Below are 288,358 nucleotides of genomic sequence, written 5' to 3'. Positions count from 1 at the left end.
TTGAAGTAATAAAGTATTGGAAAATAGAAAATCTGTATAATTAAGATAAAAATTTAATAGGTAACACGACTATATTTAGATTTTTTTTTCACCCAGAGGAAATCCCTAATGGATGCCTACAGCCTGAGGGAACTGGAGGGTATGTCCGAGTCGCACGGACTAAAACCTCTGGGGTGTTCTTTCGACACGCCTGGGCGGAATCACGGGGACGCAGTTGCACTTCCGCGATACCGCTAGCGATTACCATAAAAGCTCGATGCGATTCGTAACTCCTGAGAGGCTCCCTCGAACAAAAGGTCGCCTCCCTCCTAAGGACCGTGCAATGAGGACGATACATACCACGATCTATTGCCCACTGGTCCGGCGTTATGGCGGCAGATTGGCCAGGTAGGCCCTGCGTTGCCGACCGCGCCATCCGCGACGAATCAGGAGCGAGTTTGGATCTTGTTCTCGCTCCCGTTCTGCTGCTTCCTACTGCAGCATAATGGAATTGCAGAAGAAGGAAACTGCTATCCATTTTTCCTAATTGTCGACCATAGCCCTAATTAAAGCCAACAGCGAGAGATCCAGCCCAACAACTGGCGGCGCGCTCTTTACTCCACGCTGGATAGTCCGCGCGCGTGGGCTTCGTCGTGTCCTCGGCGCCGACGTCGCAGTGATGACACTCCGACGTTGGCTCCCGCCCCAGCACTCGGCACAGGTAGCGGCCGAAGCAGCCATTCCCAGTCGATACCTGTGCCAAGTGGAACGACACCGCACCGTGTCTCCTTACAACCCATTCACGCAGGCAGGGCCGAATCGCCGCCACTAGTTCCCGGCTCACCTCTGAATTCTCAAGGATGGCCGACCACTTCCGAAAGAGGTTGTCACGAGCAACTTTCCTCCATCAACTACATTTAGAATGTGATGCTTCAACATAAGAAGCTTTAAGGTTTAATTAATGTTTTTAATATGGGTAGTAAGACCTTTTGTATACCTAACTAAATTTAAAATTAATTAAAATCTTGTAAGGTAATCGTCGTACCCGCAAACGCCGTAAACTTGCTAATTATTATTAACCGACATTTGCTAATTACTAGAAAAGTATTTTAGCATTTGACCGTTTAAATTAAGGAAGATTTTAGTTAACAACATCTATAATAACAGTTCAGAGCCAAGCCAGACAGCGCGATTCATCCAGTGTTGCCTTATATTTAAAACAGATCTAAATAAATTAAGTTCATTTGATAATACACTTCTCGTCGATTATTTTACGTTTCGCTGACGCTTTTAATTATTAAAATCATATTTTCCTGTTTACGAGTTTTCCTAAATATTCATTGTGCTAGAAGACGAGTAGGTGTGCTCTAGATTCATCTATTCAGATTATGTTTTATCCAAGGCAGTCGGTGGAATTAAACGAAAATGGCTCGACAATTTTCCTAGTGATAAACATATGTTCATGAAATAAATTAACTATTAGAAGGCGCTTTTGAAGCTTATTTAAATAAAGTTATTTTGTTTTTGTTTTTATAATTTATTTTTCATTCTATTGGTATAAGCAAACATCATTCAACTACGAATGTTTTATAAATTTAATTTCACTTCAGCCTATCACGGTTCACTGCTTTTTTGTCTTTACGATTCTCCGCAGTCCTCATCTAGCCCCCACGCTGGACAGACGATCTACGTAAGTGTTTATACACTTACGTAGATCGTCTGTCCAGCGGGCTGGAAGGCGTCACATACTGCGTCCCCCCTACAGCGGTCCCTACTCCAGGATACGCTTGATCCAGCGACCATTGAGTTCGGCGACGGAGATGACCAGCCCACTGCCACTTCAACTTGCTTATTCTACAAGCTATGTTGGTTACTTTCGTTCTCACGCACATAGTCTTATTTATGATCCTATCTTTGACAGACCCCAAGCATAGCCGGTTCTATAGCACGATGAGTTACAAAATATATTTAAATAAAATTAAGCTTGAGAGTTTGATTTTTTTTGAAAGGCCATAATTAAAGGATGTATGGTATTGATATCAAAATATAAATTGTTGTGTTAGAATGCTTTTGTTATTGAGAAAAGTTAGATCATGACGTAACAACGCAAATAAGCGCCCAAAGGTTGTCTGGAAGAGATCGCTTTTCTAGCGATAAGACCGTCTTTGTACACTCTTCTTTATTTGTAATATGTTATTCTGTTGATTGTTGTTGTGTATAATAAAGAGTATTATTATTATTCTGTTATTAACTAAACAAAGGTAACTACGCCGGAAGTACAGTATTGAGGACCTAGTATTAATGATTATGGCTCTTCTGGTATATTTGGTATTGGTATTGAAAGTCACATCAAAGCGGCACTTGTTTCGCACTCAGAGCGAATATTATTATTTGGAAATATATTTAACTCTGGTCTTGGTGTTATCCTTGAGACTCTGAGAGGAAAATACCCTTAATAACGAAATACTTTTGAAATTGGTTCACAATTAGTACATACATCGTGTACAATCAAAAGAATATTATCGAATTGAAAAACACCTCTTCTTTTTCAAGGGAAATAGGGATTCATATATATATATACTAGCGGTGCCCGCGGCTTCGCCCGCGTTAAAATTAGTGTGTCACAAAGTTTTGCCGGCAAACTTCCAGTGAAACTCTCATCAAAATCGGTTTAGCCGTTCCGTAAACCTTCCTCTTGCCAATGGAGCCCTCTACAATGGTGAAATCGCATGAAAATCCGTTCAGTAAATTTTGAGCGAATCGATCACATACACTTTTGGGGACTTTGTTTATAATACAATAACTGTTGCCCGCGATTACGTCCTCGTGGTTATGAAGATATGTATCACTATTAAGATGTTTAACGCAACTTATTTTTTTATTCCAGTCACTTGAAATGCTTATCAAACTGAGTAACTTTTTAAAAGGCACAATTTAGTATAATTTAATAGTTATTTTTATAAAACCTCTCTACACACATTTTTGGTTTTATTTTCAGGCTGTATATGTTTCCTACAAACTATCAACCCCAATTAAACCCCCATTAGCGATGGAATATCGTAAAATCCGTTCTTAGCGGACGTCTAACTATAATCTACATCCCTGCCAAACTTTATCTTTGTCCAACCTGGATGGATAGACCATCCAGCGGTTTTTGAGTTCTCGTGATGAGTGAGTCAGTGACCTTTCTCTTTTATATATATATAGATTACGATGCATTATTTGGACACCTCCTCACCATCTATAGAGCATATATTTTAAATTTCAAGTCTCTTACTTCAAAAACATAAGACTTTGATACAAATTTCCGACCCCCGTTTTATCCCCTTAGGAGTCGGTTTTCGTAAAATCAGTTCTTAGCGGATGTTTACGCCCCATAAGGAACCTACCTGCCAAATTTCAAGTTTGTAGCTGTTATAGTTTCAGAGATTGCGTAATGAGGGAGTCAACCTACCATTCCCCGTTTTAACCCCAAAAAGGAGTTGACTTCTAAAGATACATTATTTGGACAGCTTCTCACTATCTAAAGAGCGTACATTTTAAATTTTAAGTCTCTTACTTCAAAAACATACGACTTTCATACAAACTTCCAACCCCCTTTTTACCCCCTTAGGGGTCGAATTTCGTAAAACACATTCTTAGCGAATGTTTACGCCCTAAAAGGAGCCTATCTGCCAAATTTCAAGTTTGTAGGTGTTATAGTTTCGGAGGTTTCGTGATGAGTGAGTAAACCTACCATCCCCCGTTTTAACCCCAAAAGGGAGTTGATTTCTAAAGACACATTATTTGGACACCTTCTCATCATCTATAAGGCATACATTTTAAATTTCAAGTCTCTTACTTCAAAAACATGGGACTTTCACACAAATTTTCAACCCCCGTTTAACCCCTTTAAAGGTCGAATTTTGTAAAATCCGTTCTTAGCGGATGTTTACGCTCTATAAGAAGCCTTCCTGCCAAATTTCAAGTTTGTAGCTATTATAGTTTCGGAGATTTCGCGATGAGTGAGTCAGCCTACCATCCCCCGTTTTAACCCCAAAAGGGAGTTGATTTCTAAAGACACATTATTTGGACACCTTCTCATCATCTATAAGGCATACATTTTAAATTTCAAGTCTCTTACTTCAAAAACATAGGACTTTCATACAAACTTCCAACCCCCGTTTTACCCCCTTAGGGGTCGAGTTTCGTAAAATCCGTTCTTAGCGGATGCCTACGTCTTATAAGGAGCCTACCTGCCAAATTTCAAGTCTGTGAGTGTTATAGTTTCGGAGATTTCGTGATGAGTGAGTGACCTTTCGCTTTTATATATATTATTATATATAGATATCTATATCTATATATATTTCTATATCTATATATATTTCAAGGGAAATAGGGATTCATATATATATATATATATAGATATAGATATATATATATATATATGAATCCCTATTTCCCTTGGTCACGCCATTACGCGTGAACGTCTGGACCGATTTCACTAATTCTATTTTGTTGTGTCTGTTATTGTCAGTGGTAGATTCTTATAGAATAAAAAAATTAAGAAAATTGCGCGGAAAATTATAAATTAAAAAAAAAAAAAAAAAAAAAAAAAAAATTAAGAACACTTAACCACTATATAAAAATATCTATACAAATAAATAAAATTGGGGTGTCTGTTTGTAATATTAAACTAACCGCTTTTTACTAAATGCAAATGGAAGTATAGAATCTTCTATACAACACATATACCAAAATAATATTTTTATAATTTTCGTCTGTTTGTTCCGGCTAATCTATAATATAAAAATGAGTTGCTGAATGTGTTGCTAAGCGCAAAACTCGAGAACGGTTGGACCGATTTCGCTAATTCTTTTTTTAAAATATTCCTTGAAGTACGAGGATGGTTCTTACGGAGAGAAAAATTCTAAAAAAAAAAATTAAAATTTCCTGAAAAAGTCTAAAAACAACACTTTTCTATACTCCCATACAAAAGATTTGTGATAATACTTAAAAGTCAATTTGAACTTTAATACAATACGATAAAGTTTGTGTTAGGCGATACGAAGTTCGCCGGGTCAGCTAGTTTATAATATAACCTTAGCGTTTTGGACAATATAAACTCTTTTAATGTAATATTATGACGTTTGACATAGAATTGACAGAAGATTTATATTTTTTATTAATTATAGCAATTCGAATTCAATATTCCTAGTAAAGACAAGACAAAGGTCTGTCGGGTCAGCTAGTCAAACAATAGTTTTTAACAGTAGGAAACATCCTCCTCAGAATCTGTAGCAGCCCGACTGGGGAAGTACCTGACAGAAGATTACAGCTAAACTATACTACTTTTAAGCAGTGTTGTGTTCCTTTGGTGAGTAAAGTGACCAGAGCTCCTGGGGGGAGGATTGGTAGGGTCGGCAATGCTCTTTCGATGCTTCTGGTGTTGCAGGCGTCTATAAGATACGTTAATCGCTTAGCATCAGGGCAGCATCAATAAAATTAATTTTCCTTTATACAAAAATGTAGAAAAATGCTTACAACAAATATTTTGCAACCTTAATATTGGAATCACCTTATCACTGCAGGTCTGCAAGATTTTTTTTAAGAACTGACGTTTTAATTTTAATATCATATTTTTTTTTATATTTATGTGAAATAAATAATTCTTAAGGAATGATTAGTGAAATATTCTTTATTATGGCTACATTTAGGTTGTAAAAATGATAAAACGCCCGTTAGCGACACGGACAGATTCTTTTATTTATTTTTTCAATTTATTTATCTAATAAACACCAATGTATTTATTTATTATAAATAGAATTTAAAAAACCACGCAGTTTTATGACAATGCTATGCAGTAAAAACCAATGAAACAAAAAATATAAAATAATCACATATTTACCCACCCTCCTATTAGGAGCAAGCTGGGACCGAAAAAAAAAACGAAACCGAAGATTTTGTAACAAGAAATTCCTAGAACTTGGTTCCAATGAATATTAAATTAAACAAACACAATCACCACAACACTTAATAAGCGTAGATAAAGACCCGTATAATTTTCTAAGCTACCTTTTATATTTATGGAGAAAACAAACATTTGTACCCAAATCGAACCCTTGAAGCGGGAATTGAATTAACAGTTGGTTGTTCATTCGTTTAAAGCTAAACATGGCAATGGAATTACGAGGTAATAACATTTTATACCTCGACGTAACCGGTGTTATTTCAGAAGTCATAAGTATCGTTATCAACGAATTTATCTTTTTCCTTTACGCTTTCTGTTTGCTGATAAAAAATGTTTAGTTTCAACAGTTTTTTTTCTTTTAAATTGGATTTTAATGTGCTAACTTTTTTTTTCAATTTACGTCACGTAGAAACGCGTCAGTATTTAAGTCTGACTGTTCGTTTATTTCGTGATGAAGATATGATTTTTTTATTATCCCTAGGAAGGCAAACAAGCGTACTAGCAATGGTATATGACGCCTTTAACAACGGAAGCATCTTAAGCACGTTGGAAAAATCCACTCCCCCTTTTCTAAGAACAACCGTAATCACCACAGAAACATAATACTTGAGAACTATATTATTAGGCTAAGATTCTGAAATATTAAGTTACTTCTCCAGTCAGGCTGTGCCAAATTACAAGATAAATTTCCGTAGCGTCTGTTCCGTATCTCAATAGCTATATAGCAATATATATTTTATAACTTCAAATTACGCAAACCATTTAAAAAATTAATACTTTTCCTTACAATTTTTTTTCATGTATATTAAAAATTTTATTCATCAGAATGATGTTTTCTTTAATTTGTAGAATTCTTTTGGGCTTGGAAGACAGTTTAAATGCATTTGGCACAAGGTACATATTTATCGACTACATGTGTTTTTAAAATGTTTTCCGAAGATAAAGTATCCGTTCGTAGTTTGAATGGCAAACCAATAAGCTATGAAACACAGAACGGCTGTACCAATAATTACCCTAAAATTATAATTACCAGGCTAATGAGTTTATCGATGTGTCTGACATCGTGCAAGAACATCTCGTAATATACAAAACATTACGCCAGAAATTGCAATTAATTTGCCATTTAGATTTACTTTTTTAATCATTAATTAAAAATTAAAGTCTAGCCGTCAACGGCTAGTTTTTCCAGAGTTCAAAACTAAAACTTGCACCAAGAAAATTTTCTGGCACCTATAGATTTAGCTAAATATTTTTACAATATGTATTCTGTAATTATTTTTTTTTAGATAATCTTTTCAGACTTTCTCGTTGGTAATAATTTAGATAATCTTTCATTAGCGATCGATCGATGCGTCGGCGTTCTTTTAGGTCCAAAGATTCGGGCCGACACCACGAGAAATATGGGACGACTTTTAATTATCGCCAAATTGAATATTCATGACGCGACGCTTAAAGACGCCCTACATAGAGGACTATCTTCAAATAACTTCTTTGTTTGTACATCGTCGGCGAGACTCTTGGATACAGAATAAGTAATGCTTTAGATTTCTTTTTTCTAATTGACTACAATGTTAGGTTATGATTTCAAAGACGAAAATGAATTATTCAATCTTGTGCTTTAATATTTAACTCACAATATTTTAAATAAGAAGTTTATTTTCTATAGCTGCCACTATATTTTTAAGTTGAATTACAGCATACAATGTGTCATATAATGGAGTTGATTTAAATAACATGTGACATTGCTAAATCTACAGTATTCGAGAACGTGAAAACAAATGCAGAAATGTGCTACCAAAAACCCCGGTTCCTGCAGGTCGAATTTATAGCGTACGCAGATTTAAGATAGCTGGCGTACCTTGTAGGTATAATGTTACCGCTAAGCACAAAAACAAAGAAATCATAAGGGGGCGTCCATAAATTACGTGAGATGTTTTTTTAAATTTTCTGTCCCTCCCTCCCCACCCCCTGGTGAGATGTCGTGAGATTCTATTCAACCCCCTCCCCCAACCCCCAATCTCACGTAAAATTTTTTAAAATGTAGGTTTCTTACGTAAACGCGTTGGATTGTTATTAAAATTATTTTCTTTCGAACGAATTAGTGAATGGTCTTTATCGTATTACGATTACGCTTAATATTAAATCTTAAGCATGTACAATCTGGATTAAATGGACTAAAATAGTATTTTTTTTGTTTCAATCAGAAAAAAAAGCGTGATATTTGCCGAGTCCCCCCTGTCCCCAACGTAAGATTAGATGAGATTTGACTCGACCCCCTCACCCCTTAACATCTCACGTATTTTATGAACGCCCCCTAATTACAACAAAATGCATAATTGTGTTTGCTCGCAAACGAAAAAAAAAACCGACTTCAAGTACATCGACGAGTAATACAACGTAGATCGACGAAAAAATAGTCAAGTAACTACGCGTTATCAAAGATTACTCAAAAAGTAGTAATCAGATCTCGATAAAATTTATATGTGACCACATGATAAACATCCGCTTTCGATAAAATTAAAAATTATCAAAATCAGTACACCCAGTAAAAAGTTATGGCGGATTTTTGAGAGTTTCCCTCGATTTCTCTGGGATCCTATCATCAGATCCTGGTTTCTTTATCATGGTAGCAAACTAGGGATATCTCCTTTCTAACAAAAAAAGAAATATCAAAATCGGTTCATCCAGTAGAAAGTTATGCGGTATAATACAACGTAGGTCGACGAAAAAAGCGTCAAGTAAAAACGCATTATTAGATATAACTCGAAAACTAGTCGTTAGATCTCAAATAAATTTAAATGGGACCAATTAGCACACACCATCTTTCGATTAAAAAAAAATTTGTCGAAATCGGTCCACCCGGTCAAAAGTTCTGATGTAACATACATAAAAAAAAATACAGTCGAATTGAGAACCTCTTCCTTTTTTGGAAGTCGGTTAAAAATGCGAGACTGTAACATACTTTTGGCATTATTGCATGAATGAAATTATATGTATTTATGTCGAATCACAATCTCGATTTAAGCTGTAACATCCCACAGCTGTGCATAGGTCTCTTTCTCTATGTAGGAAAAGGATTAGAACTTAATATACCAAACTGCCCTACTGCGGGATAATGGATATATTTCCTATTAAGAGTAACGACCGTTATCAGATGTGTATAAAAACGACGGGGACCGACAGCATAACGCGCTCTTCGAGGACACAAACATTTGTATAAATCCAAACATCCATCCCGAGCGGGAATTGAACCAGCAAACCGCCGGTGTTTAGGCGTCTACTCAGCACACCCATCACTACATCAGAGCGGTTGTGTGTCGAATGGTACTACCTAATTATCACGATACTTTGATAAATATCTCTGCCTTTCTAGTATTCTAGATGACGACGTCGGCTTTAAAATAATCACGAATTCGAGAGTGGGCATGATGCAACTCGCAGCGATCTGCTTACATGGATATACAGTGTATAGTTCGCGTCATGTAAAAAGAACGCTGGCCTTGAAGCTGCGCAGAAGCGATTTATCGGTCTATTTGGTGGTACGGGGTAGGGGGACGGGAGTGTTTATCATGTGTCGCATGCTTGCCGGTGTGCTATTGGTTGACAGCGGTTGACAGTTCGACGTCGACTCAAATTATTATCGCGCACAAAAGTTTTAAATTACAAAATTCTCCATTTACTATTTATTTCAATAAAAAACAATTATCAATTTATCATTTTAAACACATAAAAACTATTAAGATACGAATATCGAGAGTACAGATAATTATTATTTTTGAATACGACATTTCAATAACTAAAAAAATTTGTTATTGCTTTTGTTTAAAAAAAAATTGTGATTTTGTAATGAGATAATTATTATACTTATTTAGTCCGAATAATTCGCACTGGTATTTCTAGTATTTTTTAATGTACCTACCAATAACCATTATACGAAGCCGCGAGTGAAAGCCTAATTAAAAAATAAAACAGTAGTACTTGTGCGCGAGTATACCCATGCGCAAACGCACCCCCTCCAGTTTCTTTCAGCGTTCTTTTTACATGACGCGAACTATACACTCTTAAGATAGGTACATTTTTTCACTCTTGAATCTATCCCAAGGACCGCCTCCGAATCCAAATCGTAACATCGATTAGACGAGAGTGGTGCTCTGTAATCGAGCAATACGGTTACGAAACTATAAAATATTGTGGAGTTAAGTTACGTTACGTAGGCAAGTTGCGAATTGTCCAGTCGGCGCGCTACAGCGTCATCGTACGTCGAGCAACTCGCTAGCCACGGCAGTGCCGCGCCGACTGCTGTGCGGAACGAACGCCACTCGCGACCACGACGCGACCACACGCGCACCTGTGCACCTGTGCCCTGTGTTTATTACTCTCAAAACACGTAAACAAACGAAACAGCCGTGAGAAGTGCAGCTAAGTGAGATCGGAACGTCGCACGCACGCCATCCGAGTACGCTGGTGCCGAGTGACAGTTGCATTCTGCAGGTGCCTAGTTCTTTATTAATTGAAAAGTGATTGTAATGTGGTCACGGCCGCGGCTCACATGTCCGGCCCAGTTTTCACGATCGCTGCCTCCGTCTTAGAATTCCACTAGTTGCTTTGTTTGTTGGTAAATCTGGCGACACGAGAGCAATTCACGACGGTCGTGCTTCGGGCACTTGTTGATTCGGTTTCGGCGTCCTAATGACTATGATGTTTATTACATTATCGTAGTTGATCTTACTCTGCTCTTAATTCGTCCATTTCGTAATACGATGTCATTTGTAGTTGCTATAACAACAAATTATCTGAGAAGACTATTCTGAAGACGTTAAATATACACTACAGAAATGGGGGAAAAAAATTAAAGTTTATTTTTCTGAACGCAAAAACTAAGCGATAGGAAAATATGCTCATAACATTTAGAGCAAATAATACCATTTGCACACAATAAAATAACTATACGATTGTGGTACTTTACATTGGATGCACTTCAACTTCATTACCAAGAACTTGTTATTAAAATAGTAACAACTGATTATAATATATACTTGACATAAATCTAGATAAAATTTAACGATTAGTTAGTAAACACTATTAAGATGTATCCAACGCAGAATATAACAAAGTAATAATACCTACAATCGATTATAATCCAATTACTATTACAATTTAATAACTGCAATCAATTGGATTGTTTACTACCGAAATACCTTATCAAGAACTATTATGTGAGTCGAAAACGTATACCTATTTAGATAAATAGATCAATTGCGCAGTTCCGGCTTGTGATGAAATTAGATAATTTTTAATATTACCCGATGCCGCTTATATGATTAAATATTCTAATGCCAGATGTTTATCAATAATATGTATATTTATCTTCGAATGCCGAAATTTTATCAATGCGAATTTAAAATGAGACTCGTCCGTTTTGAGTTTACCTTAATTATTTTTTCTAATCACTACTAGAAACCAATTTTCGGGCAGAAGTTTTTCTTCCATAGTGAAATCTAGTAATGATACAATAAAATAATACAAAGTTAGAAGATTACCGCGTGACCTTTCGGATATCGGTACCTAGATTGTTAACATATTTGCGTCGAACACTCATTTTCTACTCCAAGTAACCTTTTCAAGTTGCCCCTTCACACTGTTTATAACTTATTATTCATCTATTTCCAAGAGAATGTCTGCCTCGTGTTAGATTTTGTCTCAATTACAACAATTTCTCGATTTTCAAAATCAAATAACTCTTATGTAAATTTTGCTATCCCAAGACATATTTCGACTTCGATATTAGGAAATTTAAAATCGTTTTATTTCATTAAGATTTCAGTTTAAATTTATTACACTCATTCGCCGATTTATTGGTACTTAAACGCTGAGATATAACTTTTCTTAATAAATCTACAATTAAGTGTGTTCAAAGTAATTGAATTATTATCAAAATGATATGTATTAGTTACATTACGCGCTTTTAGTCGGTATTCATTATTGCAGTTCATGATTTAAATTGAGCAAAATAAACGCATCGTTAGTTTTTTAGATTAAATTATTTATAGTTTTAGCAAATCAACTGTCGATATCGATTAAACGGTATTAATACTTATGTACTGAAAAGTAAAGTTTAAATTCGTATAAGAAATGGTACAGTAGATTAGAAACATTGAATTTTTTTTTTTGTTTGTCCATCAATTTTGATCAGGTTTAAAGAATGTTGGGGTTATATCATCGTCGTTTTTTTCTTTTAAGATAACCATTATTTATTGTTGTTGCGAGTTGCAGTTTCAATAAAACACGTTTTTAACCGACTTCCAAAAAAGGAGGAGGTTCTCAATTCGACTGTATTTTTTTTTTTTTTTTTTTTTTTTTTTTTTTTTTTTTATGTATGTTACATCAGAACTTTTGACTGGGTAGACCGATTTCGACAAATTTTGTTTTAATCGAAAGGTGGTGTGTGCCAATTGGTCCCATTTAAATTTATTTGAGATCTAACAACTACTTTTCGAGTTATATCTAATAATGCGTTTTTACTTGACGCCTTTTTCGTCAACCTACGTTGTATTATACCGCATAACTTTCTACTGGATGTACCGATTTTGATAATTCTTTTTTTGTTGGAAAGGGGATATCCTTAGTTTGGTACCGTGATAAGAAAACCAGGATCTGATGATGGGATCCCAGAGAAATCGAGGGAAACTCTCGAAAATCCGTAATAACTTTTTACTGGGTGTACCGATTTTGATAATTTTTAATTTAATCGAAAGCTGATGTTTATCATATGGTCACATATAAATTTTATCGAGATTTGATAACTACTTTTTGAGTAATCTTTGATAACGCGTAGTTGCTTGGCTATTTTTTCGTCGATCTACGTTGTATTACTTGTCGATGTAATTGAAGTCGGTTTTTTTTTCGTTTGCGAGCAAACACAATTATTAGTTTTATGTATAATAACCAAGTTTTTTTTTGTTATATTTATATTTGTGGTTAGTTTAGAGCTATTAAGATAGCTTGCGTTAATAGAATATTCCGATTTTATAGTAATTATAACATTACTAGTGGTGATAGAGAACTAGTTATTATGTCATCACATAAATCTGCTTCCATGTATTATTAAAATACATAGCCAGCTCAATCAGCCCGTTTTTTTTCTATTATGATTAAAAGTTTAGACATGTGACATTTTTTTTTCTTCTTTTAGGTCAAATGCCATAAACAATTACGCTCTATATAACCCTGGTTTTGCTTTGTATCAGATTATATATTAATTTCAATTTTATTTTAAATTAATGTTGCTATGCTTTTCATTTCATGTTATCAAAGATTAAAACTTTACATAACAGTAAAATTAATTTAAACAAGTTATAATTTTTGTACAAACCTATAATAAAAAAAAATCTTTAATTGATTATTTGTACGAATAAATTATTAAATTGCAAAAACGATTATAAAAATTATTATAATGTTAGGAAGCTACATTACCAAAGAGTAGTGTAGGCTTAGAAAAATCACTATATGACTTAAATGATCAAAGCAGTGACTAAATGTTCGCCAATTTTCATGTTATTTTCTTAAGCTTGTTCTCTTTCTGTGGACAAGTAAGTAGGTCATCCAATAGAAATGTGACAATCCACGTCGCCCTGTCCTGCTATCTAGTGACACTTAATTAAAAAGTCCTTCATAAGAAATTTCTTTTATATTAAGTAAATAATATTACTCCAATTTTCTATATTTGTAGTTCGTTACGATTTCATTACAATTGTTATTTGAGTATACACTTCTAGACGGTGGAGCGAAATGCAAGCAATACCAGATTTAACGTTACATCTCTAGGACCACAAATGTGATGAGCGCGTTTAATTGAGTGAGACAGATTTTGCTTGACGTCAGACAGACTGTGCTGCAAAAATTGAAAAATAAAAGTCATATACAAATATCGTCGCACAATCGTCACATCGTCACTGTATATAACAAAGCATGGGCGTACTCAGAATTTTGCAAGGGTGGGGCAAAAACAAATAAATGTAAAATTCAATAAGTACTACCAACTAAAAAAGATTTTTATTTGCTGCAACCTCTCATTTACAATCACTATCCACATTGCTCCATTAATAGCTTGCCGACGTTTTGGCTAAATTTACCTAAAACTTCCCTAATAAAACCTATATTATTTAGTACAAGTAGCTTCGAGTCAGGGTGGGGCAAATGTCCCAACTTGCCCCCACGATACGCCCATGTAACAAACCATTGAGTCACAGTATAACCACTAACAAAAAAGACAAAAATAAAAATGTTAGTAAGTTTTTACAACGTAAACTTTTAAAAGTTCAAAAGTTGTTAATGCTAAACTGACATATGAGATAGAGCTTGGAAGTTTCAAGTGTACCGTCTTTAAAAGTGCACTTGATGCGGTTAAGAGATAAGGCTTGAACAATCTTGGAAGTTTTATTAGAAAAATCTTTTAGTTGAGGAGAAAAATGCTTATTTACACCCACGTCTTGTTGATTATAACTTTAGCATCTTCATTTTATTCTGAAGGTTATTTTGGTAGATTCATCATTACAGCCTATACAGTCCACTGCTGGACATAGGCCTCCACAAGTTTACACCAAAAATAACGTGAACTCATGTGTTTTGCCCATAGTCACCACTCTGGGCAGGCGGGTTGGTGACCGCAGTACTGGCTTTGTCGCACCGAAGACGCTGCTGCCCGTCTTCGGCCTGTGTATTTCAAAGCCAGCAGTTGGATGGTTATCCCGCCATCGGTCGGCTTCTTAAGTTCCAAGGTGGTAGTGGAACCTTGTTATCCCTTAGTCGCCTCTTACGACACCCACGGGAAGAGAGGGGGTGGCTAAATTCTTTAGTGCCGTAGCCACCGTTGGTAGATTATTATTTTAAAATTACTATACACTCTAAACTCGAAAATCCGCATAACTTTTTACTGGGTGTACCGATTTTGATGATTTTTAATTTCATCGAAAGCCGATGTTTATCATGTGGTCACATTTAAATTTCATCGAGATCTGATTACAACTTTTAGAGTAATCTATTGCGTGTGTTAGGTCTACAGTCCAATTGATGATAATTCACTCAGCTTATCAACTCCAACAAATGTACTGTGTGGCTACGGCACTAAAGAATATGGCCCCCCCTGTCTTCCCGTGGGTGGTGTAAGAAGCGATTAAGGGATAACACAGTTCCGCTACCACCTTGGAACTTCAAAAGCCGACCGGTGGCAGGATAACCATCCAACTGCTGGCTTTGAAATACACAGGCCGAAGACGGGCAGCAGCGTCTTCGATGCGACAAAGCCAGCCCTGCGGTCACCAACCCGCCTGCCCAGCGTGGTGACTATGGGCAAAACACATGAGTTCACGTTATTTTTGGCGTAAACTTGTGGAGGCCTATGTCCAGCAGTGGATTGTATAGACTGTAATGATGATGATCAACTACGCCCGTCTTCGTTCCGCGTTCTAAGCGAAGTGCCCGCTAGGTGATCCGGCCTGCTTTTTATTTTCTACCCCCACCTAGACAAGTCACGCGGCAGAGCGCACGTTCAGATAAATTGCCGAACTACCCTTCATTGTAAAATCTGACTTTAATGGATCTAAACACCCAACGATAGTTATAATGGTGAATGATTACCCTTACAAATCTTTGATAATGCGTATTTACTTGACTAATTTTTCGTCTACCTACGTAGTATTACTGGTCGATATAATTGCAGTCGTTTTTTTTTTTCGTTTACTACCGACTACTTAGTCTCGGTCGCTATTGGTTGGTATGTCCAGCAGTGGACTGCGATAGGCTGGAGTGATCGATTAATTGATTAAGTTATCGTTAGTTGGTATTGGAATACAATTTAAGAACGCCAATCATATCTGCTGGTATTTATTGTCATTGGTATTTTTAGGAAACAACCGCTTTCGTGTCGTGGTGCGTGTAGCTTTAAACACAGACAGTTTGCAGGTTCGATTTCCGCTCGGAATGGATATTTGTATTTGTACAAATTCCGGGTTATATGTCTATCCTTGTAGGTCTAACCACTGTACCTCGGAGAGCACGTTTAGCCGTCGGTCCCGGTTGTGATTGTTACTCATATAAGGAATATACCCACCAACCCGAAGTGGAGTAACGTAATGGATTAAGCTCCAATCCTTCTCCTACATCGAAAAAGAGACCTATGCCCAGCAGTGAGATGTTACAGGTTAAATGGAGATTAATAAAGTTAGACTATAAATATCTGTGTATAATGTGAACTTAATAACTTAACCTCCTTAGTGTTGCCCAAATGCAAGAACAAGACGAGACTTAGCCAGTCTTGGTCTTGGTCTTGCGCCAATACACCTGGTCTTGGTCTTGGTCTTGGTCTTGCGCTCCCAGTCTTGGTCTTGGTCTTGGTCTTGCAGCAAGAGTCTTGCAAGTCTTGCAATTACCCATTAGTCTATTACTATTTATTAAAGTTTACTTTAAATCTTAGAAAAACGTATTAGAATTGGAACATTGTGAGCTTGAATTAACATAGCCATAGTAAAGATCAAGCAGATTAATAAATAACTGAAGATTTGATAAGAAATTCGAAAAATCAACTGACCTATATGTCGTTTTCCATGGAAGTAACTGTTTCTTAATAAACATTTATGATTTATAAGCTTACATTTGCTAAAACATGTAAAAAAACAAATTAATTACAATAACTTGACTGTATTTTAAAGAACAATACTTATCTGTCTAGAAAGAGATTGAACCCTCAACTTATAAGAAATTTAATAAAAGAGTTTTACGATTTATCATTTATTTGAATAAAAAATAAAATACAACACAAATCAACAGCTTTATCATTAGGTTATGATACTTTATATCAATTTTTTTGACCAAGAATTAATACAAAGTAACCATCTGGCTGACTCATCACTTAACCTATTTCTATGTTTTCTAATTACTAATGATGCTTTAGAAAATAACCTCTCAGCAGGTACTGAAGTTGCAGGTATTGAGAGAAAATCACGGGCCATTTTCGATAAAATCGGATACTCTGTCTCATGCGTCCTCCACCAATCTAAAATGTCTTCCGAGCTGGTTTTCTCAGGTACTCCTCCAACTCGTCTATCACTAAGCCTTAAAGACAAGATCCAGATGACGTCGAGGGACATTCATAGAGTTTATCAAAGTCTATTACGTCTTCATCTTCATCACATACTTTATTTTCTTTTTCTGGTAATTCCAGAGATTTGTTCAGTGAGTGTAGACTTTTATATTCTTCATAAAGTTCATTGAACTTGCGCAGACTTTCTGTTTTAAGTTGCTTCCCCCACATTGTCAGGTCAAAAGTCTGAGCCTTATGCCTTGGGTCTAAAATTAAAGAAGTACAATAAATCCAGTTGCTCTTCTTGTAATGTTTAAGCATTTTGTCTCGAGCTGCTTGGAAAGCTAGAATGAGCCTTTCATCCACTTCAGATCGATTAGGTTTCTCATCTAACTGTTTTACCATGGACTCAATTTTATCTAGCAAGAGATTGAATGATACAATGACTAGCGGTAATGTAACATATTTGTCTCCACCAAGTTTTGTACTTAAAAGTTTAAAGTTTATTAGAAATTTATGTAATTTTTCGAGTAACTGCCATTCATTAGCTGTGATTTGAAAATCATTTAATTCGGTGACAGAACTGCACAATATGTCAATGCCCGCTCTCACTTTTAAACCAAATCCAATCATATCATGTGTGGAATTCCATCTCGTTGGACAGTCAAGAATGGCATTTAGATTTGATGGCACGTCAGCTGCTTCACAAGCAGACTGAAACTTCTTCTTCACTATCTCACTTCTTTTTATTTTACTGGAAATACTGCGTAACTTTGTTACAGATGTACGCGAGTCAGCAATATTTGGTGCAGATTCTTCATCTTCCTCATCCTCAGTTTCGTCTGCATAGTCTTCGTACTGCTGATCTTGCGCTTTAGTGTCAGACTCACAGTGTAATGCTAAGGTCTTTAATAAATCTTGTACACCAAGGTTTAAAATGTGAGCAAAGCACCGGAAATGTTGATTGTCTGAATCAAAGTGTGGCGGCAGCTGTTTGCCCAGTTCATACATAAATTTGGTATTTGCAGTTGCGTTGTCGACCGTTATACCTTGTATTTTATCAATTATGCCATATTCCAATAAACATTCACGGAAAATCGTTGCAATATCTTCCCCAGTATGTCGACCGCGTGATGGTATAAAATCAAGAACTACAGATTGATACTTCCATTCGTTGTCTATATAATGAATAGTAACCCCGTAGTAACTCCTACCAGCAATTGACGTCCACCCATCAATGGTAAAAGACATTTTAGATGATAATTGTTGAAGTCGTTCCTTGATATTCAATTGGAGCTCTTCAAATCGCTCTTTGACTTTCCTTCTAAGTGTAGACCTTTTAGGAAACACCATATTAGGGCAAATACATCGAAAATATACTTGTGTAGCTTCGTCATCGAAAAATGAGAAGGGAAGATATTTTTTCACCACCCAATCAACTGTAGCTGTCGTGATGTTGTCACTGCTGTTTTCCGACTGAAACAAAACAATAAATCTTGTGTTATTATTTAAAACATACTAGGTTTGAGCGTATAAGAGGAGGAGGTTTGTTGTTGTTAAATCGAGAAAATCGTTAAATTGATATTTGTTATATTAAGGTTGCACTGTACTGTAATTTACCAAAATAAAGTACTTAGTTGTTACTGGCCGATTAAATGAAAATATGGGTGTTTATAAAAAATATTTAAGACGATAATTAAATACTTAATATATCGCACCCCTAGATGAAAACACCACTAACTCAAAAATACTTACGTAAGTTAATGGCGTTTTTGAAAGTATCGCATGAATAGCTACGCAGAGTTAAAATTCTTTTAACTGTTAAAAAAATATTCTTACCTGTCCACTTCTTCCAGCGGTTACTAAAAAGCTTGTGATATCTCCACTTAATTTTGGTTTAACAGGAAGAAATATTTCTGATTCCTTTTTGTGGAATGATATTAGATGTTTCCTTAAGCCTGAAGTGTTTCTGTTTTTCATTTTTATTTCAATCTTTTTATGTTGGCACAATTTACAGAAGGCAGTTTGGGATGCATGAATTATTTCGAAAAACTCCTCAAATTTGCTTTTGGGTCTTTTAGATCTGTGACTCAAACTCTCGTTACTTGGACTAGAATAATTTGAATCTTCGTCACTCATATTAAATTGTACACGTGATACGTTTTTAGAAAACAACGAGAATTAGTAAAAACAATTATTAAGTTAGACTCGAAGCACAGCTCAATTGGAAATGACTGGAATTAAAATAATTCCTTTATTTATAGTACGTTTCCTTGCTTTCTCTGCGCCGCCTCGCCACGTGCCGGCTCTATGAAAAGGATGCCGCCGCAAATCAAACAATGCCGCGTGCGGCGTACAAACACACACTAAATATTACCTACTTGTACAGACGCGACGCGTGAATAAAATATATGTAAAGAATTAGTGCCAATCACTATTCTTTACATATAAGTGAATGTTTTGGCGTACATCTATACTAATATTATAAAGCTGAAGAGTTCGTTTGTATGTTTGATGACAGAAGTTTTAAAATAAATAAATAAGTCCTGAACGTCACTATACCTCCAAAGTTACTATTCCTCGTGGACGAAGTCGCGGGCACAGCTAGTAAATACTTACTCTCATCATCTCTCTCAGAGATATTCGGGCTGGTAAGTAATACAAAACTCTTATCGCAGGCTTTTTATTTTATTAGTAGGTAAGTACCTACGCTTTTTATATTATTTTATTAGTTTTGTAGAATTTTTTTACACGTTTCAAGTATATTTAAAAGTGGCTATTTATTAAACGGGTGATATTTGAACACTTTTTGCTATTTTTTCTTGTAAAAACTTAAGAAATATAATGACTAAATGTACAATAATAGTACCTAAGTAATTAGTTTAAAACCATATAAGTAATCAATATTATAATATATACTTACTAGAATGAATTAATATGACATCTACTACCTATCCTTACCATTTTATCCTAATCATAATACTACTTGCGTGATCAGTATAATGTATTCATTTTCATTCTAAGCACTCTGAAACTTATTTATTCTTTGGAACACCTGTAGGTACTCTTAAAATTCGAAATTATTTTGCATGAGTATACCTACGCCCTATGGCGGCAATCAAATAGTGTCAAATGTTATGATTTCGGCGTGGCGACAACGATTGTTTTAGATTTCAAAAGAAGCCGCCGGCGCGTGTATCATAACCATGTACTTCCGAAAAGCGGCAAATTTCTTTGAGAAGTAAGTACAAAACCTTTGATGCCGCATTATCAAAGTGCCGATGGTTAAAACATAACTATGCATGCACTCAGTTTGATTTTAATAGATATTTTTTTATTCGCTATGTTTATGGTATTAGTCGTAATGCGCATAGGTCCAGTTTTTCATATTCTTTGATACAGTTTTTTGCGTCTCATAGAATTCCTAAGCGTACCTACCTATACACCGAACTGTTACACCTAACTACTCAGTGAAATAGCGCTAAGTCCTAGCTGCAAGACGCAAGAGTCTTGCAGGCTATGTCTTGTTCTTGCTCAAGTCTTGCACGGTCAGTCTTGGTCTTGGTCTTGCTAAAAATACGCGGTCTTGTTCTTGGTCTTGGTCTTGCAAAAACGCAAGAACAAGACCAAGACTGCAAGACCAAGACTGAATTTGGGCAACACTAAACCTCCTTCGTGTTCTTATTTCATTACACGCGACACTAGCGTCTTGTGCTAATATGGCATGTTTGTAAGCCATTATTTCAAACAAATAAATATGGACTTAACATATTCTTAAACCGATGTCTTAATAATAAAATAAAAAATTGAAAAAAGTATAAAAACGAAGATTAACATAACGGCCAACAAGATTAATGATACCTCTTAATTCTTATGGGAAAAGAACAATAAGTCCAGGGACTTTTATGGCTGTTTACAGCTGGTCTCGGGTTATCGTGATCAGAATGAGGTATCACGATGGTAAATTAATCATCATTTATTATGTTATGTTAACGACGTTAACTGTTGCGAATTTTAAATGCATGTAGTGGTAACGGGATCATAATTTTTTGTAAAGAAATTTTTATTAAGAACGTTGTTCACATCGTACAATTTTTACTTAAAAGGCTATAAATAACGTTTAACCGATTGATGCGTGACGATTATTATATAATTAATAAATGCTTTGAAAATAAAATGATGTAATTCAACATTAAGTCGAATATATTATGTACCTAGTTACCTAGTGATAATGTCGATAATACTGATGTCCGGTAAAACTCGATGAGTTTATGTGGCGTCTTATTATTAGTAATTGTATTTTATATTTTTACATGCATCTTAATAAAATAAATAATATAATAAATAATATAACAATTAATATGTGTGGATTTAGTGGCGTTGTTCATGCGAGATTTAAGTAATTTTATAATATTCACACAGTAACTTGCGGAGGTTAGACGAGGAGCTAGCCGATTCTTCTCTCCGCAATTTACATGCCTTTAAACAAAGGTGGCAACTTGTGTAGTCGCCGGAAGTTATGCTCGTATATACATTTTTGAGATTATTTTTTATCTATATTATAAGACATTTATATATTTAGGAAATTATGCACGTACCTACATAGTTTTTCACGATTTTATATCTATATGTAGACATTGGTTATCAATAAAAAGTATAAATAATATATGTATAGTAATTACTTCACTCTATCAGTGAGGTAATACAGAACACATTTCACCAGCGAAGTGGTGGGTAACAGCTAGTATGACGGTTACATTATCTTGTTTTAGTAATGCACCCCCCCTACGTCTGATGCAACTCAGCGCTGTCTTAGATCACTGACGTTTTCTTAACGTTGCATTGACGAGAAAGTATTTAGTTAACAATTGAACATACTAATTTAAATACGAATGAAGACTGCAGTTAAGAGACAGACATTAGAAAGTGTTGACGTAAAATATACAATTATTTTTATGTACGTCATATTATTTTATTTAATGTTTTATTTATTTAGATTTGCCAATCTAGTTATCTAGATCGTACGGCTCACCTGATAGTTAGCGACCCTATCCCCAGGAGCTTTGGTCATCTTAACCATCAACATGAAGAAACACTGTTGGAAAACAGTATTATTTCGCTGTGATCTTCAGTAAGAGGTACTACCCCAGTCCAGCTTCTCAGTATTTGGATCAGGATATTTTCTGCTGCGCCCCACCTTAGTTAGCTTCGCTCAGCAGAGCAAAACAAATAGCCTTAACATTTGTGTATATACAACGACATATTGTAACAGTAATCACCTCTACTAAGCACCAATGGTAACAACCGAGATTCCTAGATATGACCGGCAAGCCTACACTTCCTCTGAGCGCGAATCGAAAAAGCAACCGTCACCATAACACAAGAAAGGTTGTAATCTTCTGCAAAAGGTTATAAGATATGTCTTGTTACCGCGTTAATAGTTTCATTTTCATAGTAATAATTTAATTAAGCCTTTAAGGTTAATGTTGAATAGTTTTAAAAATCTAATTCACTATTGCAGTACTAGGATCATCTCGCTATGTTATTAAACATAGCTTGTAATGTAAGATTAAACATTCCCATACATCGAGCGGAGAGTTTGGATGAAACATTTCAAAAGAATAATGTTCACAGTTTCATCAGCAACTTGCTTTGACTTTGTATAAGTTGGATTACAACTGCACACACATACTTTATATAAGACTAGCTATGCCATGCGGTTTCAGTCGTCTATCTGACGAAAAAATGTACTAAATATCCTACTAATAGCCTTCCCCCGTAAATGGATTATTCAAGACAAAAATAATTTTTAATTCGAACGAGTAATTCCTGAAATTAGCGCGTTCAAAAAAACAAACAAACTTTTCATCTTTTCACATTTATTATAATAATACACATTTAGTATAATACTCATTTAGTGTAATACACATTTAGTATAATAGCTGCAAATTGTCACTCTCAGAGACGCTGTTGTTTTCTTTTGTTTCTTCGCTCGCGCGTCTTATATCGTTTTTCCAAGGAGTAAACCCCAAAAAAACAGTTAACTCATAGACTTCTCTTCATCTCTTCTTACGTTTAGCAGACAGAACTTATAAGTATCATCACTCATCATCATCATCATCACTTCTGTCTATTGCAGTCACCTGCTGGACATAGGCCTCCACAAGTTTGCGCCAAAAATGGCGTGAACTCATGTGTGTTGACCATAGTCACCACGCTGAGCAGGCGGGATGGTGACCACAGGGCTGGCTTTGTCACACCGAAGACGCTGCTGTCCGTCTTCGACCTGTTTATTTCAAAACTAGCAGTTGGATGGTTATCCCGCTATCGGTCGGCTTTCTAAGTTCCAAGGTGGTAGTGGAACTGTGTTATCCCTTAGTCGCCTTTTACGACAGCCACTTGAAGAGAGGAGGTGGCTATATTCTTTACTACCGTAGCCACACAGCTAAACTTTTAAGTATGTCGTCGACATATTTTGTAAGTAATGACTCAAAGAACGCTCACATTCTGAAATGCAAAATAATTCTAAATGTTACTTAGAGCGAGGTACGAACAAAATCTGCGTTGTTTAATCAAAGGATTTGAGTTTACAGACGAGTCGTATATGTATATTGAAACGAAAATTTATATATACAAATACATATTTAAACCTGAAATTATGTAGGTATAAAACTTTGGCGCAGTTGGCAGTGACCCTGCTTTCTGCTCCAAGAATCGTGGTTTCGATTGCCGACCGTAGTCTGTGTGTAGTATATAATTATTTATTTAAATATTCATATTTATTAATATTAATTATGTATTTATATATATACATTCCGAATCGGTGGTAGCTTTACTTCTACAGATATAATAATTTATTTTTAAAATTTTAATTTGCAAAATGACGATTCGAAAGTGCTCTTGGAGCCTGTTTGAATAAAGCTGTTTTTGATTTTGATTTTGATTTATATCTACTATATTAAAAGTACATTTATTGCAACTGTTATCTAAAACACAGGTAGGCCACCATTTTTAAAAAGTTTATTATAAAAAGTCAATAAGAGTGATATGATATATTGATTAAAGACCAATATAATTATTTAATACATATTGGCCTGTATGTAGAAGCGACCTTTCACTTAGGCAATATAACATTATAAGCGCAATATAAGAGCTATGACCTCTCACTCTAGAGGTCACATCTCATTTATTGATACATAGATAGCACCTACATTACAGATGACTTAACACGTCTTAATAGTACATAAAATTTTTGTTGGTAAAGTTTTTGCTCACTGTACTGTATTTCTGTTCAACTTCTTTAATATTTTTGTAATTTTCTAGTGATAATTTTTATACCGTCAACCCGCATTGGAGCAGCGTGGTGGATAAAGCTCTGATTGTTCTCCTACACGGGGAAAGAGGCCTATGCCCAGCTGTGGGATATTACAGGTTGAAGCGAATTTTATCCCGTACTGTAAATTATTGCCAAAGAGTTTCGGTCGTGTTTGGATGAATCAACCGAATCGATTTTTTTCAAAATGGTAACTGCTGAGATTCTTTCCTGAGAGTCTTCTCGACAGAATCTTCGTTGATTATCGGTGGTAGTTTCACATTTGCAATAACTACTTACTTAAAACCCAATATCATTTTATAGAATGACAATTCAAAAGTGTTTATGGAAAGCCTTCTTAAAGAAACATTTATAGATATAAAATATACAGATATGTTTGCATGTATGTATGTATGTATGTATGAATAGATGCTAAAACATACCGCCTTTCAAATTCTTTGACTATCACCTTGCTCAGGTAATCTCTTACAACATCCGATTCTAAGCTAGAATTATCAAAATAATATATGTACATAGTTACATCCATCAATTTAAATGTACAAGATAATCAAATTTAAGTCTGAAGTCGGTTTGTGAAATAATTATGAAAGCGTAACACAATCTAAGAAGATTCTGTTAATGTCTGCACTTTTAAAGTCTTACATCACGATAATAAATTATCGAATACTTACGTTTAATATGTATATTACGATGCATCTGTTACATACTTTCCTTTGACGTGCAGTTTGCAAAACGTAATTTATTCTAAAAAGTCTTCCATTCTTTATTTATTGAAAATTTGAGTAAAACAAAGAGGAAATATTTCAAAGTTTAAATTTTTTGGTTTTTTTGTCTCCTCTTGTCACGTATTCACCAGCTTACTCCCCAAGCCTAACTTGTATAAAGATGTTTTATTTCAATTTTATTTTATTTTACTAGGGTTGGCAATGCTTCTGATGTTGCAGGCGTCTGTAGGCTACCGTAATCGCTTATGATCAGGCCGTACGCTAGTTTGCCGATCTAGACATATAGTCATATAAAAATAAGTAGGTTCTAAAAACGGTTATTTTGCGAACCAAAATGACGGTCATTAATGAACCTAAATGTAGTGCAGATTCTGCTGATAAGAACCTGTAAGAGTAATCCTAAGAGAGAGAAGAAGAATCAAGAGAGAAATCCTAAGTTACTTTTTTTAATCTTTAAGTATTCTTGATTTATTTTCAATATAAAAAAATCACCTGAATTTTCCGCTGACGCCTTTATTTGAAACCTAATAGATACGTAGATTCATCTTCTCTAAAACATTTCACTAAAGCGTTTTAACCGCATTTTGTATATTTAAATATTAAATTTTAGTATCAAATTCATGCAGACCTCAAAGTTTTCTTAACTTAAACTTGGTATTTTTATTGCGTCTTGTTTTTGCGAATGTTAATTCGAAAATATAAAGTTAATTGTATGCCCTTTTTGAGCAAGAGTTGCGGATGTTGGAATAATAATTAGGTTTCTTTTATAATTTTGTGAATTAAAAATGTAGTTGTTTATGTAGTGTTTTTCCTATTTTTTACACACTCAGGTCGGCAAATAAGCGTACGGCTCATCTGATGGTAACTTGGTAAGCGATTACTGTAGCTTGTAGACGCCTGCAATGCCTAACCTTACCCCCCCCCCCCTTGACGCCGCGTTGGTGCTACTGTTACAGCCATGGATTGTACCTGTTGCACTGGCGGTTGCGGGTTCGACCACCGCACATGACAAACATTTGTATTGGCCATACAGGTGTTTGCCGTGGTCTGGGTGTTTGTGCAGTCCTTGTGGGTCTCCCCCCGTTCCTCGGAGAGCACGTTAAGCCGTCGGTCCTGGTTGTTATCATGTACACCTGATAGCGATCGTTAATCATAGTAGGGAATATATCCGCCAACCCGCATTGGAGCAGCGTGGTGGATTAAGCTCTGATCCTTCTCCTACACGGGAAAGAGGCCTATGCCCAGTAGTGGGATATTACAAACTGAAGTGAACTCTCCCCTAGGAGCTCTGGTTACCTTACTCACCACACGTAGATACTGATTGAAATTAATATTATTTAGCTGTGATCTTCTGTAAGGTCGAGGTACTTCCCGTTAAGGCTGCTCCAGATTTTGTGCAGGGCATTTATTGCTGTGCCCTACCTTAATTAAATACTATTCTGCTCAATCTCCTGTACTGGATTTCAAAAATAAATTGTGTTGGCGCAGTTTGTGGCGCAGTGACCATGCTTTCTGCTCCGAGGATTCTGGGATTTATTCACTCCTCGAGTCTAGGTGTTATATATAAATTTATTTAAAAATGTTGGCATTCGGCTGTTACCTAAAACTAAGCTGTTATCTAAAATACAGATATAAAGTTGCCTATTTTAGTAACAGAAACGTGTATATTTTGAAGATATAAAGAACTCGTGTTACTTTTACAATGGGTTAGGTTAGACATAGAATTTTAGCATAATCGAATTGTGTCGAAAGTCTATCTCAAGAAAGTAAGATCTAAGATAATTCAATCCTTGAAGCCGGAAAACAAACTTGCTGAAATCCTCAAATAGCTTGAGTACGTACGTAATGAAACGGTCATGACTTTTATATCCATTAACAGTATTTCACGTTTTTACTTGTGTAGTGTTTTGAGACTAGACTATTTTCTAATTTCCTAATTTTTCTTAAAATAATTTCAAGTTCTTTTTTTAATTTTATTAATTTTTAAATATCGAATACAGTATTTAATATATTGCTTATTTTTCTTAAAAATATTTTTTTATTTCCTTTTTTTATTTTCGGTATTAATAGAGCAACATAGTGCTTTGTAAAATTTTCTATAAGTATTCATTTAAGTTTTTTGACATTTTAGAATAATTTTTGATCCAACATACATATTTCACAATATACAACTAATTACGTATTGCTTACATAGCATTTATTTGAAGTAATCGATTTAGTAATCAAATCGAAGTTTCCTTTTATATGAAAGACCAACAAAAAGGCACAATAATTACGAATTCTATCAACGCTTTATAGGATAAAGTAACAACCGTTTCAAGTTGTTACAGACCTCAATTTTAATTTAGTTTTTACACGTCTGGGGATACTATACTAGTATTTGGTTTTGCGTCGGTTCTACGCTTAAAATCATTAATTTGTAATATAATGAACATGTGGAAACCATTTTTTCTACGATTGTTATGTAACTTAGATTAGTCAAACAGTAGCCATTAACGACAATAAAAGAAAAAAAGACTAAATATGCTTGTTCCTTTATTTCTAGGGTAAAATTAATGTCACGTCAATTAACGATGTATAAATTAGTGTACTAGCCCGAAAGAATATCAACTATCCTTTTTCGAACAGATAAATCTCTAATCAGAAGATTCTAAAAAAGAATTTGGCTCATAGCTTTTTCAAAACGTCCACTTGCTATTGTTTAGTAAAATTTAGGTTTCAGAGAGCAAGCAATGAAATAAAACGTAAAAATGTAAAGGTCGCAGGAAATTGCGACATCACAGTTGTCTATTCAGCAATTATTGTATTGAATTTCAAGTTTATTTTTTAACGATTTTCGTTTATAGATATATTGTTTTCTAGTGATTCTTGTTTGTATTTTTTTAATACATCTGTATATTTTAACTTGTACAGTTAAATAAAATTTAACTTAAATTTATGTCATTATGATGCAAAAACTTTTTCGGTTTTTATCTCGGTTTATTAGGTTTTTTACATGCTCGACGTTTCGGATACTTTACAGCAACCATGGTCACGGGAGGACTTTTATAGATAGGTTAAGAAAAATTAAATGAAACAAAACGATCACCTTGAAACTTTTAAATTATTTATTTATTATTTATTAATACTTATTGCACAATACATTAAAGAATTCCACAAAAGCGGGCTTGATGCTAAAAGCATTCTCTACCAGCCAACCTTAGGACGTACAAGAGCAGACGTTTGTAGGTGTGCAAAATCGAGTATTAGTAAAATTCAGATAAAGAAGACCAAAGGGAGAAAATATAAAGTAACGTTAGTGGCTTAGTAATTATAATGTTCTATTATATTAATCAAATACTAATTAATTAAATAAATAAATCTCTAAAATCAAAATAATTAAAGTTCGGTATTCGTAGCGTTTCGGTAAATAATGTTATATCTATACCTATTGTCTTACATAAGCAGCTGTATACAGTAACGTCCTTAACACAATACTTTTTTTGTGAGCAGTCTTGTAAAAATAATGAAAAAAAAACTTATGCTTGAAATATGGTAGCATCAATTAAAACTATTTAAAACCATGTTTCCTATTAGCATAATTATCAATTTTAAATATTAATCTGACATATACATGTAATGTTTAATATTCGAATAAAAAATGCAAAATGCTTTAAGTGTTTTTGTTATCATTTTCAATGTAACAATAATATGTGTCCATATTTCAAGTATATAAAATGCTAGTTACCACACTCCTTCGAAACGACTGGACCGATTATTATTAATTTTTTTGTGCATTTTGGGTAGTTCTGAGTATCGGCTAACATCTCATCTTCATAACCCTAAGTTACAAGGGGGGGGGGATTAAGGGGTTAATAATATATACATAACAACGTTCGCTGGGTCAGCTTATATCATAATAAAAATGATACGTCGATGTACATACGCGCATAGCTTTCGAACGACTCAAACAAAATGAATAATTCTTTTTTAAAATAAAACTTCTTTACGCGCGTCTGACTTGGGGAGTAAGCTGGTGAATTCGTGACGAGAGCGTTACGAAAAGTGTGATCAGCCGAGCCGAACGGAAGTTGAGAGGGAGATATGAGTTAGATGGAGATAAATAAGTTTTACTTCAGTCGTGTGGTCTAAAGGACAATAGTTTTTTTTTGTGTTCGTTATTGTCAAAGCAAGGTTTGTATATAAGAAAAAAGGTAGGGTACAAAGTTCACCGGAGCAGCTAGTGCGATATATTAATTCGTTTAGATAAAATACGTAATATATCTAACTACGATTATCATGGTTCATTGTTGTGAGTATAAAAAAACGCTTCACAAAATAAGAACAACCTTCTAGGATGTAAATACAACTAACACGCCCATGTCTACTACAGTTGCATTCAACAGGACATACAATCCAAAAAATAAAAATAAAATGTTTGTTATGTATAATTATGTACATATTTAAAAATCAAAATCAAAATCAAAAACAGCTTTATTCAAACAGGCTCCAAGAGCACTTTCGAATCGTCATTTTACAAATTAAAACTTTAAAAATAAATTATTATTTTAGTAAAATTTAAGCTAACACCGATTTGGAATTTAGATTCTGCAGAGAAGAATCGGCAAGAAACTCCGCAGTTACTCTTTTGAAAAATAATATATAAACTGTGTTTTAGTACAAAATTAGTAACATGTTGCATAAAATACAGCGTCACTAAGTCCACACATCTTTATCAACTATGTAATCCTGCACCGAATAATAACCTTTATCTATTAATTATTTTTTAAATAAAATCTTTAAATTTATTTTGAGACAATTCCAAACGTGTTTGTAGGATTTTATTATACATGCGAATACCATAACCCAGAAAGGAGACGTTTACTTTGCACAGTCGGAAACTTGAGTTACAATTTTGTTATTCCTTCTCTTTAAAGGTGACAACTGCCAAGTACGCCGGTAATTCCCCGATGTTTGTAATTCAAGACAACAATTTGATATTTATAGTTTCCGCTCAAGCATAAGAAATATTAGATGATTGACTACGTTTTTTTTTTTAATATTTACGTAAAATTAAAACTGGCTCTTATTAATAGTGATAGGTCGAAAATTATTTTCGAGAAAACTTAGGTACATTCAGAAAAAAAATGAAAAACTCGAACGACTGAAAAGAAAGAAATCTACTTTTGAATTTAGGATGTGGAGTGTCTATCGATTATGTATTAATTTTTGTAATTTGTGTTAATAATAAACATTTATGCGAAATTTTATAAAAACGTTTATTTTTTATGAATAAAAAAGTAATTATTACATTTATAACGTGTGAAACACAAACGACGACCGTCTAGCTATTTCAATATAATTATACTAAAAATAAATATTCTCCGTAGATCATTAGTGATGAAACGTGTTAACCTACATGCTTCGACTTGTTCACCATTTTATGCAAACCATATCTTACCATCTTATAATATTTTTATTGTCCGTATTTTATTCTTTTGATTTTCTTAAAAACCAGTCTGTTTTGCATATGTGATTTACTTATATGAAATGAAGTTCGTTGCCTACTTTTTAGCAATAGGCCCCTAGAGGCCTCTTATAAGGGATTATAACAATATTTCATTTTCTAAGTGACAACTGATCTCAATAGATTATCTGTATTTTATTTTTCTTTTTAAACACATTATATTTGACATAAACTTGACACAATCAAACATTCTTTATAGATATACTAGATGACTCGGCAAACGTTGTCTTGCCACTAAACATTATTTAAAAATAGGGGTTGGTGGTAGAAGGGTGAAAATTTAGGGTTGTATGTATTTTTCAACGCCAAATCATAATAAAATAAAAAATAAATAATTTATCTAAAAATTAAAAAAAAAAATCGGGTGGACTACCCTTAACATTTAGGGGAATAAAAAATAGATTTTGTTCGATTCTCAGACCTACCCAATATGCACACAAAATTTCAAGAGAATCGGTCAAGCCGTTCCGGAGGAGTTTAACTACAAACACCGCGACACGAGAATTTAATATATAAATACTCAAGATTCAACCGTGCCCCACTGGCACAACCGAGAGTTATCAAACAATTAATCAATTGGTTAAGATGAATTCACAATAAAAAATTAAGTTACTAAGTGCTTAAGTCGAATCGATGAACTAAAATTTTTAGTCAATTACGTTTTGCGGAAGTATAATCACCTTATGCATCTTTTGTTCGTTCGTTCGAAATATTCGATAATTTGCTTATATTCTGTCACCATCGACCCAAATATAAAGAGTAATCGAGGTTGGTTATTAGGTCGAGATAGCACTATCTCCGCCTACGACTATATATTTGCAATATAAATCCTGAAAGTTCAATTAAGTACATCGTATAGGCATATTGGTTTCAGGCGGACAACTTATCACTAATTTCTTTTGGATTTTGTCAAAGTATATAACGCTTATTCGATGATAACAATATACTCTTTATTGCACACAATGAAATTAAAATAATATTTCACCACAAGTAAACAAGTATAAATCTTGTCACTTTATTCATGCTGTTGGACAGCTTGAATATGCAGCTTCTATATTGCTGGAACTGTTCCTGGAGATGATTTTGTCAATGTCAGGTAGGATGGAGAATACACGAAGGATATTGATCTGTGAGTTTAAGATTACACAACACACACAGACACACACACACACACACACACACACACACACACACACACACACACACACACACACACACACACACATACACACACACATCAGCCTATCGCAGTACACTGTTGGAAATAGGCGTCCACGAGTTCGCGCCAAAAATGGCTTAAACTCATGTGTGTTGACCATACTCACCAAGCAGGGCTGGCTTTGTCGCACCGAAGACGCTGCTGATGCCTGTCTTCGGCCTGTGTATTTCAAAGCCAGCAGTTGGATGGTTATCCCGCCATTGGTAGGCTTGTTAAGTTCCAAGGTGGTAGTGGAACTGTACGTGTTATACCTTAGTCGCCTCTTACGACACCCACGGTAAGACGGGGTGGTTATATTCTTTGCTGCTGTAACCACACAGCCATTGAGATTATAGTCTTCGTTAAATTTAAAGAAACAAAAAATAGTAGTAATTTAGTAAATAAACTTTCATATACTTAACAAATTTTAAATTTAGAACTATATGTCACATAAAAACGACATAATTTTATTAAGACGACCAAAATAAATATTTACGAGTATATTAGTTTTAAAATACTTAATTTTATTACGTTCAGTGTATTTACATAAAAAACGACGTGTTGTTTTTAGTTTATTTGTTATTAAAATATAATTTATTTGGGCCCTGTACGAGGCTAAGGGGAAAACGAGTAATTTTTCGACTGTAAAGAGTCATATTCAGTTAATTATCAATTAGTTTTCGTTAGATTAATTACGTTTTTAATAAAGGAAAACGATAAACCAGCTGCAGTTGCGGCGAGCTTGCAGCGTATGAAAATAACTGTAGATAACAGACTTGATTATGTAAGTTTGGTTCAAATATTAATAACCTTAATTTAAGTCTTTTTGTTTTATATTTTGTTCTCTTTCCTATGTTTTCGATAAACAGTGCCAAATTAGTGAGTTGTTTGAAAATGTTCACGTCTTAGCGATAAGGAGCTTTGGCTACAACACTGACAATTAACACAAGACTGCTTAAGACTAATATTATTAAGCTGTTAAGGTATGTACGTTTGTAGTTGTGGCCTATATTCTCTACTTAATTTTAATAGAAATACTACATCGCAAAGCTATATGCAAGTAGGTTTTCGTTGGTATTATTTGGCTGTGATCTTCTGTATGATAGAGGTGCTGCTTTGTACATTAAAATTGCATATTAATATTTAGTATCTATATTCTATTCGTGTGCAAAAACTATAAATACGTATGTTTAAGAGGTATTCAACCTGTCACAAAGGGACAAGAGCCTTAGAGCAATCTGTTTTACTTTCACCGTACGTGACGTAACACTGGCGAGCGTACAATGGTCTTATTGTGCTTTCGAACTGTGCGCAAAATAAACTTGTACAGAGATTTTATTACGAGTGAATTTATTTCTAAAAATATTTGAAACTCGTTTGTAGTAGTCTAAAATGTTTTAAAGTAACTTCCTTTTTTGCAATGTTGGCTCGTTTGTGGTTGAATTTATTTTCAGAGTTTTGTGGGATATTATGATAATAATTATAATAGAAAAAATGTAAATAATAATAATATAAATTATATTATAAAACTGAAAACTAACGTATAAATAGTAGTAGTAGTAGTAGTAGGTGGTAGTAACAATTTAATAATGATATCAAAAGCATGACGTTCTTTCCATGTTTTATTATACCAATCGGTTTTCCAAAAAAAAAATTAGAAATTTTGATTATTGGAGATATAATGGGCTATAAAATGTAACGCTACAAGATACATAAAGCAAGTATACACACGATATAGTGAATATTAAAAAAAAAAAGTACAGTTGTAAGTTGATGGCGACTCTGCGGGTAAAGTCTAAGTGTGTTTACAAAAAAAAAAAAAAACAAATATATAGTTATAATTAAAAAAAATACGTATTTACAGTATAAATTGTGGGATCCATTAAGACACATTAAAACACATCCGTATGTAATGAAGAAAATCATTGTGCGACCTTCGAGTTTTAATGGATTATTCATTAGTATCAAGTTAATAGGTTGTATTACGGATAATCATCATATAGTAATTAAAAACGGTTCAGTCAGCGAATGTTGCGTAAAATAAAATAAAAAAATAATATGTACGATTTTTATTTTTGTGTTACCCACAATTAGGAATTCTAAACATTTTTGAATATCATATCAAAAATTGACCGCTCCAGCGGGATTCGAACCCGCGTCTTCGACATACCGTGTCGACGCTCTAGCCAATTAAGCTATGGAACGATATACTCGCCAGAGCGAAACTTTTGATATGATGATTTTTACTTTCGGTTTAAGCGAACCGTGGCGCCGTCTATAGTGAGTTCTTTACAGAGACTCGTAACTATTCAAAGTTTCATATTACAATGAAAATCTTTGACAGGAGACGACACCATGCTATTTTAATATGTACGATTTTTATTTTTGTGTTACCCACAATTAGGAATTCTAAACATTTTTGAATATCATATCAAAAATTGACCGCTCCAGCGGGATTCGAACCCGCGTCTTCGACATACCGTGTCGACGCTCTAGCCAATTAAGCTATGGAACGATATACTCGCCAGAGCGAAACTTTTGATATGATGATTTTTACTTTCGGTTTAAGCGAACCGTGGCGCCGTCTATAGTGAGTTCTTTACAGAGACTCGTAACTATTCAAAGTTTCATATTACAATGAAAATCTTTGACAGGAGACGACACCATGCTATTTTAATATGTACGATTTTTATTTTTGTGTTACCCACAATTAGGAATTCTAAACATTTTTGAATATCATATCAAAAATTGACCGCTCCAGCGGGATTCGAACCCGCGTCTTCGACATACCGTGTCGACGCTCTAGCCAATTAAGCTATGGAACGATATACTCGCCAGAGCGAAACTTTTGATATGATGATTTTTACTTTCGGTTTAAGCGAACCGTGGCGCCGTCTATAGTGAGTTCTTTACAGAGACTCGTAACTATTCAAAGTTTCATATTACAATGAAAATCTTTGACAGGAGACGACACCATGCTATTTTAATATGTACGATTTTTATTTTTGTGTTACCCACAATTAGGAATTCTAAACATTTTTGAATATCATATCAAAAATTGACCGCTCCAGCGGGATTCGAACCCGCGTCTTCGACATACCGTGTCGACGCTCTAGCCAATTAAGCTATGGAACGATATACTCGCCAGAGCGAAACTTTTGATATGATGATTTTTACTTTCGGTTTAAGCGAACCGTGGCGCCGTCTATAGTGAGTTCTTTACAGAGACTCGTAACTATTCAAAGTTTCATATTACAATGAAAATCTTTGACAGGAGACGACACCATGCTATTTTAATATGTACGATTTTTATTTTTGTGTTACCCACAATTAGGAATTCTAAACATTTTTGAATATCATATCAAAAATTGACCGCTCCAGCGGGATTCGAACCCGCGTCTTCGACATACCGTGTCGACGCTCTAGCCAATTAAGCTATGGAACGATATACTCGCCAGAGCGAAACTTTTGATATGATGATTTTTACTTTCGGTTTAAGCGAACCGTGGCGCCGTCTATAGTGAGTTCTTTACAGAGACTCGTAACTATTCAAAGTTTCATATTACAATGAAAATCTTTGACAGGAGACGACACCATGCTATTTTAATATGTACGATTTTTATTTTTGTGTTACCCACAATTAGGAATTCTAAACATTTTTGAATATCATATCAAAAATTGACCGCTCCAGCGGGATTCGAACCCGCGTCTTCGACATACCGTGTCGACGCTCTAGCCAATTAAGCTATGGAACGATATACTCGCCAGAGCGAAACTTTTGATATGATGATTTTTACTTTCGGTTTAAGCGAACCGAAAATATTGTAATATGAAACTTTGAATAGTTACGAGTCTCTGTAAAGAACTCACTATAGACGGCGCCACGGTTCGCTTAAACCGAAAGTAAAAATCATCATATCAAAAGTTTCGCTCTGGCGAGTATATCGTTCCATAGCTTAATTGGCTAGAGCGTCGACACGGTATGTCGAAGACGCGGGTTCGAATCCCGCTGGAGCGGTCAATTTTTGATATGATATTCAAAAATGTTTAGAATTCCTAATTGTGGGTAACACAAAAATAAAAATCGTACATATTAAAATAGCATGGTGTCGTCTCCTGTCAAAGATTTTCATTGTAATATGAAACTTTGAATAGTTACGAGTCTCTGTAAAGAACTCACTATAGACGGCGCCACGGTTCGCTTAAACCGAAAGTAAAAATCATCATATCAAAAGTTTCGCTCTGGCGAGTATATCGTTCCATAGCTTAATTGGCTAGAGCGTCGACACGGTATGTCGAAGACGCGGGTTCGAATCCCGCTGGAGCGGTCAATTTTTGATATGATATTCAAAAATGTTTAGAATTCCTAATTGTGGGTAACACAAAAATAAAAATCGTACATATTAAAATAGCATGGTGTCGTCTCCTGTCAAAGATTTTCATTGTAATATGAAACTTTGAATAGTTACGAGTCTCTGTAAAGAACTCACTATAGACGGCGCCACGGTTCGCTTAAACCGAAAGTAAAAATCATCATATCAAAAGTTTCGCTCTGGCGAGTATATCGTTCCATAGCTTAATTGGCTAGAGCGTCGACACGGTATGTCGAAGACGCGGGTTCGAATCCCGCTGGAGCGGTCAATTTTTGATATGATATTCAAAAATGTTTAGAATTCCTAATTGTGGGTAACACAAAAATAAAAATCGTACATATTAAAATAGCATGGTGTCGTCTCCTGTCAAAGATTTTCATTGTAATATGAAACTTTGAATAGTTACGAGTCTCTGTAAAGAACTCACTATAGACGGCGCCACGGTTCGCTTAAACCGAAAGTAAAAATCATCATATCAAAAGTTTCGCTCTGGCGAGTATATCGTTCCATAGCTTAATTGGCTAGAGCGTCGACACGGTATGTCGAAGACGCGGGTTCGAATCCCGCTGGAGCGGTCAATTTTTGATATGATATTCAAAAATGTTTAGAATTCCTAATTGTGGGTAACACAAAAATAAAAATCGTACATATTAAAATAGCATGGTGTCGTCTCCTGTCAAAGATTTTCATTGTAATATGAAACTTTGAATAGTTACGAGTCTCTGTAAAGAACTCACTATAGACGGCGCCACGGTTCGCTTAAACCGAAAGTAAAAATCATCATATCAAAAGTTTCGCTCTGGCGAGTATATCGTTCCATAGCTTAATTGGCTAGAGCGTCGACACGGTATGTCGAAGACGCGGGTTCGAATCCCGCTGGAGCGGTCAATTTTTGATATGATATTCAAAAATGTATAAAAAAATAATCTAAAAAATATATAATCCTTTAAAAAATTTACTAATATAATAATGTATTAAGTATTTTGATGCACGTTAGTTTTTTTTTTTTTATTTTATTTTTATTTAAAATTAACATCCAAGGGTTGTTAATTATGTTTTTAGTTGTGAGTTTAGTGTATCCCACACATGAAAAACGTAGGAATGTGTACAAGGGAACTATAGAATAACTCCTAAATAAAACTACCCATAAACAGTAAACACAAAAAAAAAACAAGAAAAACTTATTATTTTCTTTTCTTTTTTTCATTTAGTTTATGGGATTCACCATGACTTATTACGTTGTACACATTGCATATATTTTGATACAAACTTCTTATAACTAAACTATTGCCTATAAGATCAACAACCCTCGTTATAAAACTATCATTCTAAAACAATCTTGATATAATTATTACAATCTATTTCCTAAGCATTTACTCAATCGTCTGTTTGTCTATCTAAATTCTTGAATAAGCAGAGCATAAAGAATTAGTATTCTAGGCAGCCGCCAAGATCCTGCAACGCATCTTAAAATCTTTCTTATAGCGACGTAATCCAATTTCAAAAGATTTGCCATTTTTATTCGTTTTTTTTTTAACAGTTTTTCGTCTTTTGAATTTTTATATATATATAATATTTTAACAGTTTTTCGTCTTTTGAATTTTATATATATATATATATATATATATAATATGTCTGTATTTTTTTATTTAATTAAAAATAAGTACAATAATACAAAATAGTATAAGTTTCTAATTAGGTCGATTTCTTCCATATAAAAATAAAATTGGGTAAAAAATTTATTAAATTAATTAATAGTCAACTATTTTAACATCAACTGTCATTTACTACGAGCTACGAGCTAAAAAATGTATTTTACCAAAGTATTTTGTTTTATATATATACCTATTATACAGCGGAGTTTGAACAATGCATTATGAAAATTCTGGATCGAAATATCATGACACATTTTTTAACAGGTTTTTGTACTATTGGTACTATTGGTACTATCTTCTTACTATAATATACACTAGCTGTACTCTGCGCGCGTTGCTACGCTTATTTTTTGGTCGTACCATCACATCTCACGATCATGACATGATTAAATGTATAGTTTACGATTCTATAAAGGACATACAGACAAACATCCTTTTTTATATATATAGATTAAACAATGTCCGGTTTGTTCGAATACTTATAACTCGAGAACGGCCGGAGCGACTTTCATGGTTTTTGATTTGTTGTATTTGCCTCCATCGCGAATAGCAGAATAACTATTAAAACATTGGAAATTTGACGTAAACATTAAAAAAAAGAAAAAAAAAAATCCAATACCAAATGTTCATGTGTTTCGAAACTGACAAATATTTAATGTTCATCTCGTCGATACAGTAAACTCACCCCTCAAATTAAAGAACGTATTTAAATAAAGGCTCGAGCCTTTCCAGGAGCTCTAGTCAACTTACTCATAGGAACATAATAATACTTGAGAGTATTATTAATTTAATAGTAAAATCTTTTGTAAGGTTGAGATCATTCCCTTTTCAATCTTCTCGATATTTTGAGCAGGATATTTCCTGCTGTGTCCTATCCCAATGATAATTAGGTTATTTTGTGGGTGTCGTAAACATAACTGTAGTGCGATGTTCTGTTTTACATATGCACCAATATGTTAATGACCGTGAAAATTTAAAATTTAAACATAAATATATTCAAAATAATTAATAATCAGTAGGTATTAGATTTTTTTTTATTACAATTTCTTTGGATTACAAATCGATAATAGATACTTCATCATTACAGTCCTAGAGGCCTATGTCCAGCAGTGGACTGTATAGGCTGTAATGATGATGATGACTTTTTTTTATGTACAAGTATTTATCAGACGTTTAATGGTGATTGAAGTGTTTACTTCGTCAGTTAGTCAGAAGTCATAGCCTATGACACCATCTATGTCTATGGCCTTTATCAGGTTTTATAATAAAAAATGTTGTGTCAGAACATCACCAACGTTGTCGAAGTCAGTTAAAGACACATTATTATGGATAACTCAATAACTACTTTTCAGGGTTGAAGTCGGTTAAATATGCCAATCAATCCACGCCAACGCCTCGTACATTCGGAATCGGGTTGAAAAGGTAATTTACTATATCAGGGTCCGAAAATGCTTAGTAACATAATTAAGGCCCAGATCACAACTGTCATTTGAACGAACCAGTGGCGTAGAAAGGGGGGAGCATCATGCCCTGGGCGCTACTCACAAAGGGGCGCCAAATGGTCCGCTAAACAAAAAATTGCTGGACATATTATTTGGTTTTCGAATGAGGAGGGGTGTTTAAAACGGTATTGTGCCCCGAGCGCGAGTTAAGCTCCCTACGCTTCTGGAACGAACATACAATTTTTCTATGAATATAATAGAGCATTATATATGACGCGTTGGCGTAACGGTCACAGCACTGGTTTGTGGCTTGATCTGTCTGTCTGTCTGTCGACTGGTTTGGGGTTCGATCCCCGCACATGAAAAACATTAGTATGCAGATGTTTGCCGTGGTCTGGGTGTTTTTGCAGTCCTTGTGGGTCTCCCCCCGCGCCTCAGAGAGCATGTTAAGTAGTCGGTCCCGGTTGTTATCATGTACACCTGATAGAGATCGTTACTAAAACGCCAACCCGCATTGGAGCAGCCTGGTGGATTAAGCTCTGATCCTTTTCTCACAAGGGGAAAGAGGTATATGCCCAGCAGCAGGATATTACAGGCTGAAGCGCATAATACAAATGTCTGACGAGGATCGAATCCATCAAGTTACTGAAATCAGTTGCTAAAACCAATGTGTCGAATCGTTATGAAATCTGACGGTTCAAAAAACAGTCTTACTTATCTATATAATAAGTAAATGTGAAATAACGCGAATAGTTAGAAACAAAAAAATGCGTAGAAACTAAAATAGGGAACGCAAATCCCATTAAATTTATATTACAATAATTAAAACCACTCCACGAACTATCGCTGTTAAACGATTTCAATTAATAACGATCGAAGGGAATTCTCGACATACCCACATCATAAAAACAACATGACATGAAATTAAGCATACCTCTATTACGTTCCTATGAAATGTTATAAATTTTTATGCGTATTTTTAAAAGCGTAAAACAGTTTAAATTAATTCAACGTTACATTTATTCCAATATACTTTTGAAAATAATTTTGAATTGTTAATTTATGATAATGTATCATAGTAAATGTGTAACTACCGTCACGTTTTAAATGTAGATGTCACTGAAACCAACTAGCAAGAAACTTAAGTTACTTAGTCATTATGATAAAAGTCTTGACATATAACAAATTAATTAAATAAATGCCACTTAACCATTATCTGTAAGATATTATCACCATATAAATATATGTATGAGGTAGGAAGCAACAGAAAATATCCTATTCAAAATCTAGAAAACCCCACTGGGAAAGTACCTTAACCTTACAGAAGATCACAGATAAATAATACCGCTTTTAAGGAGTTTTGTGTTCCTGTGGTGAGTAAGGTGACCAGAGCTCCTGTGTGGATTGGGGATAGGGTTGGCAACGCGCTTGCGATGTTTCTAGTGTGGTAGGCGTCTATAAGCTATGGTAAGTGCATCGGGTGAGCTGTACGCTTGTTTGCTTACTTAGTTATATAAAAAAGTATAAGGACCGCAATTTTAATAGTATAATTATAAAAGTGTAATGAAGTGGTAATCTAACTGAAATGATTGCTAAAAATATTACAAATAACCTTGCTTTAATTTTGATAATTCAATTCGCTTATCGATTATAACACAGAAACATACAAAACATAATTTATCCTTATATGTCAACCAATGTGGGTTATTTTGTTAACGATTCAAACGTATTAGATAAAAAAAATGCACGTATTAACGCAACGGCGCGCCGCGCGGCGTTCCTGCATAGCCCTTAGTTACAGAAGTGAGTGCTCCAAGGTTTTCAAGTCCGCTTGTGATCGAATTTCGTACTAGTTTCAAACATTATCTATGAAATTATATATACGCTCTCAATTTAGATTTTTTTTTTTTCAATTAAATTTGTACCATATTTTTTAATTACAATCCGAAATGATCTCTATTTCAAACGAGAAAGGTCGAAAATTCTGAGCGCGTTGTGTTTTTAACGTTTACTCGTTTTGGAAGTGGCTTTCCTTGTCTGCTGTATTTGATTTATCGGTATGTGTTAAAATGTTAGCTTTAAATGATGTATTTGGACCTTTTACACTAATAAGTACAAATGTTAGCTACGTTTTCGTTGTTAGGCAAACGACGGTACGTATTGTGAAGATTATTTAAGGTAAGTATGATGTTGGACCAAAGAACGTTTAAAGTACATTTATGTAGATAAAAATTGCACAAGTTCTCGTTGGAAAGTTTCCCAACTTTTATAATTAATTATACAATAATAAATAAAACACAAAACTTAGATGTCTTCTCTTTAATATTGAAGTAAAGTACATTGAAAGGGCATCTTCATATTATATTTACGTTGCTAGACCTTTGCTGAGTATAAGTCAATCAACTTTAGACATGTAATCTTCAAAAACTATAGAGAAGGTTCGGGAATCTCATTTATGAGCAACGGAGATTGCAAATCCGTAGCTTTGAAGTGCATCATTAAAAATGAAAGACTTTTGCTGGAGTCAGAAATGAAGGTCTTTTAGTGTTATTTATGAGGGAATTGGAATAGTGTGATGTGATAAGCTTTGATACGTACTCTTCAGTACAAGTATATATCCAGGATTTTGAAGAGGAAGAAGGTTAACTTAGGAGGAATATTTTTTTATTTGGTAGTGTCAGACGTTTGGTGAAAATGCTTAACTAGTAGTCCCCTTTTTAAAATCTGTATAATTTACGCTATTCTATAAGAGTTAAATAAGGAATCACTTAAAAACTGAGGTAGGAGAAATGTCCAGTAAGATTAAGGAAGTTCTTTTTAAGCTTCTGCTTCCAGTTTTTAAATCAAATTTAATTTGCTTTTATTCCGGTAAGTTTCCTTAAATCTCAGAATTTCTTGTTACAATTTCTCGCTGCCATGGCTGGATTCAGCCAATAAATTCCATGTATTAAATGGCTGGATTCAGCGCATCGCTTACCAATTTTCCAAAATAAATTTATTTTGTGCAATAATATTCTATCAGCTGATAATATTGTTTTATGTTACTCTTTAATAAATAAATTATAAGTAGTTAATGAGAACCTACCAACGATTCGGAATATAAATTTTGCATAGAAGAATCGGCAAAACTCTGGTAACTCTTTTAAAAATCTGTCAATTATTAACAAATGTTGTTGATATGACGTTATCAGTTAGTTCACTGTACGCTAATTTATAACGTGTTATAATATGAATACTTAAGGCAATATCGTACGTTCACAGGTAAGTAAATTATACCAGTAATTATACTAAACATCGCCCTACAGCCTTGGCATTTTTAGCGATCATTGAATATTATCTATATATTACATTTGCAAATATTAACATAACAATGTAACGTTACTTATGTTGAGGTAGGTATCATTTTTTACTAAGGATATTTTTACTGTCATATAAGTTGACACTCGGTATAACGGTTATTTATTAAATATATATTGCATATATTAGATATTTATTTATTAAATATATATTGCATATATTAGATATTTATTAGTTGTGTTAAATTACAATTGAATTTTATGCACATGTCATAATATTATTTATGGTGTTGTCTGTTGTATGAAATCATGTTTTGCTTTGATAACAACCTAGGACTAGACTTCGCACATTTAATGCTGGAAAGTCATCTTCTCCTTCACATGATAAAAGGACATATTAAATCGCCAATAGGAACTTTTTTGTAACAACGCAGTAAATTATTCCTTTATATTTTGACATTTTTTGACTAAAATTTTATGATTTTTTTATAAGTTAAAAAAACCAAAGACGGGCAGTACGGGCAACCCGCCTGCCCAGCGTGGTGACTATGGGCAAAACACATAAGTCCACGCCATTTTTGGCGTGAGCTTGTGGAGGCCAATGTCCAGCAGTGGACTGTGGTAGGCTGAAATGATGATGATGATGATTATTATAAGTTAATTATTGATTGATGGTATTGTATAAAAAATTGTCAACTGATTCGTAGTATTAAGATTCTGGTACACAATATCACAAGCTTGACAAAGCGTTTCGGATTTAATAACCCTTAGCCGGAGTCTCTAATTTTTGTAACACAATTGGAGTAAGGGGCAAAAATGAAGATACAAAAAGGAATAAGGTGACAGAACTATCGTAATATTGCAGACTATATCGAGTTCTATTGCTATATAGTAATTTTAATTTGTAGTTATTGTAGAGTATAGAATTTACTAACATAAGTATAATTCTAATGTTCATAATAGTCCAAAGTTTTTATTCTATTTCGAATGAATAAAAAAATTGAATTTACATACTTAATTGAAATCTATTTTTCTCTAGAATAAAACTTCAAACAAAAAAAAAAAATTAAAAAATATATTTTCCCTCTCATAATAGAAGTAGATATAAGTATTTAATTACAATATTTTCTTTAAATCTTGTATATTTCATCATCTCTAATTCGAAGCTCATTGAAAGCCACTAAAACTTAATCTCAATCAACGCGAACATATTTTAATAGATTCAACACAAAGTAGAGACTTACAAATTAACGAATCGAGGTCTTATTTAACTTATTTCATTAAATATTATATAAATACCACTGGTTGATATTTAGATATCTTGTAATTTTAAGTTCTTTATAGACACGTGTCAAATACATAATAAGCGAACCATACTTAATCACATACATGTATATACTGTTCAATATTATAAATAAACACCTCATTCGGTCTCCAGAAGCCAACTGCAGTAAAACATGTTATTTGAACAAATTTGATTAACTTAGTCCAGTCCTAGTCTGTATAACATTGGGATTTGACATCTCACAAATACATAGGATATGATAACATGTAAAAATAATCATAAATAGAACACCAACATACTATTTCTGTTCCGGAACACACACAAATATAATCGCGCAAATCACGAGTATCGGATCTGCGGTCAACCGTTCCGCTGTCGCGCCGTCGTTAAAATAGCACTAAAATAGATAATAACCATTAATTAAATAATTAATATTTATTAAAGCAAAAACTAAATACTGAATAAATTATAAATGTTACGAGAACGGTTGGTAACATACATATAATGTGTTTTGCTTATAAACTTAACATAAATAAAATGTCGTATTAAAAAGTTACGTACATAATTAGTTTTCTTATTTTTAATTATTATTCGTTCGATTTAATTTCAAATGGTTATTATTATTTTTTATTATTTATCGCGTATTTTTTCTTTCTTTTTTTTTGCACGGTATTCAGATAATTGATGGTTATCAAGTGATATTATAAGTAACTTGTAGTCGGAGTAAACAGATGATGTATACGAGAGTTCTATTTAGTTATTATACGCCTCTGGTGGTTATGTGCTATGATATACAAAGAAAAAGAGTGTGCTTTATAGCTTTTCGCTAACTTATATCTCCCTCTAAACTTTCGTTCGCCTCGCCCGATCACACTTTTCGTAACGCTCTCGTCACGTGTTCACTAGCTTACTCCCCAAGTCAAACGTTGCGCCAACGCGTCGTCGGAATTTTTATGTTAGATATATTCAATATGATTTTTCCTTTCAAAAACACCGAAACGAATGTAACACAAATATTACGTAAAATTGTTTTTGATATCGACACTGCACTGCACGTGCTAATTCGCAACACTTTATGGTTTTTGTTAATTTTTTTACGATAACCGGCTGACGTTTTACTAGCACTAATTATTACTTTACGTCAGACTTGAGTGCGAATTGGTAAATATTGAAGTAATTTTAACAGTAATTACATTACTACACACTAATTCGATATCAATTTTCACTTCAGCTGCTGCGGATTTTTGACTTAATTAGTAAGTTTAAATTTATATTAACCCCGCCTAACAGAAATGTTACCTATGGATATAAATAAACAAATATTTTTGCTCACAAGTCGTATTGTGTATCTGTGGTGAGTAAGGTAGCTAGACTCAATGGGTTGCGTCGTGTTGTCAAATGGGGTAGAGTCGACAGCGGACTAGCTATCGGTGCTTTTAGTACTTGAAGGCGTCCACTGGTTACGGTAACCGCTTTAGCAGTAGGTACATAAAAGTATGATTGTTTCCTACAAGAGTGGTGTGAAAAAACTCTAAAAATTAACTCATAGAATTGTTTAAATTTTATTAGGAACCATTAAAAACTTCTGTGGAATGTATCCAGAATCATTCATCACTATTCTATGGAATTACCTAGGTTTTATAATAACAAAAAATCATTTATACTTTGTGATTAGTACACAAGTTTTTGACATTTAACAAGTGAACTCGGCTACAATGACAGGTTCGGACTTGTTTACTCTGTGAATTATTAAGCAGTGGATTGAATTTGTTTTATTGGTTCGAATGAATTCAAATAACTAAATACTAACATTATTAAGCTAAAACGTTTGATTGTTTGTTTGTTTATTTGTTTGAACGCGCTAATCTCAGAAACTAATGGTCCGATTTGAAAAATTCTTCAAGTAACTATACAACTCGGACGAAGTCGCGGGCAGTAGCTAGTTCTATATAAAGATATTTTGTTTTAGTTACGCTGGCTTTTATGCATAACAGAATTATGTTTGATTTTGTTATATTATTTTGACGGTTTTTTAACAGTAACTGCTAAGTGATTTTTCTCATTCTACTCAGCAGAATCTACAAAAAACTGATTATTGAAAAGTGGAATTGAAACGGTTAATCAAAGATAGATTTCGTTTTTTTTTTTTTTCAAAAGCGATATCGTATTCACATAACGTTCGAACAAACGATCGTTTTATAATACTAGCTGACTCGGCAAACGTTGTCTTGCCGCTAAACGCTATTTAAAAATAGAGGTTGGTGGTAGAAGGCTGAAAATTTAGGGTTGTATATATTTTTCAACGCAAAATCATAATAAAATAAAAATAAATAATTAATCTAAAAAATAAAAAAATAAAATAGGGGTAGACTACCCTTAACACTTAGGGGGATGAAAAATAGATGTTGTTCGATTCTCAGACCTACCAATGCACACAAAATTTCATGAGAATCGGTCAAGCCGTTTCGGAGGAGCTTAACTACAAACACCGTGACACGAGAATTTTATATATTAGATTATAGATAGGATTGTTTTTCAGATCATAGATTATTCATAATAACTAAAAGATTATATAAAGACATTACTAGCTTATGTCGTAATCACCTAATAGCAGTGCCTTCACCAGATTGATGTCTAGAATGAGATTGTTATGTATTTTTCATTTAAATGAGAACTTGTATGGCATTCTTAAATAGATTATAAGGTATGACGTAATTTGTACAAACGTATTGGGATAGTAAGACAATGTTTTTTTTTTTTTTATAATAAAAATAAGAAAAAGTCCTAAGGTGGCGTGGCGTTCTCAAATTTTTTTTTGGTTTTCTTTTTTCTTTTTTGTAATCAATAATAAGAGATTGATAAATAAAGGATTAACTTATGTCTCACTGCCACGACGCGTAGGCGCAACGGTCAAAGCACTAGCTCGTGGCTGTTGCGCTGGCGGTTGCGGATTCGATCCTCACACATGACAAACATTGTTTGTTGGTCATGCAGATGTTTGCCGTGGTCTGAGTGTTTGTGCAGTCCTCGCAGGTCTTCCCACTGTGTCATTTGTTACCTGAAATAAAGAATCATTATTATTACTGTGCCTCGGAGAGCACGTTAAGCCGTCGGTCCCGGTTGTTATCATGTAGATACACCTACTAGCGATCGTTACTCATAGTAGGGAATATATTACCCGCCAGCTCTGATCCTTCTCCTTTATGGGGAAAGAGGCGTATGCCCAACAGTGCAATATTACAGGCTGAAGCATCATATTTTATTAAAACTTTTTTTTAAGAAGAGTTGGCACGCAATAATGATATTTCAATCACTATCCAATAATCAATCAGTCACATCTGTTATGTGTTTTTATATGTTTATAAATATATAACTGTGAAACCATTATGAAAACTAAAAAAAAACCATAAACTTTTATAGAAATATGTAATTCTTAGGAGCGCCTTTTACGTTCTACTAACCACTAACTTATCTGTTACTTCTTTGTGAGATAAATTTTATCAGCAACAAAAAAAAGATCTTTGATTAACCAATGTAGTATACTATAAACTCTACAACGCGTTTCAAGATTTTTTTAAATAAAATAAAGTTAAAATCAGACGTTTTCAAAAAAAGATGCGAGCGAGGTTAAATAACTTTGCTTTATTATATCTAATATTTTAGTCTTATTTACTGAAGGCCTACGCGAAAAAGGTTTTTTTATATTTACGAATTAATGTAATATTAATGCCTGTATTATAGGAAACACCTTTATATAGCTACATATATGGTATATATAAAAAAATGGTAATTAAATATATACGTTTTAATCAAATCAATGGCGAGTTCACGTTATATAGTTATCGCTTGACGCGGAGTAATACTTTCATCCGTGACAGCGATTATTATCGTGTTTTTAAAATGGCTGTTGATTAAATATTGCGGGCACCGTTGTACCGTGTCGCATGGAGAATGGTCCGTGTGTTACTGTGTCTCTTTATTTTTTCGCCTATGATCTAACGATTAATTGATCTATTGATCTAATGATACGAAAGTGCTGAGTGATTTTTTTTATTGCAAAGGTGGCAAAAAGACGTACGGTTCGTCTGATGATAAGCGGATACCGTATTTATGGTAACACCAAAAGCCAGCGAATTGCCAACCCTAACCCCAACCCGTTTCAGGAGCTTCTAATACCTTACTCGCCACAGGAAAAAAACTTAAGTGCAGTGTATTTTAACTGTGCCCTTCTGTAAGGTTGAGGTACTTCTCCAGTCGGGCTGCTCCAGATTTTTAAAAAGATATTTTGTAATGTATAAGTTACATATACGTTTAAACAGTAAAATTATATTAAAAACAGACGTGGAAAATACCGCCGTATAAGTGCACACGCTGGAATTTTCTACGCTGAATTATAGTATCAACCATAGCACCAGCCTATAAATAATAAAGAAATATCGAGAATTCAAAATAGCCAATGTCAAAATATGGTAAATAGCCTGTTTTACATGTGCTTTTTTACAAATATTCTGTCTGGTCTGGTTCGCATATATCTTCAAACTATGTCTAGGAGAGCACGGTAAGCCATTAGTCTCGGTTGATATAATAAATACCTGATAATAATCGTTTCTTCTGGAAAGAAAATTATTTACCAATCATCAGTGGAAGACTTTCCACCTTTCTCACGATTGAAAGATGACGCGAACAAAGACGTGTCTTGACAAGAACGTCGAACGTTCCGAAATCTATTCCTCAACGCCTGTGATTGAGCACAAGTTACGATAGACCAAAACGCTTTCTCGAAAATATGAAATTGTCAGATATTAAAATGTCCAAGCCGTTACAGAAATTGACACCAATCATTAACCTAATTAAATTATATTGCATTTAGAACTTGCACCCATCTGGGTCCGACTGGTCTAGAAAGAAAGGCGTTAAGGAAGCCAGTGTCCAGAGAAATGAACCGTGTCCAGAGAAATAAGCCGAGCTAGCTCCAACTAAAATATAACAGAAAAACAAACTTTTCTAAATGGTGATAAATAATATTGGCTATTTTCTCCGTTGTTATACAGAAAGTGACCGCACGATACCAATCGGTGCATCACTAAGCGCAGATTATCCGGGTTTCATACCGTTTCTAACCGGCTTTAGATATACTGCGCAGTTTGTAGCATGAATTATGCTGTTTTTAAGACTAGTGTTATCAACTTTTTAATCACTTAAAGTTTTTTATACAGTTTATAATTTACTATTGTCAAGGTTATTAGTAAAATCCTTAAGCCCACAATTCCTTCGCATTGAGAAAAGCGTGGGTAATTCGCTTCTAATTTTATACGTTTACGCAATTTTTCTGAAAAAAAAAATCATTTTTTCTAGCTCGGTTAGTAGCGAGTTGAGTAATTTCTTGAGCAATCTATTTGTAGATAAAGACTTGTCAAAATCAATTCAGTAGTCGGATAGGAAATTTAGCTGGACTTTTTGTTTCTGTTAAAATGAAATAATTTTAAGATATAACGACGAAATGCTACCATTATTCTTCTCCTTAATTCTATACGAACTTGATATGTAACACATAATATCTGTAAATAATTACTTTTGAGATTAGCATTATGAAAATATGTTTATGCCTGCAAAAAAATTGTAACCAGTTATTAAATACAAAACAATTGTATCTATTAAAGAATAAAACAATAAAGAAAATTTATGGTATACAATAATTCCATTATATTTATGAATTTAAATAGTTTCAAATAAGGATTATTGATAGTAAATAGGTTTACTTTAAATGTATATGAGTTCTTTTATATTTATTTAATACTATTTTTTGCATGCGTTTGCGATTGTACTTTTCAACTATTGTCATTTCTTCCAGATGACCTTTTTGGCACAATAAAGGAAGGATAGGTTTACAAACATTACGTATCACAAAATATGTCCTCAAATTATTGCCGCGTCAAAATATAGACGGACAGACAAAATATAAAAAAATAGCTTCAGCGCTTATTAACCTTTTACAATATTGTTATAAATATATAGACAAGAAAGCACATTAAACGTTTATTTATGGCATATTTTGATAACTATGTGTCAACGCGACGAGTCGGAATTACGAGGATCAATGCCAATATATCTTTAAGTTCTTTGCCAATTGTATCGTCTGTACTCGTATGTCGGATAATGTATATTGCATTATGATGGTGTACTTATTAAATTAATGTCACAGAGCCCTTATCCCACATAACTTCCGTATGTGTGTATTAAAGGAAGTTTTGACGCTAAATGACAGAGGGCAACCTGTCAAAAGTTCGGCTTTTCCAGTAAGTGGTCAAATTAAGTTTCAAAACAAATCACATCAGTTTACAGTAATGGTTATTGCTCTACTTTTAAAAGGCACAATGTGAAGTTTAATTACTATTGAATAAAGAAGTAAGCCTACTTCTTTAATCTATAGTATAATCTTAAGTCTATGAGTAACAATGAAAATAATTTTCCATTTAATAAGAATAAACTTCTTTGATTTTTGGAATAATCAAGGAACAATATTGAATTACCTTTAAACGAAATTTTTTTGAACGTTAACGAAAGGACATAAAGACACAATAACTTACTGAGTTAGGTCATATTAAGAAATATCCCGCTCAAAATCTAGAACACCCCGATTGGGAAGTACCTCGACCTTACAGAACATCAAAGCTAAATAAAACTGCTCTCAAGCAGTGCTGTGTTCCTGTGGTAAGGTGACCAGAGCTCCTAAAGATCGTCGGGAATAGGGTCGGCCACGCGCTTGCGTTGCTTTTGATTTTGCAGACGTCTATAAGCTACGGTAATTACTTACCACCAGGTGAGCCGCACGCTTTTTTACCGACTTTATTTAAAGACACACACTAACACAAGACTATATATATATAGATATTCAATAAATTCTTCCGTCCTAACTTATTGCGTGATGTTTGACTTAACGTAATATATCAGAGCGTCTTCCCCGAGATAATATCTTATGCACACAAAGCTATTGTTTAAATATTCACTTAATACTATTTGGGGTTTGTTTCTCTTCTATAAGATTATCTTAAAAGCTTTAACTCAAAGGCAAGATTCTTACATAATATGTAAATTTAACGTCTTATGAATTACAGATACACTAGGAAATTCGGAAACAAATGGGCATAACAATGTCTATTGTTTGGAGTTATTCTGAGTCTGACCCAGCGAAATTTGTTACCGACATTTTTTTGTGAATATACATTTAAAAAAAATTATACACAATTGACCTGACGATTAGAGACAAAAAAAAAAATATTAAAAAATCGTGAATATTTCATTTTTTACTTTCTTTTGTCTAAACACACCTTATGCTGACAACGAACTATCCAATTTAGTGCAGTCATTCAAAAGTTTTGCGTGTATATTCGGCGATTCCTTTTTATTTAGGTATACCCACCACCACGTTGGTTATTTGAATATTTATAATGATACAAGTTTTTCGGATTTTCGCGCAGTTTATTAAGTTTTTTAAATACCCGACGTTTCGGATACTTTATAGCAACCATGGTCACGGGAGAACTCAAATAATGAACCGCGAACCGTTATTTCATTATAATGAGTGTAATTTGCGTAAACATTAGAAGACAATATTTTTTTTTTCTATTTTCTGTTCTTTAGTTTGTATTGAATCATAAATAAAATGAGAGTAGGTAGAGCTTTTAGATGTACGTCTCCTATTTCAGGCGCCGTTCTCAATGTCATGTATACTTGATAACGGTAACAATTGAGTCTATATATGTACATTTCAATTTTTACTCCACTTTTCTGAGGGCAAGTTTGAAAGTAGCACCCGTGACGGAGAAAATGAGGAGGAATAGGTTAGTGCGGTATGGGTATTTAATGAGGAGGGATGACCGCTATGTTTGTAAAAGCATGTTAGGGATGAATATCGAAGGACGAAGAGACGAAGACGGTAGACCAAAAAAGCAATGGATGGATTGTGTGAGTGAGGATATGAGAAAGAAAGGCGTAAGCTCTGAAGTGACGAATAATAGAGAGGAATGGAAGAGGAAAACATGTTGTGCCGACCCTACATAAGTGGGATAAGGGCAGAAAGATGATATATGTAAAAAAGAATGTTTGTCTGTATGTCCTTTATATAATCGTAAACTATGCATTTGATCATGTCATGATCTTCAATGTTCTGCACGAGCCCACAAAGTTCCTTAAGTTGCTAGACGCAAAAAAAAATATTTAAAAACAGCGTAGCAACGCGCGGGATACAGCTAGTATGTTAATAAACATATGTGAAATTGTGGTATTTAAGAGTAGATGCGGCTTATAGAGTATGTTTGTTGGTTTCAATCGGTATTTTATTTTATAAGAGCTCAATTTATACCAGGTCTACTATGCATAATTTATGAAACCACCGGAAAATTTACTTCTTGTTTGGAAACGTTCAATTTCGATTCCGGTCTCAAACTAATTAGAAAAAATAATAATAACAAAAGGTGAAAATATAGCTGATTGCTTTTTGAAGGCACGAAATTTATTTTGATTTAAAACATGTTCTTTGTTAGGCTTTTTTTGCAATAGTGTACCATTTTTTATCTTTTTACTTCGTTAGTTTAAAATTTATAATCTATATATTGTGGATGAATTATTGAGTGTTTATCATTATTGCAAAACTTGGAGGGTAGTTGTGTAAAAATGTTGATCGTATTGTTACTGTTAAGTTGTTTTATTATGCTATTGACTTATTTTTGATATTGTGAGCGTACGATGTCGAATACCGGTGTGCGTATAAATTAAAGATGATTTTTGTCACACCGTTGAATGTTTTTAGTTAAGATTATTTATATTTTAAATAAACAAAAAAATATAAAATATGATAATTTAAAATTTAAAATTTCGTATCGATAAAAAAACATTCTACAATACGTACAAACGTAAAATAAAATAAGTTAATCGATACAAAATGCTTACTTTACAAACGACTTTCTTCTTTGTCCATTAAGCTGTACTTCATTTGAGTGTAAAAATATTCATAATAATATTTTCATCAGAATTAATTAACTAAAACAGTAAAATTAATGTAAATACGAGAAGGTATGATAAAATTGTCACCCGAAGTTTTCGTTCAGAAAATAAACGCCTCTTTACTATGTTAAGGTAAGTGGATAAACAAATTCTACAAATGATTTTGACGTGTGTTAGATTTCATTCTGTCAAAAGTTCATAGTAAAAATTTAAATTTGTTTAAAAAAAATTTAAGTATGAAAACTTCCGTGGGCTTGAGGAACATACAAATAAAAATAGGTAAAAAAACTTTTTAAGTTAAACGGTTTTATGTTAAACATACATTGCAATGTTTAAGATAAATGTACTAAAAACCAAAAAATAATAAAATAGATACAGTCGTGGGAATTATAAACATATGCATAGACTAGACTAAAATAAAACCGTGGGGCACGTCAATTGTCTACAATCGTTGATTAAAATGTTTGTTTTGTAATGTTACACTATAATTAGGCAGTTGTTCAACCGACAACGATGGACGTGTGATAAGTAGGGCTAGAATGTGGAAACAAGCTAGCAAGCTCGATTATAAGCGAGTTTTAGGGTTTCATAGTGGTGAGCGAGTAGTACTTTTATCATATGTTTTGTCGATTAAAGACAAACTACGAGCAGTGAAACGATTCCTCGCCAGCCAGCAGTGTGAATGTCCAACGATAAACTAGTTGAAACATCTCTTTTATTTACATGGAGTGTATAACTATTGGAATTTCCATGAGCAAGAAAATAGTAAGTAATTTCCTCACCGTCTGCGGGCCAACTGCCTATTTTAACGACGAATTAAACGATTCTTCTATCGCACATTAAGTCGATAATTTGTAGACAATTGACGTGCCCCACGGTTTTATTTTAGTCTAGTCTATGCATATGTTTATAATTCCCACGACTGTATCTATTTTATTATTTTTTGGTTTTTAGTACATTTATCTTAAACATTGCAATGTATGTTTAACATAAAACCGTTTAACTTAAAAAGTTTTTTTACCTATTTTTATTTTCTAGTTTTTAGTTTTTATTTCGCATTCTGTTTAATTCATTTAGTGCTTCATTATTGCAAGGCCCATCTTAAATATTGAGGTTGTATAGTGCACTGTATTCTTCTTGTCAAGCCCTTTTATTTGATACCCATATTGGTGGGATTGATAAAAAATTGTTATCAGACATTTGGTAGCGGCGGCCAGCTTAGATTTCAATTTTGCATAGTAAATTGTATTCTACTTGTTGAGACCTTTCATTTGATACCCATGTTGATGGGATTGATAAAACCTAAGTTATCCGCCATTTTGTAGAGGCCGCCATCTTGATTTTAATTTTATATAGTACATTGATTATACTGGTTGAGCACTTTCATTTGATACCCATATTGATGGGATCGATAAAACCTACGTTATCTGCCATTTTGTAGCGGCCGCCATCTGGTATTTCAATTTTTTATAGTATATTGTATTTTGCTTGTTGAGCCCTTTTATTTGATACCCATATTGATGGGATTGATAAAACCTACGTTATCCGCCATTTTGTAGCGGCCGCCATCTTGGATTTCAATTTTTTATAGTATATTGTATTCTGCTTGTTGAGACCTTTAATTTGATACCCATATTGATGGGATTAATAAAACATAAATTATCCGCCATTTTGTAGCGGCGGCCATCTTGAATTTATAATGATAATGAATAAACATAATTGTATTGTCACCAAAATCCAAAGTGTATACAAAATTTCAGATTAATCCGTTGACAGGAAGAGGGTGAAATTTGAATTACTAAATTTGACCCAAGAATAAATAATAAATAAAAAATAAAACAAACAGGGTGAGCTAAATAAAACCGTTTAAAAAATAAATTAGCCGAATCGGTCGAGCCATTCTCGAGTTATGCGCTTAGCAACATTCGTTTTTATTTATATAGAAGAAGATATACAAAAAATTATTTCATGTCCAAAATACATTACTATATATATTATATAATGAGTTGGTTGTATAGGTTTAGTGGCGTTGTCGTTTACCCGGAATAAATGGCTGAACACCCAATGATTATCTTAATATATATAAATCTCGTGTTACAATGTTTGTCCTCAATGGACTCCTAAACTACTTAACCGATTTTAGTCAAATTTGCACACCGTGTGCAGTTTGATCCAACTTAAAAGATAGGCTATATTTTATTTTGATATATTATGTTATTATTATATTTCAGAAAAAAATAAGGTGATACGAAGTTCGCCAGGTCAGCTAGTAAATAATAAAAATAACTTAATGGTAACACACACGCACGGTCGTCTGTTCCTATGTTAAGCAACTTAATGCTTGTGTTACAGATAACAACGGAGAGCTATTGCTATTTTTTTTATTAATATACATAGAAACAATACATATATAAATATATGAATACATATCGAGGGGTGAAAGGCAAAAAGGTTCAAGCGACATTTTGGGTGATATTGAGATATGTATATATTCAGAATCAGCGCATTTTTCTGCGTCGATTGATCCAAGTAACGTCTAAATCGGAGCACTTTTTTGGCGCTTGAGACAAAGCTATTTTAGGATTCAATTCTAAGGGCCAGTGTATTATCTGACATTAATTTATATATTTTTTTTTTCGATGACGGACTTAAACCTGACATCGTTATACCCACCCTTGATATAAGCTATTTTTACTAACCCAAATTTACAGTCCAATGTTGGTTCAAACATTTAGCCTTCCACTGATTATACTGTGTGTTGGCGCTTAAAACATTTTGCCTGCCATTACTTACACGGTGTGACTTCGCTTCAAACATTTTGCCTGCATCCAAATTCTATGAGGAATGTCGATTAAACTATTTAGCCTGCACCTGATTTCCACCCAGAGTGACGCTTCAAACAATTTTTCCTTTCCTTTATATATCTACAGACGTCGTTTAAAACATTTTTAATCTACCATTTTTATTAGAACTCTGTTCATAGAGGTTATTTGATAATGATTATTGTTTGATAATTATTCATAGTTCCTATAAGTCCTAATATCCTTTATTTTTAAAAACCCCAAATAGGACTTAACTTGTATACAAATGACACAAATCTCCTTTTCAATTTAGGTTTAACTACCAATTTTAAATATTGATGTCAAAAATTGAGATATAAACATTTAACATTTTAGAGTAAGGGTCAGTTGAACTATTTTTCCTTTCAGTCAAAATTATCGCAGGTGTAACATAACTCAAATAGCTTGCAGTTAATATTTCTATACTATGTCGCATAAAACTTTTTGCTTTACATTAAAAAGTTTCAGATAATGCGCTTACACTTATTTGGCAGCTACGAAGAATCGATATGATTGTCACTTAAACCGTTTTGCCTTTACCTTTTTAAAACCGCTTTTGTATTAAGCGACCATTATTTTCTTATCTGTAGCTCTAATTAATTTATTGATATCAGCAAAAGTTAGAAATTTTTAACTTTCTTTATTTAAAAATTTCTCCCATAGAATAGCTACAATAGTTTTTTTTTTAATGATTTTTTTTCTGAAATTTTAAACTTTGAATGGCTCTCCTGTAAAGTTCACAAAATGTCGCTTAAACCGTTCTGCCTTTCACCCCTCGATATTACACCCAGACTCGACGGTAATCGAAACCGCAACCCGCGGAGCGGAAAGCAGGCCCACTACAAACTGCGCCAACGGGCTAGTCATGATAAAAAGAAGTCTTGGATTATTTATTTTGACGTACATCAAATTTTTCCGAGTCTATAACTGTAATCAATTCGCAATACAGTGTGAGAATGCAGGGTGAATGAATGGTTTCAATTTGATCTGGCTCGCTGCCAGGTGCAACAGGTGGCCTTGAGGGGTCATCGTCAGATGGTTCAAGTTCGTTCTTATGTAATACGACGTATCATGTGCCAAGTATCGAACTGGCCCAACATTTTCATTGTTGTCTATTTACGTTGATATTTTTTTATGGGTTAGTATTATTATTATTTAAGAAGATATTATTAAATTCCTTATTATTACGATTCCTTATGGTAGTTCGAAGTCTGACGGCTTTTATGTAAATATTTAGTGATGTGTTTAAAATTTACTGTCGTGTAAATTGTGACGACTTTGACAGTGACTGAGTTTAATTTATTGTTTGTTTATTTATGTTCCGTTCCGTATATGATGTTAATGTAAATTTTACGTCATATTTTTAGCATGATAATTAACAGGAAAATTAGCGACGTAATTTTGTTACTTGAACACTAAAATATAAAGAAAATCAGCTGGATTTTTGTCTGTCTCCGTAAGATTTCCTTATGAGTTTTGGAATCGGAGTTTATAAATTGCAAACAAAACACGTTTCCATAAAAACACGGTTGTGATACCGCATCCTCAAAGAATATCAAGTGAGCTTATCTCCCATCTCATCTTGTATGTATTTCTGAACATCTGATGAAGGGTGAGTGTCCTTTGACGTCGTGGTGCAACTCGGCGTAGTCCGGTTTGCGCAAGTTTATTTAACTACGTTTATTTAATAGCTTTTTTTTCAGTAGCCAGTTGCACTGGTATAGTGTCATAAGTGTTGCTAAAATTTATTAGCCGTTTTAGTGTAAATACATTTTCCTGGACAAAAATAGCTCTGAATTTTGCTGAATTTTAGTTCAACAATATCGTAGCCCAAATACGAGCGCCAAATAGAGCTCCTGGGAATTGGGGATAGGGGACTTCTGGTGTTGCAGACGTCTATAGGCTACGGTAATCGCTTACCATCAGGTGAGCCGTACACTTGTTAGCCGACCTAGTTTTTATATAAAATAAAATGAAAAAACACAAATGATTTGATTATACGCAGACTTCATTGTCATATAGTGATGTTGGTTTTTCCAGTTCAATAGTTTATTATTCATTCACGTCACGTCGATTTACACAATTATTAATAAAAAAAAGTTTTTACTAGTAACATTAGGTAGTATAAATTAAATAACAAATCACGACTCACAGAAATAACAAATACCAAACAAGTATTACCACACCCAAAGATGTACAGAAGCAAAAAAGAAAAAAAACAGGGTCTCGAGTAACTAGGCGTAGTACGTTGTAATCAACGAAAGAAAAAAGAAACAAGTTGTGACCAAGTCAAGAAGATATTTTTAACCTTAAAATATTGGTGTGAAAATCTAAGATATCTACCAACTTCTTGTGGAGCAGTCGATCAGGCGCTTCAATGTTCAGCCTTTTTTTTCATTTAGTAGGTGATGTAATAATAATACTCTTTATTTTATACCAAACAGAAACGTAATAAAAAATGATATATATAAAGAAATATGTACAAAAGCGATCTTATCGTTAAGACCGATTTCTTCCAGACAACCTTTGGGTATAGGATAGGGCGTGGAAAATGAGAAGCGGTAGTGAAGTTTACGAAGAGTTGATAAATAAGTGGTATGGAATTTATAAGCTATATAATATATAAAAAAGTAAATATACTAAATATGTATATACATAAACATATAAAGTTATATTTTTCATTCAAAGATATCCCTTCAGCTTGTTTTTAATAATTTGGTCTGCTGAATAAGTCATGAAGTTTACTGCTTTCAACATTACTTGCTATTTCTTTGATGATAATTATACATAATATTCCATGCTAGTACAAATCAGAAGATCAGTGGCACAGCATTCAACTCACACTTCCCATGAATGTGGCGAAATGCCAAATATAACATGCAATTTTGTGTCATTTAACAATGCACTAGTTACGTAATAAAGTTCAATGCGTATTTGCGAATTTTGTAATAATACGTTTGTTTTCGAAATCGCACAGTTTTATCTGATACAGTATCAAATTGCATAAGTTGTGAGACGATTGAATTTTAACGGATAATACTAGTTGGTAGTGCAATAGCGCAGAAAATGACGTTTATGTTTTTAATTATAATGCGGTCTGATTATCTGGTGGTCATATTTCAACAGATAATACATAGAAAAGGTTAGACGAAAGAAACATTTTATATACCTTTTACCTATATATTATGATTGTTATCAAAATTGATATAGATTTTTTTTCTTTAGAAAATTAATAATCTGCATCCTTTTTGTGTCTAAGTACTGTACATAAATTGTGTTGGTGCGCCTTAAAAAAAGTCAAATTTGATTCTTACCATCATTACGTATTCCAATTTTAAATAGCGACTCAACGTTGTCGAAAAAAAAGAATAGACGTAAAAAAAAAAAAAAACAAGAACAATCTTCGTTCGAAATACAAATTATCTTGTCAATCATGAGCTGTTATTTTTATGTCTAAATTATACAAGCTCTCATAAAATTTAACGCTTTCGTCGATTACTCTTTATTACTGATCGAGGCGATACATCTATCTCTTTCTTTTCTATAGTAAATGGAAAAGACAGATAATCTATAGGGGTGGCACTTGTTGCTTGGCTTATAACCTTGACACGAAATATGGGTCATTGGAATAGGGCAACCTGTTGATGTGTGGGAGAGAGAGAGAAAGAGAGAGTTTTGAATGCGTGCGTGTCTTGATTCTAATATAAAAATACGGTGACAATAATTTGCGGTTCCTTGAAACGTTTGTAGATTTTATGACTTGACAAATGTTTATGGCTGTTATGTAAATATTGTTTGATAAAATAATACTTTTTGATAAAGCTGATGAGTTTTTAATTCTCAATGTCTTTTGCTTCGTTTTGGTAGTATGCCTATTTTAGCACATAGCATGCTTTGACTGAAATAAAATTGTGTTACTCGTGTGAAGGTACATTTTTGATTATTAAATTACGTTTTTCAAATCCATTTGTAACTTGTGACTATGAATTATTTCATCAAAAACAGTTATACTTATTTATATTATATTAAAATATTTTGTCAAATCTAAACTAGAATTTATTTATTTATTTATTTATCTATTTACTTGTTTATTTATTTAAACATTATGAAATATTAAAAACTAGGTACTAAGATTATTTTAAGAGTTTCGCACTCGCCAGACACAAAACGGCTGTGTAATAACTATCACGATGGCACCATGCTGTTGAAATATCACTAAACTTACCTACGTATACCACAGATCAATTCAAAACCAGCAAGTGCTCGAATAATAATCTACAAAATAAAAAAAGCCATAGCTAAACTATTTAACAAAAAAATAAATAAATAAAAAATAAAATAAAATATGGCCCTGAACATCTGTATGTTTAAGTACATTTGTGTATTTGTCGAGCATAAAATATATTTTTGATACAATAAATATTGTATGAAACACACAAAGCGGACAAGCGATCAAGCCACCGGTTTCGACGTGCCAAACGATGCGTGAAAATGAAAATCTGTAAACGTATTCATCTCGCGTCTTGTTCGATTTACATTGTAGTGGTTTTGACTGTCACGCGCCCGTCATGTTAATGGTTTGTTTGTGTGTGTAAATACGTTTGTACTACCGTATGAATAAATATCTTTAACATGCACACATGATCTTCTGTTCCTGTAGCCACCGAAATTTAGTTGTCGATCCTATCCCCCGACCCTTTACACTCACCACAGGAATACAACACTACTTGCCAAGCAGTATTATTGAACTGTATTTTTCTGTAAGGTTGAGGCACTCGCCCACTCGGGCTGCCTCAATAATCAATACTGACATATCAGAAGAAATACATGCTCCTTAACTATTTGACTCAAAATATGAATATGAAAACGGAAACACGTTGCAAACGTTTACCACAATAATATGTATAAATGAATAAAACGAGAATGTAGGAAATTGTGCTAAAAAAATACTGAATATATTAGATTTTGTGCTTTTTTATATTCACATTGATACTTCTAAGTGATGTATGTGATATAATATTGTGTATATTGGATTCTCAACTGTTTATATTTATATTGATTACAGATTGTTAATTGACTATTATTGGAACAGTTTAATATTTTGTAAGTACAATTTTATTTGTCTCTTAGTTAAAAGATTATTTATAAAGATGGTTTACGATAAGATACGATTACGATAAGAGATAGATGTATTAGTAGTATTTTTTAAGTCTTGTATTAATTTGTATATTTTTGGTTTGCCTGGAAGAAATGGCTAAAAAGCCACCACCTATTGTTACACACAGTCTGTCACCTATCTTAAACTATGTTTAATGTCTAATGAAGTTGTGGTTTAGAAAAATCTATACTAATATTATAAAGCTGAAGTGTTTGTTTGTTTGTTTGAACGCGCTAATCTCAGGAACTACTGGTTCGATTTGAAAAACAATTTCAGTGTTAGATAGCCCATTTATCGAGGAAGGCTATAGGTTATATATCGTCACGCTAAGACCAATAGGAACGGAGCACCAATGAGGAATGTTTCAATATCGGGAGATTTTTTCTTGTGCGCTGCGTAAACAGTTAAAGTTTCGCAAAAATCATGTATGAGAATTGTTCCCCTTTAAAAGTTCCACGCGGACGAAGTCGCTGGCAGAAGCTAGCTATAAAAAAAATAAATAAATGATTTACATTCATATAATTAGAGTTTGTTATGCTAATCTTAGAATTCGTAACAGTTCATTACAAGTACGATCACTTAAAATTGAACTTAGTTGAAGAAATTAATGTCAATAAAATAAAAGTATTTCAATTTAATCATTTTGTTAAATTGAAGACATTCAGACAAATTGTTGTTTATAAAGTTAATCTATTTTCTTAATTTATTAATTATAAAATTAGTGCTTATTAAATTGACAACGAAAAAAACTTATTTCTAACATGTTATTTATAATTTCAAGCTTATCTTTTATAATCAATATTGAATCCACTAGTTACAAAAATTATATAGTTGTATCTTGTAAGTATAACTTTGAATTACTTTAGAAATTGTACATTTAAGAAATTCTAAAACTAATGACAATAAATCGATCAGCAGTATCCGTCAGTGTTAACTATACAAACTTTTACTAAAGTAAAATTTCTTTACGTTTTTCTTACGCTATTTCTGACGCTTGACTTGGAAAGTAAGCTGGAGAATGGGTAACAAGAGCGTTACGAAAAGTGTAATCGGGTGAGGCAAACGGAAGTTGAAAGCGCCCTCTCATAGATAATAGGATCAGAGGTCCTGGGGGATTGAGGGTAGGGGTCAGCAACGTGCTTGCGATGTTTCTAGTATTGCAGGCATCTATTAGTTACGGTAATCGCTTACCATCAGGTGAACCGTACGCTTGTCTGCAGAACTGCCTGATTTAAAAAAAAATATGAAATTTTTTTCGGATTTTATCGCGGTATTTAGGACTCAGTCCTCCCGTGACTATGGTTGCTGTAAAGTATCCGAAACGTCGGGAATCAAAAGTTAATAATAAACCGCGATAAAATCCGAAAAAAGTTGTTTCATTAAATGAGTAAAATTCGCGTAAACATTAGAAAAAAATATGAAATTGTATATGTGTCATATTTGTCCTTGCTCATTTTGAATTTCCAATATTCTTAAATATAGCAAGGGCTATGCTTAAGGGTTACCATACATAGGTAGGGCTTATTAAAATTCATAAAGATTAAAGGATGTGCCAATTGTGTTTTAAAAAAATATCTGTCAAGTATCTTGACAGTTCTCAAGTGAACTTACATTTCAAAATTTTCAATAGCAGCTTTGCATTAACATGAAACCTTATTGCAGTGACGATCCAAAAGAAATTTTATAGTCTGTGTGAATAAATAAGTTATGAATTTGAATTTAATCCTTTTTAGAACGTATGAATATTTGTCCAAATAGATGTAAATGTTTTAAGAATATAATGCACGTTAATACATGAGTTCCCGCCATTTTAGCTTGAACTTGTGGAGGCCTATGTCCAGCAGTGGACTGCGATATTCTGAAGTGATGATGATTATAGCACAATTATATTCTATATAGTTTAACGCCTAATCTATACATACATATGCATCCACCCTATCACATCCACCACATCTACCACTTTGCATCAAACATCTATATGACATAAGTAAACATTAGCATCTAAATTATGTAAATATTTGTACCAACACTTTGTAAGTTTTATTGAATGATAAATTCAATAATTGTGTTCGTTTTTAGGCTTCCATTTACATCGACAAGTATAGTTCAATACGCATTATTAGGGATAACCCTTAAACTAATTAAAAATAAAAGTTATGAGGTAACACTCAAAAACCAAAAAAAAAAACTAAAAAAAAAACAATCGAATTATGAGCTTCTTTTTTTTTACGTCATTTAAAAATACATTACCTTTGCAGTTCGGTCGAATGGATATCTTAATTCCTACCATCGCACTAAAAAATAAGTATCCAATTACAAGCTACAACAAATCGCGTAATATCACGTCGCTAAACTAAAAACTAATTTATTTACAACAGAACATGAAGTAGTCACAATAAACATTATCTTAAGAAAAGTTATTTCCGCGTTATTTACGTTTGATTTTATCTGAGACGTCGTTATCGATTATTACAGGTAATTTTCTGTCACGTTACCTGACCCGTCGGCGGGTCAGTCGTGAGAGATCGGCCGGGTGTGCAAACCGACACGTAATAACCGTCGCTAATCGTAACATTGATGTGTACAATTAATAGCTTTATTTAATAATAATAATAATAATAATAATAATATATTCTTTATTGTACACCAAAATATAAACAAACAGTAGTAATTAAAAAAAAAAAAGATGTACAAAGGCGATCTTATCGCTGAATATTTAAATTATATAGATGCGAATGTAAGTGAAATAAAAATATACATAAAATGACTAGTCCTATTTTTCGTTTTGGTCGTGATCATACATTTTGATTATACGAGTATCTCCCCTCCCAAAGGACCTTGTTGAACTGCGAGATAAAGAGTATGTTATTACTCATCTTTTGAATCGTCATATTGTACACTTCCTATCCGACGCTACTATGTCGTGTCCTGTGCCCAAGGGTTATCTGGAAGAAATCGCTCTTCAGCGATAAGATCGCCTTTGTACATTTTTGTTTTTATTTACTACTCTGTTTGTATTTTTGTATACAATAAAGAATAATAATAATTATTATTATTAGTATTACCTCTTTTGACATATCTTTATATTATAGGTATGTGTAGGTTATAGAAAAGTTTCAAAATTTCAACAAACACTTTTATCATTATTAATGTAGATTTTAAATATAATTATTTAAATTGAAAAAAAATCACGAAAGGGGTTACGGAAAACAGTAAATATTCCAAACACTGTCATTTATCAGACGATGATTGCAATTCTCTTGTCGTACACGTACTTTGAAACAGCATCTAAATGTACTTTCGTATATTTAGTTTGAAACATTCACCTGAATGCTAAAAGCAATATTTCTTAAATATTGATTGCATTATCGAAAGTAATTTCATACAACGTTACTTGCTAAATACGGCTAATTTAATCGATTCGCATTACGTGCATCAATTAAAGCTACCGTAAACTTTATCGATAATTTAACTCGAGTGTTTTGACATCACTAAGTTTATTTCCTTTGCATATATCTAAATATATTGATTATTGTTGTCGATTGAGTAATTTGTTTTGCTATTACTCGCGCTTGACTGCAGTTATTCAGAAGCGTACAGAACATTCTCACCAAGATTTACAACATGGAAATCTTATAAAAAACACACGCGTCCATTAGCGTTACTCGTCCGTTTTCTATTTATATTTCTCATAGTCCAGCGAAGCCATATTTAGTCAACACTGGCCGACGTTCTAACAGCGACAGGCTTACACCTGCTCCATTAAAACCGGTCGTTATAAAATACCACCAATTTATAAGGAATGCTTGTTTATTGGTGAAAAACCCGTCTCGAACTCCAGTGCGCGTCTAGTAGTTGTAGACGAGGTCACTGTGTCGATTGCGTTTGGAAGAGAGCGAAAGTCGAACTGGATACTATCGCCTCTGTTGACCGTTTTACACCCGCTTCCGATAGAACACCGACAGCTCACTAGCTTTCATAGTAAAAACTCTGCCTTTTTTTGTCAGACAACTTTATATCAACTACTTGAATCAATGTGATGATTGCAGCTATTATAGTGGTTAGTTCTGGATTCTTGGAAATTCGTGAAATTTCTTTAACCAAAACAAACAATATTCGATTCATGTAAACGTTAAAACATATTTTAACAGGTAAATTTGTCCACAGGTTTCGAGCGGTGAACGGGTGGAGCGGAACATGTAGTGTTGATTTGAAAACGAAAAGTGTGTTTTAAATCGTACAACATGGCTGACATTGATGAAATGAATATCGACTACGAGGTCGGCTACGGGTACGACACGAGTAAGATACCAGAAATCGTTACTCCCGATGACACGAATGAATCTGGCTACCAGGAGGGTTCGGAGCAGAGCTATGGGGATAGACGAGATTCGAAGGAGGGTTTCGGTGGCGAGGGGGATTCCGATAGTGGTGTCGATGGGGTGAGCAGTGGATGTAGCACAGTCGATGACTGCCCGGTTGTGTCGATAAATGATGTGGTTGCGTACTATGATGACATTCGCCCGAGGCGGCGACACGTGCCTCAGCTCAATTTCTATCACGTGGATATCGAGAGGATGGCCTTGGACGCTGTTGTTCAGGTGAGTGGATGATCTTTTGACATGGCAGGATCTTCATTATTCTGTAAAATTAGGTCAAGTTATTGTTTGAACGTTACACATTTTAATTTGTTTTTTTACTCAAACATAATATGCAAATGGTGGGCAATAATCAAGATAAAAGTATACTTTTTAAAGATTTACGAATTAGTGATAGGATACTATGTTGTTCTAATGTACAGATGATGGTTTCTTGATTAAACTGTTCCCCTGCCGTTGTTGGCATTTGACGATGATGCAAAAAGAAAAAGTAACATCTGAATATGTTGAGTAATGATGAAAGAAGTTAACTCATTTTGCAACAAAATTGTATCTACTCTGTTAATATTGGTTGTGTTGCGGTAACTGTACGGTATCAGCGAACCGAGATCGAATGGCATTCACAATAATTGTGTCATAATCGACTCGTACAATCATAATAAAATTAAATTGTATGTTATTTGTGTTTTTGTTAATCAGATTGCTTTAGTTGTGTTAAACTTAGAATAAGGAATGGACAGAAATGATAGAGTGACTCTGTTAAAGAGTTGATACCTAAGTTTAAGTAAATATAAACAGTGGGTACTTTTAATTAAATATGACTTCTGTATCAAAACATATAATAAAAATGTAACGAATCGCTGTTTGTACATGAAAGATGTATGAGAAAAAATAATATTGATACTTTTATCATCGTAAATAGAACCCAAAACAATGATTGTTAAAATTTTTGTCCGTTTTTCTGTGCTTGTGCACTCTAATCTCAGAAACGGCTTATCCGATTTAGACGTGGTTTTCATTAATATATTGTAGTAAGCTTTACTTAACATTTAGTGCTTGTTTCATGTCAATCCCTTCATAAATAAAAAATGTATGCTAATTTAAAGAATTACGTAGAACTTGTAAATACTCAAAACGCGGACGATAAGTCGCAATAAAGGTTTGTTTAATTGAGGTAGGACTCAACAGGATATATTTTGTCCTAATCTGGAGTAGCCCGACAGGGGAAGTTCCTCAACCTTACTAAAGGTCACAACCGATATTACTCTCAAGAACTATTATTTTCCTGTTATGAATTGGTAGCCTGAGCTCGTGGATATGAGCTGTGTTCATATCGAGAGTATGATCGACGATGCAATTGTGATCCTCCTGGCGTCCAGTACGCTTGTTTGCCACCCTAGTTTTTTAGAACAATTGGAGTCAACTCACAATTAGTATTATACGTCCATTCGTGTCTTGGGTCATTTTCATTTATACGTCCTCGACATTTTGACTTCCAGACAACTTTTGAACGTTCGGGATTTAGTTTTATTTACAAGAGGTTAGTTTAAGAGATATTAGAACGAATGTTACGCAAACGAGAACTTTGTTACAAAACGTTCCATAAGCCAGCGTATGTTGGTCTGCCTTTCTCTTTACTATCGTGAATTCTATCGTCGGTTATTCGCAATATCGACAGAATGACCAACACTTTTGTTCTCAAATTGACAGGTACAAACATCGCATCTGCTATTTAATTGGTATGATATAGTCTCGGTATAATTTTATATACGCTTCAGCGTATAATTTGCCACTGCTAGGCATAGTCCTCTTTCCTCATGTAGAAGAAGGATCAGAGCTTAATCCACGACACTGCTCCAATGCGGGTTGGCGGATATATTCCCTACTATGAGTAACGATCGCTATCAGGTGTACATGATAACAACCGGGACCGAGGACACAAGGACTGTACAAACAACCAGACCACGGCAAACACCTGTACGGCCAATACAAATGTTTGTCATGTGCGGGGATCGAACCCGCAACCGACAGCGCAACAGGTACAATCCATGGCTGTAACCGTTGCGCCAACGCGGCGTAATTTTATATAATGTTAGATAATACAGGATGCTGGTTCGCCATGGTGAGGTTCGAGAATCTATATCGACTTTAATTCTTAATCCAATGTTTAACAATTTAATAATTTATTATACGTACAAAACTATATACAATATATATTTTTCTCATGAAGACTCATGTATAATAGGGGTGCTTATCTCTATAAGAGATTTCTTCCAGCACACCCAAAAAGGGACGGTTATAGACAGAAATTAAAGGCGGTAGACGTACAATAAGAAAACATTAAAAAATGTTCTTTTTTTAATGTCGAAAGTTTAGTGATACCGCAAATTTATTAATTAGGGAAATTTCTCAAAGTAGGGTAGACTTAAAGGGATCAAATTATGTTTTTTTTTTTGTTAAGAGAATATATAATCTTTTTTGTTTCGAAAGTTTTAGAATTTTTATAAGTCTTAGATTTGGTTTCGTTTTTCTAGTTGTTTATTGGTTTTTAATCGACTTCAAAAAAGGAGGTTGTTGAAATGTATGTTCGGGGATAACTTCGTCGTTTATAAACCGATTTTGGTAATTCTTGTTTTGTTGGAAAGGAGATATCTCAAGTGTGGTACCATGACCAAGAAACCAGGATCTGATGATGGAATCCCAGAAAAATCGAGAGAAACCCTCGAAAATCGTAGTGGCGACTGGTGCGTTTGCAAATTTTTTTCGTCTACTTACGTTGTATTACTTGTCGATGTAATTGAAGTCGATTTTCTACGTTTGCGAGCAAACACAATTATAATTATTTTCTGTGCTATTTCTAACTACTAACCTTTTATTTCCTGCGGTATAATCCACCAACCCGCAGAAGCTTGGTGGATCAAGCTCAGATCCTTCTCCTACATGGAGATCGAATCCTATGCCCAGCAGTGGGATGTTAGAGGCTTAATAGTATTGCTGTATATTGTAAAATATAAATTTTAAAAATCACTAACACCACTTTTATATTATAAGTATACATTCTAGAATACGCATGTTTTTTTTTTTATTCTCTCTGTGTTTCCGGAAAACTATAACCTCGTCGCGAGTGAAAAGGTTACTTCTCGGTAAGCGTGCACCATCTTAGACCGCATTTTCACATATCACCAGGTGAAATAGTGGTCAAACGCAAGCCTATCATTGTATAAAAAAAGTCAAGACGTCTTTTCAAAAGTGCTTTTAAGTATGTAATTGAACTTACAGTAAATAATACTTAATATTTAACATTGAACATTAGTTCTATTACATCGAATAGTATTTTTAACAATATGTCTGTAAATAACGTAGAGAACCCTTTGCTAAAATAAAAACGTACTTAGAAGCAAAATGTCATATTTTTTATCGCGAACAACACTTTTAGTTACGTTATGAAATTAGCATACAAATTCAATTTAGTATTAGGCAACGGTTACGATAGTACATTATTACGTAATACATAGTGCATTACTCCGATATTGTATTTTTGTACATTATTTGACCTTTCCTTGCGAATTTATCACGAGGTGAATGTCTAACTCTTTCTAAATACATGATATTTTATTCATTTTATTTATTGAAGTACAACTTCTTTACGCACGCTTGACTTGGGGAGTAATCTGGTGAATGCGTAACGAGAGCATTACGAAAAGAGTGATCGGCCGACACCACACGGCATTATTTATGCCGTTTGGTGTCAAAACTAAATTTCTCAGTCAATGAGGCCGTTTAATACGAGTAATAATTATTTTTCCTGAAACACCAAGTAATTTCGCTCAAATTTGCGAGACTAATGAAAGACTATGACTGAGATAAAGTACAGAAGGAAATTTCCTGCTTAAAATATGGAGTAGTCCGACTGGGGTAGTACCTCGACCTTACAGAAGACCACCGCCAAATAATACTGCTTTCAAGCAGTAATGTGTTCCTGTTATTGAGAAGTGTCCAGAGCTCCTGAAGGGGGATTGGGGATAGGGTCGGCAACGCGCTTGTGATGCTTCTGGTGTTGCGGTCGTCCATAAGCTACGGTAATCGCTTACCATCAGGTGAGCTGTACGCTTGTAAGCCGACCTAGTTTATATATAAAATAAAATGAAAAAAAAAACACAAATGATTTTATTATACGCAGACTACATTATCATATAGTGATGTTGGTTTTTCCAGTTCAATAGTTCATTATTCATTCACGTCACTTCGATTTACATAATTATTATATTTATAAATACTAAGACGATCCGAGCGATTTCACTTGTTGATTTCTATGGCTTCTGTTCCGAACTAGTCGTAGAACGATTTACTATGGCATTTTAACCTTCCCAAGAAAACAAAATTTCTAAAAACAATTAGGACTTTCGTTAATTTCTAACCAAACTTCAATTTTACTTTATACTTATTATCTTGACCTTGCCCACTTAAGAAGAGTTAATTCTGAAAAGGTTATGAAACGACCTTAAATAAGTTAGTATCGAGTTCTTGTGAAAGTTGTGATAAATATAACAAAGGATGTTTACTTGTAATAAGATGACATCGAAGTGTCAGAGAAAAGGAACGTTTTCAAGGTTGAATTGAGTTAAACGTTTACTATACTGTTCCAAGTCTGAAAAGTATCAAATAAATAAAATTTGTGACGGTATTCTACTATTTAATCATATGTATGTAGAGTGTGTTTTCGTTTAAATGTGTAATGTTGTTAAGTATTGTTGTAATGCACACGTGAAGCCGTATTGTCGTTGATTCTATGTGCGTGTAAAATCGATACCTGCGTAGGCGGATACGCTCAAGGGCAATTGATGTTTGTTTCAGTTTTGTACATTTTGTGAATCTCTTTTATTTACTGTTTGTCTAATCTAGTTTTATTTAATGCTGTCGAAACTCAGAAAAATATAATTGTTACATGATAATCTTATAATTTCAGTCGAAATGACTCAATCCACTAAACACTTTAATTTTGAAAGAAAAATACTGTTTGAAGTCGATGTGGCACCACTAGTGAGGAAACAATGCGTACAACCTATTTGTACGTACGTGTTTTGAAACAAAACAGTTTGTATATTGCAGTTACAGGATTTGTTTAACTTAGAAAAAAAAACAATGGGTTCATTAACTTTATCATTAAGATTTTAGGAAAAAATTAAAATATTCATAGGTTTATTATCATAATGATGCCGGTGGCAAAAATGAGGATCTTACTGAAATTACCATGTAATTATTAAAACGTAATTACGTTACTAGGTACTAAGAAAAGTTTACGTCAATGTCTCGTTGTTCTGAAATGAATTAATTTTTAATTGTCCATAATGGAAAACTTTTCTTCTGTGCAACAAGTTATAAGCTCCAAGTTTTCAGTCGAGTAAGGATTCTCTTAAAGTTTTTTGTAAAAAATCATTATTAAAAGAATAAAATACAGGTTGTTCTTTTCCTGATGTTATCTTCAAAATACTTGGAAATTTTTAAACGCAGTCATGAAATTTATATTAAAGCAATTGATCTGTCCTGTACTACGTTGTCGTATCTTCGGTGCGACAAAGCCAGCCATGTGGTCACCAACCCGGCCAATCCAGTGACCAAGCCACAATGCGGCATTTTTGGCGCGAACTTGAGGCCTATGTCCAGTAGTAGACTGCGATAGGCTGATGTGTGTGTGTTGTGTGTGTGTGTGTGTGAATCCTTTACTACGTCTGTTTACATAAGCATCAATCAAATTCTAAGAACAATGTTAATCGTCACGCATTATGCTTAAATCCCAGAGACGATTTAATTGTTTGTTTTGCGTACCGATAGCCGAAGCAATATTTGCGCGTACCGTTTTTGAAGTTATACTTCTTTTAGAGAGTAAATTTTTACGATGTGCGCGCACACAGTCACGAAAAACCCGACACAGTGAAGCTTACCAAATTCTATTAAGGATCTAAAGACACACTCACTCAAGAAGACAAAAAACTCGAACGTCCAGCCAACGACAAAATTTAATGTAACCATTAAAGCTTTCAAGCGATTCAGTTGTCACCACTTTATTATGAAATATGGAAAATTTATGTTAGACAAATATTCATAAATCAAATTCATCATTAGCACATATAAAGGAAATGTTTTATATACGGAATGACAAATATTAAGGATGGAATTTAAAGTAGCTCACATTATATACGCATCGTTAACGTCTAAAAGCACTCTTTACGAGCAAGAATTGAACACATAAGGTCGTAGGTATTTTTTAAAATCTTGCCTTTTAACTAAATAGTTATTATTGAATTTGCTATCATCATCATCATCATCATCATCATACATATAATAAAAATGTAAATGTAATATTTTGTGTACGCTAATTTCAGAAACGACTTATCCGATTTAGATGCGATTTTCATTAATATATTTAGTAAGCTTCACTTAACATTAAGCGTTTATTTCATGTCAATCGTTCATAAATAAAAAAGTTATGACAATTTAAAGAATCACGTTGATCATGTAAAAACCCAAATGACCATCCTTAAGGAAATAAAGACGCTCCGAGAAGCCTGTGAACGCCCCAGGAAGCTTCTGAGCTTCTGGAAGGAGCTGGGCTGGCTGAACTAGTCAGCCCACTTTTCACGCATAATGGACCACCTTTGCGTCTAAATGCGGAAAATCGAGCCCAATACAAACCCAAACGACGGTGTTTATAATCCAAAATAAACCAAAAGATATATTAAAAAAAAAAAAAAAAACTATCCATAGTCACTATTTCACGAACGAAATCGAAGTGGACGAAGTCGTGGGCACAACTAGTCATTCTAATATATCGGAAACCTTACAGTTTCTTCTCACACTAACTTATAGTTACAATGACCTGCACAAACCTGTGTGGCCAATAACCTGTACAAATCCTAGAATAATCGGAATATTTAAATCTAGTGTAGGTATAAAAAATATATAAGATCAATTACAAAAAGATAATAAATAAAACCATATTATGTAACTGAATGACTGGCGCAACGGTCACAGCTATAGATTGTTCCTGTTGCGCTGGCGGTTGCGGGTTCCTTGCACATGACAAACATTTGTATTGGCCATGCAGGTGTTTGCCGTGGTCTGGGTGTTTGTGCAGTCCTTGTGGGTCTCCCCACCGTGCCTCGGAGAGCACGTTAAGCCGTCAGTCCCGGTTGTTATCACGTTCACCTGATAGCGATCCGCATTGGAGCCGCGTGGTGGATTAAGCTCTCATACTTCTCCTGCATGGGGAAAGAGGCAATGCCCAGTAGTTGGATATTACAGGCTGAAGCATATATTGTGTAACAAGCTGGGATTCGTGATTCTACCCGTGCAATTTACAATCCCATAGGAAAGTCGGGATACAAATTATCCTATGTGTTATTCTCTATCTACAGCTATCACGTACCAAGTTTTATTACAATCAGTTCAATAGTTTTTCTTACAAACGATGACAAACATCCATCCATGCTTTTAACTTTCTCATTTTTATTATCAGTGGAATTCATCCAATTTTCATTGTATAGTATAAAGTATGACGAATGGAAAGAAGAACGTCACGTCACGTTATCGATGAGACATTTATAACTTAAAGGCGACCAATCATCGTTGTCTGTCTGACCTATTTCCTCGATTGCCTTTTCATATTAGAAATAGATTCTTTGTAAACTTTTCTCTTTCATTACTTTATGCTTTTATCATTCATAAATAAATAATAAATAAATAAATGTTTCACACTCAACGGACACCCTCAGTAGCATTATTTCCTGTGTCGGCGGTCCGGAAACACACAATACACGAGCACAAACGCTCAGACCACGGCAAACATCTGTATAGCCAATACAAATGATTTCAAATGCGGGGATCGGACCTGCAACCGCCAGCGTCACAAACCAGTGCTGTGACCGTTCCGCCAAAGCTTTTCCAAATAGCATATAGGTTGAAGAAATGAAATGAAAAGTTTTCCAAAACCGTTCATATATATATTCAAATTCCGAATACAAAACCCTGTGGAAAATTCCCATTTTGCAAAATGTCAGATAGAGTTCTAACACTAATTCTTGATAAGAGATGCCATTTACCATGAGTGATTCATTTATATACACAAATAAATAAAATTGAAGTGTCTGTTTGTAATATTAAAATAACCGCTTTTTAATAAATGCATATGGATGTATACACGGTACATACATCAAAATGACATTTTTATCTGTCTGTCTGCCTGTCTGTTTGTTGCGGCTAATCTCTGAAACGGCTGGACCGATTTTCACGGGACTTTCACTGGCAGATAACTGATGTAAAAAGGAGTAACTTAGGCTAACTTTATTTTAGAAATTTATTTAAATGACTCTGCAAATTGAAAAATAACTTTTTTCTTAAATTCCACGCGGACGAAGTCGCGGGCTCAGCTAGTAAACAAATAAATAAACATCTTCTAACATACACACACGAACGTCTGTTCCTGAGATAGGCAACTTAGTGTCTATGTTTATAGGTAACAGGTGCCTGATATTATATACATATATTCTTTATTAAAGGACAATCTTGTAAGGATGTTAATATAGTAGTTTATGCAACTGTCATATAATGAAGGGTATTAAAACACGAGTGTGAGTTTATGAAACGAGCGCAGCGAGTTTCATAATAGTAACGAGTGTTTTAATACCCGTGTTATATGCAGTTGCATACACTACTTTATCTTCACTAATGCAATTAATCAAACAACAAGAGTAAAAGCTGACAATAGTTTATTTATAATAATTGTTCAAATTTTGGATGGTACAATTTTGAAAGTTAATGTTAATTATTGATCCAGCAGCTGTAGCGGTCGCGGGACAAGCAGTAGAGCTCGTAGACGGAGTCGGAATAAGTTATTATATTCTTTTTCATATAATTTTCTAGATTTTTCTGGCAAAAGATTGTGAGTTAATTTTGTTGCCAATTCTAGAATATCCGGAGGCGTACAAATATCATCGTCGCTATCCATTTTTAACTTTTAATTTATTAAATTAAATTCACGCGTACGTGTATTGTCACAGTGATTTTGCCGCCATTAAAATCTAACCAATGAGAGCGCAGCTGCGCGCATGCGCGCGATGTTATAATGAGATTTTACGATATCGATGTGGATATTATACCATCATGTGAAATTGCTAAAATTGAGTGTTTTGTTGTCTGCGCTATAACAGTAGTAATTATAAGTCAAGTATTGGAAACATAAGTAGAATGTTACAACATTAGTGTAGATAAAATAAATTAAAATTTTCGTTAATATTTAAATGTTTGCCTAATATTCTTTCACGCATCGTGTGATCAGCGGATTTTGGGAAGCCGGCGGTCTTATGCGTAGCGAGGTTGCGTTGTGGGTCACACGTGTGTAGTGTAATCAAATTAGCTGACACTCGAATGTTAGGCGTCGCGTTTCTATTTTGAATGAATTTTGATTACTTTGATTTTTTTACGTTATTCGTTATTAAATTGTTGGAATTTTGTACATGTTTATAATTTTATGTAATGGTTGAGTGTGATGTATGAAATATTGGGTGAAAGGTTGGAATTTAATGTTTTTGAACCTATGATGAAAATCTTATTGAATAATTCTTATTTTTGTTTACAACTTCGTACGGTCATGTTCGTATTGGTTTTCGTAATTACATGATACATTTTTTACCTCAATCTGTTACACTGACCTCAATAGACTGAGGTATTCCTGTAGTTAAGGTAGGTAGAACTGAGGTAGAGCACAGCGGGAAATATCCTGCTGAAACCTGGAGCAGCCGGTAAGCACCTCAACCTCACGGAATATTACAGCTAAATGATACTGTTTTCAAGCAGTGTTTCTGCAGTGTGTTTCTGTGGTGAGTAAGGTGACCAAAAGTCCTTGGGGGAAATGGGGGTAGGGTCGACAACGTGCTTGCGATCGTTTACCAACAGACGAGTCGTAGGCTTGTTTGCCGACCTAGTGGTATAAAAAAAGAGATGATTTTATGAAAACACATTTATATTTTTCCAATAAAAATTAATTATAGAGCATATTCAAATAATTCTTGAAAATCGTATTCAATTAACATTCGCTGTAGATATAATTTGTTCTTATATAACATAAGAATACACGAGCATGACCTTTCTTAGAAACGCCTCGTCATAAATTATTTACTCTGCGGTTTTCATCTCGTGTCTGACCATTTTTTATTTTCATTTTCCGTAGAAAAGTTTTTAATAATAATTGCGTTTGTTTGAAAAGTAATACAACGCAGCTATTCGATAAAACAGTCAATTAGAAACACGTCACTCAACAACAACTCGAAAAGTACTCGTCAGATATCGATTAAATTTGAATAGGATCATGGTTACTTAAATTCATTACAGCCTATACAGTCCACTGCTAGACATAGGCCTCCACAAGTTTACGCCAAAAATAACGTGAACTCTTGTGTTTTGCCCATAGTCACCACGCTGGGCAAGCGGGTTGGTGACCTTCACTTCATCTATAATAATATAAATAAAATTATTAAAATATATCTATATATTAATACGTGAAGCAAATACTTTGTACCCCTTTTTACGAAAATTGTGCGGACGGAGGAGTATGACATTTGGCTCACTTAAAAACAGAAGGAGGTTTAAAAATAGAAAGAGTGCAGAATGCTAATATTTTTTTTAAATTATGCATAAAAATACATGAAATTATTAAAAATACATTAACAAACTACCATATATTTAACACACACACGTATATATCTTCTTCGTCTTTTGCTTATTATTATATATAGAAGTATATATAAGACTATAAGTCTTTGACAACAGAACCTTAATGATGTTCAAACTTATAATTTAAATTAATTTATGGTCGAATTCTAATCACTGGACGACCACTAGCATAAAAAATGTAATAATAATTTAAAATTATGCTTCAAAAGTACTATTGAAGCATATTTGAATGAAGTAATTTTAATTTTTGATTTTGAATAAAATCATCGTTCATTAGTACATAATGGTCTTACCCTATAAGATCGACGCGGTCTGAACTAGATACTAAGATCCCGTTCTATGGACCTGTTTGACGATACAGGACAAGGGGACACAGGTTCGATGAACTTTTTAATACTGGAGCTAGTCGCTACTGTGTTTATTTAATAATCTTAAAAGAGTGTCTAAGCTGCGAGGCTTTTTTCTTTTTTTCTTGACTTGATTTTATTGTAGTGTTGCTCACCTTGGTGTAAAATAGAGTTAATATTATTATTACTCCTCATTTTCGTAGAAAATATGCTTAACTAATTACCGTCACCGTTAATTGCTAAGTTCTTAGCGAGTAAATATTATATTATAGATAATCAAAGATAATATCGAAGCCGTTTTGGAAAAATAAGAATCACAAGATAAATTTTTTCAAGTTTTCATTTTTTTAAAATACGACACACAAAAAATCAGAAAATTAAAAAATGTTATATGTTATCACCATTTGAATCACAGTTATAATTAATTTGTGGTAACTAAAATATGACACATAATATATAAAATCAAAATCAAAAACAGCTTTATTCAAATAGGCTGCAAGAGCACTTTCGAATCGTCATTTTACAAACTAAAACTTTAAAAATAAATTATTATTTTTGTAAAAGTGAAGCTACCACCGATTTGGAATTTAGATTCTGCAGAGAAGAATCGGCAAGAAACTCCGCAGTTACTCTTTTGAAAAATAATATATAAACTGTATTTTAGTACAAAATTAGTAACATGTTGCATAAAATACAGCGCCACTAAGTTATAGTTATAGTATATGTCTGAGATCTAATTTTATACTTTATCAATTAAAAAATCAACTACCATCTACGGTATTTCCGAACTGATACGACTTAGGGACTTCAAAAAAAGAACATACTCTTATTTGAAAGGCCGGCAACGCGCCCGCTAATGCTCTGATTGTAGTGGGTGTCTCTGGATGGTGCTGTCACTTACCACCAGGTTAGCCAACTGTCCGTTTGCCCCCTCTTCTATATAAAAAAGTAAGAAGTATCGAGAAAAATTCTTCGTCCCAAAAATAACAAAAAGTTGGAGAACATGAGAAGTAAATATGTTTTTATATTTATTCCGAGTTAATTATAAATAAGCGGAAAATTTCGAGACTTTGTCTTAACACGTCATTTCTGTGATCAAAGATTCGAATGAATTGGTATTTTCTGTACTCTTTATAATTTTTACATCGATTCTTAGAAACCTCTAAAATCTGTAAATGTTGACTATAATATACATAGGTATACAAGTAATTCGTGCAGTGTAAAGCAAAAAACATTTAACTGTGTAGAAATAGAAACTAATAACGAAAATTATAAACAATGAAATTTATATACAAAAATTAAATTTAAAATCAAGTTAACAATTTTTATTATAAAAAAAAAGTTGTTTAGAATTTCCTAATGTGTGGGGTTTTTTCTTATGTTACTAGGTCGGCAAACAAGCGTACGGCTCACCTGATGGTAAGCGATTGCCGTAGCTTATAGACACCTGCAACACCAAAAGCATCGCAAGCGCGTTGCCGACCCAATCCCCAACCCCCCAGGAGCTCTGGTCACCTTACTCACCAACAGGAACACAATACTGCTTGAAAACAATATTATTTTGATGTGGTTTTCTGTAAGGTCGAGGTACTACCCCAGTCGGGCTACTCCATATTTTGAGCAGGAAATTCCTGCTGTGCCCTACCTCAATTATAACAGTGGGTAACATAAAAATAAATCGTACGAATTAAAATCAACTTAATCAAGTAGGCTTTTAAAGTTAATTTAAAATGTTAGTATAATAAATGCTAAATACACAATATGAAGCTGTTTTATTGAAATATTTACAAAAAGAAGAAAGTTCTCAAATCGACTATTTCTAGAGTACTCTTTAAGAATCGATATTCATATAAGGCCCCAGTAAAAAAATATGAAGAGTAAAATCTACTGAACGAATGACCTCATTGCGTTTCTCGTAACGATCACGTAACGCCATCTATCGGAACCCCACTGAGTTCCAATAGATGGCGTTATTTGATTCGCTTATTTACCATTTGATATGGTATTAATCTTTTCCTTAGACTAGTACGCCTTTTTGTGCCTATTTAGACAGTCGATCTGAAGGAGCAAACTCCAGTCGTGCGTCGGAGCTGACACACACACTTTTTTTATAAACACAGCTTCTTCAGCATTATAAAAACACATTTTTACGTAATTTTACAATACTTCGCCTTAGGATGTCTTCCCATTACTATCAACAAAGTTCAATGTCCTAATATGCTTATTCTGCAGTAATCAAAAGTCATTATTATAAAGTGTCATATGTTTGGTCAATCGTATTGAAATAATGAGTGGTCATAAAAAAGCGTGTGCAGTGCTTGCTGTTGATCACGAATTTTGCATTATATTATAATGTCGTGATATTGACTGGTTGTACGTTAAAGGATGTAGTTTTGATAACGGATCTTGATAATATAGACTATATATGTGTGTAACTTTTTAAATATTAAATTGCTTAGTACTGTTTTCCTGTTTTTCAGTCCTTTGGCACAAGCTTACCTGAAGATATAACTTACATCTGATCTTCTATATTGTGGTAAAAAAAAAAAACAAAAAAAGCATCTACTATAATAATGTAATATGTAACTTTTTTCAATATAAATTAAACAGGTTTACTATTTATTTACTATTGGTTCATTTTTCAATATATAGTATACTAGGCGACCCGAGCTCACTTTGATGGGCGTTAATTATTTTTGTGATGCAAATATATACTCGTAGCAGTTTTCATCTCGCTCGCATTTCTCCGACTTGATTTACGTATACTATTATTTTTTACTGAATTTCATGTTCAATGACAGTAAAATATAGCCTATATCGCTCCTGAACAGTGTAGCTTTCTGTTAGGTATTGAATTTTCATGATTGGATCAGTATTTCCGAAGATTACCCCCTACAAACAAACAAAGTTAGAAACTTTACCTCTTTATAATACGAGTATTAGTATAGACTAGCTGACCCCGCAAACGTTGTTTTGCCATATATTTTATTAACCTTCTCAATCCCCCCCACTCTTATAACTTAGGGGAATGAAAAAAAGATGTTATCCGATTCTCAGACCTACCCGATATGCACACAAAATTTCATAATATTTTATTAACCTTCCTACCCCTCCCCCTTATAACTTAGGGGTTTGAAAAATAGATGTTATTCAATTCTCAAGACCTGCCCGATATGCACATAAAATTTCATGAGAATCGGTCAAGCCGTTTCGGAGGAGTTTAACTACGACCACCGCGACACGAGAATTTTATATATTAGATTAGTACCTACTGGTATTTAAGAAACTTCCTAAAAACGGAACATTGTATAGGTACCTAATACTAGCTGAACCAGCGAACGTCGTATTTTTTTAATGTATTTATCTATCCTTTTTTTGTGCGAACATTGTCCTGACAGTCGAGTCCTGACAGTTGAGAACTCAAAAAAAAAATCCAATTTAGTGCTGATGTTCGTAAATTATATACGTTTTGGCGATTTATTTTTGTTTATGTAGATTCTATATTAATACACCCTGTATTACCCCTAGTAAAGTATAACTTTTGGTTATACATGTGAAATTTAATGTCTGATAGATCAGTATAGTCTGAAGATGCAAATAATCAAAAACCCTTATCTATTGTATAACGTCATGTCGTTAATAACGTAACGAATTGTTTAATAAATATTTGAAATTGGACTGTAGACAATTAAAAATTAATATAATGTTTTTAAAATGTATAACATAGTTCGCTGAGTTAATTATATGTCATAACTTCTCGTGTATATTCGCTGGAAGTGGAATCGAAGTGGGATGCAGAGTAGTGCAAGCTGTGGCCTTTGTCCTACAATGCGACGATAATTGAGCGTTGAGCGCGCTTCATAAGTTTTTAGAATGTTTATTTTATATTCATTTTTTCAATTTAGTTTAGTGGTTCTTTTTTTAAAATGCTTTTCTTGAAATAAAAAATAAAAAAAGATTGGTTTATAATTCATGTTTTAATCTGTTGCGATAAAGTTTACGTGTCGTGAGGAAGGAGCTGGAAAAAATTAATAGTTACACTTTTGAAAACCGTCTCTCAATAAGTTCAATTCACGATAAGTTTAATAAATTATACGGTAATCTGTAGCCCATAGATCCCTCCAACACCAGAAGCATCGCAATTGCTGACCCTAAAAATCTTCTCACCTCAGCTACATAAAGTGTTATGTCGTATTTCAGTAGTGACTGAGGGCAGTGTTATTTAGCTGTGATCTTCTGTAAGGTTGAGGTGCTTTCCTAGACGAACTACTCAGATTTCGAGCAGGACATTTCCTGCTAGGATTTACCTCAATTAAAATTCTTTTATTCGCTATAAACACAGCCTGCATGAAAGTCACCACTATTAAACTCAATCAGACCAAATATAAGTAACTAAGCTACAAACAAAATGTGAACAACCTACAACAACATAGATCAATATAAATTGAAACAAATTTATGAAATAGTTATTAAATTTACCATATCTCGGTAAACATTGAGTAATCCACCTGTTTTCAAGTAATAAATTGTAGGTTTTATGAAAGGTTTGCAAACCAATTAAAGGATATGTTTTAGTGTCTATCGTCTTGTCGGGTACAGGTTTTACGTTATTACTTTGAATGAATTTGTGAATCGTATTCATGCTCATCACTAGCTGTTCCCCGCGGTTCCGTTCGCATTAATTTGAGGAGAAAACCTACTAAAATACTCTATAACCTATACATAACTATCTAACATAAAAATAATTTTTCAATTCAAACCAACGTTCTCTTCAGCTTTATAATATTTGTATTGATCGACGTAGTTAGTATAAGGTACAATTTTGTTTATTGAAGTTATTTAAGAATAATTTGTGAAGAGTCGGTCTGGAACCCAGAACTGTATATTAACTGTTGTTTCTCTCTGTTAGTAAAGGCAATCTCTATTTCAGCATACACATTCTTGTGTCTGTTCCTTAGATTAGAAATTTAATGCTTGAGTTCTAGGTAACAGCTGTCTAATATATATATATATATATATATATATATATATATATATATATTTTAATAGATACTGCGTCAGTTGAGCCTATTGCAGTCCACTGCTGGACATAGGCCTCCCCAAGCCCACGCCAGACATCCTGGTTGAAACAAAACTTAAGGTTTTATCTCTATCTTAGTCTCTACGTCTCTATTAATTTTTTTTATACAACTAACTCGACAAACAAGCGTGCAGGTCACCCGATGGTTGCTTATAGACGCCTGCAACAACAGAAGCAAACGCGTTGCCAACCCATCCCCAATTCCCCCAGGACTAATACTGTTTTTGTTGTCGTATAGTTTTGCAACTTTCTAAAATGTATTTAATTGGAATGATATTGCAATATTTTGTTTCCATGTAGCTTATCTGATTCTAGATCCTGAAGGTGACTCTTCAAATGTCACTAGTAAATCGTCCGAGTCTAGTGTAGTTTTTTTTTTATTTGACACTAAAAAAAAAGAAAAAAAGTAGCTCAGAGAGATCGTAGTATGACTGGTGTTTAATGTTCGTAATTACTCACTAACCATTCGAAATCGCTTTAAAAAGTTAATTTCATAATCAGTAATTGCTTGTTTCCAAAACACAAATCAATAAATAAAATAGGATATTTCGTTTAGTTGATTGGCTCATTTTGTCTCTGCCTCACACTTAAAAAAAAAGAAACAAATTAGCAGATAAGTGAGAACGTAGTATGACTGGTGTTTACATTGTAGTATGTACACACTCAGCTCCAAGTATCCAGTCGAAACCGGTTATACCAATCGACAAATCTGCTCTATCGTTTCAATTTGTTTAAGTGACGTAACGTCTTCGATAATGGTTTTAAAAACGATTACTAACTGGATATTGGGTCATGGTGAAAATTTAATTCATATGATGTTAACTATATTATGATTGCATTTTACACCTTTCCAAATGGACGTTACTTCACACTAAATTAGTGTCATTATGAGATATACGTGTACCTAAATCCTTTTGAAGATTGAACGTTTTCAAGGACATATCTATTAAAGCGTGTTATTTATGTGGGCCATGGTATTTCAGTTTTTATGTTGATGTTTGCAACATTGTCACTACATGAATGTTTTTTTTATTTATACAACTACGAGCAAACAAGCATACGGCTCACCTGATGGTAAGCGATTACCGAAGGTTGTAGACGCTTGCAACACCAAGCATCGCATGCGTGAAGCCGATCCTACCCGAAATCCCGCCAGGAGCTCTAGTCATCTTGCTCGCCACAGGAACACAACACTGTTTGAAAGCAGTATTATTTAGCTGTGGTCTCTTGTAAGGTTAAGGCACTTCCTCAATCGGTCTGCTCTCGATTTTGAGCAGTATATTTCCTTCTGTGCCATACCTCAGTGAAATGATCAAATATTATGAAGTATTTGAGTTTATAAACTCAGGAAGTAAAACTTCTTTACGCACGCTTGCCTTGGGCAGTAAGCTGGTGAATGCGTGACGAGAGCGTTACGAAAAGCGTGATCGGGCGAGGCGAATGGAGTAAGAGAGGGAGGTGCGAGCGCACATTTTTTTCTCTCATAGTCACGTTTCGTATATCTAAGACACAGTACAGGCCTATTGCTAAAAAAGTTTTACTTCGTTCGTGTGATCTAAAGCACACCCGTGTTTTTGTTTTTAGTAATATCAAGTAATTAGATTAATAAATGTAATTGTAATTGGTTCTCTAGAATTTTGCGTAAAATGCGTATAAAAGGTATTATAGTTTCACATCCTATGGTCACTTGAAAGTCCCGTTTAAATGAAAGTGTTGATGCAAATCTACTTGATGCCCTTATACGATATTGATTTTTCGATAAAGAATAATCAGGCAGTTAGTATAATCAGTTTTATCATGCCTACATGTTAGTCGTTACGGTTACGTTCGCGTACATAGTGATTGGGAGAAGGGGGAGGGATAAATATTCCGTTTATAGGATAATTATGTAGTGGAGCTTTAAATCTCTCGTTTTATTTATTTAAGTACTAAATAGTTGCATGCATTTTTACTAGCTGTATATGGATATATCACATTCGTAGGCACTACTAAATAATGTTACTTTTTACTATTAAATTAGTAACATGAGTTTAGTCATTTTAGTTTTCAAGCTTTTGCGCTCACTATTGACTCTTTTACTATAAGAAATTTTATTTATCGAGTAACACACACACACACACACACACACACACACACCAAAATCGGTAAGGAAAACGTACGACTATTTTTTTGGCAAGGCATGACGTCTGTTGTGTCAGCTAGATTATAATATAAGTATATTAACAATTTATAATTATAATAGTTTTATTAAGATTAATTGCTTGATCAATTCAGCCTGTAACATCCCACTGCTGACTATACTCGTAGGTCTCTTTCTTTTTGTTGGAGAAGCTCTACGCTGTTCCACAGCGGCGGTGTATATATTCCCTACTACGAATAACGATCGCAATCAGCTATTAATGATAACAACCGGGACCGACAGCTTAACGTGCTCTCAGGGGCACGGTGTCGAGACCCACCGAAACAGTCACCCAGACCGGAAAAAATATTTACAAAAACGCTAATATCTATCAAACGCTAATATCATTCAAATACTCGAGCAGAAGTCTAATACGAACGATCAAATTGTAGAAGCCGCACTTCGCACTTTAATTACATTTTTTTTTAATTTAATCAAGCATAAGGCTCTCTTTCATAGCATAATTTAAAAATTCTTTCATTTCGCGTTAAGTAGCGGTGATGAATTTTTCTTTAAAGCGCACTAAGAAAATTTTATTCTCGGTAAAGACCTTTACTGACTTTTTTACTCAAGAGAGAAAAATTAAAAAAAATAAACCTTGTTAAATTTCCCTCAAATCAATCAATATACTATACTAGCTGATCCCGCAAACATTGTTTTGCCATATATTTTATAAAGCCCCTTAATCCTCCCCCCACCCCCCCTTATAACTTAGGGGTATGAAAAATAGATGTTGTTCGATTCGCAGACCTACCTAATATGCACGCAAAATTTCATGAAAATCGGTCAAGCCGTTCTGGAGGAGTTTAACTACAAACATCGCGACACGAGAATTTTATATATTAGATTAATTGAATTACTTCTTGTTTCTGTTGATAGTTCTTAGTAAAATGTAATCCAGTGTCTGTAGAGTGAGTGTGTGTGTGTGTCAGGTCCCTTAGACAACGACAAACACGCTTTATGTATACAACAAGCACATTAAACCCTGTTCTTGTGATCACTAAACCAAACTAAAATAACCTTGATAACTCAAGGCTATTTTTTATTCTTGTTTTTATTTATAATGTTTTATATCTACGGTTATAAATTAATGAAAAAATTAGAAACTAATAAAAAGTAAGCGATCGAAGTAAATAGCAAGCACACAAATAATACTCTAGACACTGTCATCACATGTTGACCGCATAGGTTTGTCGTAGGTCACGAATGAGTGCACACTACAATTTACAAGTTATATTAAACCATAATCCACTGTAATAAAGATGAAAACAGCTTGGTTGATTGAATAGCCATTGTCATGGGATTACGATATCCGCCTGCCATTATTAAAAAAGATCTGGATGATAGCCAAACTATTAGTGTGTTTAAATGTTTTTCAAACTTTTTACGTTGTAGTTTTTTCCTAATATTTTTCACAGAAGTTCCCTTCTATAGTAATGTTAAAGGCATTATTTTTATACAAAAAGACGCGTTTAGGTGCGTCTTAAAGCCCGCATACAACTTTTTTTTTTCAATTAATCGCCTATAGATTGGATTTTATCTTATGTTTGGTAATAAGATGAACGAGCCGTGATAATATTGAGAGTCAAGATTAATTGCAGGATATAGCTTGTATGAGTTTCGTCGACAAGAAACAAAAATTTACCCGAGTATTGAAATACATTTTCAAAAGGAAATTTAATAAATTAGATGTTAATTTTACCACCCAGGGCTATTTATAATCCGATAAATGCGGTGTTTGTTAAGAACAGGCCAAAATACGTCGAAAAATACGTAACTTCCACAGGAAAGCGTCTTTATTTTTTCATCTTTATTTGTCGTTATTACAACCACTGTAATAGGTATTCTGAGAATCTTTCAAATGTTTGTATCTGAAGGTTATAAAGATATAAGCATGGTCACTCCTTCTTACTAATGCGCTAGTTTTTCCGGTAATGATCCAAAAGAAAAATAGTTGTGTAATAATTCAGATCGTGCTGTGTGGCTACGGCACTAAAGAATTTAGCCACCCCCTCTCTTCCCGTGAGTGTCGTAAGAGTCGACTAAGGGATAACAAGGTTCCACAACCACCTTGGAACTTAAGAAGCCGACCGATGGCGGGATAACCATCTAACTGCTGGCTTTGAAATACACAGGCCGAAGACGAGCAGCAGCGTCTTCGGTGCGACAAAGTCAGTACTGCGGTCACCAACCCGCCTGCCCAGCGTGGTGACTATGGGCAAAACACATGAGTTCACGTTATTTTTGGCGTAAACTTGTGGAGGCCTATGTCCAGCAGTGGACTGTATAGGCTGTAATGATGAAATAATTCAGATGTTTGTCGTAGTCTGGACGTTTGTGCTTTTGTATTGTGTTTGTTTCCGAATCCCCGACACCTAATTCAAATTCTGCTGAGTGCGGTTTAATGGGATGAGTTTAGTTTTGTTTAATTTATTGCTTATTGTAGCAACCTACTTGAGGATTGACAGTAAAGTCTAAGTTCGGGTAGCTATTTGGATTTTGATCTTTGATCGATTTCGTATACGCCCTTTCCTTTAAATGTAAAATTATTCTTGTAACATAAATTTACAATTGATCGTAGTGTTTGACAAAATGGCCACAACAAGCAAATAAAAAAAATGTAAAACAAGATGCAGATATTTTATGGATTTTGCCGGTTTTTTTTAATTATAATTATTTCTTCAAATTCCATCTACAAACCGCCTGAACTTCTTTGAATCACTTGTATCTATTGTTGAAGAGCTAAAGTAATACAGAGTCAATACTCGTATTAAAATCTCATCAACAATTAATACATCTTGCTTTTCTTTTTAAATGCAAATGTGTTGTTACTTAATATTTGGAAACCATTGGAAAGATATATAGACGATATTTTTGATTAAGTTCTAATTATTTTAAGTTTTATCTTATTGATGATAGTAATACAAGGATGACTCCGACTCAAATGGGGGGTACTGAAGGCGAAATAGATCACGTTTCGTGCGAAAAAAAAAATCATAACCAATTTTTCAAATTTGACTTGTTTTGGTAAGGTCGAGGTACTTCACAAGTCAGGCTGCTCCAGATTTTGTACAGGATATTTCCTGCCCTACCTACTTCAGTTATCCTTAGTATGTAACGTACTAAGTGTACACTTTTTGTTACAAATACAAAAACACGAATTACGGAATTATTTAAAAATTCCACTGTGACTAAGTTACTGTTAAAATTTTCGTCATTCAGGGAAAACCTTTGTTTTTAATCATATATATGATTCTTTTAGTATGAAAAATAATGTAGATATGGCTGAATTTTTTTCAAATGTCAGTTACCTCATAACTTCTCACTGGGTTTACCAAATTTTATATTCTAAAGGTAGTGTTAGCTAAGTGGTCTCATTTAAATTTGCGAGAGATCTGATGAGTAGTATCGCCAAGTATACGACGAAAAATCCACTTTATATTTTGATCCAAAGCCTAAATAGTTACCGACTCCATTACGTTTCCTATTTGACAGATTAAACGTAAGAATAATTATAATTATTTTATTATTAGTAGTTTTTCAAATAAGTTTTCAAGGATTTCTACGAAGCCGCGCAATGATATCATTTGCTTTAAATTACTGTCATTCAAATTGGTTTTTATATATTATGCACTTGGGGTTTTTTGAATAATATAACTATCTATTTGTTTAAACACACCAGTTTCCAGATCTTTTGCAGATAGATATAAAACTAAAGGCTTTGTAATTTAGACTCTTAGCAATAACCAAAATGCTAATTATTATATTTATTACCTAGCTTCGGTTTCACCCGATTCATTTAGTGCGAAATTAGTGCGTTCAAACAAACAACTCGTCAAATTTACAATAATAAGTATAAATTAAGCGCTAAGTATAATTATATTTATGAGGTAATAACCACTTAAAAACTAAACAGGACATAAAATACATAGATACTTTCGGCAATCTCACGTAGAAATTACTGCATAATTAGTGTTGGTGGTTTTTTTTTTCATTTATACACAGAAAAGGCCGTTAAAAACGCAATAGAATGATGCCACAAACTGTGACACTACGGTCAAAACATTGACCTCGGTCAAGGTCATACTACTTGGGTGACTAACGAGCCTCCTAAATATGATCACAGTATATCAGACATTGTGACTTTTGTTTGTTTATGTCTTGTATTTCCGTTATTCTTAAATAATAAAATAGTTTATTTAGACGACTAGGTATAGTAATCAATGTTAGTATTCGGTTTACTTAGTTAATAATTTAATCCTAAGCAGGGCTTAGTCCTCCTGACTATACGGCCGAACCTCGGATATTCCCTACTGTCAGCAATGACTAGCCACGTTGTGGCATTTAAAAAAGGTGTGTGTGCTTTGTGGTTGTGTGTGTAGTGCGCGCACATCGTAAAAATTTACCCTCGTAATTTTTTTCTAATACGCCAAAAAAAGTATAACTTCAATAATTACAAGGATTTTAATTTCTACTTATATCAAAATTTGTGATATCCTTATGGTTGCAGGTTCACACACATATAACACACGAGTTCACGCCATTTTTGGCGTAAACTTGTGGAGGCCTATGTCCAGTAGTGGACTGCGAAAGGCTGATGTGATGATGATGATGATGATGATGATGATGATGATGATGATGATGGTTGCAGGTATTACACACAACAACCTTTTTCATCAAGTGTTCTTGTTGTAGCATGATATTTTAAAGCCTATACTTTAAAAATCTTGTAACAAGAAAATAATTCCTATTTATGATATTGGTTTTTTGTAAGCCTCACAACTAAAGTATACCTTTAATGACATACATTCTGTTTGTAATCTAGAGATTTTCGCTTAGTCAGGTATAGGTTATTTTCACTTACTAACTTGTCATTTTGGGAAACAAAAGTCTTACAACAACAAAAGCGCCTAAAACAAGCTATAAGCTTTTTGCATTAATATTTCATAGTCTAAAATATTTGCTGTCGAGTTTTTATAAATACTCGTACATAGGGTCGGGATCTTAATAGGATATTTCTAATTGATGTTGGAGGGCGTTATAAGACAAAATCGCTTAATATTTCTGGAATTACATCGAGCCTGACTGTATGAAAATTGATAAATATTGAATAAAGTTCCTGTTGATATACTTACAGTAAAATGAACAGAAATAATTTCAAGACAATTGAATATTGGATTGTGGGTATGGTATAATAATTTTTTTTCAATTAATCTATCGTGTACAAAATAAATTTGTCTACCAGAAGCAGAAAATTCAAGAAAACACACCATTTGAAAAATGTTAAAATAGTAATTTGATAAATTTTGCCATTATAATACACCTCCTTTGTGGATGTAATAACATTTTAATCGATTACGTAGACAACGAAGGGCTTCAACCGAAGCGACGACTACACTTTCTATTTTTCAAGTTGCTTTTTATTAGCTTCTCATTTGATATAATTGGTCATCGTTTTAATCCAACTGCTATTGTTTAATGATCGGTTGATTACAGTCGGATATGACGTAAGCCAATAAATGAGAATACGGAAGAGTTTAAATATGGCGAAATTTTTTTGGATCTATTTCTGTTTGAATCACTTTTTTTTTCTATAATATTATAAAAATCATATTAAATAATAATTGATAGTTAAAACTAATATATATATATATTTACTCTTTTTTTAAATTATAATATTATGCCCAATAAAAGACTAAATTGTAAGTGAAAGTTTGAACCATATTGTTTGTTAGGAAAAGGTTCTTAGAAAGTTTTTTGGTGTAGTGAAATATGGAAGTGATTTCCCAAATTGAACTTAATAAAAATCATGATAGCATAAATAATTTCGCCAATTTCATCTAGAATGACGAAGATACAAATGAGATTGATCCATTAATGTCAGAATTGAATAAAAATTGGCGTCTTTATTTAATTTAATTTGTTTTGGACATATTATGCGTTGTATTAAATGTTATTTATGACTACCACAAAAATAGGTTCAAAATCATTAATCACTGATTATAATTACGTAAAGCATGGTGTATACGCACATATGATAGAGGTCTTGACATTTAGAGTTTGTTTAACGTGGAAAAACTGATTAATGTGGGCGTATGGTACGACGGAGTACGGACGGAACCCGTGTTTTATATACCTTTATATTTATCGAGAAACATTTATATTTATCTAGAACAACACACAAGATTAGGGGTTTGTCTTCATATTTACATGTATATTGTCATTTCCAAAGTAAATTGTTTTTTTTTTTATATACAAATATCTATGTTTGTATAATATTTTTTCAGATATTACGATATTAAATATATTTTTATCATAGTTTCTGTATTTAATATATTTGTGTATGGTTAGTGCTTGTATGTCTGCAGCTTGATGTTTAAGGCTGAATAAATAATACATTAACTAAAATAAGCGCGGTAAAGCAAATAGAATCAAGTCTCTTTGCTTTTCACTGATAAATAAATATGGTACGATGTACTATAGCGTTAACAAACGTTGATACATTCCTAGTTAATTCGATTACACGTGTCAATAACTTTCATCTATATATATATATTAGCTGTGCCCGCGGCTTCGCCCGCGTTGAAATTAGTGTGTCACAAAGTTTTGCCGGCAAACTTCCAGTGAAACTCTCATCGAAATCGGCTTAGCCGTTCCGTAAACCTTCCTCTTGCCAATGGTGGAGCCCTCTCTACAATGTTGAAACCGCATGAAAATCCGTTCAGTAAATTTTGAGCGAATCGATCACATACACTTTTGGGGACTTATAATACACTAACTGTTGCCCGCGATTACGTCCTCGTGGTTATGAAGATATGTATTACTATTAAGATGTTTAACGCAAATTATTTTTTTATTTCAGTCACTTGAAATGCTTATCAAACTGAGTAACTTCTTAAAAGGCACAATTTAGTATAATTTAATAGTTATTTTTATAAAACCTCTCACCACATCTCACCTCATACACCACATTTTTGGTTTTATTTTCAGGCTGTATATGTTTCATACAAACTATCAACCCCAATTAAACCCCCTTAGCGATGGAATATCGTAAAATCCGTTCTTAGCGGACGTCTGCTAACTATAATCTACATCCCTGCCAAACTTTATCTTTGTCCAACCTGGATGGATAGACCATCCAGCGGTTTTTGAGTTCTCGTGATGAGTGAGTCACTGACCTTTCTCTTTTATATATATAGATTACGATGCATTATTTGAACACCTCCTCACCATCTATAGAGCATATATTTTAAATTTCAAGTCTCTTACTTCAAAAACATAAGACTTTCATTCAAACTTCCGACCCCCGTTTTAGCCCTTTAAGGGTCGAGTTTCATAAAATCAACTCTTAGCGAATATTTACGCCCTATAAGGAACCTACTTGCCAAATTTCAAGTTTGTAGCTGTTATAGTTTCGAAGATTTTGTAATGAGAGAGTCAACCTACCATTCCCCGTTTTAACCCCAAGAAGGAGTTGATTTCTAAAGATACATTATTTGGACACCTTCTCACTATCTAAAGAAAGTACGTTTTAAATTTCAAGTCTCTTACTTCAAAAACATAGGACTTTCATACAAACTTCCAACCCCCGTTTTACCCCCTTAGAGGTCGAATTTCGTAAAACTCATTATTAGCGAATGTTTAAGCCCTAAAAGGAGCCTATCTGCCAAATTTCAAGTTTGTAGGTGTTATAGTTTCGGAGATTTCGTGATGAGCGAGTAAACCTACCATCCCCCGTTTTAACCCCAAAAGGGAGTTGATTTCTAAAGACACATTATTTGGACACCTTCTCATTATCTATAAGGCATACATTTTAAATTTGAAGTCTCTTACTTCAAAAATATGGGACTTTCACACAAACTTCCAACCCCCGTTTTACCCCCTTAGGGATCGAGTTTCATAAAATCCGTTCTTATCGAATGTCTACAACCTATAAGGAGCCTACCTGCTAAATTTCAAGTTTGTAGCTATTATAGTTTCGGAGATTTCGCGATGAGTGAGTCAGCGTACCATCCCCCGTTTTAACCCCAAAAGGGGGTTGATTTCTAAAGATATGTTATTTGGACACTTTTTCACCATCTATAGACCTTACATTTTAAATTTCAAGTCTCTAACTTCAAAAACATAGGACTTTCATACAAACTTTCACCCCCCGTTTTACCCCCTTAGGGGGCGAGTTTCGTAAAATCCGTTCTTAGCGGATGCTTACGTCTTATAAGGAACCTACTTGCCAAATTTCAAGTTTGTAGGTGTTATAGTTTCGGAGATTTCGTGATGAGTGAGTGACCTTTCGCTTTTATATATATTATAGATATATAAAATGAATGTTTGTCTTTATGTCCTTTTATAGAATCGTAAACTATGCATTTGATCATGTCATGATCTACAGCAAAGTGTTGTGCACGAGCCCACGAAGGTTTCTGCGTTGGTACGAATAAAATAAATAAATTAAAAAAGCGTAGCAACGCGCGCAGGTTACAGGTAGTGTGTAATAAAATAAAGCGACAAAATTACCATATTTGGTTTGAAATTGTATGTAGTATATGTATCACAGATTCATTTTCTTTTATTCATGAGAAGTTACGTAAAATCATTAATAATAAGTAAAGTAAGGTAGGAAGGTATCTTGCTCAAAATATGCAAAAGCTCAACAAAGGAAGAACCTTAACCTTACAAGAGATCACAACCAAATAATATTACTCTAAGTAGTGCTATAAACATTTAAAATACAAATAATAATCAACATTAAATAAACATTTTTAACAAACGGTATCAATTACAAAAATTTACTTATGCAAAGGGTTAATTAGAATTTAGCCACCCCCTCTCTTCCCGTGGGTGTCGTAAAAGGCGACTAAGGGATAACAAGGTTCCACAACCACCTTGGAAGTTAAGAAGCCGACCGATGGCGGGATAACCATCCAACTGCTGGCTTTGAAATACACAGGCCGAAGACGGGCAGCAGCGTCTTCGGTGCGACAAAGCCAGTACTGCGGTCACCAACCCGCCTGCCCAGCGTGGTGACTATGGGCAAAACACATGAGTTCACGGTATTTTTGGCGTCAACTTGTAGAGACCTATGTCCAGCAGCGGACTGTATAGGCTGTAATGAAAGGGTTAATTATACAAAAAAATTTGAGTTCAGACTGATCATCCTATATGGATTATAGATATAATCTGTTTTAAGGATGATCAGCCAACCTCCCCTATGCTACAATATATAATTTTTTTTTAATCATCCTATATGGCTTATAGATATAATCTGTGGTAAGGATGATCAGCCAACCTCCCCTATGCTACAATATATAATTTTGGCACAAGTTGTATATAAAGGGATAGACATATTCACAACAGATACAATCATACAAAAGTAATAGAGCGTAATTATGAGATGCTGAATAAGAAATGTATATGTGAGTTAGTTTGTGTATGTGTGAGTGTAAGTGTATGTATGTGAGTGTAAGCGTATGTATGAAAGTGTGAGTGTGAGTATAAAGTTCTATTATATAAGTTATTTTTTTTATTTGAAAATATGATAGACATCAATTACGCAGTCGATTTGCGTTCACACTCGACTGTGATTCCATTACTTGCGAGCGCTTTATTGTCTTTGCTGTATTTATTGATCCAATGCATAGGTTCCCAAACTTTTATGGACTACCGCCCCTTTTTAACCGACTTCCATAAAGGAGGAGGTTCTCAATTCGACTATATTTTTTTTTAATGTATGTTACATCAGAACTTTTGACCGGGTGGACCGATTTCGATATTTTTTTTAATCGAAAGGTGGTGTGTGTCAATTGGTCCCATTTAAATTTATTTGAGATCTAACAACTACTTTTCGAGTTATATCTAATAATGTGTTTTTACTTGACGCTTTTTTCGTCGACCTACGTTGTATCATACCGCATAACTTTCTACTGGATGTACTGATTTTGATAATTTTTTTTTGTTTGAAAGAAGATATCCCTAGTTTAGTACCGTGATAAGGAAACCAGGATCTGATGATGGGATCCCAGAGAAATCGAGGGAACTTCTTGAAAATCCGCAATAACTTTTTACTGAGTCTACCGATTTTAATAATTTTTAATTTAATCGAAAGCTGATGTTTGTCATGTGGTCACATATAAATTTTATTGAGATCTGATAACTACTTTTTGAGTAATCGTTGATAACGCGTAGTTACTTGACTATTTTTACGTCGATCTACGTTGTATTACTCGTCGATGTAATTGAAGTCGGTTTTTTTTTTTGTTTGCGAGCAAACACAATTATACAAGAAAACAATCCTAACGCTTATTTTCAGATAATAGTTAATTACACCAATCTTATATGTCTATCCATTATCTTTTAGTGAACGATGAAAAGAACTTTGTTGTGATGAAATATTTGTCCAACAATTTTTTTTATTTTTTTTTTCTACAAACTTCTAACACTAACGAGCCTTAAAAAATGGCGCGAACTTTAGAAAGTTATGCGCGTACATGTATTTTGGAGCTTCATTTTTATTTTTATAGATAATATAACAATGTAATAATATATTTTCGTATCACGCCGACAACGTTAATGCTAAGTATGTGTTTTTTTACTTTCATTAAACATGGCGGCGGCCATTACCGTGATCAGGAGCATGGCAATCAAGGTCGTCCATATTGTCATCGCTATAAAACTACTCTGTTAACTTATTGCTTGGATTTTTATGTGTATATTGTATTCACGCGGCATTGCCAACGGGGATTTTTTTAAACCATAAGATCTTGATCAATCTTGTAGTTCAAACAAACAGACGATGTAAAGTATAAAGCATGTAGTGTGGTATAAAATTAATGGAGCAAAAAAAAAAAACAAAAAAAAACCATAGTCGTAAATAATTATCCAAATTATTTACCTACATAAATATATATGTATATATATGTATATATATCTCTCACGGTCAGTTTTGGACTCACCATCGAATTAGAGAAAATAAGCTTTAGTTCGTAATTTGAAGCATGCAATGTTGAAAATAATACGCCTAAACGCTTGAAAATTAAAATGTAAATAAAAAAAAAAAAACAGAGGAACGAATTATTATAAGTAAAAAAGTTTGTGTTTAGTTGGTTTGATAATAATTTACCTACCAACATGGTATTGTATAATTGTGTGCTCGCAAACGGAAAAAAAACCGACTTCAATGACATAGACCATTAATTCAACGTAGGTAGACGAAAAAATTGTCAAGAAACTACAGAGTAATAGAGATAATTCAAAAATACTCGTCAGATCTCAATCAAATTTAAACATGGTCCCCATGTGACACACACACACACACACACACACACACACACACACACACACACACACACACACACATACACACACACACACACACACACAGCCTATCGCAATCCGCTGCTGGACATCCATGGCCTCCACAAGTTCGCGTCAAAAATGGCGTGAACTCGTGTGTTTTGCCCATAGTCACCGCAGACCGCAGGGCTGGCTTTGTCGCACTGAAGACGCTGCTGCACGCCTTCGGTTTGTGTATTTCAAAGTCAGCAGTTGGATGGTTATCCTGCCATCGGTCGGCTTTTTAAGCTTCAAGGTGGTAGTGGAACTGTGTTATCTCTTAGTCGCCTCTTACGATACTCACGGGAAGAGAGGGGGGGTATTCTTTGCTGCCGTAACCACACAGCCAACCTTTCAATTAAAAAAAAAATCATCGTAATCGGTCCGGTCCACCCAGTCAAAAGTTCTGAGATACATTTAAAAAAATACAGTCGAATTGAGAACCTCCTTGATAATATAAATTTACTTGAAATATAAAAACGCAAATGCGGTTTGAATGCAAAAAACTAACTGCGAAATGGTTCTAATTATATTTATTATTGACTGACATTGCAATTATTAATTGTTTTTATAATATATATTCTTAAAAATGCGATGTTTTTTCGACAGATGATAGAGATATATTTTTACGTCAGAATAAATAATTGTGTTCGAAGCGAGGTTAAGGATTTATAGATAACTAGAAATTTTACGTGTTTTTAGTAATATTTTATATACAATCCTGAAGAAAACGACTTGGAAATAATAATAATAAAAAACATTATAAATAACAATAATGAAAAAATAAATAAAAATACCTACTTTATTTTAAGAATCTTTAAATTTACGTTAACTGTACGAGTACCTACTTGTGTAATATTTACAGCATCATTTACTAAGAACTGATGTTAAATAGTGAATGAAACGGAAAATACAATGTATTATAAAAATACGCGTTTGTTAGAAAATTCCAGTTAATGCATTCTAAAATGGACTCTAGGGAATAAAAAATTAAATATAAAATCTGTTGAACATTTAATATCGAGTCAAGGTAAATGGAGCTTTATTGCGTCGAGATAAGTGCGTTGTTATATTTTATTAGGTCACAGCTTTCCACGACCGTGGCGACCTGTTGATCGTATCGATCGTGGCGCCATCTGTCATTAGTGTCTGAGAAAACGTAAACGTGCGATATGAATAACTAACATAAAATTTATTCTAGGTTAAGGGTTAGCGGAAAAATAACATTTCTTTGATCTTCAATATTTTATTAAGTTTGTAATCTCGACCGCGTTCCTCAATATCCATTGTGTCTTCTCCATTCTCCGTGACATTGTCAAAATCATCCATTGTATCTTAGGCACTTAAATACGTATATTAATTTTTACTCATTAATTCAGATGAATGAATAAGCACTATAATCAGATTTTGATGACAATTTATATAAATCGCTTCGACATAATCAACGCTTCTTTGAAAAGTGTAATTTTCTACTCGGAGCTAGTGAGAACTTTCGTCTGACACGTGGACACCATTTAGTGATGGTAAACACATCGATGCCGCCGATTCTTACGTTGCCGTCTGAAGTCCTCTCAGTAAACGTTACTGTAAAAAAAAAAATTTAAGCTTTAGGTGACACATTCTATAGAATTAAAGTCCTTAAATACACTTACACGCAAAATATTATTATGTAGTAGGCCTCAATATTAAGTAAACGTCCCTGAATCATTACAAATTCATCATGACAGTTTCAAAGTTCCATGTAAAGTAACCACCAGTTCTGAATGCAAATTCTGTTCTTCAGAGCCAACCAGTTAATACTCCTCTTAATCTCCCAGACCAATAGTTTTTCTTGAAAATTATAATTACTTTTTTCCCACAAAATTCAAAAAGTTCCAAAAACCATCTGATGTTAAATGGTTACCGTCGCCCATAAACTTCAGCAAAATTATAGTAATTGCGCCTGTGTTGCCGGACTCCATATTAGATGAGTTTGTAAAATATCTGATTTAAGCAACAACGATGTTCATTTTAAAGGTAAAAGAAGGCATTCAGCTTTTTTATTAGCTCAACCAAACCCTGGACATCATTTGGGTGAGTATGGTATTACCAGATAGATAGGGCCAGCCGCATGCGGATTTCCACCTAATTATAGATAATCCTTAAGCTCTACTACAATAGATCCTTTGTCGAAGAATGTTTACGGCACAATAAAATCTTCCTTAAGCTGACAATCTCGGCGCGGAATATTCCCTAACGCTCTTTGTTGCGATTGTTTGAATAATTACGATATGAATAAAATTTGATAGCTACAATAAGAAAATCTTTATCAGATAAGTTCTTCTTGTATGAAAGTGTTAGAATATTAATAATTATTTATCATTACCTAGCATAAAACGAAGTCGCTTCCCGCTGTATGTTTGCTTAGATCTTTAGAAATACGCAACGGATCTTGATGCGGTTTCTATAGTAAATAGAGTGATTCTAGAGGTAGCTTTATATGTATAATACATGCATAATATAGTAGAGGAGCACTGATAGTTTTTCCAACCGTGCGAAGCCGGAGCGGGTCGCTAATAATTTATAAGGCATGAAAAGAAATCTAAAGTAGATATTGTTTCACCACTCTAATACGATTGATTAAGAGTTCATTAATTAGTCTTAGCATTGTCTGTCCTTGTTTTAATCTCCGCTCACGACAAATGCTTGGACAGGCCATTAAGATATTTATCGTGTTGCGTTTGTGTTGGGATCAGTATTTACTTTTTCCCTAGGGGTCGTTGAATGTAAGTATGTAGTACCTAATTATATAAGTTTCAAATCAAATTGATATCTATCAAAAGAAATGCTTTTAAAATAAAATCAAAAGGAATAGGTTCCTTTCAAATTAATTAGTACCGTTTATTGAAATGAAATGAAAATATTTATTTCACTATATGATGATTACACACACTTAAGAATGTCGAAAAAAATTACATTCACAAAAAAACTCAACAAAAAAAAGTTCAGGTTGTAAAACAACAATCAATTTAAAAAAAATTACATGTTATACATTAGGTACATTACAAACACCCCTTAACAATTGTTTTACAATTATTTTAATTATTATTTTACAATTCACTTCGAAAATTCCGCAATGCTTGAAGACAAAAGTCTTCGAACAATGCGCCCTGCCTGTGTTAACATACGGAATCGAGACGTAGACACTGACGAAGGGACTGGTCCACAAGTTTAAAGTCGCTCAACGAGCAATGGAACGGGCTATGCTTGGGGTTTCTCTCAAAGATAGGATTAAAAATGAGACTATTCGCGAGAGAACGAAAGTAACCGACATAGCCCACAGAATTAGCAAGTTGAGGTGGCAGTGGGTTGGTCATCTGTGTCGCAGGACCGATGGCCGTTGGAGCAGACGGGTCCTGGAGTGGAGACCGCGTCTTGGCAAACGCAGTGTGGGACGTCCTCCGGCCCGTTGGACCGACGATCTACGTGAGATTGCCGGTGTAGGCTGGATGAGGATTGCGGAAACCGGGATGTCTGGCGCGAACTCGGGGAAGCGTATGTCCAGCAGTGGACTTCAATAAGCTGAACTGACTGACATTACAAACTAAGGTTTTAACCAGCAACCTTAACTTAGTCACAATGTTTAATAACCACCGTATTACTTTGATTCTTGTCAACTATTAATTTATATTTTGGTAAATACATCCAAGTTTTATACAAGCATAATTGCGTTTGCTCGCAAACGAAAAAAAAGACGATATCAATTACTCCAACAAGTCATACGATGTGGGTAGTCGGTAAAAAAGTCAATAAAATACGTATTATTAGAAATAACTCAATAAGTACTCGTCAGATCTGGATCACCATTAAATGGGACCACTTGACAAATAGGCACCAACTTTCGTTACAGCCTGTAAAAAGTTCCAAGGTTACACTTCAGCCTATAGTAGTTCACTGCTGTACATATGCCTCTACAAGTTTGCGCCAAAGATGGCGTGAACTCATGTGTATTGCCCATAGTCACCACGCTGGGCAGGCGGATTGGTGTTGAAATACACAGGTCGAAGATAGAAAGAAAGTAGTCGAAGTCGAAGAAGAAAATACAGTTCGAATTGGTAGCTCTTGCTTTTTCGAAGTCGGCTATAACCGAGTTAAACATTTTCATAATTTTCTTGCGTGTTCCTGTGTCGTCTTGATCTCGTGCCCGCACTGTTATGTCATAATTATGATATTAATCTTTATTTTTCTCATCGTAATTCAACCGCATTGTTATAAACATTTTCACGTCTAATTAGATGTTTTTGTTGTGATGTGAGGTTATCTATATATTAAATACGCGGAGAAAAAACTTGGTATCCCTTTTTACGAAAATTGCGCGGCCGGAGGAGTTTCGTACACTTATAGTTTATATAGAGAAGGTGCGCTGAATGCTAATATTTTTTTTTAAATTATGCATAAAAATATATTAAATGAATAAAAAAAAATTACACACACTAACATGTATTAGAGACACATACGCATATTATGAGTATAATCTTTTGTTGATTGTCAGTCTGTAGTCAAATTGAAAAATTTAAAAAGGTTCTTTATTTTCATTAATTTTTTTTCTAAAATAATGACGGTCGCATTTCGACCACTGGGCGACCACTAGTAACGTCTAATGTCTATGAATATCTGATTCAAACCTTTTTAAAGTACAGTAGTCTTTTTAGTAGGGTTATCAATTAATATCTATGCTTAAATTACAATGTTGAAGGGTGTTTGTTTTTTTTATCGCTTAAATTGGCAGGACCGATAAAAAAGGTAGGTATTGTACTTTTTACACTTACTAGTGGTCTTCCAGTGGTCGAATTTCAACCATGATTAATTTAAATTATAAATTTGAACATTACTAAGGTTTTGTTTTCAAAGACATGCCAGTCAGTCAACCTTATTAAAATGACAATAATGTCATCGCATGCATGAATAATATATTATCTAATAGGATTTACGAACCTCAGCCAGAGCATTCTAAACGGCAACGACTCATATAATTTTGGTATATTATAATTTTTAATATTATTAATATATGATCATTCAGCTCAGCTCAGCCAATTGCAGTACACTGCTGGACATAGGCCTCCCCAAGTTCGCGCCAAACATCCCGGTTTTCCTCAATCCTCATCCAGCCTACACCGGCAAAGACATGTACTTCCGTAATAATAAACAAAAGAGTATATAGGTATGCGTTTGTGTGTCAATTACATGGTAGTGTGTGTAATGTTTTTCTATTGATTTAACGTATTTTTTATGCATAATTTAGAAAAAAAAAAATATTAGCATTTTACACTCATTATCTATATAAACTATAAGTGAGTCCGCGCAAATTTCGTAAAAAGGGGTACAAAGTTTTTGCTTCGCGTATTAATATATAGATTATAATAAGCATTTATATTTTATAATAATAAATGAAATTAAAATATATATTTTTTTACAATATCCATTGTTTATTTTTAACAAAAGACACTGACATAAAAGCGTAAGTGAACGTTTATTTATAAGTATGAGGAAATGAGAACCATTAAAATTAATGGCATTTTGTAATACTTATGATAATAATCGACGCGCCAAATAAGGCGTAAGAAATCTTATGTATTTCCTTTAATAAATATAGAAATATTATAATTTTTCGTATAAAACTAAATATGGAAATTTGTTGGTGGAAAAGTACAGTCGAATTGAGAGCCATCTCATTTTTTCACGTTTTAAAAGCAGTAGATTCATAAACTTAAAAAAAATCAACCATTGTCTGTTGATGGATCGCCAGCGCATAAAGTATGGTACCATCATGGTTCGCGTGTTTCAAGCCTAGTGCATTTAACAATGTCTAACCCTACCCTGTGCGTTATGGAGCAACCCTAACCTAGTCTGTTTTGACTAAATCCTAACGTCTCGGTAGAAATTACCTTTCTAATGAACCCTCGGCTTTATTAAATATTATACAGTAAATAAATTAAAATAATGTAGGTTGAGAGAAAAAAAGTCGGAGGGCAAAATCTCTCAGTACTCTTTTTAATTTTAAAGTCGTTGTTGTTTTGCCATATATGTTATTAACCCCCCTCAATCCCCCACTCCCTTTATAACTTAGGGGTATCAACTCTGAGTTATCTGGAAAAAATCTGGGCTGTCTGGAAGAAATGGCTAATTAGCCATAAGTCCACCCATTGTACTTCATTGTCGGTTACTATCTTTATGCTTTCTTTGTATTTGTACTGTACAATAAAGTATATAATAAAATAATAAAAATAAATATGAAAAATAGATGTTGGCACACAAAATTTCATAAAAAGCGTTCCAGCCGTTTCGGAGGAGTATGGTAACTAACATTGTGACAAGAGAATTTTATATATAAGACTAGCTGTGCTCGCGACTTCGTCCGCGTAGAATTAAAAAAAAATCAGTTCGAAAAGTTACAAAATAAATAAATTTCTAAAATAAAAGTAGCCTTAGTCACTCATTACATCAGAGATTAGCCGGAACAAATGAACAGACAGACAGACAAAAATTTGTTATATGTACCTTGTTAAACTTGTTACAAAAAAGTTATTGTTCAGTTCGCAGTTACAAAATAAATAAATTTCTAAAATAAAAGTAGCCTAAGTTACTCCTTATTACATTATCTATCTGACAGTGAAAGTCCCATCAAAATCGGTCCAGCCATTTCAGAGATTAGTCGGGACAAACAGACACACAGACAAACAGACAAAAATTGTTATGTTGGTATATGTACCGTGAATACATCCATATGCATTTAGTAATAAAACGATTATTTTAATATTACAAACAGACACTCCAATTTTATTTGTAAAGATACGAAAAATAAAAATTGCAACAATATAATAGATATAGTAAATAGTTTACTGATCTAACTTGTACATAATTCAATATTAGTACGGTCCAGTAACAGTTTGCATACCGGTGTATCGGCACTTAAACATGCAAAGTTCAGCATCTCAGAGGTCGTTTATGCAATATTACTTGTATTTGACGACTTTGGCGTGTTAATTTGCATAATAGTAATTACTTTATTGCATTTACATATGTATATTAATGTGTAAATGACTGATTGGATCGTCATGTAATTTAGTTTTGTATTTTTGTTGTTTATTGAAATTCGAGTGCAAATTATCACATAATAGTGTTTTTAAAAGTGACGATTGGTTAATTTAACACGTAAAGAGAAACACAAGTTGAACTGCGTGTACATATAGTATGACAAAAAACGTATCAAAAGTAATCTTAAGCTTTCTACACGCTTAATGATAGTCAACGAAGTATAATTTTTAAATCCTTGTTTAGAAACGGAAACAAAACAAATACAGACAATTAGATTATAAAAAATAACCATACAAAAATATGATACACAAACATTTGTCATAAAAGTATCATCGAATCCGAAACTACTAGCACAACAGCTATTATTGTTACTACTGCGTCAGCTAGTCCTGAACTTATCAAATAAAATTAAAATATACTAATACTTCGATTTCCATATTTATTGGCGTAACAATTTCATAACGTCTTGAATCTCAGCTATATCTTCTCTAGCCATTCTAATCCCGTATTAACGCTTCCACGATTTACAAAATGTATTCATATATACGTATAAATTCGTAATCTTATCACCATTAATTAAGGTACCTATTACGTTAATGACAAATGAAAACATGGATTAACCAACTTAATCAGAACCTAGTTTTATTGTAATTGCAAAACAATCTTTAATTAATTTGCGATGGAGAGAGGTCTAGTTAGATGGTAATGAGTCATAAGTCGTTTCTGCGGTAGGACAGGTGTTGCACAACGGCTCAATGATGACTCTTACGCCACTGTTTCGTTATGCAAATCTGGATTATCTTATCTCCAGCGTTAAATAACAATTTGTTATTGTAGAACGTCTAAATACATAATATTATTATTTTGAAAGTTTGTTTATTTTGTTTGATCTAGAATATTTTTTGCTATAGCCTGGGAAAATTTTGGATATTGTGATATAATTAGCCTCAACTGGAAAAGTGAGAACGAAAGTACGAGAACCACAATTGATAGGACTATAATGAATGTGTTAGCGTAAACAGACTCCTTCCCAGACTTGTGAATCGGGGGCTTAATATATATGCATATAAAACCGGAAAAGTGATTTCAAAGCTATTTTCCAAGCTATACATGAAGAGTGCTGCAGTTAGTTGACGTCTAATTCTTCAATTTAGTTGTACTTAGTTTTGCATTTAATTTAACTGTAGATATTTCTCGAAGAGCAAAGAATTGACACAACAAATCACCGCTTTCTAACCTATTCCTCGATTGCACGAAAGCAGTATTATTTAGCTTCTGTAAGGTTTAGGTACTTTCCAGTCGTGGTGCTTCAGATTTGAAGCAGGCTATTTCCTGCTGTGCCTTGCGTCAATAAAATATTGTCCTATACGCAATCGAGGCAGCACAGTTTATGTAATACGATACAATAAGATATATACTGCTCAAATTCGAGAACAGTCTCACTGGAAAAGTACCGTCAACTTTACCAAGCTTACCGGAAATCACTGTCAAATAATATCATCATTCATCATCATCATATCATTCCAGCCTATTGCAGTCCACTGCTGGACATAGGCCTCCACAAGTTCGCACCAAAAATGCATGAACTCATGTGTGTTCACTCAGTCACCACGGTGGGCAGGCGGGTTGGTGACCGCAGGGCTGGCTTTGTCGCATCTAAGTCTTCGGCCTGTGTGTTTCAAAGCCAGCGGTTAGATGGTTATCCCGCCATCGGTCGGCTTCTTAAGTTCCAAGGTGGTAGTGGAATCTTGTTATCCCTTAGTTGCCTCTTACGACACCCACGAGAAGAGAGGGGGTGGCTATATTCTTTGGTGCCGTAGCCACACAGCACAAATAATACTACTGTCAGGTTATTTTGTGTTCCTGTGGTCAATAAGGAAGCAAGAGCCCTTGTAAATACTCAGTGTTGACAGCTAAGTAAGGGTCGGTAACACGTTTGTAGTGCTTCTAGTGTTACAATGTCCACAGATTACAGTAACCGCTTACCATCAGGCAGACCTCCATGTTTGCCAATCTGGTGATATAAAGTAATCTTTCAGTACGTGTCATTATCAAACTTTTATTTATTAAAGAATCATATGTTCATATTTGCTTACCATATTTATTTTTTGTCAATATGTCGCTTTTTTCCAATTTTCTTTTGTACAATGCTTATTCTAACAAAAAGAATTATTAATTTGGTGCAGTGGTTTGGTAGTTAAGTGTATATATACACTTTCGCGATTCATTTTTATTTCGGTTCAGCCTGTAATACCCCACTGCATGGGCTGGGCATGGGCCTCTTTCCCCATGTGATGTGATATGATAAGGATCAAAGCTTAATCCACCACGTTGCGCCAATACGGGTTGACGGATATATTCCCTACTATAAGTAACGATCGCTATTAGATGTACATGATAACAATCGGGAACGACGGCTTAACGTGCTCTCCGAGGCACGGTGGGAAGACCCACAAGGACTACCAATCAGACCGAAAATAAAAATTTTATTTCTATAGATGCTATTATTGTTCGGTGTATTTTGTAAACAACACGCGTAATTATATTTTTTACTTCATAATTAAGTATTATAAGATCGTTTAAGTAACTCTAATTAATCTTATTTTAAGTTAAGTGCGTGTTACGTTTCCATCGTTGTAATTGTTTGGCATTTAATTAGTGTTGTGGATTTCGTATCGTTAATCAGTTAATTATTTTAATTATAATTTGTAACGATATTTAAAAAAAAATAGATTTAAGAAAATATGTGTAACATTATAATTATTCTATTTTGTACATAACTCAATATTTAATGATTTCATGTACCATACAAATTGGGAATAAAGTTTTAATAATAAAAACGTTTAAATACTAATAGTAATACTAAAAAATCTGAAAAACAAACAAATTAAATATCCTGAAAGAAAGCAAATATGGTACTTAGTGAACACTTCAGACTGCCTAAGGAAGCTGTTTATTTGTTTTAAACTTTCAACTAAAAAACAAATGGAAAATAAATAATTCGTCCAACCCCATTTGTTTAATAAAACGTCAGCATTTGATTGTTTTTCTTATGCGATGTCTTTTTTATATATACAACTAGGGCGGCAAAAAGCGTGCGGTTCACCTGATGGTAAGCGATTACCGTAGCTTATAGACGCCTGCAAAAACATAAGCATCGCAACTGCGTTACCGATCCTACCCTCAATCCCCCCAGAAGCTCTGCTCATCTTTTTCACCACAGGAACACAACACAACTTAAAGCAGTTGTATTTAGCTGTGATCTTCTGTAACTGTGATCTTCTAGCTGCTCCAGATTTTGAGCAGGATATTTCCTGCTGTGTCCTGCAACAGTCACTTGTCTAAATGTGATTTGTTTCAAATCAAACTGCGCATATCATTGCGTGTATCCATAGCAAAACGAACGGCGCTGTTTGCTAATCGTTGCGCGGCGAGGGGTGTTACTAATAAGTTTATAGAAGGCCATGAACGAGGGCACGTTCAAGTTATTCTTAAATCCCTTTTAAATGGATGTTTATTTACGTTATGTAAGAAGCGGAATGAGTGAGATGTTGAGGATCAAGGACATATTGATTTAATAATTACTTTTACACTTTAAACATAACATAATGCAAAGGCGGTCTTATTACTAATAGTGATTTTTTATAGACGGCCTCAGTGTATCAAGGATATATACTTGTAACAATAAAAAAATACATGCACTTAAACGGCCTGCTTTTGGTATCATCTGCAATGACTTTTTTTTGTAATGAAAAGCCCGTTTATCAATGGACGATATTTGCTAACAACTGTATTGCTACGACTTATGCCACAGGCTCTCGCGCCTGTTGTCTAGAAACCAGTAAAATACAAATTCAAGTAATGTAAAAATATCAGCTTCAAAGTCCTAACTATATGAAACCTAAATTACCCTAATCCTTTGCCCCTTTAGGGCAGCCTCTTTGTATGGTCTCTGTTGACAACATCTGGCAGGCGGCAGCATTATATTATATTGTACTTTAATAATATTTCATTATAAGTTGTTTACTACGTAAAGTTAATTTAGAATTCTCACACACATAATTAATTTCGTTTTAATTATCTAATTAACTAAGATCGTGTCATCATTTAATAATATTTTCACACATAATAATATTTCAAAGATAATATTTTATAGAAGTGCAGTTTTATTATTTATTACACTATAGTTTTAATTTATTGGAACTAACATAAAAGCTATTAGTTAAATTGTGTTTTTACTAGGTGTATTTACAATTTTTGGGGTAGTTCTCATTTATTTCATTCTATACGTATTTTGGAGTGCTGAATCCGAATCTGAGGTTTGCGGACAAAATTTCGTAACGCAACATTGAAAAAATCGCAAAAAAAGCAAAAAAATCTTCTTTTGTTCGGTTTTTTGCCTAAAAATCTAAACTGTTGAATTTTAGTAAATGGTTTATAAAAATAAATGTACTTAAAATTCTCTAGAAATATCACTATTTTTCACTTTTTACCAACCGTTCGGTTTAAAATGTGAGTTGAAAATTGGCAATTTTCAGCTGTCTGCAAAACCCACTTTTTACATTCCAAAACTTTATTTTTTATTAGAATGCTGTTATTTGATAAATATCTTACAAATAAAACTTAAAATATCGTTACTTATGTATTAATAATATTACAAATTATAATATGCAAAAATTATATGAGTCGTTGCCGTTTAGGAGGTTCTGGCTGAGGTTCGTAAATCCTATTAGACAATATATTATTCCTGCTTGCGATGAAATTTTCGTCATTTTAAAAAGGTTGCTGGTATAAATATAAATATATTTTGTTATGATACAAAATACACGATATACACAATAGAATATTTTTTCCTTATATTGTTACTTAAAATATTTGTAAAGAACATTTGTAAAGAAACAAGTTTTTCGGATTTGATCGCAGTTTATTAAATTTTTTAAATGCCCGACGTTTCGGATACTTTACAGCAACCAAGGTCACGGGAGGACGACAGTTGAGACAGACAAAAAGTTGTTTCAGTTGTGTCATTTGTATTTTATTAATATACCCTTGGATCTTGAATGTATCTTTTTATGTTTCCTCCATTAAAGAGTTTTGGCCAGGAAAAGGGCCTTAGCAAATCTCGTTACACGGTCCAATAGCGTCTAGCTGCGTTATCGTACTACGTTAACACAGATATCTTTATGTCAGATAGATACGGAAATTATATCAAAATCTTTAATCGATTTAAAAAAATGGAGAATCTCAATTTGACGGCACGATTTTGATGATTCTTTTTTTGCTAAAAAGCTAGTGCTTGTCGTATGGTAGCATTTATAATTTTGTTTGCTCGCAAACGAAAAAAAAAACGACTTCAATTACATCGACGAGTAATAAATACAACGTAGATCGACGAAAAAATAGTCAAGTAACTACGCGTTATCAAAGATTACTCAAAAAGTAGTAATCAGATCTCGATAAAATTTAAATGTGACCATGATAAACATCAGCTTTCGATAAAATTAAAAATTATCAAAATCGGTACACCCAGTAAAAAGTTATTGCGGATTTTTGAGAGTTTCCCTCGATCTCTCTGGGATCCTATCATCAGATCCTGGTTTCCTTATTATGGTACCAAACTAGGGATATCTCCTTACTAACAAGAAAAGAATTATCAAAATCGGTACATCCTATAGAATGTTATGAGGTATAATACAACGTAGGTCGACGAAAAAAGCATCAAGTAAAAACGCATTATTAGATGTAACTCGAAAAGTAATTGTTAACACACACCACTTTTCGATTAAAAAAAAATTGTCGAAATCGGTCCACCCGGTCAAAAGTTCTGAAGTAACATACATAAAAAAAAATACAGTCGAATTGAGAACCTTCTCCTTTTTTGGAAGTCGGTTAAAAATGTTGCGAGATCAGGCGATTTTTTTTTGAGTTAGCCTCAATAATGTGTATGGCACTATATTTGTCAATATAAATTGAAGTCGGTTTTTCTTTGCTTCAGAACATATACAATTGTTATAGATTTTTTGGAGTATCTCCATAAGAATCGATTTTCATTAAAGGCCCCCAGTATGAAAAAAATATATAGAGTAAAATCTGAAGGAACGACCTCGTTACGTTTCTCTTAACGCCATCTATGATATAACGTGATGATAATCTATGATACGATAGGGTTATTTGATTTGTTTATTTATCATTTGATATGGTATTAATCTTTTTCCTAGACTAGTAAGCCTTTTGTGCCTATTTAGACAGTCGATCTGAAGGAGTAAACTCCAGTCGTGCGTCGGAGCTGACACACACACTTTTTTATTTTTTTCAACGTGTTTAATTTACACACACGGTCGCCTCAAACACTATTATATTTATTGGAAACTGTTATGTGTCAGATAGCTTTATAACTTACTTTTTGATAGAAAAGATAACAAGTCGCTTTTAAAGTTGTCTAAGAATAAAATGAAGTAATGACCGCTTAATGGCAACAATTTAAAGGTTCGTAACATTATCAAATATTAATTTTACTTAAGAAACTAAGTTACTAATTTCGCTGTAATTTTGTAACTTAAATAAATCTTTCAGCTTTAGTTTATTACTGTCTTTACCGTCGCAGGCTGTAACTTACTTTCGAAGTGACGTATTTTTTACCGACTTAGCAAGACAGGGTTCTGTGTTTTGATCTTGAAACGATATTAAAATATCTTTTTTTTTTTGAGTTTCTAAATTAATATGTGATAATAGATAAATAAATAAGTCTAATAAACACACACACTCGTTTCTTACTATTGTCGGTAATAAAAAAATTCTAGACAATATTTATTAATGATTTCATATATAATTTATTTTTATTAAGTTTATTACAAATACAGTAATTTCAACCTTGAGGTGTAAACTATTTATTTAAAAGTCATTCAAAGCGTCCCTGATGTCATTACATTTATATACAACATATAAATGTACACATTTACTGAAGGTAGTTTTACAAAATATCATTAGATGTAATATCGAATCCGAAGGGCAAAGGTAAAGACAATGTTAAAGTAATTTTACACTCGTTAGTCAATCAGAAGCCCATTACAAGTTAAAATGATAGATGTCAGGTACTTAGGAGACCCTTATTTTTTTAAAATAGAGTCTAAAATTGAACAAAATTTTTACATTACCAATACCCATCCACTTAGTCGTATTGATTTATGAGTGTCTCGTTACGACATGTTTCGAAGTATATAAGTATATGTGAAAAATAAATGTAAGTTTTGTTTTATAGACCGTTTGATTCGACGAACTTTGTACCTTCGTAATGTTTTTTCGTGATTGTATCATTTTATTTTCTTATATACAACCTTGTCCTTCTGACAATAAAATAAAAGATTTATGCAGTTCGGTGCAGTCAAAATAAATAGAATATAATATTAGAACAAAAGACGATTGGAAGAGATCGCTATGTTAGCGATAAGTCCCCCTGTTGCATCTGTAATTTTTTAGTTTTTCATTGATGTGGTTTATCAAAATTTTTTTACTAGTAGAGTAGTACTTTGCCAATTTTAACTATGTGAATTCTGTTAGTGAGATACGATTTTAAAATTTTATGCGCAACTCCTGTGATACCGAGAACTTTCAACTTTGCTAATAGTAGATTGTGGCTTATAGTATCAAAACCTTTTTTCAAATCGATAAATACCCCCAAGGCTATTTGCTTGTTATCAATATTTTGGTTTATTTTTGTGATTAAGTCTATTGTGGCAGATAGAGAATTAGATTAGGTACATTATTTATGTTGAACAAAATAATAAGTAAATAGGTTTTTTTTTTGTGATGTTTTTTAGTAGGTACCTAGTAGGTATCAGTGGTCCAGGAATATAAGAAACCCAAAGAATACTTATAAGAAATACATGTATGGCCCATACAAACTTTTGTCTTTGTCACAATATACCTACGACTGCTAGCTACAATTTACCGCTGCTACCGCTAGCATTTCATTAGTATATTTTTAAACAAATAAGTCGGCAAACAAGCGTACGATTCACCTGATAATAAGCAATCGCCGTAGCTTAAAGACACCTGGAACAGCAGTAGCATCGCAAGGGCGTTGATGACCTTAACCCCAATCCCCTCCAGCAGCTCTAATCACCTTACTTATTATAAGAATATAACGGTGCTTGAATTTATTTAGCTGTGATCTTCTGTAAGGTAAGTACTTCCCTAGTCAGGCTGCTCCAGATTTTGTGCAGAATATTTCCTGCTGTGCACTGCCTTACCTACCTCAGTTAATTCTTAATACCCCAGTTACTATTTTTAATATTCAACAATATTTTTCCTTTTTAAACCGATTATAGAGAGTAGGAAAATATTTTTTTTTCTGTATCAATGATTTCTATTTTCTTTGCTTTAAAGGTAACTTGAGATATCTCAATGTATATTTGAATTTAGAATCCGACGCACCCACGCGACTCGTAATGAAAAATGAAAATAATTTTTCACCTTTTATAGCTGATACCTGATATTATTTTTCTGATATATTTATTTCTCCATTCAGGATATGAAATGTATTCTCATTTGAAACTAAGCGATGTAATTTTTAATATCGCACCGCCGTGATATATTTATAGTTTACCAGTAAACATTTTTTGTACCTTTTTCTCTCTGCTTGTATTAAATTAATGTTCGCGTTTGTCGTACTATTTTGTAAAGACATTTCTTTTCTATTTATCTATTAATTCAAAGGAGTTTTATGATTTCATAATATTTATAGTATATAATTTGAAATTGTGTTTATTTAACAATTATGAATTTTTAATTACAAAATTTACATTTGTTACATTATATCCTTTGCAACGATATGTTTAAGTAAATTTGTACATATTATATTAATGCAGAAACGCTTCACATTCAACGGCTCTGTGTCGTCGTCCAGAAACACACACAATACACAAGCAAAAACGCCCAGACCACGACAAACAACTCTATGGCCAAAATAAATGTTTGCGATGTGCGAGGATCAAACCTGCAACCAGCGCAACAGCCACTACCAGCGCTATGATCGTTGCGCCAATGCCTTGTCGAGAAAGAAAGAATTAATTTCTTCATAGTAAATAGATGGTACTTTAGAGATGGGTGGGTGGAAATTTCCAATGCTGTATTACAAATTTATATATAAATATATATATATACAATGAAATAAATATTATCAGATAATTATAAATAAACATTATCACATAAGAGGAAAACTGCAATAAAAATTTCATCATCATTTAATTTGACATTAATGTCTAAACAGGACGCCAGCTATCTCCTCATCACTATCATAAATTCAAGCTAAGGTGATTGCTTACAGATTGGTACTGTCTATTAATTATACATTGGCATTTGCATCCAGCTTGGTCCATCAGCTTTGCCTCATATGTACCACAGATATTGCTTAACGTTTGTACTTGACTAATAAGCGTTCTACGTGACATTGGCGAAATCATCTGTGCTCGTTTGGCACTATTGAAAGCCATTAACCCTAAAGAAGAAGAAGAAGAAGAAGAAGACTAATAAGCTTGTATTGTTGTAAGTCAGTTCTGTTATGAAGAGAAACAACAGTTCCGTATTCGATACTTGTTTATGGCAAATGCTTGAATAGGACTTTTATTCCGCTGGGTATCTTTAAGATTTAAGGCTTTATTAGAACTGTTTTTTACTCATATTACTACATTTATTTTAGTTTAATATAAATTGAAATTTGTTTGAAATAATAAGTGCTCAGACTCGAGCCTGACTGGTTTTTATTCGTTGTAACAATGAAATGTCCAGTCATAGTTAGTCATGAATCGTTTTATTTAAACGTCAATGAGGTAACGCTTTATCATATCACGCTAGGTATTCCCTGTGACACAATATATTTACAAGTACATAAGAAGGTTAGGTTTATCTGCATAAACAATTGATGTAACGAGGTCGTACAAATATTTAAAAATTAAACAATTGTATTAGATTATTTAAAGCGGATGTCATCGATTTAAAATTTATTTAGTCAGTTTATGTTATAAAAAAAATAAAGACCGCTCTAAGCATAGGCCTCTTTCCCCATGTAGGAGAAAGATGCTCCAATGCGTGTTGGCGGATATATTCCCTACTATGAGTAACGATCTCTATCAGATGTTGATAACAACTGGGACCGACGGCTTAACGTGCTATCCGAGGCACGGTCGGGAGACCCACAAGAACTGCACAAACATACAAACCATAGCAAACATCTGTATGGTCAATACAAATGTTTGTCATGTCTGGAGATCGAACCGCAACCACTAGCCACAAACCAGTGCTGCACCAACGCATCATCAATTTTCCTATTATAAGGTGGTACAGGCTTAAGACCCGCCTGATGATAAGCGGATACCGTAACCTATGGATCCCTTTACGCTCTTCTGGAGCTCTGGCTACTTTAATTACCAGATATCTTTTGTAATTTTGAGGAAATTCCCCAGTTGTGATGCTCCAAATTTGTAGCAAGATTCCTGTTGTTTGATATTCCAAACTCCTCCGAAGCGGCTTGACCGATTCTCATACAAATTTTTATACATACTTAGTAAGTCTGATAATCAGTCGTAAACAATTTTTTATACCCCAAGTTACGATGGCCACCCCAATTTTATTTTTATTTTTTTTCCAAACTTTTTCATTTTTATTTTATTGTGATTTGGAATTTAAAAATACACAGAAACCTAAATTTTAACTCTTCTACTACCAACCCTTATTTTTTTAATAACGTTTACATGTATCACTTTTTTGTAATGTTTCTTTGTGGTGTTACTGAATGTCACTCCGCCCGCCCAATACATAATAGATACATATATTATAATAACTACTTATATAAATAATATAGTAAATTTACTTATACTTACATATATAAATATAAGCGGGTGGAGGAATACGCCCCGGCAGGGAGATCAAACGGCCGGGGGTTAGGGCTGTAGGCTGAGAAACCGGCGGACAATCCTAGCCGAGTCAAGTAACACCGCCTTCTGCATCCTGGCTGCGAGCGAACCGTCCCGGATCCCCAGTTGCCTCAGATGGTGAGCAAGGCTAACCGGGATCAAACCATTGGCAGATATTATTATTATTAACGTTTAGCGAAAAAAGTCTAAATTTCAATAGTTGTAGCATAACCTCATTCAAATGAGGACATGACTAAACAGATTTTACTTTCTACCATTAAAAGTTAATAATTTATTCGAATAAGCTAATCTCAGGCTCTATTGCTTTGATTTTAGAATTGCTTTTTGTGTTTGTGAAATAATTAGTGTCCGGTCGAAACTGGTTTTCATGCGAAGCCGAAAATAAACAGAAATTTCGCCCTTGGTCTCAGTTTCGGCTGAAACCGAAACCGAAACTCACATGGACAATGTCCCTAGCGTATTTTTAACCTACTTCGAAAAATTGGGTTCTGAATTCGACTGTAATTTTTTTTTGTGTGCTATATCATAACTTTTTACTGGGCGTACCGATTTTGATAATCCTCGAAGTCTAACCTACAATCTGGACAAACAGTCTGAAGTTATTTTCTCTATAAATAATTTTAAAGAAATTTTGAAGGACGGACTTGATTCGTGTATGCATTGTTAAATTAAAATTGTATAAATCTGAAAATAAATATACGTAAATATAAAAGTCGTCCTCATGTAAACGATCGCCCTAAGTGAAAATTAGTCATGTGTCAAACACCCGGCGACACAAGCGTTGCTACTAAATAGTGCGATGCGGCGCCGTCGCGTGCTTTGTGCGTGCTCGCTACCGTGCAGACTGACATTGGATGCCTTTCATACATCACAGCACGCCGAGGTGTCAACTAAAATTGGCTTACTCTAAATCTATACAATACTATTGTCATAAAGCTGAAGAGTTTGTTTGTTTGTTTGAAAGTGCTAATTTCAGGAACGACTGGTTCGAATTGAAAAAATCTAATAGTGTTGACCAGTTCATTAACCTTTCTTTTTACGTGGGTAAAATTACATCGACAAGTAATACAACGTAAGTAGACAAAAAATTAACAAACACACACCCTAGTCACCACTATGATTTTCGATTCCCCTCGATTTCTCTGGGATGCTATCATCAGATCCTGGTTTCCTTATCACGGTAATACCCTTGGTATATCTCCTTTCCAACAAAAAAAGAATCAGCAAAATCGGTTTATAAACGACGAAGTTATCCGCGAACACACTTAAAATATATAATACGGTTAAATTAAGAAACCTCCTTCTTTTTTTACCTCCTAACCTCCTAAACCTCCTAAAAAACCTCTTGATTTTATATACATAGTCTTCTAAAATTTTTCATAATATATAGTACCTAAAAATTATCAATTATGCAAGCTAGTTCTCGACCTCGCCTTCGTACGCTTTCATTAATTTCGCTTAACATTGTCATAAGTTTATTTTATTTCCCTTTACACTTTATTGTTATATTCGGGATATATGATCTTAACAACTAATTTCCTATAAGTACAAAGTAAATAAACAGTCCATATACCTCCTCGAAGCATTAAAAGGTCAATAACCTTACATAATATATTCCTAAGTGGTTTGTATGTACTTTTGCTAGTTAAGGCTTAGCAGTACGATTATGACGGTCAAAACCATTCTGGTTCTCTTAGCTAAATGGATCTTAGAACTTGGTAACAATGGCTATCCACTACGTTTCGCTAAGTGAATCTTGAATATATGTATTAATATGGGTTTTCAAGGCTTTATAACGTAAAAAAAGAATTTTGAATTTTTCCTTTTTGTGTTTATTGAATAATTAACAACTCAATCGTGTTAGCATTTAAATTTGTAATTCTGACAATTATTAAAAATACTGGATTTTGTGTCGATATTACTATTATTGTTTATTCGCTTAATAGCGGAACAGTTCAAAGATGGTGACGCCATCTTTCGAATGGTTAAACCTATTAATTTACGATTAGTCAGTCACTATCTTTGTTATATGTTTTGTGGGGTAGTTACACAATAAAAACTTTTATCATTTAAATTTGAGCTTCTAATATTTTATAAGATTGTATGGTTCTTATTTTGATTATTATTCTTTGTTAAAGTACTGGAAGAGCATAGAGATGGAGACACCATCTTCCAAATAGTTAATACTAATTTTCTGAATGGTTCGTCGCCACCTTTGTCATGTATTGGCAGGATTGTAATTAAAAGTGTGTATTGTGAAAATATCTATAGATTTGAGGTGAGAAATAAATGTTTCGTTGGGTGTTCTCAGTCGTGTTCTATAATCGTGATATAAAGTGTTAACGAACACAAAATTCAAGTCACGACAAATATCAATGTGACATGATCCATTTGTCTTGTAACTCGAAAACCAATATTTTGATTCGTCAATTGATTGATTTAAGTACGACTTTTTTACTTCTAGCTCAACAAGTAATAATATTTTGTACTTTTTTTTTCTTTGCTCTGTTTCTCAGGTAGGTCACTCATTACTTGTGTTTTAGGCAATAGCCATTTGATATAGATAAGTATATATTTTTTGACTACAGATATTACACACAGAATCAAGGCGGAAATAAGCGCTTAAATAAGCCCTTAAGCGCAGCAGAAGTCAGAATCACTGAAAGTGCGCTAAAATGCTAGTCAAAATTTAGATCTAAATGTTAAAAAAAAACAATTTCAAATTAGTTTCTAGATTAGAGCAAAATGTCTGCGTTACAACTTTAGTTTAAATAAACAATGAATTTCCAAGTAACGCTCAGTTAATTAATTTATTAGTTCAAATAAGACCTGAGTCTGACGCAGTCTGATATTCAGGTCAGTAAGCAACCGGGTTAAATCGCGAATTGATAATACGTTTAAGTTCGTCCAGGTATACCTTGTTTGTTCGTTAACTCATCACTCTTGTCTTTGAGTCTTACTCAACTGAAGAAAGTAATATCTCGTCTTGTTTACACGTGTCAGTGACGTATTAAACACATCAAGCACACGTAGATTGATCGATCTGAATATATGAGGTGTTTTGATACATTTTTGGTAGGATAAAGCTATATTAAATTCCTCCAATGGAAGGTTTTGGGAGAAGGAATTTTTGTGTGGAATTACAGTTTGGGAACGTAGCCCAAGTGGCTATAAATTCACTCAAGATGCGTGTTAATGTAATTAAGGTTGAATATTTTATGACTGGTTGTATTTTACGCAGTTTATAATTACAATAATGTCTTAATACTATTCGATTTGCATTAATAAATATACTTCCTTACAAGGAATTCCACTGTTCTGTAATTGTTGAGACTTCGTTTTGCAATTTATCACATGCATCAATGTGATTACATGTAATTAGTTATAAACAAAAGTATATAGATTTTAATTATTTTATTTTGAAAATTATGCCTTTGAATAATATACATAAGGCTTTTTTATAACCCCTACTAATATTGTAAATGTGAATGTAAGTTTTTTTGTTACGTTTTCACGTGAATACTACTAAACAGATCATCATAAAACTTTTTGCACACATATAGTTGGAGGTATTAGAAGTTGTATAGGATACCATTTATTAAAAAAAAATCAATGCGAGCGAAGCCGCGGGTATAAGCTATTTAAATAGAAGTTATAAATACGCCTGACCGCTGTCTCGAGTCAGACTCCATTTGACATGGCTTTTGATAAATTTTATATTTATGAATCTCTGAATGTTTTACTAAACGCAAAAGTCGAGGACAAGTGGAGTAATTTGGCTAATTTTATATCAAGTTATCTTATACTTGTATCCTCTCTCTGCTCCTTACGGAATGTAAAATTAAGAAAAATAGAAAAGTTGAATCTTTAACGAATGCCTTGAAAATGAACAAGAATGTAGTTAGATACAAATAAATTTCAGCATTTGCCAAAACATCTTCTTATGTACAAAATCATCCAATAGTTTATAGTTTCAAAGGAGAACGAATTCGCTACAGATTTGTGATGATTTGTAATGTAATCATTTTGCGTCTAAATTTTCATTGTTTTATTTTGGTTAACCGCATTTGTAGATACAGTGTCATATGACAGATTAAGAAATGTAATGGTTATAAGCTCTCACACTCGGATAATATACAGGGTGGTAAGCAAGAGATTTTAAAGCTATAGACAAAAATGGACAAAATAAAGGATAATAGTAGTTTAGGATAACAGTAGTAGTTTTAGCAATAGATATTATTGCAATTAAACTTACACTTCTGGATATTTTTATCCAAACCTTTGTACTAGTGCAATCGTATGGAAGTCAGAGAAATTAAATGTTGGCCAGTTAGCTGGCGAATCTGTTCCCTACTAACGATACCAGATATGCCTTACTGTAAATTACTATCCACACTGAGCTTCGGCTATATCAAGAGACGGACATGGAATGTTTTTTTTTTAAATTTATATATTATTTTTGTTACAGGTAAGCAATTACACATGTCACCAACACTCGGTAAGTTTGATAGAAGGATCGATTCTCTTTGATACAAAGACATCACAGACTCGAGAACAAAAGAAGACTTTACCGAATACTTACGAAAGTCTCAGACGTAACTATCAACTAAGCGTAATTCAAATTTCTATCTAATTCCTTTTGTAATAAGGTTAAAAATTGATATCGAACTAGAAAATATTTGTCTTTTTGTCCAATCTTCGTTTGTAGATATACCTGATTGAAATAAGTTGATGTGTGTAACACAATTAAGTGTTTGAGAAAGTAAATGGTTACAACTTTAGGTATTGTACTAGACATCTATATATCTACCTAAAATTAGTTATTTGTGGAAGTACAGAGTATTTTTTTTCTACCTTTTCAAGATGCGAAATAAGAAAAATGTACTAACTTTTATAAAGAAATGCTCTAAATTAAAGAATTATTCTGACCATGTTTCCCATATTTCTGTTAGAGGATCTTTATAAAACCTTTTCATTAAGAAACAAACTTACTGAAAAAAATATATTTGCTGTAATAAGGTCGCGATACGTTCCATATTTGCATGTTTAGTAACGCTTAAAGCAGATAAATCTGTAAGTATCGCCAATTTAAATATTCAGTTATTAATGATTACCATCATTTTTAACCGACTTCAAAATAAGGAAGTGATTCTCAATTCGACTGTATTTTTTATGTGTGTTACCTCGTAACCTTTAACTGGGTGTACCGATTTATTAATAGAAATCTGACGGGTAGTTATTGAGTCATTGCTGACAATGTTTATTTAATTGATAATTTTTTTACTAGTGATATTACGTTACTTGTCGATGTAAGTTGATGCCGGTTTTATTCGTTTGTGAGTAAACACAATTATGTATCTTTAAAGAACAAAAAAAAAAATTAGAATGTATATTAAATTAAACTTCAGAGTAACATCTTACAATCATTTATCAAGCACCGTGACTCGAATAAAGGCGTCTCTTGTTTAAAAGAAAAATATTGTACGAAAATAATTTATATGCAAATACATTTATATTTTATTAAATATTATAAGAATTGATTTCAATTTTTGAGGTTCTTTAGTTTTCGTCGAAATAGCGTTCATTTGATTATAATAAAATAGTAATATGTGTGTTAGCTAACTGAGGTAGGGCACAGCAGGAATTATCGTGCTCAAATCTGGGCAGCCCGACTATGGAATTACCTCGACTTTACAGAAGATCATAGCTAAATCATACTGCTTTCAAGCAGTGTTGTGTTCCTGTGGTGAGTAAGGTGACCAGAGCTCCTGGGAGTAGGTAGGTGGGGGTTGTAGTGCTGCAAGGGTCTATGGGCTACGGTAATCGCTTACCATAAGGCGAGCTGTACGCTTGTTTGCCGACCTAGTTGTAAAAAAAACTAACACACGGCCGAGTATTCCTAAAATAGAAAGAACAGAACTTACAACCTTATTGTACGTACATTTATTAGAAAAATATGTATCTATAATAGCCTATTATCACCTAAAACACAAACATTAAGTTACTTACCATAGGAACAGACGACAGTTTTTGTATGTTAAACAATAAACATATTTATTTAATTATTTGTAATATATCCCACAAACCCCGAAGGAGAAAACAGGCTTAGGCTCCTTGCAAACTGCGCCAATGAGTTGGTCAAAAATATGCTCATGTAAATACATGCAGATCGACATTTTGCATTATAACTGTGTTTGCTCAAAATGAAAAAAAAGTTCAATTACATCGATAAGTAATACGATTTAGGTAGTTGATAAAAACAGTTAATCAATTCATTCATTCATTCAGATTAATGGCTTCCAACAGTGCCAAACTAGCACAGATGATTTCGCCAATGTCACGTAGAATGGAGAAGACACGAAGGAAACAGTCAATTAATTTTGCATTATTAGGAATAACTCAAAAAGTGATTATCAGATCTCGATCAAATTTAAATGAGACTATATCTCAAATATCAGCTTTCAAATAAAAAAGTATTATCAAAATCGGTATACCTATTAAAATGTTATGAAGTAATAATAATAATAATAATAAACGCTTCGCACTCAACGGATCTCTCAGTAGGATATGCTCTTGTGCTGGGAACATACAATACACAAACAGAACGCCCAGACCACGAATAACATCTATACGGTCGATATAAATGTCTGTCTTGAACGGGAATCGAACCCGCGACCGCTGGCAAAACAGCCAGTGCGTTAACCGTTGTCGCCAACGGGTCGTCAGTAACATAAATGATAAAAAGTTTGAGGGAATACATTCAAATTCTTCTTTCTTGTTATGAAGTCTCTTAAAATTGTGTACATGTAAACACATGTATAACATTTAGCAGTAAAATGGTTAGCAACAATAAACACTAATAATTCTAGAAGTAATTACTCGCAGTCTGTGATCACGACGGGGTTAGATTAGTCCGGCGCCGTCGCTGACGCCCTCCGGCCCACGAGCACAAGCGGCGACATCATGTCATGTTGCTAGGAACTTGTATAATTGTGACGAAAAGTGTTAGTTTTGTGTGAGTTTATGTTGCTAGGAGCTGGTATATGTTAAGGCTACTTTTAATATACAACAAAATAGATTTTTTAAGAAATATAAATCCAGACTCGTGTTGTCTTTCTAAAAAGATTATAAATTATTGTTTGCTCGCAAACAATAAAAAATGCCGAACGCCTTTTTCGCCATCACACTGTGTAAACAATTTGGCGAAAAAAACACGAAAAATGTTAAATAACTTGATATTAAGTTTACTATATTGTAACATTTGGGGGCTAGAGAAATAATTAATAATTTTTTTTAACTATCGTTATGATTGCTAGTATAAATACAAAAAGAGCATATCAAACTACTTTGGCGACTGTACATTTCAGTAGTTCGAGCGTAATTCGGTTTCAGTAACACGTGTCAGATGCCATGACATTGGATGCTTGGACGAAAACATTGACCAAACGTTGGACAAACGCTGGACAAAATTAGTTATTATTATGTCACCTAAAATGTAATGGTTATTTTATTAGTTACCATATAACACGATTCCATCGTCGTTAATTAGATTAACTGGTAAATGGAAATAGGTTTTTGATACTTGTATCTGTCACTATTGAATATTCTAGATCACTGTTTAATTTTGTCTGTATTGTTTCATTTTTTTGTGTTCCATATTTAAATTTAAAAAAGGTACTTCGTTTTGTTATTGGATAATTTAATAGGCGTTGTTCAACCTTTTTTTCGTATTTTGTTCTATTATCTCGTTAAGACCTACTTTTGAATGACTATCGTTCATTATGTTCACCCATTCAATTACCATTCCCTCGACAGCAATTAATCTAAATATAAATTAAACAAACGATTTTAACGTCAGACAAGATCATAAATTGACAACCGTATGCAAATAGCTTTGATACAAAGTTAATGGGTTTATAATGGAAAATTCTAGACGTCCTTGACATTCTAGGCTTTGATAACGGAGATAAATTAGATACAGAAAAATGGTCGTACTTTTTCGTTTAATATATAGATAGGTAGACAAGCAAAGCTTTTTCAGTTGTTATATCTATCCTTCTCCTACATGGGGAAAGAGGCCTATGCCCAGCAGTGGGATATTATAGGCTGAAGCGATATCTATTGAAATTGCTTCGCTTCGCAGAAGGATCAGAGCTTAATCCACCACGCTGCTCCAATGCGGGTTGGCGGATATATTCCCTACTATGAGTAACGATTGCTATCAGGTGTACATGATAACAACCGGGACCGACGACTTAACGTGCTCTCCGAGACACGGTGGGGAAACCCACAAGGACTGCACAAACACCCAGACCACAACAAACACCTGTATGGAACTTACAAATGTTTGTCATGTGCGGGGATCGAACCTGCAACCGCCAGAGCAACAGGTACAATCTATGGCTGTAACCTTTGCGTCAACGCGGCGTGAAATTGCTTATAGAATAAGTAAATGTAGATGACCACTGTAACTTGACAAACATTTGTATAAATCATATAAATGCGATTACATAAAAAATAGTAAATATAAATTATTTATTCTAGAAGGTTTAAAAATCAAATTTGAAACGTCATTTTACAAACAATATTTTGATTACTTTTTATTAAATTAATGATAGTTGTGAAGTTACCATTGATTTGGAATGTAGATGACGCCGAAAAGAATAATCGTAGAAGTCGTAGAATAGTAGTAGAAGTAGTCAAGTAAATACGTATTATTAGCGATAACTCAAAAAGTACTCGTTAGATCTCCATTAAATTGAAATTAGCAACTACTTTCGATTTAAAAAAATCAAACACATAAAAATACAGTCGAAATGGAAACTCCTGCTTGTTTTGAAGTCGGTTGAAAACAATTCTGATATATGTATGTGATGTAAGTACGCAAAACGGACACATACCCACATTCACCAAGCTTCATAATATATAAATAGTGTTTGCTCGTTAATGAAAAAAACCGACTTTAATTACATAGACAAGTAATACAACGTAAGTATACGAAAAAATTAACAAACGCACTAGCCGTCCCTACGATTTTCGAAGGTTTCCCTCGATTTCTCTGGGATTCGATCATCAGATCCTGGTTTCCTTATTCCTTTTATCATGGTACCATGCCTGGGATATCTCCTTTCCAACAAAAAAAGAATTATCAAAATCGGTTCATAAACAACGAAGTTATCCCCGAACATACATAAATATATATATGTGGTCGAATTGAGTAACCTCCTCCTTTTTTGAAGTCGGTTAAAAAATGAATAAAACGTAAAGCTTTTTCATAACCCCGCGTAAAGAATAAGTAATAATATAATAACTTATTTTTATATTAATCTTCATAAAATTCCGTCATTTTTACTTAAAATAGAAATATTACGTTTGAACCGTAATAAATATCGTTATTCAATTGCTCTTTCGAACGTTGAACAATTATTTTTCAAATTGAAGAGACTTCGATACGGTAAAAAAATAAACTTCCATTTTTTTTAATTTTTTTCATCTCTCTAGTAAATGTAAATATTGGTTTGGAATTATGAATACAACGTCAATTGTAATACTTATTTAATATCGATGCGTTAGATAAATTACTTCAAGAGGTTTTGTTTTTCAGTTGTTATATCTATCCTTCTCTTACATGGGTAAAGAGGCCTATGCCCAGCTGTGGTTACAGGCTAAAGCGTTACATTATAAGCGCGTTATCGTGACATACATATTTGTATGAATAAGGTAAGAAATGTTAAAATTTATACTATAGGTATATATTATTTATTTTTATGGATGGTGTTTAATTATAAATCAAAAAATGTTCATTTTGAACAGCTTTCAATTCTAATCAAAATTTACACGGCAAAACAATTACATCAAAATATTATAACGTTAGTAACGACATATGTTCGTGGCGATTTGCTATTTATTCAAACACAGCTTTTTATGAACGCATATCTCATAACGACTAGTGCATAATAAACTTGTTGGATCATTTTTTATTAAACGACGGTTCTATTTTTGATCATAATTGTTATTTATCTAAGAGGAAAAGCATTTTACTCGAAATAATAACCTGAATATTATATAATTATTACAACTTAGTATCAACAATTAATTATAAAACAGCATAGAAACAGTAACAAACTTCTACTTGTCTGTAATATTATTTAATTGTAAGCAGGTTTTATATTTAATGGGACGTCCATGCATCTTCCTTTTTCTAATGACTTACTTTTACATGCATATATAGTTCTTTAAAAATTGGGGGCAGGTTTGTTTCCTATTCATCCAGGCGCTTATTAGTGTGGACAAAACATTTACAAAAAATAAATTTTATTTTTAATCGTCGAAAGCGTAAAAAAAACTTAACCCAAGGCAAAGAGCTAATTATCTGACTACACAATAACAATTGCCTTGCAATGTACTTTATCAGATTATCTGAAACCCACATTCACAATGTCGAGGCAATGTGATAAGGAAGTTAGATTTATAATTACGTATTCCGCCCTAAACATTATTTATAAAACGCTATTTATGACTTGGTCCATGACAACTATAAGCAATAGTGCTATACAATATAGTGCGTGTCATTTGAATTTTTAAGTATTTTATATCCAGCAAGTTTTGACATTCTAATAGGAAACATACTGCAAGAATTCGCTGTACTATCAGTATCTTTAAAACAATTTTTTTTGTTTAACTTCTGAGAAAAAAATACAAACAACTATTGATGTTAATTTTCGAAATATTGGTAATGTTAGTTTTGATAATCAATTGGTTTAATTGCTGTGAAATAATACATTTGATGTAAAAATAATTTAATTGTTGGACATTTATTCCTAGGTAATAAGTTAAAATTTCGATGTAGCATTAAAAATAACCCAATTTTTTAGGTTTCTAACAGTAGTGCTGTTTCAAAGTAAGACAAAAAACAATTTGACGAGAGCATACGCTTACAAACGGTCGAATCGAATATAAAATTTCTTTTAAGACTGAAATAAAGCGATTATTATTATTACTTATCATTTCTAATTCTATCTGTACATACTTTTTTTATATAATAATTTTACTACTGCTAACTTTACAAACTTTATCCGAACTAATGTAAGATAATTTTATATCTTATTAAAAAACGGTCGTCAGTTCCTATGGTAAGCAACTTAATGCTTGTGTTACAGGTAATAGCTGTCTGTTATAGCTATTTTTTTTAAAATAAAAAATAGTACATATATAGATATATAAATACAAATATTACACTCAGACTCCGGCGGGCATCGAATCCACAACCGGAACAGAAAGCAGTTCCATTACAAACTGCGTCAACGGGCTAGTCAATGAATTTAGCGCTATAAAATAAAATAAGAAAAAAAAACACATGACGAGGTCACATTGACGACCACTCAGGTGTAATGGTGCGTGTGGCGTGTCGGCGGCGCCTAAAAACACCGATGCTCGCAGGTTCGATTCCCGCTCGGTCTCCCCATCGTGCCTTGAAGCGCTCGTTAAGCTGAAGCCCCCGGTTGCTATCATGTACACCTGATAGCGATCTGTTATAACCCTGATTAGTTACCCTTATTCCCTATTGAGCACTCCTATTCTGCCTATTCAGCATTTCTATCCTTTAGCAGGTGTTATTACTTATCCGACACAGTCAGTCTCATTCCCATCTTCCATCCGCGCTAGACGTGTGCTTTAAAAATTAATTTTGTTTCCTTTTTTTAAAAAGACTCTCGCCTTGAGGCTCCTAACATTGGTGGCAGCGGAAAAGGGATCTGAAAGGTCCCAGGAAAAACGTCTCTCCATTTTAAAGTTAAAATAAAATTCAATATTGAATTCATATCTCAAAAGTGCGCGAGTTGAACGAGTTCCAAGGACGCTAAAATTGTGTGACAACCCCGATTTTGTGAAGTTTAACCCCTGTCATAAATATAAATCATCAGTGTACACCTTAGCAACAAAACGCATGCAACAAGAACCTGTGACCTATCGACGCAATAACTGATAACCGATCGACGCAACGCTCGGAAGAAATACGACACGCAAGACGACGCGTGGGACGAACGGAAATGAATCGCATCGCTATCGCTCTAGCTGCATTACTGTAAGTCGAATTCATCTTTGTAATTTGGTCATTGCGAGTCATTTTAATCATCAACTGTTTATAATAATTATTGTTAATTATAATATAAGGACATTTCTGTACATATTATAAAAATAAAAATGGCAACCAGCAGAGCTCCGAGCCCAAAATTAGAAAATCCAGATATATATTTAACAACTGAACAGGACGGTGCTACTTGTACTCCTCCTTTAGAATCACTTCCATCTGGACCTATTACTAGGTCCAAGAAAAAAATTGCTACTGGAACTAAGATAGAATTAGATCTTTCAACTTTATTAAAATTCATAAAACCATACGATGGTTCCAGAGAAACCTTAAACGCGTTTCTGGTAAACTGTAGTAACGCCTATGACCTAGCCACAGAACCCCAAAAAGATATATTATTTAAATATATACTTTGCCAATTACAAGGTAAAGCCCAAGTAGCTTGTTCGATTAAAGAATTTTTAAATTGGCCACAACTCAAAGAATTCTTAAAAACACAATTCAGCGAGCGGAAACATTACGCTCATTTATTGACAGACCTTCAAGAGTGCAAACAGCACCCAAATGAACCTGTTAGCCAGTACGCGTTGAGGGTTGAAACTTGTTTATCGCAACTCCTCACCGAAATATCAATTAGCCACGGTCACAAAAGTAGAGAAATGATAGGGAGAACAGCAGCCATGGAAGAATTGGCACTTCATCATTTTCAAATGGGATTAACACCACGTATCTCAAACATAATCCGGTGCAAATCCCCAAAAACTCTTAATGAGGCTGTTAATATAGCAATTTCAGAGGAAAAAATTCAACAATTTCTTTACAAAAATTCTCAGTCTAGCGCGAGATTAGAAAAACCAAGAATTATTAAGTCTAATTTTAATCAAAATTCGAATAACCAACAAAATTATAAATTCAATCGCAATTTTCCAAGCCAATCAATTTCAAAATCACCTAATAATTATTATAATAATCATAATCAAGCCCCGATCAATGGCTCAGAAATGTTCTGTAGATACTGCAAGACACCCGGTCATATCCTAGAACAATGTCGCAAACGACAATATAACAATGAACGGTCTAAATTCAATTCCAATAATTCTAGGACACAACACCGTGTCCATTTACTGACTGATAACCCCGATGAGGGTACAAGTCATCCAACAAGTCCAGCTAGTCCCACAGAGGGCTACGACACCGTAGATTTTAACTCAAAAAACGAGTAAATGTCTCGTCCCGGTATCGTGCGGGACCTAGTCGAACACAAACCGATACCCTCATTCATAATACTAACTCTAAATCGAATAATTATAATTACCAATCCCCGACTCCGATACATGGAAGTCAAATTTCTCAAATCCAACATAATTCTAAGCCCGCGTCGTTACATGACCAACAGGCTAATATTGTTTCTGAGCCCAATCACAAACAGGGTAACCAGCCCCAACCTTATAGTGGCTATAATAATACTAAATCCAATATTTTTGAAATCACTAATGACCCAAGCATTATGCTCCTACCACATGTAATCGTGGAATCCTTAGTATCCGACATTCCTCTTTCCCTACTTGTCGACTCAGGATCTTCTGTAAGCTTAATTAAACATTCATGTCTGCAAAATCATCCTAAACTTATAAAAGAAACTATCCAACTTAAAGGAATCGACTCATCAGGAAATCCTATCCTGACACGAGGTCACTTTCAGTTAAAATTAAAAATAGCTAAATCAAACGTTTCTTACAAATTTCATGTTATTGATAAAATTCATTTACCCTATGATGGCATCATTGGTTCTGACATGCTCAACGCGCTGAATTGTAATATAGATTATAATAAAGATATACTCAAAATCGGGAAGGCGGCGTTAAAATTACATTTCAATGATCCTGCCTATGTCATCCCTCCTAGAACTGAGCAAATTATCGAATGCTCCGTTTCAAATCCGGAATTAAAGGAAGGATTAGTCCTTGATCAAAAAATCTCCGATTCATTATTAATAGCCAATTGCGTAGTTCGGGTTAAAGAAAATAATAGAATAAATTTATCCGTAGTTAACACCTCCGAGAATGAAATTACCTTAAAGTCTAATTTAAATCTAAAATTGATCCCTATTGAGCCTTACGAATCCAACGGGTATCAATCCGCGACCGTTAACCATATAAATGCTTATTCTAATGTTACTAAACGTACAGAAGAAGTTCTAAAACAGCTTCGCGTCTCTCACCTTAATGAAGAAGAAAAGGGTGCCCTTATGCAACTATGTTCCGATTATTCCGACATTTTCCATTTACCAGGCGAAAACCTAACATATACGAATGCATTAAAACATGATATAAAAACAACCACAGACGTCCCAATTCATACTAAAACTTACCGGTTTCCTGAAGTGCATAAAACTGAAGTCCGTGATCAAATTAATAAAATGTTAGATCAAAATATTATTGAACCATCGAACTCACCCTGGTCTTCCCCAATATGGGTTGTACCCAAAAAGTTAGATGCGTCTAATATCCAAAAATGGAGAGTTGTTATAGATTATAGGAAATTAAACGATATAACAATTGGCGACACTTATCCAATTCCCCAAATTACAGAAATTCTTGATCAATTAGGCCAGAGTACTTACTTCTCCACATTAGACCTCGCATCCGGCTTTCATCAGATCCTGTTAAATGAAGACGACAAATCCAAAACAGCGTTCACTGTCCCAGAAGGCCACTTTCAATTTCTCCGTATGCCGTTTGGCTTAAAAAATGCACCCTCAACTTTTCAGAGGTTGATGAATTCTGCTCTCTCCGGACTACAAGGTATACGTTGCTTTATATACCTTGATGACGTCATTTGCTATTCTCACGACATAAGAACACATATACAAAATTTGGAATTGATCTTCCAGAGAATGCGAAAATTTAACCTTAAGTTGCAACCCGACAAGTGCGAGTTCTTACGTCGAGAAGTCGCCTATCTTGGCCATGTCATTTCTGCCGACGGCGTCAGGCCGAACCCAGATAAAATCAAGGCCGTCCTCCAATTCCCCACTCCACAGAATCCTAAAGATATTAAATCGTTTCTCGGACTAGTATCTTACTATAGACGGTTCATACCCGATTTCTCGAAAACCGCTAAACCATTAACCAGTCTCCTGAAGAAAGATCAGCCTTTTGTTTGGCAAAACCAACAGCAAATGGCATTAGAAACCCTAAAAAATAAACTCATTTCAGCTCCTGTTCTTTGTTACCCTGATTTCACTAAACCTTTTACAGTCACAACGGATGCATCAAACTATGCCCTCGGAGCTGTTCTTTCCCAGGGTCCCTATGGTCAAGAACGGCCAATCGCCTACGCTTCCCGAACTCTAAATAAAAGTGAAAGCAACTACAGCACCACAGAGAAAGAATTACTGGCTATTTTATTCGGATGCAAAACTTTCAGACCGTACCTCTACGGTCAGAGATTTAAAATTGTTACCGATCATCGCCCTTTAAAATGGCTTTTTAACCATAAAGACCCCTCAAGTAAATTACAAAGATGGCGTCTCAAGCTCGAAGAGTTTGACTACGAAATAGTTTATAGGAAGGGCAAGCTTAATTCAGCAGCAGACGCTTTATCTCGCTATCCCGTTAATCCTATATATCCAGAAATCGAGAACCCATTACCATCAAATAGCGATCCAACACTTCTACCAGAACTTTCTATTGGCGATAACGAGCTAAATGAATGGGCCAACGAGAATCCGTTACCATTAATTAATGACCCTACACCTTTACCAGAACCACCCATGGGCAATAATGACCTTGCTGAATGGGCTGAAGTAACATTTAGCCCTTTAGATGAAAGAAATTTGGATTTCGTACCATTAACTCCTCCTATTGCTGTTGAAAAAGCAACCACGCCCATTAAACCGAATCCAAACCCGATTATTGATCCCCAACCGTCGACCAGCTGGCAGGCACCATCTATACCTAATATTTCTAACTCTGAACCAGATTATCAAATACCGGAAATGTTGTCAACATCAACCGACGAAACAAATCTTGAATTAAATCCAGAACCTCAATCTTTAATTACGGAAGAAGCATCTCTTCCCATGGCCGAAAACCTCGGACCTTCTTTAACCCATGAAACCTTACCAATACCTTCAAATGAGGCAGGAAGTTCTGTCGCACCACAATTACCTGATGAAACATATAACAATTTCTTAAAATCACCTACGAAATCCTTTAACACACAAATAATAGAACACAATAATAGCCTGCTTAAGAGCACCCAAAAATTGATTATAATACCTACCTCAGTAGACATGGATGAGTCTATGCCCTACGTCCAAGAAATAATTAATAACTGTCCAGAACCTGCCCGCAGCGAATTTTTGAAATTAGAAAGAAGTCCCTTTACCTGCTTACCTTTAGAATATGAAACTAAAACTTACCTCTTCGCGTTTACGAAAGTTCACTATTTCGATGATCATTCATACCCAGATATATTTAAAACCTTAAAATATTTACGAGATGAGATAATGATAACTTATCCAACTGAAAATGACATATGTATATCTGACTTCAAAAATCCCTTTGATAGACATTCCTTCGTAAAAATTTATAACATGTTAGGCTACCTGTTTGATGGAACTAACATTAGAATTCACATATATCATGATCAAATAATATATCCAACCTTAAACGAAATCCCAAAAATCCTTAAGGAGAACCACGACATACCTATTGCCGGTCATCTTGGAACCAACAGGATGCTTAACCGCATTAAAGAGCGATATTTCTGGAAAAACATGCGAACCGACATTGAATCCTATATCAAAAAATGCCAATCTTGTCAATCTAATAAAGCCCTGCGCAAGATAAATCGAGCACCGATGGTTATAACATCTACCTCAACTTCCCCATTCGAAAGATTATCCATAGACATTGTGGGACCTCTTCCTGAATCTGGAACAGCTAAATTAAAATTCATCTTAACTATGCAGGACGACCTAACAAAATTTAGTTTAGCATACCCAATCCGCAGTATCACCGCCGAAGAGACAAGCGAGTGCCTTTTACACTTTGTGTCTCTGTTTGGCATACCTAAACACATACTTACTGATCAAGGGACAAATTTCACTGCAGAGTTATTCCAAACAACGTGTCAATTTCTGAAAATCAAACACTTATTTTCCTCACCATATCATCCACAAACCCAAGGTGCGTTAGAAAGATCGCATTCTACCCTAAAGGAGTACCTCAAATCGTATATAAATGACAACCAGGACAACTGGCCTCGGTATGTTTACACAGCCATGTTAGCATATAATACAGCCGTCCATTCAACTACTCATTACTCCCCATACGAATTATTGTTCGGACATAAACCGCATATTCCAACATCCGTCTACGAGGAATCATCTACAGCTACATACCCCGAATACGTTAGAATGCTACAACATCGCCTAAAATTCACCCGCGACAAAGCATTAGAGTTTATACACAAATCCAAAACGACATCTAAAGAATACTACGACACTCGCACTCGCCCTGTAGAATATAAAGTTGGCGATTACGTTTTACTCAAAAATCATCTAAGGCTACGTAAAGCCTTATCTCCAATATGGAAAGGGCCATTCAAGGTAGTAAAAATACATGGTGACCACACGCTTTCACTACTCATTAACAGACGCCATGTCAAACACCATTATGATGAAGTTAAACACGCTGAAATCGAGGATACATCTCATTCTGGAAAATAAAATATTATAATTAAGACCATTTTACTCTATAACATAATATTTACAAATTTATCTTTCCTTACAGCACGATGGCTAATGCTCTTCAAGAGTATACCCGTCCAATCAAGTCTGGACCAGGCATTTACTTTGATCCAATCGGGAAACTTAAGATTAACGTCGGTCATCTAGATATCGTTACCGCTTACGATATGTCTTATATTGAACCGCATATGGAAAATATTAATTCTATCTTAGGTACGGTACGATTTTTATGTAGTCAGATCCAGATGGAAACAATAACAAACCTAGAATGTCATAACACCTTAGAACCGCTAACTGTAAAATACAACGATATTGTATCAGCATATTCCTCTATTTCACATTTAATTGGTAGTAAAAGATTTAAGAGAGCCTGGATAGGTGCCGTAGGAACTTTATCAAAAACTATATTTGGCACTTTGAACGAAGATGACGCAATAAAATATGATAACGCAATACAAAATGTCCAAGATAACGAAAAAAGGCTAAGTTCATTGATAAAAGAAAGTATCTTGGTCACAACTACAACCTTGTCCAAATTTAACGATACTCTCCATAAAATAAAAATCAATGAAGCTAGCCTTGATGAAGCCGTTAACAACCTTTCTTTAAAACTTAAAAATATCTCCAAAATTTCTGTTGAATTAAATTACAAATCGAATATAGATTCAATCTTGACTAGTTTAGAGGCATCCTTGCTTACATTGTCGTTCCAAATGGAGGATATAACAAATGCCATCTTGTTCAGCAGTCGTAATACTTTGCATCCCGCTATATTACCTCCGAAACAACTGTATAAAGAGCTTGTAGACAACTATAGATACTTACCAACTAATGTTAAACTACCAATAAGTTTAGAGTTAAGGAATATCCATATACTATTAAATGTATCTAGTATAGCTTGCTATAGTTTAAATGATAAGATAATATTTGTGTTAAGATTACCATTAGTTTCCCCAAGGGAATATGAATTATTTCATAGTATAGCATTACCCACTCCACACGATTATGTAAACCCTAATACTTTTAGTCTTATAAGACCTAGTAATAAGTTTATCGCAATGACCAGAGATAAGACAGAATACTGTAATCTGGAATCGCTTACGGATTGCCAAGCAGTTAGCGCAAATGAGTACATCTGCTATATAATGAGTGTTTATCCCACAAGTGCTCATCCGAATTGTGAAAGTGAGTTATTGTCAAAAGTGATCAATGTTCTACCCGTGCAGTGCAAAACCGATTTTCTTAGTGGGATATTAGACATTTGGATGCCCATTTCAGACAATAACTGGATATACATACAATCCCAGAACAATAAAGTGTATATGGACTGTATTAATCAGAAAATTTTGGAATTAGATGTAGTCGGTACTGGTGTTTTGAAGGTACCACAAAATTGTGTCGCATCTTGTAAAACTACAAAATTAGTTCCTAGATTTAGTGGTTTAAGATTAAATATAAGTGTTCCTCGTCCTAATTTTAATTTAATAAAAGATCCTTGTTGTATTTTAGATAAGTTCCAAAATGAGATAAGTAATGAGCCCCCTATTCAACTCCAAAATATTGATTTAGATATTTTTACTTCAGAAACTAGCTTAAGGTTAAAATCTATGTCGAAGGAAGCTGATAAAATCCTTAATCAGCACCAAATTATAAAATACGGGACTCACTACTCAATAGCTATAATGATACTATTTTCTGTAATTTGTATTTACTGTATATTCAAAATTTTTGTATGTATTAAATCGCAACGTCTTTCCTATCGCTTCCCTAACGTCTCCCAACCAACCCAAGAACAAGACATAACCCCTAATCCCGTTAATCCTGATAGGAATCCCAAATCCTCGGTAGAAGATCCTTCCCCTATTAAACCTGTCAAACTCTCTTCGGGTGAAATTCCTTCACCAAGCATTAGAGTCAAGGTGTGACCTTGTATCTCCTAAACTTCAGGCCCCTGAAGTTTATTCTACCCCGGGGAGGTGTTATAACCCTGATTAGTTACCCTTATTCCCTATTGAGCACTCCTATTCTGCCTATTCAGCATTTCTATCCTTTAGCAGGTGTTATTACTTATCCGACACAGTCAGTCTCATTCCCATCTTCCATCCGCGCTAGACGTGTGCTTTAAAAATTAATTTTGTTTCCTTTTTTTAAAAAGACTCTCGCCTTGAGGCTCCTAACAGATCGTTACTCATAGAAGACAATATATCCGCTAACCCTCATTGAAGCAGCGTGGTGGATTAAGCTCTGATTCTTCTCCTACGTAGGGAATATCAGCAGTGTGATATTACAGGCTGAAGCGAGGTCACATTCAGCATTCTTCACTAGAAACTAAACACACACAGCACATGTGTAGCGAAACATTCAAATTTGAAGAAATAGTTTAAAATTCATTGACCCACAACACATAACACTTACATAATAGTTAACTAACCGTTAATTTGGTATTCAAATCATTCTAATGGGATATTTATAAACAATATGTTAATTACGGAGATAAGTGATTGCAAATAAGAATGGAACTCTCTACCAGCGTCTGTTTGGAAACCTTATACCCTGGGGATCTTTAAGTCGCGAGTGAATAGGTCACTTCTAGGTAAGCGTGCTTCATCCTAGACCGCATTTTCACTTAGGTGAAATAGTGGTCAAACGCAAGCCTATCATTGTATAAAAAAAAAGTAAAAGTTGCGAACTTAAATCAAATCAAGGTATCTGTTGGTTAAATTTTATGAAGTGCCTTTGACTAGCTACTTTTTCGTAATAAATTTGAAAATGGTAAGAACTAAGTTCTAATATGACGGGCAGATAAATTAAATATGGTGGACGTTGGCTTATTCTATACGTCTTAAATTTATTCATATATTTTTTTTGTTAAAATATATTATATTGCTCAAAACCAGCATGTCAGTAATCCTCGTTTGAGGATTTCTATCATTCGATTGTTTTACGCAATTACTTTAAAAATTGTCACTTCTAATCACAATAAAAAAAAAAACATTCAACACTTAGAAAAAAAGAAAAAATCATACATAAAAGATTAATAAAAAATAAAAATAAAAATGGATTTTCTATTGTACAAAAATTCTTGACAACCGAAGGCAAAGAGGCCTTTCAAAAGCTTGGTATAATTTGTCATTCGTTTTACTTATATTATGTCTCTGAGGTATAATAGAAAATCGACTGTAGGAACCTTGAAGAATTTTAACAAAACGTAAAGTTAAATCGTTTAAAAAATATCTACATCCTTTGGAATTTATAATATTTTTTATTTAGAAAAAAAAATAGCATCCGAATGCTCACACGAATTATTAAAATCAAATATTACTTTATTCAAATATGTTTTTAAAGCACTTTTGAATCGTACACATTTACGTACAAATTAAAATTGTATTACTTTTTAATAAATTAGTTATACATATGTATATATATATATATATTATATTAATTTGAAATTTCCATTCGAAATGTAAATTCTGAAGAGAAGAATCGGCGAGAAATTCCGCAGTTAGTGTTTTACTTTTTTGATGATCTTGAAACGTACTTGATATTAAATACTTGAATGTTAGCCAAACGCTTCTAATACAATATTTTAATTCAATTGCCTTTAAAACTATTAGTAAACAACACATTTAAATACTTTTAATGTTTTGAACCTTAAGTATCTGTTTGAAAACACTAATCGCAAGATTCACTAAAATAATTTTCATCAGATTATGAACATACCACTGTTGGGCCTTTCTTAGGTTAGAGTTTGAACCATCACGCTACTATAGGCAGAGGGTTGACAGATAATTTACATGCTATGAGTAACAATTGCTATCATATTACTGTGATAAATAACGAAAGAGTATATTATTTATGTATATGTTATTCCAACATTTAAACACAGATTGATAATGATAGAATTAAATCTAGCATGTTCTAGCCTTTTGTGTACCACAAAAACTACAACATTTGACATGATATTTGGGAAACAAAAAAAAAAAAAAATCAAACGTAATTAAAAACTCTTGAAAAACAATTTCAGTTAAAGCGTATCTAAATTAAAGTGTTCTCAGTCAACAAATGAAGCGATAAATTTATATCAATTTCTGAGTGTCAAATTGTAATGAACGTAGATATATTAATGTTTATTTATGTAAATTTATAGTTTGAATACTTAAATGGATAAATTACAATTCTAATTTTGATGTACAACGTGACTTAAATGAATGTATGGTATAATGTAGTATTATTAATGTAACAGGCTTGTAATATAATAAGGAAAATCGTAGCTATGGTAATTTTATCCAATAATAGCTTTAAAACAAAATGTATGATGATCAACGCTTATACTTACGCTTCAACCTGTAATATCCCACTCCTGGATATAGGCCTCTTTCCCCATGTAGAAGAAGGATCACAGCTTATCCACCACGCTGCTCCAATGCGGGTTGGCGGATATATTCCCTACTATGAGTAACGATCGCTATCAGGTGTACATGATAACAATCAAGACCTGGATGATCAAATGTTAGGTAAAAATGGTCTAAAATTGACGATTATACAAAGTTAATAATATAAATAAATATTTGTATTAATTTTGTTAGTCAGTACAGATGATTAATTCTTTAATTGTTTTTCAAATCAAATCAAAAACAACGTTATTCAAATAGGCCTAAAATACACCCTTGAATCGAAATTTTACAAATTAAAATTTCAAAGTGATTATTATTCTTAAAAGTGAAGCTAACACCGATTCGAAGTGTAGATTCCGCAGAGAAGAATCAACAAGAAACTCCGCAGTTGCTCTTTTGAAGATGATAAATATTCATAAAACAAACGATGTTTATCAAGCAATTAAAATCGATATGTGGTACGGACCCACAATACATAGGCTTTTTATTCATGAATACTGTCTGTTAGTTGTAACTTCATTCGCATGGAAATTTTACAATATAACTAGCAGTTCCCCGCGGTTTCATACGCGTTAATTTGAGGAAAAAATGTACTAAAATATTACATAGCTCATAATCTTTCTCGGAAAAGGACTATGCAACAATAAATTTTTCAACAATAATTTTTTAAGTTCCTAAAATTAGCGCGTTAAATCAAGCTGCTTGCCAAAAGAAAACCAAAATGCATAATTCATGTAATATTTTAATCGATGTTTTGTTTCTATTGCTCATAGCGTAATATTAAATAATCAATAGTCTAAAAAAGTAATTTTCTGCAATACAAAAGAGTAGTTCCAAAGATGTCGCGTTCACACCAACTCTTGTATTGCAAGGGACAAAACTCAAAAAACGAGATCTATTCGGCATTTTTTTTTGTTAACTTTTCCAGTACTTTGTAAAGAGGTTTTTATGGAAAAAAGAAGAAAATTACACAAAACATTTAAAAAAACGTAACCATGAGTTTAACATGATATGATTGACAGTTTTCAAGACAGGATAAAGTCTGTCGACTAAACTGTAATCATATATCGTATAGCAGATATAATTATAACATATTTACAGCGTACAACAAGTGGACTATTATAATAAAAAAAAAATCGTAATAAGACAATAGACACGACAGCGACGTAAATAAAGACTGAGGAATATAGAAAGGGGTGAAAATATTGAATCTTATTGTATTGGTATAATATTTTAATAAAGTGGGTGTGGATTAAACTCGATCGCGTCACAGTTTTGGATTACAATCGTGACGTGATCGGAGTCAAGTGGTCTGCTGACGTCACACCATGATAAAACCATCAATTTCACTTGTCGCCCACGCCTGACACAATTGTGTGAAATTAAAAATAATTTACACCAATACACGCCCTCCATACGTCCTACGTCAGGATAATAGCGAGAAAATGAATGATGTATGAAATTACAGTTTTTTTTGTCTTTATATAACTATACTTTACTCGAAATCCTTTATTTCTCTCTTTCTCTTAATATACACGTGTATATGTGATCATAATTTTCAACGAAAACTGTTCTAATCAGTTAAATTTGGATGGAGTTATCGCTCTTCGAAAACATATTTTTCAATAATAATTTTTGTTACTTATCAAAATATTAATAAAAAAATCTTTTTCAAGAGTTCTATAACATCTTTTAAGTCTCTCTGTGTTTTCATTAGCTAATTGCACAGCCAAAGTATTTCTTTTAGTGCTAAGAAATATGTAATAGTGTTAGAAAAAGATAGCTAAGAATTATATACTCTTTCCTTTTCTTTTAAAGTTCCTTCTAAGCTTCCTTTAATATTTCGTTGACTTTCAGAAGAACGCAATATTTACCATAATAACAGGATCAGTTTTACCATGTGTCAATTCTTAATGTAATTTCATATAAGCTTATGTATCAATTCTTAATCTTATTTTGTATCAATTTATTTAAATAATGTGTCATAAAAAATATCTTGTACCGTCTGCGTTATTAGATAGACTAAGACTCAACAGGCATCCGGCGCCACGGCGTCGCTTGCCTGATTACAGGCCTTCACAAACCGACCTAGGGCTGGGAATGAAACTAGAACGAACCACTTTCTACATTAGGAATTAAGGCTTTTCTTCCCATATACTAGTAAATAATTCCCTGTGTCATTTTATAAGTACGTGACTTCGTTGTAATCATCATTTGAGTTAAGATATGATTTTGTATGTTTTGTATGATGTGTTATTATTTATATACGTTTTTGATTGATTTTTAATTTTTTTTTATAATTTTATTTTAGTTCTGCTCCAATGCAAAATGTCCTCCACAATCGAACAGATTTTTACGTTCTATTCCAATCGTGCAATTTGTTTTAACTTTTCGTTCAGTAACGCACTAATTAATCGTGAAATGTTAGCGCTTATGACATTTAACGAATACTTTTTATTTATATAGATAGTTTTTATATAAAGACCTATTTCAATTAGGATTCACGAATATCTAATTTACTACTCAATTCAAGGAATCACTTTTAAATGTATATATCTCCTTTCTTAATTGTAGTTTCATGAATATCAATTTTAAATCGACGCCAAATGATATCTACCTTCTCTACTAAAAAATTATATATAAAAAATTATGTGGTGTCATAGGACACCAGGTAGGAACGAAGTTCCTTTGGATAGTATAGAAGCAACACAATTTGAAAAAAAGAATGTTGAATTTTATATATATTTTCTAGTTCTTGATTTTTTTTAATTTTGTTGATTGGTTTTTAATTAAGTACATAAAAGTATTTAGGAAATTTAGTATTTTAGAAAATAACAAATACCGTAAAATAAAATAAATCAAACAAAATAATAATAATTCAGACTATTGAAATAAAAAAAAAAATATGTATAAAATTACAAGTTTACTAGTAATATTTTAGTTTTACAAATGTCATATTATACAGTCTCGTCGTGTGACTGATATTACGTCACTTCCGTTATATATTTTTCTTACGGTTTTAGTATCACATTTTTTTCAGTTCGGTCCCCAGCCAAATGTCAAGCCTGCCGTAAGGAACTTCATTCCAATAAATGGAGAGCCGGTTGTTTTGTTCGGTTATACTGCGAAAATTACCTAACCGATAGAAATAATACTTATACCATAAGATGTAGCGTGTTTGGAGAAGGTTTTAGTATATGATATGTTGGTTATTACTTGTCGTGTAAAAAAATATGGACGGGCAGAGGTCGCTAGTTTATGATATATGCATTTTTATAATTTTACTAATTTTAACTTAGCTAAACTTTGAATTTAAGTAAAAAAAAAAGGAATCGAATGACAGCCCTGTATAAAAACAGGTTTAGTGTTTAAAATAATGTTAAGATATAATACAGTGTTAATGTGTACTTATTTTTTAAATAAATGTTTCGTCGCGTGAATAACGATTTGATGTTATTTATTTGGTGTAATAGCAGTGCTATAATCTCTGTGGCTATAATAGTCTGTTCGTTATTAATACGGAAATCGGTTAGAAATTAATTGCTGGTTTCATGTTGTTTTAAATCTAAACTAAGTCGGAAGCCTTTTTTAATGAAAAAGTCTACGGCGACCTGATTTGTACTTATCCGCGACTTATCCGCGAATATGTTTGTGGTGATTATTATGTTACAGTCAAAAAAAACTAAGTATATAAGTTAATTTTTTTTTATGGTACAATACGATTTAACTACAATTTCATCGAGTAATAATAATTTAGGTAACGTATCAAGATGAAACCTATATCAGATTTTAGATTAGGCCTCCAGGCCACAACGAAATAGCTTTCAAATGTCGTGCAGTGAACTTTCCTCGACGACGAAATAGACACATAGACAGGGAAACAGAAATAAGTTTTAAACATTTGTTTTAGCTTCTATTGTCCAGATGTCTTCTATAATTCGCCTCTCCTCAATATCCCTAATATAAAGTCATTAACTTACCATCAACACTTATTATTTGTTTATATACTCATATGTAAATATTAAGAACTGAGGTAGGGCACAGTAGGAAATATCCTGCTCAAAATGTGGAGCAGCCCAACTGGAGAAGTACCTTGACCTTACAGAAGATCACAGCTGAATAATGCTGCTTTCAAGCAGTATTGTGTTCCTGTGGTGAGTAAGGTGACCAGAGCTCGGGAGAGGGTCGGGAATGCGCTTGCGATGCTTGTAGTGATGCAGGCGTCTATAGGTTACGGTAATCGTTTACCATCAGGTGAGTCTGACGCTGGTTTGCCGATTTAGTTGTATTTAAAAATGATACAATACTTACGATTCGGGTGTATTTTTGTGTGTTACCTTGTTACTTTTTACTTGGTGTAGGTACTTTGTTGTACTATTTAAATTTGGACATGATCAAACTTAGTACATATTGTGTTATCCTTAAAAATACGTAATTAGTTGACTTCGAAAAATGAAGACGGTTTTTTATGGGAAACAATTCTTAGTAGATTAAAAATTTAATTATTAAAAATCTAATTCCGATTTTGCTCTATTTCAAATAGAGATATAATAGTGTGCAAATAAGTTTTAAGGCTTTAATGAATTCATCATTTCACGTAACTTGAGTGCGTAGGTGATCTAAAATACATGATCTTAGATTCATTAGTGACTTAATTAAGCCGATTATCATAGATGATTACAGAAGTCGCTTGAGCACACGTAACGAATTCTCATTTAAAGAGATTTGTCATAATATGTGAGATAGATCATTAATTCGTGTATATGGAAGTGAGAGGCTGACGGGTAAAATTTGAGCTTTGAAAATAGTGAAGCAGTCTAACGAGGATAACAAATATTTGCATTATTATTATTGAAACAACCGTGTGCCAAACTTGAGACAGACTAAATCATCTTTATTGAAAAAAGTTATACATAGGTGGCGCTACTTGTAACAATTTACAATTTATTAATTTTTTTGTTATCTATATTATAACACCCCCACTTAACAAAATAAATGTGAATTCCTAAACAAAATACATAATATTATTTGTCCTTAATTCCCAGTATATTCATAAACTTATAATGCTTAGTTGACAAAAGTCCTTTAGTTAACAAGTCTGCAGGCATTTCCTGAGTTGAAATATATTCAATATTAATTAATTTATTTTTAACAGCATCCTTAACATAATGAAAACGCACATCAATATGCTTTAATCTACTATGTGCCTGATGACTTGTTGCTAATTTTAATGCACTTTGATTATCACATTTCAATTTAATAACATGTTTAACACCAGTAAGCTCGTACAACAAATTTCTTAAATAAACAGCCTCTCTAGATGCTTCTGAAAGAGCGACATATTCTGCCTCAGTACTAGATAAAGAGACACTCCTTTGTTTTTTACTTTGCCAGGAAATTACTGAACCATTCATTACAAAACAAAACCCACTGTAAGACTTACGATCTAAACTATCACTGGCCCAGTCTGCATCCACAAAACCAGTCAGCTCTACATTATTCTTATGATATGTTAAACAATAATGTTTTGTTTTTTGTAAATATTTTAATATTCGTTTAGCATAACTAAAATGAGTTTCATTATAACAATTATTAAACTGACTGAGGTAACTAAGAGAATATGATAAGTCTGGTCTAGTCAAAACTGCCAAATACATAAGGCTTCCAATTAGATTTTGATATGGAATGTTTACTACACAGTTTTCAGCCTTTTCTAAATTTAACTTACTCTCAATAGGAGTATCTATAGTTTTACAATTAGACATATTAAACTTAGACAATAATTGCTCTATATATTCCTGTTGATCTACAGTAATAGTCTTACATTCTTTATTTACATTAATTCGCATACCTAGGTAACATTTAACAGGACCTAAATCTTTTAATTTAAATTCAGAATTTAATACTTTTTTTAATTTTTTAGTCTCAGAATAACTATTCGAAAAAATTAAAAAATCATCAACATAAACAGCTACTATAATCTTAATATTTTCACAAAAACATGTAAACAAACATGGTTCAAATTTACTTATTTTAAAACCAAACTTAAGCAAACAATCTTTTACTTTTTCATACCAGACTAAAGAAGATTGTTTAAGTCCATATATAGCTCTTTTAAGTTTTAAGACCTTTCCAATTTGCTTATTTTCAAAACCTTCTGGAAATGACATATAAATATTTTCTTTTAAATGACCATTTAAAAATGCCGTTGTTACATCTAAATGTGTAATGTCCATATCCCACTGTACACTTAGAGCAAACAACATTCTCAGTGTAGAATGTTTTACGACAGGAGAAAAAGTGTTCTCGTAGTCTACACCCCTTCGCTGCGTAAAACCTTTAGCCACGAGTCTTGCACGATATCGCACTTTATTATTCACATCTAGTTTTTTATTTAACACCCACTTATTTTGCACAATTGATCCGTTACTTGGTATATCAACAATTTCCCATGCATCATTGTCCTCGAACGACTGAAGTTCCTCTCGCATGGCCTGCTTCCACTGATCAGCTTCTGGTCCATTCATAGCTTCTTCATATGTCATCTGGTCTTCGTACAGACTCATATCTGTTTCAACACACATATTGCTATAACCATATCTATCAGGCTTTTTCTTCTCTCTTACTGTTACTACAGGTTGACTTATCTTAGCAAGATTCTTCACCTCATTCATCGGTAAACAGTCTGAGAAATCATCAGAACTACTTGTTTCACTCTGTTCTTCTACATAGGTAATGTCATCATTACTTATCACTGTGCTTACAGAATTGCGTTCGGAGTCAGATTCTGTGTCATTGTGCTTCTTCGTATGACCTAATGATGTTCCTTGACCTTCACTTATATTGACCTGTGTCATTTCTGGACTATCATTGGGTTCCAAGATGATAACATCTCTGCTCGTAATGACTTTGTTACTTTTGGGGTTGTAAAGACGGTAACCTTTTACATTATCAGCATATCCCACTAAATAATGTTTTATAGCCTTTTTATCCCATTTCAAACGTTTTTCTTTGGGCACATGAGCCATCACTACACTACCAAAGATTCTTATGTGACTGATATTTGGTTTTCGGCCAGTCCAAACTTCATATGGAGTTTTCTTATTTAATCCTGAAGCTAATGTTCTATTCTTTAAATATACTGCTGTATGTACTGCTTCTGCCCAGAATTTCTTCTCTAATTTACCATCATAAAGAAGACAGCTAGCTCGCTCAACTATAGTTCTATTGAACCTCTCGCACATACCATTTTGTTCAGGAGTATAAGGATTAGTTCGCTGGTGAATTATTCCACACTGTTTTAAAAAGTTCTTCATTTCGTTTGAACAAAATTCTGTGCCATTATCTGTTCTAAAAATTTTAATTTTATAATTTGTTTGGTTCTCAACCATGAGCTTAAATTCTTTAAAACGGGTAAACACTTCACTTCTATTTTTCATGAAGTAAACAAAAGACATTTTGCTATGATCATCCACAAAAAGCAAAAAATATCGAGATAATCCAATGGATTTTGTTTCCATCGGGCCACATACATCGGCATGTATCACTTCTAGGACTCTCTCACTTCTATGACTACTATTTTGAAAAGGTAGTCTCGTCTGTTTTCCTTCACAACACACTGTACAGTTAGCTTTACTTATGTCTGCTCTGTTAGTATAATCCATACCTTCTACAGCACCTTCCTTCATGATATTCATATCACTACTATTAATATGACCGAGTCTTCGATGCCAAATGATATCAGAAGCTACTGTAGCCGAGGCTGCTAACAAACATGCTGGTTTGGTCTGTAATCTATAGACCCCGTTTGTCATTTCTGCAATACCAATTAAAGTATTTTCTCGGTTTCTGATATAACAATGTTCATCACTGAAACTAACTTTGTTACCATTCTTTATTAAATTACTAACTGATAACAAATTCGTCGTGAGATTTGGAACACACAACACTTCTTTGACAACAATATCATATTGTAACTTGCCAACAACTGTTGTAATCTGTGTTTCTCCTGAACATGTCACAGGCATAGTCATACTATTTGCAACTGTAATCTGATTAGTCTTTAGGTTATGTGACGCGTTTATTATATTTTCTTGATTATTTATCATGTGAGTGCTGGCTCCAGAATCAATATACCACTCGTTTTTGCCAAAATTACCATTAAAGAAAACTGTATTAAATGCATTCACTGGTTTATCCTTTAATAATGGACACTGATTTTTATAATGGCCGGTTCGTTTACATTTATAACATTTAATTACTTTGACAGATCGAGTATTCGTTTCCGCAGTTTTGCCAACCTTATTTTTTCCTCGCTGCAAACCTTTAGATGTCAAAAATGCACTTTCCGGCTCATTGCTGCCAACATTATCACACATATCGATCAATTTGGATTTTATGACATCTGTTGAGATTTCGATTCCTGAATGTTCGATGGCCATTAACATAGGACTATATTTTTCGGGTAATCCTGCTAACATTAATGCTCCTATCCATTCATCCGTAATTTTGAAGCCCGTACCTTGTAATCTCTGGCTCGTTTCTACAATTTCGGTTACATACTGGGTCATCGAATCACAATTATCAAGCCGTATGCTGATGAGCTTGCGTAACAAGCCTATTTTCCTTGTATAGCCGGTATCATCAAACATTTTCTTCAACTTGATCCATAAATCAAAGGTTGTTGATGCATGCTTAATATGCACATAAAGTGATGGGTCAATTGTCAACACTAATTTTGCTTTAGCTTTGGCGTCTTCATTGATCTGGCTAGTCGTAGGTGAAGCGGGTAGCTTCTCGGCGATAGCATGCGCCATGTTTTCTAACACCAACACATTTTGCACTGCAAAACACCAATCCTCGTAGTTTTCGCGCCCTTTTAGTTTTGGAATATTAGCAATGTAGTTCATGGCCATTTTATTCACAAAAAAACAACAGTACTACGCGTTATAACTTTTAAAATTATTTTTAATGTCTGGGCCCATAACCTATTGAAACAACCGTGTGCCAAACTTGAGACAGACTAAATCATCTTTATTGAAAAAAGTTATACATAGGTGGCGCTACTTGTAACAATTTACAATTTATTAATTTTTTTGTTATCTATATTATAACAATTATAAATACATGGTTTGAGCAAGTAAAGAAGCATCAGCGTTGATGAAACTTTTTTAAGAAGAAGACGCTTTGTCGCAGCAAACAACACTGGCTGTTTCGCTTGCAGTTGCGGGTTCAATCCTTGCTCATGATAAATTCGGGTTGTCTGGAAGAAATGGCTAACTAGCCATAAGATCGCCTCTTGTACTACACATTCTTAAGTTGTCTGTATTATTATTATTATGTATTTGCATATTGTGGTGTACAATAAAGAGTAAATAAATAAATAAATAAAAAATAAAATAAATATCCGTAGGGTTCATTTGTCGTGGTCTGGGCGTTTGTGTTTTTCGACCCCCGACACAGGAGAAACTGGAGGCCGTTGATTGTGAAGTGTTTATGTTCAGGTTTTTGCAACTCAAGCAACAGTTTTTATCTATGTCAGAAGCTGTGTTCTACTTCTCAACAGACGTGAAAGCCTTATTTCGTTTGAGAATTTTTATTGAAGATCATTTAACATAACATGTTTTTTTCACAAAGGGGGAAGTTTCTCAATCCGACCGTATATATTTTTTATGTCTGTTTGCTTTCGTCTTCGTCGTTTACGAATCAATTTGGCTGATTCTTTTTTTTGTTGAAAAAGAGATATCTCACAGTGTTGCCGTGATAAGGAAACCAGGATCTGATGATGGTTTTCCAGAGAAATCAAGGGGAACCTTCGAAAATTGTAGTGGCGACTAGTGCGTTTGTTATTTTTTTTTTTCTACTTGTCGATATAATTGAAGTCGGTTTTTTTCGTTTGCTAGCAAACAAAATTGTGTCAATAATAAGATAATAATACGATTGTAACATTTTATTAACAATTCAGGAAACAATACGTTTTACATAAAATCACTCGTGAAATGTCTTTGAAGAGCCGGTATGAATAACTTTGTGTCAATTATTTCTAATATTTCGTTATGAATAAATGATTCATTAAATTATTCGGCGCGTTCCATCAATGTTTCGAATAAAATAATAAAATATGTAAATTCTGACATTTTACTATATTTAAAGCTTGTTGTCACGGCAGTCAAATGCTATTCATTAATAATCCAGTCATCACATAGAATTACGTATTATGTTTGAAATTTTTTCGTTAAGCTTTTTGTTCTTTTTCATATCCACCGCTTTATGATTCCCTGGTCAGTTCATATTTGGTCAGAAATGTATTGTAGCAGTCTTTGCTTTCATCAGCAGTGGGATACAAATAAACATTCCATGGCTGGGCAAATCCCTCTTCCCTATAAATTAGAAGTGGCTTCCACTACGTTTCTAAATGAAGGATGGGCAAATTAATACACTTTTGCTACGGAATATCGTGTAATCTGACAAACAGAACATGTATTTTTATCAACGTGCACGATAGATGTTTACGAAAATCGGTTCCAATTTTGAATTATATAGTTATCTTTTAATTCTGGTTTCCGTCTACCAGTGAAGAAAGAGCCCTATTTCAAGCAGTGGAATATTGCAGCCTAAATCACCTATAAGTTACCTGAATGTCATTACGTATGGGTCACTAAGACTCCATCACAGAAGTGTTAATAAAAACTTATATTAATAAATCCATTAAGGAAAGCTGTTTCACGCTGCGATAATTGAGGCTAATCGTATCTTGGTTTTATGATTCATTCACGAAAATTATACATGATCTATCGAAATATTAATTGGAAAGTTTGTTTGTTTATAGTTAATAATAGGAACTTTAAAAAGGTCATTTGTTTGGAAATATTTACAGAGTAATTGGTTAAGACGAGAATGAATTATGTTTTTTGTTTATTTATTTTACAAGTATAGTTTAGCGATTTTTACACTATTAGGATCAAAAAATACAAATGCAGAGTAATTAATGTGTATTGAATTTGTCACTTAAAAAGTATACAACACCTCATATCTCTAACACTCATATGACTATGACTTATATGACTTGACTAGACCGTTATATATATATATATATATATATATATATATATATATATATATATATATATATATATATATATATATATATATATATATATATATATTACTTACTACATTACATTTGATTAAAGAAAGCGTAAATTCACTATATATAATTAATAAAACCTTCGTTCAAGGCTCGAGTAATATCGTTAATTATTTTATTTCAGTATTCTATATCGTGAAATATTAATATAGACGAAGTAAAAGCTCTTTCAATTAAAATATACTAAACTTTTTTAAGACGTCTATTTTTAAATTATTTTCGACGTCTCAAAATAATTATTACTTTTAATAGATAACCAAGAAAATGTAACAAATAAATAAAAAAGTGTGTGTGACAGCGATACGTGAATGGATATTAATTAACTAAATCAATAAAACTTTAAAATCAAAAGGTGCTATGTGGTTACGGCAATAAAGAATCACACCCTCTCTTCTTGTGGGTGTTGTAAGAGGTGACTAAGGCATAAAACAGTTCCACTACGGAACGTAAAAAGCCGACCGATGGCGGATAACCATCCAACTGCTGGCTTTGAAATACATAGGCCGAAGACAGGCAGCAGCGACTTAGGTGCGACAAAGCCAGCCCTGCGGTCACCAGCCCGCCTGCCCAGCGTGGTGACTATAGGCATTTCATTTCATCAATTTTCTTTTAGTTAATTATAAATCAATTCAGATTTGTAGTTCAAACATTTAAATAAACAACAACTGTATGGTCATTACTGTAACATGATATACCTAATATAGCGATCCTTCTTAAGACATAGGCCTTCGAGCAAATTCCACCGGTCTATTCTTATATAACAACGTTCAAACTAAATATATAATAGCAAAGTGTATATGTATTGTTTTATATACGATTTATATATCGTGTGAGGAAGATAACAGTCTAAGTTTAAAGGTAATTGCCGTGTTTCGAAAATCCCCAAGCAATTACACGTCGTATTCCGTTGACAAAACCGAAGTTGCTTTAAACAGACTGCCTCTTCACCGAACACAGCTAGAAGAAAAGATTTATCTATACTATACTACCTACCTTTACTATTGAAAGTTTTAACTGCTATCACAATTTAGTAACAAACTCCTCAATCATACCGACCCTCAGTAGATAGAACGGCCTCCAGTAATAAATAAATATTTCACATGTACACATACACACAGAAAAAGTAACAAGAATTACAGAGAAAATTCATTACATGTCAGTGTTCCCTTGGCAATTGAAACGTGGCTCGTTCCGCTACGACAGCGTTATCTAAGGCTACGTGTTCACCGAGTAATAATAACATATAGGAAATTTTCCAGTACTTAGGAACAATTGTTCTGTAGTACTTACAGTTCTGGAGAGTGATGTAACAGTGTGTTAAGTTTCTCGTCCGCTATCGCAAAGGGAAAATCCTTCGACCAGACGGGTTTTGTGTCTAGTGGGCGACTGGCCCAACGGCTGTTGTCGGGTTCTCGTATATATTGTTCAATCACTCTGATAACTTTGATATCGCGATTTAGGATACGTCAGTTCTAAGTTCGTATATTGCGCAATAGATGTCGCTACAATGTGCGTGGCATACAAGCTTATGGTATGATAGTAACCAGTTTCCGTAGCCTATAGACGCCTACAACAACAGAAGATTCGCAAACGCGTTGCGACCCTACGCCCGTCTATTTTCAGCTCTCGCCATCCTTACTCACCACAGGAACATATGTAGCTCTGCTCAAGTTATTTAGCTGTGATCTTTTGTGAGGCAGACGTACTTCCGGATGGTCTGCTCCAGATTTTATGCAGGATATATCCTATTGTGTCCTATTTCAATCAATATATTGTTGTTTCCACTTTGATAGATATTTGTATTTTTGGTCCTCAGAGAGCACGTAAAGCCGACGGTTTCAGATAGTTTTTCTATGGTCTGTGGTTCCAGATTAATTAGGAGCTTAGACAGGAGTTCCAGTTTAATTAAAGTGCTCATTAGTTGTCATAAGTACGTGATGCATGTAGGAGAAGAGATTTTTGCCTACAATGTGACAGTTGAAGTCATTTAGAACTCGCGACGAGGGCGACGAGGACTCTTCGATGACGCGTTGGCGCAGCGGTCAACTGACCCCAGACACAGGAGAAGATACAACTGGGGGCTGTTAATAAAAAAAAGAAACAAGAACTATGAAATATGTTTCATCGTCCACTGACACATAATGTTTTAATAATAAAATTAATAAGAATAAAATATTTAATTAAAATTAAAATGCTCAAATGTAAATTAACATATCAAAGTAATTTGATATTGAGATCTGAGTGAAACTTTGTTAATCTTTTTTGGCTTGTAAAGATAATGTTTTCATATACTTTTTTACACAAGGTAAAACAAGCGTACGGCTTACCTGAGGTTAAGCGATTACCGTAGCCTATAAACGCATGGAGTACCAGAAGCATCGCAAGTGCGATGCCAACCTTAACCCAATCCCCCTTAGGAGATACTTGTCAAAATACTAATTGTATATATAATATCATAACGTGTATCTGTGATTGTAAATATATAATTGATGATGATTGGCACTTGTTCAAATTCGAAATTCAATTTGTAATCGTAAGCCCTTTGAATAGAAGTCGCTTTAATTTCATTTTATTAATATGATTTTCTAAGTTTTCAACCAAGTAACGCTCCTAATTGAAATTTTTCATATTTTCTAACACATCGAATTCGATCATTAATATTGCTTTATCAAACATACTCTGATTTATATATGTATATGTATATGACACTGCTTTTGACGCGTTTGAAACGCTAATTAATACCTACAAGTACTCACAAGTCTAGAATCTAAATATCTAATTAAAATAGTGATTACCATTAAATCTACATTTGAACGAAGACGTCGCCGTAGCGTACAAGCTGAAACCGCGTTAGTTAGGAATATACATAACTTCTAACTTCGCCTCCAGTTAACTTAAGACGAGCGTAATTACTGCAGAACATTTACTGAGTAAACTATACTAGTGGGTTCTAGTCTAGTAGCTCTGGTGTAGTGGAGTGTGTAGGTGCCTAAAGAGTGGCAGTCGTGGGTTCGATTCTCACGATATTTTTGTTTCAACAAATATTTTTTTCCAGTCTGTCCTTGTGAGGCTCCCCACTGACCCTTGAACAACTCATAAAGCTATCGCGTACAGTTGTTATCATAAACATCTGATAGCGATTGTAACTCATATTAAGGAACTATCCACCAATCGCAGTAGAGCAGCGTGGTGGATTAGTGGATTAAGCTCCAACTTTTAATCTATATGGATGAGACTCCTTCGTCCAGCGTTGGACGTGACAAAGTGTAATGATTTATGTGTGAAACGATATATTTATTATGTTTAATATCGGTTATTTTGATAAATTTTATAACAATGTTCGAAATATCGGGAACTCAAAACGACCAACAAAATATGAATATAAAAAAGAGTGTGCTTTAGAAGTCAGCGTGCGTAGAGAAGTTTTCTTTCCAAAATAATGTTTTTTTGTACTAAGTAGGCTTCAAATGTACCTTCGAATCATCATTTCAAAAATCAAATTATATTGTATTTTAATAATGTAATTATAGTTAATGTAAAGCCACTACTGATTCGGAATATAGATTTAGCAGAGAATAGTCGAGAAGACATGAGAATGTGTGCCGTGTGACTACGGTACCAAAGAATATAGCCACCCCCTCTCTTCCCGTGGGTGTCGTAAGAGGCGACTATGGGATAACACAGTTCCACTACCATCTTAAAACTTAAGAAGCCGACCGATGGCGGGATAACCATCTAACCGCTGGCTTTGAAACACACAGGCCGAAGACGGGCAGCAGCGTCTTAATAGGTGCGACAAAGCCAGCCTTGCGGTCACAAACCCGCCTGCCCAACGTGGTGACTATGGGCAACACACATGAGTTCACGCATTTTTAGCGTGAACTTGTGGAGGCCTATGTCCAGTAGTGGACTGCAATAGGCTGGAATGATGAGTCGAGAATAGCCTTCGCAGTTACTCTTAAGAAACCTATCAATCACTATTAAATTAGTTATATCTTGTATGAAATACAGCAAGCACGAATTTGTGTTGTCTCTACCACCTGTAATAACTTACCTACCTACATTCGTCCATAAGTTCAATAACCTTTCCAATACAGCTCAAACTACAAATATCAAAACGTCAAAACACTATCGTTACGAAATAATTAACTTTCATCTGATTTATGAGACGGTATTTGTATATTTTATTACGAAAAGCGCTCGTTGACAAGTTAATAAATCCAATTTAATAATACCCTTGTCACAGTTATACCGTAGACCCTACGAGTCCTCAGACCGACGTCGAATGCTTACATCACTAGTTATTATCCTTTGAATTATTGTATATAACTAAAAAAGTCGTTCTATGTGTTTATATTTATGTATTATATATTAATTTGGCGTTAGACGAGGGCTGTATAAGAACCGCATTTTGATATTATTCTTTTAATAATTCGTTAATTATTCTTTAGTACGCGTAATTATCTTAAATCTTCTTTTCTTTTTTGGAGTTAACTCCTTAAAACGCTATGTAAAGTCCGTGGTATAAAAAATATGTAGTGTATAAAAAATATGTAGTATAGTAATCATGTGAAACAACTTAAGCTGACTCCAGACGCTCATTGACTCGACTACAGCTCGTTTCATTTCGTATAAGGCTTAAATTTTTAAATATGACAGTAATAGTTTCCAGTGAGTAAATTCCCTTTGAGTACCGGATCTGATACACACATTTTTTCGCATTTTTCTAGTATATAATGAAGGGTAAAAAAGCGTTGCCGTCTGCCGGCTGTGTCATTCAGTTTATGTATATCAGGGATGTCAAAGATATGGCCCGTTATTGCAATGTATCACATATCTAAAGAAGAATCCTGACTTCACTCGATTCCTCTACGGAAGTCTTAAGATGCGCACACCATATTTATTTTATTTGAATCTGACCCGCCTACACATTCTAAATTATATTGACACCTGCAAAATTGATCTTGACTCCCCTGATGTATATGAATATCATTTTTTTAATATGTACGATTTTATTTTTGTGTTACCCACACATTAGGAATTCTAAACATTTTTGAATATCATATCAAAAATTGACCGCTCCAGCGGGGATCGAACCCGCGTCTCCGACTGACCGTGTCGGCGCTCTAGCCAATTAAGCTATGGAACGATGTACCCGCCAGATCGAAATTTTTGATATGATGATTTTTATATTCGGTTTAAGCGAAAAAAATCCGCCTAAAACCGTATGACAACACTAGTCTATAACTTTGCGTTCGACCTACATCAGACATAAAAGTTGTTAGTCATTTCTAGAACAGCAAATTATGTATTAGAGTAATTGTCGCGTGGGTAGCGTCTGATGGGTGAAACATGTGACAATCTTGATTTATACGAAAATCAACAAAACTGGGAATATATGTGTTAATATACTGAAGGCTGGTTTCGCCGCTTGTGGATGAAGTTTATCCTCAAAATAAGTTACGAATAGACTCCAACAGCGGGATATAGGATAGGTTATTAGGAAATGTTCTGCGGTTTATAAACTACAACTTAGATTCATATCTATATATAGAAATATCTCATAAATATAGTGGAAGAAGAGGGTAAAATTGATAAGTTTTCTAATACTTTGTAGAAAAGTCATAGCGAGACTGAAAAATTTAAGAAATTTTGCTGAAAATCGGGAATATTCAGAATATGTAAGGATTTTTTTGATTGCACGAGTTTGACAGTTCACCAGTTCACATCGCCTATTGGGTTAGCTAGTAATAAATAAATATTTTTAACATTCATACAAAGCGTCAGCTCCCAAGGTAGGCAACATAGTTCCAGTTTTTTAGGCAACACTTAAAAGCCGGCTGATATAATTACATATTTTAAAGTGAAACCTCCCTAGAATCGTTGTGATTTGATTGACGCAATGAAACAAAAAATGCGTCACGAGAAAGAAACCAACACACAAATGTGTAGGAGAGCATGATATAGAATAGATTTCTACTCAAAAAGCGTATGCGACGCGTTTTGAATGGCTCATATGACCTTTTTTACGAGACCTTGATCATCCTCGATAGAACAAAACCGCAACAACTTACCTTCCTGCGAAATTTCAGAAGTATCACTTCTGCCATATGTGAACTGCATACACACACACACACTTTTCTTTTAATGTATGTGAATAAATATGTCTCAACCGTTGATCCGGCGAAATCATTGCATTAAAAACTACGCCACTGGTCTTATTATGTTTCTTTATATAAATACATAATAATATATAAATGTATAATAATATGTATAATAAAGTCTAATAAAATCAAAATCGGTTAAAATCAAGAATAATCTCATTCAAATAGGCTTCAAAAGCACCTTTGAATCATCATTTAACAAATTAAAATAATTACAGTTGGATCGAGTACAAATGGACTCGGCTTTCGGACAGTTATATATTAAGAGGCAATTCTGAATACCTCGTTAGAATTAGCTTAGATAGCAATATACTTGTGTGTAGTGTTAAATATAATTCATAGTCTCGCCAGACAAAGCATTTCGATAAATTATGAAACGAAATGAGGAGCCGTCCTCGACTGAACAAGAGTCGGTTTCGCAAGAGTGAATGTGTGAACAATCACTCGATATTGTGAAATATAGTTTACAATTATACTTATTTAATAAATTTGAAGATTGAAATTATTTATAGATTTCAAACATTAATGATTATAAAGAATGGAGTGAACTTGACATGTTTACTGTTTTAATTAATGAAATGAATTAATTTCATTTTTAACCGCTTTACACAAAAGCAGGAAGTTTTCAATTGTTTTTTTTTTATGTATGTATGTTATCTCAAAACTTTTGACTGGGTGGGACCGATTTCGATGATGTTTTTTTATTATTAGGTGGTGCGTGTCATGTGGTCCCATTTAATTTTAGTTCACCTCTAACAAGTACTTTTCGAGTTATATCTAATAATGCGTATTTACTTGATTACTTTTTCGTCGGCCTACGTTGTATTGTACCGCTTAACTTTTCACTGGGACTACCGATTTTGATGATTCTTATTTCGATCGAAAGCCGATGCTTGTCTTGTAGCTCTGTTTAAATTTGATCGAGATCTGTTTATTATTTTTTGAGTAATCTTTCATAACGCGTATTTTCTTAACTACTTACGGTCTTGTCAGTCGATTGGTACACGTTCCTATGCTATTTTTTTTAAATACGATTCAAAAACCAAATATACAAATGGCGGGAAGAGTAATATGTTAAACCAGCTTACCAGCAGTTCACCAGCTAACTCCCCAAGTCAAGTGAGTCTAAAGAAATTTTACTTCAAAGAATACAAGTTCATGTTATGTAACAATTGCTAAGTCACATTACAGTTTCAACTTGTCATTTACAAATCAACAATGTTCACAACAATACGGTGACATATATACAAAAAGTCGTAAAATTAAAAGCCAAGCTCTTATCGAAAACAACGTAAAACGTAAGTCAGATAAGCTTTATGTTTCCGTAGCAGTAATTAGTTCGTTGACACGATGTTTCAGTGTTTCGGGGTCCTTTGCATGGTTATGGAGACGTGTAACGTACTTTATAAGTTACCTAATATGCAAAGCTTATGAGTTAACACACATAAAAAGCCTAGTAAACGTTGTCCGACGCTGACTCGTTTTCCTTTTGGTTACAATAACTTAATTATTTTTTTGTTTACTGTACATTTCCCATTTTTCGCGTATAGCCTAAGCTGTAAGATACAGATTAACAACACGTAATATATAAAAAAAAAACAAATAATTCTAACGCGTCACCCCAGGGAGAGGCGGGTCTCGAGTACTATTATATTTCTATTAAAGTAAATTACGTTTCGTGTGAGACATTAGAAATCATATTATGAACTTTTTTTTTCTATTGTTTTCATGTTAATACTAAATGTGTTTATTACGATTCATTATATAGCATTCTACTGCTGGGCTTCTCCTTGGGCTGAAGCGTAATCCACCTCGTTGCTGGGTTTTCGCAATAAATATATGTATTACATTTAAACACGATATCGAACCCACAACTCCCGGAGCAGAAATCAGGGCAACTACAGCAGGAAATTTCCGGCACAAAATAAGGAGCAGCCCGACTGGGGTAGTACCTCAACCTTAAAAAAGACCACAGCTAAATATTCCTGTTTATGAGTAAGGTGACCAGAGCCAGAGGATTGGGGATAGGGTCAGCAACGCGCTTGCGATGCATCTGGTGTTGCAGGTGTCTATAGGCTACGATAATCGCTTACCATCAGGTGAGACGTACACTTGTTTGCCGACCTAGTTACAAAAAAAAAACTGCAAACTACGCCAACGGGATAGTCACAAATCGTTTTGTAATTGGCTTCGTTTTAGATTTACATGTTTTAACATTACTAAATTTTCTAATAACCTGTAATAGACCTCGCATTCTCGTTGATCCTTATCGAAATTTATCTTAGGAGTGTCCTGCCACAAGTGTTTTCCATGTATGAAAACCTGTTTAAGGTGATCGTATCATAAAACTTTGAGGCTACAAAACAAATTGAATGTTTGTATACATTCTAAAACTGGGTTATCGTTAAGTGATGGGTTGTGGAATCTGTAATACAAATGGGCGGTAGCTACTCTTTGACTATAATGAATTCATTAAAATTGTAAAAGAAAATCTAATCTAAATAATTATATTTAGCATCTCAGCTCCTAGGGGATTGGGGATAGGGTCAGCAAAGCGCTTGCGAGGTTTCTGGTGTCGCAGGCGTCAATAAGCTACGGTAATCGCTTACCATCCGTCGAGCCGTACGCCTGTTTTCCAATCTAGTTATATATTTATAAAAAAAAAACAGCACAACACAACTCAGCTCAGCAAAACTTAAATTCAACACATCTCCGCTCAATATCTCAACAGCACTGCTAATCGATAGCCTCAATACTACTTCGGTGTTTCCCTGTTTATATTACCTACTCTCCATTACGCCAGATGTGATGTGACTGACACACAATTATATTATTTCGTCTTCCGTAACAAAAACAATTTTTTTTAAATAACGATTTAATTTAAATTACATTTTTATTTTTATTTTAAGACGTTAGATATTTTTATTTGTCTAGCCCGTTGGCGCAGTTTGTAGTGACCCTGCTTTCTGCTCCTGGGATTGTGGGTTCGATTGCCACCCCGAGTGTAATATATAGATTTATTTATATATGTATTATGTGTATGTTTATCGAAAAAAAAATACAGTATGTAGCTATAACCAGTCGGCTGTTACCTATAACACAAGCATTAAGTTGCTTACTTTAGGAACAGACGACCGTGTGTGTATTGTGTAGATATTTATTTATTTATCAATTTTATGCTGATATCAGCTAATATGAGCTTGAAAATAATTATAATAATTTGTACAAAATTTGGGTTGCTGAAAGCATTCTCTACCAGACTGAACAAATTTATATTAAAATACAAAATAACAAATTGATTGACGATCATTAAATAAATGTACGAGTTATATGTGCACGTACATACACATACAAATACGGTTTGATGATTACAATGTAGAGATAAAGTGTCACGTAAATTTAAATACATCGGTGTTCTAATCAAAGGATTATATTTTTCTCGTAGGTCCCTAGATCGCCCCATGTCGCTAAATTACCCGCATATCCGGTCAACGAACCCAACCATACACGACACAACAGTGTCTATACACGACATATAAATATTATTTACACATACAAACAAAAATGTGTTTTCGTATTAGCAACTTATAGAGTATGCATGTCGAGTTTTTGCTGATGACCAAAATTTTATAAACCAATTTTATACTTATGATGTTACAGTTTTTTTTTTTTTTTTTTCGTTTAGATGCTATTGACTGATTATGGTTGTAGTTTGTACTGAGCCTTGTTTACCAAGTCCTTTATTTATTTATTTATTATCGCATTAAATTTCCTTATTGGTTCCCACTCTGCCAGATTGATAAACATATTTTATACTTGTAATAGTCTTAATGCTGATGCTTCGTAGCTGCATTCAATTGGACTGCAAAGAAAGGTTACGTTTTTCTTTACTGAATACAGAACTCCATTATATTAGTAAAGATATATTAAAGGGAAAGATCGTAGCGTTATCTATAACTTCGACAGTCCATTGCATATTGTAGTATGTTTACCAATAGGTCCGCATGTTCATTTTAGTCGTTTTCTCTATCGCCACATTGAACTAATTTGGAATAAATAATAAAAACCGCTAGACATTATCATTCAACGGTAATGGAATTAAGACACGAAAATTCTACAGAAAGGGACTTTTTTAACCGACTTCAAAAAAGGAGGAGGTTACTCAATATATATATATATTATGTATGTTCGGAGATAACTTCTTCGTTTATGAACCGATTTTGATAATTCTTTTTTTGTTGGAAAGGAGATATTCATAGTTTGGTACCATGATAAGGAAACCAGGATCTGATGATGGGATCCCAGAGAAATCGAGGGAAACTTTCAAAAATCGTATGGGGGACTAGTAAATTTAATCATGTTTTCATTAAGTACTATAAAGCACCGACTTCAAAATTATAAAAATTTATTTAATCATTTCTGATTAACTAAATCAAAATACGAATTACTATGTACAAAGTAAATTTATTTTTCACTTTTTAGTTTCCTTTTTGAAGTCGGTTTTTTTTGTTAAAAATTATTTTTTTACTATCAGTTCAACTAATCAATACATATAATATAAATGTAACGGGTCGCTGTCTGTACATTTAAGATATATGAGAAAAAATATTATTGGGGCCTTTACCACCACAAATAGCACCCAAAATAATAATGTTTGTCTGTGCGTTTGTGCACGCTAATCTCAGAAATCGCTTATCCGATTTAGATGTTTTTTTTATTAATACATTATGGCAATCTAAGCTTAAAATTTATAGTGTTTCGTGTCAATCGGTTCATAAATAAAAAAGTTATGCCAATTAAAAGAATCACGTTGAACATGTAAAGTCACTATTCCACGCGGACGAAGTCGCGAGTAGGTACAGCTTGACTAGCTAAATAAAGTAAAAAAAATTTTGTCTTTTTCACTGTAGCTATTATACATAATTTATTTTTGTTATTTTAACAACAAAACAATATACATTATTCCATAAATTGTTCTATAAATAACATGTTCCGATTCGATCGAATGAAAAATAAAAATCCCCAATAGCTTTGCCCGTATGTTACTTTACCACAATCCGGGTGTACGTGCCCTGTAAGCTAAGCGTATTTCAGCAAGAGATTACATATGCATTATTCTAAACATTTTATCAACGGATACATTACTTCGGCTTTTTAATCAAAATTTTAATCTGTTTTTAAATACCTATATATGTACTTAAGGTTATCTGTTCCTTAGGTAACATAACGTTTTAGGTAATAGTTGACTGATATCCTTTTTTAGTAATAAATGTATATATGTATGTAGGTATATACGTAAGTCTAAATGTACATTTAATATAAACTAAACCCAGACTCAGGGCAGGAATCGAATCCTCGACTTTAGAGTATAAGGCCGGGTCACTACCAACTGCGCAAACAATCCAGTCAACTGATTCTTTTGTGATGTTTGGGATAAAAACCCAAGTTTCATTTACATTATACTAAATTTAATTTAAATATAGAAAGTGCGATTTCTGGTTTTGACAATTATTTTAATAAGCTATACAGATTGTCAGAGTCCTGAATTTATCTGTATTATGTGTCAATTGTTTGTTGGGTGTTTGTGCACTCCTTGTGGGTCTCCCCACCGTGCCTCAGAGAGCACGTTAGGCCGTCGGTCCCGGTTGTTATCATGTCCACCTGATAGCGATCGTTACTCATAGTAGGGAATATATCCGCCAACCCGCATTAGAGCAGCGTGGTGGATTAAGCTCTGATCTTTCTCCTACACGGGGAAAGAGGCCTATGCCCAGTAGTGGGATATTACAGGCTGAAGCGTATGTGTGAATTCTTTGATTGAATAATTTATTCCACAAGTAACATCTTACTGCTGGGACTAAGCCTCTTTCTCAATGTAGTAATACACTCGCAACTTAATTACCTCCTAAGATTATATTCATTTGTAAAATGTCTGTAATCACACATCGCATTTCAGCTATGTTAGTATATTACAGTTTAACTGTCTTTCCTTTCCCCGAGGAAACATTTGCGAGTAAAACCGACCGACATAATTAAATTAATTTAATACAATGCTATACCAGGGCACAGCAGGAATTTCCTGCTCAAAATATGGAGCAGCCCGACTGGGGTAGTACCTCGACCTTACAGAAGATCACAGCAAAATAATACTGTTTTCAAGCAGTATTGTGTTCCTGTTGGTGAGTAAGGTGACCAGAGCTCCTGGGGGGATTGGGGATTGGGTCGGCAACGCGTTTGCGATGCTTCTGGTGTTGCAGGCGTCTATGAGCTACGGTAATCGCTTACCCTCAGGTGAGCCGTAAGCTTGTTTGCCGACCTAGAGACATAAAAAAAAACCAGACGTTTGAGATATAACAGTCAGGACTTTAGTATATATTTTTATAAATATATGTTCATTAAACGTTATTGTAATGAACAAAAGCAATGACATATACATACATTTGACACAATAATTTAATGATTTAAAACCCAGGACTACCTTTTAATGAATTTCAAGTTTATATAATATTAATTTATTTCAATTTTGCCAAAAGAGTAAAAGCAATTTCGCTACAGCTAGATGGAATAGAGAGAACAATTCAAGAAAACGTGTGTCTAATGCCAAAACATTCGATTTTCGAATTGAAAGCCTTGAATATGTTAGGAGTTACTGACATAATTATCAGTAAACATGAATGCTTAATGCAGGTTAAAAGTAATTCATTATATATTTTTTTCGTACATCAACAATAATTTTACGTATTATTGAATATATTCACAAATTCGAACGTGAGAGTTTACCCGCAGAGCGGATCTGATTAAGCTTTGTAGGCGCACGATATCTATAGACAGGGGTTGATGACCCCTTGTACAACACGAGTGACAATAAATTTTATTATTTAACCCACAATTTATTGAACAAGTTTATTCATGATTAAGTTTTTGTTACATTATAAGGCATTAAAGTACCCTCAAGTCGACGGTCGCAGGTTAGCAGAGTGGTAGGAAAAGAATTTTACATTATACAAATTTGAAGTTGAAGTTTTTACGGGTTTTCCTATTTTTTATATAAATAAATATCCCTAACAGTCACACGTGGTCGTCTGTTCCTACCATAAGCAACTTAATGCTTGTGTTATATGTGGATAACAGATTGATATGGCTACAGACATTTTTTTTTAATATAAATACACACAAATAATACATATTAAAATAAATACATATATTACACTCAGACTCAGTTTGGATATCGAACCTACAAAATCTAGTCCCAGTAAGTACGCAAAGCCGTCAGTTTCAGCTGTTTCGCTAGATTTTGTCTCTGGTCTCGTGACTGGTGCCTGGTGACTGATAAAACACCTAAACTCGTCGGTCTCAGCTGTTATCCTAGATACTTGGTAGCGATTGATACTCATGGCAAACAAAATATTCGCCAAGTCGAGTATTTGGTGGATTAAGTTTCAATCCTTCCCCACACGATGAGTAGTCTTTTCGTATTTACTCAGCTCATTTAGTAAAGATTAAGTAGTCTTCTGCTGTACTTAATTGTAATCTTTCTCTATGACAAGTTAATCTAGATCTTATCAGCCATTCTAGTATGATTGAGTTACACACGTTTATTCAATCCTTCGCATTTATATATAGTGATCGTTGTGGTTGAAATTCGACAATAATTAATTTAAAGTACTTTTAACATTATTTAGGTTATGTTGTCTATGACTATACTTCTATATATAATAATAATAAAGAAAAGATTACACATGCGTGTTTGCGTCAAAAAATGGTGGTGTGTGTAATGTTTTTTTTTTTTTTTTTTTTTTATTGAAGTAATCTATTTTTTTGCAAAATAAAAAAATTACAAATAGCGTTCTGCACTCCTTCTCTATATAAACTATAAGTGTGGGAAATATCATGCTCCTCCGTCCGCGCAATTTTCGTAAAAAGGGGTACAAAGTTTTTGTTTCACGTATAATATATAATATATAGTTCACTTCACACTTCAGCCTATCGCAGTCCACTGCTGGACATATGCCTCCACAAGTTTATTTATTTATTAGTTCGCGCCAAAAATGGCGTGAACTCATGTGTGTTAATATATAGATGTATAGTAACAGGATAATTATCTTAAAGTAATCATTTAATCATTTTTATTTAACACATGAGTTCACGTTATTTTTGGCGTAAACTTGTGGAGGCCTGTGTCCAGCAGTGGACGGTATAGGCTGTAATGATGATGATGATGAATCATTTAATTAGTGTTTAATAAATTAATAAATATTTTATTTGTTACAGGTGAGTTAGCTGAATTAGCTGCCAAAATTTCATTGCTATTATAAAGTAAGTTTTAATTGATATTACAAAGTAATTTGGACCTTTTGTAAAATTAATAAGACTCAAAATATAACCAAACATATGATACGTTAATTTAGTAATTAAGTAATATGTATGAAAGTTCGTATTTCTCAATTTAATTTTAGAGTTATAAGATAATAATTAATTTTAAGATTATAATTAAAATTTTTGCTTTATACTAATTATTTTGCAATGGTCCCAGCCTATCATCGAATAAGGTTATCACATTATCACGTTACATAAAATAAGGACTTTTATGCTGGACAACGTCCCTCAATAAGGCCACAAGCAAAACGTATAAGAGTTCAAATGATACAGTTCTTTTGATCCTAACCGATAGCATCTTATTGTTAGTAGATTTGAACTAGAGACGATCTCCAGGTGACAGAACAGATAGACCTGTCACATGAAAATGTTTGACTTTTGTATGTTAAAAAATTAATCGTAAATGGATTTACTAAAAAAATCCTGGCCACTCGAACATATTTGGATCAAAATCGGTACACTCAAGTAACCACATAGTAAAAAGCATACACTTGAAGTGAGAGCCTTCTCCATTTTCGAAGTCCGGTAAAAACAGGTATTTTTAACAATTTTTTTACCGTATAAGCAATTTATAATTACCATCTATCCAACCGTAAATATTTGTTTTAATTATTGAAGGTTCTTGTTCGTTCTATTGTTAATTTTTTGAGTTTTTGTTGTATTTACAGTATTTTAATTATTATAATAAAAAACTCGTTAACTTGAGCAAAATAACCAATTAAGTTTATTTGTATTATTCTATAGTAGGCATCTCTTGCGATTTTATCCTTGATAGCTGTTATAAAATGACACGTGGGGTGTACTGTTCCTTTGAAACATAACATAATATTTTTAAATGTAAGGCTGTATTGAAAATTTAAGTGTGATCGTATTTATTTTTATAAAAGATATGAATAGACTATAACCAATATATCTATACAAATAAATAAAATTGGAGTATCTGTTTGTAACATTAACGTTACTGATTTTTACTAAATGCATATGGTGTATGCACGGTACATAAACCACATTACAATAACATTTTTTATAATTTTTGTCTTTCTATCTGTCTGTCTGTTTGTTCCGGCTAATCTCTAAAACGGCTGGACCGATTTTGACGGGACTTTTAGAAATTTATTTATTTCATAGCTCTGCGACCTGAAAAATAGCTTTTTTGTTACATTACACGCAGACAAAAAATCATCATAATCGGTACACCCAGTAAAAAGTTATGCGGATTTTCGAGGGTTTCCCTCGATTTCTCTGGGATCCCATCATCGAATCCTGGTTTCTTTATCACAGTATCATATTTAAGATATCTCCTTTCTAACAAAAAAAGAATTATTAAAATCGGTTCATAAACGATGAAGTTATCCCCGAACATACATAAAATAATAATAATAATATATCGTCGAGATTTTCACCCACTATTATACTTCCAGATAAATTTCAATAATTCTATCTGAGCCGAACACTAAGAAAGAGTTATTGGAATTTGTGGTAGCTTTGCAAAATGAGGAGCTTGGTTCGAATTTGTTTTTGATTTTACTTAATATTTTGAACTGTCATCATCATTCCAGCCTATTGCAGTCCACTGCTGGACATAGGCCTCCACAAGTTCGCGCCAAAAATGCGTGAACTCATGTGTGTTGCCCATAGCCACCACGCTGGGCAGGCGGGTTGGTGACCGCAGTACTGGCTTTGTCGCACCAAAGACGCTGCTGCCCGTCTTCGGCCTGTGTATTTCAAAGCCAGTAGTTGGATGGTTATCCCGCCACCGGTCGGCTTTTTAAGTTCCAAGGTGGTAGTAGAACTGTGTTATCCCTTAGTCGCCTCTTACGACACCCACGGGAAGAGAGGGGGCGTCTGTATTCTTTGGTGCCGTAGCCACACAGCACATTTTAACTGTACTGTAGTGTAATGGGAAGGGATTGGAGATTTAAATACGTCACTTCAACGCACACTTTATGGCTTTATCCAATTCACGGATATTTGAATGTACTATGAATAATACCTAGGTTCGGACCCAATTAGGTAGGTTATCGAGAAGCTACGATAATTAAGTCGCGTTACTTCAATCGTTTAATCAAAAAATTACTAACATGACATAATGCACAACGGTCTAAAAATTATTCATTGGTTGTGTAAACAAAAGCAAAAGCATAGATACATTAGATAGTCGTCGGAGACATTCACTAATTGTCTATATTCAAAAAAAAGGAGGATGATCTCATTTCCATTGTATTTTTTATCTGTGTTACCTCATAACTACTGGGTGTACCGACTTCGATGATTTATATTTTTGTAATTGAAAGTTGCTGATTATCATGATCAATTTGAGTGTGATCTGACGAGGACGTATTGAGCTATCCCTAATTATTGCGTATTTATTTGACTTTTTTACGACTACCCACATCGTACTACTTGTCTATGTAATTGAAGCGAGCAAACACAATTATTTCCCAAAACATATATGTATTTGTGTTATATGTGTAAATGTTACCAAATCTCATTCTTATCCTATATTATAATCCTATCTGGGTATATCAGGATAATTCCCAGTGCGTATCACCACGTGATTTCGTGATTTCCCCCGGCTATGTCGCGTGTAATGGAAGCTTAACTCACTAAATAGATCTAATACGTATGCTTATCAAAGTTTCATGAAAGTTAAATGTTTAAACGTTAATAATTAGTGAATAGTTTATATAAGCCAGAGGCGTTAAATAAAACCACAGAGAGACATACCAATTTTTAGTTATGTACAAAAAAGAAATATGTCAGCTCTGACTGGACTTTATTTTTTAATTGACTCAAAAAAAGGAGGAGGTTACTCAATTCGACCGTATATTTGTTTATGAACCGATTTTGATAATTCTTTTTTTGTTGGAAAGGAGATATCCCTAATTTGGTACCATGATAAGGAAACCAGGATCTGATGATGAGACCCCAGTGAAATCGAGGGAAACTCTCGAAGATCCGCATAACTTTTTACTGGGTGTACCGATTTTGATTATTTTAAATTTAATCGAGAGCCGATGTTTATCATGTGCTTACATTTAAATTTCATCGAGATCTGATTACAACTTTTGGAGTAATCTTTGATAATGCGTATTTACTTGACTATCTTTTCGTCAACCTACGTTGTATTACTTGTCGATATAATTGAAGTCGGTTTTTCTTCGTTTGCCTGCAAACACAATTATTACGAATGATTACAGTGTTTTTTTTAAAAGAATAGTATTTTTAATTATATGGAAAGGAGTAAATGAAGACATTTTGAAAATAGATGCCGACGCATCTATATAAAAGCCTACATTGAAGGTATAAAAAACTACGTTGCGAGGTATAGCGTCACTTTCAGCGTTACTGTTTCACATGGTTTCTTCGTCCCCCTCATATTTTTTTCACACCACCTTATACCGTGTCTTAAGTGTTAAGTTACCAGCCCACTTCCACAACATGCTTATTCTACAGACTATGACAGTTATTATCGTTCCCTCGCGGATAGTCTCATTTCTAGTCTATATGGTTTAAATTAAAGCCTCTCGTTTGTATTCACCCTACTCCAAACTACACGTATATGGCTGCAGACATGTGTCATCATACCATGAATATCGTCAATACAATTATAAAATTTCTTCATTTCCATTAAAAGTTTTTATTCTCATTAAAAGCATATGGAGCCTCCTTTTAAGCCCGTAATGTCTGTATTAGGAAAAATGCCATGCTATGTTTCACTTGATTGCGTCAGTATCTTACATATAGCATAAAATTTACGTTACACTTTTGTTAAAGAAGAGCACAGAATGAATTAACTTGCTCAAAATCAGCTTAACGGAGAAAGCTCTTTACCTTAACTGAGGTAGGGCACAGCAGGAATTTCCTGCTGAAAATATGGAGCAGCCCGACTGGGGTAGTACCTCGACCTTACAGAAGATCACAGCAAAATAATATTGTTTTCAAGCAGTATTGTGTTCCTGTTGGTGAGTAAGGTGACCAGAGCTCCTGGGGGGATTGGGGATTGGGTCGGCAACGCACTTGCGATGCTTCTGGTGTTGCAGGTGTCTATAAGCTACGGTAATCGCTTACCATCAGGTGAGCCGTACGCTTGTTTGCCGACCTAGTGACATAAAAAAAAACCTTACAGAAGATTACAGTCAAATAGTACACTTCGAAATAATGTTGTGTACCTGTGGTGAGTAAGGTAACCAGAGCTCTTAGGAAAGTTCAGTAAGGTACAATCGGCGACACGTTTGTGTTTTTGATATTGTAGGAGTTTATGGGATATGTAAATTATTTACAATCAGGTGGACTGTACGCTTGTTAGTCATCTGAGTGGCATAAAAATAATTATGCAAAATATGGAAAAGCGTCGCAAATTAGTTTGTTATCATGCCTCAAAGTACGCAATCAATCTAACACGGGAGCTAAAGATGAGCGTCAAAACCGTTTTATTTGATACTATCTGTACCCGGCGGCTATACATGCGTTAATTTGAAGAAAAAATAGCCTATATCTTTCCTCGGCACATAGGCTATCCAACACAAAAAGAATTTTTCAATTCGAACCTGTAGTCCTCGAGATTAGCGCGTTTAAACAAACAAACAAACTTTTCGGCTTTATAATATTAATATAGATTTACTGTCCCGTTTATTTGTGTATCACGACAACAAACAAAGCCGTGACGTAACTAACACTTGCATTATAGTGTAGTGATTGGTGTAGACTTGATTTTTGATTCTTATTTTTTATGTTTTTTTTTACACTGTATTATCTGTATATTATCTTTTAGAAATGTACATTAAATTAATGAATTTAATTTAACTTAACAATTAATTTAACGTAACCCATATTTATTTAATATAACGAAACGATCGCCAAAAAATATAAAATTATTTCATATATTTTTTTAATAACTTTTTACAATTTAGTAAAAAAAATCCAAGAAGAAGCTGTTTAACTACATATAAAAGCTGATATACAAAGAAATAATCTAGTCAGTCGTTAGGCATTTAAATGTTTGTCTAATAACATTCCGTACTGTCTGGCCGTCTGCCAGTCAGTCTATAAGGCTAATGGAAGATTTTAATTAGTGTGGAAACGTACAGTATGACTTTCAAGCCATATACTTTTTAACTGTTTAGGATTTCATTGGCATATTAGTCAGTTGTTTTATCCGTATACATATACTTATTATAATAGTATCTTTATATATAACTAGCCGACCCATGCCCACTTCGTTAGACGTTTATTATCATTTTTGATGCAAATATAAAGTAAAGTTTTCATTTCGCTCGCATTTCTCTGACTTGATTTACATGTGATATTATTTTTCACTGAATTTTATATTCAATAATAATAAAATATAGCCTATATCAGTCCTGAATAGTGTAGCTTTCTGTTAGTGAAAGAATTTTCGTGATCGGATCAGTATTTACGAAGATTACCCCCTACAAACAGACAAAGTTAGAAAATTTATCTCCTTATAATATTAGTTACCTATAGATTGTACAACGTGTTACTAAACTGGCGTCTTTACATTTAACTGTGATATCAGAATCGATATTGCGTCTTATTTACCCTAAAGCTGTAGCAAAAAATATATCGAATATATATATATTATAAATATGTTTTTTCATTGTATGGATCTTGTCTGAAATAAACGTATATTTTATTATTATTATAAGTGAAATGCAAAAGTTAAATAAATATGAATAATATATATAAATAATTATTTACAAATTAATTGAAACATTACATAATAAAATTTGCTTAAAATATTTCGCAGCTTATGAATGTATCATTAAATTATTCATATGATAACCGCAGGATACACGGTGATTGATACACATTATTTGCGAAATAATCGTCGTAAATTATTCAAACATTTCATTAACTTTAGGAATAAGGAATCAACATATTATTGTAGTTTATTAAAAAAAAGTAAACAATCACACAAAATAAAAATCACACGTGTTATAGTGTGTCATACTAACGTTAGTTTTTAAGTTATACAATTTTTAGTAACACTTGTATGGATGGTAAATCTGAATTATATAAATTATTATTATGAAAATAAAGTTCTTTTTTATGTAAGATCAAGAAGATCTTAACCCAAAACGGTTTAAAATTTAAATTTACGCTTGTTTGCCGACCTAGTTGTATAAAAAATCAATTCTGTTTTGTAACAGCCAAATATTATTGTCGCACTACTTATCATTTGAGATGACTTTATTAGTCGATTCAGATGAATGCGCCACGCCTCTTTGTAGCTGTCCTTCACTTACTGTGACATATCAACTGTTTTTTTTTTCATTATCAACTCAAAAGTTGAGTTTCTTAAAAGCGACGGTATATGTGACGAATACCCATGCTTGTTTGCCGATTTTACTAGCAAAGGAGCACGTGAAGGTCATTCAATTAACCCTCCCACCACTTCACCACAGTGGCTGTCGTGGTACATAGACAAAAAGTTATTTATTTATTTGGAACGGGTTACGATAACGTATAAGAAATATCTCGCAAGGCCGGATGTAAATACCTCGGCGTTCAAACGGCCTTTAGATGTTGCAATGAGATCGCTTTTCTTCTCTAATGTACGCGTCACACTTGAAGCTGTGCTGTTAATTATATATAGTTATATTTTAATACCAGTAATTATTATTAAGTGAAGTATAATTACTTTATAAGTTAAGTTAATTATTTAATAAGTTATTTTAGTAGACATTGTTGCAATTGTTAAATAGATAATATTAATTAGGAAATAGTATGGCGAATAATATATTAAACTAACGCTCTGTTGTAAGAGTACGTTTGCCATTTTGGCGGCGCTTAGACACCGACGATCGCGCGCATTTAAAATCGCCCAGATTTTACATTTATATTTAAACAAATATTTATTTCCGGTCAGGTTGTCTTTCCTAGTGGGTCTCCTAATGCCTCGGAGAGCACGTTAAGCTGACGGTCCCGGTTGTCTTCATACTATACACCTGATAGTGATCGTTACACATAGTAGGGAATATATGCACCAACCCGCAGTGGCGCAGCGAGGTGGATTCGAGGTTGGACCGACCGTAATCCTGCATGGAGAAAGAGGTATATGCCCAGCAGTGGAATGTTACAGGCTGAATCGTGCTAGTAAGATGGGAGAAGTGAAAAGAGTTGCGATTTATCCAAATATACTACAAACATTCCTAAACTTTAAATAAAAACTGCCCCCGAAAACTTTTATTAAAGTCCCTTAATCCCCCCTCCCTTTATAACTTAGGGGTATGAAAAATAGATTTTGGCCGATTCTCAGAACTACCCGATATGCACACAAAATTTCAAAAAAATCGGTCCATTGGTTTCGGAGGAGTATTGTAACTAACATTGTGACTCGAGAATTTTATAAGAAAATCATTCAAATAGAAACAATAATTTAAGCGTAAGATGTGTTTACAAATGAACTTAAACATCGTTAGATCCTGTATACTATATTTTTATCATGGGTAGTCAAATAATAAATAATTATTTTAATGGATAATTTAAATAATAAATCAATTAAAAATCTGTAATTCTAATTGATAAAGACACATTATACTAATGGCCTAAATGTTTTTAGTGTTTTATTTACTTTTAAAATAGAGTGTAGGAAAATTTTAAATATTTAATTTTAGTGTCAAAAACATATACCTACACCAGAGCGGTTTTTCTCAAGGAATTAATTGTAATGAAATTCTTAATTATAATTAGGTGCAGATTTTTCTTCCCTCTCTTCCCTCTCTTCCCATGGGTGTCGTAAGAGGCGACTAAGGGATAACAAGGTTCCACAACCACCTTGGAACTTAAGAAACCAATCGATGGCGGGATAACCATCCAACTGCTGGCTTTGAAATACACAGGCCGAAGACGGGCAGCAGCGTCTTCGGTGCGACAAAGCCAGTACTGCGGTCACCAACCCGCCTGCCCAGCGTGGTGACTATGGGCAAAACACATGAGTTTACGCCATTTTTGGCACGAACTTGTGGAGGCCTGTGTCCAGCAGTGGACTGTATAGGCTGTAATGATGAATCATAACTCATCTTGATACACTGTTTAGAAGTGGAGTTACTCATATTACAATTTAAAAATTGTGGTAAAATTATAATAATTTTTTTTAAGCAAAAGTAAAAGCTAGTAGTCAGTATATGAGATAGGGACTAGCAGGAAATTTCCTGCTCAAAATATGGAGCAGCCTTACTTGGGTAGTACCTCGACCTCGCAGAAGATCACAGCCAAATAATACTGTTTTCAAGCAATGTTGTATTCCTGTTGGTGAGATTGGAGGTAGGGTCGAAACCACGTAAAAAAATGTAAATAAACAAATCGCTTCGCAAATACAGGACTCGTACCTTTACCAGTGCAGGGTTTTACTGTGAATTGGTACAAATAGTACGAAATTACAAAAGTAACGATTCGATATAGCGAGACATTACCGTGACGATCACAATGGGTTGCCGAAATATTTCGATTCTTATTATATTTACTTGTTTCTGTTCCTCTTTGTCTTGTGTTTCTCAATTAGAAAATGCTTAAGTTTTTTATCTAAGTAACCTTGATCATAAATTAAATTTTATTAACGTTTATTTATAATAGAGCTGTAAATAAGTCGTTTTATCTGAGTTTCCTTAAAAAAAAATTAATGACTTTTTTATTGTATTCCAATTGTTTTTAATAAATATATATTATTAGAAGCCTTTTTATATTATATTAATAAATAATAAATGTCCTACGTAAAACTTTTCTGGTAGTTTTAATATTTTTAGAGATTAAGAGCCGGTTTCACTAGTTATAGAAGAAGTTTATCCTGCAAATAAGTTACAAATAGGCTTTGACAGCGGAAGATAGAATAATACAATAGGACCTGTTTATTATTTTATATAATAAACTACAGCTGTAAGATCAATATATGAGTATAGAAATATATCATAAATAAAGTACAATTCGATGGTAAAAAAGAATAACGACTCAAAAACTTTTAACTTTCGGATGACGTTATCCGTCAAATAATAAATAAATTCTCCACAACGGGCCCTAAATAAACAATTATTTCTGTGGATTCATTATATGCTTTAAAATATTGAACGTAATTTTAAACAAACAAAATATATTAATAAGTTAACATTGTTTTGTAAATTTTAAATTGTTATTTATTAGTTCAATAACATTCATTTCAAATTTATTGTGTTTTGAAATTAATGAATTAGAACAAAAAAATTTGAACATCGAACAATAAATATTTATACAACAATTTTAATTTAAAAATGGAATATATGTCAATAATTGTATTGATACACGTATCGCAGATTTTCTTTTGTTTTGACTATAAATTTTAAGTTATACAGATAATACAGAACCTTCAAAAGTGAATGTACATCGTCTAGACTCACTCCATTTTCGACTGCATTGTCATGTCATTGACTCCAAGAGTAATCTGTGCACAGGAATTATTTGAGGCTACTTAAGCTCATTGACGAATGCCTTAGCAGTTGTGATCCCAGGATATGACAAATGTATGTACCATACAGATCTATCGTGCTGTAAGGGTTTTTTCTTAAGGCCCCGACACAGGATTCAAATCTTAGTAGAGGTCGTTGAGTGGTAAGGGCTTATATGTCAATCATTAGTTACCGAAACTATGCGAGTGAAGCCAAGAGTGAATTATAGTTATACATTTGTTTCTTTACTTTTCACAACCAATTAAATCCTTTAAAAGTAGTACTGTATTGTGACATACTTTGATGCCTATCACTGATGCATTCTTTAGCCTTATTAAGAAATATATTACTAAGTACAAACGGGTTTACTCCTAACTTGTTTATTATTAAACTAGCGACCCGTCCCGGCTTCGCACGGTTGCAAAAACTATCAGTGTTCCTCTACTATATTATGCTTGTATTATACATATAAACCTTCCTCTGGAATCACTCTATTTACTAAAGAAAACCGCATCAAACTCCGTTGCATAGTTTTAAAGATCTAAGAATACAGACAGCGAGAAGCGACTTTGTTTTATACTATGTGATAATAATAATGAACAAAAAACAGAATTAAGTTCTAACTAATCCGTTTTAGGAAGAAAAATAAACTAAATTAAATATAAATTGATTCAAAAAAGCTTTAAAAGCACTTTTGTATCGTCATTTTATACATTAAAATTATATTAATTATTTAATTAAAATTATATTAATTATTTAAGTAAAATTATCCTAATTATTTAATTAAAATTATATTAATTATTTAATTAAAATTATAATGAGTTGAAGTGAAGCTACCACCGATTCGGAATGTAGATTCTGTAGAGAAGAATCGGCAAGACGTCCTATGTGCGTAGTAGACTGTAACAGGTTCACTTTTGTACACTGAGGAAACTTTTAAAGTTTTTAGTAATAATCGGATTAAAGTTACATTTTTATTGTCTGCCTTTTTGTATTTTGTGCGTAAATCATATCAAACCTTAATTTTTTTTAAAGTAGTTACTCTTATTAGTAAATTTCACATATAAATAAATCTTCACTGTTTATACAATACACTAAAATACAGATATAACGGTAATATTATAACTTATAAGGTACTTTCAAACCGTGTGGTTTCAAGGCTCGTCACTTGAGCAAGCGCGTGGTATGCGCACGACGCTGATTTATCTCCTCATTCGCAATTACTGTCACGATTTTGATGCAGCTCTCTGTTTGACGTCTTCGGTACGATTTTGTACCGAGCGGTATGTTAAAGTTATCATTTTGTAGATTTATAATTTGAAATCAGGTCATGTTAACAGTAAGTGTTATTTATGAAATTTAATTTAACTGAGGTAGGGCACAGCAGGAATTGCCTGCTCAAAATATGGAGCAGCCCGACTGGGGTAGTACCTCGACGTTACAGAAGATCACAGCTAAATAATACTGTTTTCAAGCAGTATTGTGTTCCTGTTGGTGAGCAAGGTGAACAGAGCTTCTGGGGGGATTGGGGATTGGGTCAGCAACGCGCTTGCGATGCTTCTGGTGTTGCAGGCGTCTATAAGCTACGGTAATCTCTTATCATCAGGTGAGCCGTACGCTTGTTTTTCGACCTAGTTATATAAAAAATAATAATAATAATTAATTAAAATAAAATTATTCTAGTTGACCGTAAATGCTCTTTTAAATCGTAATTTTACGAATTATTTTTACGAGCATATAATATTTGCTAAATAAATGACCATCGCTTCAGCCTGTAATATCCCACTGCTGGGCCTCATGCTGGGCATATGCCTCTTTCCCCATCTAGGAGAAGGATCAGAGCTTAATAAATGACCAACTATATTATATTACACTATGTGTTGATCAGTGAAAGTTTAAAAATATAATTTTGATTTGATTGTAATATCTAAAATAGGTTAAGTAAAGTGGGTAAAACCACATAATATAAGGTTATATTCAGTATATAATTGTCATTGATATTTATTCTGTAACATGTCTGATTTGGACAAGTTACACGACATGGGACATGTCTGTGGTGACCCGTATCTTTGTCACGTTAAAATGTTCGAAAACCACAACTTCAAAGTAAAATATCTAATATACAAAGTCCTCGTGTCGCGGTGTTTGTAGTTAAACTCCTCCGAAACGGCTTGACCGATTCTCATGAAATTTTGTGTGCATATTGGGTAGGTCTGAGAATCGAACAACATCTATTTTTCATCCCCCTAAATGTTAAAGGTAGTCCACCCTTAAATTGTTTTTAATTTTTAGATAAAATTATTTATTTTTTATTTTATTATGATTTGGCGTTGAAAAATGCATACTATCCAAAATTTTCACCCTTCTACCACCAACCCCTATTTTTAAATAGCGTTTAGCGGCAAGACAACGTTTGCCGAGTCAGCTAGTATCTCTATATATATTACTGCATACAGGTCAATTCTGTAAGTTAAAGATACTCTGAAGATTAATTCGTATTTGAAACTCTCAGATTCTGTCTCTGTATGAATTTTAAGTAAACAAACATTTTTATAGCTACTTTATTTTACGCAACTTTTTTATATACATAAATAAATACTGCACTACCTACCCTGTCTCGAGATTCTATTAAATTTATCTTTCCTTTAATTGGGTTGTCTGGAAGAAATGGCTATATAGCCATAAGTCCGCCCATTGTACTTCACAGTCTGTAAATGTTTTTTTTTTTTATGTGTTTAATGTTTAAAATGTAGTTGTGGTGTATAATAAAGTATAAATAAATAAATAAATAAAATAAATAACCAATAAATAAACACTCCACACTCAACATCTCCCAGTTCGATTTTCTCCTGTGTCGGAGCTCCGGAAACACACACAATAGAAAGGCCCACATATTTGTCAAGCGCGGGAATCGAACCCGCGACCGCGTTGTCAAAAAATAAATCACAAAAAATAAATAAAGCATGATTTGAAGTATATACTGCAAGCCAGGTCATTAGATTTTTTTTTATACAACTAGGTCGGTAAACAATCTGCAGTTTAACATCAGGTGAACACCTGTGTGCTTTCGTTCTGTGTATATTGGGCCACAGATCCGAGGAGTGTGAGGCGTTTCCTTATTATTTACTATTTATTTCAATTTGCAATCGATCCCATATAAGCCATCGTCCTTTCCCTCTAGGTGTTGCCTTCGTAATTTGATTTCAGACGGATAAAATACGCAATGCGGTTACAATATACAAATTATTCAAAGGCGGCGTCGATATTCAAATTTATACAAATATATGCATAATGTAAACTCATTTAGTTTGTACGTCATATCGTGTTTGACGTAATTTCTTTTAGAAGTCTTAAAACTTTCACGTCCACTATGAACACTTTTACTTTTACGGGACACACGACCATTATCATTTGGAAACTCCCGATATTTGGGCGATATTGCAGACGCCTTCAAATCTTCGCGCTCAAATTTGTTGCAGCCCGACTAAGAATGTACCTTACAGAAAGATAACAGCTAAATATCCTGCGGGAATGTACCTTACAGAAAAATCACAGCTAAATAATACTGCTTTCAAGCAGTGTTGTGTTCCTGTGGTGAGTAAGGTGACCAAAATCTTCTAAGGTGGTCTAGTTATGTAAAAAAAGAAGACAATCGCAATAATACACATAGAATGAGTAGTTCATAGTTGCCGAGAAAGTATAAATACTTACTGTACTTATTGATCATGGTAGCTATATTAACAAACAAGCGAAGTGGGGGCAATAGGTAGTATAGCAAACTGCATGTTTACTTTAATCGCGACACGCGACCGTATTTCGTAATCGCTTGACTAACAGATAGTGTCTAGAAAATTATTCCTCTGTTTAGTAATTTCTTGAAATGCAGTCGTGAATATACATGTAACTTCGACTATATAAATTGTTCTTTATGTTCAGAAACATATACGTATTGTCAATAACGTTAAATTATAGTCTCTGGTAGATTATTTTATTTTCATGATCACTGCTTAGGCCCTAAGTCGTAGCGTAAGATTGGTCTATTTTCTTTTTTTAAACGACTTCCAAAAAGGAGGAGGTTCTCAATTCGAGTGTATTTTTTATGTATGTTACTTCAGAACTTTTGACTGGGTGGACCGATTCCGACAAAAAAAAAATTAATCGAAAGGTGGTGTGTGTCATTTGGCCCCATTTAAATTTATTTGAGATCTAGCAATTACTTTTCGAGTTATATCTAATAATGCATTTTTGACTATTTTTTCGTCGACCTACGTTGTTATTATACCGCATAACTTTTTACTGGATGTACCGATTTTGATGATTTTTAATTTACTCGAAAGCTTATATTTATCTTTAAATTTCATCGAGATCTGATAACTACTTTTTGAGTAATATTTGATAACGCGTATTTACTTGACTATTTTTCCGACCAAAATTTCCCCAGAAGCCTGGCTACCTTACTCACCACATGAACACACCAAAACTGGAAAACAATATTATTTCGCTGTGATCACATGAACAGCCTGCTCCAGATTTTAAGCAGGACATTTCGTGCTATGCTCTATAAATTGATCATACTATGCAAATTGGTCGTTTAATAATATATTATTTATGGATATGAGCAGAAATAATAAACCGTTAAGTAATCTTTTTTTTCTAACTTGCTATATTTTTTATAATCGTATATAATTTATTACACTCTTATCAGAACTATATCGATAAAAAAAATATATAAATGTTCTTTCCTTTATCATTTTCTTTGCGCAAATTTATAAACAATAAATAGATTTGCCAAGTTCTTCTCGTCTGTATATGTTGGTCTGTAATTAGAATTGGCGATGGTGTATTGGTTCAAACGTTGGTTAACTGGTTAACTAAGAGACATTTCAATAACGTGTCATACGACCTAATCAAATTAGTTTGTCAAGCTGATTACTCTGAAGCGTGCAACGGGAGTTTGACGCAACTATAGCGTAGGTTTAAGGCTTCTGAATCTCGTATATCTAGAGTCTTAGAGTTAAAGATTGTTACTTATTGGTATAAATATAATTATGTATATGGTCCGGCGAACTGAACACGTGTTTCGGAAGTCCTTTGATGCTAAGTCACTCCTAATTCTCATGTTATCTTCGTTTGTACTAGAAATGTCGTGGAGAAATCTGCATATCAGTCAATTGACATCTAAAAAACATCTATCTTGGGAACAAATGATCGTATGTGTATATTAAAAATATATAAGTACAGCTAAAAAGAGAATCTTATCATATATTTTCAAGTCAATAACGCCTAGAAATTATGTTATATTTAAAATATTTTAAAGAGATATCTACAAATATTTAAAGTAATTTAACCGAGGTAGTGCACAGCAGGAAATTTTCTGTTTGAAATATGGAACAGCTCAACTGGGGTAGTACCTCGACCTTATTGTATATAAAATTTTCTAATATATAAAATTCTCGTGTCGCGGTGTTTGTAGTTAAACTCCTCCGAAACAGCTTGGCCGATTCTCATGAAATTTTGTATGCATATTGGGTAGGTCTGAGAATCAAACAACATCTATTTTTCATCCCCCTATATGTTAAGGGTATTCCACCCCTAATTTTTTTTGTTCTTAGATAAATTATTTATTCTTTATTTTATTATGATTTGGCAGTGAAAAATAGATACAACCCTAAATTTTCACCCTTCTGCCCCCTATACGACCCCTATTTTTAAATAGCGTTTAGCGGCAAGACAACGTTTGCCGAGTCAGCTAGTAAGTTATATAAAAAATAACTTCACTAACTATATATAAGTTACTTATAAAAAATTTAACAAAGTACTACACAATCTTTAACATTCCAAGTCCTAATAAGAGTCAACACCGCGTGAAAGACGTAATGAGATCAGCATCTGTTTATTGCTTCGGGAACGTGATCTAAATACTTGACGCTTCCATCACTAATGGTTCTAAGGATTTGGGTATGCGTGCCTGGAATAGTTTGAAAGCATGTAAACTAATTTGTGAACTATGCGATCGAATTAAGTAACTGTTTGATCTTTGTTTTAATTTTTCGTATTTATTTAAATTATTTTTTGTATTCAGTTACACGAGTGTTGGTTTATTTCTACTGGGCCATCTTGGTATATATGTGCCTAAAAGTAATGAGTCAGTGTGTAAGGCGTACATTATCAATATTCTAATTAATTATATAATTATTTTTTTTTATCATAATCAATTAATTTATTGATATATTAATACATATTCACAATAAACAACTTAAGAACTAAATATTTTCGATAGTTACGGTACATATCATGTCCGCGTGGAATGGTGCCAATAGTTAACTGAGGTAGGGCACAGCAGGAATTTCTTGCTCAAAATATGGAGCAACCCGACTGGGGAAGTACCTCGACCTTACAGAAGATCACAGCTAAATAATACTGCTTTTAAGCAGTATTGTGTTCCTGTTGGTGAGTAAGGTGACCAGAGCTCCTGGGGGGGATTTGGGATTGGGTCGGAAACGCGCTTGCGATGCTTCTGGTTGCAGGCGTCTAAAAGCTACGGTAATCGCTTACCATCAGGTGAACCATACGCTTGTTTGCCAAACTAGTGATTAAAAAAATGCTGGCAACATTTCCCCGTTGAATCGCTATGCCGCTTCCCTGGGCTAATAATGCACCAGCCCTCTTGTCACCAGTGGAGGCAATAATACTACATTATTACGAAATAATGTAGTAAAAATAATAATGTAGTATTACATTATTTCGAAGCGATTTTTTATTGTTTTATTACCAACGATTTGAAGCGATAACATTAACAGCTTAACTAGTTTAATTAATTAAAAAGTTTACATTAATATTATTAGAATTTAAATATATTATAACGAGTACTTTATTATTTAATGCTTTAGACTAATCTTCCATAACGTTATAATATAAAACGTAAATTTAATGTCATCGAGATGACATTTATTCTTCAAGAACACGTGTTTAAGCGTTCAACAACTTTATAGTCACGCTTGTATACAAAAGGTGATTATATAAATTAGAATATATATGCTAAAATAATTAAAAATGAAATAGTGTTCCAAATTAAGACAATCCGCCATAGATAAATAAATAAATAAACATGCAGTTTTTGCCAACCCGCAATGGAAGAGCGTGGTTGATTACGCTCCAACCATTCTCCTACACGGTGAAAGAGGGCTATGCTTAGTAGTGGGATGTTACTGGCTGAATGCGATGCGATTAAAAATGTATGTAATATTTGATATAGTAAATGCTCCTGGGGGGATTGGGGATTGGGTCGGCAACGAGCTTGCGATGCTTCTGGTGTCGCAGTTGTCTATAAGCTACGGTAATCGCTTACCATCAGGTGAGCCGTACGCTTGTTTGCCGACCTAATGACATAAAAAAAAAAACTTTAGATAAAAAAAAAACTCATTTACAAGATTGTACCAAAAATGTTATGTACCATTTTTTTTTTCATCAAAGGAATGCAAATGAATAAAGATTTATATGAGCTGTGATTTTAATACCACAAAGAGTAACGGCTGGAAGCTCGTTATGTTATATATGCAAATTACTAAAGGTCTGTTCGAATTAAACGTATTTCCGTGTCGGGACAGTTTCAGCAAACGACCTCTTTCATTATGTCGTCCTGTCTGAGCTATTCTTATTAATTTGAATTTAAATTAAAAGTAAATGTTGAATACTTTCGAACAACTAAGAATTACTGATTAAGAAGCAGACATTTAAGGATTAACGGTATACATTTTTCTAGTCCCTTTCATCTCATACTTTTTGTCGATAGGTTTTATTCTCAAAGCTAATCACTTAATATCTATCAAACTGCCAAAATATTGACGTATCTTAAATATGTCGATGTCTGACTGATTTTTGTGTCGGAGTCCATTTACCAATGAAGAATATGAGGTATGAAATATTTTAGTATGTTTTTTTATCAAATTCACGCGTGTAACCGCAGGGCACAGCCAGTTTGTTAATAATATTAAAAAAAAAAAAAAAACGAATAAAAACATTATAAATATTTATTTTGATTTGAGTATGTTACGCTTCATCACCTTCAGGCGTGAAACTCAATGCAGTCTTATAAAAAATTCATTTCTTACTTTGTTAGCAGTCATGACGTCATGCGATAGTACATAGCGTTTTATATTCAGAAATTACCGAAGAAAATTGAATATAATTCGTACACTTTATGCACCACTTATAACGTATGAACAATAATTACCTAATCGTCCTTTTTAACCAACGTTCGAATACATAATTAAATTTAAATAAAATTCTAAATTTAAAATATTAATTAGTCTCGACCTTTTTTTTTGGAAAGACAGTTGTCTTTGTGGGTGTTATTAGTTGATGGAAATTTCAACAACCCGTGTAACTATAGCTCAAACGTGATCACGTAATGTTATACACAAATAATGTAACTAAACTAAATAATAACAATAAGTAGTCAGTTATCATAAAGATAGAAATTATTTTAACTAAATAATTATACCTATCGACGACCGCTCTGGTCTAGACTTAGTGGTGCGCGTACCGTTTTGGCTCCTATACACGGGTTCGATTCCCGCTCGGAGTAAATATTAGTATTTCTACAGTCCCGGTTATCATCATATACACCTGATAGCGATCGTTACTCATAGTAAGGAATATATCCGCCAACGCGCAGTATATCATATACAATCACACATATATGTTAAGTTTACTTTGTTATCATAATATAACAAACACGAACAAAACGATTCAGGTAGCAAATTAATAGATCAGTCCCTTTGTTGGTTTACATTATCATATTATCAGTAAATATAATAACAGGTCTTTGTGGAACTATGTCGAAACAACAGGCATATGTTAATTGTATCTCGTACGTGATTTGTGTTGTGCGTCTAACTAATCAAATAGTAAACTATCTGATTATGTTTAATGATGTTAAATACATATATGCTATGAAAGTGAGGAGAGAAAAACGCTTTTTATTGTCTTACTAAGGTAGGAAGTACTCGATTCACCTGAAAGTATGCGGATACCGTGACCTATGGACACCTGCAATACCGGGAACGTTACTTTACAGGAACACAATACAACTTGAAACCTGATAGCTGTGATCTTAAGGTTGAGGTGCTAAGATATTTTATCATGTGCTTTTGTCAATATAGATCCTACGATCGGTGTAAATATAGCGCATCCTTAGAAGCTCTGAGTACTCACTCATCAAAGGAACACAGTACAACTTGAGAGCATTTATTTGGCTCTGATCATCTTTGAGGTTGATGACGAGTCCTCGGATTTGTGACGAGTTTCATTTTCCTACTTGAGCGATAAAAATGAGAACTCTATGAAAAGCATAATCATACTACGACTATATAATACACTAGCCCGTTGGCGCAGTTTGTAGTGACCCTGCTCTCTGCTCCGAAGGTTGTGGGTACCATTCCCACCCCGACTCTGGGTGTAATATAAATATTTATTTATATATTCATATATGTATTATTTATAAGTATGGTTATCGAATATATATATGTATATGAAGCTATACCAGTCGGCTGTTATCTATAACACAAGCATTAAGTTGCTTACTTTAGATACAGACGACCGTGTGTGCATTGTGTAGATATTTATTTATTATTATTATTATACAAAAATATTATCTATTTGTTATATAAGTTCAAGTAACGTTATAAAGTAGTTAATATTCGCAACGTAAGTTAACTAGAATAACAACTTGATACATGTACCTATGACTCCTATGAGTAGTAACGAAGCTGCGGTATAACAGGACGTCCCCCCTTGCCGCCATCTTTAATTTGAGTGTTGTTGCCGCCATGTTTTTTCCACATTACGTAGGAACCTGTATTCCGTTTCTAGGCACAGACGTTACAAGAATATCCTTTAAAAAAAGCATTTACATAATTTGCAAAGTTTTTACAAAATATTGCTGTGTGGCTACGGCACTAAAGAATTTAGCCACCCCCTCTCTTCCCGTGGGTGTCGTAAGAGGCGACTAAGGGATAACAAGGTTCCACAACCACCGTGGAACTTAAGAAGCCGACCGATGGCGGGATAACCATCCAACTGCTGGCTTTGAAATACACAGGCCGAAGACGGGCAGCAGCGTCTTCGGTGCGACAAAGCCAGTACTGCGGTCACCAACCCGCCTGCCCAGCGTGGTGACTATGGGCAAAACACATGAGTTCACGTTATTTTTGGCGTGAACTTGTGGAGGCCGATGTCCAGCAGTGGACTGTATAGGCTGTAATGATGATGATGATGATTACAAAATATTTCGTATTCGAATCGGTAATACGAAATCAGTAGTTTTTTTCATGCAAAATTTAGTTTTTTAAAGCAATTATTACGAATATTAAACACCGACTGGTATGATATCGTTGGCTAACGCGTATTGTTAACACTTTAAAATTGAAATATGTTGGTGAAAATGTATTCGAAATTTGTTAATAGACGACTTGAGGCTTAATAAACGTAATTTGGAATTGTTTATGCAAAACGTTAAAAGTGTAATTTAGAAGATTTACGACGTCACCGTTTGCAACTATGATTGTGTTCGCTTCAGCCTGTAATATCCCACTACTGGGCATTGGCCTCTTTCCCCATGTAGGAGAAGGATCAGAGCTTAATCCACCAGGCTGCTCCAATGCGGGTTGGCGGATATATTCCCTACGATGAGTAACGATCGCTATCAGGTGTACATGATAACAACCGGGACCGACAGCTTAACGTGCTCTCCGAGGCACGGTGGGAAGACTCACAAGAACTGCACAAACACCCAGACCACGGCAAACACCTTTATGGCCAATACAAATGTTTGTCATGTGCGGGGATCGAACCCGCAACCGCCAGCGCAACAGGTACAATCCACGGCTGTAACCGTTGCGCCAACGCGGCGTCACTATGATTGTGTAATGAAAGTTGTTGTATAATATCATATGTAATGTTAAAGGAGTTTTCACTTCCTCTTAAAATCAACAGTGTAAACCAGGGTCAAAAGTGCCCGCATATGCATGTGGTACAGCGACTTCAATTTTAATGTGTGATCAGTGACATTTATCAAAGCTTTTATCATTAATTCGAATCTTCTTACGTATGGTGATAAACAATCTTTATGAAATCATTTTTCGTCAATGGTCAACCTGTTATCGTGTAGTTGCTGTGTCGCAAATATATGAGCAGAAATGCTATAGAGCAATATATAAAAAATTCGTCTCGTATGTCTATTTTTAACCGACTTCATAAAAGGAGGAGGTTACTCAATTCGACCGTGTATATATATATATATATTTATGTAACTTCATCGTTATGAACCGATTTTGATAATTCTTTTTTTGTTGGAAAAGAAATATACCTAGTGGGGTTGCATAATAAGAAAACCAGCATTTGATGATGGAATCTCAGAGAAATCGAGGGAAACCCGGAAACCCTCAAAAATCGAAGTGACGACTAGTGCGTTTGTAAAATTTTTTCGTCAACTTACGTTGTATTACTTGTCGATGTAATTGAAGTCGTCTTTTTCGTTTGCGCAGCAAACACAATTACTGTCTTAAAGTTTATTTTATTACTAAGTTCAATCCAGTGAATTTTCAGTTAGTCTATGTAATGTCTATAGCTTTGCCATTCTATGGCAAAAGACGGTTCTCTTATATAAAAAAAATATCCAAATAAAATACATATTGCCAAAAAGAAACTATTCCCATTATCCCACTGTCAAACAATAGTGAAGAATTTTTCGCGTAAGAGCTCTCGCACTTAACCGATTTCAAACCTTGACAATAATCCTAATCACCATCCTACAGGGTATTAATTTTAATACAAACATAATTGATGATTTGATTAGAGGCGATGTCTGTTCTTTGATGTTGTGTTCCTTAATTGAGTCATTTTACTTTATTTTATTAATATAATGTATATTGAACAAATATTTTATTTCCAACATACAACTTTTGGGTTGTCTGGAAGAAATGGCTAAATAGCCATAAGTCCGCCCATTGTACTTCACAGTCTGTAAATGTTTTTTTAATGTGTTTAATGTTTAAAATGTAGTTGTGGTGTACAATAAAGTATAAATAAATAAATAAACTTTCCATGCGGGTACAGTAAGAAATGTCCTGGTCAATTGCAGCCGCTCTGAAGAAGTACTACAACGTTAATTAAGACCACAGCTTAATTTATTTATTTATTTGATTAATTTATTTATTTAATTTATTTAACACCTTAATAATACTGCTCTCAAGTAGTTTCGTATTCGTGTGGTGAGTTAAGGTCGGCAACGCGCTTGCCATCTTACTGTTGTTGCAGTTCTATAGGCTACGGTAACCGTTTACTATCATCATATCAGCTGGGCCGTACGCTTGTTTGTCTCTCTGGCCGTATTAAAACGCTCTAGTCGGACACGACTTTAGCATATGCTGTGCAGTTTCTTGATCCGAGCCACAGTGGTGGCAAACCGCTGTCGCTTCACGTCCGATCTAATACAGATATTCGCCAAAACAGTCGTGACCGGTCATTACCAAGCATTGCAATAGTGGTTCAAACTTGCCTGCAGCACCCCATTTTAAGCCTCCCTAAGCTCTTTCTGCTTCTAAAGTCACAATTAAAGTTCTATTATTTACTATTCTAAGAAATTTTCTCTTCTTATAATATAAGAAAAAATCCCATAAAATTCATCTCAAATCTTTATAAACTCTAAAATAGATTATAATAATTTTCTGTGTCAGTTTATTCCGAGAAAACTTGGATTATGAGGAAAGGTCACGACTAAATTGAGACCCGGCGTTATAAGACTTAGAGTTTATTAAATCTACGAAGACATGAAAGAACTCCACGTTACAAAGAATATTACGTACGCATGACATGCGCTTTAAATAAAAATGAAATTTTGAAAACTATTTGTCTAAGAAACAGCTTAAGTAATAACTTATTACATAATATAAATTATTATCCACATTTAGATGTAAAACATAAATTAGTCATGTAATAACACATAACGTAGTTTTTTTATATTAATTGACACGGATACATATGTAAATATATTTCATTTATTTGTGATCGTATTCTTTTATTCTGTCTCGATACGCCAACGAAACCTTTACATAATTCGTTAATATATTATTAGAAATAATAGTACTGCATTAAAATTAAGAGTCAAGTATTAAATACCAATTAGTTTTACGATCTTCAAAACTGTTTTTTATACTAGTTACAATAAATAAATTAATAAATGAATATTATCACAGCTATTACATTATACTTGTTATTGCACGTTTTTATTACTTTACTAGTAATGCTACTTAGTTCGAATCTACTATGCAAGGATTTCTATTACGGATTCTTTCGTAAAATTAAATACAAAAATGATTTTATTTTCAGAAATAAAAGCGCAAAAATCTTCTTTGAATTATTACATTCGTCCACTTACATTCAAATGTGAATATTCAAATTAAAACATATCGCGTCACATGCGTACACGACGGGAACAATTACAGATATAACACAACAGATGGACGCTATGCATAAATTTAATCGTGTGTGCTTCGTTTCAATAGAATTTGTGCGAAAATTTGACGGTACTTCTATATTTACTACAATTATTTTTTTAATTATTTCATATCTACACTAATGATTTTCATAGGTACACTAAAAATAAACGTATGATTTTAATTTATACAAGTCACAAAATAACATTGATATGCATAATACACATATAGGAAATATCCTGCTGAAAATCTATAGTAGAGCAGCCTCACTAAGGAAGTACCTCGCTCTTACATAAGATCACAGCTAAATAATACTGATTTCAAACAGTGTTGTGTTCCTGTGGTGAGTAAAGTGACCAGAGCTCCTGGAGGGATTAGGTTGGCAACGCACATGCAATAATTTGATGTTGCAGGCGTCTATAAGCTACGGTAATCACCTAGCATCAGATGAACAGCATTGTTGTTTGCTGAACTAATTGTATTAAAAAAAAAAACAAGTGTATACTATTAGTAGAAAAGACTACGTTGACGTTGAAATTAAAATATAAATCAAAGTTAAAATTAAAATTACAATTAAAGACAATCAAAATTCGATATAAAATAATCATTAACATGAATGCATAATATGTATATGATTTACGCTACAGCCTGTAATATCCCACTACTGGGCATAGGCCTCTTTCCCCATGTAGGAGAAGGATCAGAGCTTAATCCCCCACGCTGCTCCAATGTGGGTTGGCGGATATATTCCCTACGATGAGTAACGATCGCTATCAGGTGAACATGATAACAACTGGGACCGACGGCTTAACGCGATCTCCGAGGCACGGTGGGGAGACCCACAAGGACTGCACAAACACCCAGACCACGGCAAACACCTGTATGGCCAATACAAATGTTTGTCATGTGCGGGGATCGAACCCGCAACCGCCAGCGCAACAGGTACAATCCATGGCTGTAACCGTTGCGCCAGCGCGGCGTTATGTATATGATTTATAAAAACGTAATATTCATACTTTTATTCCGCCTGAAACATCCCACTGCTGGGAATAGGCCTCCATGTAGGAGAAGGATTAGAGCTTATTATGGATAACTATCGCTATCAGGTATGATAACAACCGAGATCGAACGGGGCTTAACGTGCTCTCCGAGGCACGATGGGGACAGGAACAGACTTCCTAACCGAAAAGAAAGTATATTTCAAAAGTTCTTTATATTTATTTTACAACAAAGAATTATATTCGTCTTATAAATCGATTATAGTTAATATGAAATGTTATTATTAATTATTTTAATATCTTCTAGTGTATAATTATCTTCATATAAAGTTTTATTGCAAAATATTTTAATAGTATCAGCGTATTTAAACACTTTTATGTCTTCAGAATCGAAAGGGTAAACAAATGTCACTAACCACCACAATTATCACATAGTAAGAGTTTGATAAAAACATTTTTTTATGTTTAATACTCCTTAATACAGATAGCTCAGCTACCTAGCTAGGAGAAGTAGAGATCATAATAGTAATTGCTTTCAAATTACACCTAGAAACTGATTGTTCCTTTTTTGTCACTTGTTACTTGAATATGTTGTGTAAATACGGAAATAAATAAATAAATAAAAATAAATAATACTAGGTTTCCTCTGTGGCTACGCCCGCGTGGACTGGGCGATTTTGACTTTTTCATTTAACCCTAATCCAGGGCAACTTTGAAGCCCCGGGGCGAGGTGGCGAATGCTAGCGCGACCCCATCTCGCCACACCTAGGCGGATGACTGCTCACACGTGGTGGTTTTTGATCTGACATAACCGCTCCAGTACCCCCGCGCTGAAGGGGTATCCATGAGGAATTTTCCCGCGTAAAAAAAGGGCAACTTTGAAGCTAACACGACAGGCCTTATATATACATAAATAAATTATTCCTTCCTTCTTAAATATCCTTTTCATAATTAAAAAATTGTGGATTACTTTTTGAAGTTGACTAATTTAGTGTTTCAGGCGTCTATAAGCGCATATAATATATGGCAATCGCTTACCATCAAGTGAGCCGTACGTCTATTTACTGACTTTTTTAACCGACTTCCAAAAAGGAGGAGGTTCTCAATTCGACTGTATTTTTTTTTTTTTTTATGTATGTTACATCAGAACTTTTGACCACGTAGACCGATTTCGACAAATTTTATTTTAATCGAAAGGTGGTGTGTGCCAATTGGTCCCATTTAAATTTATTTGAGATCTAACAACTACTTTTCGAGTTATATCTAATAATGCGTTTTTACTTGACGCTTTTTTCGTCGACCTACGTTGTATTATACCGCATAACTTTCTACTGGATGTACCGATTTTGATAATTCTTTTTTTGTTGGAAAGGGGATATCCCTAGTTTAGTACCATGATAAGGAAACTAAGATCTGATGATGGGATCCCAGATAAATCGAGGGAAACTCTCGAAAATCCGCAATAACTTTTTACTGGGTGTACCGATTTTGATAATTTTTAATTTAATCGAAAGCTGATGTTTATCATGTGGTCACATATAAATTTTATTGAGATCTGATAACTACTTCTTGAGTAATCTTTGATAACGCGTAGTTGCTTGACTATTTTTTCGTCGATCTATTGTATTACTTATCGATGTAATTGGAGTCGGTTTTTTTTTCGTTTGCGAGCAAACACAATTATTATATATTTTTTTTTGTTATTTAGAAACATAACCATTGAAACGTTCAAGATCACTGAACACTTTTACGTAATAGAGACTTACCATTATTGTCATTTTGAAACTTCCGATATTTCGGTAACATTACAGACGCTATGATTTATCGACGTTAGTCTTCATCGTCGACGAAATAAGTCATGCAAAAGTAAAAAATTTCCGAAACACGTCGAAATCGACCTACATACACAAACCCGCGAGGCAGGGCTAGTTATATTCAACAAATTCTTATGTGATGGACTTTACTCTGTGGCTCATAAACTACGGGCCGTTTAAGCATATCTGAATAATTCATTTCCCCACAGAATATATGTGCCACTGGGATTTGTAAACCGTAATATACTTAGGAAATTTACAACGGTTTTTGGATTTTAAAAGAACGTTTTAGAATCGAATTCGAAGATTAAAAAAAGGGATAACTTTTAATTGCTCATAAAAAAGCTTATCACCTAGCAATAAATGTCCATCAATTAAATTATTTTTACGTCAAGTATATTATTTAACAGCAAATAAACCAACTGATTATCAAAACTAACATTACAAATATTTCGAAAAATAGCATCAATGGTTGCTTGTATTTTTCTTTCAGAAGTTTGAAACACAAGCACAAATGTCCAGGGATCGAACCCGTAACTGTCAGCACAATAGCCGCAATCCAGCGCTGTGACCATTGCGGTAACGCGTCATCAAATATTTAAAAACATTGTTATAACAATATAGAGGTTTGAGAGTAAGCTCTTTCCGTATTTTTCATTTTGTGAGAGTAAAGTAGAGTCAGTCTCCTTGGAGGCGTGCAATATAACAAATAAACAAATGTTTGTATTACTGAAAAAAAAAAAACCTTGTGGTGTCGTGGAACACCAGATAGGGATAAAGTTTGTTTAATATGAAATATTAATTTCAAGTCCTATTCGAGGTAAAATAATTATTCGAGTATACATTTTTTATTATTATTTTTTATTGATAAAAATAAAAAAGACTACTTCACAAAATTATCTTAACACCTTTATTTTATTTACAATGATTTATCAAAATATATAATAATTATCGAATGATATAATAATAATAGCAAACTGCAATAATAATAACAGTCATCACGTAGACTATACATTAGACATTGTATAGCCATCATACATGACTATACATAAAAATATTATATTTTTTTTAACGTTCCGACGTTTTTTGTCGGCTAAGATACCCCTCCGCAACGCCCCATAAGGAATATTGTTCCAAAAAATCTCTTTATAACAAAATTAGGATTTCGATTTGTTTTTATTCATACATTTACATCATTGTGTCGATTCGTTGTAAACAATACAATGATTACACGCAACTGTACGGTTATTAGAATTTAATTTGCCTTTCCTAGATTTTTTTTTATAGCGAAGTGTGGTTGTTGTAATTTTACACGTGGAGCCCCACACAAGGCAACATCCTGCTGTGACGCTGTTTCCGGGTGAGGTTTTTTATTAGAAGTGACGTTTGCACAATCACGAGCATTTGTAATTATTTATATTTATGGACATTTTAACATAAATATAAGAAAATTTAAGATATACATAAATTTTAATTAAGGTAGAGCACAGCAGGAAATATCATACCTCGACCTAACAGAAGAGACAGTTAAATAATACTATTTTCAAGTAGTGTTGTGTTCCTGTGGCGAGTGAGGTGGGGGAGCTCCTGGGGGAGATTGGGGATAGGGTTGGTAACACGTACGCGATGCTTCTGGTGTTGCAGGCTTCTGTAAGCTACGGTAACCGCTTACCATCTGGTGAGATGCACGGTTGTTTGCCGTGTAGTCTTATACAGCTTAAAGACATTTGACAAACACACACGGTCGTCTGTTCCTATAGTAAGCAACTTAATGCTTGTGTCATAGGTAACAGCCGACTGATATATAGTTTTATTTATTTATAAATATACATATATATGTATTATATAAATACAAATTTTATTCCCAGACTCAGGCGGGAATCGAACCCAAATCGCAAAGCAGAAAACAGGCAGGAAAACAGAAAATACACTACAAACTGCGTGAACGGACTAGTCAAAAGCGATGAAAGAAAACAGTTCATTCTGAAACATTGCTTTCAAACAGAACACAGATCCTTCCGATTATATATTTTCTCGTAAATAGACCGTAAAAGAAATACGAAAATAGAAAATTCTTCTACTAAAAATAAACCTCCTTTATTTCTTAAAAAAAGTCTATAAATATCGTGGAATTGCTCAATGGATTATAAAATTAGATTTGCAGCGTCCTCTCTCGGTTTTCTTATCAGGGTGCCGCACGTCTTCGCAAAGGAGATAGGCTATTTTTGTCGCAATATTTCTTTTAACAACATAAGAAGGCTGTAAATTTAATTTGCTTATAATATTATGTAACTAACTGTTTTTGTTAAAGCATATTATGCATACTGATGTTTTTTATATGCACGTGTAAGGCTCGCATCGAATTTTTTTAATAAAAAGTATCCTATGTTACTTCTAATACCTCCAAAAATATGAGTACAAAGTTTCATGGTGATCGGTTAAGTAGTTTCCGCGTGAAAGCGTAACAGACAAAGTTACATTCGTATTTATAATATTAGTAGGGATTACACTCAGCGTAGAGTCGAACTCTGCCTACTGATCCAACGAGTAATTAAAATAATTAGTTCAAGTAATTATAATAGTTCAATTAAAATAAAAATAGCGTTTCTAAACCCGTTAATCAGGGTACGTTCCGGGATATAAAGTTACAGTGAATTGTAGTAAAAATAATCATTTCTATTCTAAGAACAACAATCTTCATATTTTGTTTATGATAACAGTATATCCGATAGCTTTATATATACTCTCCGAGGTAAAGTAGGAAGATACACAATAACAAACAACGAGTCCACACGAGTTCTCTGTATCTCGAAATCTGCGCCAAAACTTTGAACCAATATTTGTAGCCAATTTGGAATCTAACACAAATATTAGCGTTGAAGGATCTTTCATCACCATTTAACTCATGCGGTCTTCGTTTTGCTCAGTCTAGATCAGTTGTTCTTAACCTTTTAGTAATTAAACCACCATGTGACAAAATATCTGTTTTCATGGACCATCAACTATTTTGTCGTACAATATGGAGTACTTAGTATAACTACATAAAATTTCTATAGATACATTATAAATTTAGATAGTAACAGACGATATTTGCCTTTAAATTATGGAAGAAATGGAAAGAAACAAATTGGCCTAGTTTAACTTAATCCGTGCGACGCTATCAGGGACTGCTTCGAATGATTCCAGTGACCACCGGTGGTCCGCAGACCACTGCTTAAGTACCGCTGGCTTAGATAAAAATAACTACTATGAGCACCAATATTCATGTGCCAACTATTGCCTACAATCGTACTCGCAATTCTCAGGACGCAGTATAAATCATTTTCTCTACAAATCTCATCGATGTAATATCGTGTGTCTAACACCCCCAGCGGACACTTTAATTAGTCGTTTCATATTTCACATCCGTATATTCGTGGCATTTGAGTGGTATTTTTGAGTGACGAAAAAGACGAAGTTGCTTCTGAATCCGGCTGGTTTTTTTTTTCGATGATGAAAAATATTTTGTTCAAATATTATAATTGATGAAGAAAAAAAAACAGTTTTAACATCTGTTTAGTGATTTTAATTTTTTTTTTTTTTTTATTGTAATTTGTGCTACTTTTAGGTTCTCTTTTTTTTTATGGAAAGAGTTTGGATTATATTACGCTAAACGCTATGCTGCTAATACGCGAGGAATACTAGAAGATCTCCGGTTTTTTGAATTTCGAATCATTTGTTTAATAATTTTACTGTTACATTTTTTCTTTATTAAAGAGCGTGGCCGTTACTGCGACTATGTCGTTCTGTTATTATACATACATGTTAATAGAGTTGCATAATAACAACCTTAAGACACTATTGATAAAACTTCATTGACCAATTTGTATAATTTCTTTGCCGAAATAGATTCTAGTTTTGTCAAAATACTATTACATTCTCCAACATTCGTATAAAATAGTTTATTAGGAAAAAATTGGCGTCTTCTGGTTTCGTTCTAAACACATTCCATTCAAATATAATAGGCATCCTCTACACTCCGCAAACTGAACAATTAGGGTGTGGAGTTATAAATTTTTTTGAATTTTTATACATTTTATGTTATCCTTATTAATTTTCAAAGTATATTTAGTAAAATCACTATCGGCGAAAGGATATTTCATAGTTTCAGTTAAATCAATAATACGTACCCAATGATAGCGAGAAAATTAATGCAAGACAACAATTATAGAACGCTATCGAGTAACTTATAATAACACAAACCCACGGGAACTTGAGCCTAACTTAACTTTATCTTGACTTCGGCCTAACTTGACCATCCTCCGTTTCTCACATTTTTTTTGTTACTGTATTATTGTCATTTTTGTTTGTCTCACATTTCATTTTGATTCTTTAAACTTAGTCAAGATATTTTCTATTACGGTTCAAACCAGACCGCTTAATCTGATATACCGAGGGTTTTTTTTTAAATTAACTTCAAAAAGGTTCTTAAATCGACAGTATCTTTTTCAATGTATGTTTCGTCATAAGTTCTTACTGGTTAGACCGATTTCGATAATTTTCTTTTTATTAATCGAATAAGTATGCTTGCTATGTGGCCACATTTGAGTTTAATCGAGATCTATTATTATTTTTTCTATCTATTGACAATTTTTTTGTTAGTTAAGTCGGTTTTTTTCGTTCGCAAGCAGACACAATTAACCTACAAAGTCAGCACAAATATATTTTTGGTTATTATAGTACTTTTCAAGGAGAGTTTTTAATGTATAAATTTAAATTTATTTAAGAAAGAAGAAATATTCTTTTTTTATATTCTATATTCTAATAATTATAATATTTTTGTTACAGGTAATTATAACAAGATATGGCGATAACGATTTCTTCTTTGTAAGTAGTTATCTGGGCGTTTATGTTTTAATAAGGCAATTGACATTTAATTTATGATATTGGAACGAAGTTCCTTACGGCAGGCTTGACATTTGGCTGGGCGACCGAACTGAAAAAAATGTGATACTAAAACCGTAAGAAAAATATATAACGGAAGTGACGTATTATTAATCACACGACTGTATAATATGACGTTTGTAAAACTAAAATATTACTAGTAAACTTTTTTTTAATATTTATGTAATTTTATACTGTCGACAAAAATAAATAAAGACATATCTTTTTTTTATTTTACTTAATAGTTTGAATTATTATTATTATTATTTTGTTTTATTTATTTTATTTTACGGTATTTGTTATTTTCTAAAATACTAAATTTCCTAAATACTTTTATGTACTTAATTAAAAACCAATCAACAAAATTTAAAAAAATCAAGAACTATAAAATATATATAAAATTCGACATTTTTTTTCTACAAATTGTGTTGCTTTTATACTATCCGAAGGAACTTCGTTCCTACCTGGTGTCCCATGACACCACATAATTTTCTGAAAGAATATTTATATTGTTTTCTAATGTTTACGCAAATTTCACTCATTATAATGAAACAATTTTTTCGAATTGCATCGCGGTTTATTAAGCTTTTTAAATGCCCGACGCTTCGGATACTGTACGGCAACCATGGTGACGGTTGAGAATATTTATATTCTGATAATAGTTATAATTTGAGCTAACAATTATAAAAAAGGGCTTAATAATAAAAAGATTATATTTATATTATTACACGAAATCCAGTAAGTCATTTTTTCATCCCTTAATTATAAGGAGATGTTTTTTTATTTAATTTCTTATTAAACAATTATTTTAAATATTATAGATCATTAAGGCGTTAGAGAAAGTTATATAACGTGGATGGTTTCTTCGCAAACATTTGTTTTATGTCAATATCTGCTGTATTTAGAATTTTATTGATTTTCTTTTATTTTGTCAACAAATATTATAATTTCTAATACAACCAATATGTTATTAACTAAATACACAACTTTACATGTTATTGCATTAAAATTAATTATTTGTTCCTAAATGAAAAAAAAACAATCGACTACATCGACAACACAACGTAGATCGACTAAAAAATAGTCAAGTAAGTCATTATTAGAAATAGCTCAAAAAGTGCTTGTCAAATTTCGATTAAATATAAATGACACCACATGACAAGCACCACCGAAACGATTCGATTAAAAAGAAACATCAAAATCGGTCACTCAGTACAAAATTCTAAAATCAATGAAAACTTCATCTTTTGAAGTCATAAAAAAACACTGCAAAAAATTAATGGAGATAAACACAAAATCCATAACTAAATATATATTTGTCAGTCTGTTCGACTATATAAAAATCGTCGTAGTAAAGACTGTATGGGCTTTTAATCTAATAACAAGCAGTACAATAACCGTTAAACATCGCAGGCTAAACCGCGCGGCTCATCTAGTTCGCAATAAAATTTAACTTAAGCGCTTATAAAGTCCAAAGAACCTGCTGAAAATTGTAACGTTATCAAAAGAAGGTCAAAGGTCGAAGAATGTCACTCGAATATATGTAACCTTTTAACCTTTCGTATTTTATAAGCACCGGTTGTTGAATGTGTATTTTGTTTTATTTTGACGTATATTACTTACGTTATTCAGGTCAAAATAAACAGAGAACGTATTACTAGGATTACTAGGAGAGTACCGCAATAAGACCTACTTGTAACAAACTTCAAATAAACCGACTTTATTACAGACTTTGTTACGTCATAAGTTATTACTGGGTTTAAAAATTTTAAGCTATTCTTTTTTATTCGATAGCTGATGTTTGTTATTTTGTTCAATTTAACTATACAAATAAATAAAACTGGAGTGTCTGTTTGTAATATTAAGTAACAATTTTTTACTAAATGCATGTGAATGTATACACGGTACATATACGAAAATAACATTTTTTTAACCATTTTTGTCTGTCTGTCTATCTGTTTGTTCCAGCTAATCTCTGAAACGGCTGGGCTAATTTTGACGGTACTTTCACTGGCAGATAGGGTGTAAAAAGGAGTAACTTAGACTACTTTTATTTTAGAATTTTATTTATTTTATAACTCAGCGACCCCAAAAAAGCGATGGATGGATTGTATGAGTGAGGATATAAGAAAGAAAGTAGTAAGCGCTGAAGTGACGAATAATAGAGAGGAATGGAAGAGGAAAACATGTTGTGCCGACCCTACATAAGTGGGATAAGGGCAGGAAGATGATGATTTATTTTATAACTCAGCGAACTGAAAACTAACTTTTTTGTTAAGTTCCACGCGGACGAAGTCGCAGGCACAGCTAGTTCTTAATACAAACAATAATACGATTTTTTTTTTCAATTTTTCTCTTACATGGAGAATGTGGCCTATACCCAGCAGTGAAATGAAATGAAATTTATTAAACAGAAAATATTTTTTACAATTTCAGTTATACGTTATAAAATACAGACAAAACAGTATATATATATAAGGAAGCACTATTGCTAATCTATTTATACGTATTAGCAGTGAGATGCTACAGACTTAATCAAAAAATTAAACAAGACTTCTAAATAATAACTCACATTGAAAGTCTGTATTTAATTTAACACGTTATTAATTCTGATTTTTCTGAAAAAAAAAACGCTTTAAAAAGATCGACAAGTAATAACATGAGAACATGATTATAGATGATATAATTTTGCGTCTTCGGTGCGACAAAGCCAGCCTTGCGGTCACCAACCTGCCTGCCCAGCGTGGTGACTATAGGCCACACACATGAGTTCGCGCCATTTTTGGTACGAACTTAGGGAGGCATATGTCCAGCAGTGGACTGCGAAAATCTGAAGTGAGTGAGTGAGGGATAACTCAAAAAGTATTTGTCAGATTTCGATCAGGGCCACAGGACAAGCATCAGCTTTCGATTAACAACAATAAATTATTAAACTGTCATTTATCAGAAAGCCTTAATACCAACACTATCAACCAGTGAAACATGAACAGGATCTAAATATAATTTATTAAGTAATCTTTATATAGTTCAAATTAACAAGAACGATTTTGTAATATTTTATGTGATAGGTTATGTAAATAACATATCTAAAAGGTTCGTTATCTGTGTATATTAAAAGTATGTGCACAAACGCAGTATAGTCAAAAGTTGCATAACCGTAGAACGGTTGGTGGCTGGCCTTGCCACGCCTAGTCTAGCTATGCACTCTGTAGGTTGTTTAGTGTGTTATACACTGCGACTTACATGTGGCAACTGGATTACTTATCTGTATATTAATTATCTGTATATTGTTAATTTCGCACACTTATAGTTTATATAGAGAAGAAGTGCAGAATGCTAATTTAATTTTTTTAATTATGCATAAAAATGCTTTAAAATCAATAAAAAAAAACATCACACACACTTCAATGTATTTGATACACACGCGCATATTATATATACTCTTTTGTTGATTTTCAGTCTATAGTCAAATTGAATTTTTTTAAAAAAGGGTTCTTTATTTTCATTATTTTTAGTTTTTTTTTTTTTTTAAATTTAAATTTTTAATTATGTTCGAATTTCGAGCTCTGGGTACTAGTTTATTTTATTTTTTATACGTAAAACTGTACAATGTAACAGTTACTTTTAAAATGACATATTGTTGATGCTTTCCTTTTCTTTTTTTGCTTTGCGTTTAGTTAAAGTAAATATAAAGTAATATTGTAGCATAGTGTACTTGTATAAAGACTACTGATTACGTTTCAGTACATAATCGACTACTTAAATATACTTTTTCTATATATTTATGATATATTATTTCTATTATGCAAAGTCACAATGCAACCTTCCTTCAGATATATAATTAAAAAAATACTTACCTAATTTAGAACTTCCCATTTATAAATAAATAAATAGGTTATCGCAGAAACATACGTTATTCGTCCTGTCTTGTGAACTTTTGAACGTATAGATTAAACAATCGTTACGTTTTTTTAAAGAAAATAAGGGAACGGCTCACCTAATGGTAAGATAACCGTAGCTTAAATATGCCCTATGGTGTCGGACGAGTAGAATAGCACCTCCTTTCTTCCCGTGGGGGTCGTAAAAGGCGACCGAGGGATAAGCTTGGCTCAAAATCATCAGGATCCTGGAGAAGAAAAACTTCGTTCGAAACCCGGAATGGGGTCTCCGTCAAGCATTCGTGGCATAGCTCTAAAATACGAAAGACTCCTGCAGCCGAACTGGCTTCACACGTATCGACTCTTCGTTCCTGTGGGCCTAGCCTGTGAGGTCGAGAGGGTGGCGCAGAGCTTAGGCAACTCTGCGTTTTCGTGAAGAGAGTCCTAGGCGACACAGTGTCTGTCTGACACTGTCTAAATCTTCTGCAATAGACGGACTAAGGCCAATGATGATGATGATGATGATGATGATGATGATGATGATGATGAAATATGCCTGCAACATCACAAGCATCGCAAGCCCCCACGAACTCTGTTTACCATACTCCCCACAGGAACTCGACACTGCTTAAAAGCGACATTATTTCGTTGTGCTCTTCTGTAAGGTCGTACTTCCCTAGACGGGCTGCTCCAGATTTTGAGCAGGATATTTCCTCCTGTGCCTGACCTCAGTTAAATGTGAATCTGAAATTAGTCAATTTTCAGCGCATTTCATTCGCAAGGAACTTTCTACAAGTTAATGACGTACTTAAACAAAATTGCCAAATTGATTTCCGCTTTCGAATTTAGCTATTAGCAACACATTTTTATTTATTTATCATTTTTGATTTTTATGATTACCTAAAAAAGTAATCATATTGCTTAAATAATTACGATTAAAAGTAATTTTTCCTTTATAGGGGTTATTATACCATCATTAGCTACTACTTATTTTGTTTTTCCTCTGTTGAGACGAGGTTGTCCTGGAAGTTAGTTTTTTATTTGTCACGTTGGGTTCATCTCTTTTGCTTTTGACTTCGTTTTTTTTTTAGAATCCTAGCAAGGATTATATATTCTACAAACTATATTGATTAATTACTGGCAACGTAAAATTAAACAAAATTGGAGTCGTTTTTTTTTTAAATGAAACGTCAATGAGTGGTTATATCGCTCGCCATGTAGTATTTATTCATTATTGTTATCATTTATAAGTGCAATATGATTAAGTGTTCGTTTATTCAAAATTACTGCATAATTACTACTTAAAGATACGAGACTTTCTGAAGTAAGATCATTTCATTTTACCTTATCATAGTTTTGAGATAGCATAATAACTTTTTAATACCGTGTGACGTCACATCCACCTAAGATGCACTTAATTATATTTTAATCATCTTTCTAGATGTTATTTTACTATAATATTTTTAGACCTAAGTCGTTAAGTGAAATATGAAGTTTTCACATGACTTAACCATGTCACATGTCATGTCAAATATAGATTTATACAGATATAAAATATTCTTCCCATATATAAACACACTAGTGACCTCTGTCCGTCCATAATTTTAAGCGATAAGTTATCACCAACATCATCACATCATCATCACATCATCATCACATCACATCACATCACATCACACGCTACATCTTATGGTATAAGTATTATTCCGATCAGTTCAGTAGTTTTTGCAGTATAACCGAAAAAAAACCGGCTCTCCATTCATAGATATTTCTAATTATATTATAATTTATAGATATTATAGACATTTCTACATTAATATTATAAGGAGAAAATATCTGATTATTTGTTTATTTTGTGAAATGACTTATAACTCATTTTTGCCTGACAGCGATCGTTACTCATAATAGGGAATATATCCGCCAACCCGCAGTGGAACAGTGTGGTGGATTAAGCTCCGATCCTTCTCCTACATGGAGCAAGAGTCCTATGGCCAGCAGTGGGATATTACAGACTGACACGATGGACAAACGGGGACAGATTTATTGAAATAAAAGTACCTACGTATATTAATATTTGCAATTAATTTCATAATTTACCGCATACAAAAAAAAATCTCTATCATTACATTTAAAAATAAAGATACAAAAAAATAAAATATTTATACAATAATCAAGTTTACTAGACCTTAACAAAGTTTTGTACATTTACGTAAACATTTTTCCAACAAAAAAGGTTGATCATAATTCTCATTTCATCTATTTATAGAACGAGATACAAGTCCGTAATTTAACTGTTATTGACGTTCCAGCGAGTCTTTCCGAGTACTAATGACGTATTGAACATCTATTATAGGCCATTTTACGAGTAATAGGAAAATGGTAGGAAAGGAAATGCGTTTTCTCCTCAGTTTATTGATTTTTTGAAGTGAAAATTCTTTAGCATCGTTGTGATTTGAAAATCGAGGAAACGAAATTGAGTCACGATAAAGAAATGAACACGTATTTTTTTTATATCACTAGGTCGGCAAGCAAGTGTACGGCTCACCTGATGGTAAGCGATTACCGTAGCTTATAGACGCCTGCAACACCAGAAGCATCGCAAGCGCGTTGGCGACCAAATCCCCAATCCCCCCCCAGGAGCTCTGGTCACCTTACTCACCAACAGGAACATAACACTGCTTGAAAACAGTATTATTTAGATGTGATCTTCTGTAAGGTCGAGGTACTACCCCAGTCGGGCTGCTCCATATTTTGAGCAGGAATTCTCCTTCTGTGCCCTACCTCAGTAAATGTATACGACTCTACTTTGTCGTAATGGTGCGAACGGTCGCGGATTCGATTCCACTCGGAGTGGATATTTGTGTTTATAAAATTTTTTATTTCCGGTCTGATTGTTAGTTCTTGTGGGTCTCTTCTCATGCCTCGGAGAGCACGTTAAGTGTCCCGATTATTGTCATGTACACCTGATCGCTACTCATAGTAGGGAATATATCCGATTAAGCTCTGTTCCTTCTCCTGCATGGGGAAAGAGGTCTATGCCCGGCAGTGGGATATTACAGGCTGAAGCGTAAATGTATAGGAAGAGAATGAGATAGAATACATGACTGCTTAAAATGCGTAACCGACGCATTTTACATGGCTCTTACAGCTTTCTTCAACAGACTGTGATCATCGTCGATAGAACAAATCGCTTTTGGTGAAAATATCTTTCGTAAGCTATTATATTTCAAAAGTTTCACTTCTGCCGTGTCCGAATTGCAAACACACTTTTTTATTTCTTTGAAATCAATCAAATTTCCTTCAAGTTGGCTTTAAAAGCACTTTCAAATGTTCATTTTTTTATTTTATTAGTCTTTGGTAAGTCAATAATAGTTAATGTGAAGTTACCATTGATTCGGAATGTGAGTAGAATGAGAAAGATACTCCGCAGTAACTCTCTAAACTGTCAATCATTGTACATTAAGTAATGTCTTCGGTAAACTAAATCTTTCTTATAAAAAAAAAAAAAAAACGGGAATAAAAACTGAAGTAAAACTTCTTTAACAATAGGCACTGTGTCTTAGATATACGAAACGTATCTGGCTATGAGAGAAAGGGAGAAAGAAAATGTGTGCTCCCACCTCTCTCTCTTGCTCCGTTCGCTACACCTGATTACAATTTTCACAACGCTTACGTCACACATTCACCAGCTTACTCCCCGAGCTATTTTTTTTTAATAATTACTAACCGCCTACTAGCCTTTAGATTAAAACATGCATCGATTAATGAACCGGTTTTGATAATAATATATAACGCCTCTGATAAGGCGCGTGCAAGCTGGCGGCCGTGGTGGAATTGAAAGGGCTCCCATTTTTTAATCGACTGTAACAGATAAATGGGTTATGTGTTTACGTAATTGTTTGTGATGTTATTAAAAGAGATATACGTCATAATATATAGCAAATATTTAGTTCAATATTGTTTTCGAGCAGTGTTGTGTTCCTGTGGTGAGTAAGGTGACCTCTCGGCGAGGTGAGGTGAGGTGAGGTGAGGTGAGGTGAGGGAAGGTGAGCTCCCTAGGTTCGATGCTTCTGGTATTGCAGGCGTCCATAGGCAACGGTAATACCATCAGACGAATCGTACACTAGTTTGCCGACTTAGTAGTATAAAAAAAACTTCTATAGAAAGAAATCTTTTATCGCCATTTTTTTATATTGATATGCTGATGTCTCGTGAACTCGATTAAAATAGCAGAAGAAGTATCTTTTCGTAAATTAGTATCTCCCTATTATTATTTTAATTATAAATTATTTTGTAGGTTAAATTATCTGCCTAAACATTATCATAAATAATGTTTTGTTTTAATTTTATATTCATAACTTTATTGACATAATATGTAATAACTTTATTTTATTTTTAGACTTTTTTTACATACACACAAATTGATAACAGTTTCTTAAATAACATCTTACATTTTAAATAGGTACAAATGGTCGCTCAGTGGTCGAAATTTGACCACAATTAATTTAAATTATAACTTTGAATATTATTAAGGTTCTGTTTTTAAAGACTATACTTCTATAATAATAAACAAAAAGTACCGTAAAGTATTTATTTAATGTGTTTTTATGCATAATGAAAAAAAAAATTAGCATTATGCATTCCTTGTCTATATAAACCGTAAGTGTACGAAATTTCATACTCCTCCGCCCGCGCAATTTTCGTCAAATGGGGTACGAAGTTTTTGCTTCACGTATTAATATATAAAAAATAAATTATATAAATTGATAAGTTTCTTGTTCTATTTTTAATTGAAATCGAAAATGTCTTGGCTTTAAAAGCAATTTTAAATTGTCATATTACAAATTAAATTTATCTTATTTAATTAATAAATTTAAAATATATTAAAAACGACTCAGTGCGGTGAACTTAAAGCCGTTTAATATAACTACTAAAACGTGAGATTGATTTAATTTCACATAACACCAGTAAAACGCTCTACTTATATCATATAACACTAAAATTGTAAACGTATTATTAGTGCCCTTTTAAAACCTAGATTACTGAACTTAATAGCACTATATTAAAATCCTTAGATTATTACACGAACATATAACCCGCATATATGATCATGCCACACCTCGAATGCTAAATGTCGCAAAACTTATTAAGCGCTATAGACTGAATCTCGTGTTCTTTATTCAAATAATTGAGTTTTTCTCTCAAACAAAAAAAAACTGACTTCAATGAAATTAATGTTAATGAGAACATCGTCAACGTAGACACAGTCAATTAAATACTCATTATAAGGGATAGCTCGAAAAGTACTCTGATTAAATTTAAAAAGGTACTAATAAGGATTTAAAGAATTTTTTAATGAAATTACTGATGATAAATTGTGGTGATAAATGTATGTTTGTATGTCCTTTATAGAATCGTAATCTATGTATGTGATCACGAAAAAAACGTAAAAAACGTAGCAACACGCGCAGGATACAGCTTGTAAATTTTTTCAAACTTATTTTAAGTGCTACAGAAATATTACGTTTAATACGACTTAGAAATATTTAGTTAATACTTAAAAATAATTTATTCAATGATTACTGTGACTTTATCTAAACAAATATATGTCGTAGACAGTCATTGATTCAGAACCAAAAAAAGAAGTTTGGCGCGGCGTCCTAAGGTTGGCAGCACTGTCACGCAATTCGGTCAAGCCGATGAGACGTCAAAACGTCACACGCTTCAGCCTGTAATATCCCACTACTGGGCAAAGGCCTGTTACCCCATGTAGGAGAAGGATCAGAGCTTAATCCACCACGCTGCTCCAATGCGGGTTGGCGGATATATTCCCTACTATGAGTAACGATCGCGATCAGGTGTACATGATAACAACCGGGACCGACGGCTTAACGTGCTCTCCGAAGCACGGTGGGGAGACCCACAAGGACTGCACAAACACCCAGACCACGGCAAACACCTGTATGACCAATACAAATGTTTATCATGCGGGGATCGAACCCGCGACCGCCAGCGCAACAGGTACAATCCATGGCTGTAACCGTTTCGCCAACGCGGCGTCTCAAACGCCACACGTCAAAAAACGTCAAACGTCACACGATTAAGAAAAAATCGTAAAGATCATTTAAACGAAAATTATGGTATTTATGTAGTTACCCAATTGTCCCCCGTGGTGTATGATGATAGAATAACGCTCTCTTCGGCATATATAATTATATTTAGAACCTTATACCCAACACTATCGTAAAAGAGTGTATAATAAGTGTCTGATAACGACCGAGACGCCTAACAAGTCACCCATTAGACGGTAGTACAAGTTTTACAACGTAATATACCGAACGTAAAACTAACTGACGCCTATATTTTTAACAATACGACGTTTTCATTGATACTAAACCATATATTAGATTCTTGACTCCTCGTCTCTGATGTAACAACCTCTCTGGTGTAGTGGTGCATGAAGACTAGAACTACTGCGGTCGCATGTACATTAAAAAGTTGAAACAAGTTGGGTTGCGTTCCCGAACCGTTTTACTGTAGTGTTCGTTTACTGTCAATAATACATTTCTATCTAACTATTAAAATCAATAAAAAAATGGAACATGTTTAAAATCTGTAACAAATACGGTCAATAATCTACGAAATATGACCAAAAGAGCCTACATTCGTCTTCCGCATCATCACTCGCGCTAATCAAACAACTTGAATCGATACGCAGTTTACATACGTACAAAAAGCGACAAACAAATAATACTATAGTGTAGGATTTTACCCTTGACATTCATTGATGTAGCGCGTTTTGCAACGAAACGACGTAACCGACATTTACTTTACATTCTTAAATTCACGTTATAGTAATACAAATAGGATTTAGTTTGGTACATATATGAGGTCTGTTTGTATCCGGGTTGGAAACAAAGCAGTGTGACATTTACGTTGATGTCCAGTCGCAAACACGTTAAGTGGGTAGAGTAATGAAAAAAAAAGAGAAATGGCATTGAATTTTAATTACATTAAATTATTGTGATTTCAAATTTTTTGTTTTGTTATAATAATTTCTTGCATTTTTAATAGCAGGAAAATAAAAGATTAGTTGTCAGAACAGTATTGATACCTTTAAATGACGACAATATAACTATGACTTGAGTGAAAAGTTTCAATCGAAATAATTTAAAATATTTGTTTATTTGATTAATAATATTAGCATTATATCATGTAACATATCTTTTAACTGAGGTAGGGTACAGCAGGAAATTTCCTGCTCAACTGTTTAATGCAAAAAAAATCTTCTCATCAATCTCGACATAGAGGCTTAAACAAACAAACTTATTTGTATACATCCACATACCAATTCTAAGATAATAATTGTTCTATTCGTAAACTATAACATTGTTGCAAAGTGTGGGTAAGATACTTTACCAAGTTCAAAATAAACAAATAAAACTGTATCAGTTCCGCCACGTGACTGGAGTTTACTTAAGAAGGAATACAAAATTTAATAAAAATAAAATATTTAAAAATAAAAATATTCTATTAGATGAATTCAATTGAAATTCAAATGAATTCAAAAAAGGAGGAGGTTACTCAATTCGACCGTTTATTTTTTTTTATGTATGTTCGGAGATGACTTCGTCGTTTATGAACCGATTTTGATAATTCTTTTTTCGTTGGAAAGGACATATCCTAAGTGTGGTACTATGATAAGGAAACCAGGATCTGATGATGGGATCCCAGAGAAATCGAGGGAAACCCTCGAAAATCCGCATAACTTTAACTTTACAATATTATTAGATATAACTTGAAAATTACTTGTTGGATCATATTTAATTTTAAATGGGACCACATAACACGCTCCGCTCCACCTTTCATTTAAATAAAAATATACCATCAAAATCAGTCAAAAACACAATCGAATTGAGAACCTCCTCCTTTTTTCGAAGTCGGTTTAAAAGATTATTCGTTTAAATATACGTCATCAAGGCGAATTTTGTCATATTGTATATCTATACTATTATAAAGCTGAAAACTTTTTGTTTGTTTGTTTATATGTTTAAACGCACTAATCTGTGGAAGTACTGGTCCGAACTGAAAAATTCTTTGTATATTGGATAGCACATTTACCGAAGAAGGCTACAGGCCAGCTTTTAAATCCCCGAATTAACCCTTGTAAAATTGCTGGGCACTGCCAGTTTTAAATTTATTGTACTACTAGCTGACTCGGCAAACGTTGTCTTACCGCTAAACGGTATTTAAAAATAGAGGTTGATCGTAGAGTGTTGAAAATTTAGGGTTGTATGTATTTTTTAATGTTTTATCATAAAAAATAAATAATTTATCTAAAAATTAAAAAAATAAATTTAAGAGTGGACAACGCTTAACATTTAGGGGGATGAAAAATAAATGTTGTTCGATTCTCAAACCTACCCAATATGCACACAACATTTCATGAGAATCGGTCAAGCCGTTTCGGAGGAGTTTAACTACAAACACCGCGACACGAGAATTTTATATATTAGATTTTACATGTATTTATTAATCGTAAAAAATATTGAGGTAGGTAGGTAGAAGGAGGTACTTAGTGCGGTAGTCCGTCCATTAAACAGATGGGTGAAGGTCGTTTTTAGTTCGGATCTTAGACTATTAACTCAGCGTTATAACATATCGTGACCAGAGTAATCTGAAATCTTACTGAAGGCGCACATTTGTTTATTACACATCCTAATTAAGTACATTTATGAAACATTTTCTTCCATATTAGGCCTCGATATTATTGACTATAAACATCTATATGTGTTTTTAGTGTATGGTTATTCTGTGGTAATGTTTAAGTGGGAGATCGGGTCTTGTAGCGTACTCTGGGGGAGGCTTTCGTCCACTGTAATAGGCTGATGATTATGATGACCTGAAAAATTGTTTACTTTATTACGTATAGTATTTGATAGAAAGACGAAATAACTGTATCGATTTTGGTAATTTTGTCAACATGTTGTAACACTCACTACGAGGTATGACGCATGACGCGTTATAACAAAAATAAATCTAAAGCAAATGAATTATTCATTCATTTGGATCCAATAGTGTTAAAATAGTACGAATGATTTAACCGAAATAATAATAGTAAATAATTAATTAAAATAAATATATTATATACATAAATTACTTTAAATTAATTTATGTCACGTGTAAAAATATCAACTTGAAATAATAACGGAAATTTTAAATAGGAATAAATAAAGAATAATAGAAAAATGGATTTCATCACCACAGAAACGAAAAATCATTACATAGTATAAAACAAAGTCGCTTCCCGCTGTCTGTATGCTTAGATATTTAAAAACACGGATTTTGATGTGGTTTTCTTTAGCAAATAGAGTGAGTCCAGAGGAAGGTTTATATGTCTAATACATGCGTAATAAAGTAGAGGAACACTAATAGTTTTTGCAACCGTGCGAAGCCGAGGCGGGTCGTTAGTAAATTGTACAAAACAAAAAAAAAAAACAAAAAAAAAATACTTAAAAAGCGTGTCACATATGTATCATTACAGCCTATACAGTCCACTGCTGGACATAGGCCTCCACAAGTTTACGCTAAAAATAACGTGAACTCATGTGTTTTGCCCATAGTCACAGTTGCACATATGTATGTCCTCTCTAAATTTAGGACACAACTTTGAGATGTTAATGAATAAAACAACTAGTAAATATGTCACAGTAAGTGAAGGTCGACTACAAAGAGGCGTGGCGCATTCATCTGCATTGACTAATAAACTTATGTCAAATGATAAGTAATGCGACAATAATATTTGGCAGTCACGGGACAGAGTCGTTTTTTATACAACTAGGTCGGAAAACAAGCGTGCATCCCACCTGATGGAAAGCGATTACCGTAGCCTATAGACGCCTGCAACACCAGAAGCATTGCAAGCACGTTGCCGACCCCACCCTCAATCCCCCTTACCCCAGGAGCTCTGGTCACCTTTCTCACCACAGGAACACAAAACTGCTTGAAAGCAGTATTATTTAGCTGTGATCTTCTGTAAGGTCGAGGTACTTTCGTTTTTTTTCTTTCGATATTTCAAGTAACATAATGGATGTCCATTGAATATAATTCTGTAATCAATCAAATTGACATGCTAATCAATCGGAACTAAGATTACTTTAATAGGTATTTTTTACATATAATTATAAAACAATACAAATTTGTTTTTACTAAAAAAAATGAACAATAGAACAGCGTTCACATAAATAATATTTATTCTTAGAATGATGTTTCTTACAGAGTAAATGCATGAAGATCTCATTTTTTAACCGACTTCCAAAAAAGGAGGAGGTTCTCAATTCGACTGTATTTTTTTTTTTTTTTTTTTTTTTTTTTTTTTTTTTTTTTTTTTTATGTATGTTACATCAGAACTTTTGCCCGCGTGGACCGATTTCGACAAATTTTATTTTAATCGAAAGGTGGTGTGTGCCAATTGGTCCCATTTAAATTTATTTGAGATCTAACAACTACTTTTCGAGTTATATCTAATAATGTGTTTTTACTTGACGCTTTTTTCGTCGACCTACGTTGTATTATATCGCATAACTTTCTATTGGATGTACCGATTTTGATAATTATTTTTTTGTTGGAAAGGGGATATCCCTAGTTTGGTACCGTGATAAGGAAACTAGGATCTGATGATGGGATCCCAGAGGAATCGAGGGAAACTCTCGAAAATCCCTAATAACTTTTTACGGGGTGTACCGATTTTGATAATTTTTAATTTAATCGAAAGCTGATGTTTATCATGTGGTCACATATAAATTTCATCGAGATCTGATAACTACTTTTTGAGTAATCTTTAATAACGCGTAGTTGCTTGACTATTTTTTCGTCGATCTACGTTGTATTACTTGTCGATGTAATTGAAGTCGGTTTTTTTTTTGTTTGCGAGCAAACACAATTATTTCTTATAATTTTTCTTTATGAAGGTATACAGGATGTTCGATTTGTAGCTACGTTTCTTCGAATGGGAGTTCTTTAGGTTTTATAGATCACGTACCGCGTGAAAAAAAATGACTTGCCAATTTTTTCGATTTGACTTTTTTTAAATAAACGTCACGTTGGCGCAACGGTCAGAGCACTGGTTTTGTGCTGTTGCGCTGGCGGTTGCGAGTTTGATCCCCGCACACGACATACATTTGTATTGGCCATACAGATGCTTGCCGTAGTCTGGGTGTTTGTGCAGTCCTTTTTTTTGTTATCGCAGGGGAACCCATTTACGGGTGATATCCAAAATGCCTGGGTGTCCCATGACAGCACATAATTCTTCTTCTTTTATTCGACGCCGCGTTGGCGCAACGGTTACAGCCATGGATTGTACCTGTTGCGCTGGCGGTTGCGGGTTCGATCCCCGCACATGACAAACATTTGTATTGGCCATACAGGTGTTTGCCATGGTCTGGGTGTGTGTGCAGTCCGTATGGGTCTCCCCACCGTGCCTCGGAGAGCACGTTAAGCCGTCGGTCCTGGTTGTTATCATGTACACCTGATAGCAATCGTTACTTATAGTAGGGAATATATCCGCCAACCTGCATTTCCCCGCAGTGGGATATTACAGGCTGAAGCGTATATCAAGTTTGTTATTGGCAATTTCGGAATTCTTAATTTTCGTTTATACGGTAAACGACACTAGGTATCCTTTATACGTAAAATACGATATAAAGTATGTTTTTGTTATTTTGAGTTTCCGGTTATTGCGCACTATTGCAAGCGTCATGGTCACGAGTATGGAATAATTAGAATATAAAGTGACAACAAACAGAGAATGTTCCGTTTCGCATATCAATAGTTCCTGTCAATTGAACTCAGCGAATTCTATTTATCAAACGTCTTCATAATATTGTAAAATATTGTTTTGTACCGAAATCCTATCCGAATGAAGTAAATTTCGATTTTTATACTTAAATAAAAACAAATATCTTTAGCGTATGTGTGAGATAACCAACGTACTGTTTGTGTTATGGGTAACAGCCGACTGATATACTTATGTAAATACATATATCTCATAGACTCGTAGTGGGAATTGAACCAACAATTCCCGGATCAGAAAGCAGGGTCACAGATCAATGGTACAACAGAGAGATATATTACAATAAATATACTGTCAACTATTACGAAGCTTATAATTAGTAGAACAATGAAATAACAGATATTTTTCCTATTATTTAACAAATTCTCCACTCGAAAAGAATTTGACATTTCATTTCTCTCGTAATACTGTTAAGTACCTGGGTGACCGAGCCCAGCTCGGTATTTTTAGTAAATCGTGAAGGATTAGTAGTAGAAGAGAGAGTTTAAATGATTCGCTGCCGGTTTGGATGAAGTCTTTTTAACCGACTTCAAAAAAGGAGGAGGTTACTCAATTTGGCTGAAGGAAACTCAATATATATATATATATCCCACCTTCGGTGCAACAAAGTCACAATTCAGGACACTTTTTTGTTATTTCTTTTATTACGACTTTTTGATAATTTAATATAAGATTTTTAAACTATAGCAAAGAAAGTAAACTAATAAATTTATAAAGATTTCAAACCGAGATAAGATTAGATCTAAATAGCAATCCAGAAATGAGGAAATAAAAGCGAAAAAAAAATTAAAAGGCCTCTCCTGTAAAATTAACAAATGAGCTGTTTTGACTTTGTTGCACCGAAGGTGCGATATATATATATATATATATATATATATATATATATCACTACATAGTATAAAAAAAGTCGCTTTCTCTGTCCCTATGTCCCTATGTCCTCATGTGTGCTTAAATCTTTAAAACTACGCAACGGATTTTGATGCGCTTTTTTTTATTAGATAGAGTAATTGATGAGGAAGGTTTATATGTATAATAACATCCATTAAATAGTGGAGAAATACTGTTATTTTTGAGGTTTCTAATGTGATGTCGTAAATAATTACATTTTTTCCGCTTACATTGCAAACGCAGCCTGAACCCTAGGAGAATTACCAAAATAATGTACTATTATACCCATTGAAAAGTTCTACAGGAAACTCCGCTATGGTATATGTCTATCTCTTAAGGATATCCCACAATAACATTTTTTTGTCATTTACTTTTTACGACAAATAATGGCTAACTTTCAAAGCGATTTTAACCACTACAGCATTAATCCTTATCTAATTAAATACCTTAAATACATTTTTGATTTAATATAGATCTATATGGCCCTTTACAGCATATGATTTAAATGAACATTTTTGAAGATATTATAGATTGAAAAATTGCGGTACGTAGCGTTTGCGGCAGTTCCGGCCGGCTTTTACTCTAAAGTTAACGCGTGCGGGCCACGGGCAGTAATGAATAAATCAAAACTACTGGATCGATTTTAATCATTTTTCAGTGAATGACATAGTCTATAATTATATTTTATACCCGTGCGAAGCCGGAGCGGGTTGCTAGTATATATATTTTTTTATGTATGTTCGGGGATAACTTCGTCGTTTATGAAAAGATTTTGATAATTCTTTTTTTGGTGGAAAGGAGATATCCTTAGTTTGGTACCATGAATCTGATTATGGGATCCTAGAGAAATCGAGGGAAACTCTCGAAAATCCGCATAACTTTACATTAACTACATAATACTTAACATACTACTGGGTGTACTGATTTTGATGATTTTTAAGTTAATCGAAAGCCGATGTTTATCATGTGGTCATATTTCATCGAGATCTGATTACAACTTTTGGAGTAATCTTTGATAATGCGTATTTCTTGACTATTTTTTCGTATACCTACGTTGCATTACTTGTCGATGTAATTGAAGTCGGTTTATTTTCGTTTGCCAGCAAACACAACTATCGGTTCAGTAAGTGCTGCCGCTCATTACACAAAACACTTAAATGCATCAGTCGAGCTTACATTTTTTTTTTCGTTGACTAGCCGTGCCCCGTGGTTCCGTGTTAATTTGAGAAAGAATAGACTTGATCGGTAGGTGAACTATCTAACACAAAAAGAATTACTTGTCGATATAATTGAAGTCGGTTTTTTTTTCGTTTGCCTGCAAATACAATTATTAATAATTAATTAACGCAAAATAAAAATAAAAAATAACGATAAAATTAAAAATTGATACAAAATACACAATTACAACGCTTCAGCCTCTAATATCCCACTACTGGGCATAGGCCTCTTTCCCTATGTAGGAGAAGGATCAGAGTTTAAAACACCACACTGCTCCAATGCGGGTTGGCGGTTATATTCCCTACTAAGCGAGTGACGATCGCTATCAGGTGTACATGATAACAACCGGGGCCGACGGCTTAACGTGCTCTCCGAGGTAACGTGGGGAGACCCACAAGGACTGCACAAACACCCAGACCACAGCAAACACCTGCATGGCCAATACAAATGTTTGTCATGTGCGGGGATCAAACTCGCAACCGCCAGCGCAACAGGTACAATCCATGGCGTAACCATTGCGCCAACGCGTGTCACACACAATTACAAGATTGATAGTAATTGCTTCTCAAAAACTGATAGGCACTCCAACAAATCGTGTTTTTTCTGAAAATCATATTTAAATACGAATTACATTATTTATAAAATATGAATAATATTTTTTTAATAATATTTTTATTTATAATATATATTAAATAATATATATTTTGAATAATATTTTTATTTATAAAATATGAATAATAGTTTAATAGTATAAGATATTATTAGTTTACTAAAGAAATTATAAATAAAAAAAACGATTGTGCTTTAGACCACACGACTGAAGTATTAGTAGACTGAAGTAACTTACTAAACGTAAATCTTTCTCTTTCTATCTTCACTAACTTATATCTCCCTCTCAATTCCTGTTCGGTTCACCGATCGCAGTTTTCGTAACGCTGTCGTCACACATTCATCTGCTTCCTACCCAAGTCAAGCATGCGTAAAGAAGTTTTACTTCAAAATTTGTCTTTTTATGATTAAATTATCTATACATATAATATAATTGTGTTTGCTCGCAAACGAAAAAAAAACCGACTTCAATTACATCGACGAGTAATACAACGTAGATCGACGAAAAAATAGTCAAGTAACAACGCATTATCAAAGATTACTCAAAAAGTAATTATCAGATCTCGATGAAATTTAAATGTGACCACATGATAAACATCGGCTTTCGATTAAATTAAAAATCATTAAAATCGGTACACCTAATAAAAAGTTATTAGCGGATTTTCAAGAAGTTCCCTCGATTTCTCTGGGATCCCATTATCAGATACTGGTTTCCTTATCATGGTACTAAACTAGGGATATCTTCTTTCCAACAAAAAAAGAATTATCAAAATCGGTACACCTAGTAAAAAGTTATTGCGGATTTTCAAGAGTTTCCCTCGATTTCTCTAGGATCCCATCATCAGATCCTGGTTTTCTTATCATGGTACTAAACTTGGGATATCTCCTTTCCAAAAAAAAAAGAATTATCAAAATCGGTACATCCAGTAGAAAGTTATGCGGTATAATACAACGTAGGTCGACGAAAAAAGCGTCAAGTAAAAACGCATTATTAGATATAACTCGAAAAGTACTTGTTAGATCTCAAATGAATTTAAATGGGACCAATTGGCACACACCACCTTTCGAATAAAAAAAAAATTGTCGAAATCGGTCCACACGGGCAAAAGTTCTGATGTAACATACATAAAAAAAATACAGTCGATTTGAGAACCTCCTCCTTTTTTGGAAGTCGGTTAAAAATGGTAGGAAAGTCAAAACTGTACATTGAATATTTTTTTTTAAATAATACCTAGGGGTGTGATCTACAATCGATACCGAAGCCAAAAATATAGTTTTAAGGATTTTTGTCTGTTTGTCTGTATGTATGTCCCGGATAAACTCAAAAAGTACCGCATGGATTTACTTCAAATTTGGCACGAATATTATTAAGAAGTCGGGTCAACATATAGGCTACATATTATCATGCTATCACCTACCGGGAACGAGCAGTGAACCTTTATTCCCTCAACGTATTCTGTAACAACGTGTAATCTAACGACGCATATTTGAATGTTGTTGTTATTATGTTAATAACCATGCTATATAAGCTAGCTTCACACTATAAAAATCACGCAATATAAGTAACTAAGTCGATAAACATAATTAAATGAATATAAGTAGACAAGACAATTTTAAAGCAGCGCCATCTATGAGATTTTTCTGTAGATATGAAATGTAAAGAAGAAACGTGTAAATGAATGTTATTTTAAAAGGTATAATCGTAGGTATTTTTGGTGCTGTATAGCGTTCACGCAGACGACATCGCGGGCAGCAGCTAGTTTATTATAAATCTAAAAATAAAAGCGAGTTACGAACTTCCAAGTAATTTATGTGACTTCAAGCGAAACCCGACAAACTTTTAAAGTAGGTATCATTTAAATATATTTACATAGCTTTGAATGAAGGAAAGTTGAAAACAAAATACAAAAACGTGTCTTATTATCGTCAATTATAAAACAGAAAAATTCATTTGAAACGTTATTATGAAAGGTGGGATGGAACACGTGAATACGAACGAAAGGTCGCCGGTCAAGTTTGTGCAGATGCCGCAAAATTTTCGAGTTTAATTTTGCTTACAAGCTTTTTTTTTTAATTCTTGTCGTCATCGGTTTTTAAACCGACTTTAGGAAAAAGGATACTTTCATAATTCATTTTTTTATGTGTCTGTTAAACTCATAAAGTTTTACTGGGAGTTTTGATGATTATTTTTAATCGAAAGCTGGTTCTTGTCGTGTAGTCCCATTTATGTTTGGTCGAGATCTGAAAAACACGTTTTTAGTTTACTCTATTATTGCACGTATAAATGTTAATCGGTTTTTTTTCAGTTTTGAGCAAACACAATTATTAAAAGTCGGTTAATAGATAAGTTGAATTATTAAAGAAGGAGTGTTCGTTAAAGAAAATTGTTTGGTAAACTAAATAAAAGGGGAAGTGCAAGCACTTAAGGAACGAGAGACGTCTCTCAGTGGAAATGCAGCGGTATCCAGCTAAATCAACTTGATTTCTGGATGTCGACTGCGAGCGCGGTTAATTTAATTCTCTTTATACTTCCTTGAGTTAGTGAATTTTTATTTATTTAAAATTCTTCATTTTTTTTTTTACTTTAAGATTAAAATTTCTCTTGTGTTTTATGATTTTTGTAGAATCTTTTAATCAAGTTGACATTGACATACAAGGATAGTTTGAAAATTTGGAAAAGGTTACTCTTTATATACACGGTGCTCACTGAAAATCAGTCGGGACAACGATGTCTCAACGATACTGAGTGGGCCGATTGGTGACATCATTTTTTTTTTTTTTTTTTTATATATATTTTGAAAATTTAATATTATGATCAAATATTGTTGCATTTTATCTCATGTAAGCAGTGTTTATTGTTTGTTACCAATAATTTTTAATTTTTTATTTTATTTATTAAATGTAAAACTACTGAAACTCAATTTAAGTCCAGTTTAGTCTTAGAACAATGATTTATTTTCTATCCCGAAATTCAGTACAATTTTCTTGAAGAGAGAATAAAATGGTTTTAAAATCTTTGTCATATCTACACTAGATATAGATAAAGTTTATTTAACCTTATTCTGATAGTCACAAGATCGAAATTCAAATAGCTTACATTTGTAAGATACACAGTTATTCGCTGTCCTTCAGGGGTTTTAAAACGTAATTACGCTAGTATTAATACCCACAAAGATGTACTTATTGTTATTTCGCCGAAATTAATCTCTTGTTTCAATAAAAGTTCAAAAATGTAAATTCTCTAATTTACATTCACAAATATTAATTACATTTTTTCATTACCTTATTTTATGCGCGACTGTGTTACAATAATATGGTGCTGCTATGCCTGTGCTCTAGGGCTAGACTGAGGTCAAGAGTAAGCCCATATCGTAATAAAAAAAAAAAATATGGTTTGGTCAAAAATTGTGTCTTTTTAAAACTTTAAATTCTGGACCTAACAATACGATCTACAATATATATATTTACATTTATTTCAAAATTTTAACAATATTATACATGTTTACAATTTACAACTTAAGAAACAAAATGTTTGCAGATAGTTGCGGTATAGTCATACCAAGAATGCTGGCAGCATTTTAAGCCTATTTTCAGGATAAGACGAGGAGATAAATAGTATAAGAATTTCTTAGTACTCTTAGTCCATGGTCCAACTGATTCGACTGCAAACGGCATCGTCATTATCATCATCATTAGTTCAGCCTATCGCAGTACAGTTCTGGACATAAGCCTCCACAGCACGCTGGGCAGGCGTTTTGGTGACTGCAGGGCTGACTTTGTCGCACCTAAGACGCTGCTGCCCGTCTTTGGTCTGTGTATGTCAAAGCCAGCAGTTGGATGGTCATCTCGCCATCCGTCGACTTTTTAAGTTCTAAGGTGGTAGTGGAATTGTGTTATCCCTCAGTCACCTCTTACGACACCCACGGGAACAGAGGGGGTAGCTATTCTTTACTGCCGTATTCACACTGCAGACGGTACAGAGTTTTAATTTGGAATTAGTGACGAATATTTATGCCGTTTAGTCATTTCAGCTTTCTCTACCCCGGCTTCCGCTCTAAAAGCTGGTTCCCTGACAACAAATGTAATATAATTCATATATAAAAAATTGATTATCATCCGCTTAAAACCAATAACAGGAAAAATGTTTGAAAATACAATATTTTTCTACTTAAAATACCTTATTTTATTCCTAAATTGTCTTGCAATCCCACGCAATGCTTTGATCTACAATAACCCTGTTCATTTGTTATTTTTTATCTGGTTAAACTCTTAGACATTCAAATCTCTTTACGAATTATTTATTATTGATTCGTCGTTCAAATAAAATTGAATTGTTTTTTATGTAACTAGGTCGGCAAAATATCGTACAGCTCACCTGATGATAAGCGACTACCGTAGGTTATAGACATCTGCGACCGACCCTATCCCCGATTCCCCTCAGGATCTCTGGTCAGTATTATTTAGCTGTGATCTTCTGTAAGATCAGGGTACTTCTCCAGTTGGGCTGCTCCATATTTTAAGCAGGAAATTTCCTGCTGTGCCCTACCTCAGTTAAACGTGAATGTGTTTTTTTTTCTTCAAATTAATATATTTTTATTTTTCTATATGAATATAGATTATAAAAAGATGATAACTGGATACAGGCCAAAGAAAAAAATTACGATTAAGTTAACATTTTTTTTTTTTAAGTTTTAAAATACGATTATTATCAATGAAGAAATTAAAACGCTTACAAGATGTAATTAATCAGTGTATTTTTATCAGCTTAAAAAGGATTATTGGCGTAAATTGAAAAAATCGACGATTTTCATTTCTTCGGCCATTCAAGCGCAAAGCATATTAAAATTCTCAATGAAAGACCGCCCGCTCGCGGACAGAAATAGTACCTCATACCACTGTAAGGGTTGCAGTTACTCCAGAGATACCTACTATGTGTATTATATCGACATTGGAGTACACTTTTTGTAGTTTCATTTAGTTCTAGTGATGTACGTTGTCGATAAAAATTTACTTTTATGGATATGGTACTTAATTTTATATTTGTCTTTATGGTTTTTTAATATATTTTTTTATAAAATTTAAATGAATAGTATTGTGCCTCTGGCTCGTTCTATTAAATTGTTTAATGACTTTTTTTTAGAGAATAACCTTAGGCGAGATGAGATCGCAGGACGATTCACCTCTCTAAGTCCAGGATTTTTTATCTTAATTTATTTTTCTCGAATACTGAGACATTCGTGTCGAATTTCGAGTCACAAAACAGATTATACACAAGATTATATAAATCACATTACATGAACATCACAGTAAAATAACAGTGCTTTCAAGTTGTGTTGTTTTCCTGTGATCATTTAGGTGGCTAGAGTTCCTGGGGAGTGTCAAGGGTAGAGTCAGCAACGCGCTTGCGATGCTTCTGGTGTTGCAAGCGTCTACAGGCGAGCCGTATGCTTGTTTGTCGACCTAGGTGTGGTGATAATTACAGGCTATATTAACTTCCTACGCTCTGAGGCTAAGGAGAGAGAAACTGATTGTCGGAATGAAGACGTAAACCCTAAAGCTTAAATCAACTTTTTTGAACCGAAAACGATGTCTAACTGCTATATGTCCATTATAGAATCGTAAACTATGCATCTGATCATGCCATGATCTTCAGCAAAGTGTTGTGCATGAGACCACAAAGGTTTTTGAATGGGTAGGACTAAAAAAAAAGCGTAGCAACGCACGCATGGTACAGCTACTTCATTATAAAAATTGTATGAAAATAATTTTGTTTTATTGTCAAACAAAAAAAAATCCGACTTATATTAACAAGTAATATTATAAACCCAATATTAAGTATAACTCAAAAACTGTCTATCTCGCTGAAATTTAAACGAGATCATACGACAAACACAAGCTTCCCAATAGGAAATCGTAATCGTTACACCCAGTAAAAAGTTAGGACTTAAAAGTAGAGTCAAATTAAGAACTCCATTCTTTTTTGACTTCTACTATGAGCCACTGAGATTTGATAATGTTAAAAATATTTTACTTGGTACGTTAACAAGAATTCTACATTTGTTTACTCCTCTACACAGCTACGGTCAATAGAATTGGTGTAGTATTACTTCATCATCATCATCATCATTTCAGCCTATCAGAGTCCACTGCTGGATATAGGCCTCCACAAGTTCACGCCAAAAATGGTGTGAACTCATGTGTGTTACCCATAGTCACCACGCTGGGTAGGCGGGTTGGTGACCGCAGGGCTGATATTGTCGCACCGAAGACGCTGCTGCCCGTCTACGGCCTGTGTATTTCATTGCCAATAGTTGGATGGTTCACGTTATTTTTGGCGTAAACTTGTGGAGGCCTATGTCCACCAGTGGACTGTATAGGCAGTAATGATGATGATGCCTACCATCTATTTAATATATGATCGTCAACCCGCAGTGTGGAACAGCATGGTGGATTAATCCTCGACCCTCTTTTGTATAAAAAGATCTACATGCACCGCAGTATGTTCAATATTAATCTTTTCTTTTGTCCTTAAATAATAAAAAAAGTTATTTAAAATTATAACACTAAATAAGGCACAAAAGATTTATCCGGAAGAAAGTTAAGACGTTGAAACAAAACGTCTGGTTTTCGAAATAAACATTTTCAGTTCGTTTCAGTAACAACGGACTTTGCGGCTGAATAGACTCTGGGGTTGGTAAAACGAATTCCCGAAATAGAACCTCACACCACTCACCGCTAGGGATGTGCGCTATCGATGATTTTATCGATACTTTTAATATAAGTTTTTAATATTCACGATCACTAATAACACTCTTTATTCTATGGTTATCGTACTTATCGCAACTATAGCGCCAGTAATGTCGCCGAAATATCGGGAGCTTCAAAATAACAATATAACATCGCTCGATAAATTCAGATATTAGTGCGTTTAAACTAAAAAAAACGTATTTTTTTGCTTAAATCGCTTAATTGTCAAGTCGGTTGTTCATATTCTCTTTACCTGTCACAACATTTTTTGAAGTAAAACTTCTTTACGCACGCTTGACTTGGGGAGTAAGCTGGCGAATGCGTGACGAGAGCGTTACGAAAAGTGCAATCGGGTGAGGCGAACGGAGCAAGAGAGAGAGAGAGATGCGATTCACATCTTATTTATCTCTTTATCTCATAGCCATTTACGTTTCGTATATATAAGACAGTTCAGGCCTATTGCTAAAGAAATTTTACTTCAATCGTGTGGTCTAAAATACACTCGATTATTTTAAACTTACTTAGTAATGAGTTATAATTTCTTCTTCATTTTTTTTCACTTATAGTTTCGGCTATAGTACATATGTTTTGAAACACGTTGTTATATAATCTTATATATAAAATTCTCGTGTAACAATGTTAGTTAACATACTCCTCCGAAACGGGTGGACCGATTTTTATGAAATTTTGTGTGCATATCAGATGGGCCTGAGAATCGGCCAACATCTATTTTTTCATACCCTTAAGTTATAAGGGGGCGGGGATTAAGGGGTTAATAACATATATGCCAAAACAACGTTTCCGGGGTCAGCTAGTATGTAAATATATTTTTACTCTTTAATTCTGTACCAATGTTATAAATCTATAGTTATTTTTAGTTGAACGCTAATTTCGGAAGCTACTGTTTAGACATTAAAAAAAACGTTATTATTGGATGGCCCATTTATACAGTAAGAATATATAACATCAGAGTTTCAGTTTTAGTTTGAGAGTTCAGAGTTTTTCAGAGTCATAGTAACTCAATATAAACTAACGATCATCAAGAAACATCTCAGTGCTTACAAAATTAAATATAATATCGACATTTTAACAAATATTCTAACATCACTAGGTCATACTATCCTACAACGTAAATACTAAGGTTTTCTTATTTGAAGTGTAATTCTTTAGTGGTCCACGGAATGTTTCAGACAGTGATTGTTAGATAATAAGAATATTATAAAATGAGATCAATTGGTAGTTTATTAAATTTTAATTAATGGTATTAAGCCTTTTAATTAATATAGTATAACTCTCTGCTGTAAGCGAGATTCGAATATCTATATTTAGTGATAAATAATATTGTGGATAAACTGGTAGAGATCTCTTTTAGAGATTAATTCGTCCTTGCCAACTGCCATTATATTCATATTTTGTGTGTTTCTAAGTGCAATAATATATTAATCGCTTCAGCCTGTAATATCCTACTGCTGGGCATAGGATTATTTCCCCAATATAGGAGAAGGATCAGAGCTTCCATCCACCACGCTGCTCCACTGCGGGTTGGCGAATATATTCCCTACTATGAGTAACGATCGCTATCAGGTGTACAGGATAACAACCGGGATCGACTTAACGTGCTCTCCGAGGCACAGTGGGGGTAAATTAATTATATTATATATATTTATAAATATTATTATATTTAATAGATACTTATATTATTATTATTATATTTAATACTATCATTGTCAAATGAGGTAGGCCACAGAAGGAAATATCTTGCTCAAAATCTGGAGCTGAGGAAGTACCGTACCTTACAAATGATCACAGCCAAGTAATACCGCTCCTAAGAAATGTGTTCAAGCGATGAGTGTGATAGCTAGAGCTCCTCCTCCGATGATAGAGGTTGTAAAGTCTGCAACGCGCTTGTTATGACCCTGGTAATGCAAATGTCCCTAAGCTACGGTAGCTGCTCACCATAAAAAAATAAGAGGATGTGTTTTAAGAGGTGTGATAGCTGTTGCTTAAAAAAGCCATCTTTCTAAAAAAACGTGACCTTGCCAAACTGCTATCAAATAAATTTGATGAAATTCTTTATTCTTTAACCTTATAGTTAGTATTTTAATTGGATATGTCTATACCAGTATAGGTTATGTATATACCGATAATGTACTGTGTGGCTACGGTACTAAAGAATATAGCCACCCCCTCTCTTCCCATGGGTGTCGTAAGAGGCGATTAAGGGATAACACAGTTCCGCTACCACTTTGGAACTTAAAATCCCGACCGATGGCGGGATAACCATCCAACTGCTGGCTTTAAAATACACAGGCCGAAGACGGGCAGCAGCGTCATCGGTGCGACAAAGCCAGTACTGCGGTCACCAACCCGCCTGCCCAACGTGGTGACTATGGGCAAAACACATGAGTTCACGTTATTTTTGGCGTAAACGTGTGGAGGCCTATGTCCAGCAGTGGACTGTATAGGCTGTAATAATGAAAAAATATACCAATATCATAAAACTGAAGATTTTGTTTGTTTGAGCGCGCTAATTTAAGGCACTTGTTCGAATTTATAAATTATCATTGGATAGTCAATTTGAATTGGAAGTGACGTCAAAAAATTTATTGTTTTGTATTCAACTTTAAAGGGATTAAATCGAAAGGGTTACTGGTTAAAAGCTTCTAATGTGATATTATTAAATATACGAGGATTGTTTTATAAAGTTCTGAATTAAATTATATCCTATTTAGGAAATAATTTGGTTATCCTAAATTATAGTCTTATTTCAATCCAATATGGAGAGTTACATAAATTGTTATCTTATAAATTATTCAAAGGCAAAATTATACGGCTTTTAATTAATATGTAAACAATAACATATTTCAGAAAAGTTAACTGCGTACTCTTGAAAAACTTTTCCCAAAATCATTTACATTAAAACAACACCGGTAAAACAAAATTTTAAAGGTTTTGTAGTTTGTGTGGTACCTTTTTCAAAAACAAAAGTTTGTGTGTACTTTATGTTTTTTTTTTTTTTTTTTATGTCACTAGGTCGGCAAACAAGCGTACGGCTCACCTGATGGTAAGCGATGACCGTAGCTTATAGACGCCTGCAACACCAGAAGCATCGCAAGCGCGTTGCCGACCCAATCCCCAACCCCCCCAGGAGCTCTGGTCACCTTACTCACCAACAGGAACACAATACTGCTTGAAAACAGTATTATTTTGCTGTGATCTTCTGTAAGGTCGAGGTACTACCCCAGTCGGGCTGCTCCATATTTTGAGCAGGAAATTCCTGCTGTGCCCTACCTCAGTTAAAATGTACGCACGTAAGGAGGTTTACTTCATTAGTTAGCTAATTTCACGTTGCTAATTTCTTCTTCGTTGACTAGCTAACTTCAGGGTGTCGGTTTTTTGTGACGGTGTGAGCGCATCGTAAAAATTTATTCTTATCATTATTCCCTATCGCGCGCGCCACAAGAAAAATAACTTCAAAACTAGACTCTTTAATGTTCAAAACCGAGCGAGAGTAGATTAATTACTTTACTAATTCTGAGGCGGCGTAGTATAATTATTCACGAAGAACGTTTAATTATTTTATAGAAACAATTAAAATTAACTTTGGACCTTAAAACATTTCTGATAGAAGTCAAAATAAGATATGGTCAAACACAATTTAAAAAAAACCGATTACAATTTATATCGACAAGTAACAAAATCGACAAATGGAAAAAATAATTAAATACATACGTGTTACTAAGTATAACTCAAAAAGTACTCGTCATGTCACACTCATTTAAATGACAGATCATCAAAGTCGTTATACCTAAAAGTTATAAGATATTAAAAATATATATTAAAAATAAAGTCCAATTGAGAACCAATTCCTTTTTTTTGTCACCTAAAAATCCCAGTTCTGTTCGAATCAAGCAATGATTGATTTATTGAACTTGTCAATCAACGAATGAAAATATGAAATATATTACCTACAGCACTTTATAAATTTACGTTACCGTATTTTTCAATAAAAATTCCAGGAATATAGCGAATGTTTACGTTAACGGCCGACCTGACAGCCTATTTGTTATCCCCGCCCACGATATACGCTAAACTTTTTATTAATAGAATAGATGAAAGTTTTACCTATAGGCGTTAGTTCTGTAACGAGCTTAACTATACTCATATATCATGATTTGAGATTTGCAAGGAGCTTAGCCTTTCTATATAGCACGATTTATCTCTGAATTGCTTTCAGTCTTTCAGTTTTGTACATTTTATATTTATCCAATCATTATTCGTTTAAACTTCTAAAGGTTATTTTTAAATTAATTCTAATGAGTTTTATGAAAGAGTAATAGTGCCACGCGGTTTTGTAATTACCAATCCCATGGGAATCGCGCGCTTTGAAACACCGTGACTTAACTTAGAAAAGATTCGTAAACTGATGACTAACCCACCAAATTTCTTATATTTTAAATTTGGAATAGCGTTGTAAATAAGTTTAAAAGTTTTTCCGTTTACCAGTTAAGATTTTAACATCTCTTTATTCGCAAAGCGATTGACCATTTTCATCATTCTGCATCTAGAAATAAAAGCAATTTGCGAAGTAAAGCGATAACCGATAGCGAGCGCAGATGTACTTCGTAATGATACACCCACAATTCATTTGTTCGCTAGGCTTTGTGCGGTACAGCCTTTCAACCTGATTAACTCTTAGAATGGATACTTTTCAATTTGTCAGGGTTATAAGTGGAAATTGTTTTCTCTTGGATACATTTTATAGCATTTTTCAAATAGATTTGCATAGTGAATTTATAATATAATGGTGTCCCTTTTAACAGATATTAGAATTTCTATTGATGATAAAGTGATAAAAATATCTTTTAACTTTAACGGCAACTGTATACCAATATCTGTAATTCCCCTAATCATAGAAGTTCTACTCGATCGTAACAAACAATTGGTGAAATAATTTGTTAAATGGTAATAACCGAAGCCAAATAACGAAGAACTAGAGATAACTGCTCAAATACAATCGTGTTTCAGCAGTTCTCTTTAGTAAGCAGCAGTAAACGCGTAACGTCCCACTGCTGCATAGTGATGCACAGTGGCGTACCGGAGGGGGGCAAGGCGTCATGCCCTGGGCGCTACTCGCTACTCATAAAGGACCACCAAATAGTCCGTAAAACAAAAATTGCTGGATATATTATATGGTTTTCAAAGGGGGGGCTAAAAAGGCATTGTGCCCCGGGCGCAAGTTAAGCTTGCTACGTCACCCCTGCTATGAGTAATCGTTATCAGGTATTTATTATAAAAACCGGGACGGACAGCTTAGTATGATCTCCGAGGCATGGTGGGAAGAACAAGGACAGACATCCAAACCGGAAAGGAATATTTGTAAAAATACAAATATACACTCCGAATGGGAATCGAACCCGCAAACTGCCGGTGTTCAGGCTAAATCTTCACCAGCTATTTATAATTATTTGTCCATTTTAAATTAGGAAAGTATCTTTCAACAATATGACTATGGACGCCAAAAGTATGTATTCACTAACTTCACATTACAGTCAATGGTATGAAAAGTATAATACCGTAATTCAGAGATGAGGAGGCTATTCAGAAGCCCCCTAGAAGGGGAGGCTTGAATGGCGGTATGTGGGCGGAATTGCCGCGCTCCCAATGGAGATACCATAACCAACTAATTCGGAAAATGACTGCCATTTTCATGTACTGTGTGTACTGCAATACATTGTTCAAGAATTCACTTTTTTGGAATTAATTTTTAGCAGTTAAGTCTCTGCAATGTTTGTGATGTCCCAAATAGATATATTATTCTTTCTTTCTTTCTTCGACATGTGACCAGACCAGTGTGTACTCCTTATGAATGATTGCCGTGATGTTTTAAAATATATCGTGTCACTGCTCAACGTTATTTGAAACGATTTCATCCTCATATTTTTCATATCGTTTACCTTGTATCGTTTTTTATGGATTAAACTCGAAAATCAAATATATATTCTTTCTTTTATAAGCATCAATTAATAAGCAAAACCCAAACTTACTATTCGTAACTTTCTGATATAGTCGTTTTAGAATAAAGGTGTCCTTAAGAAATTATAGAAATATAAAAAAAAAAACATTTGCTTTAACTTTGCTTAAAACTTTGCAAATTCCTCAAAAACTAAAAGTATATAATTTCCGAAATATTTTGTTTCATTTGTATGTTTTTTTCCAACGAGGTAAATGCGTCATTAGGGACGTCAGAGGGCGGGTAGTGTGACGTCAGTCGGCCAGAACACCGTTGCGTACAACGTAGATGCGTGGTACGGAGACCGTTCCGCCATTTTCGAAAATAAACTTTAAACGTATCGTAATTAAGTTCTTTTTTCTTTCACAGTTATACTTACGCTTAGTTAGGTTAGGTCGTTGAATACGTTATATGTACGATTTTGATTATTTTATTCACTGTACGGGCTAGTTATTATTATTTGCTGTGTTGTAATGTTGACTTTGCACGAACAGGAAATTATGATTTCGTATAAAAATTATAATATCACCAAATTTATACTCTAGGCTCTAGAGTATTGGAGTTGTAAATACATACCGTAAAAAATCAAAGAATAGTTTGCTACAAATATCTCATCTACCACGCGTTCAAACACATATATTATTTTAATATCACTATTTATTTAAGCATATACGATACATTTAACTTCAATAACATACTTTATTGCCCGCAGTACCGGAAAGATATATTTTTTTTTTTTTCAGTTCTAGTTTTCTTATATTTTCTTTAGTGCTTACCTCTCGTAATAATAAAGATAAAATAAATACATACGTCTCCATTTATCTGTTTTACCAAAAATTTCTCTCAGAAAATTGCTAACGCGTTACGTTATTTCTAACAATCGTTAGATTAGAGTTTCTGATCCAAATGCTAGTTACAACACGTCAGAACATGTCGGTCTTTCAACTGACTTGATGTTTCATCACCTCAGCCTAATATAGTCCACTGCTGGACATAGGCCTCCACAAGTTCGCACCAAAAATGGAGTGAACTCGTGTGTTTTGCCCATAGTCACCACGTTGGGCAGGCGGGTTGGTGACCGGGCAGGGCTGGCTTTGTCGCACTCAAGACGCTGCTGCCCATCTTCGGCCTGTGTATTTCAAACCCATCAATTAGTCGGTTATCCGGCCATCGGGCGGTTTTTTTTTTTTAGTTCCAAGGCGGTAGTCGAGCTGTGTTAACCCTTAGTCGTCTCTTATGACACCCACGGGAAGAGAGGGGGTGGCTATATTCTTAATGCTGTAACCGCACACCAAACTGACTTGATGTTTGGTATATGATAATGTACAATCATCTCAAGTCTGGGCGTTGTCTGTAACCCACATTTAGATTAAATAAACGCCTCACACTCAATTATCCCAACTAAGATTTTCTCCATAGTTAGGAGTCCGGAAAGATATACAATACACAAGTATAAAGCGGCCAGACAACGGAAAACAAATGCATAGCCATAACAGATGAGCTGAGATTGAACCCACGACCACTTTCGCAGCCAGCCAATTCTGTAGTTGCTGCGCTAACGTGCCTTCAACGTCTAATTGTTGCTACTTTACTGTACGCTTGTAACAAGGCTGTATAATAAGCTAACAATAAAACCTCGGATTTCGACTTGAGGTTTGCAACTTACTCCGCTACTACTCCAACTTGCATTGGCAGATTTATATGACTCAGAATTTTGAGATAACCATCACACAATGTTTTAATTATTTCGGTGTCATATATGAAATTAATTAGTATATTGGACACAAACAAATTCAACGATGCTGCTTAGTTTTGGCCCCGCTACCTTTTCCTTAACAATCTTACTATGTTATTTCTATTAAACTGATTTAATATTATTATTATTCTTATTTAACTGAGGTAGGGCACAGCAGGAATTTCCTGCTCAATATCTGAAGCAGCCCGACTGGGGTAGTACCTCGACCTTACAGAAGATCACAGCAAAATAATACTGTTTTCAAGCAGTAAGGTGACCAGAGCTCCTGGGGGGGATTGGGGATTGGGTCGGCAACGCGCTTGCGATGCTTCTGGTGTTGTAGGTGTCTATAAGCTACGGTAATATCTTACCATCAGGTGAGCCGTACGCTTGTTTACCGACCTAATGATATAAAAAAAAATTCCTCGATGCAGCTGCGCTTATTTGACTTTGGACCACCCCTTTTTCAAGGACAACTTCTCTATACTACCTGCCCTTTAATATGCTCCTATTATATCTATTCTCGTATCTATGGTATCCTTATTTATAATCCTTCTACGTTAAGGAGAGTAATGATAATTATAAAATGGGGTAGGACATTACAAATTAGCAATCTTCGTTCAATGTCAGTTTTTTCCAAAAAAATATTTTCTAAAATATCTTCACGTGAAACGAAAGAATAAATTGCGGCTGTTCGAAATACTCCAGTGACCGCAGGATCGGCAAATATTAGTTCCACGAATTATTTTACCAAGAAAAATTTCCCTTTTGGGCACTAAAGCTCTTCGCTCTGTCCTTAGCGGAATATTATCCAAACTTTCGCTCTTACTTTGATAAAATATGTATTTATGGTCGTAGTCAAATGCTTTAGACTTAGGTACAAAATACACAAGATTTTTAAGGTTTTAAATAGAAATTTATATTAATAAACATATCATTTATAAGGAAATGTAAATACAACATTATATTATAATGTAAATACAACGATTAACGTTACCAGTTTGACGTCAGGTAGACAATACCATTGCTCCCTGTGCTGTAGTCGTGCACAGACTCCGGCCACCAATTGCCATCAGACTGAACGTAAGCTTGTTTGCCATCATAGTACACACAGAAACTCTATGAATTACATTTGTTTTATCATTCTTTGTTTTATCATTCTAAGTTGTATGAAGTAAATTCTAAGACGTATTTTCTTCAACTCACGTGAGAATACTGCGACATTCAATTTTCGGGTCCTCTGGTTTGACTTTTTTGACACTGCGTAATAAAAACATTGTATACTTTATAAAATATATTTTATTTACTTTTTTGTATGAATATGCTTAAAACCACCTACTTTTGTAATTTCAGAAAGCCGGCTGGTTTTATTAATTAACATTTCACCTGCAACCGAGGTTTTATGTTATAACATCTTCGACACCTACAAAATATTGCTTTCCAAATTTAAAAAATACAAAAAAAATGTTGTTAAATCTTGAACGCAGTCATAACAAAAACGTATACAATTAATAGACAACTACATCAATACTTGAATGAGAGTGTGGGCGTCAATGGGAGCGTAGGCGGTTTGAGACGGCTGCGTTAGAGCGAGAGGGAGATAGGGAGTAGGGGGTAGGGGGTTAGGGGGCCGCCCGCCCTGAGGGGTTGAATGAATGACGCAGTTGATACGTCTACATTTTTATGTATGTAAACATTGTTCCCGCTTCGGATATTTAGCTACGGACTGGTTTTGTAAAGGCTTATAAACTTTTGAATATTTTTTTATTCCTTTTAGCTTCGTTATTTGGATTAACTGTGGTTTATGTCATACAAGCTGTGCTCGTAACTTTTCCCATCGAATTTCCGAAAAGTTTCTCAATACTTATTTTGTTATGTCCATCTTATGATTTAAATTTATTTACCAGAAGTTGGCGATAAGCTTTATTCAGTAAGGTTCTTTACCTAAAATATTTTTTGTAGTGTAAACCGACTTCCAGATACAAGACAAGTAATACAACGGATACACAGATAATCAAATAACTAATCAATTAAATACATACGCATTGTTAGGGATAATTTAAAAAGCGGTCTTCCGATCTCGACCAAATTTAAATGGAACCATACGACGAGCACCTTTCAATTAAAAAAGAATCGTTAAAATCTATACACGGAGTAAAAAGTTGAGATAATACGCAAAAAATACAGACGTATTGCGTACCTCCTCTTTTTTAAGTTGATAAAAACTTATTCGATCGCTATTCTGTATTATGTCATATTTAATATATATATACGAAATGTTTTTCAGTAAGTTTCAGTTACAATTACAATTGTGTTGTGTGTGTAAGTGTGTAACCTGAAATGACTTTTCTTTTTTTGCTGCAGAATCTACATTCCGAATCAGCTGTGTTAGCTTCACTTTTAACGATTAATAAAGTTTAAATTTGTAAATTGACGATTCGAAATTCTCTTTGTGTTATAAAATCCTTAAGGTCGCGTTTTGACTCTGAGAGTTTTGGGTGGCAAACAATAAAAAATATCTGTAATATCTGCTGTAAATATCTGCTGCTCTCTCTAATATCTTGAGAGTGTAGCATTTTATTTGATGTTTATTTATCTGTACCTGTCAAAAATAAACTCTGGAACTCAAATCAGATGAAACTAAATTACTTAACAAGTTTTTTAGTATACATAGTTAGTAATTAAAACATTAAACATTGACACACTTGTAAATATATATAACCAGAAGTTAAATAACGCAGAGAAATATAACGCAGACCATTAGAAAGTTTTCAGTAATTTAAAGGATTAAGTACAAGTGAAGAAAATTAGATGTGCAAATTGAACGACATTGATGCCTGAAGAGGGTTTTAAGGGCAAAGTTTATGTGGAAACACACGTGCATTAATCTTTGCAACAGCTGCTGTAATCATAATAATAAAACTTTTTTTTCAAACAAAATATCTGCATAGTAGTTTCTCTATACAAGTACTTTTTTTTAATTCTTCATTTTTTTTAAGGAACTTTTGTCTACACAGACATGTCAGCCCCATCATACCCCAATTCTCACTATGTCTAAGAAATGGAGAAAGAATCATTGATGACGTAAGATCATATTAACTAACAAATTTGCTGCATCAAAGGTTCTGTTAACACAGAAACTATACAAGTACTACATACACATAACTAAATTAGTGCTTGGACCCAATCTGGGCAAAAGCCCTATCCAACTTTTTCCATTTATTTCCAACTTATCTTTTATCTATTTTTTTTTTTTTTTTTTTTTTGTAGTTAGCCGTTGTAGGTACAAATTTTAATGTCTTTTCAGGTTTTTATTAGATTTTTGATGACTATTGTACTGATGCCGATATTTTAACGTAGATTTATCATAGACACAATTATTAGTGTATTGACGGGGCTCAAGCAACCGGGATCGGAAAAGGAAAGGTAGATTGGCAACTACACGCTTGTCCACAGATCAAGATTTTGTTCGGTAATTTATATATTCTTGTTTTTTTTTTTTTTTTTGTTTCTCAATAAATAGAATATATTTATTAAAAAACAAAAGAATCAATTACCAAAACAAATGCAAAGTAAAGTTAAAAAACATGTTTAGTACAAAGTTTTGACGGTAATTTACTATATTATACGAGCAGACACATCGCAACTGTATGCGATGACTCTCCTTAAGTCATTTATTTTATTTTTTTAGAAATGATCAGTCTAAAATGGTGAAAATTTCAGCAAAAATGATTAAAACGTTGAAAAAAACGTTTAATTTGAAACACAATATGTTTGAAACGTAATAGTACTACGTAACGTAACGTAATAGTACTATTTATCTGATTTTGCTTACTAGCGATAGATGGCTAGTAGGTACAAAATTCCGCACTATTGAATGCCAAAAACTAAAATGAAAGATTTAATAATAAACACCATGAAATTCAGCATATCTCCCTTTGTTCAAACAACCGCTGACTTCTGACTAACGTGCGACAGTATATATTTCAGAGGAACCTTAACCAATAGTTTACAAGATATAGTTTATATATATATATATATATATATATATATATACAGATATGAATAATAATTATATAAATAAATATAGATATTACGCCCAGACTGAAAGTAGGGTCTCACCACACACTGCGCCTACGGGCTTATTCTATGATAGTCCATTGATACCTCACATTATAATAAAGATACTTCTAGGCTTACGACCAGGTAACAATATTTATCAGAACTTAGAGACTTATTCATCTCAGCGTCTTCATTATCAGCGTCTTCGGTGCGACAAAGCCAGTACTGCGGTAACCAACACGCCTGCCCAGCGTGGTGACTATGGGCAAAACAAATGAGTTCACGTTATTTTTGGCGTAAACTTGTGGAGGCCTATGTCCAGCAGTGGACTGTATAGGCTGTAATGATGAGAGACTTATGAGACGTATGAACTGGCTTTTGAGATGTGTTTTTTTCCACGTTCGCGTCCTGAATTCAACAACGTATGAATACAATTTATGTAAATTCCTAATAACGATATACCCATCTGGCGCTCGTCACCGGCCGTATTTCAAACAGGGTTACTCGTTAAGGATTTCTCGTTAATTGAATACGACCTATTCCGTCCTTTGTCGCCGAAAATAGATTTCTATCATCTAAATTTAATGCTACTGATTTTAGAGAATGGAAAAAAAAAACGTTAAAATTAGTCATAAACGCTTTAAATTCATCGGAACTAGTAAGTTAAGAATCCTGTGTGCAACGTCTGGAAACATACAACACAAACAAACACCTAGACCACTACAAATAACTGTATCGTCAATGATGATAATATTGTCATGGGGACCAAGATAGTGACCGCGAACGGATGCTGTGGTAACTGGCTGATACATCGCTACCGATAGCCAGTCAACCATTTACTATTGTGCCAAAGTATCTATCTGTCTACCCATACGCCTATACTATCTGCTTTTAACTATATTACTCTTTATATTCATTATACTCTTACTATTTTTACTCACCTGATGGTAAACGATTACTGTAGTTTATAGACGCCAGCAACACCAGAGGTATCGCAAGCGCGTTGTCGACCCTACTCCCACGCCCCCGAGGAGCTCTGCCCCCCTTTTTTACCACAGGAACACAATACTGCTTGAAAGCAGTATTATTTAGCTGCGATCTTCTGTAAGGTCGAAGTACTTCCTCACTTTTTCTGCTGCAAATTTTGGAACAATCTAAACGTAGAATATAACAAAAAAAAATATTATTTATTAATATAAATATAGAAACTGTAGAAATACTATTAAGATATTATAAAACTTAAAAGAACTTTTGATACAATAATTTATATGTAATAAAATAATTTATGTGTATATAGTTTGACCTTAACATAAACCCAAGGGGAAATAATAAAAAAACATTTTTATCAACAAAGCTTACTGCTACCATTTTTAGAAAAGTTATTGTTTCCTTGCAAAGAATGAAAACAATACCCAAGTTCTTATTTAAAAAAGAAAGTATTTTATTTACATATTATTATTTATATATTCAAACACATTTATATTTCACCATTAATATTCATAAATATGAATAATTGATTAGTATGTCATTATTTTATAGTATACAGAAAATCATCCAGTTTCACTCACTTTATATATTTTTAAATTACCAATAAAAATGGTTACAATATGACAAATTAAAAACGCGTTGCCGACCCTATCTGTACTGGCGGTCAACAGTGCACATCCTCATGAGTTCTGGCCACCTTACACACCACAGGAAGAGAAAAGACTTGAGAGCAATGTTATTTAGCTGTGATCTTCTGTATGGTCGAAGTAGCACAGTTAATCTACATACTTCATATTTTGGACAATACATTTCCTTCTTTGCCTTACCTCAAGAACCGAATTTCAACGAATTTACTTTGATTTCGCGTTACATAAACGAGCAAACAGTTTCATTTATATATATACAATGCTAATATTGTGAATATTAATCAAACTACAAACAAATGTTAACACATATCGCGATGTTAGAAAAAATAATCATGTTTCCTTTATGGATATCGCAATAAAATAATTGTGTTTAATTGCGAACATAAAGTATCCTAGGTGGCCTGGATGAATGCTAGCTTCACTGAAAGGCGTATTTATTTTAAAATTGTCTTTGCCCTGCGGTTTAACCGCGTAAATTTGAGGGAATTACGTACTAACATATTATATAACCTACCTTTCTTGGTAAATTGACTATCCAACACATTTTTTTTAAATTCGAAACAGTAATTGCTTAGATTCTTAAATTCAACTTAAATTCGAAACAGAAATTCCTTAGATTCTCAAATTCAACCAAAAAACAAACTTTTAAGCTTTATAATATTAGTACACACTATTGTTAAAGTTTTTTTTTTGGTTATTATTATCGTAACAGTACAAATGATGACCTTTGAGTGTTATTACTAAAAATATTTTAAAGAATGGATTCCACAACTCATATTTTTCTCTGATGACAGGATGGCTGGCTAAGTTTTTGCTAGGATATTTTGAGAGAATGTGACGAAAATCTAATACTAAGGAGTAATTCGCTCTTACAGAAGATCACAGCTAAATAATACTGTTTTCAAGCAATGTTGTATTCCTGTGGTGAGTAAGGTGACCAAAGCTCGTAGGAGGATTGAGAGTAGGGTCAGCAACGCGCTTACGATGCTTCTGGTGTTGCATTTGTTTATAAGCTACGGTAATCGCTTACCATCAGGTGAGCCGTGCGATGTATAAAAAAAAGGTTACCATTCAACGCAGACATGTTTTGTGTGGTATAAAACATAAAGAATAAGATTTACGCATTTGATGGTTCGCAGGACAGGACAACGTCTGTGGTGTCAGCTAGTATTATTTTATTGTAGGCAAATTTGTTAACAACTGCTCTGGTGTAGTGGAGCGTGTGCCATGTCCGCGCTGATACACCGGCGGTTTACGGGTTCCATTTCCGTTCGGGATGGACATTTGTACAAATGTTTATTTACGGTTTGGATATGTATCTTCCCCACCGTGCCTCGGAAAGCTCGTTATGCTATCAGTCCCGGTTATTTTCATATATACCTGATAACAATCGTTACTCATTGTAGAGAATGAATCCCGCAATGGAGCAGAATGGTGGATTAATACTCAATTCTTCTCCAACGTGGAGAAAGAGGTCTATGACCGCCAGCGGGCTGTTACAGGCTAAATTGAATTGTATTAACACAATAGTATCTTTATATAAAGGAACAAATTAATTTTAACAATAACAAAACTCTTTATCTGAATAATAAGTTAAATTGTGTATTCTGTATTTTCGCCGTGGGCTTTGAATAAAAGTATAAATTATCTTGGCAGTTACAATAATATTCTAGTAGTAGTAGTAGTCAGTATTATTCTACCAGTCAGTATTAAACTTTTGTGTTATTTTAAAATTTTATAAATAAACTTATTAATAAGTTTACACATATTTACATATTTACTTAATAATTCTGTTCGTCATCAAACAATAAAAACCTGAACTCAATTTACGTCGATAAGTAATAAAATTAGAACATCATGAGATCGAATTTAATTAAAAATACACAATAGGGATAGCTAAGAAACTACTTATCAGAGCTCGATCAAATTTATATTTGAAACGCAACAGCTTTCAAAAAAAAATTATCATCAAAATCGGTACACGCGGTAAAAAATTATGAAGTTACACACATATAAAAAAACAAATTGAACAGAAACATCCTTCTATTTTTGAAAACGGTTTAAACACACAAAATTAAGAAATAATTTGACTTTTTTATCTATATAACAATTAGTGTACGGCTCACCTTATGATAAGCGATTACCGTAGCTTATACGTATAGATCGCCTACAACACTAGAAGCATCGCAAGCGCACTGCCGATCCTTCCCCATCCAGGAACTCTGGTCTCTTACTCCCCACAGGAACATAACACCGCTTAAAAGCAACTTTATTTAGCTGTGCTCTTCTGTAAGGCCGAGGTACTTCCCCAGTCGAGCTACTCTATATTTCGAGCAGGATATTTCCTGCTGTGCCTCACCTCAGACTACAGCATAAGTACCTATAACATGTATAAATATTTATTTTGAAAGAAGAATGCATAACCAATATACTAAGTAAAAGATAATCTACATATTTTTTATGTCACTAGGTCGGCAAACAAGCGTACGGCTCACCTGATGGTAAGCGATTACCGTAGCTTATAGACGCCTACACAACCCAATACAATACAAATGTCTGTATTTGATCATTATTAGTTATAATAAATAAACAAATAAATTAATAAACGCCTCACATCTCACGCTCAACGGTACCCAGTTATAAGACCGCCTTTGCACTTTTTTAGGTTAGAACATTGATATTTTCTTTAATATTTCTCTGAATTTGCAACAAAATATTATATAAAGAAGTCGGATGTCACAGGGTGAATCTTTATGTACACGAAACATCACGAAATTTTTCAAACTGGTGTCATTACCCTTTTGTCTATTTATAAACGGCAATCGATATACGTTGCACTAAGGTCACTATGCGCATTTGCAACGACCTTTGACGCCGACCTTGACCTCGGTATTTATGCAATACCTTCCCGAAATACCAAAGGTCGATGCCACCCACCCCATTACGTCAGTACAAAAGCCCCCTTCCGCGGGTGTCTTTGTGTGTGTTTCGAGTTTTCGTTAGAGTTGTGGGCGTTAGCGATTTATACAACTGAATGGATTTGGAACACTCGATTTCCGCAATTTCGAAATTACAGAAATTAATTCAGAACAATTTGACTAATTTTAATAACAATAGAAATGATGAAAATTTATATCGGTTTTGTGAAATTATTTTATCGAAATTTATTTCTATGATTTTATTTGTTGCTTGGTAAATTATAAGATTGAATATTTCTAAGAAAAAATCGAAAAAAAAGGAAAAATTATTTTATGTTCTGGAAGAAGTTATTTAAAAATCCGTTTTGATACCTTTCACGCTCGAATAGACGAGACACTTTGACATCTCACAATAATGATGAGAATAAGAAGAATTACTTAAGTTACAACACTTCTAAAATAATTGACTCCTCGTAACAATTTCAATGATTCAATGAGGGCTGGTGCCCTTTTGTTACCTTTAAATAATTAGTTCTCAAGGTTTACATTTTTTTTTCTAATTCTTAGATGAATATCGGTAGTTACTAATACTCTTTCATGCCAGTTCTCGCAATCTCTTCTCGAACGTTCATTCCTCATACTTTATCTTTCTCACATACATCACCATTCACACTAAAAATCTATTTTTATTCTATTCAAAGATATTTTTTTCTTTATTTAACAAACACAGAGCAAAGAAAACGAAAGGAAGGATAAGTTTTATTTTTAAATTTCGCCGCAGGGAGTTCCTAATATCTATCGGATTTACTATTTTTTATTTATCTATACGCATAATCTTATACTATCAATAACATTACTTAAACTATTTCAGTCTAAAATTTAGTCATTATTTTAAAAATGTATTTTTTTATCTTATTGGTCTAACAAAGAAGCTTACATCATTTTAACTTATATTTAATTTATAACAGTTTAACTATAATAACTTAACAATTTTTAATTATACAACATATTTCTAATCCTATATTACAGTACATGTGCCAAGAGATTATGTATTTATTATATAATCGAAGCCTATTTACTTGTCATTTTATTTATTACCGTTTACTTATAAACATCCAGATTTGATGGGACTAGAAACAATTTATTAATTTAGTCAGAGTGGAATCCAAAACAATAAAGTTTACATTGTAATATTGAAAAAAAAATTGTCCAATAATTTATTGTAACTTTTATATATATTAAAAATAAAAATTAAAATTAAAAATATAAATTAATTGTAAAATATATCAAAATACGTTCATTTTTTCAGATATTAAATTTCACGTATGCGTGTGTGTCTAATACATGGTCACTACCATGTATTATTGTGTAGAATTTTTTAATTGATTTAATGTATTTTTTATGCATAATTTAAAAAAATATTAGCATTCTGCACTCCTTCTCTATAAAAACTATAAGTGTGCGAAATTTCATACTCCTCCGTCCGCGCAATTTTCGTAAATGGGAAGTAAAAATTTTTTGTTTCACGTATTAATATATACATAAATTACCACAAGTAAATAAATGTATGTGAAGCAACAGACACTGCCTTGTTTATTATTACGATATTCAGTTTAATATAACATGTCTTGATTCAGTTATTTCAATATTACATACCAATAATAGTAACATTTTTCATATATCGGATGATATTGTATTTCATACCGTATCACCTTCTAGGAAATCCTCATAGCTTCGAAAACTTTTGAGAGAATATAATATGCTTTTAAAATATTTCTATGTAATGGAGTTATGCGTTTATTCACTGTATGTATGAATGTATACCTTAGTTATCTTAATATAATCGTTAAAATCTTTTGTAATACGTAACATATTTTTGGTATTGACGATATTTCGAATCACGTAGACCAGCATACCACTATAGATCAGGACCGCTAATTTTTGAAACCAACAAAAATTATTTATAGTTTTTTTTTACTTTTTGCCGTTTTCAATGGCATAAAAGCATTTCTATTGTCCGTAGTCGCAAGACTTAGCAATCCGTGAATAAAAAATATGTACTAACTTAACATCTGTATCACCGGTTTCTAGTTGAAATATCTGATATATAACAGTATCCATGAAATAAAATTTTATAATGTGCTATTATGGTTCATCGTCAAAATCCATATTTTTTTTCTCAAATGTTATTTTCAACTTGTTGAATTCGAAAGCTATTATTCATTAGTTTTTTTTTTTTTTTTTTATTTTTTTATGTCACCAGGTCGGCAAACAATCGTACGGCTCACCTGATGGTAAGCGATTACCGTAGCTTATAGACGCCTGCAACACCAGAAGCATCGCAAGCGCGTTGCCGACCCAATCCCCAACCCCCCCAGGAGCTCTGGTCACCTTACTCACCAACAGGAACACAATACTGCTTGAAAACAGTATTATTTTGCTGTGATCTTCTGTAAGGTCGAGGTACTACCCCAGTCGGGCTGCTCCATAAATAGTTCATGTAAATGAGTCTAGTTTATATTATGTACCAGGTAAACTTAAGCCGTCAATCTGTAATCACTTCTCATCACTTTAGCCTATCGCAGTCCACTCCTAGACACAGGCCTCCACAAGCTCGCGCCAAAAATGGCGTGAACTCATGTGTTTTGCCCATAGTCACCACGCTGGGCAGGCGTGTTGGTGACCGCAGAGCTGGCTTTGTCACACTGACGACGCTGCTGCCCGTCTTCGGCCTGTGTATTGTAAACCAGCTGTTGGATGGTTATCCCGCCATCGGTCGGCTTTTTAAGGTGGTAGTGGAACTGTGTTATCCCTTAGTCGCCTCTTACGACACCCACGGGAAGAGACAGGAAGGCTATATTCTTTACCTACTGCCGTAACCACACAGTAGCCTCATCAGCAATCATATTAATGTTGTATTAAAAAACGGTTAATTAAAAAAGAAATAAATACAATCGTTTTGTTCTGCCTCATTTGTTTTATTACCGTATTAACGACCATAGCTTTGTTAAGATATTATTTATAATCACGAGTTACGTGTTCTTAATTGTCCTAATAATTACTATTATATATGTTTTCATTATTTCAATTGCTGTAATATATTAAAGGTCAATTGTTTTTATTGTTAAGTTAGCACTTGCGCTTCAGCCTGTAACATCCCTCCATTCCCATATAGGAGCAGAATCACAGATTAATCCACCACCTTGCTCCAATGCGGGTTGGTGGATATATTTCCTACTACCTATATTAGGTAACGAACGCTGTCAGGTGTACATGATAACAACCGGGACCGACGGCTTAACGTGCTCTCCGAGGCACGGTGGGGAGACTCAGGAGAGGAGACTCTGGAAGATAAATATTTGTATAAAACTAAATATCCACCCCGAGCGTGAATCGAACCCGTGACCGTCGGTTTTTAGGCGCCGCCGACACAGCACACGCAGCATTACACCAGTCCGGTCATTGTTAAATTAAACTTTTATTATTTAGTGTCAAAATATTTATTTATTTATTTACAAAAAGTCGTACACTAACCTAATCGCGTTATAATTATTAAGGCTAATTACCTCCATCCATTTAAATTAAATTAAGTAGAACAAACGTTCAAATATAATAAGGAAAAACAACAAAACAAATATTACGTTTTACGATACAACAAAAGAAAAAATTAATTATAACTAATTCGAGAATGTATATTCAACCTGAAAGAAGTATGGTAGAAGTTATTTTTTATTTTTTTATACTGTTTATTTGATTTTATTATATACTAGCTGTGCCCGCGTTTGTAGATGTTTTTAGTTCGCAAAGTTATAAAATAAATAAATTTCTAAAATAAAAGTAGCCTAAGCTACTCCTTGTTACATCAGCTATCTGCCAGTGAAAGTCCCATCAAAATCGGTCCAGGTGTTTCAGAGATTAGCTGGAACAAACAGATAGACAGACATAAATTATATATATATATATATATAATTTATATATATATATATATATATATATATATATATATATATCATTTTGGCACCAAAATAAGCAGTAAAAGCCGTTAAAGTAAGTACCTTTTTTGTTGATTTTTTTTTTCAAAACCTTTGTAACCTAATTAATGATTATTTTCATTAGTTGAAGTAAATTAGTCTCGTTTATATTATGTACCACAAAAACTTTAGCCGCCAATCTGTAAAAAAATACTTATAACAATTAAAAATATATCCTAAAAGGGGATTAATTTCAATATTAATTGTTTTCTTTTTGTTTCAGGTATCTACACTCTTAAATATTCATGTCAGTCTGTCAACATCACACATTGGTAAAGTAATCTGAATAATAATAGTTTACCACTAACCTTTAGAATTAAATACAACACAAGTAAATATTACGGCAAAAAAAAATGAATTAAAATCGTATTTCGAAACTTAATCAGAAATATCATAAAAAAATAATAGTTTAAAATATTTTTAAAGTGGCGCGTTGGTTTTTGTTTCTTTTTATGGTTACAATTTATTACTATAACAAAACTTTAAGAGTCTAATTTCAACAAATTAATCTGAGTATATAAAAATAACATTCGAATTTTGAAAATATTTTATTCCATAGTCTAGAACTACAGTGAGTATATTTTGAAGAGTACAATTTAGCCATTATTTATTCCAATATTTTTATGAACCGTAGTAATTATTTTTTAACCTTCATAATATTTGATAGTAATATCTTTTCAAATAAAATTCTAAAATACTCTTTTAAAATTCTAGTAAAACAGTGATAATATGACTATAAATAATACCTCGATGACATTAGCGTTAATGTCAGAGTCATGTTAAGATCCTCTGAGCTCCTCTTAAACAAGGTACATAAACTTTTATTACTTTCGATCTAGCCCGATATTAATTTATTAACCGACTTCAAAAAAGAGTCTCGATTCAACATATTTTTTTTTATTTTTGTTACCTTGTAACTTTTTACTGGGTGTACCAATTTTTAACTAATTTCAAAAAAGGAGGGGGTTACTCGATTCGACCGTATATATATAATGTATACTTTTTAATGTATGTTCGGGGATAACTTCGTCGCTTATGAACCGATTTTGATAAATCTTTTTTTGTTGGAAAAGAGATGATATCCCAAGTGTGGTACCATTATAAGGAAATCAGGATTTGATGATGTAATCCCAGAGAAATCGAGGGAAACCCTCGAAAATCGTAGTAACGACTGTCTGTTTGTTAATTTTTTTCGTCTACTTACGCTGTATTACTTGTCGATGTAAATGAAGTCGGGTTTTTTTTTTTCGTTTGCTAGCACATACAGTTATGCTGATTCTTTTTTTATCGAAAGCTGGTGCTAGTCATGTGGTCAAATAAATTTTTTATCGAGATCTACGATGAGATGAGTACCTACGTTTTTTTAAATGTTATTGTGACTGTTCCGTTAACGCAGTTGTTACCAATGACTACTTTCTGCTTCCCAGTTTGTGAGTTCCATTCCCGCCCTGAGTCTGGATTATATTTATTATTTATGTGTTGTTACAAATAAAATACAGTTATTGAGTAGCCTTTTTATAAGCAAACCATTTAAACGTGTTTAGAAATTTTTAAACTTTTTGTTTGGCTTTTCAATAATATACACCCTAAAAGGAGAGTAATTACGAATGTAGAGGATAACTGTGGTTTTTACACAGATATCTTTTGATTATCGAAAAAAAATGCGTTTATAATTTCTAATTTTTACTAACTATATTATGGTACACTTCTATTTTATACTGGATCTTAAATATTATAACCACGGCCACGAGCCGCTGGTCTGGATGACGATTGCGGAAATCCGTGATGTCTGGAGCGAACTTGGGGAGGCTTGTGTCCAGCAGTGGACTGCAATAGACTGAACTGATTGACTGACGGACCGCGGGTTCAAAATTGATAAATTTTATTATATTTAGATAAAATTAATTATTATAGCTTAAATATAGCTAATACTGTTCGCAAGTTTATAACACTCATTCAGTGTTTGATAACAACATTGTATTATAGATGTTTTTGTTCTTTGTCATAATATTTAATATTATGACAAGTTGTAGTTAATTTTATCTGCCGAACTACGTTTAATGTAAAACGAATATAAATCAAGATTACTTTGAAATAAAATCTGCTATTTTATTTAATATAAATAGCCATTTTTTTTATATAATATTAATAATTTTAATTTTTTTTTGGTTTCTAAATCTAACAAAACTACTCCACCCAGCAACGAACACGGTTTCACTAAAGTATATTGGATAAAAAGTATATTGTTACAATTTATGTAACAAAAAGCAGACTATTTACTTATATATAAAATTGTCTTTTTTTTGGAATTTACTCTAAGAATCGATTTTTATATAGGGTATAGGGCCCCTGGTATGAAAAAGAAACCTCGTTACGTTTTTGTTACGATATTTTCTAATAATGCCATCGGAACCCAATAGGGTCACATCAAGAGTAAGCCTTTTTCGTGCCTATTTAGACAGTCAATCTGAAGGAGTAAACTCCAGTCATGCGTTGAATCTGACACACACACTTTTTTATATTGAAATGATTGATGATTTTTCCGTAATAGTAATAAATACATAAATATTACGCCGCGTTAGCGCAACGGTCACAGCCATGGATTGTACCTGTTGCGCTGGCGGTTGCGGGTTCGATCCCCGCACATAACAAACATTTGTATTGGCCATACAGGTGTTTGCCGTGGTCTGGGTGTTTGTGCAGTCCTTGTGGGTCTCCCCACCCTGCCTCGGAGAGCACGTTAAGCTGTCGGTCCCGGTTGTTATCATGTACACCTGATAGCGATCGTTACTCATAGTAGGGAATATATCCGCCAACCCGCATTGGAGCAGCGTGGTGGATTAAGCTCTGATCCAGAGGCCTATGCCCAGTAGTAGGATATTACAGGCTAAAGCTATATGTTTAACATGCAAACACGGTCGTCTATTCCTAAGATAGGCAAAGTATTGCCTATTTTTTTAGGTAACAGACAGCTGTTAAAGACACAATTTTAACAAGTGTACATAGCATTAAATGCTTAAATATTTACGAGTTTTCTTTTACACTACCCATACTCTATTAAACGATAAGTACTTTAGCGATATAATTCCCTTTTAAATTTAAAAACAATTGCGTTGAAAAATGACGCGTTGAAATTGTATAAGATATTCGCAAAAAGCTAAAAAAAACGAAGTATCGGTTTCTCTTTGTCTTTCATTCTTTGTATAGAGTTATTCTTTCGTGTCGTATTGTGTACAAGGATACAGAACTGGTATTGGGTGAGAGTACCTTGGTAATATTACCGCAGGAAGTGGGCAAAAATAGGCAGATATCGTAGCACTTACGATGCTGTACACATTTACTACTGTCTGCTTATGTACCCCTAGTACTACTCGTGTTCAAAAAAACGTCTATTATGCTATGTTGAGTCATGGCATGTGGTTTTATGGCCTATATAACTTGTGGGTAATATAAGTTCCATAATGAAGGTTATTTCAAAATCGCGTTTTACTGAGGTAGAGTACAGCTGGAAACATTCTGTTCCAAATCTGGAGCAGCACATCTGGGAAAGTACCTCAACCTTACAGAAGGTCACAGCTAAATAATGCTGATTTCAAGCAGTGTTATGATTAAGGCCAGAGCTTCTTGTGGAGGATCGAGGGTAGGGTCGGCGGCGCGTTCGCGACACTTCTGGTATTGCAGGCGTCTATAGGCTAGGAACCGCTTGCCATTATGTGAGGCGTACGCTTGTTTACCAACCTAGTTGTATAAAAAAACAATTCACTTGTATTACAACTTATTATCTACAAGCTTTGTGCTTGCTGTGCGGTTACGGCATCAAAGAATATAGCCACCCACACATATGGATAACACAGTTCCACTACTATCTTGGAACTTAAAAAGCCGACCGATGGCGAGATAACCATCCAACTGCTGGCTTTGAAATACGTAGGCCGAAGACGGGCAGCAGCGTCTTCGGTGCGACAAAGCCAGTACTGCGGTCACCAACCCGCCTGCCCAGCGTGGTGACTATAGGCAAAACACACGAGTTCACGCCATTTTTAGCGTGAACTTGTGGAGGCCTATGTCCAGTAGTGGACTGCGAAAGGCTGCTGTGATGATCTACAAGCTTTAGTAAATGTGCCATCTAACACGAAAATAATTTTTCAATCCGAACCAACAGTTCCTGAGATTAGCACGCTTAAACTAACAAACAAACTTTTCAAATTTATAATAATACTAAAGTATATATATTAGTATAAAGAACCTTTACTGAACATCCATAAGTAAACCAGCTATTATGTGCGATTAAAAAATATTTAAATTGGAACAGGTTTGAATCAGAACGTACGAAGGAACAGAACTTTTCCTTCCATAATTCTTCCATTATCACGTATGTATAGCCGTTTATTGTTACCGGTTGTATTTATGTGTACATTTTGAATGTCAATCATGAAGCGAGTAGTACTTTATTATACCTACAATTAAAATTGTCGACAGACATAATCACCTCACAATTATTATCAAATCGATAAAATATGCACTATTTATAAACAGACAGATAAATATCTTATATAAAAATGCCTGATCTACAGTGTTGTACTAAAGTACCCGATGTTACCATTAAAGAAATAAACGTATTCTTGTTTATTATAATAAAACTGGAACCAGTTCAATTCCGGACCTTGAAAATATTGTGGAAAGTTTTATTTGAAAGACTAAATACGATATTAAAGTAGAAAGTCGACTTTATAACATTTTTCTGACTTCTATCTTGACCACGCATCATGGTAAAATTACTGAATGGCTTGTGATGAAACTCGACACGCTCCAAGCCAGTACTACAATCTAAGATATTAGGTACTAATAGGTATCACGAAACTATGTCTAATTTCTTTGGAAGAGAGGAGGAAAACCAAAGTATGTAATCGCTAATAAAATCAGGAGTAGGGCTTGTCGACGAATAAAGTGTAAATCTACATTTTTTTCGTTTGAGTAATAAAAGATTAATAACATGAATAGAAAACCTTACACTTCATCATACATCATCATCATTTCAGCCTATTGCAGTCCACTGTTAGACATAGGCCTCCACAAGTTCGCGCCAAAAATGGCGGAAGAGAGAGGAAAGAGGGACGGCTATATTTTTTAATGCCGTAGCCACACAGCTCATCAGCACATCATCATACATATAATGTGTTTTATATATACAATATTACATACAAATAACACAAACACAGAAGTATTAGAACATAAAAACGTTGCACTTCTAACATAGAGAACACGGAGTACTTCTTTCAAAGAGTTGTTCCATTACAATGAGCACACAACATGACGTTTTAGTACAATGTCAATAGAAAGAGACAGTTCGCTTAGAGATCCTAAGTATACGGCGCCTTGTTTGTCGGAGACTTTAACTACGTTTGTGGGGATAATAAGAAATTTATGAGAAGAGCTCAGATACTAAAACTTAACATTGCTCGATCTTCAAGTACAGTTTCTTTTAATATCTTTAACAAAACCACAACATCGTTTGTTTCTAACAGTAACAGCAGATTGATATAAAAAGGCGAAAAAAGGTTTAAGAAAAGGGGTGGGTATCCAACAATTGCTATATACATTATTAACTTGCAACAATTTACTTTTTTAATGCGCACGGCCAAGGAGTGGAATTCTCCGCCGGCGTCTGTATTTCCGAGTTCATACAACCCGAACATGTTTAAAGTGCGAGTGAACAGGCTTCTTCTGGTCGAGCTCGCTCCATCTTCGACTACGTCTTTGCTCTAGAGCTAGACTGGGGTCAAGAGTAGTAAGCCCATTATATAATTTAAAAAAAAAAAATTGGAGCAGAAAACACTGCAAACTGCGCCAAAGGCCTAGTCTAGAACCGTTCTTTGGTAAGAAGAAGCTTTTATTTCATATCACCTTGACGACAATCAAACGTATAATCTGCCTAACGTCAAAATCGGGTTGCCAGTCCTACCCCCGATGTTAACGTAGCGCATCTTCAAGCGCTCTGGTTACCTTAATAACCTCAGAAACTAACACAACTTCGGAGTAGATTGAGAGATGAGTAGATTTTCTGTAGGGCTCTAAGCGAGGTATTTCCTGCTCTGCCCTACATCATTAAAAATCTGTATTATTTTGATTATTTGAAAACGTAAAAGCTTTCTTTTTAATATAAATAAACATCAAGTCATAGTTAGAACTAAAGCAGGAATCATTTAAGTTAACTAATCTGACAAGATGGATAAATCCAAAAAGATAGATCAACAAAAAAAAATCGGTTTATAATCTGCCAACAATTATCACGAAACGTAAAAAAAAAATAAACAAAATATTTGGCAATTCTCTAGCAATTTTCGAATTAATTTGTTATTTTTTTTTTTCGATTTTCAAATCGCTTAATTATTTTCCCATTTAACATAAGAATATTTACTACTTTCAATAATTCTTTTCGGTTGGTAATTTAAAGTAACTCTGCTGAATTAAAAATAATTTTAAAATAATGAGATTTACTAAAATAGACCTCGCAACTTTCGACTTGTTAAAACATTGACGCCGATGCAGTCTGGTATTATCATCAGAAGATTCGTATGATGACATTTCAAGAATAACGAATCCAAAAAACGTAAACATATTTATCTCGATATAAATATATCACTAAGCAACAATTAATAGCTGCTTAATTTTTATGTTTCTTTTAATTGTTGTTTTTACTAAAATATTTGATAATATTTATCTTATATAGCTTGCCTTTTCAGTTTTACTTCCATTTAATTTTGGTATTTTTATAGCTTTTAAGGTTTATTTGACTAAAATAAAAAATTTAATATCGGACTTTTATATAGTTAAAATTACCTTATTAATCAAAAAAAATTGTCATGAGACATTATAATTTCATTTCAAAAATTATTAAAAGCATTTTAATATCAATGTTTTGTAATAAGTCTCAAACTTAAATGGGAGTATATGAAAAGCATCACCTTTCGAATATAAAAAAAGAATTCTCAAAATCGGTACCCCCAGTAAAAAGTTATGAAGAAGTATATACAACGTAGATCGACGAAAGAATAAATAACCAAGTAAATACGTATTATTAGCGATAACTCAGAAAGTAGTTGTCAGATCTCAATTAAATCAGACCACATGACACGATTCATAAAAAAAATCATCGAAGTCAGTCGATTTAGGAACCACTCCTTTTTTTGAAATCAGTTAAAACAATTTGTAGTCTACCCATCTGTCTTTATAAGTAATTCATGTAAATTTCCTCTAACGTCTCGATTTTATGGCTGTAATACGGTACACTCGAAATGTAGAACAACCTCTGAATAATTTAAACAAAACTGAAATATCCATCTTATATTCAGATCAATGTGCTGTGTGGCTACGGCACTAAAGAATTTAGCCACCCCCTCTCTTCCCGTGGGTGTCGTAAGAGGCGACTAAGGGATAACAAGGTTCCACAACCACCTTGGAACTTAAGAAGCCGACCGATGGCGGGATAACCATCCAACTGCTGGCTTTGAAATACACAGTCTGAAGACGGGCAGCAGCGTCTTCGGTGCGACAAAGCCAGTACTGCGGTCACCAACCCGCCTGCCCAGCGTGGTGACTATGGGCAAAACACATGAGTTCACGTTATTTTTGGCGTAAACTTGTGGAGGCCTATGTCCAGCAGTGGACTGTATAGGCTGTAATGATGATGATGATAATGATGATTCAGATCAAACTACCTACACCTCGCGGGTTCACTCGTGACATTTCCGATCCTGTGGAAATATCTGGATAAAAAATAGCCAGTGTGCGTTGCAGGCTTTATTATGACGCTCTGTTGAAGAAAAAAAGATCAGTGTGTGAAACGTGCGGCTTGAAATTAAATGGCAATAAATTCCGCAGTTACTCGGAAAAAAAACATACAAAATACATTTTAAACAATATTCAGAAATATTTTACCAAACTTATTATGAACAAATTGACATACCAATTACGTTAAATATGTAGTATTAGCACCTAGAGACGGTGATACAAGAACAATTAACGAATATGATAAGAGGCCGTTGACCTTTACACTCATTCCTGAGATAATTTTGTTAGCTTACAAAAAGTTTATATTTTGCACATATATAGCTGACCCGACGAACTTCACTTTTTTTTTCGTAAACGTATCAAATTTAAGATAAAATATAAAAGGTAATTTACTTCTCTGATGATAATTTATACATTTATATTTCTAAAATCTATAAAGGTAACAGTAGTAAGGTAACAGTTAACTGAGGTAGGGCACAGCAGGAAATTTCCTGCTCAAAATATGGAGTAGCCCGACTGGGGAAGTACCTCGACCTTACAGAAGAGCACAGCTAAATAAAGTTGCTTTTAAGCAGTGTTATGTTCCTGTGGTGAGTAAGAGACCAGAGCTCCTGGGGGGAATCGGGGATAGGGTCGGCAACGCGCTTGTGATGCTTATGGTGCTACAGTCGTGTATAAGCTACGGTAGTCACTTACCATCAGGTGATCCGTACGCTTGTTTGCCGACCTAATTGAATTTAAAAAAAAACGCTAATCATATGTTCATTACTCTTAAAATTTGTGTAGTCACTGCCTAACTATCCTGGGGAGGATACGGGGTAGGGTCGGCAATGAGTTTGCGACGGTTTTAGTATTGCAGGCGTAGTCTATAAGCTACGGTACTCGCTTACCATCAGCCGTGTGACCGAGTGAGCCGTACGCTTGCTTACCGCCTGGTTGCATGCAAAGAAGTTACCTAAAAAACAAACATAAAAAGTAATAAACTAACGTAGACTGGTCCTTTTTTGCAGATGGATTTACCGTGACCGTGACAACGCAGGATATAAACTGTTATAAATTAACATTAATAGCAGAATATGTGTAAACCGCTTGATTTTAACTAACACAAGCTTAAACATTCCAAACTCAGGAACAAAAGACCGTGTGTGAATTAAAAAGTAAATAATTTATCTAAAAAAAATAACTCCAGGTTCAAACGTTTATACGTTTCTAAATTCTCAAACATTCATTTACCTTTACTTCCTAGTTAGTGTTAATAGTAATAACACGCGTGAAAGTGACCAGGGTCACATAACTGCCCATAACAATATTTTAACAACTTGTTTGTTAGCTTATAATTAAGTCGTGAGAACCTAACAAGCAAAATATTCTTACTAATACGATAATAAATAAATAAAAATAAAAAAATTAAAAATAAAATAATACCATAATAATAAATTATAATAAAAATTAACGTTTTTGTTTAATTAACAAAATACATTTAAAGTAAAATATAACTACAATTTTATTTGCAATAATTGCACAAATATTGCTATAGGTTTTCAAATTGAATATTTGTATTGGAATCAACAATAAAATTATTATAACTTATAAAAGAACCTAAACTGTAGTAAGCGGTTAACATTTTTATTTATACGTTATTGATTAAAACAACGCTTGAATTGCAATATGACAGCAAAAATTGTACAATTTTGCTGAAATTGTTGTTGAAATAACATAACTCAGCAAATGTAAACACGATTATTTTTAATTTGTTACAAAAATATCTAAACCCTATTATCTTCAGGTACAGAAAGAGTGCATGGTGATTAACCATTAAGAACTCCAAGTAACTATTTAAATATGTAACTTTCCAGAAAATCTTTGGAAATTATGAGCAAGAAAACTCAGCGCTCAACTTCTTGCACCGCTTATAAAACTCTCAACTTGGTTGTTTTAACATTACAACTTAGTAATAAATATGGCTAAAATATACGTAACGTTGGCAACTTAATAATTGTTACTAAGGTTTAATATTGATAAAAAAAAATATTTACTACATTAAAAAGATACATAAAAAATATTAAAATTAGATACGAGATCGCAATCACAATCCCAGGGCGTAAAGAAAAGCAACTACGCTAACGGGCCATTTTTAAATTTCGCCTATTAATTATCTGTACAGGAATTTTATTTTTTAAAAAAGGTTTAATAAATTTTGTAATAAAAAAATATTTAAACAAAGTTCGATTTTATTTACTACTGTTTCCTGTAAAATGTTATTGGTATATCCTATATATTGCCTTTCTCGGTAAATGGACTATCGACACAAAAATAATTTTTCAATTCCATACAGTAGTTCTTGAGAACTGTAATATTAGGTTTATAATATTAGTGTAGATATCATCGCTATATAATAATAATCCAGTAAATACTATTGACTAAAAGATAAATTGAAACATTTAAATAAATATCTATAACATACACACACGGTCGTTCCTACGGTAAACAACTTAATGCTTGTGTAGGTGTGTGTTGTGCCGACGGATATAGCTATTTTTTTTTTCGATAAATATAATTAAATAATACTTATATATAAATAAAAACATATGTCACGTCCAGACTTGAGACGGCAATCAAACCCACAACTTCCGGAACAGAAAGCAGGAGAACAAACTACGTCAACGGGCTAATCTAATTACAAAAGTATATGCATTTTTATTACAATTATTTAGCTGACCCGACAGCTTTGATCAGGATTAAGCTGCAATACTTCTCCTACGTGGAGGACCAATAATGCTTATTTGCGTCACAAAAGTTTCTAATATTTTTTAAAAGGTTATTATAGAGTGAAATTTAGAAAATTGTGCGCAAAATTGGAAAATTTCCGAAAACGTATTAAGTACACTTCAGGCGTTTGACAGTTCACTAGACTGGACACATCTGTCGGTCACGATTTACCCTGTAAGATCGCTGGGCACCTCTTTCTCTTAAGAGAAGGGTTGGATCTTAATACACCACATTACTCCACTGCAGGTTGGCTATAAATAACGATTGGCATCAAGTATTTATGGTAACAACCGGGACCGACGGCTTAATGTACTCTCCGCTCTCCGACGCACGGTGGGGAGACCCATAGTGCGGTTGCGTTTTCGTTCGTTTAACACTTTGTTATAGCTTCAAATTAAAAACATTTAAAAATTTGCGTGTTACGAAATTCCAAATAACGCTAATTAATCCAAAACGAATCAACAAGATCGGAGTTATAAGGTAATCGTTATTACAATGAAACAATAATTTCATTAATAATCTTTTATTATTTCAAAATTACTTAATTTCCGATAAAACGTAATTATAAACAAAGGACTGTGGGCCGTGACTATGCCGTTTTTTATTCAGCCTATTTTGATGCAATTTAGCAGTTACGTATGCAAATATTCAAATTTAAACATCGCATACACTTAGCATGTCTAATTTATTGAAATTTTTGTTTATCGAGTTTTTTTAATTAATTGCGCAGGCGTCGATTCCGATAAAGTCGGGTATTTCGACTATCTTGTGTTATGTATTAGGTCAAACATGTCGGTCATATACTAATTGCGAACGAATTAAATTATGTTATTTTTATTTGATTAACTAAACTTTAAAGTGAAGCTACCGCCAATTCAGAACGAAGAATTTAGAATGTGTAAAAAAACTGTGTGCTTATTATAAAATTAGAAAAATTAGTCTTTACCATTAATCTTATCTCGAACCGAATAACACGCTTTAGCCATTAAATCCTTTTTGATATAAACTTTGAATTTCGAATCATAATAAGTGGAAAATCCCAGTTTAATTAATTTAAATGTAAGCTGGATATAAATTTAAATTATTGCAATTATAAACGGTTACTTGCATCGTCGAAATGTCGGTTGTTGTTTCGTCAAGACAATTTCCCTTCGAAACATTTGTTTTACTATTTGCATAAAAGTCGAACCTCGACTCGGCCTTGGCGCCTTTCGTTTTTAATAGCACCACTCACCTATGTAATTAGTGACATTGTGATATTTGTTGATTATATAATTATTATTTACGAACTGTGCCACGCGGTTTCACCTAAAATATAGCATATAGCCTTCCTCTTGTATTGGACTATCCTATCGCGTTGCCGACCCTACCCTCGAAGCTCTCCAGGAGCTCTGGCCCCCTCAATCACCATAGGAATACAACACTGCCTGAGAGCTAGCTGTGTGAGCTGCAGCTATACAGCTGTAATCTTCTATAAGGTTGTTCTTCACTATAGAGGGTGCTCCACTTTTAGCATTCGTTCATTTAGATTAGTGGCTTCCAACAGTTACCAGATTAGCACATATGATTGCGCCAATATCACGTAGAATGGAGAAGACGCGTAGAAGATGAATCGTTGCGGTTAGAATACGGCTTCAATAGACTTTTGAAGGTCGTAGAAATAGTAGGTATTTTATATTTAGACCATAACCTCTACTTTTAGTAAGCAGGCATCCTGCTATGCTGTCTAAAATTAGAGCTTTCAAACAAACAAACAAACTCTTAAAGTTATAAAATAAAAATAAACTAAAATAAAAGTAGCCTAAGTTATTCCTTATTAAATCAGCTATATACCAGTGAAAGTCCCGTCAAAATCGTTTCAGCCGTTTTAGAGTTTAGCTGGAACAAACAGACAGACGGACAGACAAACAGATAAAAATTAAAAAAAATGTTATTTTTGTACATCTACTGTGTATAATATTACAAACAGACACTCCAATTTTATTTATTTGTATATAGATGATAGGTGCTGTAACGTATTATTAGTAATACGGAATACGTCAAACGGAACTGACATTTGAAAGAATGGGGTATCAATTTAATTTTAATAATAATAGTGTTTATTTGTAATATGCAATAATTTTAAATGAAATAAACACTAAGAAATATTGTTTGTAATTGTACTTTGATAAGTATATAGGAAAAAAAAAGGAATAACAAAAGCACGGGCATAATAAGCCAGTGGATATATCACTTAAATAAATAAAAAAGTATACAGGGAAAAAATTATAAAATAAAGAAAATAAAGTAAAATTAATCGATTAAAATAACTGCCTCTCCTTACTAAAATATTCAAGGTGAAGCTAAAAGAATAAGTACACAGTAGCGTGGGGCAGTTCAGGTTCTTATCATCATTAAAATTATCTCATATTTTATACCGCAAGTATCGGTATATATTTAGTTGTAAACGTGATCGATATTGTAATATTTATAATTAAATGATATTTTACCTCACGCATGTTAGTGACGTCGTTTGGAATTGTTGTGCCATAATTGTGTTTGCTCGCAAACGAAAAACTGACTTCATTTACATCGACAAGTAATACAAAGTGGGAAGACTGAAAAATTGTCAAGTAAATACGTACTATTTTTTTTTTTTTTTATATAAATTTTATCCATGGTCTCAAAATGCCCGTGCCTTTTGTTTATCATGCATGCATTATAATAATACCAAAGGCGATTTTTCTACTTATTATACTACAGATCAACAGTCCTGTGACTGCCTAGTAAAACTAGGACGTGGTCCAACGCTGACGGTTTTTTTTTCCTTACTAAATACTGTTTATGGAGAAGTATACACATAAATGATAATACGCACTATTAGGGATAACTCGTATGTTAGTACTTTGTTCGAACTCTATCAAATTAAATGGGATAGCACGACAAGCACCCACTTTCATTTAAAAAAAGAATCATCAAAATCCATACCCCCAAAAATGAACAGTCGAATTGGGAACATCCTCATTTTTTGAAGTCGGTTAAAAAATCCTCAGTATGTAAATATAGTGAAAGATTCGTTGAGTTACAATTTTGATGGAAATATAAGTGACGGCCAGAATAGTGTACATTTCGATCCATTTCTTGTTATATGTTTTAAATGTATCACCGGTTATTGATAAAGCTAGTTGTAACGGTATCCAATATACAAAACCGTCAAACAGGCTTCAAGGCCTAATATAAATTAATAGTAAATAAATATTTTATAACATACACACATATAAAGTTAATCGGTTACACAAGTGCCAGATAAACTTAATCAGCAACAGAACCTCAAGCTATCAAACGAAAATCCGACTCACTTGAATAAATAATCAAAAACGTGGGCGAAATCGCATCTGTCAAGTTATCTGATATAAACATTCCCTTATCTAACTTATGTTGCATTTATTATCACGTGATGGGGGCATGCTGTGTGGTTGAAAACAGAGACATTGTTCTTAGCACTGCACTCAAGTCAAGAGTCACTGTAATATGTCGACGTCAGCCCGCAATCGATCAGCGAATAAAGAACGTGGGTTATGTTAACTTAGGTACTGTTTAACCGATTTCTGATAAAGGTTATGACGCAATTGAGGAGATAAAAATTTATTATATATTTTTCTTTTTCATGACTCCACTTTTTTAACCGACTTCAAAAACGGAGGAGTTTACTCAATTCGCTGTGTATATATATATATATATTGTTAGAAGAATAGTGAAGAAAGGTCACCGTAGGAGAGATGACGCGCGTACGCTGTGCGCGTTTCAGTTCGAGACGCACTTCGTGAACTGTGAACGTGTTTCGTGTAGTCCCTTGTCCGTTTGGAGAGTTAACCTGCCTAATTTTGTAATCGAGTAGTATTCGTTAAAGTTATTTAAACGTTAGCTTTATATTATTTTTGTAACACATTTGGTTTAGACTCCTGATATAAGTATAAAAGTTTGTAAGTAATTGTTACTGTATTTTTTATTTCGACTCCACATCTGGTTCCTAAAATCAGAAGTGGGATACGACACTTCACGTAACCTAATCCGCTTTACGTTCCTGAGATATGGCAGTTTGACTATTCGAAACATGATTCGAAACACTTAACGAGTTGTTTTTGTTGCGTTCGAACAGTGAATTGTTTTCATGTTCCTTGCCGCTACGTAAGTAGGTTGAAATCTGCTTGGTTGTATGGTAATGTATACAATACTAAGAACCCTGGTGAGTAAGTTTCAATATTTACGTTTCAATATTTTTAATAGTACGTACAGTGATTTTAATATAATTTTAGAAGATTTTAAATAAATTTGTGAATTGAGAACTAATTTGTTATTACTCTATTGTGCTATTTAGCTTCTTACATATTTTACTACTTATTTTACTTTTATTTTTCGTAATTTACTGTTACAGTAAAAAAAAAAAATGTCAAATAAAAATCGTAAAAGTAGAAGTCACTCTAGAAACCGTTACTCACGTCCTGTACACAGTGCTGTACACTCAAGTGACAGTGATTCTGGTTCTAGACGCCGAAAGTATTATTTTAGACGCACTTCAAAACGACATATATCCCCTAATAACGTACTAATCGAACAAATGCAACAAATTTTCAGTCGTTTAACTGCAATGGAAGGATAACGCCGCTCCTCACAGCCGCGGCCATACGAGCCGAGAGCTGGTGCGTCTGCGCTAACGCCACCACGGCTGTGACCTGTGGCCGCATCTGTAGCTGAGTATTAGAGGTTGGCGGTGGAAGGCCGAGAGTCTGCTGTGCCGTCCTCGCCGGGGCGTCCCGTGAGTGCAATTACGGACCATGACGTCAGCGGGACCGATCGTATAATCGATGCAATACGTTCAATCAACACAACGGTGAGATCTAACCAATCTTATTACATATCTAATTTCGATCCTAGTATCCACGATATAGACGCCTGGTGTGAGGAAGTTGATCGTGCTAAGAGTACAAACTATTGGAACGATAATGAGTGTCTGTCTCGCATCGGTAACTGTCTTAAAGGGGATGCTAGGACTTGGCTCAATGAATGGGTAACTAACGATCGTAGTTGGAGCAATTTTAAGAAAGAATTTAAGCCGTTGTGCCCTAGGAAACCGGATATTGCAAATATTTTATACGAGGTCATGAGTAATGATTCTGATAAATACCTGACATATGCCGATTATGCTCGCCGGTCCTTATTAAAGCTACGCATAGTTAGGGGGTTGAGTGATGAACTAATTTCAGCGATAGTTATACGGGGCATTACGGATCCGCAAATTCGTGCTTCGGCTACCAATGCGAAGTTAATGCCAAATGAGCTTGTAGAATTCTTCTCTATTTATGTCAAATCCTCAACGATTAATAAGAAATCTAGTGACAGCACTCGTAATAGCCGTTTTTCTAACTTAAATCATGATGCAAACTTTCGTAGACGTAAATTTGAGGAAGGTAAATGTTTTGTATGTGGCCAACGTGGTCATACACAGTCTCATTGTTTTAAGAAGTCTAAAACCATTTCTAATAAAATCAACAACGATGAAAACAATAAGAAGGATAGTTCTGCTCTGAGTTTAAATAAATCCACACCTTGCACTTTCTGCAAAAAACCGGGTCATAAAATTGAAACTTGTTTTGCAAGACTTAAATCTGATTCTCGTAACACGAATAATGTTAACTTCTGCCAGGAAAACCGCCATAATAAACACAAAGATATAGTAGTAGCAGTCATACAGGGAATTCCTGTCGATATTCTTATAGATAGCGGTTCAAGTATATCCTTGATTTCTTCATCGTTGCTGAGACATTTCAAATGTGCGCGTAAGCCAGCTTTCAGAGTTTTAAGAGGTATAGGCGGAAATGAAATTGAGTCAACTTATTTTGTTACTTTGGCCATAGAGTTGAATGAAATAACTTTAGAGGTGACTTCCATGCCGTGTCCCCTGAACTTATGAGTACTCTTATTATTGTTGGTATTGTTGGTACCGATGTATTAAACCGCGAAGTTGCTACTCGTGTACGTACCCGTGACCAGCAATACCTTACTTACAAGCCTCGTCTTACATATGATGTTATGTGTACCATGCCGACTACGCAGATTCCGATTAAGACATATTTAATAGCTGATCAAAATTTAAGTAACCTGTTAGACCTAATTAAGACATTTTTGAACTGTTTTATTTCTGGGACGGTTATGTCCACAGTTAACACCGGCAGCGTGTCAATTAAGTTAAATATGCTATGCCAGTTAATTAAAGGCCCTACAGGCAATATTATCCTGAAATTATAAAATATTCACGAAACAATTAAAGATCTTCTCGAAAAGAATATCAATCTAGACTCTGAATTGAAATATGCGAGTCCTATCCTATTAGCAAAAAAAAAAAAAAAAACTGGTCTGGCTACATGAGTTTCGACTATCGTAAACTCAACGAAATTACAGTTAACGATCGCTTCTCTTTACTTTTGATCGACAAGCACATTGAACGATTAGGTAAACATAAATTCTTTACCAGTCTCGATATGGCCACAGGATTTCACCAGATACCTGTGGATAATGCCTCAATACCACTCACAGGTTTTGTCACACCAGAGGGGCACTATGAATATTTGAAAATGCCTATAGTTTAGCAAATGCACCTGTTGTTTACTAGCGGATACTGTCAAAAACTCTTTACGCATACTTAGAGTCTGTAGATGTCCTGTATATTGACGATGTATCATCTCAGTATAAACTGAGCAGTACAATTAATGAGGGGTCTGTGGACTCTTCGCAAGGTTCTTCAAACTTTAACGGATTCTGGTTTTTCTATTAACCTAAATAAATGCTTTTTTTTTGTCCACTAAAATAGAATACTTGGGACGGACTATCAGTCAGGGTCAGGTACAGCCGAGCGAACAGAAGGTGCAAGTTGTAGTCGAAGCTCGCATTCCAGAGACCGTTAAGCAGCGGGCACAACCGACTGGCAAGTTCGACTCAGGCGACGCAACCTTGACTGTCTTCTATCTGCGGGCTACTCTGCTTGCTAGCTGCGAGCTTCAGGCGCCGCAGAATCGGGCGATACAACTGCTGACTGTATTCTGTCTGCGGTCTTCTTGAACCGTCAGTCATGGCGTCTCGCGGATGCTACCGACTAGTGGGTGCCGCAGCGGTTGACTAGCGGTTGATTTGGAAACACACAAACCCGTAACTACCTGTGCGGGCAAACCTGCTTGTAAGTTGTGAGCCTCATGGTATGCTAACGTCGTGCCTCTGCCATGTGGTTAATTTTTAAATGGTACGCTAACGTCGCGCCTCTACCATTTGTACGAGCCTCATGGTACGCTAACGTCGTGCCTATGCCATGTGGCTAATTTAAAGTGGCACGCTAACGTCGCGCCTCTGCCATTCGTGCGAGCCTCATGGTACGCTAACGTCGTGCCTATGCCATGTAGGTGAGCTGATGTAAGAAATAAGCTAACGTCGTGCCTATGTTTCTTACAGTCAGAGATAGCTAACGTCGTGCTTCCTCTCTGGTATTTGTATTTGTATTTGTGATCAACTACGGATCAATATGTTCTTGGTAATTGCTGATATTCCGATCCGATATGTTTTATGTTCTCAGGTGCAGACCATGATGACGATATGGAGTCCACGCCTGAGCAAGCTGCTCGGAGCAATAATGCGCCTCGCGAGCCTACTACGGAGCCTGTGCCCTCCTGCTCGGTGGGCTCCTAACATCAGGAAACACAGGAGCACGAGGACGTCCTCCAGTCAGGAGAGGCCGTGTTAGAAGAATAGTGAAGAAAGGTCACCGTAGGAGAGATGACGCGCGTACGCTGTGCGCGTTTCAGTTCGAGACGCACTTCGTGAACTGTGAACGTGTTTCGTGTAGTCCCTTGTCCGTTTGGAGAGTTAACCTGCCTAATTTTGTAATCGAGTAGTATTCGTTAAAGTTATTTAAACGTTAGCTTTATATTATTTTTGTAACACATTTGGTTTAGACTCCTGATATAAGTATAAAAGTTTGTAAGTAATTGTTACTGTATTTTTTATTTCGACTCCACATCTGGTTCCTAAAAATATAATATATTTTCATGGATAACTTCGTCGTTTATGAACTGATTTTATAATTCTTTTTTTGTTGAAAAAGAGATATCTCAAGGCTATCGTGATAAGGAAAGCAGGATTTGATGATGAAATCCCAGAGAAATCGATGGGAATCCTCGAAAATCGTAGTGACGACTTGTGCGTTTGTTAATTGTTTTCGTCTACTTACAATGTATTACTTGTCGATGTAATTAAAGTCGGGTTTTTTCGTTTGTGAACAAACAAAATTATACTTTTCAAACTCCACTTGACCGATAGTAAGATATTTCTGTTCTGTGTGTAACTAAGTTGTAGTTTATTTAATGTAAAATAGGCCTATCTCTACTTCTTCGGATAAAACCTATCAGCAACTTATGTGCGAGATAATCTTTACTAACAGCCAATGAGAAAGCCTTCATGTACCGAATGACAGTTTTAACCGCCAAACGAAAACTATACACGACAAAGATTGTCTATGATGAAGAAATATAAATTAAAAACATGTGTATCAACTCTGACACACAACTGGAGATTATTCGTTACAACAATAACCGTCATATTTAAATATAGAATTATATATAAAGCCGTCAATCTTCGCTCTCTGTTTAGGCCTCGTTACTGTTTACATATTTTTCCATACCACGTGTTTTATATAGGTTTTTAAAGAGTAAACTTTATACTTATACTGTCCAGCAACACACACAACAGGATCACGTAATGAAACATCTGTATGGTCCTTATATACATTTGGAAAGAGCCAGAATTAGCTGTGACTATTGTGCCAACGCGTCATCAAATCATTGCCTATTTTAGTTATATTATCATTAAAAGAAATATCAAAATAACAAAGTAAAACACGTGATATGTGATTTTTATATGTTCATGTGCGTGAGTTTGCTTGTACCCGCGTGCGTGACTGTGTGTATTAAAAAAAACGTTGATTGTTTTTAAGAGTTCACGCATGATAACTATAATCAGTAATAAATAATCAATAGATTAATTTTATTTTGTATCAATAGCTGATAAAATCGCCGGCTGTTTGAATATTATGAACGTGAAAGTTTTAATATTAAATACATAGATTACTCGAATGAGACATATTATTATTATTTTTTATTTTTTGGTCAAACTTCTGGATACTTTTTGGCGAAAGTTGAAATTTAAACAGTTCTCACATAGATCTCACATTAATACATAGTTTTCTATCCCAAAATTTCAATAAAATTCTTAAGATCACAACACGGAAGATTATTATTTGAAAAAAACGTTCAAAATGAATGTGATAGAACTATAGAAATAATAATCAAATATACCGGGCATTATTATAATGCTCGTCACCTATGGGGTAGAAGAATTAGAACGAGGTTATATAGCTGTGTATGTAATATATATAGTCTGTATCAGTTTAAGTTTTTTTTTTTTTAATTTATTAATATAATCTAGGTACTCTTTAATCTTTTTAACATTAGTTTTTCTTGTAATGATCACGTGGCTGGACTAGAGGTTTTGTATATATTTATAAAAATTCTATCGTTTTGTAAGCTTAAATTCTATAATTTTATGCTGATTTTATCTACTTTGGTAAATTATCATCGCTACGTATTGATATTTACAGCTAAACACATTTTAGAAGTATTAAACAAAACATGAGTTTTATAGATAATACTATGTATTTGTGTAATGTAATCTATCTTATTGAAGGACTTCATTGTATGAGATGTTATACTGAAATTATATGTTACACCCCGTACGTGTTCCGACCGATATCAATAATGATCATTATCTTTGACGTTAATAATTAATTCTTGGGATTAATGGCTTTCAGTTGTGCTAGGGTAGCACTATCGAATCATTGACATTACTATCTTAAAATAAAGTTTTTACATAATTAGTATTGGATTTATGTAAACTTTCATCTCTAAACATTAGGAATAACTTAAATTACTCCTAGATCTCGCTCAAAAAAGCACACAAAAACAATACAGTCCAATTGAGAACCTCCTTCCTTTTTTGAAGTCGGTTCAGATAGTTAAAGATAGATAAAACGATCCCTCGATTTGTCTGAGATTCCATGATCAGATCCTGGTATCCTTATCATAGTACCAACTTTGGAATATCTCCTTTTCAACAAAAAAAGAATTATCAAAATCGGTTTATAAACGACGAAGTTATCCCCGAACATACATTAAAAAAGTGTACATTATATACATACGGTTGAATTGAGTAACCTCCTTCTTTTTTGAAGTCGGCTAAAAAATATAAGTGTTGTAACTCAAAAATATTGAAACTGAAAGTTTTAATTTTCAGGTCTTTAAAACAATTCAATGTTAACTCAAGATGTGGTAATATTTTGAGCAATTTTTAAAATATCACTTATTTTTTATACAGAAAAAAAATCCAAAGTCCTTGATATACCAGTAACAAAATAACGAAACGCAACGCTTTGTTTACCGATTTCTTATCCAAACATTATCAGTATCTTATCAGTGTTACGTGTAATCAAAACGTCTTATCTCTCATGTGTAGGAGTCATGGTCGGACGTTGTGGGCGTAGGTTTCATAACCGACTTTGAATTGTTGTTTTTGCAACAATGTATGTTTTGTATATCTATACTCTAACTATCACATTGGGTTAATGTCACATAAAGATTAATACTGGGGCAATGTAGGTTGGTTGATTTAGCGCTTTCTCCATATAGAAAAATTATTCGCTTCAGCCTGTAATATCCCACTGTTGGGCATAGGCCTTTTTCCCCATGTAGGAGAAGGATCAGAGCTTAATCCACCACGCTGCTCCAATGCGGGTTGGCGGATACATTCCCCACTATGAGTATCGATCGCTATCAGGCGTATATGATAACAACCGTTACCGACGGCTTAACGTGCTCTCCGAGGCACGGTGGGGAGACCCACAAGGACTGCACAAACACCCAGACCACGGCAAACACCTGTATGGCTGATACAAATGTTTGTCATGTGCGGGGATCGAACCCGCAACTGCCAGCACAACGGGTACAATCCATGACTGTGACCGTTGCACCAACGCGGCGTCCAAAAAAATTATTACAACTATATTAACCCGGCGATCGTAAGATTTGGTGTGATACACCAAGAACAAGATAAACCGATCAATATTTTATTGCCTTATTGTTATTACGCTCTGTACGTCGGAGTAGGATAAAGGTAAAAAGGCATCGATTGCCATCTTTTCAGTGGACCACCACCTGGTAAACTGTGTAGAAAAGGTTGAAGCTGTCTGTTGGTGCATTAAACCCACCGACCGCGGTTTTACCAAACAGATATCATACGCGTATGATGCATCGTAGAATGTAGATAATCTCTAGTGAGCGGAACTCTGGTCATGTCATCCGTCTTATCGCATTTTTTTGCGTGATAGAACCATGACATTGTTATGCCACAGAACTTTCTGTTGAAAACCTTGATGCGTTTTTATTTTCATTTGTTCGTTCGATTTATATATCTATATAATAGATTTATCTATCTGATAAGTCCATTAAATAAACCCATGTAATTAAATATTATACCCTGATAAAGAACGTCGATAAGTGAAAGTATATGCTATCAAAATACATTTAAGTGATTATTAAAACAGCAATTAATTTCATACATTTACTAATCATTAAATAATTTGTTATTTTTACTTTTTTATAACGTAAAAAGAACAGCATCAATATTTTTAAAAAGTCTGACGCCAGAATGGTTGACATCATTCAGGGTTACTTGGTTTACGCTCTTCATCATCATCATCATCATAGAAATAAAAATACAAAATAGCTTCCTAAGCTTCGTTTTTTAAACTGACAGTGTAAAGAAGTCTCACAGAGGTCCGCACTGTCCAGTGGCTAAAGCTCGAATGATAACAGTATTTTTTTTTCGGAGTGAGTTTTACTGTTGGACCTATCCGGCTGGATGAAACCCAGCTGTAAAAGAAATAAGAGTGTTTTTTTAGTAGAGCTCGGGATGGCCGCTCGTCCTAAGAATCTCCTAGCGAGATCGCACATCGGCTTAGAACGAAGTCGGTATGGAGGAAAGCGCTGTGCGGAGCGCTGTATCGAGCTAGCGTCGGAAAGCGCGGACCTCGTCAGGGGTCTGGCAGTATTTATACACTTCATTGCACATACATTGCACGTTAAATATAATAAATCAAACGTGAATTTTAATTTAATTTTTCGAATGAAAGTAATTATTTTTACATTGTAATGATCAATCGACAGCTTATGAAGTAATTATAAAACAATTAAATTATTATATTGAATACGGTCAATTGACGAACTATTATAATCGCGCCGATATAATTATACTTTATTCTACACTATAAATACGTTATTAAACATTAATAAATACCTTTTAATATACACACTTAGTCATCTGTTCCTATGATTGACAACTTAATACAGTGTTTTAGATAACAGCCATTCTACATGACATTGGCGAAATTATCTGTGCTTATTTGATACTATTGAAAGCCATTTTAACCTAAAGAAGAAGAAGATAACAGCCAGATTACATCATAAATGATACATATATATATACATATATAATATCCAGATCACCTAGACTTGGGACAGAAATTGGATACACAATCCCTAGAGCGAAAATCAGGGTTATTGCAAACTGAGCCAATGGGCTAATTCATCAAACATAGTTTTAAGGTAGTTACAGATTGTGTGTCATTGGGCTTGCTTATGACGAATTCGCCATTTCTTCCAGACAACCCTACTAAAACATTCATCCATAAGGCTGAATAATAAAAATAATGTTCGTAAATGTTAAAAGGTCTTTAATATAGTTTTATTTTTCAAGTAACTCAATATGGTAGCGAGTTTCGGGTTTGACCTAGTTGGTTTCAGACCTTGAAACTCGATACACCGGGCTAGGCTGGTATGGAGGTATCAAATTCAATAACACAAATTCGTTTTAACTTAAAGTGAAGTTTGATAAATTAAAAATATATATTTAAAGTTGATAGTTATGTCTGCTTATTCATCTGTAAAGATTATTTGTCTAGACTTTTTACGATAATCTATAAGTCTATACAAATAAATAAAATTGGAGTGTCTGTTTGTGATAATAAAATAACCGCTTTTTACTGAATGCATATCGATCTATACATGGTTCATGTAGCTAAATAACATTTTTTACAATTTTTGTCTGTCTGTTTGTTTGTTCCGGCTTATCTCTGAAACGGCTGGACAGATTTTAACGGGACTCTCGCTGGCAGATAGTTAATGTAATAAGCAGTAATTTAGACTACTTTTATTTTAGAATTTTATTTTTTTTATAATTCCGCGAACTGAAAAATAGCTTTTTGTTAAATTCTACGCGGACGAAGTCGCGGGTACAGCTAGTATTTCAGAAAGTAGCTAACAAATTGTACTCAGTATAATTTATGTTATATTTACTTTAGTTTAATAATAACGAGCTTGAAAACAATATCATGTATTACTCAATAGCATTTCAGTAATAAGAGATACTTCTTCAATGTACCAAGTTTAATAAGATTTAGTAGTAAAAACACGGTACGTAATTCTCCATATCGTTATCATTGTTAGTAAATTAAAGGTAATATAGCTAGCTTATCCGTAAGCGACGCGTCGCGTAATTCCGTATAAATATAAAAATTGTTTACGGCAGTTTACATCTTTAATGCATTTTTAATGGTTTTTTTTTTCTCGTAACAGATGATAACGGAAAAAACAAAATGGCGCTTCGAATAATAGATGTTTTCCTAAAAACAAAATGATTATATATATATTATGACAAAATATTAAATTAACGAACATAATTCAAAGTAATTTCGTTTCGTACCAAAATTAATAGAAATATATTACTGACTCGACTTTATTCGTATCCATCGTCTTTTTAAGCATCGTAAGCAAACACCTCACATTCATTGTCTCCTGGTAGTTAAAATCCTGCATCTGAAATGAAACACATACATAAACACCAACGCTTACCACTACTACCTAGGCCATATTAAATGTGTGCATGACCTATATTTATACAACATTTCTCACGAGCGCGTATCAAACTTACGACCGATAGCGCAACAGTCAGTTGCTGTGATCACATGTCAAACTTGATATTTTCATAGATTCTTTCGCTCTTTGTACAAATTTTTTGATTTTAAATTTTTCATATTAATTTATGAGTTACTTTACAACAGGTTTTGGTTATAAAGGCTAGTCTTTTGAGTTTAAAATAGTTAGAAAATCACATTATAATTATGTTAAACATAATTTAAAAAAGGAGTGTTGTTTTACGACGTAATTAAACATGAACCTATTTTTACTGCTTCAAAAATTTAGGCTTATATAACTTATTTAGTACTATCAGCCATTTTAACCTGAAGAAGAAAAAGAAGAACTTAGTAGCAGTACATACAAAAAAGTTGATTGAATGATTGGAGCCTTTTATAAAAATGTCACTGTCCGTCAAACTTTGTAACAGTAACACTGTACAATGTGGACCCTTAAAATATCTTTAGACTGTATTACTTTGACCGATAAAACAACAAGGACTTAAAAAAAACTAAATAAGGAGATTGTGTTCATCATTATTTTTAACAAAAATCACTAACGCTACAGCTATCTGACAAATAAGAGTTTATGACATTTTTTGACCGCCAAGCTTGATTTCTAGCTTCTTTATCAACCGACGAGTCGGAGGGTCGTTAATTTATTAGTTGAGGTACAACTTAATGCCTGGTGTATTTCTTACTGATAAATCCTATCAATAACTTATGTGCGAGACTTTATCTTCAACCGGTCTACAATCATGCTCCAATTAATAAATCCGTCTTTATGTCAACCACCCCGTGTCCTAGATACCGCTGACGGCTAAAACTATTCAGATCCTAATGTTGTATACATGTTGTATATATTAATTACATTATTACGTTACTTGATTTGAATTCAAAATTAATTGTCGTAATCGTAACCCGCGAAGCAGAAAGCAGGGCCACTACAAACCGCGCCAACGGGCTAGTCTAAATATAGTTGTGTCATAAAGTAAAATAAATAAATAAATAAAATATATGTTTTATAACGAGACATCTTGAATAAAGGGACTTAAATAGCAATGACAGCATCAATAAACTTTCTTAACTTTTTACTTGCTTTCTTTATCGAAGGCCTAACGATTTTAATTAATTAAATCCTCTTTCGAATACGTTTATCTGTCTATAATTTTTTTTAAATAAATTATTTTAATCTGTTTTATCAAAGTATACTTGTAAGTTATTAAATCTATTAATTTTTTATGAATGTTTGTTTCACAGCTCTGTGTAGTTGTAATCACATTAACATCAGTCGAGATTATTTTTTAACCGACTTCCAAAAAAGGAGGAGATTCTCAATTCGATTGAATTTTTTTTAATATGTAAATTCAGAACTTTTGACTGGGTGGATCGATTTCGATTTAAAAAAAAAAACTAATCGAAAGGTGGCGTGACATTTGGTTCCATTTAAATTTATTTGTGATCTAACAACTACTTTTCGAGCTATATCTAATAATGCGTTTTTACTTGTATATTTTTTCGTCAACCTACTTTTTATTATACCGCATAACTTTTTACTGGGTGTATCGATTTTGATGATTTTTAATTTAATCTAGAGCTGATATTTATCATGTGGTCACATTTAAATTTTATTGATATCTGATTACAAATTTTTGCGTAATCTTTGATAACGCGTATTTACTTGACTATTATTTCGTCTACCTACGTTGTAGTTGTCGGTGTAATTGAACTCGGTTTTTTTGTTTGCGATCAAACACAATTATTTTAATTTCTAATTTTTTATTAGTTATATTAAAAAATATTATTCTCTGTAGTTCTGAGACTACGTATCAATTTTTTTTTTTTTTTTGGTCTGGTATACCAAAACCTTGTATAGGGTTCCGTAATTTTCTTTTTACATCTGTCAAATAAGTTCTTTTTTATTGAAGTATTAAAACTTCTTTACGCACGCTTATTGAATGCGTGACGAGAGCGTTACGAAAAGTGTGATCGGGCGAGGCGAACGGAGTAAGAGAGAGAGGTGCGAGTGCACATTTTCTTTCTCTCATGCTCTCATACCCAGTTAAGTTTCGTATATCCAAGACTCAGTGCAGGATTATTGTGTAGAAGTTTTACTTGAGTCGTGATCTAAATTAGAGCTCACTCTTTTTTTATTGTTTTATTACTGTGTCAAAGTAAACACCAGTGTCAAGTGTTTTGACGTCGTTAAGCAGACGTCATTAGCTCAATGACAGGATTTAATGTCACGTTTCATTACGGAACCTTAAAATTAAATATTAATCAAAATCGCTCACAAAAGCTTGATTTAATAATGGCTTTCCTTAAGCAGGCGTCAAGCGTATCCGCGTTGCACACGAAATGAACGGCTAGGCCCTGTCAAGGACGTTGTACGTAATCACAGAATTTTCCTCCTTAATCCTCATACAATAGATGTCATAATCCTTTCAAAACAACCTTTGACAATGAAACTAAACTAAATACTTCTGCTTTCAAATAAAATTTGATTCTTATTCTGATACCAGAAGGTTGTAAATTATCTGGGGCAGTGTGTTTTATTAAAAAGCTAGTAGTAATTTATTTCTAGTTTACGATTGTTTTCTCCTTGGTTCGTATTTTGATACAGCTTTGTTACAGGATATTCGGATAGTGTTTTTTTTTAAAGCTAGAATAAATAGATCACATCAATGAAATATTATTATGAATTGTAATCATGTTTATATGAGAAACATTTACGTGGAGGAAGAGGCGTTTGTCCAGCAGTTGGACTGTGCAAACTGATACAGCTTAGACATACACACACACACACACACGCGCGCGCGCGCGCGCGCTCACATACACACACACTCACAGGCAAACACACACACACAGAGACAAACACACACACACACACACACACACAGACAAACACACACACAGACAAACACACACACAGACAAACACACACACAGACACACATGTTTACAAACTCATGATTATAAACAAAAGAGAAAAATACTCAAAAAATAATTGAAATAAAAATAATTCAAATTCACTTAATGTAAATAAAGATACACAAAGATTTACGCCTAAAACAGTTACAAGCTATATCCTACCGAGGAAGGGAGGTTCTCAATTTTATTGTAATGTATGTTACCTCAGAACTTTTGGGTGGGTGAACCAATTTCATTGATTCTTTTTTCAATCAAAAGGTGCGTGTCGTGTGGTCCCATTAAAAATTGAGATCTAACAAGTAATTTTCGAGTTATGTCTAATAATGCGTATTTACTTGACTATTTTTTACGTCTACCTACGTTGTATTGTACCTCATAACTTTTTACTGGGTGTACCGATTTTGATGATTCATGTTTCAGTCGAAAGCTTATCGTTGTCTTGTGGTTCAATTTAAATTTGATCGAGATATGATAACGCGTATTTACTTGACTATTGTTTCATTTACCCACGTTGTATAATCGATGTAAATGATGTCGATTTTTTTTGCTATCGAGCAAATACAATTATATGAAATTTGAAAGCAAAGAGACAATAAATATGTCACTATATACAACGTGCGGTCCTTATCAGATTTGTTAGTTACAAAACCAACGATATTTTTCACATTTATCTACTTAGAAGGTGCTTATTCCCTATAAGACAATGAAACAATAATATGACAATTATAGCTATTAATTAATAATTATTAACACAATGCAGACTTAAACACGAAGAAACGCTCATGCCTTTCATTTAAAAATGTATAACTGATGATATAATTATTTTGATCATTTCTTTGAAATACTCGTAAAGTGTGTAATATTTAAAATAAATAAATTACTCATATAAAATTTAATAATATTTTCCTATATTATTTATATAAAAATAAAGAAGACTAATAATTATTGTTTTATTTTTGTACAATAATAATACGTAAAATTCTTAACATAAATGCATATTTCTTATATTTCGTAATCTAACCTTGAATGTATAATTTGAATAATATTTATTTTGAACAATTTAATTTTAAACGAAACGTACTTTATCGTAATATTATAATCTATATGAATTTTTAAGTATAATTTTTTCATATTTATCGCTACTGTTGCTAAACACTAAACTTAAAAATGACTGGAACAATACAGCTAATTACTTTTTTTTTTCTTTCTTGGGAGGTTCTTACGGAGGGCAAAATAGTTTTTTTTTTTAAATATAACTAGGTCGGCAAACAAGCTTTCGACTCACCTGATGGTAAGCGCACACCACAATACTACTTGAAACCACTATTATTCAGTTGTGATCTTCTGTAAGGTTGAGGTACTTGCAAACAGGCTGCTCTAGATTTTGAGCAGGGTATTTCTTGCTGTGCTCTACCTTAATGATTAACAGAAATGTTGTCAGCCCTGTTTTCAGCTCTTAGGGTTGTGGGTTCGCATCTGGTTTTAATATATATTAATTTACACGTATATTAATATCAAAAAATATATGTAGATATGCAAGTCGGCTGTTGTTCGTATAAATCACAGAAATTAAGTAGCCCACCTTAGACACAGACGACCATGTATGTGTGTATGTTAAACGTATTTATTTATTAAAAGTAATGGTCGCCCCGTGGTCGAAATTCGACCATAATTAATTTAAATTATAACTTTAAACATTATTAAGCTTCTGTTGTCAAAGACTATACTTCTATAATAATAAACAAAAGAGTATATATGCGTGTGTGTGTCAAATACGGTATTGTGTGTAATATTTTTTATTGATTTAATGTATTTGTATGCATGATTGTACAAGCATATTAGAATTCCACACTTCTTTTATCTATATAAGTGTGCTAAATTTCATACTCCTCCGTCCACGACATTTTCGTAAAAAGGGGTACAAAGTTTTTGCTTCACGTGTTAATATATATTATAAGTTTAGATATAATAATTGCGACATTTTTTATTTTACAAAGCCACAACTATCACACAGCAACAGCACAGCAATTTATTTCGATAAGGTCGTATGTCTGTCGTAACACCAACTCATGTAAAGCAACGCATTATCTATTTATGTATTAAAATGCGTTTTTCTTGTGAAACATACTTAGGTGCGTGATGTTATTTTTATAAATATGTTGATAAATAAAAAATATTTATCGTGGTATGTTTTTGTATGATATTTTGAGATAGTTTCGCCGGAGTTATCAATGTATTTTTTTTTTAATTTCAGTAACATTTGCTGTTGCATTCAGTTGAGTTTTCTAATGTTTACGCGAATTTCACTCATTATAATGAAAAAACTTTTTCGCATTTTATCGCGGTTTATTAACTTTTTAGATTCCCGACGTTTCGTGTACTTTCGTGTACTACTTCATTGTTTCACTATAATGTTTTGAGTTTATTGATGGTATTACATTGGACAATATTATTAAGATCGTTGAATATATATCGTTTATAAATAACGAAATTTCACAAATAATTTAAGACTTCTTTTATATAAAACTAGCTGTACCACACGGTTTCACCCGCGTAATCATCGATCCCGGGGAATATCAGGATAAAAAATAGCCTAAGTATTATTCAGTATTCTACATCTCCAGCTACGTACGTAACAAGTTTCACTACACATAAAATTATTCGAATTTATAAAGTAGGATTATTTTAGTGAATTTATTTATAAAAATGAGTGTATCAGCAGGTATCGTTGAAATAAATATGTAACGTTAAAAACGTCTGAAGCGACAATTCGATAACATTTATATTATTAAATTCCGATCCATATATTTTATAAAACCTGTTTTTCATTACTTAATTAAAACAAAAAAAAAAACAAAGTTATCTCATTCTTTGATATTTCGTAACATGATATGTCAAATACTCGTATTTATAGATATTAAAAAAAGACATTCTTAAAAGGTTACGTTTATAGTAACATATTTTATATGTTGACATTTATAGAAAAGCCAATTAAGGTTGATTTTTTCCATATTAACCGCATATTATTATGGTTCGTCAAGTGCTATATAGATAAAAAGCACTTTTTGTTTAAATTTAAAAAAAAAAATATTCATATTACTAAAATAAAATGTATTAAATTACGAGCGAACTCTGCCAGACAATAATCTTTGCATGTAGGAGGTATAAGACACCACAAAGAAGAAACTGTTAGAAAAAGAACAAATCATTATTTAGAAGTATCATTATTCATAAAAAAATCATCACCCAATTATCCATTATTTTATTGTTTTTTTTTTTTTTTTTTTTTTTTTAATAAAACATAACGGCACACAATTAGCGTAATTTATATAAAATACCCACAAAAAATCAAACGAATCCACAACCTCATTTCTACATCATTAAAACCTTCCCTAAAAACAACAAAAAATCATCAATTTAATACAATAAATTTCACCACAATTCATCATTAGCGTCACGCTACACCTGAAATCAATCAACAAAAATAAATACCGTTAAATCACGTAACAACAACACAAGTCACCTTGGCTCAACAGTGACCTACTTTTTAATCCGACTTTACTTTCGTTTTCGTCTCGGGCCAAGGTCACATCCGATTCGAAACATCTCAACGGTTTCGGCAAACGCTATTTATGTTTACGATTTTATTGTACTGTATGTCTATTTAAAGTAACTTTGTGTACTTCACATCAGCCTATTGCAGTCCACTGCTGGATGTAGGTCTCCCAAAGTTTGCGCCAAACTTCCCGATTCTCCGTAGTCTTCATCCAGTAGATCATCGGTCCAGCGGGTTGGACAGCGTTCCACACTGCATTTGCCATCACTCAGTCTCCACTCCAGGGGCTATGCTCCAAAGGCTATCCGGTCCTGCGACAGGGGTGACCCACTGCCACTTCAACTTGCTTTTTCGACAAACTATGCCGGTTACTTTTGTTTTTGTACACTCTCGCGGATAGTCAGATCCTGTCTTTGAGAGAGACCCCAAGTACCCCATAATAAGCCCATAGCCCGTTCTATTGCACACTGTGTACATAGATCACTAAAATTGCATACAAATTTGTAGTAAATTGTTATGTAATGTTACACAAGTTGTACCTCGCATTTTTGCAAGCGTAATTTAGATTAATAGATAATTCAGATTAATAGAAATAAAAAGTATATTATCCTATATATAGCCTATATTATTTTAGCTATCTACGTACCGAGAATCATGACAATCAGTGAAGCAATTGTTAATGTATAGATTTATTCGTAATATATAAAAATTTTAAGTTATATTTATAAGCCTATATACGAGTTTGTTACCCCTTAAGGACTGAGTGAAGTCGTGTGAAACGGAACAGCAGTGTCACAGAGAATGAAGCTAAATTGTCGCTTTTCAGCGCTTTTAGCTTTATCAAGATATAAAAATAATAGTATACCATAATTTACCGTACCGATATGAAAAGCAAGCGTCAATTTGTGTTTTGGTTTTAGAGTTTTATTGTTTTAATTAATTATAATTTGATTCATTAGGGGACATCCATTAATTAATTACGTGAGACCAGAATGGGTGGGGACGGGTCCAATGGACTCCACCAAATCTCATTTAAGCCGAGAGGGAGTAGTCGAAAATCTCACCTCAACTTCAAAAGACATAAAATATTACACGAAAAAGACACAAGTCTCTATGGATTAAGAAAAAATTTAAAAAAGTGTTGTTTTTATCTGTTTTTAAATTTAACTATAGTATGAATGGTTTATTATTTTTAATTTACTTTAAAATATTTTTAGTGTCAATCTCACGTAAGGGAAGGGGGTGTCCAGACAAATCTCACTAAATCTCACCTAGGGGGGGGGAGGTCTAAACTGATCGAAATCGATCTAAAAATAGCTCACGTGGACGTCCCCTTAGTAAAACGTTTTAATATTTAAATATCACGGTAATCTAAGACACTTTTTTCTGTTGCCTTTATTTTGATGAGTTAAATAAAAAAAATAAAATCATAAATTGTTGACAATATCAAAATATGTTAATTTACTGAATGACATTTGAGATAAGATTAAATGGAATTTTTTTGGCAATATAATTGACAGTCTCTTTTATCAGTATACATACATGATTGTTTATGTCGTTGTAAAGATAAGTACTTAAATTGTTTATATATATATATAGATATATATATATATATATATATATATATATATATATATATATATATATATATACATTATACATACATAAATTGTTTTAATACATACTATATAAAAAGGATGGTTAGAGCTTAACCTATCACGAGGCTTCGCTGCGGGTTTCGCGGATTACAAATTATATATAAAATAACAATATCTAATATATTAAGTATTTGTTCGACGCGGCATACGCACCATTACACCATAGCGGTCGTCCTAACAAATGCAAATAAGCCCAAATTCTATAATTTTGTATTAAAAACTAAATTTCATATATTTACTAGCTGATCCAGCAAACGTTGTTTTGTCATATATGTTAGTAGTCCCTTAATAACCCCCCCCCCCCAATAACTTAGGGGTATGAAAAGTAGAAGGTAGCCGATTCTCAAGCCTACCCGATTTGCTCACAAAATTTCATAAAAATCGACCCATTGTGACACGAGAATTTTATATATTACATATAAATATGACTAATTTATTTATCACAATTTTTTAATTTCAGTTTTTAAATTTATAATTTCTCGCAGATAAAAAATAATAATCGGTGTAATTTTTGGCGCCTAAAGTCATCAATCATGACATCAACGTTTTAAAAATAAATTTAAAATGTCATTCCGACGTAGTGTTTCGACTTTTTTTCACATTTCATTTAGGTACTAGTGCGGTTCAATTTACTCCGTCTCGACACTTTAATAACAATTCTTTGCTTATCGAAATTTTATGCTAAAAATAATATTTGAAATTGAGAAAAATATTTGAATCAAAATTTAACGCACATTTAAGAAATACGCAAAAAAATGGACTACAGAGGCGTATATATTACTGATAGTGATTTCTTACAGATTCTTATCTAAGGAAAAAGTTGATAACAAAAGGCAAACTGTCCAAAAAACCTTAAAATATAATGTTATTTATTAAACGTACGTAACAAACTAATTAAAATATTTTATACTACGCTTACCATCTTATTAAATTAACACATCTGCTTCAAATTATTTTTTTACATACACATATATATTAAAGTTCACGGCACTTCATTTGACATCATTGACTTATAAACTCTAAAAAAAATATAGACATTTCGCAGGACTCGAACACTCGACCCTCGATTAGAAACCCGACATTCTAAACACTAGTCTTGTGTTGCGAATCGTCGCAAGCGCATAAAGGTGAAGGACGTTAGTCATTTATATAATAACTATAATACAAGCTGTTTATTAATATAACATATGAAATGGTTACAGCATCTGAATATAAACCACTTATGATCGGTTGGTTCAGTAGTTTTTGAGTTACTACACACAAATATTAAAGTAAATATCTCCTTTTCATAATATTTTTATATGAGTATTCATATAAAACAGCCAATTTAAAAGAATCTTAAAAATATAAATTAAATTTCTATATTTTTATTTATATAGATATCATTATTGTATTAGTTCGCAAAGGAAAAAACCCAACATCGACAAGTAATAAAATCAGGCGTCAAATACGCATTATTGGAGATTACTCAAAAACGACTACAGAAGTCGCTCAAATAAATATTTTAAATGTCAACATACGACAATCGTTCATTAAATTTAGATTAAAAAAAGAAACATCAATATCGTCACACCCAGTAAAAAGCTATGAGGTAACAAACATTAAAAACAATCAAATTAGAATTCTCATCCTATTTTTGAAATCGGCTATAGATGAATTACAATCGTCGGTGTGAAAAGAATGGTTGAGACTTATCAAAAGATAGTTAAGTATGCAAAACATTTAAATGGAAATAGGCATTACATATGTTGAGACGAAAAAAATGAGAAATGGACTAGAATAAAAACGGAGTGGTAACCCAAGGACGGCAAAAGAAGTAAAGGTTGATAAATGAAACGTTGGGAGGGCGACCTTAGGAGGGTACGACTTGGACAGGAGGTCTTTGGAAGCCTTTCTCAATGCTAATGCAATATGACAAGCTGTTGTTGGAAAGTCGATCGTCAGTGATAGGAGTAATAGTGAATTGTAAATGATTGTTAAAAGCATAGAGGTTAACAGCAATAAAGACTTATTTATTTATTAATATATATATATATATATATATATATATATATATATATATAGGTCTCTCGTTGCTTGCACATCACAATTCAATTCAATTAACTCTAAAATTTTATACACTAAATACTTATATTAAAAAACATATACAATTAAGTCATAATTATCATAATATCACTAATATATATATATATATATATATATATAAATTCTACAAAATCTTACAAGTAAAACTAAAATATTAAACATTTAAATAAATTAAAAAAATATAATAAAATAAAATACGAGTCAAATAATAAAATGAAAAAAAAAACTAATATATTTTAACGAATTAATTACAAAAGTTTGATACAAATTAGAATTATGAAATTTATTTGTGGCTTACAATAAATAATTAGAATATAATGAGTTTGATTAAAATAATAATGAAAAAACTTTGTATCGGGGTCCAGACTCCAGACACACAAAGCCAAAAACAAAATCCTAAGGAAAACCGCTATGAAATTTAGTTAATATATTACATCCAACATGATCTGACTTTATTCTTAGCTTGCTAATTTCATAAAACTTCGTTTCGTGAAGGATACGTTACTTATTTTTTCAAAAAAAAAAAAATTCGCATTAGTTAGTTTTTACACGTTAGATATATTCTTATATAATAACAAACGTAAACAAACTGTGCTATAAAAAATACTATAAAAGTTCTTTAATAATATTATTATGTACAATATTCTTGTCAAAATTTATTTACCACGAGGAACAAAACGGATAAAAACTTTTAAGAAGATAATTGTTTATTTAAGTGCCGCAAAAACGTACACGGCTCGTTAGTGAGCTACAGTTGTGCAATACCAACTTAAATTGTAATTTTATCAAATTTGATATCAAAATGGTACAAAAAGGGGCTTAAATTATACCACTAGAACTCCAGAGACGAGGATTGTAATGATAAAGAGGTATTTTATTTAAATACACGAACGATAGTAAGACAAGGTTAACTAAACAAAATTACCCAATTTATTTAATAGGTAAAATGCAAATCTAAAGTGACAAACGATGAGATTATAAACCTAACGTAAAACTGAGATCTTTGTCAATGTTGTTAAAATATTTGTTTAAAATAGCCTGCGTAATATATTTTGGATACTACTAGGTCGACAAACAAACGTACGGCCCAACTGATCGTAAGCGGTAATCGTATCCTACAGAAGCCTGCAACACCAGAAACGTCTTGCCGACCCTACCCTCGACCCTCCCCAGGAGCTCTGGCCACCGTATTTACCATATCTGCTATATCAATATACGACGCCACGGATTGTTCCTGTTGCGCTGGCGGTTGCGGTTTCGATCCCCGCACATGACAAACATTTGTATTGGCCATACAGGTGTTTGCCGTGGTTTGAGTGTTTTGAAGTCCTTATGCGTCTCCCCACCGTGCCTCGGAGAGCACGTTAAGCCGTCGGTCCCGGTTGTTATCATGTACACCTGATAGCGATCGTTACTCAGTAGGTAATATATCCGCCAACCCGCATTGGAGCAGCGTGGTGGATTAAGCTCTGATCTTTCTCCTACACGGGGAACGGGGGGTATATTTAGTAGAAATAGATTGTATATATATATGTAACTACTGCAACACGCTATCAAATTCGAAACTTTGTCAAGTTCACGCCAGAACTGAAACGTTAAATCAATAGACCGTCAAACTAATACTGTTTTCAAAGTAGTGTTGTATTCCTTTGGAGACTAAGGTAGCCAGGGCTCCTGTTGTTCAAGTCATTCGTTTGTTTAGTAATGTCAATTCAAAATTAATAGTGATGTTCTCGCAACGTGATTTTTGCATCACACTGTGTCATATCTTGACTTAATTTATTTGTTGTCCTTCAATAGAATGTATTTTTTTTTGTCATATAATGACTGTTGCATGCGTGTAAATTTTACCCGTGGAACTATTGGGATAAAACGTTAACTGTATGAAATTCTGGACCTTCACTTATCTATGTACCAAGTCCCACTGCAATTGATACAGTAGTTTTTGAGAAACAAACAGCGATTCAAGCTGTCGCATTTTTATATTATAAGATCTACCCACCGTCCCACTCAGAATCCAATAATAGTTTATGTCGGTTTTTATCGTTGCTAAAGTGAACCGGTTTTGGTAAAACAATTAAGACAACCCGGAGGTCGTTGAGAACTATACAGGATCAAAAACATTTTTTTTTTTTTCGCATACACAGACAATTATTTTTTTTTCTGTTTTTTAATATATAACAGAGTTAGCTAGTAGATTGGAAATTATAATGGTGAAAGTATGAAAGTTTAGTTTCAAATTGTAAATTTACATTTATTTAACATAGTTATTTTAATTAAAGAATCTTTAGAGATTTCATTTGTAATTAGTTAGAATACTTATGTATATTTGTGTAGTGTAACGTTACAGTTGAAAAGAACAGACTGATATACTGCTGGGTATCCGTTGCGTAGCGACGTCTACGTCACAGTCTACGTAACGACCCAAGGGCTACGTGACCGATCGTAGACCCAAGCTTCCACGTACACTAGGAGCTGTCTTTTTTTTTGTTTATTTTAACGACCTTCAGTTTATTTTGTTCTCATTTTAAAATTGTGCAAAATGTATTTGTAAAATGATAACTACACACCGCGTACTTAGAGTCCACAAATACATAGTATAAAACGGATCGTCAAGGCGCCAGCGAGATAGCAATACGGAGATCGAAGCGAGATAGAGCGAGACGGAAGATATAGCAACAAGTTGCGGGGGAAACGCGTTATCGCTAGTGACGTCACGACCCTTTCACTCGCGACTCGCATTGAAGCCGGCGTTCGCTCCAGTCCGCGCGGCTCGGTCACTGCGTGAGTACGACTCACGCTCTGTGTTCCTAAAACCAACACCGCGTAACTCGCTTAGAAATAAATAACTAACTTTTGAACATTCGTACTTACGGGACGTTATCGCTACACGTAAACGGTCCGTTCGGTCCTCCGTGTGAACTCCCGTAGTGATAGCAGCCACAATGGGCGTAATCAAAGTGACTCCGGACACCGCGTCCCTCATCTCCGCCTGTGACATGCTCGACGACATGAAGGTAATCATGTGACCACCGTGGCTTGGGTCCAGCTCGTAGTATTTGAGAGAAAAATCCGCGCTTTATTTAGCGTGCGTGGGTAGACCGGTGACTGTGATCACGCGTTATTTGAAAATATGCGTTTACGTTACGCTCGTCGAGTTTGTAACGTTATTTTATAAATTAGAATCTATCGCAGATTTTGGAATCGACATTATTCTTTACGTAAAGCCAAATTCATTAATATTAATGTTTGATGAAATTTTAGTAATTTCGATGTATTTTTGTTATAATATCAATTATTCAAATATCTGTGTTAATACCATCTATTGCATTATAATTGCACTTTTTTTTTAAAAGATTCCAATGTTGAAAAAATAAAAAAGTTTTCGTATTTCATATTACATTCGATAAACGGGCGTTTAAAACGAAGTAAAAAAATTATATTTCCTTCACAATTCAAATACAATTGATTATCGATTTAAAACGGTTTATTAACCATTGCCACGATATGTATTTTTAATATAAAATGAAAGTCGTGTAAAAGAAACGATTTCCTTTTTTCCTTTTGTCATTAGATCGAGTTTACTTTCTTTAATCGGTGTTAGTATTTGTGTAATTTTGGAAATGTGATATTATTTTAATTTTTATAAATATGTAGCAATAATACACAAATTGGACTTATAGACTTAATGCGGCTCTAGTGAAATACTTTTTATCATGTTACGTCCAATATGCTTTTAATTCTTTATCTTATCGTTAGTTCGTATTCTGCTTATATATTTTAATTTTTATTATATTTAATCTTACTTCAACACTATACCTATATTACTTTAAAGTGAGATTTGTTTATACTTTTGTATTAATACTACTTTTCGTAGTTTGTTGTCGACATTTTTCGTGGATTACACCTGTTTTGTCGTTCCGTTTTCTCCCGTTAAAAAATAGCCTATGACACTCGGTGATAACGTAGCATTCTCCTGGTGAGATTTTTTTTTAATCGATCCACTAAGTAATTTTTGTTTTACAAGTAAAAAATAAAATAGTACAGATTATTATTACAGTACAAAAACGAAAATAAACTATGATACAGATTAAAAACGATTAAAGTAATAACAAATGGGTTACTATTAAGTAACCCGATTACAATGATTGTCATTCAGTACGTATTCGGAACAATTTCTATTAGACGGTGAAATTTTCGTCCGCGACGGAAGCGTTACCCTTATCAGTTGTTTGTGATACGATGGCTATGTACCAACCAGAATCGGTACGTGAGAAACCGCAAGTAAACCTCAGCTTTTGATATCTAATTTTAAATATAGAACACAAATTATTATTTTTTAATAATTTTTTTGCTCGTGTATGTCCTGTTATTTATTTTGTATTTTGTGTTTTAACCCGCTTATTTTTCAATTCGGAAGAAATTTTGTTTTGAAAAATAGCCTGTGTTATATAAATATATATGTATATATGTACGTCCTACCCAAATGTTTCGTTATTTTTAATGTGAATTGTTCGTATTTGTTATTTAAATTTGGATATCGCTGATAATTATGAAGTGGGCGTCCAGTAATCGCTATTAAACATTTTTATTTTATTTTAATGTTTAATTATGAACATAGCAACGGATGTTATTTTAGCATTTTTTGTATTATCAAATACAATTTATCATCATAACTAAATAACTTTTTTTTATAAACGATTGAATTTTGAAGTAGTCATTTTCCTAAAATACATAATAATGTGTTAGTTTTAACGCTTGATTGATGTTTCTGTTATCGCAGATAATCGCCGTATAAACGGCGCAGAATAAGTAACTTCGAGAACTTTTTAATGAAGTGTCATTAAATTAAAATTGCTGTCATACGTCAGAACGTGATTCACAGCTCCGTATACATATAGTAGCTGCATACACATACATATATTTTTATCTAATGATATCGATGTTAATTCCAATATATGTTTTGATGAGATGAATTTTATTTAAGTGCTAAAATAAAGCGCTATATTAAAGTTTTTGAGTGCTGATATGAAACACTGCAGTCATCATAACAAATAGTCGTTTATTTAACGGATATAACTTCGTATAAACACTAATATAAATGATAAACCCTATCATATAATTTCCTAAGGGTATTAATTATTATTTACCTATCGCGGATAGTATAAATATATTAACGAGAAAAGAAATACAAAATATCATTTTTGAGGGTAGTATAATGATTAAACTACCGTCTGTTCTAATAACAAACCAACTATGTATTTTTATTATGTATTATAAAATAGTATACATCCTTATATGTCAATATTTATACTATTATAAATACAACAGTTTCTATAAATGCTTGTTACTCAACCAGGAGAGCATCTAAACGGATCTGGACTTTTTTTTTGGCACAGAAATAGGTTATAGTTTGGAAAAGTATAGGACTTTAGTATGGAAAAGTATCAGTAAAAGTCACCGGCACAACTAGATTAATTGTATCAATGTTAATATTTGTAGATCGACTTCTAGTATCCAGTGTAATTAACGACATTTTTTGAATAATAAAAATCTAATTTTTACTGTCAAAAAAAACTAAAATTAAATAAATACAATAATATATCAATAAAATGGAACACGAATTAAAATTAAATATGCGTCTGTTTCTTTTATCGTACCTGTTTCTTTTATGTTTCGTAATGATCGTGACATTTGGTATAGACCGTCGATTCGATGTTAATAAGGGTATCCTGTATATTGGATTGAGAATAGGGCTGGCACGTATTACTTATATATTTTATTTAAAAATGTTTTACAATTCTTGTGTTTGTTGTAAACGTTTGTGGCTAAGAATAACACTGAATCTTTTTGCGCTCCAATTCCTATGAAAAGAAACAGTATCAGATTGCAGATCGAATAAATTTTAACACCAATTTAGGCATTCAATGATTAGTATTAGAACTCAAGTGCAGTCAGTGTAAATTCCTCGACGACGAAATGCCAATCGAGTCTCTCACGCAATGTTTTCGCCAGACTTGGCTAAGACTCACGCGCAGCGCGCATGCTCCGATCGACAAAGGATTCTTTGTATTAATTTGGTTTAATTTACTCAAATGCATGCATAAATACGTTTTCTATAACGAGATACACAGCTACGCTATTTATGTATCTATGCACGAATTAACGCAGAGAAAACCGCATATGTGGGTGAAGGGTAATATGTACTTTCATATCTACCCACTAATTAACATAAATTGTATATTAATGTTATAATTAAGTTTTATAAAATAGAAATATCACTCGAGCTCGAGTTTCGAAAATATATTGCGCAATATAAGGCAGGATATAATAAAAATTACGCTAACCTTACACGGCACTTACGAATATTACATTAAGCTCGTGGCTTAACAAAGAGCGGTAAGACACGGCAGCAGAGTTGACCTCAACCGTTGCAGCTGTCTAAAGAATTTTGAGGTTGAAACAAAAATTATTAATTCTAAAGCGAGCGATCGTGATCGCGGCATCCTTCACGGCAAGTGTATTTTCTAATACATCAGGATGAGGCTGGTTGGTATGTGGGTCGTTTTGTAACTCAATGTCGTGTTCTGCGTTTCGACTTAACGACTGTAGGTACTATAACTTTGTACGTACATCTGTAACGTTAATAATGTAATAATAATAATATATTATTTATTGTACACCCGAAAAACAAGTTATAATAAATAACAAAAATAGCATAAAATAATTTCTTCCAGTCAAACCTTTTTTCGTGTACTGAAATAAAAGAAATAGGTATAAATAAATATAAAACATTAATAAATGTACTAAAAACGTGTAAATACATATCGTGCTATAACTTTTTTTATTAATTAGTTGTAACTGGTATACAAACTTGTAGTATGTCTATTTTTTAAGTTCAATTTTAGACAACGCTTCTGGAAGTAATAAAATTTTCTATGATTACGTATTATATATATGACACCTATATTACTGTGAAAATTAAATTGTATGTTAGCTATTAAAATAAACTAATTGTTTCAGAAAAAAAGTCATGTTACTGAAAATAAACCGACATTTTTTGTAGTAAATAAATTTGTATGTAACTTTTTATTACTAATTGAGTATTAAATGTTTTCCGGTATTAAAATTCATTTATTACCTTGACCATATAACTATATATCTTTCATAATTAATACAATCTCTATAATTGCTTCCCTATTAAAAAGTGTATTGACTATTGTATTTTAGCGTAGCTGTGATTAATGCGTCAATAAATCATTTCTTACAAAAGATGGCGCTGTTTATCGATCTTTGATAATCAATCGTGTTAACTTTATAGTTTACATATTTACTAGCTGACCCAGTAAACGTTTTTTAACACATATATTTTTAACCCCTTAATACCGCCTCCCTCCTGTAACTTAGGGGTATGACAAAGAGACGTTGGCCGATTCTCAGACCTACCCGATATGCACACAAAATTTCATAAAAATCGTTTTAGCGGTTTCAGTATGGCAACTAAAACACGAGAATTGTATATATAAGAAGATTTTTAACACACATCAATAATTTAAGAATAGATAATTTATTTCACTTGTACATAGGCTATTTACAACTTTTCGTTATTGTGTTTTATGTTTTTGTTTTAGGTTAAGGATTAACGATATAATGTTTTTATTTATTTTCAAAATTTTATGGACATTGCACTCTCGATTGCACCAATAAATCTCCTACTTATTTTCTTCATTCTATGACGTGACATTGACAACACCTATGACTTTATTGAAAGCTATTGCATGAATGAATTAAAGAATGCCTTAACACGATGCAATTATAGTCGATATCATTATCATTCAATTAAAAAAAAATCGATTTAATTCGAATTCATCGATTTAATCCCAGTTCCTATATTCAACAATGGTTCGTTTCGTTTATGTAAGCAAAACGAAGCGTATTGAATTATAGTAAACGAGTTTTAGGGCTAATTACACCGATTGTAGATAACGTTATCCTGCATATAAGTTATGAATAGACTTAAACAGCGGGAATTAGAATAGGCAATTAGATCCGTTTCTCCTCAATTAAGGAACTATAACTCTTACATTTGCGTTTAGAAATATTTTATTTTATTTTATTTTCAAATTTTGAAAACTTACAGCTAAAATACAAATATAAAAAAAAACAATGATCAAGTTACGGCCAATTACAAGTTTTCGCAAATAGTATGTTGGACATATGGAATAAAATCAATTTAATATAAGATCGAAAATAATAACTTCGCAAACAACTCCATACAACGGCCAAGAACACACCACTTCTGAAATAAATATACTACCGTTGATTTGCGAAAAAATCGATACACAACGCTCTTTTTAGTCTTGTCACAGTCATAAATATAATGAAATTCGATGGCAAAATACATATGTCATAAATATAATGGAATTCGATGGCAAAATACAATAATCATAAACTTTTTTCTGCTTGATACCGTCATCCATCAAATAGCGATATTTACAACTGATGCAGCTGGCCCCTCAATAGACGAGTAAGTTTAAGTTTCGAATATGTAGTTACACACTTCCCAAATTTCAAACAATGTCCATACTTGAAATGTCAGTCAAGATTTACTTTGATTCGCAAGCCAGCTGTTGCTTCACGAGCGTCTCTAGGACGGTGTTAGTATGCATTCCGCGAATTCATCGATTTTCCTCGATAAAGCCCTTGATAATTGTTTTAAGGGCATTCCCTTGCAACATTTACAACTTATCTAATATTTAAATAACGTGAACTTGGACTACATATTTGTAATTAACCTCTGATTACAGAACGTCCTTTGAATAAAACTAAGTTCATTATGTTAATTTGATTATAATAATTATAAATTATTGTTATTAAATAATTTTGCTATCGATAAAATCAATATCTATGGTTATATCGTTATGCATTTTATTTTGTTATACATAAATGCGCTTGTCGAGTCATTTTCGACAGTATACTACTAAAATTAACAAAAACTTTGTACCCCTAATTAGAAAAATTGCGCGGACGGACTAGAATAAAATTTCGTACACTTATAGTTTATATAGAAAAGCAGTGCATAATGCTAATATATTTTTTTAATTATGCATAAAATATATTTATATTTAATCAAAAAAAAAAAAAAAAACATTGCACTAACTACCATGTATTTGACAGACACACGCATATTATATTATTTTGTTGATTGTCAAAGTCTGTAGTCAAATTGAATTTTCTTAAAAAAGGTTATCATTATTTTTTCGAATATAAATTTTTAATTTTGGTCGTATTTCGACCACTGGGCGACCACTAGTAAATATTAATTAACAATTTAATTTATTGATTGCTACCGTTCTCTATTGTAGACTTGAGAGCACTTTTAAATGGTAACTTTGCAAATTAATCTAAATTGTACTCGAAATAGTGTTAATGTTTTTATATAAAAAATTGCCATATGTAAAATAGCTAAAAGAAATCAATTTAATAGTTCTTTTTTATCTATTTAATGAGCGTAAATGTTATCGTAATATGAAATACTTTGACATAACAGCCTCGTGTGCAAAATCTATAAAAAAAACTGGTATGGTAATGATGTAATATCCGTACCTAAAGATCGTCGAATCATTTGAATAGGATTATAATTTTTATTGTTTTAATGCTTTCGTTTACACGTTTTTTTGACCTGTGTGTGATGTGAACTTTATAAAAATTGAAGTTCATAGGTTATTGACACGCGTGGAAATAATTAAGATAAAATCAGATTAATTCGCATAATGATTTAGAATGTCACTTTTATTATAATACAGAAGCTGTTTAAAATAAAATAAAATACTATTAATATAAATAATTTATTTATGTAGATATGAAAACTACTAATGTAAAAGGCAATTGAAGATTTGTACTTAATATTCAAAGTTCTTTGTTTTGACTGTTGTAAAATTTGAGATCGTAACTAAAAGGATTTACTCTCCAAAAATATTTTGTTGATGAAACAACTGTCACAGCACTGGCCCTAGTGAACGTGGGTTAGATGATCGATCTCCGCACATAGCATACATTATTTTGTATAAGCCATATAAATGTTTGTCGTGTGTGTCGTCGGTGTTTCCGGACTCCCGACACAAAGTAAATCATGGACGTTGAATGTGTCGTTTATTTATTTATAATAAAATATACTTTAAAGCCCGTCTCATTAAGAATGTTGCAATGACATTCCATCGCAATATTAATCAGTTCGAATTCAGAACGATGTTCAAATAATTGAAAAGAAAGTGAAAATGGATTCCTTCCCGCCGTCGTACGCGGCGACGAACCCCGCGACTCGAGCGAGTTCCGTTCCGCGTTACGCAGTGCACGTACAGCGAGGCCATGCTAATTATCGGCCTCACGAAATCGAAAGTACGTTCGTCTAGATGTGGGTTGTGAGTAACGTGTAAAGAAACGTAAACCGATGGACTTCGTTTTCCAAAAAGGGAGCTTCTTAATTCGACCGTATTTTTAATATGTCACTTCATATTAACTGGATGTACCGATTTTGATCTTTCTTTTTTTTACCTGAAGTTGGTGCTTGGCGTGTTCATATTAAAATTTAATCGAGAGCTAACTACTACTGTTTGAGCTATCGCTAATAATTCGTATTGATCGACTGTTTTACAAACTACCAACGTAGTATTCCTTGTCGATGTAATTAACGTCTATTTTTTCGTTTGTGAGCAAACACAATTAATATGCAACTGCATCGTTCCATCGACGCAATTATTTAAAACCGTACATCATTCGTTTGTTTCATTTCATGAATGACTAGCAGCGATGACCTTTCGCCTGCATTCCAGACGGCGTCAGTCACGATCGAATGTTAACGGTCTGTCGAAATCGAAAGTAGGTACTGTTTTACACTATTCTTTTTTTAAAATTAACACGCGTATCGACCTCGATTTGTATCCGAGCATAGAATTACATAATATTTACTTTTATTTCTTATCTGTTTTCGCGGGAGTGCGATCACGCGACTTCAAGGTCAGCGCCGTTATGACAGATGCGGCCATTTTGTTGAAATCGGAATGCTATGACCGAATATTCGGATGCGTGAAGCGTGAAATAATAACACGATTAACATGAAAATAATTGTGTTTGCTCGCAACCGAAAAAAAGTATATACAGTGAATAATTAGAAATAACTCAAAAAGAACTCGTCAGATCTCGATTAAATTTAAATTGGTCCCATTTACCATGACGATCATCGGCTTTCTATTAAAAAAAAAAAACATCAAAATCAGTACACCCAGTAAAAATTATGAGGTCACGCACTATAGTCGAATTCTGAACCTTAGCCTTTTTTTGGTTTGGTTATAAAAACACTTAAATACGCAACCATCTAAGCGAACTGAAGGTTTTCCATTCGTTATATCGATTTTAATCGCGACAAATTCACCATACAACTGCGTATCCTTAATTGAATTATGCAGAAAAAATCAATCGAACAATGGTAATTGACTTTTACGGTTGTCGATAATGTTAAATTCGTATTTATAATCGATTCTCGATGAACTTGTGAATATAAATGCCCGTCATTGTTGTTTTTCTATCGATATCGGTTTTAATACTTTTTTTATTATTTGCATACGAAGTAATAGGATTAAAGTGATTAAAAATAATTAACGGTATAATTTTCTTTACCACGTGAATACTTATATTTTGGTAATACCTACCTACGATTCCGCTGTTTATTACTTAATTAATATTTACCAAACAAATTTGAAACGATAAAAATAGTAACCTATGCTTATCTCTACTATATCGAATTGAAAAATTCAAATTGTGTTGGATAGCCCCTTTACCGAAGAAGGCTATATATAGGCTATATAATACATTAGTACGTTTTTTTTTAAAATTAACGCAAATGATACCGCCCACAGCTAGTGAAATATTAACAATAATGTATAAAGATTACGTACTTAATTATAAATATCTTTATCACAAATATCTGTAGTATACGAACAATAGTAACGGTTCAATCTAAAGGCCAAGTTTTGACAAACAATCGTGACAGATAAAAAAACGATTGTAAACAAAATGTTGCCAGCTATTGTTGCACGTGCTTTAATGTTTACCGAAGAAATATAGATATAACTAAATATCACATGTTTGGATCCTGGTAACATTAAAAATTCCACCGTTTATTTTTACGTGAGCTAGTTGATATCAACGCGGATTGTGAGTAGTGATTAAGCTGAGTTAAGGGAAATTTATGAATTAAAATTGTATATATCCGTTCAGCTGGAAGATATAAAGTAATAAATGTAATGAATATATTATATATATACTCATTACATTTATATATATGTTGCAGTCAGAACTCTTAACCAGTCAAAAGTACTATTGACTAGCGAAATCAGTCAAAAGTACTTTTGACTGGACAAGTTGGTCAAAAGTGGTTTTGACTGAAAATTATTGGTTATTAGTACTTTTGACTGCAAATTCGCGGTTAAAAATACTTTTGACTGACGCTCTCCGTCAAAAGTAGTTTTAACTGCAAAAAAGCGTCAGTCAAAAGCATTATTAACTCGAATGTGAATAAATTTAGTCAAATGATCCTGATAAACCATAATAAATTTATGCCCGCGATCTTCTTGCGACTGCATGTCAATCAGATTGACTTGGCAGCGGCTGTTCATTTCAGTGTGCAGGATCGGTTTCTAAACCTGACCCATCCTTTTCTTGCTTTTCTTCCTTTGGCATACTACGCACATTGATAAATATATATTAATCATTTCTTTTGTAACATTAGCGTACTTTTTTGCCGTTGTATTCTTAAGTCTATCGCGACCACCATGCCCTATAGAAATATGAGCAGCATCAATAATGTCGTTGATTTCCTCAGCCGGGAAAAATATTTGACAGGTTCTGTGTTTGTAACTAATTTTTTTATACCACAAACTTCAATGTGTTAAAGCGTTGTAGTCTACTGTACTGTAATGGTGTTTCCTTTTCATTAAGTTTCGCGTCTTCCACATCCATTGCAAACTTTTCTAATTTTTCTTTTGTCATCTTCCATTGCTAATTTTTTTTTGCAAAAAGCCTTCTTTCTTTTCGTAGTCACTCATTTTTGTTCTAATATCAGTACGTTCTCCACTAATAATGAGTAATATAAAAGTTTATATGTGCGTTTGTCGTTATTTTTATCGACCACCTTAACCTTTTAAGAGTTTTGACTGATACAATCAGTCAAAACCACTTTTGACGGAATCATTTAGTCCAAAGTACTTTTAACCAGCTCCATTGGGCAAAAGTACTTTTAACTGTGATTTTAGTCAAAAGTATTATTGACTAAAGCAAACGGTCAAAAGTACTTCTGACTGATTTTGCTAGTCAATAGTGCTTTTGACTAGTTAAGAGTTTTGACTGCAACATATATATGATCATTGATTTACGTCGACGTAGGTAGTCGGAAAATAGTCAAGTAACAAGTCTAATAGTCAAGTAGGGATAATTAAAAAGTAGCTGTCATATCTTGATTTAATTTAAATGGGACCACATGACAAGTATCAACTTTCGATTTAAAAAAGAATAATCAAAATCGTTACACCCACTAAAAAGCAATGAGGTAACACTTATAAAAAAAAATCCAGTCGAATAGATAACCTCCTCCTTTTTTTGAAATCGGCCTCAACGCATAGAACAATTTCTTCCAGGCACCCCTTGGATGGAAACTAAAAATAACAATTTAGTAGTAGTATTGAAACAAAAGAGACATATATATAAATAAATACAATTAATATACAATTTTATGAATAAGCATTAGAGTCACGTAGCTGTTAAAAATTCTCTCCAATCATCGTCCACTAGCAACAAAACTTGTGTCATCATTTAAAATTTAAAACATTTGACTTGTGTGTAATTTGAATACATTAAAAAAAGTTTTTTTTTTAAGTAGTAACTGTGGAGTTTCTTTCCGATTCTTCTCTGCATAATCTACATTCCGAATCGCTGGTAGCTTCACTTTTAAATTAATTTATTAAAAAACGAACATGATATATTTATTTATTTTATTTATTTACACTTTCGCACACTAATACAAGGTTTTAACAGCATAACAAATGATATATAAAAATAGATATAATTAATTTATTAAACAAGGAATCGATGGTAGCTTCACTCTTAAACTATAATTAAATTAATAAAAAAAACACAGTTTTAATTTGTAAAATGATGTTTCAAATGCGCTTTCGAAAGCTACCTAAATAAAGTATTTTTTTTTTAATAAGTACACAGACTGAAGCTTGTAAAAGTGTATTCTTTTACCTTTAATTTCAGTTGATTAACATTTCACTCTCTCATTTTTTTTAACATGGTTGTGAACAAATACTAAAACTCATTCATAAAATAAATATGTCGTTATCAAGACGATTTTATAATTCATTTTTCGTTCATTGTTATTATCGTTGTCAACCAATTGCGCAGTAATAACTTTCTTCGATAAAAATAAATGTATTAAGATATGTAACAGCTTGTAAATAAATTAAATTTTTATCTTATCTTGAAATCGAAATTATAAAACGCAGTTGTATTTTAATGGCAAATATTATTTAAATTTTTACACATCCATTTCGACACATTTGGTGGATAATCAATAAATATTCCTTGGGCTGTCTGGAAGAAATGGCTAAATAGCCATCCGCCCATTGTATGATACAGTCTGTAACTATCTTAAACTATGTTCAGTGTCTGTATTAGGTATATATCTGTAGGTGGTATACAATAAATTATTTAAAAAAATACACTGCAGAAATTTACTGTTTTTGAACTTAATATTCGAACATTTGATTCTGATCTAGACTTTAGAAGGCAGTAACAGTTGTATATTAAACAACGGCTTTGATTAAAGTATTTTTTTAAAATTTTCAAGTTGCTGACAGTTCCCGCATATTTGAAAAGAGATTCTGAAACATATGAAACCTTCATTTAGAAGTCTTTAAAATAAAGCCGTATCAAAGCTAACACTCAGAAGTAAAAACCATTAATTAGTTTCTAAATATATTCTCTAACACCCTCATATTTCACAATGCCCGAACTTACGAAACTGAGAGTCTAAGTGGGCAAGTTTACCCAACTTTCTGCCGTAAGTGTAAAACTTAAGCTAAATTAAGACCTATTTACAAATAACACGAGGGTTCATACACGGTATATGTTAAATTCTTTATTAATAATGTAACTAACTACCTTTTGTTTAATTTTATTTTTATACTGCTATTTTTTCTTTTTTTTTACTATGTAAGTGTTTGAGTATATTTATGCGAGAAAGTAATAAATAAAATAAAAATAAATATAAATATATTTTATAAACTTAAAAAAATGCAAAGGTGGTCTTATCACTAATAGTAACTTCTCATAACAACCCCAGTCTATATAAAATCATTAGTAACAACAAGATAGGCAAACAAAACACTGGTGTAAAAAGTAAGGTCACTGAAAACTGAGCCAACAGGCCATGGCAAAAAAACATAATTAAAAGTTCACCTTGAAAGGATTTTAATACTTAAACACAAAAATTTCTAGATAAGAAAATGCCGTAATTGATAAGCTCGTTATAGATATGTTTATTAGGATTTTCCGTTTCTTTATCATATCAATAACATCCGAGAAAGTAATTAAGGTATTAAGTTGATTATTAAATTCTACGTTTATTATTAGAGACTTATCAGTATGTAAAAAGGATAATGGATCTTATTTCTATCTTATTTATTCATAATAATTATATTCCTGTATACTATATCGATGATAATAAAAACTTTAAGTGAATTCTTCCTAACTTTTGTAACTAAACTAACAGGTGGGTTAGAGGCAAACCTATCTAAACCTTTAGATTCAAAATATATGGACAAGAGAAGCGTGTTTTATCTACAGCGTTACGGAATTCATCTTATTATGGACATACAACATTCATAATGAAAGAATCAATGATCGTTTTACGCAAGAACATGAAAAACTCGCTTTCATTGAAAAGTTACTACACAGGTCAATGGCCCCTGAGTTGGTATTGTTTGGAAATAAATCACACCGTTGTTCCGCGCTCGCACGTTACAATTCGCACGCGAAATACGAAGTTCACGATCGGGTAACGTACGCTAAAGTTACGGTGTCAATTGCGGCGATTTCAATGTTTCGATTTTTAAATTTCGAAGTTACAATCGACATCATAAAAAAAATAATTCATAAGGTTACCTACCATTTGTAGCGATAGAGCGCTCACAATTCGCACGCGAAATTCGAAGTTCACGATCGGGTAACATATGCTCAAGTTACGGTGTCAGTGGTAGCGATTTTGATAGTTCGATTTTTAAATTTCAAAGTTGCGTTCCATTTACTTATCGAAAAAAGAATAACAATGGTACCAGTTATGTAATAATTAATTTAGTACG

General features: G+C 33.5%; 1 protein-coding gene across 1 annotated transcript; it reads left to right on the top strand.

The window, feature by feature from the left end:
* Window positions 1-64,993: 64,993 nt before the first annotated feature.
* Window positions 64,994-237,391, top strand: LOC123655434. The gene is made up of 2 exons (XM_045591246.1): window positions 64,994-65,421; window positions 237,271-237,391. Exons 1-2 carry the CDS (start codon window positions 65,065-65,067, stop codon window positions 237,331-237,333), a joined length of 420 nt encoding a protein of 139 aa, XP_045447202.1. The 5' UTR covers window positions 64,994-65,064; the 3' UTR covers window positions 237,334-237,391.
* Window positions 237,392-288,358: the final 50,967 nt, after the last annotated feature.

This window comes from Melitaea cinxia, chromosome 7 (genome assembly GCF_905220565.1).
Source record: "Melitaea cinxia chromosome 7, ilMelCinx1.1, whole genome shotgun sequence".
Taxonomy (NCBI): Eukaryota; Metazoa; Arthropoda; class Insecta; order Lepidoptera; family Nymphalidae; genus Melitaea; species Melitaea cinxia.
The sequence above is the reverse complement of the archived record's forward strand: the minus strand, read 5'-3'. Positions and strand labels throughout refer to the sequence as shown.

Bases quoted from the DNA above. Each gene is read 5' to 3' on its own strand.
- LOC123655434 (XM_045591246.1), top strand. From the start codon at position 65,065: ATGGCTGACATTGATGAAATGAATATCGACTACGAGGTCGGCTACGGG. The intron at 65,422-237,270 runs GTGAGTGGATGA...TTTTTGTTTCAG, and splicing joins CCTTGGACGCTGTTGTTCAG to GTATCTACACTCTTAAATAT.